General features: G+C 47.6%; 1 protein-coding gene and 2 long non-coding RNA genes across 5 annotated transcripts in view; 1 reads left to right on the top strand and 2 right to left on the bottom strand.

Annotated features, from left to right (window-relative positions):
- Nucleotides 1–64492: 64492 nt before the first annotated feature.
- On the bottom strand, nt 64493–224342 carry PSD3 (pleckstrin and Sec7 domain containing 3). 3 transcript variants are annotated; one of them, XM_045021178.1, is made up of 17 exons: nt 224313–224342; nt 222934–223074; nt 205997–206108; nt 188968–190066; nt 179939–180331; nt 143104–143310; nt 142901–142981; nt 138351–138463; nt 132944–133002; nt 125372–125461; nt 89509–89552; nt 84499–84692; nt 81344–81414; nt 76591–76748; nt 73659–73803; nt 70097–70240; nt 64493–65880 (listed from the first exon to the last, which is right to left on the bottom strand). In XM_045021178.1, exons 4-17 carry the CDS (start codon nt 189999–190001, stop codon nt 65668–65670), a joined length of 2946 nt encoding a protein of 981 aa, XP_044877113.1. In that variant the 5' UTR covers nt 190002–190066; nt 205997–206108; nt 222934–223074; nt 224313–224342; the 3' UTR covers nt 64493–65667. The 3 variants fall into 3 exon arrangements, with proteins under 3 accessions (XP_044877113.1, XP_044877112.1, XP_044877114.1); XM_045021177.1 differs by lacking the exon at nt 222934–223074 and having other exon boundaries at nt 224313–224335; XM_045021179.1 differs by lacking the exons at nt 179939–180331; nt 188968–190066; nt 205997–206108; nt 222934–223074; nt 224313–224342 and adding an exon at nt 146549–146752.
- A 47844-nt stretch (nt 224343–272186) lies between these two features.
- On the top strand, nt 272187–280813 carry LOC123372435. The gene is made up of 3 exons (XR_006580286.1): nt 272187–272359; nt 276359–276434; nt 280187–280813. It is a non-coding gene; the product is annotated as an uncharacterized LOC123372435 (long non-coding RNA).
- A 5145-nt stretch (nt 280814–285958) lies between these two features.
- Nucleotides 285959–288358, bottom strand: part of LOC123372287 — a 7854-nt gene continuing 5454 nt past the window's right edge. Inside the window, exons 3-4 of the long non-coding RNA XR_006580188.1 lie at nt 286500–286612; nt 285959–286191 (exon numbers count right to left, since the gene is read on the bottom strand). This is a non-coding gene — a long non-coding RNA (uncharacterized LOC123372287). The remainder of the gene's footprint in view (nt 286192–286499; nt 286613–288358) is intronic.

Raw genomic sequence — 288358 nt, forward strand, 5'->3', positions numbered from 1 at the left:
ACAACAGAGGGTTCTATCTACCAGCAGGAAAAGAACTAGGTCAGACCAGGTGATCACGATGGTCCCTTCTGACCTTAAAATCTATGAGTCTAACCATCAAATTGTCCCCTCTGCCGATTGACGGAATTGGGAGTGAGAGAAAGAACAAACAAATATTTTAGTGTTGCCTTCTGGCAACGCATGGATGCCAAATCTACCTTTTCAGCGTTAGAAACCCATCCGTTTCTGTTCTCACAGAAGCAGCATCTTCAGGACTGCAAGGGGTAAAGATTAGAGGAGCAAACGGAAGAAATGCAAGAAATATTGTTGTCAATTGGCTGCAGAAGGAGCCAAACCTAAGAAAGGCAAATGTCTGTTAGCATCTTCAAAAGAGGAAAGAACAGGATGAGCACTATGGCAAGCAGTACAGGGGGCAGAGAGGCTTGCCCATCGCCAGGCCAGGGTAGAACCAAAATATCTGACTCCTCTCCAGTTTTGAGACCTCTGAGGGGTCAAGAGAGGCCAATTCCCCCAAGTGCTACTGTGTGTAGCAGGAGTGCTCTATGCCTCTCACCCCATGACAGATCAGCGGAGGAGTGGAGAGAGGAGCGCCAGACTCAGCGTGGGAACCAGGCTTTTTCCCTGACGTCTGTAGCAAAGAACTAAGGAAATTCCCAGCCCCAAACAACAAATGCTCTAAGATGGAGTCCAGGTTGTAAATACAAGCTGATAACTCAAAGGGAAAACTAGGGCAGGTTAGAAATTTCTCCTCCAAGTTGGTTTTTGATGGAAAATTGAGTTTTTGATGGAACAGTTTATTTGTGTGTGAGAAAAGTGTCTGCATTTTGCAGCCAATTTTGATATTTCATCAAAAATCCAAATGTCCGAAACCCTAAAGTGTTCAGTTTTTGGCTGAACTATTTCAATTTCCTCCCCAGAGAGGAATTTACTGCATAACAAATTGCAAAGGGAGCTACTGTACTGATTGTATTAGTCATTATCAGATTGAATTCCGCAACCTGCTGCTTTTTTAATTAAAATGCACTTCCATCTGCTGCACTCGAGTGCCTGGGAATGGGGGGAAATCAGATCCAGCTTGCTTTGAAATATGCAGGGCCTTGACTACAAGAGCCTGGGTTTATAGCACCTGAATTATTGAGCCCAGGGCTAGGCAAAGAGAAAGATCAAGGGCAAACTGGAGGCTGGCCAGAGAAGGGGAACAGAAATAGAGGGACTGAGTCATCAGGGGAGATGAAAAGAGCTCCAGGAAACCCGTCTAGCTTGACCAATGGGGCGCCTCAGGCGATGTGAGACAGGATAAGAGCCCAGGCCTTGGAAAGTTGTAAACAAGAGGAATTGTGTAGGGTGAAATGAGGGGACATAACCAACTGTGAAGGGACAGTGTTAAAGAAGGGAAAATAGAGGCTGATGACAGTGAGATCTGGTGAATCATCTCTTCCATGGGATAGATGAGAGCACCTTCGCTTGGGAAATTTCAGTCTAGTCTGGACAAACCCTGGATAATGTCCCTTGGGGAGGGCTTGTGCATTGGCTCTTGGGAGCGTGTCAGGATGGGGCCTACTAGCTCTGTTCCAGCTCTGTAAGAACATAAGAAGGGCCATAATAGGCCAGACCATTGGGTCCATCTAGCCCAGTATCCTGTCTTCTGACAGTGGCCAATGCCAGGTGCTTCAGAATGAACAGAACAGGTAATCATCAAATGATCCATCCCCTATCATCCACTCCCAGCTTCCGGCAGTCAGAGGCTAGGGACACCCAGAGCATGAGGTTGCATCCCTGACCATCTTGGCTAATAGCCATTGATAGACCTATCTTCCATCAACTTATCTAGTTCCTTGTATGAATCCTGTTATAGTTTTGGCCTTGGCAGCATCCTGTGGCAATGAGTTCCACAGGTTGACTGTGCGTTATGTGAAGAAGTGTTTCTTTATGTTGTTTTAAACCAGCTGCCTATTAACTTCATTGGATGAGCCCTTGTTTCTTATGTTATATGAATGGGTAAATAACACTTCCTTATTCACTTTCTCCACACCAGTCATGATTTTATAGACCTCAATCATATCACCCCTTAGTCATCTCTTTTCCTCACTGAAAAGTCCCAGTGTTTTTAATTTCTCCTCATACTGAAGCTTTTCCATACCCTGAATTAATTTTGTTGCCCTTCTCTGTACCTTTTACAATTCTAATATTGTGGATCATTTTTGAGATGGGATGAGCACATAGTATTCAAGGTTTGGGCAAACCATGGATTTATATAGTGCCATTATAAAATTTTCCATCTTATTAGCTAGCCATTTCCTAATGATTCCCAACATTTTGTTCGCTTTTTTGACTGCTGCTGCACATTGAGTGGATGTTTTCAGAGAACTATCCATGACTCCAAGATCTCTTTCTTGAGTGGTAACAGCTAATTTAGACTCCATCATTTTATATGTATAGCTGGGATTATGTTTTCCAATGTGCATTACTTTGCATTTCTCAACATTGAATTTCATCTGCCGTTTTGTTGCCCAGTCACTCAGTTTTGTGAGATCCATTAGTAACTCTTTGCAGTCTGCTTTGGATTTAATTATCTTCAATGATTTGGTGTCATCTGCAAATTTTGCCACCTCACTGTTTACCCCTTTTCCCAGATCATTTATAAATATGTTGAACAGCACTCATCCCAGTACAGATCCCTTATTTTGTTTAAGAGCCTTTGGTGAGGGACCTTGTCAAAGGCTTTTTGAAAGTCTGTGAAGAAACGTAGTGAAGCATCTCTAAGGGTGAGGATTTTATCTGTATTCAGTTGGATTAGACATAGACCGGCGTGTTTTATTTTATTTTGCTTGGTAATTCACTTTGTTCTATCTGTCACTGCTTGAAACCACTTAAATCCTACTTTCTGTATTTAATAAAATCACTTTTTATTTATTAATTAACTCAGAGTATGTATTAATACCTGGGGGAGCAAACAGCTGTGCATCTCTCTCTATCAGTGTTATAAAGGGCGAACAATTTATGAATTTACCCTGGTATAAGCTTTATACAGGGTGAAACAGATTTATTTGGGTTGAGACCCCATTGGGAATTGGGCATCTGAATGTTAGAGACAGGAACACTTCTGTTAGCCGCTTTCAGTTAAGTCTGCAGTTTTGGGGCAAGTAATTCAGACCCTGGGTCTGTGTTGGAGCAGACGGGCGTGTCTGGCTCAGCAAGACAGGGTGCTGGAGTCCCAGGCTGGCAGGGAAAGCAGGGGCAGAAGTAGTCTTGGAACATCAGTTGGCAGCTCCGAGGGTGGTTTCTGTGAGCCAGCCCGTCACAGCAGAATAAGAGCCAGGAGGAGGATTCATGCCCCAAGCCCTGCCACCAGCTCCCAGTTCTGTCCGGGCAGCCCTCTGAGCTGGGGCACCTGGGCCAGTCCCAGAGCAGCATCTGCCATCCTGACCCATGGAGGGGCAGAAGCGTTCTGCCATGTCAGGGATGGACGTTTGGGCAGGGGCGGCTCCAGGCCCCAGCATGTCCACGGGAGCAGCAGACCCTGTGCAGGCAAACCGCCAGAGGCAGCCTGCCTGCCGTGCTTGGGGCGGCAAAATCCCTAGAGCCGCCCCTGCGTTTGGGCCCTGAGGCTTTGGGGATTGGGTGTATCTTCTCTGAGGCATGGTGCGCACGGGCATCTGGCCTCCCAGACCCTGATTGTGCTGGGGGTTGAGTGGCAGCTGTTGCAGAGTGCAGGCATGGCAGGCTCCCATTGGCTGGGGTGGGGGTGCTTGCCCAGTGGGGCTCCCTATGGTTTTGCATTTACTTACTGTGGGCCCCAGGTTGGATAGGGCTGAGGTGGGGGGCGGGAGAGGAAGGTAGGCTGACCAGATAGCAAGTGTAAAAATTCAGGATGGGGGTGGGGGTAATAGGTGCCTATATATGAAAAAGCCCCCAAAATCTGGACTGTCCCTATAAAATTGGGACATCTGGTCATCCTAGAGGGAGGGGGCAATTATATCTGTCAGCCTGGCCTAACGGACACCAAGCTGCTGGCTTAGTCAGAATCAAGAAGATGAAGAAAGTACCCAGCCAATCCTTCCCTGTGTGTCAGGTTGGGATCTCCACAGACCTTTCCCAAAGGGCTCGGATGGCTCCTCTAGCTAGCAGCAGTGGGGCTGAGAGCCCATCAGATGGGGCCAAAGGATCCTGCAGCTATTCAAGGGACATAAATGCCACTGACATACACACATGCAGCTCCCCCATGGATCATTCCCATTTGGACTGAGTTTAGTGCATGAACCTCAGCACCATTTGCAATCACTGCCACATCTCCTGAAACTGACTGAGCACTGGGCCAGCTCTGCCGCTCACACTTGGATGCATGTGGCTTGTTCGTTGAAAGACTATGGACATTATTTCTGAATCGCACCTCGTACTGGAGAAGTTCACTCTGGAGAGAACCAAACCAACCCTTCCTCTGGTGACATAGATACATGGCCATGATAAGTCTCCAATACCCTTGGCGCATAGGCTGCAAACTTGTTTTGGGGGTCTGTGGACTTTAAGATGTTGGGATCCTGCAGCTGAGGAAATGATTAAGAACATTCATAGATTAATAGATTCTAGGACTGGAAGGGACCTCGAGAGGTCATCGAGTCCAGTCCCCTGCCCTCATGGCAGGACCAAATACTGTCTATAGACATGTATCTAACCTATTCTTAAATATCTCCAGAGATGGAGATTCCACAACCTCCCTAGGCAATTTATTCCAGTGTTTAACCACCCTGACAGTTAGGAACTTTTTCCTAATATCCAACCTAAACCTCCCTTGCTGCAGTTTAAGCCCATTGCTTCTTGTTCTATCCTTAGAGGCTAAGATGAACAAGTTTTCTCCCACCTCCTTATGACACCCTTTTAGATACCTGAAAACTGCAATCATGTCCCCTTTCAGTCTTCTCTTTTCCAAACTAAACATACCCAATTCTTTCAGCCTTCCTTCGTAGGTTATGTTCTCTAGACCTTTAATCATTCTTGTTGCTCTTCTCTGGACCCTCTCCAATTTCTCCACATCTTTCTTGAAATGCGGTGCCCAGAACTGGACACAATACTCCAGCTGAGGCCTAACCAGTGCAGAGTAGAGCGGAAGAATGACTTCTCATGTCTTGCTCACAGCACACCTGTTAATGCATCCCAGAATCATGTTTGCTTTTTTTGCAACAGCATCATACTGTTCACTCATATTTAGCTTGTGGTCCACCCCTGAGTTAGTTTATTACAGGACTGGCTACTGACGTTGTCCCTGATATGTGATCTAAGATACAAACTGACCTAGGGTAAGTGATTGATCTCTCAGCACTGGCAGCAACCTGAATATTTTGTGATTTTTTTGGTGTAAGTGACTATTTAAGTCCAGCTTGCCTGGGTGGCATGCTAGACTGGCGTGCCCAAGGGGACTGTCTGTGACTCCACAGGAAGACTGTTACAGTGTTCTAGGAGTTCACATTTGTTGCTGGGCTGGTGAAATCAAATTATAGAATATACCCCCCGTTTGGGATGTCTGCCCTGCTTTTGACAGCTATCCTGAGGTTGGCACTCTCAGCCATGAGCCACTCTGACAGAATGGCAGATACAGTTCAGCATGGACAGGCTGCAGTCTCCTGCAGCAGAACCACAATACAAGTTGTTTTTTATTCTCCAGCTTATGCAAGATCTAAGTACATGGCATTAAAAGGACACACTGTTTTGAACATTCCATTGCTAGCTTTGTATGCCCTAGGCAAGAAGCCCAAGGACATATCTGCTGCTTTGACTGAGGCTGGTGTAAATACTGACAAAGGAAAGAAGTCTTTGCAGCACAAAACCATGTATCACCAGAGATACAGCGAAGGCAGGATAGCCATCGGTCTTGGATGGTTTAGACACAACAAATCCTGCATCTTGGCAAGGGATTAGACTAGATGACCCTTGCAGGCCTTTCTAACCCAATGGTTCTATGATATGGTAGGGAGCAAATTTCTTGCAGCTATTGCAGAGAGATGGTGAAGGTACAAGATGCAGATGACTTGGTTATTCCTGTCTAAAAAGCAGCATCAGCACCGATGTGTGAGAGCTGGCGAAACGCAGCAGATCACAAAAGAAGAAACAAAAAATAACCATGCCGCAGGTAGACGCTGGGCTAGCAAGATGCATCAAGCTTTATGGAAATGCAGAAAGGAACAGTATTAATCATGTAATTAAGGAACCCAGACAGGATGCAGAACGGTATCATTCATCCTTAGCGTACAGTTAGCAGAAAAACTCCAGTACAGCTCAGTATGGTATTAAACAACATTTCAAGTCCTGAACTACCTTGTTAAAAAATGTTTCCTTATTGAAATGAAATCCTAGTGCTGAAGAAGAGATATTATTTGTGCCTGGGTCTTTCTGTCAGGAAAGGCTGTATTAGTCTTGCCTCCTCCAGCTCTTCTTTACTGTGTTTATAAATGTATGCAAAGGGCTTTTTTTGTTCTGGAAGGATGTTATTTGGTGGAGAAAGCAAAGCCAACAGCCTTGCTGTGCCTGGGGCTACAAAGGACTGACGCCTTGCACAGCACGCTGTGGCCCACCTTCTAAGCGGGAAAGGCTAACCAGCATGCACTGCTCTGCTGCTGCGGGTGCCACAGTGGCTTCCTGTGCAGGATGAGGAAAGCAGCTGTATTGTGGGATTAATGCACAAAACCCTCAATGGCCCAGGCCTTGTCTGTCTCACAGAGCTGGGAGCTCTACAGCAGCTAGAGCACAGGGCAAGGTTCCCAGGGAGCAGCAGTGGGGCTTTTGGGCAGCAGGGCCTCAGTATGGGCAAATCATCCCCTCAGAATGGGCTCCGACCATAGCCCCTTGAGGGCACGCCTTCGTGCTGGGACAACAGCAGCGTGGCCCGGTGGTGTGCCCCTGCTGAGATGGGCCGGGGAGGTGCTGGATCTTGTAGCCTCGCCCCATGAATATACAGCCCCGGCTGAATGATGCTTTATCAAGTGACAGTTACTAAATACCTGTATCCTAATATCCTTTTGTCCTCCACTGAGGACGTTTGGATGAAGAATATAATTGGCATCGGATAATGATCAGTATTCATTAATTGTGAGCGTTGGAGTGTCACTTCCATTGTAGCTTAATTCTCTGGTGCCTTATTTTTATTTGTACTCATCTCTGAGTTACTGCAGAGCTGCAGCCCCTAGTTGTTACTTTGGGATCTGTTCTCACCGGAGAATGACATGCATTGCAAGTCCTGGCTGCATTCACAAGTATGCAATATGCTGGTTTAATGCATGTGATCAAGTCTCCTTCTAGTGGCCAGCCCCAGCAAAAGGTTTACAGAGACAGCTCGTTACATGTCCTTGCATCAAGAAAAGAACAGACCCCTAAATCAGCCTAATTTCCCTCCCTGATTTCATTTCCTAACATGGGGGAAATGCCATTTGGCCTAGTATATTAATTGTTCAACTATTAGATAGTTTTGCTATCTTATAGACAGAACCAGCCTTTGGGCTGGAGCACCTGGAATGCTTGGGCACAGAAAGCACGAGGGGATGCCACTGTAGCTAGAGATTAATTTGTTCCCAATATTTTGTTACACTGAATGGCACCATAACCTGGCTCTTGCAAACATGGTATTTGACCAAAAGCTATCCCTAAATTTGGTCTGTTGCCCTCTTTCATCAAAAGTGATTAAAGAAGGTCAACTCCCATTTTGCTAGTGCAATCAAGTGAGTTTTAGTCCTAAATAAAAGGCAGCTTATGCTGCAACAAAACAATTCCTTTGTCAAGATGCCTGTGGGCGTTACATGATTGTGAAATTATATTTCACCTGCAGCCAAACGAGCCTGGACTGCAATTTTGTCAGATTTCATAGATTAGGCAGCGCTAGATTTACTCAGTAGTTAACTGAGAGACTTCCAAGGAAAATGGAGCTTGTTCCAAAAGCAGCCTTGATAATTCAGCAGATGGCACCTTTTCCCTGGACTCTGCGAATGTCCCAGCATAGTATTAGTAGCCATGTCTTGGTAGAGATTTTATCAGAGCTTTGTATCTTGAGCTTAAATGTGGTACGTAGGCTTTTGGCTCTGCAGGTGCAGGTTCTGTTCCTGCTGTGTGCCATTAAGGGTGAGATTTTTCAAAAGCACGCAGCATTGGCCTAACTCTGCTCTCATAGGAACAGCTAGGCCAACACTAAACACTTTTCCTAAAGCCTCTTAGCTCTGTTTCTACCAGTAAAATGGCAGCAGAATGTCTCTCTCTCAAAAACAGAGAGAGAGTTCAGAGAGGTGAACTCGAGAAAACTGAGCCCCAAAAGAAAAGCAGGGATGAGGAGGTTGTGACGGGGGGCCCTGTTTGTCGAACGGGACTGGGCCTAGTGCAGGGTTGGTACATTCCATCACACAGTCATCTGGACTCCCTGGCAGGGTCGAGCAAATAATTCCCCTGTGGCCCCTAGGCAGGGTAGAACCAGCCGTCTGTAGCCTCCAAACCTCCTGGTTGGGAACAAGCAACAGCGGTTGGGGGTCCTGACCCTCTGGGCAGGGCAGGACCAACAGTTAGTTTGTAGCCCCTGGGCAAGCTGGGTAAACAAGCTGACTATGGCCCCCAAGCCTCCTGGCTGGGGAAGGCAACAGTAACTGGGGGGGTTCTAACCCTCTGGGCAGAGCAGAACAAATGGTCAGGTTGTAGCCCCTCAGCCTCCTGGCTGGGGCAGGCAAACAAACTGTAGCCACACCTAGTAGCAAGTGGGGTGAGTAGGGGAACCCAGGCCCACCCAGCTCCACCGGGTTTAGACCCAAGGCCCTGTGAAGCCAGGGGATTCTCCATTCAGGTTTTAAGCTCTGACTTCTACTACATTTCCTGGGTCACTTCCCACTGCAAGGTGCATCTCAGACATCTCCCTGGCTGGCATCAATCTCTGCAGTCATCTGGTTGTCCGCAGTGTAGTCTGGGTCAATGATTCCCACCACTTGGAGAGTCTTAGACATCTCTGCAGGAGCTTGCAAAACATGTCCTTCCTCGTCCTCAGCCAGCCAAGACTGAGCTGGGCTTCCTCCTTCTACTTGCAGCATGCGCAGCAGGGGCAAAGGGCTTGGCCTCTTGGACCCACAGTGATTGGTCCATCCCCGTTGGCCCAGTGTGGGTTTGGTACACCCCATCACAGAGGTGTGCGGTGAGTTCACTATGTCCTTGGCGCCTTTCATGTAACCAGGCTAGGTGAGTAAGTAAATTTCAGGCTCGTCATTCATTTTTACAGCCCGCCGTACTGGTTTGTCTGCGGACACTGTGAGGAGGCAGAAGGAAAGAGAGTCTGAGCTGTAGGGATCCTTGCAATTGTTCTTAGAACTTGAACCCTAACCATACCTAAGATGCCCCACAAACAAGAGAGAGGATTTTTCTAGCAGTGCATGTGTCCCTGATACTCTGTACAGGAACCTATAGCCAAAAGTAGTTACTGAGAGAGAACCACAGATAACAAATAATCCTTACTACTGGATGAAATCCTCCTGAGATCAACTTCCTTTCCTCCCTCCAGCTTCACCTCTAGTTTGTCTGGGCTGAATTTTAGTTAGCTGCTCGGCCTTCTTCAAAAAGCAGCTATTTGTGCCTGGGGTCATCTCACGCGAAAAAGTCTGGATCATCAAACTCACCGCAGTCCCTGGAAAAATCATGGAGCAGGTCCTCAAGGAAACCATTTTGAAGCACTTGAAGGAGAGGAAGGTGATCAGGAACAGTCAACATGGATTCACCAAGGGCAAGTCATGCCTGACCAACCTGATTGCCTTCCATGATGAGATAACTGGCTCTGTGGATATGGGGAAAGTGGTGGGCATGATATATCTTGACTTTAGCAAAGCTTTTGATATGGTCTCCCACAGTATTCTTGCCAGCAAGTTTAAAAAGTATGGATTAGATGAAAGGACTATAAGGTGGATAGAAAGCTGGCTAGATCATCAGGCTCAACAGGTAGTGATCAATGGCTTGATGTCTAGTTGGCAGCCGGTATCAAGCGGAGTGCCCCAGGGGTCAGTCCTGGGGCTGGTTTTGTTCATCATCTTTATTAATGATCTGGATGATGGGATGGATTGCACCCTCAGCAAGTTTGCAGATGACACTAAGCTGGAGAGAGAGGAAGATACGCTGGAGGGTAGGAATAGGGTCCAGAATGACCTACTCAAATTAAAGGATTGGGCCAAAAGGAATCTGATGAGGTTCAACAAGGCCAAGTGCAGAGTCCTGCACTTAGGATGGAAGAATCCCGTGCACTGCTACAAACTAGGGACCGACTGGCTAAGCAGCAGTTCTGTGTAAAAGGACCTGGGGATTACAGAGGACGAGAAGCTGGATATGAGTCAGCAGTGTGGCCTTGTTGCCAAGAAGGCTAACGGCATTTTGGGCTGCATTAGTAGGAGCATTGCCAGCAGATCGAGGGAAGTGATTATTCCTCTCTATTCAGCACTGGTGAGGCCACACCTGGAGTACTGCACCCAGTTTTGGGCCCCCCACTACAGAAAGGATGTGCACAAATTGGAGAGAGTCCAGCGGAGAGCAACGAAAATGATTAGGGGCCTGGGGCACATGACTTACGAGGAGAGGCTGAGGGAACTGGGGTTATTTAGTCTGGAGAAGAGAAGAGTGAGGGGGGTTTGATAGCAGCCTTCAGCTACCTGAAGGGGGCTTCCAAAGAGGATGGAGCTCGGCTGTTCTCAGTGGTGGCAGATGACAGAACAAGAAGCAATGGTCTCAAGTTGCAATGGGAGAGGTCTAGTTTGGATATTAAGAAACACTATTTCACTAGGAAGGTGGTGAAGCACTGGAATGGGTTCCCTAGGGAGGTGGTGGAATCTCCTTCCTTAGAGGTTTTTAAGGTCAGGCTTGACAAAGCCCTGGCTGGGATGATTTAGTGGGTGCTGGTCCTGCTTTGAGCAGGGGGTTGGACTAGATGACCTCCTCAGGCCTCCTGATATTCCAACCCTAATTTTCTATGATTCTATGATGTTAGCCAATCTGAAGAGACCCAGCCCTTGAAAATAACAGGTTTATAAAAACTGAATTGTGCCTCAAAACAGATAACGTGTCCTTGGTGTTGCAAAGATAACTGGCTCAGACATATGGTTGAATTTGCACCTATCTAGGGTTCGAAGAATGGTCTAGTGAATAAGCCACTGGGAATTTGAAGTCAGAAGACCTGAGCTTAATTTCTGGCTCAAGCACAGATTTCCTCCCAAGTCAAACCTGTAAAATGGGGGCAGTATTCTCTAGCTCAGAGCTCAGACTGCATGACAATGTGGGCAATATAAGTATATTCAGAGACTCCCCTTGGGAGCAGCACTATTAGAGAAGATTTTTCCCTTCTGTCTCCCTGAGAATGCTCTGATTTGTATTTGTTATGCACAATTTGATGACTTCAGTCAAAAAGGTTTTAGGTATTTATTTGTGGTTTACCTTTATGCTGCTTACCTTTGCTCTCATATTTAGGATTACCTCTGCTCCCAGCTACTGGTCAATAAAAATGTAACATCTATTATTAGCAGTGGAAAGGCAATTGCATATAGCATGCCAAGTTCAGATTCTGGACATACTAATTCTAGGTAAACACGATAAATGTAGATATATTTGAGATGCCAACAGTAAAAGAATTCAATGTCTGTTAGAGAAATGTCTCCTATCTCTCCATGTCAAGTGTAAAAGTATAATTAGGCAGGCCAAAAATGAATTTGAAGAGCAACTAGCAAAAGTGTCAAAAACTAACAGCAATACATTTTTTAAGTACATCAGAAGCAGGAAGCCTGCCAAACAGTCAGCGGGGCTACTGGATGATTGAGGTGCTAAAGGCGCACTCAAAGAAGACAAGTTCCATTGCAGATAAGCTAAATGGATTCTTTGCATCAGTCTTCATTGCAGAGGATATGAGGGAGATTACCACACCCAAGCCATTCTTTTTAGGTGACAAATCTGAGGAACTGTGCCCGATTGAGGTGTCAGTAGAGGAGGTTTTGGAACAAATTGATGAATTAAACAGTAATAAGTCACCAGGACCAGATGAGATTCAGCCATGAGTTTTGAAGGAACTCAGATATGAAATTGCAGAACTACTAACTGTGGCATGTAATTTATCACTTAAATCAGCTTCTGTACTAGATGACTGCAGGGTAGCTAATGTGATGCAATTTTTTAAAAAGGCTCCAGAGGTGATCCTGGCAATTACAGGCTGGTAAGCCTGACTTCAGTACCAGGAAAATTAGTTGAAACTATAGTAAAGAACAGAACATTCAGACACACAGATGAACACGATTTGTTGGGGAACAGGCAACATGTTTTTTGTAAAGGGAAATCATACCCCACCAATCTATTAGAATTCTGTGAGGGGGTCAACAAACATGTGAACAAGGGTGATCCAGTGGTTATAGCGTACTTGGACTTTCAGAAAGCTTTTGACAAGGTCCATCACCAAAGCCTCTTAGGCAAAGTAAGCAGTCACGGGATAAGAGAGAAGGTCCTCTCACGGATCAGTAACTGGTTAAAAGAAAGGAAACAAAAGATAGGAATGGAGAGAGGTACATAGTGGTGTCCCCCAGGGATCTGTACTGGGACCTGTGCTGTTCAAACTATTTATAAATGATCAGGAAAAGGGGGTAAACAGTGAGGTGGTAAAATTTGCAGACAATACAAAGTTATTCAAGATCCTTAAATCCAAAGTAGACTGCGAAGAGCTACAAAGGGATCTATCAAAACTGGGTGACTGGGCAACAAAATGGCAGATGAAATTCAATGTTGATAAATGCAAAGTAATGCATACTGGAAAAAATAAACACAATTATACATATAAAATGATGGGATCTAAATTAACTGTTAAGACTGAAGAAAGAAATCTCACAGTCATTGTGGATAGTTTTCTGAAAAGATCCATTGAATGTGCAGCAGCAGTCAAAAAAGCTAACAGTATATCCGGAACCATTCAGAAAGGGCTAGCTAATAAAACAGAGAATATTATGCCACTATATAAGTCCATGGTACACCCACACCTTGAATACTGCTTGCAGTTCTGCTCATCCCAGCTCAAAAAAAATCTATGAGAATTGGAAAAGGTACAGAAAAAGGCAACAAATATGATTTAGGATATGAAACAGCTTCCATATGAGGGGAGATTAATAAGACTGGGCATTTTCAGCTTGGAAAGAAGATGACTTAGGGGGGATATGATAGAGGTCTATAAAATCATGACTGGTGTGGAGAAAGTATATAGGGAAGTGTTATTTACCCCTTCACATAACACAAGAACCGGGTGGGGAGTCACCCAATCAAGTTAATAGGCTGCAAGTTTAAAATGAACAAAGGAAGTATTTCTTCACACAACACACAGTCACCCTGCGGCACTCGTTGCCAGGAGATGTTGTGAAGGCCAAGACTATAATGGGGTTCAAAAAACAATTAGATAAGTTAATGGAGGGTAGGTCCATCAATGGCTATTAGCTAAGATCATCAGGGACATAACCCCGTGCTCTGGATGTCCCTAGCCAGAAGCTGGGAGAAGTCCACAGGGGATAGATCACATGATAATTGCCCTGTTCTGTCCATTCCCTCTGAAACACCTGACATAGGCCACTGTTGGAAGACAGGTTACTGGGCTAGATGGACCATTGGTCTGACCCAGGATGGCCATTCTTCCGTTCTTATGTCTTATAGCTGGGGACGGTCTTACATGCCCATTGTTTTTAATATATCACAGAGAGGAGACAGTGTTAATTGCGAAGAAGGATTAGTCCAGTAAACATCTTTGGCAGGATATTTCCGCAACCTCCTGCGCCAGACCGATGCAGCTCCTCAACATCACTCTATGAGGAAGTGAACCACCGTAGTTATTCTATTCTGTTACATAGAGGTTGTTATACTGCACTTCTCATCCTAGAAGCTGAGATACTGTGTGTGAGCTGGACATGGCTGCAGGGCCAGTGCAAGGATGTTTCGCGCCCTAGGCGAAACTTCCACCTTGCACCCTCCCCCCCGCGCCCCTGCCCTGAGGCGCCCTCCCCCACGGCAGCTCTCCCCCCCTTGCCCTGAGGCACCCCCCCTTGCAGCAGCTCCTCACCTCCCACCCTCCGCCCTGAGGCCCCCCCGCCCCCAGCCCCAGCTCACCCCTGCTCCGCACACGAGCACCCCGAGCACGCCGTGGCTGCTTCACTTCTCCCGCCTCCCAGGCTTGTGGCGCCTGATTGGCGCCGCAAGCCTGGGAGGCGGGAGAAGTGAAGCGGCCACGGCGTGCTCGGGGAGGAGGCGGGGCAGGGGTGAGCTGGGGCTGGGAGTTCCCCTGCATGCCGCCCCCCCGCTTATTTGCTGCAGGCGGCACTCCCCGCGCCCCCCTGCCCAGCTCCCTCCGCCTAAATGCCTGCGGCAAACAGGGCGGCCGAAGATCCGGCCGCTGCGGTCGCTGCCGAAGAAAATGGCGCCCCCCAAATGCCAGTGCCCTAGGGACCGCCTAGGTCGCCGAAATGGTTGCACCAGCCCTGCACAGCTGCAATCTTGGGGAAGTTTGTTAGACTGTTTAATATGATCTTTGCTAGACAGAGGGGTCTAGCTTCCTACAGAGAACATCACAGCAGTAAAAGAGTAAACAATGCCACCTGCTGGCACCAAAGGGAAGGATTATACGTTTTAGTAGCTTGCTGCAACAAACCATTGAACAGATGCTTACTAATAAAGGTCCCAAAGGAAATGCTGTCAGCATGCTCTTAGATGCTAGTGTGTTTTACTTGAAATGCAAACACCTTGGAAGTAAATTCTCTCTCTCCTTGTGAGTATTAGCAGCTCAAGCTATCTTTACTGGAAACATGTTAAGGCTTGGCATTGATTTAGGGCATGTCTACACTTACAGCAGCACAGCTGTGCCAATGTGGCTCCGCTACTGTAAGAGCACCCGGGTAGCCTCACTGGGCTGATGGGAGGGAGCTCTCCCGTCGACATCATAAAACCAGCTCAATGAGCAGCGGTAGCTCTGTTGGTGGGATGATCTCCCACCGACATAGCACTGTGCCCACAAGCACTTATGCTGGCAAAACTTATGTCACTTAGGGGCATGTGTGGTTTTTTTCACACCCCTGACATAAGTGCTAATGTAGACATAGCTTTACTCTAGCAGTGGTACATATCTAACCACCATTACTGTAGTATCTGAGTGCTGCATGATCTTTGACGTATCTATCCTCACGACCCCCTGTGAGGGGTGAAGTGATATTATCCCCATTGTACAGATGGGGAACTGAGGCCCAGCGAGACTAAGGGTATCTCTGCACAGTCGCTGGGAGGGTGCTTCCTTAAAGTGGATAGACAGATGCGCTAAAAATAGCCTGGCCACGTTGTCTTGGGCTAGCCATCTGCGTATGTAGCCAGGGGGGTCAGGCAGGTTTGATCTCAGCAGCTGGCCTGAGCCACTGTGGATGCTGCTGCAGCCACACTGCTAGTTAATGCAGCACACGCTAATGCACATCTGTCTACCTGCTCTGGGGATGCAGCCTCCCCGTTGCAGTGTTGCTGCACCTATGCCAGTGACCTGCCCACGGCCGCCCTGGAAGCATGCAGCAGAGCTGGGTCGCCCAGCTCCTAGGCCAGTGCCACTGCACCATCCTTCCCATTTCCCCAGGGATGCTGAATGGCAGGAACACAGAGATGATCAGCTACAGACTCAGAGCTCAGACATCCAAAGTGCATTCGGTAATGAGAACCCCTTGAGGGGCTTCCTTAGGAGGGGGACACCAAAAGATTAGGATGGCTGAGGGCCTGACCCTGCAAATGTTACCCATGTGTGTAAACCTGACTCATGCCAGGAGCTCCCTACGCTTCAGAAACACTACTAGCATGAGTAAAGCCAGCACCTCATGCGAGTAAGTGACTGCAGGAGCAGGCCTTTATTTTAGAAAGGGGAATCAGAAGTGGAGATTTGATGGGATCTATAAAATAACGAACAGCCTGAAGATGTACAGTTGAGTAACTCTATTAGCCCGTTCACAGACGACAGGACAAATTAACTAATTTGCAAGCACTAAACTAAAAATGTATACCAGGAAGACTTTAATCAGCTGTATACTAAGCCAGGAAGTCACAGTTACAGGATATTATTGAGGCAAGTAGTGTGGTACATTTTCCCCCCACAGACGATACATTTATGTGAAAGGAGGTCAGTGCCTGCACTAACTCCAGGCAGGACAAAACATAAAAGGTGGGATTTCAGAGGTACTCAGCATTAGTCTAGCTCTGAGTTTTTTTACCACTGACGTCAACGGGAGCAGAGCTAGACTAGTGCAGAATGCTTTTCAAACTCCGACTCCTAAGGGCTCTCATGCTTCAGGCCACAAGTGTGTCAACGAGCTATGCTTAGAACAGGGCTGCCCAGAGGATTCAGGGAGCCTGGGGCAAAGCGGGGGAGCGGACATAAAAAAAGGTGCCACCTGCTGTGGTGCTTGTACTCACCGGGCGGCGCTCCGAGTCTGCAGCGGCGGTCGGTCCTTCACTCGCTCCGTGTCTTCGGCAGCACTGAAGGACCTGCCGCCGAAATGCTGCCGAAGACCCGGAGCGTCTGAAGGGCCCGCTGCCGCCCAAGTGCTGCCGAAGACCTGGACCGCCACCGGGTGAGGAAAGGGATTCTCGGCCAGGGGTCGTGGAGCCTCTGGGGGGCCCAGGGCCTGGGGCAAATTGCCCCCCCCCCCAGGTGGTCCTGGCTTAGAAAGAGATTCCTCCTGTTGGTATAGACCTGCAAAGTGTGCCAGGTGTCTTGTAGGTTTGCCTGTGTTTGTTTTATCCCGTGTTTCCAGTCCAGTTCAGGCTGTGCAAATGGATGCCAGACTGGATAAAGCATTGGCCCAGTTCAGTGTGGCAGATGGTACTACATCAAGGACATAAAGACGATGTTAAGGATGGTTGTTGCTGAAGACCTTGGAAGCCACACCAATATATCCACAAGCAATAGAAAGGCTTAGAAGAATTAGGTTTTTATCAGTAAATGTCAGTTTCACTACACACACACAAACCAATGGAAAACTATTTCCATTGATAATAATTGAAATGTACAGACAGGCAAAGTAAGACATATGCTGCCTGAAAACTTCTTAGAACCAAAATCCAGTGATTTATATTTTTGAATCAGGCTTGTTACCAATGGACTAGTAAAAATGGATCTCATTTGTTGATTTGCGGATATTTACTTTGTATATTTTGATATGTGATGTTGACAATTTGTGGTTTAATAGTTTACAAAGCTTTTAACTTTTTGAGGCTCAGCATCCACCAGTGTTAAATAATTGTCTGACCCCCACATAATTTCCTGCAACTATGAAAATCTAAATAGATTAAAAATAGAAAAATATGCTTAAACACCATAATTTTGTGCAACTGTGAAAATTTAAAATAGATTTTTTTTAAAAGTGCTTAAAACTAAACATTGATATTATCTGTCAAAATTATAAAATAAAAATTGAATTCTGCCAAGCCTAACTATCGAGGAAGCAGGTCAGCATGCTGGCTGTGTGGTATTTTTTCAGGACTGGTTGGAGCAGGGATTTATGGGACCATATCAGAGCTAAGTGAAAGTTACTGAAGCCAATGTTTTGTTGAGCCACAGGCGTTTCTGACCAGGTCAGAAGCCAGTTGAGCTTTGCCTAGTTTGAAGGCTTTGTTTGCCCCTTCTCCACAGTAGGCCTCTGTCCTTGCCACTAGGCCACAGTCCTGTCTTTACTTGGTGTCTTCTGGAGGCAGGCTTGCACCTGGACTGGCATCATGTTGCCTGCGGTACAGACATGCCAGTGTACTGGATCTGCTATTTAGATCAGAATACAGCTGGTCAGAAAATGAAAACCTATTTTCATGAAAAATGCTGATTTTTGATGTTTTCATTTCAAAGTGTTTGAAGCAGAACCCATTTTTCAACATTTTCGGTTAATTTTTTTTATTTTTTATTTTTTGGGTGGGGTATATTTTAATCAACATTATCCAACTGGTTAACAGAACTATTCATTAGCCCAAAACCAGGCATGTAGATGTTATACCAAACCCGTTGGTATCAAGAGGGCTGCCCAGAGGGGGGGGCAAAGGGGGCAATTTGCCCCGGGCCCCGGGCTCCGCAGGGGCCCCCAAGAGAACAGCGGAGGCTCCCGCCTCTGCCCCTCTCCTGGAGCCTCAGCGCATCAAGCGCCGGGGCCCCTGAGCCCCGCCCCGGCCGGGGCAGAAGTGTCTGCGGCGGGTGCGCTGGTCCCGCGGCTCCGGTGGAGCATCCGCAGGCATGCCTGCGGGAGCTCCGTCCGAGCCGCGGGACCAGCGCGCCCGCCGCAGTCATGCCTGCGGGAGCTCAAGCAGAGCCGCAGGAAGAGTGGACCCTCCGCAGTCATGCCTGCGGCAGGTCCGCTCGTCCCGGGGCTCCGGTGGACCTCCCGCAGGCATGACTGCGGAAGGTCCGCCGGAGCCAAATGCCGCCCTGCCCCGACAATGCCGCCCCACGCGCCTGCTTGGCGCGCTGGGGTCTGGAGCCGGCCCTGCTCACAAACAGCCTTCCAGCATGCAAGCCACACCCTGAGTGACGGTGTGTAACTGCAGCCTGCCAGCCACACACAGGTTACACTCTGGCTCTCACCAGCCTGGATTGCACTGCAGGGTGATCCCAACACACTCCCAGTCCTGGACTTCCCCAAGAAATGTATCTCCTGTACTGCCCAGCCCTCTCCTGGACAGTACAGATATTTTAAGTCCATTATTCCTTTAAGGGAAAAAGACACCAGTTTATTATCTCAAATTTAAACACACTGGATTAGATAAAACAGTAAAACAAGTTTATTACCTAGAAAGAGAAATTTTAAGTGAGTACAAGTAATGAGGCATAAAAGTCAGAAATGAAAGGAAAATAAAGATAAAGCATTTACTAATGCCTAACTTAACAAATTATATTAGATTCAAGCAAAGTTTCTCACCACATGCTCCAGCAGATCACTGACCAAATCAGAGGTCAGGACCCCACCCCCAGAGTCCAATGGTTGCTTCCTTTGTCTCTTCAGGTGCAGTGAATGCAATAGACAGGTGGAGAGAGGAGGTGTCGGGGGGTGGAGGGGGGTGATGTCCCTCCTTTTTATAGTTTCAGTCCTCTTCTTGAAAACCATTTCCAGCTGAGACCCAGGAGCCAGAGTGTCTGTGTGGAAGGATACTCCCTGCTGTTTTTTTCACCTGTTTGAACTTCCTTTGTCTTTCCTTCCTCATTGATGACTCGGTTTACTGCTTAAATACAAACTAAGCAAAGCACACATTCCTTTGTTTAGGACAGATATGTTTGCCAACTTCTGTTTGGGCAGGGCAGTGGGGGTTAAAACGTCTTACCACCACCATACAGGCTTATTACTGTATAATGTCACACTGTTGCCACACATATTTTGCCAGGACAATAATGATCAGCAAATTACGAGTTTTCAAATGATATTTTACAAGGCCTACTTTGTACAAAGATAATTACAATAGTATGTAGAGTGTGTATATAGGGGTATATTGTCACATCCTGGCAGGTTGGACATTGGATGCCCAGCACTGCTTTCCCCCTACTTGCTGGGAGGCCTATCTGTGCCAGACACAGAGCTAGACAGAAGGGTGATATGAGTGGCAGGACACTTTGGGGGCATTTCCCCATCCAAAAGGACAGGCTGCACGTATTTGTCCCTTTCCAGTCTCGGGCAGAGTCACCTGCTCAGCAGTGACTGCCACACAGCACCAGTGCTCCTCATCCTAATTATGTCCTTTGGTTCGTCACAGGGATCCTGATACACTCACCTCGCTCTGCCTGTTGTTGCTGGATCACAGATATGACCTGGTAACAATGGAAACCAGAGGCAGCCTCACAGAGGATTTGCTGTGTCACCACAGCAGCAGCAGCTCACCTCTCTGGCACAATTTCCAATCAGAGAGCTTGTCAGTCTGTCGAGGCTTGCAACCTTCCCTCCGCACTGGAGTCCCATACTCAGAGGGCTGCAGCTAGTATGCTGGGGATGCTGCTTTCCTTCTGGGTGAGACAAATCACCATCCCATTCAACCCCCCACTCGTCCATCAACATATGCTAATCAGCCATTGCACCTGCTTCAATGCAGTATCTGGAGAAATGAGTTGATAGAAAGGCACTCAGTGAGTCACACATCACCTGCCCACAGGAGCAACGTGTGCAAGGACCAGCCCAGCACATCCCTTCATGGGGTACCATTGTGGTCTCCTTCTAGGGCCATGTCTCCCAAGGGGTCTGAGGAGGAGAAAATAAAGGATGTAACAGAGTGAACTATCCTGGGGAAAAGAAAGGAAAACCCAAGCCCTTTGAGAAACTGAACTTACCAGAAAATAGACACATAGAAGTGTGTCTGCTTCAGGGTAGAGCATAATCCTGCTGATCTCACTCACTGGCAGCCAGGGAGGGATGTGCTGGCTGTAAGTATCCATTAGCAAAGCATGCTGGGAATGGGAGGAGTCTGCAGCTTTATAAAACACAGGGTACGTCTACAGTACGAAATTAATTAGAACTTATTCTATTCGAATTTTCGGAAGCAATTTTATACATTCGGTGTTGTGTGTCCCCACTAAAGTGCGTGAATTCAGTGGAGTGCGTCCCGCAGGTCCCGCTCTCCCAGCCGGAGCCCTGCAACCCCGCTCTCCCGGCTGGAGCCCCAAGGCCCCGCTCTCCCAGCCAGAGCACTGCAACCCCGCAGCCCCGCTACCCCGGCCAGAGCCCCGCAACCCCGCGGTCCCGCTACGATGACTGGAGCCCCGCATCCCCGCGGTCCCGCTCTCCCAGCTGGAGCCCCACAATCCCACAGCCCCACTCTCTCGGCCAGAGCCCCGCAACCCCGCGGTCCTGCTTCGATGACTGGAGCCCCGCATCCCCGTGGTCCCGCTCTCCCAGCCGGAGCCCCACAATCCCACAGCCCCGCTACCCCGGCCAGAGCCCCGCAACCCCGCAGTCCCGCTACCACGACTGGAGCCCCGCATCCCCGCGGTCCCGCTCTCCCAGCCGGAGCCCCACAATCCCACAGCCCCACTCTCTCGGCCAGAGCCCCGCAACCCCGCGGTCCCGCTACCACGACTGGAGCCCCGCATCCCCACGGTCCCGCTCTCCCAGCCGGAGCCCCACAATCCCACAGCCCCACTCTCTCGGCCAGAGCCCCGCATCTCCGCAGCCCTGCTACGATGACTGGAGCCCCGCATCCCCGCGGTCCCGCTCCCCAGGCCGGAGGGCGGCAAGTCCCGTGGCCCTCGCTCTTTCCGCTGCACCGCCTCCCCTGCTCCTCCGGCCGCGCCACCGCACCCCACGGCTCCTCTGACTGCGCTGCGGGCTGCCAGGCTGCGCCCCCCCATGGCTCCTCCAGCCGCGCTGTGGGCTGCCATGCTGCACCCCCCCTTGCTCCTCTGGCCGTGCCGCCCCCCCAGGCTCCTCCGGCCATGCCGCCTCCCTATGGCTCCTCTGGCCGCATTGCGGGCTGCCATGCTGCGCCCCCCCTCGCTCCTCCAGCCGCACCGCCCCCCCATGGCTCCTCCGGCCGCGCCGCCCCCCCTTGCCTGCAGGAGCCCAGTGCTGGTGTAACGACACAAACAACTCCTGCTCCCAATTCCCTATTTTGGGTGTACTCAGCATGCTCACCCGAACTGAGCATGCCCAGTAACCTTCGCTGTTGCCACTGCCCTCTGTCTGCCGGCCCAGCAGGCCACGCTTCAGAGCAGAGCGTGGGCCCCGCCTGCTGGCGCCATGGTAACCCCTAACTAAGGCACTGCTTTTGGGGAAATGTGCTGAGGGGAAGCGGCTGCTTCCCTTGCACCCCACTAGCTACGCTACTGCTCCCCCCACACCCCGCACCCACCGAGTGGCTCTGATGAGGCTCTGAGCAGGGATGAGCCCTTTAAACTAAACATGAGCAGCCCAGCACCGCTGGGTTTCTTCCCCACCCCCCACCACTTGGCTCCAATCAGGCTCTCACTCACCAGAAGTACCTTCTCCAGGGTCATGGTCCGGGAGCCCGCCTTAGGAGTGGGGGGGAGGCTATTGGCTCCAGCATTAAGAATAGTTCCTGGCTAGTGGGGGAAACTGATTCCGCCCTTGCAGCCCGTGCACTGTCCTCCTCCTCCAATGACTCTTCCGCCTCGCTCCGTGCAACTCCCCCCTTGCAGGTGTCCATGGACCGTGGTGGGGTAGTGGTGGCATCACCCCCCATAATTGCATGCAGCTCACGGTAGAAGCGGAATATACGGGGCAGTGACCCAGAGAGCCCGTTCACCTCCCTGGCTTTTTGGTATGCATGCCTGAGCTCCTTGATTTTTGTACAATACTGTTCTGTGTCCCTGAAGTAGCCTCTTTCCATCATGGGCCTGAAAACTTGAGTGTACGTATTTGTGTTCTTTTTGGAATGTAGTTCTGCCATAACAGATTCATCTCCCCAACATGCAATGCGATCCAGTAGGACCATGCTGGAGCTCGTCTGCGAATCCGGGACTGCATGATCTCTTGTGATGATGGACTCTGCATGGTTGCCTGTGCTGATGGTCACCTGTGCTGATGGTGACCAAACAGGAAATGAAATTCAAAAGTTCCCAGGGCTTTTCATGCTCACCTGGCTAGTGCATCAGAGTTGAGAGTGTTGTCCAGAGTGGTCTCAAGGGAGCATTCTGGGATAGCTCCTGGAGGCCAATAACGTCGAATTGCATCTACAATACCTTTAACCCAGGATTGCGATCTCGATTTAAGCACTACTCCACTTGCCGAGGTGAAGTACAGTAATTGGATTAAAGAGCCCTTTAAATAAAAGAAACAGTTTGGTCATGTGGACGGAATCTTTTTTTTTTTAATTAACTCGGCTAATTCCAAAATAACAGACTAGTGTAGACCAGGCCACAGGCTCTTGTAATGCAGTCAGCGTGAGGGAAAGTTGTGCCGCTCAAGGCGTGCTAGCTCCTGGGCAGAGCATGCTGGCTGTATGGAGGGCTGCTGGGGAGAAGGTGCTGGATTTGAGACGTTGGGCACACAGACTGGGGCTTACCTCCTTAAAGAGACCATGGACTCTTCAGAAAGGAAAAGACCCTGGGCACAATGAGCCTTGAAAACTTACGGAGAGAGTGCACTGAATGCTGCTGGTATCCCGTGTCTTCTGATAATGTACTTACCACCCACCTGGTGATTTTCTCCAGTGCACGTAATAATGTGTCACCAGTCTGGGGATGGTGTGATGGCCGCCATCTTGGCTGATGTACCAGAAACTGACTGAGGTCTTAAAGCATGAGTTGTTATTGCCTGAGCTCAGGCTCCCAGAGTGGGCCTGATACACACACTCATATGTGGGCTACAATGGCAGCAGAGTTTTAGACGGGGCAGGGAACGGCCATGTTTGTGCTCACTGTGCCAGCCTATGACTTCACAGGAGTCCTTGGGGAGGGGGCTCATAGCAACAAGCCCCTTTACTCATGGAAAACCCAGCCTGGGCCAGCCTTTTCATCACCCAATTTGTAAACAGCTCCATAGCATAGGCTGCCTCAGCATTTGCCACCTCTTACCCACTTTAACTGCATGGCCTGACCTGGCACAACAGGGCGTTTGTTGCCACCTGCCTTTTGTGACCCTGCTGGGGTGCTCTCAAGGCTGAGTCCCCACTCTGGCACTCTGAGTGCAGAAGGTGGGGGCCTGCAAGGATTCTAAACATTAATACTGGCCACTCCAGGCTGGTATTAAACTCCCAAGGTCACAGCTTCTCTCCGACCTTGGATCGGTGGTTGCTGCCACCACCCAAGTGCAGAACCCCTTAGAGAGCCCAGGAAGGAGCACTTGGGAATTCCTTCCTGTGGGGTACCCTCAAGCCCTTTCACACACACCCCCAGGAAAGAGCTGAGAAAGAAAAAAAAGAAATCACCTATTGCCACCAGCTAATTAAACAATATGTGCATAAATCTCTTAAGACACAAAAATCCAATTCTGGTCTTAAAAAAAGGTACATTTTATTTAAAAAAAAGAAAGAAAATAAATCTGGGAACTCAGGCTATTGTTAGATTTTAAAAGAGCAACTATAAGGATTAAGCACCCAGAATAGTTTTCTTGAGGTTCAGCTTAAAGGTTACAAGCCAAACAAAAGCACCAGGAGTTAGCACAGAGGAGTCCACAAGACATAAAGAGATAAACCTAATTGCGTCTTCCTAGACATTTCCTGATCTACTTACATATCTGGGGTTTTAAATGAGTAGTTTCTAGATATGATACTGGTGATTTTTCATACCTGGCCCAAGCTTCTTACAGCATAGCTCTGCCCTGTCCTGCTCTCCCCGGGATAACAACAGACAAAAATGGACTTTTTTCTCCATTTAAAAAAGTTCTAGCCTTCCCATTGTTTCTTTTGGCCAGGTGTCCACTCACTTCCTTTTACCTATGTATAGCAGTGAGAATTTTTAACCCTTTACAGGTAGAGCAATCAGAGAACAGCTACTAAGAGGGATTTTATAGCTACTGTCTGGCTGGGTGTCCATAAAAGGGAGCTACTCCAGCCCCTTCATTCATCACATGCCCCCCAAAACACAGGCAGTGTTGGCCAGCCTGGTTCAGGTCGGGTCCACACTGGCTGGGATTTCTTCCTGGAGGTTTAGGAAACAGAGTTAATAAGATACATGCACCGCTAATTTTACTACTAAGTACATGAAGACCTAAACAGTATTTTTCACATTTCAAGGACTACAATGACTTAGAGTACAGAGACATTTTTACCAGGATGATTCTGGAAAACCTTCCTAGAAGAGTGGCCCTTAGTACAGGGTCAGACGTACAGGCCACCTTATAGCTGGTTAAAGGCTTTCTGACACTTCTCAGACCACTGAACGACATTTGGCTGTTTTTTCCTGGTTAGGTCAGTCAGTGGGTTGACAATTTGGCTGTAGTGTGGTACAAATCATCTGTAATACCCAACCAAGCCCAAGAAGGATTGGACCTGCTTCTTTGACTTAGGGACAGGCCAATTTTGGATAGCATTAACTTTAGCCTGTAGGGGGTTGATAGTTCCTTGACCCACCTGGTGTCCAGGGTACAATACCCTGTTTAGGCCTATTTGACATTTTTTTTGGCCTTAACTGTTAATCCTGCCTCCCTTATGCACTGGAAGACAGCTTGGAGGTGTTCCAGGTGTTCTGCCCATGAATCTGAGAATATGGCCAAATCATCAAGGTAGGTGACTGCAAATTCCCCAAATCCAGCCAGAAAGTTATCTACAAGTCTCTGGAAGGTGGCGGGTGCATTTCACAGTCTGAAAGGGAGCATATTAAATTCGTACAGCCCTACATGGGTGATGAAAGCTGACCTTTCCTAGGCTGGGTCATGTAGCAGCACTTGCCAGTTGAATTGGGCACGTCCCAGTTTCTCCAATAGCTCATCTGTGAGTGGCATTGGGTAGTTCTCTGGGTGAGTTACCGCATTTAGGTTATGGTAGTCCATGCAAAAGTGGATTTCCCGATGTGGTTTGGGAACCAGAACCACTGGAGAGGCCCATGCACTCTCAGAGGGGTGGATTACACCCATTTGTAACATGTCCTTGATCTCCGTTTCTATTGCGGTTTTGGCTTGAGGAGCCATCCGGTAGGGCTGGGCTCTAATTGGGTGAGCATCATCTGTGAGTGGTGTGCCCGTTCTGTCCGTCCTGGGGTGGGGAGTGGCTGGAGAGAGGCCTTGACCTGGTCTTGGGGCTTTCCCACCTTCTGGCACCCCTCACAAGACCGGACATAGGTAGAAACGTCCTTGCCCATTCTCTCCCAGTGGAATGACTTTCCCAAACGATCTTTGGGCCTATTCACCCCAGGCATGGCCACTAGGGTGATTGTGGGCGAAGCTCAAGAGCTTTTCCCTATACTTAGTTGGAACTACCAACTGTCTCTGAGGATGCCAGTCCTCCTTGTGCCCACCAGAAAGAGTTTCCTTGTATAAGAGTCCTCCTTCTACAACAAACCTGGAATTTTTCATACCTGGCCCAAGCTTCTTACAGCATAGCTCTGCCCTGTCCACCTCTCCCTGGGAGAACAACAACAGACAGACAAAAGGGGAGTTTTTTCTCCATTTTAAAAAGTTCTTGCCTTCCCATTGACTCTTTTGGCCAGGTGCCCACTCACTTCCTTTTACCTATGCAGAGCAGTGAAACTTTTTAACCCTTTACAAGTAGAGCAATTAGAGAACAGCTACTAAGAGGGATTTTATAGCTACAGGTTGGCTGGGTTTCCATAAAAGGAGGTACCCCCCCTTCATTTATCACAGGTGCGGTCAGCAGAGTCCCCCTCACACACACTCTTGCAGAGTTCTCTATGTGAGTGGATAGCTCACCTCCTCTGGGAGTGTCGGTGGTGAAGCTTCCCTCCTCTGGGAGTGTCGGTGGTGAAGCTTACCTCCTCTGGGAGTGTCGGTGCAGGAAGGATGGGCCCCAGCATGCCCACGGGTGGTGGGCCTCAATCTGCCCAGAAAATAGCTGGTGTGTAGGTAGCTCCTGACAACTAGCACCCCAAAAAGAGGCAGGGCAACAGCACAAGGGTGGGCTCACAGCCCTGGGGTCCCTTTAGGTATGTCCCAGGTCCTGGATTTCCTTAATCTGACCCTATTGAGAGGTCTCAATGCGCAAGTATCCCACAGAGTGTGCACTCAAAATGTTGCTTCACTGGATAAAGATGAAGCCAATCCTGGCATTTATAAGAGAATAAGGAAGTAGGAGGCAGATCCTCAGCTGGTGTAAATCAGCATTAAAGTCCTTTGGGCTACACTGACTTACATCAACTGAGGTTCTGGTCCAGAGTCTTTAAATTCAGGCATTCTTCATTGCAGATTAGTAAACTGACCATTTAAGTCAATGAACGTAGAGAGGTGAAGTCCCCGTCTAAAGCCTGTTACTATTTAGTGAGCCCAGACACTGCAGACATGAATAAGGTAGGAGAGATTGCTGTTATCAGGCGTTTAAATGGCTCAGAGATTCGGAACATCTGTACAGGTGTATTTGCACTCTCTCCATCCCCTGCTCCTGGGATAATTAATTACCAGTGGAAAAAGAAACAACAACAACAAAAAGGAAGCATGGACGTCTCTAACCATGAAGCTATATTTCAGTCTGGCCTTGATGCAGGACAGCACTTAGAGGCAGATTCTCAAAAGGCATTTAGGCAATGTGAGTTAGGCACCAAATATCTCAGCAGATCTCAGCCTTAAACACAAGCTCAAGAAGCACTGAAGCCAGTGGCGCTTATTTTATTGACATCACTGGAACTGAAGCACATGCTTAAGGGGGCTCTTAAAGAGAGGCAGGCTGGCCCAGCTGTGAGGGGGGAGGCTAGGACTTGGCAGATTTGGGTTCAATTCCTTGCTTTGCCACAGACTTCCTTGGGCAAGTCACTGTGCTGTCATGTGTCTCAGTTCCCCACCTGTACAAGGGGGATAACAACACTGCCCCATCTCCCAGGGCTGCTGTGACATGAAAGACATGGTAATGGGGGCCAGGCTTGGACCTTGGATAGCGTCCTAAACTGAGGCGTCTATGGACAGAGCCGTGCCCTAGAAAGAGTTATGTTTCCACATGCTGTAATAAGGGCTCTTTCTGCAGCCTGGGAGGAACCAACTTTTCACTGGACATGTTTTAATCAGAACATAATGAAGCTATTTGTCTGAATTACAATAGGTCCTGATATTCAGAATAAATAACCAAGCTCAGTGTTGATTTATTTGGCTTTATTTCCCTTAAGGCGGGGGATAAATCTTATCCGTGTTCTGCAATATGCCATGTATATTTATGGACCTGTTTGCTTTATTCAACCCATTTGTAGCCCCCAAGACCATGCTGCTGTCTAGCTCAAGCGCAGAACTTCTCCTGTGTCTTTAAAACAATGCCTCCTGCCAGCCATCTGTTGGCGATTCTTCCCAGCGACTGGCTCAAAGTATGAGTATTGGCTACAGTACAGTTGGCCCTGGTCCATAGGGAAAGTTTTTTGGCGTGTCACTTTGTTTGGTAGCCTCTTTGTGTGTTGAATCACTACATCTTCCAACCTAGCCAAATGCAGCACACGGAGAAACAGTTGATAAGCAACGTGTTACTGGTTTGGTTGGGTTTTTTTTGTTGGGGGTGCGGGAGGAGAATTAATTGCTACATATCAAGAATATGCTGCCTATAAATAGAAAAACCTCTTGTTTGCTACCTGCATACAATTCTCTCTAGGCAGAAATACCTATTTTGCGCACTACCTAGGACAGTGAATAGGGCACTGGACTGGGACTCAGGACACTTTGGTTCTTTTCAGAGCTCTGCGGCTGACATGCTGGGTGACTTTGGGCACCTCTCTATGTCACAGTTTCTCCCTTTCTCTGGGGCAGGGACAGTCTCTTACTATGTGTATATGCATTGTCCAATACAGTAATAAATAATTATAGCAGCACTTTGCTTTCATAGAGCTCAAAGTTCTTTATAGAGGAGGGCTATATAATTTCCACTGTCTTATAGATAGGGAAACTGAGGCACAGAGCATTGAAAGAACTTGCACAAGGTTGTCCAGCAGGCCAGTGGCTGACCTAGGAATAGAATCCAGGTCTGCTGAGTCTCTGTCCAGGTAGCTACTAGACCACACTGCCTCTCAGACTGGATCAGAATTGTCCCTTCTGGCCTTAAATCTATGAACAATTCTTGCTTCCTTCTATCTGTCAGACCTTACACTAGAGCAGGGGCTCTCAAACTTAATTGCATCATGGCCCCCTTCTGATAACAAAATTTACTATATGACCCCAGGACGGGGGGACCAAAGCCTGAGCCAGCCTGAGCCCTGCTGACCCGGGTGCGGAGGCCAAAATCCGAGCCCCACCACTTTGGCTGGGGGTGTGTGTGCAAAGATTAAGCCCAAGGGCTTCAGCCCCAGGCAAGGAGCCTGTAACCTGAGCCCCACCACCCAGGGCTGAAGTCCTCGAGCTTCAGCCCTGGGCCCCAGCAAGTCTAAGCCAGCCCTGGTGACCCCATGTGGGTCCCAACCCACCATTTGAGAACCGCTGCACTAGAGATATTTCTATTATAACCTGATTTTGGTTGGGGCCTCTGGCTGTTACTGTAATACAACTAGATGGTAACTCATCTGTCCATTGCACATAACCAAATATCAGCTCCATTGATCATTTCCCACACATGCTTGGTATTTTGTGCCCCAGGGGACAGAAAAAGGTTTAATTCTGGTGCAAGCAACTGGACCTTGAGAAAAGTAACTAGACATGGGTTGACATTGAGGCAATGGGTCATGTCCCGCTGCTACAACTGCAGCATGGGAAATAAGAGCCATCAACCCATTTCATTCAGTGAAATGAAGCAAGGCAGAAATAACTCAGAAGTCGTCTTAGGCATTCAGACATATGGTGCTGTTTCTCCTGAACAACCCATGAAAAGTTTGACAATACCAAGTTAGAGTCTTCAAGTTTTCAACCGCCCAGATTTATTACAGGGCTTGGCTTTGAGCTGGACTCCCATCTGAGCTATTCCACCTAGGCCCTGGAGACTAATTGTAGAGTACTTAGCTTCCACCTCTTTTTTGTTTCACCGAAACTACCCCCTTCATGTTTCCCTGCTAGTTCCCCCCACCCACCCCCTGTAACTCTGTGTTTTTAATGATCAAAACATCAACAAAGAATTTCCCACTTTGGCGCCCTGTCCTGGAGGAAATAAGGGAACTCCAAACCCAGTGACCCAGAAAAACCTGACAACAATAAAGCGAGATGGTATTTTTCAGCTCTCCCACTCATGCACACTGGGAAGTGACCATGTGTTGTTAATTTGGCAGTATTCCCAATCCCCTTCACCTGAGGTCTCTTTTGCAATTGAAGGGCCACAAGAAGAAGAAAGCAGCCCTGACGTCGGTTTCTTCTTCTCTATCTGCAGGGGACTTTAATAAAAATACAATAGAATATTCTTTTGTATCCACCTTCTCATAGCTGTCCCCAAGGCTGTAATTGGGGATATGTAGTGATAAAACACTCTAGCATCTCTTCCATGCAGCTGCCATGGCCTCCAGAATCTGAGCCTTCGTGGTTGTGCAGGTCGGTGGAAAGCCTGAAAATGTAGTCCAAGGATGTGAGTGACAAGGTGACAAGTCAGATGTCCAGTGATGATAGTTTAAATGTTACCTAGTTCCCTGCTCAGAAAAGCAAGGAAGGAAGAAAGTATCACAGCTTGCAGATCTTCACAATCTACTGCAAGTGATGTCTCATTTTGGTGCCAGGAGTGGGGGCGGGAGGGGTGTGTGTGAGTAGTGAGTGGGAGATAAAAGCCAACCCTAATGAGCCGAAGAGACCATCCATACCCACTAAGGAGGAGCCAAGCTCCAGGAATCCAGCAGCGGTATCCTCCACTAGACATCTTTTGGGAAGATATTCTTTAGCCAAACATGTTATTGGGCTCAGCACTGGGGTAATTGAAATGTAATGGCCCGTGTTATGCAGGAGGTCAGACTACATGATCTAATTGTTCATGCTGGCCTTAAAACCTAGGAAGCTATGAAAGTTGGAGGGGATTGGTTTCTCTGTGGAGCTTGGTAGAGTACCACCTCCATCAATGTATCCCTCGGCTATTCCCCTTAGGAGCGTTCAGTCTCATCAGGGAATTGCTCTGTCATACAATGCCAAGGCATTTGTGTAGGTTTTATTCCTTGGGTCCCATCCCCTTTTCTGGAGCACTGGAAGCTTTGGCTGTGGTTCCACTCACTAGCTTTAATTTTAATGCATTTTTTGCACCTCTGTTGTTGGGGAAGCAGAGTCTCATTCAGCCCCACCACATGAAGGGTGGGTCCGTACACCTTCCGCTAATTTACCTCTGAGCGAGCATTTGTCGAGTAAAGAATAAAGGGCTTACTGTGCAAAATGGCTGCCACAGCAGCACTAATCAATACTTGCTTGATGGATTGCCTGCCAGGAGTCTTTCAGGCACATCAGTTCAGCTGTTAGATTTATACTTGCTCACTGCTTAGCAAAATAAATAGCGATGAATCAAGGTATTTAATTTAAAGCTGCAGCTCGGGATTAGAACTGTGTAAAATGCATTGTGGTTCCCCTCACGCCCCCCACTCATTTCCTTGAAAAGAATGTTAAATTCTCAATTTTTGATCTCTCTTCTGCAGATGTCTGCCTCCTGTGGCCCTCCCAGCTCTCCACACAATACCTGTCTTGCCCCAGGGGTCTATATGTGATTAGACTCCAGCTCTCCCCCCCCATGAATTCTAGACGCAGGGTCCTACTGCCTACAACCTTCTAGCAGCTTTGTGGGTGTTAGTTTCCCAGTCAGGACCCCCTGCTTCTTGTCTCAGCTGTCCTGGAGGCAGAACCTGTCCTTGGTCCTTTTCCTGGCCTCTCACCATCCAGCTTCTCCTGCCCACTTTAGCTGGTGCCCCCTAACCTATCCAACGGTAGACATCTGGTTCTCCACTAGCCTTCTGGCTCCTGCCCAGAGCACAGTCCTGCCCTTTGGGCTATTCCATTTGAGTACAGGTTGTTCAGGGACGTATCTCTTCCAGATCTGATTCCTTCCAAAACCCCATTCCTGATTCCCAGTTCCCTCCAAAACCCTGTTCCCTACTGGCTCATCACACACCTGCCTCTGCATCCCTTCCAATCGCTTGCTTCTGAGGAGGTCTATGGGGAATTCCCTCCCTCCTGCTCCCACTGCTTGGGACTATTTCTCACTGTCTAGAAATGTCCCACCTGGAGCTGCTCAACCCTTTGCAGCTCTGCTCTACAGATCACAGTGAATTCAGACCAGGCATCTGACATCACCTTGTGCTGTTCAGTCCACGCTGCCAGAACGGCTACAACGGACACACCCGCAGTGAGTGATGTTTCTGAGAAAACTGTATGGTACAAAAACAGACTAGAGGGAGCGTCAGGTGGTACAGTCATGGCTGCATTTGGTGAGAGGCTGGCATAAGTCGAAAAAAGGAAATGTTCAGCAGGCTTCTATAGCTCTTAATATAGCCTAGTAGATAGAGCACTGGTCTGGGAGTCAGGAGATCTGGGTACTATTCCTCACTTTGCTGCTTATCTGCTGTGTGACCTTGAGCAAGTTGCTTTGCTTCTTTTAGGGTTTGGGGGCGCCGGGCTCGGGGATGCTGTTTTTGTTGTTAGAGACAAAAGGGAAAATAGAATAGCTGAAGTGAGAAGTTTCAGATATTCTGAATATGGATTCATTTTTTACTAACCACCTAGAATGTTCTGGACCTTTCTGAGAATGACATTTTCCTTGAAACTCCTAGAATGTTGTCAGCCATGAGTAGATAAGGGGTGGGAGGTCGCTGGTCAGTGAGATATAAGACCAAAGTGAGAGCCCAGCTGCAATATTGTGAACTTTGTTTTATTGTGCAATTGTGAAAGTGCACTTGTGTTTTAAGACTTGAAGAGTGTAAGTAATGACTAATAAAGGACATATTTAATGAGACACCAGAGATATTTATTGAACCGCTATCTATGCAACAATATGAAAGAAACATTGTTACTTCTTTTTCCATGCTTAACACGTAATGTTTGATGACTTTCTAAGCCTGTGGAACATAGACCTTTTTTTCCCCTCCCCACTCTGAACTTTGGGGTACAGATGTGGGGACCCGCATGAAAGACCCCCTAAGCTTATTTCTACCAGCTTAGGTTAAAACTTTCCCAAGGCACAAATCCTTTCCTTGCCCTTGGATGGTATTGCTGCCACCACCAAGTGATTTAGACAAAGATTCAGGAAAATATCCCCCCAAGCCTCTTCACCCCCTTTCCTGGGGAGGCTTCGTACAATGTGAGCACAGACCAAATCCCTGGGTTTTTAGGACACTGAAAATTAATCAGGTTCTTAAAAGAAGAATTTTATTTTAAAAAAGTAAAAGAATCACAACTGCAAAATCAGGATGGAAGGTCTATTTACAGGGTAAATAAAAAGATTTAAAACACAGAGGATTCCCCTGTAGGCTTAGCTTCAAAGTTACAAAAAACAGGAATAAAACTCCCTCTTAGCATAGGGAAAATTCACAAGCTAAAACAAAAGACAATCTAATGCCTTTCCTTGCCTTTACTTATAATTTTTGTAATCTTAGATGCTCATTTTAGGTAGGTTTTTAGGAGATTTTTTTTCCTGCCTGGTCCCTCTCTCGTCCAGAGAGAGAACAAACGAAGAAAGCACAAACAAAACTCCCCCCCAACCCCCTCCCCCCAGATTTGAAAGTATCTTCTTTCCTTATTGGTCCTTTTGGTCAGGTGTCAACCAGGTTATTTGAGCTTCTTAACCCCTTACAGGTAAAGGAGGGATTTTATGCTACCCTTAGCTGTGCTCCCTAATACTGTTTCCCCCCATAGAAAATAAAAGAGGTCCCTGAAGAAGCCTTCAGAAGCTCAGTATAGGAAGCAAAAAGCTCAATTACAATCTAGTTTGCAGTAAGGGGGAAATTTGATGGGAAAATATCTGAAAAAGAACAATATAGACCAGGCTTTAGTCAGTAACAATCATTCCAGTGCAGAAGAAATTGAGGCATAAAGTGGAAATGATGGAAGGCCTATTACTAAGGAATTAGCAGATTTACCAGAAGATAAGGATCGGAAAGGTAAGAAAAGTGATGGAGAATCATCCAGCTTTCCTGGCAGCATAAAGGAGAGTGATGCTAAAGAAGAATGTGGCTCACATGAAAAGGAGAGAACCGATAAAGAAGAATCAGCCTCACATGATGACAGAAACAGCAGTGAGAAAAATCACACCCTGACAATCAATACATCAGATTCTGCTTTACGGCTGCAGAGCCTAAACTCTGCTGATATTGATCATACAATTTGGAACAGGCCAGGCAAAATTGAGGCTCTGACATTTCCAGGAAATGAGCAGAAGCGACACTTCTCAAAGTCACACTGCAAAAGAGTGCTCGAGAATGGTGAGAAAATGAATCCGGTTTGGCTAGTTTCATCAGAGTAGGAAAGCACCCCAGTGCCTAGTGTAGACAAAGCCTGAAGGGAGGGTGAGACTGGAGGGCAGAGAAGTGGGAGGAGTGTAAGAGGGAGGAGAAGGTGAGCATAAGAGAGGGAAGAAGACAGAACAAGATGGGATGAAGGAGGGAGAAATAAGTTGGGAGGGAAATGGGAAGAATGGAGACAGTGAATGGCCTTCAGTGCGGGAAAATGGGCAGGGGCCCTGGCCTGGGACAGTGAGGCCTTGTCTACACTACAGGACTATTTCGAATCTACTTAAGTCGAATTTGTGGATTCGACCTTATGAATTCGAATTTGTGTATCCATACTAAATACACAAATTCGAACTTCTGAGTCCACATTCACGGGGCCAGCATCGACTTTGGAAGCGGTGCACTGTGGGAAGCTATCCCACAGTTCCCGCAGTCCCCGCTGCCCATTGGAATGCTGGGTAGAGCTCGCAATGCCTGCTGGGTGAAAAAATGTGTCGAGGGTGGTTTTGGGTAACTGTCATCATTCAACCGTCACTCACAACAGCCCTCCCTCACTGAAAGCGCCAGCGGGAAATCTGTTCGCGCCCTTCTCTGGTCGGTTACAGCGCGAACGCCACAGCACTGCGAGCATGGAGCCCGCTGCGATCATCGCTGCACTTATGGCCGTTGTCAACTCCTCGCACCTTATCGTCCACCTCTGCAACAGTCAGCTGCTGAGAAATCGGGCGAGGAGGCTCCGGCAGCGCGGTGAGGAGAGTGGCGCAGGCCTCTCACAAAGCAGGGTACGCCGCGCCGTGGAGATCATGGTGGCAATGGGTCAAGTTCATGGTGTGGAACGGCGATTCTGGGCCCGGGAAACAAGCACGGACTGGTGGAACCGCATAGTGCTGCAGGTCTGGGACGAATCACAGTGGCTGCGAAACTTCAGGATGCGTAAGGGCACTTTCCTTGAACTGTGTGACTTGCTGTCCCCTGCCCTGAAGCGCCAGGACACCCGGATGCGAGCAGCCCTGAGTGTGCAGAAGCGAGTGGCCATAGCCCTCTGGAAACTTGCCACGCCAGACAGCTACCGGTCAGTAGCGAACCACTTTGGCGTGGGCAAATCTACCGTGGGGGTTGCTGTGATTCAAGTAGCCCACGCAATCGTTGAGCAACTACTCTCAAAGGTAGTGAACCTGGGAAACGTTCAGGTCATCATAGACGGCTTCGCCGCGATGGGATTCCCAAACTGCGGTGGGGCTATAGATGGGACTCACATCCCTATCCTGGCACCAGCCCACCAGGCCAGCGAGTACATTAACTGAAAGGGCTACTTTTCAATGGTGCTGCAAGGACTGGTGGACCATAGGGGACGTTTTACCAACATCAACATCGGGTGGGCGGGCAAGGTTCATGACGCGCGTGTGTTCAGGAGCTCTGGTCTCTTTAGACTCCTCCAGGCAGGTACTTTCTTCCCGGACCACAAAATAACGGTTGGGGATGTGCAGATGCCTACAGTGATCCTCGGGGACCCAGCCTACCCGCTAATGCCCTGGCTCATGAAGCCCTATACAGGCGCCCTGGACAGAGAGAAGGAACTCTTCAACTACCGGCTGAGCAAGTGCAGAATGGTGGTGGAGTGTGCTTTCGGACGTCTCAAGGGGAGATGGCGGAGCTTACTCACTCGCTCGGACATCAGCGAAAAGAATATCCCCGTAGTTATTGCTGCTTGCTGTGTGCTGCACAATTTGTGTGAGAGCAAGGGCGAGGCCTTTTTGTCCGGATGGGAGGTTGAGGCAAATCGCCTGGCTGCAGTTTACGCTCAGCCAGACACCCGTGCCGAGAGAATATCCCAGCGGGAAGCGCTGTGTATCCGGGAGGCTTTGAAAGCAAGTTTCCTCGGAGATCAGGGTAACCTATGACTCTCCACTTGCTTTCAAGAGAAACTGACCCTGGGCCTGTGTCTGTTTGTGTCGATTTCGATCTGCGGCTACATGCCGCGTTCTCCAAGTTTCCCCCACTTCCAAAGCACGTTTTAAAGCAAAGTAACTGTTACACTCATTATTAATAAATCTTTGTTTTACTTTGCATTTCTGTTCAGGTGTTGAAACATGGACGCATACTGTGCTGGGCACGGTGTGCACTGACGTACAGACCGCTTCCTCCATAGAAGACTGACATCCTCCTGCTCCTACATAGGTCTCTGGGGTGGGGGACGGCTGAAAGTGGTTCTGCATGAAGGGGAGGGTTTGCAGGAAGGGGCGAGTGGTGCCTTCTTTGCATAGGGGTTTGGATGACGGCAGTGGGCTGCGGGTTTGTGCGTAGGAAGGGGTGATGTGTGTGGGAGAAGGGTGAGTATCTGTCCGTGGATGAGGGCTCTTGTTGGGGCTCAGGGCAGCGGATAGGCTCGTTGATCCGTTGGAAGTGCATGGAAAGGCCAGCCTGCCTTTACATTAATGGCGTGGCAGGCGCTAGGACCCTGGACAAGCATACACATTACGGAATGACCAGGGGCAGCATACACAACACAGAATGACCCTGGTGCCTACTGACTGCAGTGTGTGTGTGCCCCGCAGTTGATCCTTTCCCCAAGTCTGTACCCCGGTACTGTAGGCTATACCGTGCAAGTATGAAACCCCTGTCCACCCCATACACCGAAAAATCCTCTGACAGGAAAGACATGACCGAAACAGTGATTAACAGCAAACATCTTTTCTTAATCTAATAAACAGTGGGGGGATGAAACTTGGATTTGGGACTGGCTGAGCCTATAAGGGAAGCACTTCTACAAATTTCTAACGTGAGAAGTGCGTGGTACACGGTCGCTCTGTTCTGGTTCAGTGACAGTTCTCACGGCCCCTACCGCCCGCCGTCTTGTACTTTTGGGTAAGGGGGGGCCAGGACTTCTTGGCGGGGGAGGGCGATTGCAGAGACACTGCAGGGGGGCCCTGTCCTCCAGCCTGCGGTCCTGCAGGACATCAACAAGGCGACGAAGCGTGTCCGTTTGTTCCTTCATGAGACCAAGCAGCGTTTGGGTGGTCTGCTGGTCTTCCTGCCGCCACCTATCCTCACGTTCCATGAGTGTGCGATGCTGCTCACATAGGGTCTCCCTCCAGTGTTTCTGCTCTGCAGCCTCTGCTCGGGAGCAGGACATCAGTTCAGCGAACATCTCGTCCCTAGTCTTTTTCTTTCGCCGTCTAATCATTGCCAGTCTCTGCGAGGGGGATGCCGGGGCAGTCCAGGAAAGAGCCGAAGCTGTGTGATGGGGAAAGTTAGTGATTTCCTTGAACAGATACATTTTTGCGGACAGTGAACACCGTCTAGTCAATTTCTATGAACAAGACCGTACCGGGCAACAAGTCTCACGTGGTCTCAAGACAAGCACGACATTTTGGGCTACGCTCTGATTGGCTGCGGCATTGCACAGGAGAGTGGAGAAGTCGGGAGAGATAGCTGAATCCGTCTAGCAGACAGTCCTGGTAAGCCTTACAGTAGATTATGCTTATCAGTTAACGGATAGCTGTCTGGAAATCAGATACTATGACCCTTTTCCAGCCACTCCCGACACTGCAGGGGAAAGATCAATGTATGCTTTTCCTCTGTGGCCTACAGCACGTGGCTGCTAAGCGAGGGCTTTGTTATGCAAAGTATAAGTAAACCATTAAGAACAGTAACTATTCGCTAATTGCCCTAATTAGATGCAGCACTTCATGAACGAGATTACCCTGAGGCGGGTCTCTCAAGTACAGAAAGACAGGATGTTAAGGGAAGCACTTCACCGACCGGGACCCTACGCGGCCATGCTGGTTGAGGCGATGGTTCCCCTGTATCTACGGATGTCGTGGCGTGGAAGAGTGTGCTTCACCAGAGGACCAAATAAGGCACCTCTTCCTAGAAACCTCCTGCGGAGGATATTTGAGGAACTTTATGATGCATTTGTGGAATTGTCCATGGAGGACTATTGTTCCATCCCAATCTGTGTGGACCTACTGTTCGTATAGTTTCCCGTTAAAAACTTTTAGATATAGTATTTATATATAGAATTTCTATTTTTTTTTGTATACATGTTTTCGTACAAATAAATGTTTTCTTGTTTATACGACTTACCGCCTGATCCTTCCCCTGACTCTGAGTCCGGGTTAACGGCCGGGGAGGGTTGGTAGGGGATCTCTGTGAGGGTGAGGAAGAGATCCTGGCTGTCAGGGAAAGCGGCATTGTGTTCGCTGTCGCCTGCGCCTTCCTCCACGGACCCTTCCTCGTCTTCCCCATCGGCGAACATCGAGTAGGAACTGTCCTGGTTCACTATGCCATCCACTGAGTCCACGGTCACTGGTGGGACAGTGGTGGCAGACCCACCGAGAATGGCATGCAGTGCCTCGTAGAAGCGGCATGTCTGGGGCTGTGCTCCGGAGCGTCCGTTTGCCGCTCTGACTTTTTGATAGCCTTGCCTCAGGTCCTTGACTTTCACGCGGCACTGCATTGCATCCCGGCTGTATCCTTTCTGTGTCATGGCTTGGGAGACCTTCTCGAAGGTCTTTGCATTACGCTTGTTGGAGCGCAGCTCCAAGAGCACAGACTCCTCGCCCCACACAGCGATCAGATCCTTGACTTCCCGGTCAGTCCATGCTGGGGACCTCTTTCTATTCTTGGATTGCCCGGACTCCTCTGCTGGAGAGCTCTGCATCGTTGCAGGTGCTGCGGAGCTCGCCCCGATGTCCAGCCAGGACGTCAGATTCAAAGTGCCCAGACAGGAAAATGAATTCAAATTTTCCCGGGTCATTTCCTGTGTGGCTGGGCAGAGAATCCAAGCTCGGACTGCTGTCCAGAGCGTCAACAGAGTGGTGCAGTGTGGGATAGCTCCCGGAGCTACTAAGTTCGATTAGCATCCACACCAAGCCTAATTCGAGCTAGCCATGTCGAATTTAGCGTTACTCCACCTGTCGGGGTGGAGTACCGAATTCGAACTAAAGAGCCCTCTAGTTCGAATTAAATGGCTTCCTGGTGTGGACGGTTGAGCGGTTAGTTCGAATTAACGCTGATAAATTCGAATTAAAGTCCTAGTGTAGACCAGGCCTGAGTGAGAGGACTCTCAGGCCCAGGTCCCCAGAGTATTTTGGCTCCTAACTCACATTGATTTCAATAGGAATTAGGCACCTAAATAACCTGTGAAGCGCTGGGCCTGAATGATTAAATGTGGAGGGAGAGAATACAGGGGAGTGATGATAGAATGGGGTGACAGTGAGAAGAGTTGGGCGAGAATCAGGGGAATGGAGGGCAGCAGGAGAGTGCAAATGAGAACAAACAAGGGCTCCTGTGACCCTCACCTGCCAGCTGTTAAAAGTCTGTAACCCGCCTTTCTGAGCTCTTCGCAAATTACCTGCATCAGTAACACTACAACCGATGCCCTGGGAAAGGTCATTCATGACGGGGAAATGAATCCCACAGCATTCTAAGTTTCCCACATTATTGCTTTAGTTTTATTGTGGGGTATTAAGGAGGAGAAGCAGCAGCCCAATGCAGCCTGATGTTATTTTAGAGGAAATTGTGGCTTTTGCTGCTATACAGCCACTGCTTTTGAGTCTGACCCGTCATTAGCCTACGGGAGGTGTTGTAGGGTCAGATCTTCAGACATGCTCAGCACCACAGTCTGAGCCCAATTTCCAAAGAGCTCAGCTCCCATTTAGGCACAGAAATAAGACCCAGCAGCTCCCTTTGTTCCCAATGGAACAAAGACTGGCCCATCCTTCCCAAAGACTGGCCCATCCTTCCCAAAGACTGGCCCATCCTTCCTTCCTTTGGATTTGAGATCTGCAAGTGGAGCTGGGACAGTGGCGGGAGCCAAGAACTCCAGTTATGCATTGGCTTTCACACCAATTAACAGCAGGCTCTGCTCAGGAGCACAGGGAGCGATTTCTGCCATGTGGCACAGCAGAGAAGAAAGATGGGTATATGTGGAACTCCAAACTAACGTCAGCCGCTTCACATAAAATCTTAATTCCTTCTTCCCTGAGAGGGTTTCTATTTAAGGGGAAACTGAAAGAAATAGTGGCCACTTTGTATTAGGAATGCAATTCTTGATCTTGGAGGAGCAATAACAATGATCATAAATGGGCGGCTGCTGTAGCAGAAGTACTGCAGATAGTGGGGTCCAGCCAGAAGGAAGATCCAGCATGGAAGGAGCATACAGGAGGGCTCCAATCTGCAGCGTTTAAGTATATGCACAGCTTACTCATGTAAGGTTGTCTTCTTGGACTCAACAGGCCTACTCACATGTGCATGCCCTTCTGCTTGCAGGATCAGGGCCTAAACCCAGAAGATGCCCCCCTCTAGTTATTTAAGAGGCAGCAGCCTCAAAATATTTGTAGAGAACCACTAGGTTCATCCCAGCTCTTCCCGAAATGAATTACAGGGCTATGACATCGGGCTCTTTCACTAAACTTCCGTTTGGTTTTTGAATTCTGATGCTAGTTTTGGTAACAGTACTAATGGCTTATTTATACCATGGGCGTTTCTTCACTGGGACATTGCTGGCAGATGTAAGGTAGCTGGAAATAAAGCATGAATGTTTAACAGCGAGGATAATTAACCATGGAAACAACTTACTTAGAAGCGTGGTGGATTCTCCATCACTTGAAGCCGTCCAATCAAGATTGCTCAGGCATTTCTGAAAGATCCTGTAGGTCAAGCACAAGCTATTAGGCTGGATGCAGGAATCAGTAGGTGAAAATTCTGTAACCTGCACTAAGAGGAAGTCAGACTAGATAATCCTACATAGCTCTTACACAGCACTTTCCAGTCAGGCCCTCCAAGCACTTTACCCAGGAGGTCGGGATCAAAATTCCCATTTTGCAGATGGAGAAACTGAGGCACGGATAGGTGAAATGAGTTATACAAAGTCACCCAGCAGGCCAGTGGCAGCAGTGGGAATAGAGCCCAGGGCTCCTATCTTCCAGTCCCAAGCACTATTCAGTAGGCCACGCTGCTTCCAATTGTTGATCAAACTGCTCCCTTTTGGCTTTAAAGATCTATGAATCTGTAACTACTACTTGTTTCCTTCTGTCACTAAAACCCCCTTCCTTTAGATATTTTACAATCAGGGCATCTCTAGCCTTAATGACTTTTATCTTTAAACTTATATATAAAAGTTTCAAAATTAATCATAGAATGACTTCACTATTTTATATTGAAATCTAATGTGGGCTTAATTAATTAATGAATAGGGAGGATTGGCAAATGTCAATCTACTATTTCTGCAGCGCTTACATTGGAAAAACCAGGGCTGGTGCTCACATTTCCTGAGCAATGTTCCCCTGTTCTCAGCTGGCCCGGGTAAGAAGCTGGGCATGCTAAGCCCAGCTCCCCATCCCAATACAGGAGTGCATTTAGAGGGAAGCACTCTTGGTCCAGTTAGAAAGACGATTAAAGAAATACAGATAATACTGCTCAGGCCATGGACATCACTTTAATTCTCTGTGCCTCTGTTATGCCTCCCCGTCATTATCTGTCCGGCCTATTTAGTCCTGGATCTTGCAAAAATTTGTGCATATGCTTAACTTTATGCACTGCGAGTAGTCACACTGAAGTCAATGGGTGAAACTGGAGTCCATGGAAAACGCCCATTGATGTCAGTGGGGTCAGAATTTCACCCGATGATATGAAACACGTGGATAAATTTAAGAACAAACCTAAATCTTCACTGAGCAGAGTCCAGACTGAAACCTTTTGGGGCCTGGGCTTTCTCTCCCTGTGTGTTTGCCCAGCACCTAGCACAATGAGGCTCGGATCCCAACACATAATACAAACCACTAGTAATCATGGAACAATACTGTTGTGCTGCTTGCAGTGAAATGCATTTGTCGTTCTTACACTGAGATGGACATGCTACATATCTCAGATCTCAGCACGTAACCATTCAGAACTCAGCAAGCCTCAGGCATCAATCTGGAATCCATGGCTCAAACACCAAATGTTGTTACTTTAGTCGGAGATATTCGAAACTGCCTAGAGGCTCTGAATACCCAATCCACCAGTGAGAAGTGGGCCCCCAGCTATGTTAGGTAGCTTTGAAAACGTCAGCTAGAGAGGAAGGCTGAGTCCAGTGATTAGGCTGTGAACGTCAGGTTTGGTAGTGTGAGGGTCAATTCTCTGCTCTGCCACAGACTTCCTATGTTACCATTGGCAAGTCACTTAGCCTAACCGTGCCTCAATTTCCCCTTTGTACTATGGGGATAACAGCACTTCCCTACTGCACAGGGCGTTAGGAGGCTAGATGCACTGAGGGGTATTATGCATTCAGATACAGCAGTAGTGATGGCCACAATTACCACTGATAAGTGAAACGAGATAACTGATTCCTACCTCACCACAGTCTGATAGTATGACTCTGCTAACAATGAGCTAGAAATACCAGTAACTAAAGAATTTTACAATTTCTTCATCTCTATCATAGACCTTGGCAAGAATGATAACAATGATGCCAGCCTTCTGCATTGAGATGTGATGTGTCTGGAATTGCAGAAATGCATTTGGGCCAAAGGGTACTTGCTGGGGAAAGACCGAAGGGAGATTACACTTTAATTGGAAGGGACCCGAACGGACAAAGAGGAGAAAGAATCATTGAATTTAGATTCATCCTACAGAAAAATCAGACCTGTTAGCAATTGGACAACAATCCTTTCTGGGGGCTCTTGCAAAATACAATCCACCTAGAAAAGAAGGGGAGCAGCACAAAAATATTGGGGAGTGTTTCCAGACCTGGCACATAAATGAGCCTGTACTCAATCATTAATAGAGTCAGATTCTCAGCTGGTATGAATTAGCATAGCTCCATTGACTTTCATGTCTTTCATCTGATCACTGGAGCTAGGGCTTTTTACACCAGCTGAGACCCTGGTCTCAGGGGTTTTTTTTAGCCTTCTAAATACTTGAATCAAGAGATGGAAATTCAAGCTGATATTTAAACCCGTCAGTTTCAAGCCATTAGACAGCTTTCATGAGTCAGACACAACTCCTTGAATTGATCATAGTTGTGATTCAAAGCCAAGTACAAATGCAAGTAAAGCCATCCCCAGGCTCATAAAATAGGCCCTGATGGTTTGCATGAAAAAGATACTGGTTCCCCCAAAGCCCTGCAGCTCACAGATTACTATTTAATTGACCCAGATGAATGTGTAGACAAGGTCCCTTTCCAGGAGAGTTTACAGTCTAAACACTCAAGGTGGCCTACCTCCAAGCCCAACAAAATCAAAACTAAAACTCCCACTGACTTCAGTGGGAACAGAAAGAGGCCAGCTGAGGCCATGTTGGAAAGCCCACCTGGAACTTGTAATGACCTTCATCTGGGACAGGCCCAGTGCTCTGGGATGACTAGCTTTAGAAATCACCCAAGTGCCAAGCCAAGTTCACCACACTACTAGGCTTCACACCTTGCTGAGGCAGCAGAGTGTGGAGGCAGTGAATGGCCCAAGCCCTGGATGCCAATGCCACTGCTGAAGTACCTCCGCCTGCCAGGCGCCAGTGCCAGAGCTCCTTCCCCCTGCTCAGCACTGATCAATCGATTCTCCACTCTCCATGTGCCATTCTGCCCTCTCACCCAACACTCATGTGCTGTGTCAGGGCACAGCTCCTTGTCCTTCTAAAGCACCTATGTCCTTTTTGGGCCAAGTGCTCAGGCTCTTTTTGAGGTCAATGCCCTGCCATGGCCATCCGGCATCCCACTTCTAGAGCTTTCTGCTAGGCTTAGGCAGGGGAGCGAGTATCAGCAGCTCCAATGGTGTGGTGACCGTGGGAAAGGGGTCTGCTGTTTCCCGTGGTACACTAGGGACACTCGAGCTCTCCAGTGAAGCACAGGCAGGGCGGAGGCTGAAAGCAGCCGGTTCCTCTAAGGGCTCATCTACACCAGCACACTCAGGGAAGTGAAGATGAATGAGCTAAAGGTGTCAAGTTAAAGCACACAATACCCGTGTGGACACTCTCCTTCAGAAGTAGAGCAGCCTTAGGTTGCTGTGCCTTAAGCTCTTGTTGATGTAGGCCAGGTCTACACTACAGATGTATTTCAGTATAATGACGTTGCTCAGGAGCGTGAAAAATCCACATCCCTGAGTGATGCAGTTGTACCAATCTAACCCCTGGTGTAGACAGTGCTATGTTGACAGAAGATCTCCTGTCGACATAGCTACTTCCTCTTGGGGAGGAGGATTAACTACGCTGATGGGAAAAGCTCTCCCATTGGTATAGTAGCGCTGTACGTGAAGACAAGCCCATACAGGGAAGCTTAAGTGAAGTCAGGCCACTTTGCTCCTGAATGAGAGCATTCACACAGGGGTAACTTTACACCTTTTGTTAATTTGTTTTAACTTCCCTGAGCGACCCTATGTAGACAAGCCCTAAGAAAAATGAGGGCAAAGATTAACAAGCTATGCAAGGTCATTATAGAGCAACTGTTGCCAACACTGAGGGGCAGGTTGATGCCTTGAGAATGAAGCAACTGTCCTACATCTTCATAGGTGCTGAAGGGAAAGCGTCCCTAGAAGGATTGCTGTAAGCTTCAAATTGTATGCAGTGTTTTTGGAGCCATGTGGGACCCACGATAATAGAGAGACAAGGTGGGTGAGTATGACATTCTGGGGTGCAATCCAGACCAGTGAGGGGCTGGGTCACCCCTGCCCTGCAACCTTGGTTGCCTCATAATGGTTTGCTGCTGTAGCTCCCAACCTGGGCCCCTCACAAACAGCCTGCAGGTCACCCCGAGTGTCTGTGGATAGCCCCACCTATGGGCCAGCAGCCTGTCAGCAACATGCCAGTCACACTCTGGCTTCCACCAGCCTGGGTTACTACTTGCAGGGTGACACCAGCCCACTCCTAGATCTTATCCCCAAAACATGTTCTGCACTGTACAGCCCTCTCCTGGACAGTCCAGATATATTAGGTCCATTGCCCCACCAAGGGGATCAAGATGCAATAATTTGCCATCCTAAATGGAGTTACCCACACAGTTCACAACACTGGATTAGTTTTGATTAAAGAATAAAACAAGTGTATTTAACTCTAAAGAGGTAAGTTTCAAGTGAGTACAAGTAATGAGGTCAGAAGTCATTAATGGTTACAAGAAACATAAATATAAAATACTTTCTAAACTTAACAAACCAGACTTGGTTCAAGGTGAAGTCCCTTCCCACATGCTTCCAGTAACACTGCTGCCCAAACTCTCAGGCCAGGATCTGCTCCCAAAGGCCAATGGCTGTTTCTTTCGTCCTTTTAGGTTAAAAGAGAGAGTGAGAACTTGGGGTGTTTTTGCCCCTCACTTTTATAGTTCAGTCACCCTTTGAAAGGCATTTTCCTGAGAGTGACCCCTAGATAAAGTCCTTTCCATGGCGTCTGGTAGGAGAGAAGTTTCATGCTGTTTTTTTTTCACCTGTGTATGCCTTGTCTCTTGCTTTCCCCCATACCATGCCAAAGAACGGCCACTTGATAGGTGATGGCCCATCAGCTTTGATGACACCTGTCTGGGGCATCCACTTGTTCTTTGTATTTGAGACACAGATTTACCCACTTCCCAGACTTGTCTGGTAAACACACTTCAGTCATGATGTCAGCTTACGTTCATAACTTTACATATAATGTTGTTATATACATGTCAACATGATATTATTGACCAGTGAGTTATTAGTTTTCAAATGATACCTTACAAGGCATATTTTGTACAAATATTACTACAATTGTGTGTAGGTAATATCTTTTATTGGACTGACTTCTGTTGGTGAGAGAGACAAGCTTTCGAGCCACACAGAGCTCTTCTTCAGGGTAGGAAGCTTACAGAGGGCAGGTCTACACTTATGCTACTACACCAATGAGAGAGCTTCTCCCCTTAATGTAGTTAATCCACCTTTGCAAGAGGTGGTAGCTATGTCAACAGGAGAAGCTCTACAACTGACATAGCACAATCTACACTGGGGGTTAGGTCAGTATAACTACATTGCTCAGGGATGTGGATTGTTCATGCCCCAGAGCAGCAGTTATATCGATGCAAATTGGTAATGTATACCTGGCCCCAGAGTGTCCGCCAAATACAAGATAGAACAGATTGTTTAGCATAAGTAGTTAACACATATTTCAAAGGACCCTTCAAGGTGAAGAGGCCCATTAACATACTCCAGTCATAGGGAGAACGTGGCAGGGGAAGAAACTGGGGGATTGTTTGTGGGTTATAAATGGTTGTAATAAGCTATAAAGTCTCTGTTCAGTCCATGATTTTGTGTCTAGCAAAGTTATGAATTTAAGCTCCCAGGCTTGTCTTTTGAAAGTGTCGTGCAGGTTTCCTTTGAGGATGAGGATTGAGAGGTCAGATATAGAGCAATCACTTTGTGAGAAGTGTTTGCCTACAGTAATAGGGTGTTTTTGTCTTTTATCATTTTCCTGTGTATGGTCATTCGAGAGCGTAATGATGTCTCGTTTCACTCACATAGTTTTTGTTGGAGCATTTAGTGCACTGAATGAGGTACACCGCATATTGTGATAGGCATGTGTAGGACCCATGGATCCTGAAAGATGTGTTGTGGGGGTGTTGAACATTTTAGCAGTGGAGATCTGTCTGCAGGTTTTGCATCTGTTGTTTCTGGCAAGGTCTGGTGCCTCTTTGAGTTGGTGTGTCCTGGTCTGTGGGGAGCTTGCTTCTGATGATGAGTTTGGAGAGGCTGGGGGGTTGTTTGCAGGCCAGAAGAGGGGGTTCAGGAAAAATTTCTTTCAGGATGGGGTCCCCATCGAGTACAGGTTGTAGTTGTTTGATGATACCCCATATGGGTTCCGATGTGGGGAGGTAGGTAACAACTAGGGGTGTGCGGTTGGTCGTGGTGGGCCGGGGGCATATTTCTGTACCAAAGCAGGTTTTCTTGGGCAGTTTGTCCAAACAGGGGGTATTTGACTGAAATATGACTGGAGAGGGTTTAATGGGCCACTTCACCTTGAATAGTCCTTTTGAAATATGTGTTAACAATTTATGCTAAACAATCTGTTCCACCTTGCATTTAGCTGTGCCACTCCCAGTGCCTTTCCCAGCCCTGAAGAAGAGCTCTGTGGAGCTCGAAAGCTTGTCTCTCTCACCAACAGAAGTTAGTCCAGTAAAATATATTACCTTACCCACCTTGTCTCTGTATGCTTCCCACGGCAGATTGACGAGCAAGCAGCTGTCTTATAGCGCCCCTCCCTTTCCCTCAGCGCTGGGTCATTTAGTTCAAGCAGTTAGTAGCCACTCGAGTTTAAATCCAAAGGTCACGGGTTCAGTCTCCACAGTTGACCCAACCCTGGGCCTCATTCCACTCAGTCTAAAGAGAAATGATAGAAAAGCAGCAAAGAAAACCAGCCCCCAAGCAGTTTCACTCTACCTGCATTTCAGTCCCAAACCTCTTTGTGCCCACACAGCCTAATCAGCCTGCCACAGCACCTGGCTTCCTGCCAGCCGGAATTGGATTCTGCCAGTTTGTCTTAAGTGTCGTTGCAAATGGTAGCTCAAGAGAAAGAGCATTTTTTGTTTTTCAGAAACAATTACAATTGCTAACTGCCGCCCACACCTCAGGAATCTCAGTTGCCTGAGAAACGTGACGTGGGCATTGCTGTGGTAACTGGCATTCACTTCTTCACCCTTCCTCCTATCAGCTAGTTTCAAAGTTCAAGCCTTCAGGGAACAGTCCAACCCCCTGCCCTAGCTAATAGGTTAGCCCAAGCCATCCTCTCTGGCAGTGCCCTGCAACACTCCTTCCTCCCTTCATGAAAATCCATGTGGAAGAGGCTGAGGGAGAGCAGTAGCTAGACCTGATGGGCCCATCTACTCCAGCATCAGGGCAGTACAGTCCCAAGTTGCCCAAGAGAGATCAGCCTTTGAGATGAGACAGAAAAGGAATCCATTCCAGGAGCCATGTACAGCATATAGCCTGTGATCTGCACACTTATCAGATTGATAGCAATATTTGCTATACGTGCTCAGACAGCAGCTTTCCTACTCTCCTAACTTACCGAAACCAAAACCAATGCTTCTAATAGCAGAGGCGCTCAGCTCCCCCACGGGCTGTACCTACACCGTGCTTCCCGTTACAGCTGTCAGCTGCCTTCGCTGTGCTTTCTCTAACAAAGAGTAGTTAGAATTGTTGTAAAAGGCACATGGGTGCTCTTTGCACCTTTGCCAAACCTCTGAACAGTGGAATTTGCTCAATCATTCTAAAAATATTCAGCTTCCAGCAGAGACCAAGTATGAAAAACATCAGACGACAAGGTGACTGAATGCAGCTAGTATGGCAGTTCTGAGCTTCAGGGGGAGATTGAAAAGATGTTTTCTGGGGATGACATTTTCTTCAGACATGGAGATTTAGGTTTTTTTCAATGATATCTGTAGCCTTTCTGAATGCACAGACTTCCTTCCGAACAAACTGCTCCATGTTACGGTGACAACGCTCAGCTCCAAGTAGCTCACTCTTCCAGACAACACTGCTCAGATGTAAAACAAATAAGGAAAAAAACGGACTGCTTTTAACTTGGCTCAATCTGAATGGCCAACAAAGGTCTGCCCTACCAATTTTCAAAGCCCTGCAGCAAAACATGGAGGCATCTTTAAAATGAGGTTGGAAGAATTTTTATAATGGAAAGTGCTAGGCAACTTTCAGACAAGGCTGGCTGCTGCTCCCCCTCCCCCATGAAAAGCCCTTCTGATTTCCCCTGGGCTAGCATTAATTCATTCTGTTTTTCCAAGTCTTCACTGACTGTGTAACTTGTTTAGTTGTCTCCCATGTTTGTCATTTACAGTACAGCTGTGTTGCGTTTTTTCTCCAGACTCACTGAACACATTGGAATGAGTCTTGTTTCTTATTGTGTCCAGTTTTTGTCCCCCCACTACAGAAGGATGTGGACAAATTGGAGAGAGTCCAGCAGAGGGCAACAAAAATGATTAGGGGGCTGGGGCACATGACTTACGAGGAGAGGCTGAGGGAACTGGGGTTATTTAGTCTGCAAAAGAGAAGAGTGAGGGGGATTTGATAGCAGCCTTCAACTACCTGAAGAGGGGTTCCAAAGAGGATGGAGCTCGGCTGTTCTCAGTGGTGGCAGATGACCGAACAAGGAGTAATGGTCTCAAGTTGCAGAGGGGGAGGTTTAGGTTGGACATTAGGAAAAACTTTTTCACTAGTAGGGTGGTGAAGCACTGGAATGGGTTACCTAGGGAGGTGGTGGAATCTCCTTCCTTAGAGGTTTTAGAGCCAAAGCCCTGGCTGGGATGATTTAGTTGGGGTTGGTCCTGCTTTGAGCAGGGGGTTGGACTAGATGACCTCCTGAGGTCTTTTCCAACCCTAATATTCTATGATTCTATGATTCTTACAGTCTTTTTTTTTTCCCAGAGGAAATCTAGTATGTTGAGCCATATTTCTGATTTCTTTTAGGATCCGCCAGCTTTCTATACCAGTGGATTTTAACACATCCTCCGAAGGGTTGCATTTTCAAATCCATGCATGCTGAAGTACTCAGGCATTTTTACCTCTGCCTGACCTAGATGCCCAAATACCCTGATATGAGCATTCAAGCTGGTGAATGCACATGAATAGCTACATGTGTTTGCAGACCCCAGCTTGCATGTTCCAGCTTGGGTATTTTTATCCCTTAGTGAGGGGCATACACAAGCACTTTTGCACGTGTGCATTGTAAAGTACTACCCCTGGAGTTCTAACTCCACAATACTTGTTTTTCTAGAGTGTCTCCTTTCCTGTTATATTTGCATTCTCTAAACTCATCCCTTTATTATAGCCTGTGGTCAGTGGTTCTCAGCTTCTGCACATGGGCACATTCTCCCATAAGTTCCTTTAGTGGTTGTCCTGAGGCATGTTCCATTACTGGTCATCATTAACCTTACTGTTGCTTAAGTTTCTCTGGAGAGAGATGGAAGCTGTCTTGCTATTGAGCCATTCTCTCCATGCAAAGCAGCAATAACAATGATTTCAGTGTAAGGAGGAAGACTGCTTTGGAGGTCATCACAAAAAGGAGTTTTTCTTATGACCCAGTTAAGAACCTGAACCAAAGCCCATTAAAGTCAATGGGAGTTTCTCCATTAACTGCACTGTGCTTTGGATCAGGTCCAAAATGAGGTCGGGAGTAGCTCATGCGATAACTGCTAGGAAACATGACAATGACAGTGAATCTTAGCAGCAGCCATCCTGCATGTAGAACTTTATAGTATCTCAAACTGCTGTTTCCTCCTTTGAGTTGCTAGATGAGGACATACTAACACAACACCATGCCAGGCTGGTCTGTGCGCCTCTATGTGATTACTAACCTTATTTCATTAGAGATTTCAGCCCTTTGGGGCATGAACCATCTTTTTGTCCTGTGTTTGTAAAGCGCCTAGCACAATGGAGTCCTGGTCTGTAGCAGGGTGTGGCATGGCCCCCTTGGCTCCTGCCTCTACTAAATCCACAAAGTCACTCTGAGACCCTGGGGTTAGTATCCACTGGTGCAGTTTATTCACAGGCTTGTCCTCACCATAGAATCATAGAATCTCAGGGTTGGAAGGGACCTCAGGAGGTCATCTAGTCCAACCCCCTGCTCAAACCCAACTAAATCATCCCAGCCAGGGCCGCCCAGAGGGGGGGGCAAAGGGGGCAATTTGCCCCAGGCCCCGGGCTCCGCAGGGGCCCCCAAGAGAAGAGCGGAGGCTCCCGCCTCCGCCCCTCTCCTGGAGCCTCGGCGCATCAAGCGCCGAGACTCCGGCCGAGCCCCTGAGCCCCGCCCCGATCCGAGCCGCGTGGTGAGGGGGCGGGGCTGGGAGCTCCAACGGGGCCTGAGCCCCGCCCCGCTCAGAGCGCCGTGGGGAGGGGGCGGGGCAGCTGCCTCCGCTCGGCGTGGAGCTCACAGCCCCGCCCCCTCACCATGGGGCTCTGAGCGGGACAGAGCTCAGGCCCTGCCGGCGACGCGCTCGGTAAGAGGCCGAGGCCGGGGCCGGGGAGAAGCGGCGGCTGGGGCCAGGCGGCGGCGGCGGCGGGGGGGGGAGAAGCGGCGGCCGAGGCCAGGGGGGGAGAAGCAGCGGCTGGGGCCAGGCGGCGGCGGCGGCGGGGGGGGGAGAAGCGGCGGCCGGGGCCAGGTGGGGGGGGGGAGAAGCGGCGGCCGGGGCCGGGCGGGACCCGGGCGGGGGGGGGAGAAGCGGGACCCGCCGCCGTCGAAGCGCAGCCCGGTCTTCGGCGGTGGGGGGCCCCTTCTGTTCCGGGACCCGCCGCCGAAGTGCCCCGAAGGCCCGCAGCGGGGACCCCCCCCCGCCACCAAATTACCGCCGAAGACCGGGCGGCGGGTCCCACTTCGGCGGTAATTCGGCAGCGGGGGGCTCCCACCGCGGGTCTTCGGGGCACTTTGGTGGCGGGTCCTGGAACGGAAGGGCCCCCCGCCGCCGAAGACCCCGGGCCCCCGGAATCCTCTGGGCGGCCCTGATCCCAGCCAGGGCTTTGTCAAGCCTGACCTTAAAAACCTCTAAGGAAGGAGATTCCACCACCTCCCTAGGTAACCCATTCCAGTTCTTCACCACCCTACTAGTGAAAAAGTTTTTCCTAATATCCAACCTAAACCTCCCCCTCTGCAACTTGAGACCATTACTTCTTGTTCTGTCATCTTCTACCACTGAGAACAGTCTAGATCCATCCTCTTTGGAACCCCCTTTCAGGTAGTTGAAAGCAGCTATCGAATCCCCCCTCATTCTTCTCTTCTGCAGGCTAAACAATCCCAGTTCCCTCAGCCTCTCCTCATAAGTCACCACTGTCTCACCATGTACACTTGGCCCTTCACCATCTGCAGGGAGGGAAGGAGGGAAGAGCTACCGCCCTGCTTCCACTCCCTGCCTTTTCCCTTTCTTTCTGCTTGTCCCCTGAGGCTTTTATACCACCCCAGGCTAATTATGCAGCAGCTGTCTCTGCCTCCACAATTAGGGACAGGTTAGCTCCAGCCAGCTCTAATCTATCCCCCTAAATGGGTGCTGGTGTGACAGAGGCAGGAATTCGCAACCCTTTGCCCAGCACCCTGTCACATGGTCCATAACTACATCTCATGGATGCTAAAGCTCCTGGGTGCTAAAGCACAATACACATAATAATAGCATGGATTTAGCTGCAGACATATGCTCACCTCTTGCTTAAATCACCACCTCCTCACTGGATTCTTTATATAGGGGCTGAACAGATTTGGAGCAACTGGGGCCCCAATGCAGCAGTGGCCTTTGGGTTTCCACCTGCATACACAACCGAACCTTCTCCAGCATCTCCTACTGTGGTGTGTCTTAGGACAATGCCAGGGAATGCAAATGCGTCTGTTTTCCAGTTTGCAGGTGGAAGCTGCTGTTTTGACATTTTGTTATAGTTCAAAGCATTGTGAACATGAGCTTTGATTACAGGCAGAAAGGGATCAGCAGAAAATGCTTATCGGAGTAGCCTGCATCAGCGGGGAAAACAAAATGGAAGGAGCTGTGAATAGCACTAACATTCATAAGCGAGGATATTTTCAGACACAGTTAAAACATTAACCTGCGCTTATGTGAGACACTTAATAGAGGTTCTCTATGGGCTTCCGCAGGCACACCATATTTGGTCCTTTATACTAGAAGAAATCAACATACCATGTGCTAGAATTAACAATCTGCTTATTTTCAACTCATCAGCTCCTCTCTGAATGGGAATTGGGAACTCCGTAGCAGAGTGCGACAGTCCTGAGCACTAACGATGATCCGAAGAGAAAGTGAACATCCAAGTATTTGAACTGTAATACTTACAGAGTCGTAGACTTTAAGGCCTGAAGGGGGCACTAGATCATCTGGTCTGACCTCCTGTATGTCAGACCAATACCACCCAGCACTAGCGCACTAAACCCAACAACCAAAATGAGATCAAACCATTACAGCCCAAAGGAGACTAGACTATTATGTGCCGCAGGCAGGGAATAGGAGGGACCGAGGTGCACCAGTGGCTGAGGCCCCTGCGATGGCAGGGAAATGATCAAGCGATATACACCCAGATAACCCTGGTAAATGACCCACACTCACACACTGCAGAGGAAGGACACCCACCCCCCCAGGTCGCTGCCAGCCTGACCTGGGGGGAAATCTCATCTCGACCCCACATAGGACACTTAGACCCTGGGCATGTGAGCAAGAACCAGCCAGCCAAGCACCTGAGAGCATGCTCGGTGCCACCTCAGAATCCCGGCCCGCTCTCCCCCCATGTGTCATCTCCATCTGTGGACATCCCTGATGCTTCAGAGGAAAGAAGTAAAAAACCCCTCCCAGAATACACTGCAGGGAGGAAAATCCCTTCCTGATCCCTGCTAGTGCCAGGCTGAAACCCTGAAACATGAGCTGAGACAAACTGGAAGTGAGCCACAGGCCTGCTGAGCCCTGCCTCCTACCATCACAAGCAACCTCATCATGCAATTGCACTCATAAATTTGCCCATCTCTCTCTTACAACTAATTAAGTTGTTCGCACCCACAACTCCTACTGGGAGGCTGTGACATTATTGACATGAACTGTGACTCTATAGATCATTGTTGCACTAGGTCTTGTACAGAGTAGGTCAAGTGGGGTGTCTATGGAAAGGTTGTAGTTTGCTGGTTAGGATTATGCTATCTGTATGTGTATATCATTTTTGTATTTGAAGTTATGAATATTGGCTATGTACTTGTATCTCAATGTGTTTGATTCTAAGTAGCCTCGGTGAAGCATTTGGTCAGCTTCTTGAGAAAGAACTATTCCCAGGAAGTGCCCAATCAAGAAACACTTAACTGACAATGGACTTTGGGAGACACCAATCCACATCTGAGCTTTCCTGGGAACATTCAAACTAACATGTAAACAATGGCGTCAGCCTGCAAAAAGCTGAATCATTCATGGACATGTGACTTATCCCGGTGGCTACAAACTCCATCTTGTTGCTGTGATTTTTCACAGGAGAACAAAGGGGTTTCCACCCACATGAGAAAGAATATAAAAGGCCCGGGAAACACACCCATTTTGTTTTCATCTGTCTCAAGAGATGGCCTCTCCACCCCCAAGAGATGCCTGAAAGAAACTGGAACAAAGGACTGTAACTACGGGGGTGTGAGTTATTGCTGGGCCCAGACTAGGAAGGAGTCTAGTCTGTGAAAGAAGCTTATTGGGACATCTCTAAGGATGAGATTTACCTATATTCGGTTTCCTACTGTATTAGGCTTAGACTTGCACATTTTGTTTTATTTTGCTTTATTTGTCTGTTAATACTTGGAACCACTTAAATCCTACTTTTTATACTTAATAAAATCTCTTTTGCTTATTAATTGACCCAGAGTAAGTAATTAATACCTGGGGGAGCAAACAGCTGTGCATATCTCTCTATCAGTGTTATAAAGGGCAGGCAATTTATGATTTTACCCTGTATAAGCTTTATACAGAGTAAAACAGATTTATTTGGGGTTTAGGCTCCCAGAAAGACTCAATACTGGGTGCTGGAGACAGGAACACTTCTTAAGCTGTTTTCAGTTAAGTCTGCAGCTTTGGAGCATGTGGTTCAGATCCTGGGTCTGTGTTGGAGCAGACTGGCATGTCTGGCTCAACAAGACAGGGTTCTGTAGGCCCAAACTGGCAGAGATAATAAGCTCAGAGGTAGTCCCAGCACATCAGGTGACAATCCTAAGGGGGTCTCTGTGACTGAACCCATCACAGAGGCTGTTCCAGAACCTCACCCCTCTGATGGTTAGAAACCGTCTCCTTATTTCCAGCCTGAATTTGTTCAAGGCCAGGTCATCTGTTTGTTCGTGTATCAGCATTTTCCTTTACTTTAAATAGCTCTTCATCCTCCTGGGAATTTACCTTCCTAATTTATTTATAGAGTGCAACCAGATCCCCTTATTTTTGCTAGACTAAACAAGCCAAGCTCTTTCAGTCTCATAAAATAGGCCTTCTGTTCCCCTCATCATCTGAGTAGCTCTTCTCTGCCCCTGTTCCAGTTTAAATTAATCTTTAACACGGGTGACCAGAATTGTACACAGTATTCCAGATGAGGTCTTACCAATGCCTTGGACAATGGCTTTAATACTTCCCTATCTCTACTGGAAATACCTCACCTAATACATCCTAATATTGCATTTCCCTTTTCCACAGCTGCATTACATTGGTGGCTCACAGTCATCCTGTGATCAACCCACACACCTAGGTCTCTCTCCTCCTCTGTTGCTTCCAGCTGATGATCCCCCTGCTTGCAGCTCAAATTCTTATTATTAGACCTTAAGTGCATGAACTTGCAGTTTATAGTATTGAATTTTATGCCGTTTCTGTCATTGTAGTCTTCACGGTTATCCAGATCTTCCGGTATGATAGTCCAATCCTGCTCTGTATTGACAATACCTCCCGACTTTGTATTATCAGCACATTTCATTAGCTGTTTGTGTGTGCAAGGTCATTAATACCTTGGTCTTACTTGTCTAACTGAAAGTGCCTCAGCTCTAGCTTGAGGGAATTCCTGCAGACAAAAACCTCAACACGGACAAACATGCAGAGAAATCTTGCTAGTACAGTGGTGTGTGGTGTGGTTTTTTAAAAAGGGCATGCGTGTTTGCTATTATTGTCTCTGCACATTTCAAACACCCCTAATTTAAAGAGTTCTCCATGCCTCCCGCACCCCTTCTGGCCCCCTGCATGCTGTGTGCTCTTTATGTCCTCCTTGTACACCTCCTACATGTCCCCCATTCTCCTCCCCCACTCCATGTGACCTCCCCTCTTTCTTCCCTAACCTCAGCCCATACCCCTCCCAGTTTCTTACCCCCTCCGGCCTCTGTCCCTCTGTGTTTGCCCCCTTTCCTCCTACCCTCCCTGCCCATGCCAATTCTGCCCAACAGCTGCAGCGGCAGACGCATGCAGCCAGCAGCAGAGCAATTTACTATAGCTGTCACTTCACGAGGATGAGGCAGATAGGGATTACGAGCCCAGCCACTGGCTGCACATGACTTTGGATATTTGAATGTGTTCTGAGAGAGAAAACAACCAATGATTCCGAAACCACGTCTTTCTGCTGAGCCAATAACAGTAGCCTTGAGTGCACACTTCTTCCAGGCCACCCCTCGTGCCCGGGAAAAGCTCCCCATCCAAGTTTGTAAAGCCACCATCGTAGCCTCCTCCAAATCACCCCTCAAACCTCACCCCGGTACGTATGGAACAATGCCACCTGATCAGCGAGAGGCAAGGTGGTGAGTTGTAAATACTGCGGTTACTGCTACTAGCTGGCTAAGAACTGGTGCATCCTGCTCCATTCCAGACCCCTTGTTATCTCATGCTCCTGCTACAGCATTCAGTTTAGACTGGGAGCTCTTTGGGGCAAGGATGGCCATTTGCTATGTGTCAGTATAGCACCTACCACAATGGGGCTCTGATCTGGCTGAGACCTTTCAGTTCTGGTGTAATACAAATATTAAAGAGCAACAGCTTAAATGAAGGTGCACTCAGATCCAGCAGATGAAATACATTTGGTTTATTTCTTTCTAAAGTTTGTACATATACATATATCATATACATGTGTGAAATCCTTCACTGCTTTGCTCAATTTCAATCACATAAAAATCATTCAGAAGGCTGCAGACTCGTAGTTACTCTAAAGCAACATTATCCTGCCTTATAAAACACAGAGGAACAAGAGTTATAATCATGAACATGTACACAAGAGAGAACTATATCTCACAGTTTCAATACATCAGAGGCAAATTATTTGTCTGCTTACTCCAGCAATGCTCAATTTATATACAGTCACCTCAAAGGAAAAACAAAGCAATGTAAACTTCATTTCAAAATATTATTTAAACGATGTAATAATATCCAAGAGTCCTTCCCTCAGGGAGACAGGACATTCTGTAAGTGCCTTCATTTATCAGGAATGATCATTCTAGTACCGGTCACATAGACTAGACTAGGAAATCCAAGGGCATCCTATGGTACCATTAGAAAACAGCAAAGGCCCTGATTCAGGACAGCAGCTCTAGTTGGGAAAGCATGTGATCAAGTCCCATGGACATCAGTGGCATTTAAGCACATGCTGAAATGCTTTCATGATTTGAGGCCTCGATCAGGTCTGCATACCTCTGGCTCTTTGACCGTGGATGTGAAGTAGGGCCTCTGTATAGAGAAATTTACCCTTGGTGGGGAGAGCCAGCATAGACCTTACATAGGGCCTCCCCAAGGGTCAAAGCAGCAGGATTTATTCCAGTGGAGAAGGGCTGGTGAGAACTTCAGCACTGCTCCATTACAGACAGAGTGGTGGCTCCCCAGAGGGCAGTGAGGATGGACTAAACTGCATGCCATGTAAACACATCCACTGGGGTCTCAACAGTATAAGGAAAACAAGTGAGATTATAAAGGGGAGGTTCTTATACTACCACAGAGCAGTATCCAGAGACAACGTAAACAGCAGGGTTTACTGCTTGGCCCCACCCACGGGCTCTCTCTGGCCCTGTCCTGCCTGTTCCTGAATGCTGTACAGCATTATTCCAATATGCTTTGATCTAAATCAAGGAGCTGGCTTTGCTGCGCAGGTGCAAGTTTCTGTGTGGAGTGTTCTCTGAAGTGCTGGGGCAGTCGGCTACCATTGAACACGAACATTTCCACACAAGCCCCCCACAGTGACTGATGACTGAGAGCTCAGTGCTGATTTCCTGGCCTTCACTGCAATGTGTGCTGGCAGTAAATGAGCACTCTTTAAAGGCTGCAGGAGACTGCTGAGCCACCACGTTTCACTACATTATCCTGCACAGGGTGGACGCCAAAGAAACAGCTCAGATCCCTGATACAGGGAGCCCAGGATCCTGGCTGGCCTGACCCAAGTTGATGGGATTTACCCTCGTCATTTCATCCTAGCTTGGAGTCTTCTCCACTAAGTTTTCAGACTTGTAAGATGTAAGCTCTCTGGCTCTGATCCAGCAAAGCACTTAGGCCTGACTTCATTGAGACTGCTCATGTGCTTAAAGTTAAGTGCATGCTTAAGTGCTTTGCCATTCAGGGCAGGATCTAGCCCTAAATCCCCATTCCTCCTCTACTGGTTTAATCTGGGTCGTTCTAGTGTCATACAAACTGCAACACTGACTCTGACATCATTCTGCAAACCCAGTGGATTTTACTACATATTTATTTGGGCTAAAAATCCCTTGACTGTTTCACACTTTCCAAAAGGAAACCTGAGGGCACCACTTGAAATGCCCACAGCTGACACTTCCCCCTGCCACTCTTTGTAACTTATCAACCACATGGATTCTTACACATCTCTCTGCAATTGTTACAGTAAATCCACAATAGCCTGGGGTAACATATTCATAAGCGCCTAAGTGACCTAGAAGTCTAATGATATTTAGGCACCCAAGTGACTAAGGCATTTTTTAAAATGTTACCCCACGTGGATTATTCAGAGAACTCGGCCAAGATTTCTTTAAACAATGGGAGCCTTAAATTAGGCTCATAGGGAGGTATTTGCAAAAGTGCTCAGTGATGCTCCCATTTAAGGCAATGGATGACACCAACATGAACAGAGTTAGCCCAATGTCGAGAGCTTTTTAAATTCCCACCCCATAATTGCTCTGAGCACCCAGCAGCTTCTGCAGAACACACCACGGCAAGGCTGGATTAAGAAAAACGCTAAACCTGCAAAAGCATTTAATAACCGTTTAACTGGCTAAAACAACCAATGCCCTGCTGTTTATAGCTGTTAAACTGTCTGGACAAAAATGAAGCATCGGAAAAGAATAACCTTTGCAGTGTTTGATCACAGAAGCCATACATCGCATAAGAACCACACACACACATTCACACATGCTCACTGCTTAAACACACTCAACAGGTACTGTTGACACTTTAACTTTGAGATGAGCAGTAATTTCCAAATTTAAAAGCTGCCAAGAAATTCTTGTTCTGTATCCACGAGGCTGGATTTAGTCCAGTTACACAGTGCCACCTAAGTGAGATGTTCTAATTGCAACGAAATACACACAAATACAAATCGGTCGTATTTCCAGCCTATAGTTTTTTGGAATTTTTTGGACTCTGGGTGGGATTTTCAAACGTGTGTATGTGGTTTAGGACTGAAAGTCAATGGAACTTTTGAAAGTCTTTCCTCATTTTTAAAGTGATGCAGGCTAGATTTCAAGAATCATCCTTTTTCAGCAGGTGGTGTCATCAGAGCAGATGAAGGCACTGAGTCAAATGAATCTTTGCTGTAACTTGGCTGAATGCTGTGGAGTTACACCAGGCATTCATTTGGCCCATTGCGGAACTGAGAATCTTGCCTACTTTTTTTGAAATTTGCCCAATAAAAGGCCTGGTTTGGATCTCCCTTATGTTATCAGTAAATCTGGTGTATCTCCAGAGAGCTACTACTAACAACAAAGGCTTAGGCAAGATGAAAACGCTGCCCTTTTTTTGGTCTTTTTATTACACCCTTAGAAAATAATTAATCCTCATGTTGCTAAGTCCCAGGCTTTATACACCGTACAAATAGAATGTTGTTCTCTAGCTACCCACCTCTCAGCAGACATGGAATAGCAGATGCCATGGGGTGTGTGTGATTATTAATAATTTACTATTTTTACCAAATATACTAACTTTACAGGTGGGATTTTCCCAATCACTCTGTGTTGGCCTATTCCTGCTCCCACAGACAGTGGGAGCAGAGAAAGGACAACGTTGAGCACTTCCGAAAGCTCCAACCCACATCTTCTACTAATCTATGGAGTGTTATAATAAATAATCAAAGCTAAACCTCAGTGCCGTCAACAAAATAAATGAACAAGTTACATTTGATGGTGCATGAGCCTTATTCCGTTATTTGTTCCCATGCTAATGGGCAACATTCAGTCATTTGCAATAGGCGTTAGAATCAATTGCCTGTATTAAGCATGGTTTCCCCATACCACATTTTTCCTTGCTCTTATTAACTCACAGTATGGAATAAGAAGCATTGTATTGTGCTGGAAAAAGAAAAAAGAGTCAGGGAATTCTAAAACCTAGCTCTTAAACAGCTCTTTCCACCTGTAGATCTCAAAGTGCTTTACAAAGGGGGTCAGTATCATTATCCCTGTTTTACAGATGGGGAAACGGAGGCACCAAGCAGTGAAGTGACTTGCCCAAGGTAACTCAGCATGCCAGTAGCAGAGCTAGGGATGGACCCCAGGTCTCCCGAGTCTCAATCCAGTACCCTTTCCACTGGGCCATAAATGGCTATTTAGCATAGTAACAGCAGCTTTGGCTCCTTGAGCGTCTTTTCAAACACCCCAAGAACTCCAAGGCAAAAGGGAAGGTAGGCAGGGAGTGTGAATAGGGAGAGGTGAATGCTCACCATGAACTACAAGTAACCATGGAAATAGCTCCTTTTCTTCTCTAGGCCTCTTCATATTCCCATTTGGGGTCATCAAGAGAGCTGAACAAGTCCAGGAGTATGGGCTGAAGAATTCTAGTTGAGCCCAGGGCATGTTCCATACAGACCTCAGAGAGTTACACACGGGCTTCAGAACTGCCCTACTAGAGCAAGCATGAGATGTAGATGCCAAGCTGAGAGAGCAGCTGTTCACAGCAGGAGGAAACACTGTGGAAAATTCTTTTTACTTTGGAAAATTCTTTTAATAATTTCCAGACTATCAAGAATCAGTGAAAAACAGTTTGAATCTAAGTCCCAACCGCTCAGCTACATTATTCTTCAGTTGACTGAGTTACCCACCTACTGACAGCAACTGCGGTAACAATGTACTAACTGGTCTAAAAGGCTGCGGGCCTGGATGGAGATTGGCCACGCTCCAGCTTTTCACACACAGACACAGACACACACCAGCAATTCTCAGCCACGACCTACAGAATCATCCCTTGCACCAAACCCCAGAATCCTTGCCATTTGCAAAGGATTGGGGGATTTGGGTTCTGGGACAATATTTTGCCCGTTTTGGTGGTTGTGGGTTAGAAAAGGTTTGTGGTGTGTGGGGGGGGAGGGTGGTGGTGGTGGGGTGGGGTGGCTTGTGGTCTTAGAGAGGAGGCCGAGGGCAGGTGCTGGTTTTGCTTCTCTGTCCTTGTTCCCCCATCTCTCCCCTCATGCCCCGCCAATGCCGGAGAGTGGGAAGTTCTGCTCCAAGGGGCTGTGGAGCAGCTCTCCTTTCCTGGAGCCTGGCCAGCTGCCTGTGGGTGGGGTGGGAAGAACTGTTCTCAGGTTGGATGTATAGAGGAAGAGAAGGGGTAGGAGCCTCAGCAGAAGGGAGAGACCCAGGCTCCTGCTGAGGCCTAATGACCATGGGATTTTTGCAGCTGTCCACTGGCAGACGGGACTCAGCAGATGCCTCCCCCTTCCCCACCAGTTTAGAACTAGCCCTTGGAGTGCACCCAATGAGCTGTAATGCTGCAGAGCTGCCACAGGCCCAATCCCAACACCCTCACGCAGCGATCCCAATGCCTCCGTGGGAAACTGGCCTGAGATACGGCATCAGGGCCAGACTCTGCAGGGGAAAAGCGTGGGAAAAGTGTACATGAAAGAAAGGGAGGTGGAGGCCTCATGGGGCAACAGGAACTGCACATGCTGAAATACCCAAGATTTGAGAGTTCCCTACGCGTTGCTCTTCAAGTGAGCGAGAGTAAACCCAAAGAGCACAGCATGGTACCTCTCTGTACAGATCAGGGTAGCTCCTTGGAGATGAATGCAAAGGGTTAATCATGAGAATGTGACAATCCAAAGCACCCTGCATGGATGCTGACATTCTCAGCCACTCTGAGCTACTTGTTATCAGAAGGGGACCTCCTGTTCAAATCCAATCTAGACCTGCACTTGGCCAGTGCCCTAAAGCCACGGTAACCAATCATGGACGTCACAATTACCTCACTGTGGAGGAATCCTCGGGTGATATAGCTGGAGGCACCACAGTGGCTTCTATGTCATATCCCCTCCCTGTGGCCTGCACCGGGGGAATGGCTGGGAAAAGGTTGTGTGTCTGGAGGTTTCCTACCTCCTGATGATTCCTGGTTGCCATATTTTCCCTTGGAAGTACTGAGCAGCTAGTACAATTTACAGCAGCATGGCACACAGTGGGCCCAAGACAAAAGAAACACAAAAGTGTTTTTAAAAAGTGGCTTTACAAAGTCCCTCTTGAGCTGCAATGCTTCTTGAGAGCAGCCAAGGGCTTGGGCACCTATATAGTATAATCACATATTTATCTTCTCTGCTAAAAGCATATATCCAGGAGCTGGAAAGCAAGGTACTTTGAAAATAATGTGCAACACATAACAGGCTAGAGTCTCAGGGGCAGAGGGAGGGGGTCAAATGGCAAAGCTCCAGTCTCTTCAATGCTGATTTACACCTTCTGAAAATCTGGCCCACCCTCTCTGCTACACTGTAATGTTAAAAGCAAACTAAGCTGCAATACTGGTCAGCACTCTGATCCTGCTCAGTGAGGTCTGTGGAGTTTTGCCACTTACTTCAATGGCAGCAGGATCTGCTTTTGTGTTTTCTCTTGACTTATTTCAGTAAAACCTATCAAAGGAGACGGCGACACAGGTCAACTGTAAAGTGACACAGCCAACCGTGGGAATTCCAACTGATACTAAAACCCCACAAATTCTCAGGTCACTAATCTGCACGCTTCAGAACTCTCACAAGAAGCAGGTGGAGCTCAGGGAATATTTAACAGCTGAAAGCTGCAGTGAAATTGCATTTTACTAAGATCGGTAAGTTTTACAAAATATACCACAATCCATGTACAAGTGCACTCTGGAGTAGTGTAATAAATAATGAAAACTAAACTGCATTTGACAAAATAAATAAAATGAATTTTGTGAATCACTGTATCTGACTTTTCAAACTGCATGAAATTCACTCATCTGCAAGGAGTTCCGTAGTTGTGAGCATGAATTATGCAGTATCTGCATAGACTGAGAAAGATATTGTATGGGAGAACTTCAGCTTGTGACTGGGCGATCAACAATTCAAACACAATCCATGGGCAGCCAGAATATCTTAAAAGCTAACACAAACATTTGCAATTGTCACCTCTTTGCCTTTTAAACCACTGCACTCTATTTGTAAACACAACAAGTACCTGGATACCTTGAGTAAGGGCCAGAGTAGAGCTGCACTGCCCTGGGAGTGGAGCTGGGATCAAATTGTGACTTCTCTGGACCATTTCTATTTCTGCTGTACTATTACTGTGAGGAACTGATGTGAAATGGTTGCAGGACTCAAGGTCATCTCCCTATGTAATAGCGGCAAATCCACTACATGCATCCGACGAAGTGGGTATTCACCCACGAAAGCTCATGCTCCAATACGTTTGTTAGTCTATAAGGTGCCACAGGACTCTTTGCCGCTTTTACAGATCCAGACTAACACAGCTACCCCTCTGATACTTGTCCCTATGTAATGACATTTAGCAGTCCCGGTATTAGCGCTCTCTCTGTCTCTCAGTATAACTCAACCTCTCGTTTACTGCCCCCCACCCCTTTTTTTAAACTACTGCTGTACAATGCACAGCTGCAGGATGCCTAGGCCTTTCTCCTGAGTGGTAATCTACTACCCCTCAATGAGCAGTTCAAATGATTTCTTACCCGGCCCTTGTCTACAGTGAATGACACTTCCCAGCATGTTGCTCAAGCACATAACTTTGGCCCTAATTCAGGAAAGTTTCTCTTCAGGGCAGCACTTAGACAATGTACTTAACTTTAAGCATAACGTAATTTTTAAAAAACAAATCCAAACATTGGAAAATGTTGACCAGCCCTCCTCACAGCTCTGTGAATCACAATCACTCCGAGTCATTTTTAAAATGAGGTCAGGCACTGGCTAGCCTCCAGACTTCTAGTACGACGACAGATTACAAATTTTTGTGAGCAGCTCGGCCACTCCATTCATAAGTCACACTGGAACTCTTGGATGCAATACCATCTGGTCCTGTTAGTGACTGCATCCTAAATGATCCATTTGGTGCACCAGCTCCTCTTTCAATGCTACGATCTCTGACAGCACAGCATGGGTATTATAGTCTAGAGCTCTGGGGTGTATATCTCATGGTTGTCCTTTGTGGTGGAGGCTGGTATAGAGAAATCATTTAGCTTCTCTGCAAGATCCTTATCTTACTTGATTGCTCCCTCTACTGCCTGCTAGTCTGGTAGTTTAGTGGTCCAGAATGGTTTAACGTCCATGACCAATCCGTTGTTGGCCTCTCGGCTGAGCCTGCCCACAAATATACCCTCTGTAGTGAGGAGCTCTGTGATGTAAACACCTGCCCCTGCAAGAACTGGACCTGTGCTATCTAGATGTTTCTTCGAGGCCACCTACTGCAGTTTATATTGACCCGGACTGTCTTTGCACATTAAGGATTAGATCCTCCAGACGAGCTGAGCTGCAGTAAGCACAAGATGGGCGAGCACTGGGAGGAAGCAAAGGTGTCTCTTAGTCATGCTTGGCGTAAGTTAAGGCAACCTCAGGGCTGCTTTAAGTTACACCTGGCTGCCCGCAGCCCAAAAGGGCCATTCTAGCAGCTGGGGAAGGCTGAGGTATACAGACACCTTGGCCAAGTCCCTTTCCCTCCCCCCGGCCATGTCCTTATATAGAGGTCAGGAATTGCTATTAAAGAAAGACTCCACAGAGAGCAGGTTTTGCTATCCCTATGGCTGCGTTGGTGTGACTGCCAGGGACAGAGCAACTGGAATGGGCTCAGATTCTGGCTCTAAGACCAAAGAGTCTATTCCATTAAGTCCCTGAGTCACCAGGACTTCTGTTCCAACATGTTCTTTCTAAATACTTGTGAAAAATTCAAGGGATAGTTTAACAGAATTCCTTTCAGAAGAGAACAGGAGAACACCTCCATTGATATCAGAGAGACTGCAGAATACCTGTGCCTACTAAAAAGGAAATCAAAATTCTGGAGGGAAACTGCAGATGAACAATGCATATTGAGACTCTGTATGGCAGCAGCATGAGAGTGTATTGTTGAGAAACACATGGGATTCCCTTTTCTACTAAAACACACAGCCAGCAGTTGTCATCTACAACAACCCATTGAATAGTGAAATGGAAAAATAAAATTAATTCTGGCTGGATCAATCATCAAGAGAGACATGGCTTTGGGCACCCCCCTCTGCTCCCCCAGAGTCTTCACTTAGAAAAACCTGTTCTAATTCTGTATGCCCAGCATTCCCAGTGATTTTCATTTTTTAGTCCCTTGGTCTGTGTGGGTCCAGAGTTCATACAATCCAGTACCCTATCTGTCTATACAGCTCCTATCACTGTATGTTTCACATCATTGGGAGATCTCCAGTCGCAGCATCAGAATTTAACTAACCTGTAGGGAGCAGTCAGCTCCATCTCTGCAACCGAGCAACAATTCGTTTCTCGTCATTGCAGCTAGCACTCACTATGCTGCAGTGCTTGTCCAGTTACTTTTCCCACTGCAGTGAGAAAGGTCACAGGTGACTTGAGATGAAAGTCTCGTGCCAATGAGAGTGGAGAAAAAGGGAGGAGACGTGCAATAAATCAGGGAGTCCCACTCCCACCCCTTTTTAAAAAAGAGGTGCTTCAATGGCTAGATGATAAATTAACAAGGCAAAGCAAATCAGGAGCCAAGACATCTCCTACAATCTGTACAGAAACAACAAAATATACAATAGAAAATGTGACTACCACCCCATTCAGGCAGATGCATTGGTTTGTTTTTATCAAAGACAGGTTAGCAAAGGAAATTTTTGACCAATGGTATTTTGCTGCATGGCTGTTTCTACAGCGGTCTCATGCAGTCTAAGTGACCTTCTGCTTGATGCTGGGTGTTTCTGGTCTGTAGTCCTTCCTCTCGGAGATGTTTCGCTTCACCTTGGCACTAACTGGAGACTCCTGATTTAATGAGGGACTCGAATGGGATTTCTTCAGTCCTGGCCCATCATTTTCTCCACTGCTCAGCAGCTCCTTCCCCCCTTCTTTCAGTAGGGCAACATAAATCTCATAGCGGATTTTCTGGAAAAGGAACAAAGGAATGGATCAGCGTGGGTGAACTTCTCTGGGCTGTGATAGGCAGGAGGTCCACTTGAATCATCAGACTGGCCCCTTGAAATCTAGGAGTCTAATATGTATGTGAACAATGGTGGCTAATATAAATTACACCACACAGAAATCGTCTGAGCCAGCCAGAGCCCAGGGATGTTGTACAATTGCCAACGTTTATTCCTCAACCAGGCAAATGTTTGCTCTGTACCTAATGGCCCTCAGCCAATAAGAGTGCAGGGAGATTTACATAACTGATGCGTGGCAGTTTCTGAATAGCCATGCAGGGCATGCTGAGCTGTACCTTCCTGAAGTAGAGTAAAACCCGCTGCACAAGTAGCCCTAATTAAAGCAAACAGGGCTACTCACGCAGCAGGGTATTACTCAGCATGCGTACGAATGGCGTGACGGTCCAAAGCAGCGGTTTTCAACCTTTCGTCATTTGCAGACCCCTAAAATAATTTTCACTGGAGCTGCGGACCTCTTTGGGAATCTTAGACATATCTGTGGACCCCCAGGGAGCTGCGGACCATAGGTTGAAAACCACTGGTCCAAAGGGACTGCAAAAATCCTTCTGCTAAGATTTGCCACTGTCCTCAGAACACCCCAAACTTCTGTGGCCACAACCAGCCTGGCCACTGGAGGTTCTGCTCCCCATCCCAGCCTGTGTGACCCTAGATATTAAAACCCTGGATCACAGAGTGTGGACAGAATCACACAGGTATTCTCTATGCGTGGCTCTCCCACAGAGCGGGTGGGTGGGCCGAACATCTGCCTTCTCCAGGACAGCTCTACCCTGCTTTGCCTCCAAGAGGATATTTTGCAAGTCCAGTGTTCGGAGAACAGGATGGGGAAGCTCATCCAGATCGCCTGAGGTCTACCGGACTGTGCTCCCTGTTCAGGCACCAATGTTTTTATGTACAGCAAAAGCACCCAATCCCAATTTGTTCTGTATCTGGACTAGGGTGTTTCCCTTTATTACAGAGCAATTGTTGCATTGCAAGTCACAACCATACAGCACCTCACACAATGCCACAGCAATCAACAGGCATGAATAGTCAGTCACAGGAATTTGCCTGCAGGAATTCAGCGAAGTTAGCCAGTACGGCTGGTGATGGGAAAGAGGCAATCCATCCCTCAGCAGCCATTAATGTCGGTGCAAGAATTGGAATTAAGATGATCACAGTGGATGGGGGGAGGGGGAAGGAACCCCACGCTTCTACTGATTATTAATCCTTTTTTTCAAAGTAATAAAACAGTCTCTAAATTATTATGTTCCTGACTGAGTAAAAATGTTTACAGAGAATTCTCTCCATTTATAATAAAATAATAAAATTCAAGCAATAATAATAATTATTTGAATGCAAAATAGTAAAAAGCATTGGGAACTGCTTTGAAGAGGACAAAAGAAGATGAGAGAACATGACCAGGTTTCCAAAAAGTGCTTTGAGAAACAAATCTTACTGAGAATGATCACAGGGGAAATCTGCTTAAAAATGAAATGAGGGAAAAAACAGTCGGATCAGTTCCATATCGAGAGGTCCAGCACAGCGCTGCAGAGACAAATAAAAGAAAGAGGTATCACCTGTCACTCAAATGAGGAGAACCAATGAGCAGAATTCTGAGGATGTGCCGTGCTTCACTGCATAATGAATGGACAGGTTGGCAACAGAAATAAAACCCTGGCCTGGATTCCTGCCTCAACTGAAGTCAATGGGAGTTTTGCCATTGACTTCAATGGGGCCAGAATTCCACGGCTGCTGTCTGTCCTCAGCCTCAATTTAAGCAACGTACAAATCAAGGCTTTCTTTAAAGTTAAACTGTAAACGTGCTCTCTTTTACAACAATGAGAGGCCACATGGGGCCAGACCCTCAGCTGATGGAAATAACATGACTTGTTAAAAAACCACCATAGGAAACCTCATCAAGAAAATAAGAATGTTAAAGTTGCAAAGGAAAATATTTAAAAGTTTAAATGCCCACACAACCTTATCTCTGCCCCTGGTGCATGTGGATTACAGGGCAGTCTTCAGTGAGGCAGCCACACAGCACAGCCCCTGCCTCCTCTGAGGCACATACACTGCCTCATTCAAAGCCAAAGATGGTTCAGTACATAGCAGAAGGGAGAAACCACTTTGTTAGCAGTACTGTTTTCAGCAGAGAGCAAGAACGGGGGAAGCCCAGGGAGCTGAAGGAAAAGAAATGAGGAGAGCTTATGAGAAGGGGACTCTGGCCTTCTCCCTCCCTTTAGGAGCCATGCCATTTCCTTTGGGTGAGTCAGGCCTTTTTTCACTACGTTTCTGTGTTTTCTTTTCCCTTCTCCTGCTGCTTTCAGTGGCCTGGTCTGCAGGCTTGACTTGAGAGCACCCCCTGCATTCTCGCCCTACCTCCGCAAGGTCAGTCACTCAATCACATTCGCTCCTCCAGGCTTTGCTCCAAATGATGGAAAAAACGGAGGAAGATTGCAATTGCTGGTTTTTCACAGCTATTGTATGCTTTCTACAGCCAACCACCAATTTTATGCATTCTGTGAAATCTGTGACAAGCGTGAAAATAGCCCCGCTTTACAGATTAGCACGTTAAAAACACCTTCTCTCCCACGTGGTGAAAGTAGGTGTAACCTCAGAGCTATTTACATAGGCACCTTCAGCAGCTTTCTTCATATCTATTCACTCTGCAGGATTCAATTTTCATTTGAGGTTCTCTCTAAGAAAGAGGACATTATTTGTTATTATCACAGGATAGCTGGTCCCTGTAGATAGACTAAACCCAGCTCCCTGGACCGGAGCCCAATCCAGCCAATTAAAGGAGGGCTGGGCCACACCTGGGCTTATAAAGGGCTGCTGGTAGGCAGCTGGAGAGGGAGGGATGAGACAGGCAGAGCCCCAGAGGGGAGGTCACACTGGAGTGGAGCTAGTGCCTGCGGTGGGTCCCAGGAGCAAAGGGCTAGGGGCTCAGGGGAGCAGCCCTGCGACTGCTGCTCCAGGAGGGGAGCAGAGCTGGCCAAGCTAGGAAGCTTGCAGGAGCTGGAGGGCCAGAGACCCCTTGGAGGGGTGGCCCTGAAGCCTGTCACTGAGGATTGAGTTAAGACTGGGTTCTGCTTCTCTGATAACCTCTGTTGTGCAAATAAACCTCCTTGAGGAGCCCAAGGCATGGTTTGGAGGCAGAGAGAAGCGACAGCCCTGGTGACAGTTATCTAAACATGTGGTGGGCTGCTGGTGACATGTACGATGCACATGGACATTTCTTTCCACGCCTCACTGCTAAAACTTGCTAAATATAAACAGGCACAGAAAGAGAACAATATAAACTCCCCAAGCCAGAAACAGACAGGGGCACGACTCTCATGGCTGCAGTCTAACTTCCAACACCATATTCCATTACCTGTATTGGAATATACCTCTTCCCTCTCTGCTTTACCTGTTAGTCACCTGTGCACAGTGCCAAGAGTTCTGATGGTGCAGTGGGTCCATGGGCACTGAGTGGCCAGTACTAAGTGTAGAATGGCTGTTTCTCCTCTGAATATACAAATGACTGATTATTACCATTATTTATATTACAGCAGCATCCAGAGGTCCCAACTAAGATTGGGGCCCCACTGAACTAGGCACTCTGCCTGCCCATGGGGGATGATAAACTAAAGAGACAGGAAAGACAAAGGGAGAAAGGAAACATTATTATTCCTCATTTTACAGAGGGGGAACTGAGGTTCAGAGAGGCTAAGTGACTTGCCCACGGTCACACAGGAAGTCTGTGTCAGGCAGGAACTGAATTCCAAACTCTTGAGACCCTCCTGCCTGATGAGGTAACAGGTGACTGCAGTCAAAACTCTCAAACTGTGTCAAATGTGTGTGTCATTTGTATCTGCAGGCGCAGGGGAAGCTGAGAGTATAATGACCAACTTGCACAGTTTTCATCATATTTGACATACCGACTGCCTGCCTAGGTCTAAGCTTTGACTTATCCTAAGTGTTAAGGAGAGGTAATGAGGTAGGGAGAGTTTTGCAGATGTTTACTAGAAAAAACAAAAAGCGCCCATTTGCACCATTGATACTATCTTTATTGCTTTAGTAAATACTACAGTATTGTTATTCCTTCTCTTAGTTCTATGAGGAGTTCTGTAATTTCCAGAGCTTTTCTCCAAGGCAGCTGCCAAGCCAATGTATTTAGTGCTGTATCCCATACATACCTCAAACTCCAGATAGTGGTCTTTCAGTTTGTAGTCATCTACTTCCTTGCCTTTAAGTTTCTTGTCCGGTGGGTAGGAACGATGCTCGGCTAGCTCGGTAGAGATTTGCTTCAGCTTAGCTTCATGTGATTTCAGCTGTTCATCCTTCAGAAACATATTAGTCATGTAAGTATCAGATGCTCAAAGATTCAGTAAGTAAAAAGAAGAAAAAGACCCGCTCGTACACTAAACAGCAACTTCTGGCAAGTGGCGTTTTTTAAACATTTCATTTTATTTATATGGTAAATTGTTAGGGCTAGATCTTCAAGAGCTTGGCTCCTAGCAGCTTCCTTGTAGGCATCCAGAAGAACAGGCCAGATTTTTTAAGGTACGCAGAACCCAGCACCTCCCCAAGAGAGAATCTACCACTCTTCCCCCAAGTAGGGTGACCAGATGTCCTGATTTTATAGGGACAGTCCCGATTTTCGGGTCTTTTTCTTATATAGGCTCCTATTACCCCCCACCCCCGTCCCGATTTTTCACATTTGCTGTCTGGTCACCCTACCCCCAGATGAGAACAATGGGAGTTGCCGGCTGTGGAGCACTGCTGAAAATCTGGCCCTTCCATTTTACTAACCCCCGGGCCAAATTCAGCCACGTCAATGATGTTGTGCGGTGTACAAGAAAGAACAGAGTTTGGCCCCACACTTAAGGTCATCGCAATTTGGAAGCAACTCTTGTGGCGACAGGATTGGTACAATTGTCAGACCCCTCCCCTCTGTCATTCTGCCAGTATGTGTTTTCCAGTCTGTAGCAGCCAGTGGGTTAGAGCTATGCAAGGCACAGGCTCTTCTGGGAGGAGGATGTTCTGTCCTCTCCTGAAGGCTTATTTCCTTTTGTTAAACTTTACTCCATTGTGCAGTTGGAGGTCTTTCTTTCTTTCTTTCTATGCCGTTTCCTTTGCCACAATCATCCCAAACCCACTCACCCCCTCCAGTCCATCTGGGCAGAGAATGTCACTCTTCTGCAACCCCCTTCAAAGCATACACTCCTTAGGTCCTGCAGCCCCTGCAGCCTGTTTCTGACAGTGGCCAACACTAGATGCACCAGAGGGAAGTGCAAGGACCCTGCAGAGGGAGACATCAGATCTCATCCTGATCTCTAACAGATTGGCCTAAGCCCTGAAGCACGAGGTTTGATATCCCTTCCAAAAATGTTTACCATTCATTATAACAGCTTAGGATAGTCTTGATATCTATATAAGTCTCCAATCCTTTTTTTGATCTAGCTAAATTCTTGGCCTCAACAACTTCCAGTGGCAGTGAGTTTCTCAGGGTACGTCCAGACTACCCGCCGAATCGGCGGGTAGCGATCGATTTTGCGGGGATCGATATATCGCGTCTCATCTAGACGCGATATATCGATCCCCGAACGCGCTCCCGTCGAATCCGGAACTCCACCGGAGCGAGTGGCGGTAGCGGAGTCGACAGGGGCGCCGCGGACGTCGATCCCGAGCGGTGAGGACGGGAGGTAAGTCGGGATAAGATACTTCGACTTCAGCTACGGTATTCCCGTAGCTGAAGTTGCGTATCTTACCTCGACACTGCCCCCCAGTGTGGACCAGGCCTCAGTCTAACTACACATGTGGAAAAAGCACTGCCTTTTATTGATTTGAATCTGCCACCTTTTAGTTTCACTGAACATCCCCTTGTTCAGGTGTTATGAGACAGGGAGAATAGAAGCTCTTCATCTACCTTCTGTAGACCATTCATTATATACATTTATTACATCCCTGTTACCAGCCAACTATCGGATGTAGACACTGGAGGTGAACTTGGTGAAATGACTTAGTACAATTAATTTTGTCTTGTCTCCTCATCTCCTATTTCTGTCAGGGTCTGACCCTGCTGCCACTGATGTCAATGAAAATGACGACATTGATTTTACTCTGAGCAGGCGCAGGTCCTTTGAAGTAAGTGCTGTAGTGGTCTTCTTGATTCAGCTCACAAACTAACATGGAGACCAGAAAGAGTTGATAATTCATATTTCATCCTCTGCAGAATGAGAAACCGCCTGCTTACAACCTCTCCAGCTTGCAGATAAAAGCAGACAGGTTGTAGCTTGTCTTTGAATTTATCTGCTTTGAAAAATTTAACAATCTTTTGCCATTAAGCTAAACAACTTCCCTTATTCTGCTTCTCATGTCACTCTTTTACCAGTACGCAAACCACAGGGGTTTGTTGTTTTTTTGTTATTCCTGATAAAATGGAAACAATTAAGCTAGGAAACTGTGTGCTAAATGGAATGATATCTCAGTGCAGTGATCGGTGAAAGGATTTTTTTGATGGCTGTGGGTGAAATATTGAAACCTCAAGCCGTGGCGGAGCTGCAGTGAAAAAATGGCAAACAAGACACTAGTTTGTATTAACAGAAGGTGAAAACCCAGAACAAGACAAGTACTATTGCTCCTGTTTAAGGCACTTGTTAGACTTCCACCAAAAACACAGTTTGAAGTGCTAATCTCCAGGCCACTGGACGAGTGATATTGTCAGAAGGTGGCTTTGAATAATCTAGGTTATGAGGAAAGGCTCTGAGAGCTAAGAAGTTCTGAAGGCTAGTTGGTAAACGGTGATGATGGCATAAAGCCTTTCAAATTTAGGAAAAGGAGTAATGAAGTTCAGAGAGATTTCTTTCACAATGCTAGCAGTAGATAAAATACTCAAGATCGCGTCATTCCTACGATTAGATTCTGCCCTCTGCTGCTGTGGTGCAAAGGGAACACAGAGGAGACTCACTCATCCTACAGGTCATTCCACCACTGGTGGAGAATCTGCGGGGGGCCAAGAGCCAGCCTAGGAAGCTGCATGCCAATCACCCTCACAGCCTCCATAGATGCACTTGGAGGGGGCCCAGAGCACGCTGCGCTACAGCGTGTACAGTTTAGAGCAGTCCTGAAGCTGCTCTAAAGTGACACTGGATGATGAACCGGCCCCTGGCTGGCCCCAGGGTCAATAAGCCAGGAAGGTGGCTTATGGCCCACTTTTCTCACCCAACTAAGCCCGAAGAGTAATAAATGCACGGGATAAGATTTCAGGGAAGTCTGTGGGCACAAAGAAAATACCTAAATTCAAGAAACACCTACAGTTTGTTTCAGGAGGAGGAGACTGAAGGCTCTCAATTAAATTAAATCTTACAGGGTTGAGGAGTATAGGCATAATGTTGTGCTCCTGTGCCTGAAATGTTTTACATTCTGAGCCACACCCAGGAGGCAAGGACTTTCTATCTGATGTGTAAATGAGCCTAAGGCTACAGATCATACCTCCCTTTCTTCATTAGCACAAACACATTACATCAAGTCTCCATCCCCTCTCACCTTTAACTCTGCAAATATTTCTAGTCCTAAGAAGCAAGTAGAGATAAACTCTTTTAGATGGAGGTGTTAGCAAGACTGTTTGCACAGGAGCTTTACTATTGATAGCAACAAAATAACATAGCTTCAAGGTTGCAGAAGAACCTTCCAAGCTCATCTCTGGCCAAAGGACTCTCCACCCCAGGAGATATGCTTATTATAATAACAGCTCACCTGAGATAACTTTGTTGTGGTGGCCGGTAGAAGCGGACGACTGAACTTCTTCTGAGAGCCAATAGCAGCTGGAAACGGTGGAGCAGAAAATATAGCTGCCACACAATTGATTTTGTTGATCCATGCCTGCATTTCTTCTGGGCTCCTGTGGAAGAAAGACGGAGAGCAATCAGGATATTGGTGGACTCAGTGTCTTCTCCCTCTTCCTCCTTGCTGTCAGCTTTATCATCATAGGGACATCTGAACTGCCATCTAGTGCAGTATCCTACCTCCAGTAGTGGCTAGTGTCAGAAGTCCCAGAGGGTGGCATACAGAGGAAGTTTCTTCCTAACCACTTCAGTTAGAGCTTGGCTTATGTCTGGAAACATCCATTTTGATGGCAGCCAAAATGCTCTCACCCCTTAATTTGCACATTTCTTCTTTACATCCTCAGTGGCTTCACTGAACCACAAACAGCCACACCATTAGCTTGATTGCTAATAACTTCCCTTCCAGAATCAACTACTGAGCCACAGAATACACAAGCAGCGAGTACTTCCCCATTAAATTTAACCAAGGGAATGGCCCTTGCCCAAGCGTCTACTTTACCCACCCAAGACACAAAATCCTGCCTTTGACCTCACTTTTCCAATCCCTCTCCCCTACTTCTTACTGCAGAAGGGTATTAACAACACAATTCTTTCTGCACTTCTCAACCAACCAGCCTCTGTAAAACACAGAGTTTACTGCTGTGCCCGGCCCCACAGCAAAGAACTCCAAGACCTTCAATTAAATCTATTGCATTTTATTAAAAATTGCCTGGGCAGTGCCACTGACTGAGGAACTGATGACCCTGGTAATGTAGGGAGGGGCCAAGCAAAGTATATTGAATGGTAAAAAGTCAGAGTTGGAGAAAATAATGTGTATGCAAGTCAAATGTGTCTCTCTTCCAACTATCGCCCTGATCCTGCAAAGACTTTCATGCATGCTTAACTTTAGGCACCATGATTGAAGTCACACTGCATAAAGACAAGCTTAAATCTTTGCCAGATACAGATGGAAAGGTATGAAAATCATCCTCAGAAGGACATAACCACTATCAAACTAGGGCTCTTGGTGGGAATCTACAGGTACAGTAATCAACACAAAGAGATAGACTAGAGCTCATCTCTGCATCTAGTGCTTCCAGCCACACCTTGCTGCTTTTTCTACCTAGCAGCCCCTTTCAAACTTGAATTCAAGTGCATTCTTGGGGCTCGTCTGCATAGTGCTGCAGTGCAAACGAGGGCTGCGTGATTTCTAAGGCGCTCTACCTGCCCCGTGTAGACCCTGCTGGCAGGATCCACAAGGCACGTAGTGCATGTTAACGTAGTTCTGTTTGAAATGGGACTACATCAGCACGAACTTTTAGAGTGCGCCAGCAGAGTCTACACGTGCCAGGCAGAGAGCAACATGGTAGAGTACTTTAGATATCACACACCCCTAGGTCGACTGCAGCACGACATAGTCAAGCCTTCAGTATTTGCTTACTCTCCAGCAAACTGTGGGATCATTACTGGGATTAAATTTCTATATCATATCGTGGTTCAGCAGGAACATACTGTGGACGGCTGCAAAAGGGCTGAGACTACACAAACAAATCAAATCAAAATCATTTGGATATTCAATGCTGAGTGCTACAAGTGGCAGGTAAATTGCTAAGAAGGGCATGCAAATTCAAAGCCAGAATGCTCTACTGTATTTCCTGCCTTCATTACTTGTGATTCAGCTGAGGTCCTCTAGGCCAGTGGTTTTCAAACTTTTTTCCTGGTGACCCAGTTGAAGAAAATTGTTGATGTTTGCGACCCAACAGAACTGGGGATGAGGGGTCTGGGGTGTGGGAGGGGCTCAGGGCTGGGGCAGATGGTTGGGATGCAAGGGTGAGGGCTGCGGTGTGGGGCTGGGAATGAGGGGTTCAGGGTGTGTGTGGGGGGGCCCTGGGCTGCAAACCAGCCAATGGGAGTGTCGAGATGGTGCTTGGGGCGGGGGAAGCGTATGGTGCCCCGTGTGCTCCCCCACTCCCGCCTAGGGGCGCAGCACGTATCAGAACAGGTAGGGACTAGCCTGCCTTAGCCAGGCAGCACCACCAACGGGACTTTTTAACGGCCTGGTCAGTGGTGTCGACCCAAAGCTGCCATGACCCAGTGCCTTCCATTCCGCGACCCAGTACTGAAAACCACTGCTCTAGGCTATAAAATCCATTAGACCACCTATGGACTGGCTGATGTTCTATTTCGCTGCATATTCTAAGGCCCTGAGCGTGTACGCTGATTCTTGCAGGCTGACTCCTGGGCCCCCATGAAGCTTCGCTGGCCTGCTGGGGACTCTGTGGGGGTGCAGCAGTCTGCCCACGCAGATCTCACAGGAAGATCGGGGCTCAAGCAGAACATTTTTTTTTTAAGGCCAGAATGGACCCTAAAATAATCTAATCTGACCTCCTGTCTAACACAGGCCATAGAATTTCATCCATTTACTCCTGAACTGAGCCCCGTAACTTATGTTCCAGAGCTCAACAGTTGGAGAATCCATGACTGCCTTCCCTTGGCAGTTTGCTCCAATGGTTCCTCACCCTTGCTGCTACACATTTGTGCTAATTTCGCATTTGAACTTCATCTGGCTTCTACTGCCAGCCATTGCTTCTCATGTCTTTCTCAGCTACAGTAAAGAGCCCTTCAGTACTTGGTCTTTTCTCCCCATGAAGATACTCTCACATCCTAATCAAGTCACCTCTTAATCACCTTTTTGATAAACTAAACAGACTGATCTCCGTTAGAGTCCCACTTAACCCTTCAAGTCATGAACTTACTCCTACCTTCCTGCACCCCAGAGGGTACAATCACCCCTCTCTCCTCCCAATCCTTTTCTGCCCACAAACAAAACAGCCCTAGGAAAACTCTGAGTGAACGGAACCTACTGGGCTTGGAAAAGCAGGACCCTCCAGTCAGCTGTTTTGAGCTTTAGGACGTTGGGCCTCTTCTCATAGTCTGTTGCCTTTGATGCCAATGCATGGTGCACGCTAACTGCATTTTTCAGATCCTCCTCAGACAAAGCCTTTTCTGGTTTATATTCATCCTGCAGTAATTAAAATGAAAAGACGGCAGAAGTTATTTCAGATTGTTCATCTTTTCCTTTAACCTAACAAAGGCAATACAGTCATGTTCCATAAAGTGCCATCAACAGTGATTATAAAAATATCAATTTAACCTAATCTGTCCTATAAACATTTCCATTTTTGGTTCTTAAAATGTTACCTTTTAAGATTCTTTAATATCTCTGCAAGGAAGTGAAGGAATTCTACCACCTTCCCGACAAGAAGAGGGAAGAACAGTAAATGTCATGAAGAAGTTAAATAAATCCTAGAAGGCTAAATTCCTCAGTGTTCTTAAGTCATAGCCCAGAAACTGATTTTGGATCTCACATGGTGTCGAACCAGTGTAAGATCAGAATCAATTAAAAAAACAGCATTCTAAATACAATCTGAGACCCAGCAGTGTTGTAAAGTGAAGCTGCAAAGACACTAGTCAACCAGGCGTTGTGCATACGTGTGCAATAACATGTGAAGGTGGCACAGCCAGCCAAAAATAGGGCATTACAGAGGCACGTCAAGGGACAAGTCACCTCCTGGCTGCAGCGGTGTCAGTTTACACAAAGTTGCTTAAAGAGAATTTGCAAATAGCACTTAACCTCTATCCATCCCTAACCTATGACCACATGATGTTGATCAATCTTGATGTTAGATATGCCTCATTAGGACTCCTGGTGCTGAGCAGGGTGGAGCGTAGCTGCCACATAATAGGGATCTAATGTTTCAGGGGGAAGAATAAGCTCTGGCCGTGGGTGATCTGTCTCCGTGATTATCAAACACTACTGGGCAGAGATCTAGTAGGCAGACCTGCTCTAGGAATAACAACGCAGGGGGCAGCAATGCTTTAAACAGAGGCCCCACTAAGGGAACTGACTCATCTGAGTGCCCCGCACGAGATCAAATCCTTAGCTGGCGTAAATCAGGGTAATTCCATGGAGTCGGCCAACAGAGCACGAGTAAACCTGCGTGGGAATTCTAAGGATATACAGGCCACTCTGCAGTCAGAGCTAATTAATAAAGTTGCTGCCAAGCCTGGAATTAGGGTTTCCTCGACTCATCACCTTGGCTAGTTCAGTGTCCACACAAATTAAACCGTTGACTTGCTGAGTTAAGGTTTCCATCAGGATTCCCCCAGGTGGCTCACACAGCAGGGGACAGCCTGCACTGGATCTTCACGCTGGGGGTGCTGTAAGCACACCACTCTCATGGGTTGATCATCACTGACCCCCAAGTGCAGGACAGAGCTTTCCGTCCCCCCACCAGGGTCATGGAGTGACTGTGCTGCTTTGTCCACAGAGACTCTGCTGATCTGGGTGGTTTTCTCAGACACAGGACCCATGCACTGGTGGGTCTGGTAGGTCATTATCACCATTTGCTGTCCAAAACCAATACACTGGCCTGTAGACTTCTCCCTGCCTGTCATTTGCAAGAGTCACTGTGATTCTGTTATGACCTGCAATGGAGAAAACAAGAGGGTAGGAGACTGGAGCAAAAGAACCCTTCTGAATCTAATCAAATGTGGCGTAAGGCATGTGCATGGTCCCACAGCAAGAAGGAAAGATGGAGATTGGCAGTGCTTCATGGAGAGATGCAAACTAGGATAAACCTCAAGCCTGCAGTGGTCTGGCTCCAAAACTGTCACCGGATGTCAATGATCTGGCCAGCTACTGCCCTGTCTTACACTTCCCCCACTTCTTGGGAGGGGAGATGATGATGGCAAGTCAACTCCAGCAGTATCTGACTCTGTCCAGTATCCCCCTCCCAATGAGCCTTCACACCTGGACAGGCATGGAGACAGACGCATCCCTTTTTATCTACAGACCGAAGTCAAACACCCACACGAACCCTACTAGGTCAACTAGCAGCCTACAATACCACTGATTTTGGGCCTCTGTTAACTTCCCTGAAAGCCCTGGGAAGGGAACTGTGGAATCTCTTAATTGTTACTCTCAGACAAAGTCTAGAGAGGCTTGTGATCGGTAGTCAAACTTCCCCCACAAAGGCCCTCAGTCCTGTAGAGCTGATACAGGATGCTGAGACTTGGGCTGAAGGACTCCAGTAGTTGGAGAACACCCAGGCTACACATCTCCTTTAAACATGCATAACACAATTCCCCTGCAGTTCCAGTGTCTGAATCCAAGTCGGCTGGCTCAAGCCCAAACCCAGTTACAGTGAGGCAGCATGACAGAAGAATTTGGCAGAAGCTTTGGCCTCACTATCAGCTGAAGTCATCTTTTAATGGAGTGTTCAGTCTCAGCATCCTACTGAACTCAGCTTTCCTGGGATTTCCAGGTAGCCAGCCAGAATTGCCTTTTCCATTTTCAGCTGACTCACAGGCTGTGCCTTCCTTAATCCATTTTTAGTGAACCCCAGCGTGACATTTTGCTTGTTACCAACTATTGTACAATGGGTGGACACCTTCATTGACTATGCAAGATCACTATACAATTCTTTTCTTCAGAGGATCCTGTACGTGTCCAGGTGCTGATACTTAGGTATGAGCTCTGTCCTTATGTCATTTTTTATCTTGTGTCAATTCCCTCCCCCCCTCTAGTCAAAGGAAAGGGTCTGAGCAAATTTACACACAGAATATCTTAAAGCCCATAGCATTATAAAGATACAGTGTAATATCACAAAACTAGTATCGCTGCAAACAAAACTCAATCTAAACAAACCGGTATGGCCTGCTTTACTACACAATTTGTCAAGAAACCGTTTTTTATTGCATGAAAGTCGGCCCAAGCTCAGTCTTCTACACACACATCCCATTTCAGCTCAGGCTAATGATGAGAAATTGTGACAGTCTCCTGTTCCGCTGATTTCCTGTCACATTAGAACCACAGTGGGCAGGAAATTAACCTGGGGGTTCCATGCACACCACAGACATTAAAGCTTGTCAAATTTCTGATCTTACATAAACTTGGGCAGAGGTATTTAGTTGGCTAATTGCAAGTGTTTCAGCTAAGCCCCTCTGGCAGCCTGGCTGCTCATTGATTCAGAAAGCATCTTTCTCAAATCACTCATTTAATAATGGGCAACACAGCAGTTAGCACTGGCCCCATTCCACTGAATATGTGGCCATAGGCTCTGATTCTGCTGATGCTTATACAAGTGTAAACTTGGAGTTACCGTCCCATAGATACCACCGTAATAGGTGTCTTTAAAAAGAAACAAGGATAGAAAATCGTGAGAGAGCAGAATCAGGTCCATACTGCCCTTTGGAAGATGATATATCTACCAATTATTATTACTGTAGCATCTAGAGGTCACTGCTGAGATTGGGACTCCATTGTGCTAGGTGCTGTACAGAGACAGAGTGCCCTTGCAGCGAACAGCTCACCATCTCGGCTGACAAAATGTGGGAGAACAAAGAAAGGCACAGAGAAGGACGTGACTTGTCCCAGATCATACAGTCGCTCAGTGGCAGCGTAATGCAATTCTCAGAATAGTTTCCATGGAAGCCAAGGTAGCTAGAGTTCTTCTGGAAGTTAGGATAATTTGCGTATCATTTAGGCTTTGTGTATACTAGCACTTTCGTCGGCAAAACTTTTGTTGGTCAAGGGTGTGAAAAAAAACCACCCCTGACCGACATACATTTCACTGACAAAAGCACTGGTGTGGACTGTCCACAGCGCAGCTCCACGGGAGATCTTACAGCCGCGCAGATACAGTGGTACACAGCTGTGCTGTTTTAAGGTCCATAGTGTAAACACAGCCTTTGTGCTGAAAACCACAGTTCTGTAGCTTTCAGTACAATGAAGCATGCCAGACTCTGCAAAAACCCTGTTTTTTCCTGAAACAATGAACTTCTGGGCTGAGATTTTCCATGCTTCGTTTCTCCCTAAAGTGGATTTCGTGGAATCAAAAGTTTGCAGAAACCTGTCACCTTTGACAAAAGCTTTGACTGGAAAATGTCGAAACAAAGTTTTGACTGTCTTGTTTCCTTTTGATATGGTAAAACCATTTTGTTTCCAGTTGATCATTTAGTTTGGTCTTTTATATTTAATATTTCAACACTATGTAAAGTCAAACAATTAGATGGTTCCAAACTGAATTTTTGTTCACTGCAGGAAATTTCAGCATTTCATAATAAAATAATAATAATAATAAAATCCCCACCCTATTCCTGGCCAGTTCGAAGGCAAACCCTCCCCCTAGCCTCCTCTCAGGCCATGATTAATGGACTAGTTTCTGACATGCATCATGGCAGATGGGGGTCTCAAAAAGGGATCTGAAGGAGAAGGTAGAGGCCTTCTGCATCCATTCAGGAAAGAAGGTCCATACACATAGGCAGCACAGAGATATGTGGTGACAAACAGGCAGATGATGTTGTTTTCACTGGTAGGGCAGAATGTGTGAAGCCGTGAATGACAGCAGCAGACTAGTAGGGATGGGCAGAGTTAAGAAAGAGAGAGTGAGACGTGGTCAGAATGACAGGCAGCGAGAGGATCTGTGTACGGACTGTAGATGTGCCATGTGGGTCTTGGGAAACGAGAGTGGGTACCCAACTGAAGGGAGGCGCCAACAGGAAAGGGTTGGGAACCCTTGCTTTATCCCCCTTAAAGAAAGCTATTTCTTTTACCTTTTGCAAGTAAAGCACTGTTCCCTTCAGCACAGCATAGAAGGTTTTCCAGCCACGCTTCCCTCTGGGAGCTAAAGAGAAAACAAAAGAAATGCAACCCATTTAACTCAAATCCATTTTAGCCTTTGTCTAGGCAACAGGGAACCTACATTAATTCTGCATTCAACGTCTCTTGTATTCTGCTTTTCAAAGGGGAGCGTAACTAGCCAGACTGCCTGCTCTGTAGCTAGGGCCGGGGGAAACAAAACAGCTATGATTACAGGGCAGGCTTGGGTCAGCAGGCGAATAGAGCTTATCCAGAAAACAGCTGCAGTACAGGTACCTGTCCCAATTTTGCAAGCCTGACCATATGAATTTCACCAGCCGCAGGAGTGGGAGACGCTATGCAGCACAATCTGAGCTCTGTGTGGTGGCAGAGGATTAGAGTAGTGAAGACCACCAGATAGTGGAATTAGAGGGAACTTCTCTAACTGCAGGCAGGCACCACTCATAACTGTTACAGTGCCATTCTGTAGGGGGTAGCAAACCAAAGCATCCATCCCTCTTGCTGCAGCCACAAGGAAACCAGGATCAAGTTTTCAGCTGCTTCCCCAGTTCCCTTTTCCTAGCAGAAGAAAAATGATGGAAGACAACTAAAATCCCAGACAAATTCCTATATTAAGCTGGTCTTAAAGTTGAAGGACCACACCAGTGAAAACACAATAAACTTGTAATTATCTCAAAACAAGTATTACAAAGCCAGGGAATTCAGAGTTTAAACTACACTTAAAAGTATAGCCCAGATAAATGTGTTAATCTCTAAGGTGCCACAAGGACTCCTCCTTGTTTTTACTTCAAAGACATTTGAACATGTTAAGGTGTAAAAATGCACCGTTCGTAGATTCATAGAGCTAAAGGCTACAAGGGACCATTGGATCATCTAGTCTGACCTCCTGCATAACACAGGCCATTACATTTCACCCCATTATTTTCTGCTAAGCCTATCTGTATTTGACTAAAGCATAAATTGTGATTGGCTAAAGCACCTCTTCCAGGAAGACATCCGGTCTTGAACTGAAGACATCAAGAGATGGAGACTTCACCCCTTCCATTGGGAGCTCGTTCCAGAGGTTAATCACTCTCTCAGTTACAAACGTGTGCGTAATTTCTAATTGGAATTTGTCTGACTTCAGCTGCCAGCCACTGGTTCTTGTTATGCCTTTCTCCACTAGAATAAACAGCTCTTTAGCACCTGGTCTTTTCTCCCCTTGAAGGTTCCCACAAAACCTTAACTTGGCCTTGTAGTGACTCCATGAGAAAAATAAACGTGAAAAAAATCTATCTTTAAAAATTAGTTTAATCTTACCTGGGACCACAAAACCTAAGAGAAATTTTTTCAGAAGTGTTTAAGTGACTTAGGAGACTAAGTCCCACTGACTTTTAATGGGATTTTGGCTCCTAAATCATGTCCTAAATGCCTTAATCATGTGTATGGTTATCACAGAAAGTGTAATCTTTAGTCCATTAAATAGTATGCAATTTTTATTGTTCTGATTAAGCAAACAGCATAACATAGGAAGCACAATTCTTCATTAAGATTTGTAAAGGGAGTGGACACCACTAGCAAACCTGGAGTGGAATGCTGGTAAAATAATTCAAAGCCACTGCTCAGAACCTGTTTATAACATGTTTAACCAATGAGGTGGCCTATTTATTAAGAAGAATTAGGCCACTTTGATTTCTGAAGTACCTAAATATGGATTTAGGAGTCTACCTTTAGGGCTCCAACTCTGAAAATGTTGACCTTTAAGTTTCTAAGACATCCTAGCATGATACATGGCACAACCTTAAGATACTTGTACACAGCTGAAAAAGAATAACAGGTATTCGTAGTTCATAATAAAATCAGATTTTGTTTTCAGTGTTAATCCCAGCAATTGTAATATGAGTTTACACCACATATACATTAACAACAATCCGGAAAACAAAGATGCTCTCAGTAGTCACTGCTCTCAAAGCCTAGTTTCTGTTGCTTCCCCCACCCTAAGAAACAAGGCTTCAGTTTTCAACAGTATAAAAATTGCATTATCACCAATACACCCCCAACCCCAAAAAGCCCTCAATAATGAGTCCTCCATTACAGAGTTACAGCAATGAGGAAACATGAAATTAAAAGCCGGAAATGCAACCAAACGTAGTTGCACACTTATTATCAATAAGGGGCCAGGAGGTACCAAACAACATCCTATTTCTGAAAGGATGCAAGGTCTAATTTGAAGAAGAGTGTTATACATCACTAACAAGGAATGACCTGCTAGATTACAGGGTTATTCTGAAAGGCCAGTGAACTTCTACAGGGATGGACCAATCCTTGGATTCTCAGCTGGGGACTGACACACCCCGGGGGGTTGCAAACAGGTGTTTCAAGGAGTCAGGACCATCCTTCCCTTCTTTATGAAAAATTTCTGTTGTAACTTGGAATCATGGATGGCAAAAGTTGAGAAATATTGGGCTAGTCCATGAACAGAACCTACAGTAGTTCCAATAAAACTGGTCTGAGTTTTGTGAACAACACTTCAGTTTCTTTAAGCACAAAAGATACACATTGCTCTCCAATATTATATTTTCATTACACAAATTCACTAAAGCAAAGGACATGGGTACCATTAACTTTATGCAACTGGGCGTGGAATAGTCCCCAAAATGGCCCAGTAGTATTCTTTTCTGCTGTGATAATCAAATGGCTATTTTGGCCTGGTCTACACTAGGGGGTGGGGTCGATGTAAGATACGCAACTTCAGCTACGTGAATAGCATAGCTGAAGTCGAAGTATCTTATTTCGACTTACCTCCCATCCTCACGGCGCGGGATCGACGGCCGCGGCTCCCCCTGTCGACTCCGCTACCACTGTTCGCTCTGGTGGAGTTCCGGAGTCGACGGGAGCGCGTTCGGGGATCAATATATCACGTCTAGATGAGACGCGATATATCGATCCCCGATAAACCGATCGCTACACGCCGATCCGGCAGGTAATGTAGACATACCCTTTGTTTCTTATGCCTTCAATAACCTGGATGTAGCAGGCTTGTTCTTGTTTATGGGCAGAAGGCCATAAGCCACTGGAGGGTGAAGAGAGGTACCTAAGAGATAAAACAATAAACATAAAAGATGCTCACTCCTCTTTCCATCCATATCTGCATGGATTTTCCGAGCCAGAAATCCAGTTTTATACACAGCAGCATTGGGGTCATGAGGAATGTCCAGGAAGGGGTTATTGGAATGACCGATCCGAGTAATGGCCTTTGAATGGGGTCCATTATCCTTCTCATCAGTACCATCAGAGTGAGATTTTTTTTTCTCCTCTTCGTCTCTAAAAACAGATGAACACAACAAAGTTTAGGGGAAAAACCCATTGCCCAGCGCTATTATCTTGCAAGGTTTAATCTCCTTAATTTCTTCACATGCTTTATTTTTCAGAATTTTTCCTCTCTTTAGGTTATTCTTATCAGCATTTTTTTTTACTATGGGCTTGATCTAAACCCACTGAAGACAGTGGGACGGCTCCCATTGGCTTCCATAAGTTTTGGATCAACGAAGTATCTAAGCACAACCCTAACTTTAAACATTTTGACACAAAAAAGCCATTTTCTATTGACAAAACTTTTATGGGAAATATTTTCAGCCAGCACTATTTGTAACTAACCGTTTCTCCATGGCTTGGGTGCCTAACTCTACCACCCACCCCTGGCAAGCTCTTACGGAAGTCATTGGTTGAGAACTGCAGGATCAAGCCCTGGCTTTTGAAGAGACTGCTTCTCCCTTCCTCGCCAGGGAGGAGATATGGAAAAAGCAATCCCATGGCAAATGAATTGGTTTAGCAATGACAAGAAGATACGAATGCTTGACATCTTTATATTTGTGAGGTCCAGTTATGGAGATCTGTACCTCTGCTAATATTTGCCTCCATGAGTTCCAGCCTCTCACTTGACAAACCGTCATACTCTCCCAGGACCCCAGACCCACGATGGAATAGTGGCAAACAGGATGCATCTGAGAACTGGAGTTTAAAGGAGGCAGTTCCCATGGAGGAGGGGGATCTCCAGACTGCATGTGCAGGAGGATCACACAAGTGCAGTTACAAGGCCGATTTCAGAACAGAACTGCAACACTAGTTTACAATACCCTGAATTTTAGCATTATTAATAATAATTGGTAATACCATAATGCCTAGAGGCCCTAGTGGCAGACGAGGACCCCACTGTACCAGGCACTGTTACAATTCTCAACAACACATTTAATTTGTGGATTTTCCTTTTCCTAAAAGTAGTAAAATTCTTCATCAAATTTCATTATTTTTTCCCCTTAGTGGGGTCATTTTTCTGTAGACTTCAGACTAAAAACGGAATCCCAATACCTCCATTTTATTAAAGGTAAAGTTTATTTCACCAGCAGACTAAAAGACACCTATGTTTTTCTGTAATCTACACAGCCCTGCTTTGAAAAAGGCCTTACAGATACTGATAATTTGAATGCAGACCGTGGATTTGCAAGTGTCTTCTTCAGTGAACAATTCTTCAAGCATGTATATTATATATTGTGTCTCCATTTACTCTATTCTACACTCTAATTCTTACTTCTATTTCCTGCATAGTGGAGCAAACATACTTCTTATAAACAATAGGGAAAATGCTGATCTCTGTGCTCTGTCTAAATATCAGGCAAATAAAACATATTTCACTTTAGATTATTCCATTCCTAAAACGGAGCAAGTCAAACTCACTATCCTTCTCCACTATGGAACCGGCAAGGATCCATCGGATTCTAAGGGCAGAAGGGTCCATTCTGACCATCTAGTCTGACCTCCAGCATAGCACCAGACATGGAAATCATACCCATCTCGCTCAACAACTTAGGGTTGATATTAGGAGAGGATGGTAAGACTTTAACTTCCTAATACAAATGTACACACACAAGAACCTCATGGGGATACTGGAGACCCTGAGGGGAGTTTAATTCAGTAGAAGGATGGAAAGTTACATACCAGTTATTGAGCTAAATTCATCCAAGGTGTAACTCTACTGACATCACTGGAGTTACCTCAGGGATTAATAGTGTGAAATTCCAGCTCAACTCAAGACAATGGGAGATTTGCTACTGACGTCAGTGATATCAGGATTTCAGTCATTGTCTTTGCCACGTTTCTGTCGCTTCCCCCACCCTAAAAAACAAGGCTTCATATAGCCCCAGTACAATTATAGCTCCACTTTCCAGGGAGCCCGGGGCAAAAATACTGCAATCTCTATGTAGTTCGACTCTCCTCCACGTCCCTCACTCTTTAAACCACAGACTGAACATTTAACAAAGCTAGAGGAGATCTGCACATGTATGTAAACAAGCACAGATTATGGAAGACTAGAAGGAAGAGGGGAAAAGAGAAAGAACAACAACAATCATATTTCCTGGGATCTCCATTTCCCTCGTTGTTCAATCCTACTAAACGGTATTTCATGCAAGAGGAATTGGGGAGCAGCGAAAATAAGGAATCTTTCCTGACCATGTTCTTCTCAGAACAGCGACTGTAAGAAGGAAATTTACTGGCTCTCCGCCGCTTCCAGATCAGAGCTGCACACATTACAAATCACAAAACATGGTTCATTTTAATAGCTGACGGCTTTGCAATGGGAACTAAGTTAGCCCTTGTCTTTGATGGTACATGAGAAGGAATGGACTGCAGCTCACCCTCCCAGAGCTGCACTTACTCTGCCCTGCTGATAGAAGAATAACAAAAAGCTTTTGCTCCTAACTGAAGTGTCTGTGACTTTGAACACACCAGGGAGTGGATGTGTTGAATATGGTGATGCTTTTCTGTCTACAGGTTTGATAATGAAATTTATGGGAGCCTTTCATGAATTTCAGTGGGCTCTGGATCCAGTCCTGTGGCTGCACTGTAAACAGCAGCACGGACAGCAAGTCTTTTAGAATGACGACAGGTCTAGCCAGTAACAAGCGATGAAGAATGAGATGAGGATCGTGTATATCATTTATCGTCATCTTACTCTGCTCTGCCCCAGGTCTTTAATCCACTATGTAACAATTGCTGTCAAAGCTCTGAAAACCTTGTTTAGCCTACAGGAACAAACAGAATCTTTGGCTATCAAAGAGACTCTGACCAGATTAACAGCATTTCTTCATACTTCTATATCCTGGGTGCATCTACAACGGGACCCTCCAGCATTTTTCTCACTGCTGGCCAAGCACTGCAGCAGCTTCACCGGTGGTAATAAAGTGCTGCTCCATCCACTATGATGGAGCCGACTGTTCTCATGTGTCCACCGTCCTTTGCAGGCCAATCTACAGGGGCGGGGAGGAGTCATGGTCCTTCTCTTTTCAGGATAAGTAGTCCCTGCACTGCCCAGAGCCCAAGCACTGCTATTGTGAACAGCAACTACACAATGAAGAAGGTGGCTTCAGGCTCAGCCCTTCACAGCCACTGCTCGCAGTCCCCCCTAAATTCACAGGATCGCCATTGGAGCTGTTCTCAGAGTGTGCCCTGCATCCTCTGGGGTTTGAGGCAGCTTGCTCATGAGCTTGGATTGCCCCTGAGACCCAGGCACCAATGGCTGACCAGCCACATGCAGCATTCCATGAGGATAAGGTGGCCCTTCACCCATATCCCAAATTCCTGCCCAAGGGGGGGGTCTCCGATTTCCACCTCTGCGAACCTGCCTGTATTTCCCCCCAAACCCTACTCACTATCAGGGGAGACTGGGCTGCAATGGCTAAACGTTAAGAGGGCGTTAAGCTACTATCTGAATAGGACTACACCACCCCATAAATCACCTTGATGGAAACGCGTGGGAATAATGCTAGGAGTCAATCAATTCCCAGCTAGGCTGTCCACGTGTGCACGCTCTTGCCAAGAACGAGATGAAATTCAGGCACATTCCACCAGGCCTAAGGCAGCTGTAAGGACTCGCCACAAAACGTCTGTTGCTGGGGTATATAAGATATGACATGGAGCTCCATACATATATTCATGCTGCGTTATTCTAGATCAGAGCCTCAGTTTGAGAGAGCAGTCCTGCGACGTTTACTCAGGAGAGACTCCTCAGATCCACCCCCTTTGAGTCTTGCAGTTCTCTGTTGATTACCAAGAGTGGGGCTCTATGCAGGTAATGCTCACAGAAAGAAGACCGGTTGCTCACCATAATAGCTGCATACTTCCAGACGATTGCCTGCATGGATTCTTATTACCTGTCCACCTTCCCTAATATTCCAAGTAATAAAACAGATTCTTGGTTGAGCAGATGGAGCTGAGTGGTGGCTGGAGCTGCTCCCTTTTACGATCCCTCAGGTGGGGACACAAGGGCGTAGACAGGATGCAAGCAGCCCCAATGGATTGTACAAGCTGAACTTGCGTACTGAGGGTGCACATATCACCAAGGGTGTGGAGCCATGCAGGCAAACATCTCAAAGAGACACAGCTACTCTGGGGTGTAACCCTTTTCTTTAACACCAAAATCCACTACTCAGCACGGACATCAATCTAGGGCTGCTGCATCCCTTTCCTGTTGGCGTATTCATGCCACAAAGAAAATGAATAAGAGAAAATGCCAATTAATATGGTTAGAAGCAGAAGTTTTCTCTTGTATTTAGCACGGAGTGCTGATGGAGTATTAGCTTGTCAAAAAGCAGATGGGGGTGCGGGGGTAGATCGGCGTCTTCTGAATTAAGTCTCTTTAATATTAGTTTGTTGTCAAATTCTCCAAAGACAATACTAGACAACAAGCCAAGAACAGGAAACTCAAGACTTGCATTTCTATTCAGTGATTCCAACACAATACACTGGAAGATAAAGGAGGAAACTCAACATCTGTTTTATTTATGTAGTCAGAGAACAAACAGAGGATTTATATTTCTGCCTTTTGAAGTTGAAGTTTCCTACTGAATTAAAGGTCTTTCTTCCTTGCAGACACGCTGATTTGCATAATTAACAACTTTCCTTACTGGAGGAGAAGGGGAGTAGAACATGGAATTTTGCTAATGGAAGAGCGAATCCAGTGTTTGAGTCTCATGGAACCAAGACTACAGGTTCCAGAGTCTAATCCCAGTGCAACGTATGTAGGAAATGGATTACCATACCAGGGACTGATTTAAAGATCATGAATTCTGCACAGTATACTTACACTGCCCAGTCAAGCTTCTCATTCTTGATCGAATTGTAGAGAGCCTGCAAAGAGAAAGAAACAAGACGGAATTACTGTTTGGACTCTGTCATATATATTTCAAGATGCCAGTGGAAAATGTATAACTACCACTAGCAAATGAGTTGCCTCTGAACAAGAAAGAGCATTAGCCATGCACGGCAACTCTTAGACTTGAGCAGGAGCAAGAATACTGGTCAAGATCAGACAAAAATGTTAGAATATAGGGTCTGAGATTTCAGTAATTCTCCAGAGGCAGAAACATCAGATACATTTTTGTACAAAATTTTGGTTTTGAAATATCACATAAGCTACTGAAATGCAAGACGTTGTAAGACCACAGGACTGCATCTGGGGTCAAACCCTGGCCCTATAGAAATCACTGGGAGTTTTGCCATTGACTTCAATTAAGTCAATTTCACCCTTGGCTTTTATAGAGATCTGTACCAGAATAGCTTACCTGTGAAACACATCAAAATCACTCAACCTGAAACACACTTTCATACTTCCATCAGATATGCATACACAAAAGCACCCATAAAAATACTTGGTTTCTATGTGCAATTAACTTGCATTAAATAAACTGTAAATATCTTGTACGTTGCTGTAGTACTAAGGGCCAGTGTCTTTGGCACTGAAAGTCCCAATTCTTTTGGTGTCAATGGCCTGTTGTGACAGGTCTTTACAAAGTGTGGCCTGTAGGGGAATTTGAACTCCTGTGGACATCAGATAGCTGGAATGAGTTTCCTCTGAGCGGGACAGTTCATACCACCTTGGCTAAGTGAGTTTGATCAGGTCTCCCGCACGTGGCTGACCCATATCATGGATAAGAGCCTACTACTGCTAACAGCTAATGGAGTAACTCTTTTAATTTAAGTGGCCAAGGCCTGTACTTTTGTTTGTGAAATGCCCCAGGTTCTAGTGCAGCGTATACCCCAAACTTGGGGGGTACTTTATGCACACAAGTAGATTTACTCCAGCTATCAGCTTACTCCTAAACACCCACCCCACAACTCTGTTAGCATCTAGAAGTAGAACTTGAAACAAGACAGACCATTATACACATGGTTACCAAAATACAGCGCACCACCTTTGAGCAAATATAGAAATCATCAGCTAAAGGTATGTAACCATGGTACCCTTGAAACCAATTCAAGTATGCACACCAATAAACAATAAATTCCTACTGACCAGCACCCAGACATCCTTAACTCTGCCCCAAAACAAAACTCACAATTAGAGATGTGTGAATAGTGGATTTTTTGGTTCACTGGCAAATCCAAAACCACCAAAACAAAATTTGGTCAATCCAATTTATTTTTTTTAAGTGAACTGAAAAGTTTAATAAATAAATAAATAAATAAATTCCGGTCAAACAAAACATTTTATTCAACCCAAGATGAAATTTCATTTTGAACTTTTAGCTTTTTTAAATGTTTAAAATAAGATTAAAAGATGTTTCAAAACAAAACATCATTTCAAACTGAAAAATCCAAGGTTTCCTTTTGGCAGTGTTGAAATGGAACATTTCAATGATTCTGGATTAATTTTCCTGCGATGAAAACAATTTTGCAAAATTGACACAAATTCCCAAAATGTTTCTATCTCATCAAATCTGCTTTTTACGGGGGGGAAAAAAAAGTAGATGAGCTATCCCTAGGACTATAAAGTCTAATCCAGTCTTCTCCACCCATCACAACTCACAACTGGGCAGCCCTGACCCAGCAACAAGAGCCTCCCGGGCAAGCCTCAGAAGTCCCATGAAGCCCCACATGGTTCCCAATGCAGGATCAGGGCCTTAATGCTTCACTCTTATTCATACAAAAGTTGGGAAAACTCTGGCCTTTAATTCCACCACCTGCAACCAGGTCAAACGAAGACCTCCAATCCAAATCTCCTCCAATGCCAGACACAACTATATAGCGGTTACAAGCACCTTCCAGCCACTGTGCAAAATAATTCCTTGAACCCAGAGCTTGACAAATATCACATACTGGGCCAGATACAGAGGTGTATCTGAGCTATATTCATTACCCCTGAGAGGTACCTGTTTGTGGGGCACAACTTAGCTTCATGGCCTCTCTAATGTGAAGTGACTAGAGCAAGCCTTCATGGCCATTCTGCAAACCCAGATTTGTCAGCGTGCAGCCTTTCCTGCCCGACATGCTCTGGCATACTACTATACTGCGGGAGCAGAGCCAGGCCTGAGTGGCACAGGGCCACTGTATCTTTATTTTATCCCTTAAGCAAGATCATAAAATTACATTCTTTAGATTAAAACAGGAATGGCTAGTGTTGCAATGAAGCATCGCATGTACTAGTATTATCTGTGTTACACCAGAGCACATGGCCCCCAAGTGACATGTAGGGCCCCATTGCGGTGGGCGCTGGACAGACATGTAGGATAATGCAGACCCTGCTCTGAATTGTTAGCACTGTCTATTTCTATTGATCTGCAGTAGTTCCCACTGCATGCTAACAGCTTTTCCTGGCCACGGAGCTCATGAACCAAGGACAAACAATTAGACAGAGGTCAGGGAAAGGGGAATATTTACCTAATTCCAAGACAAGACATCACAAGTGGGTTTAACCAAACATAGGTGGAAGAAGGAGAAAGAGAACCAGGTTAACTCCAATGGTGCAGCTATAAATGAATTAGATCCAGGTTCCTTTTATCAGTATAGCATGAGCTGGCAGAGATGCGCAATACTCTCCATTATGAGCCCGTTTTCAGTTTGTTATAACTTTGCTAAACTTCAATTGTTCAGACTGGTATTTCCATGTTTGTTCTCTGGCTCAGGCTTGCAGGGGACAGGGTGTGTAAAGGGAGGAGTTTGAGTTAAAACCGTTCAGCTGTTTCCAAGAATGAGGTTGGGGAAAACAAATAGTTTTGCCAACGTTAACTTTTTGGCCAGTAGTTTCTTTGAAGAGCTCTAGCACCCCCAGACTTTGTAGCAGGTATTGGAAATTTGGCAGGATGGTCCTGGAGTCTAGGAGGTGCCTTTTGTTGTCATTTTGAAAGTCGAGCCAGATCTGGTCGAGGAGTTAAAATGGTTATTTGCACACACTCAGTATTACTGATTACAGGTTTGCTGCTAAAAATCTCTGAGGATCCATCTGCACCGAGTACACTCCAGCCCAACGGGGCTTCCTACACAGTGGGCACAAAACCAGAGCTCCAGCTGGGGAAGGCAGCAGCGACTACCCCACTAATTTTGCCTACAGGAAAGTACTTGGGGTTGGGACCAGCAGGAGACAATGGGTTCTCGTCTCAGCTCTTCCACTAACGGACATTAATTATGGGCTTTATTACGGAACAAGGCCTGACATTTCTACTTTAAAAGGGTAGTGGGCATCATCCACCCAGTCATATGGTGGGCGTATGGGGAGGAATCGAGAGCCCCCCAGAAAAACAATATATTCTTTCCACAAGATAGATTGATATTATTATTTTATTATTTACACAATGGACAGGAACACATCCCTAGCCCCTTTCTCCTTTCATTGCTACAGCGGGTATTCCAGAAAGAGGATAGATTGTCTTGTAGTGACAGCCCTCGCTTGGGCTGTGGGAGATCCGGGTTCAAGCATCCTGTGAGAGCCTGGACAAGTTACAGTGTCTTTCTGTGCCTCAGTTCCCCATGCGTAAAACAGGGATAACAGCACTGCCCTGCCTCACAGCTGTGCTGTGAAGACAGATACATTAAAGACTGGGATGCACACAGATCTAGCACAGGGGTAACTTCTGCAGCCATGCTGGAAGGCATGCAGTGGGGAAGAGAGGCAGTGTTTCCCAGTGGGTAGGGGGCAGGGCTGGGCTGGGAGTCAGCAGAACTGGGTTCTATTCCTAGCTCTGCTACAGACCTATTCTGGACCTTGGGCAACATGCTTCACCTCTGTGTGCTAGGGTTGCCAATCCTCCAGGATTATCCTGGAGTCTCCAGGAATTAAAGGTTCATCTTTAATTAAAGATTATGTCATGTGATGAAACCTCCAGGAATATATCCAACCAAAACTGGCAACCCTACTCTGTGCGTGTTACTCCAAAGGCTTGAACCAGTGGTAGGCACTATACAGTTTGTCTTTCCCATTTAGATGGTAGCTCTATGACGGTCTCTCATTCGGGGTTTGTCCAGGGACTAGCACAATGGTGCCCCAATCTTGTGTTGTGTCTCTAAGTGCTACTTCAATTCAAATAATAAAATAGAGGGTAGGGAGAGCTGCAGTGCTGCTTAAAGGGGCAGCAGATAATTTCTGACTCTGCTCCCTGCATCTGCAGAGCAGTGCGCCGATGGCCTCTCCTTCTCCCAAGTCACCCTAGTGCACAGCAGAGGTCTGGTGATGCTCACGCTCCCCACGTGACAACATTCACCAGATCTAATGCGGGGCCCGGTACAAACAAATCACACAAACCCCCAATGTATTACCGCAAAAACGCAGGAAGAGTCAACGTTCATTCAGAGAGGGAAGGTCACTCCAGTGGACAGGTCTTTGGGCTAGGACACGGGAGAGCAGGCTTCTATTCTCAGCTGGGCTACAGACACACTGCGTGACCCCGAGCAGGTGTATGCTGTGCTCTGCCCAATGGGCATATCCCTCGCCTTCCTCACAGGGGTACTAGGAGGCAAAACATCCATTAATGAATGTGAAGTGCTCACATACTACATCAAGGTAGCTAGACAGATTCCTTCAATCTCTGGTAGTCACAGGGGTCATCCTTCCCATTCTCACTCTCTGGGCAGCTGCTCTGCATCAGTCCAGGGATGCAAAGCAGCTGTAAACCCAGCTTAAGATGTACCATGTCACTGAATCAGGCCCTGTGAGATTCCTTATTATCATAAAACCCCTCCGAATATTTGAAAGCCAGTGGCAGATCAACACATACAGCCTGAGGGCCTGCACTGCCATCATATGGCTACTCCCCTACGCCAACCAAACATTACTCTGCCCATCCCAGAGCTTCTGTTTCCTGTGTCCCTGTCTCTGCTGCTGCTCAGTGCTTTCCCAAGCAGCAGCTGAGGTCTGAGGTTAACATCCACGAAGTTGATAGTTTCATAATGGCCTGCACATTCGGATAACAGCCGTGAACCCTACTGAAACCACTAACCTCCTAATAATGTCGCGGCCATTATTTGACAAAGCTCTGCGCAGCTGCCAATATACTGAGGCTGACTGTCTGCAAATTCAGGAACGTAGCACTATCCATTTATATTTAGTTCCTATTTTGGCAAGAAACTTTTCTTTTTTTTTAATTGGAAGCCTAAATTCTGCAGAAATTGGTAGCTTAGTTCCCCTCCTCTTCCCCCCTCCATGACTGCCAGGGAAAACTTCCCCCTGGTGAGTGGACGGGTGAATCTTTAAAGACCTAGGAAACGGTGTTTTACTCCATCTCACTTTAAAGCTGAAGCCCACCTGGAGGAATGGAACTAAACGAGTCTGTATATTTTCAAAGGCACTCGGCATTGGCCTCGTTTTGCTCCTATTGAAGTCAGAAGCAGAACACTGAGAGACTGACAACTCCTCCCTGTATATAAAGTATGTATATACTGTATTTTAATGAGCTAAGTCACATTATTATGACAACTGCCACGAAACTCCTGAATGCATTAAAATATAAGTTACCACCCATTGGATGATTAACTCTCCTTCCCCCAAGTGCTCGTGTGTAAGAGTCACTGAGTCACCAGAGCCATGTACTCCAAACCAAGTCTACAACATTGGCAAATCTTGGATGAGCCTACGAGACAGTCACGTAACACACAACCGAGTGTGAATGCAGAGATGAAGCTGCAACTAACTATCCCAGTTGGTTATTGCTGAGAGGTAAATCATTTAGCTAATAAGAAAGTCAGGTAATGCAAAACCTTCCAGTGCAGATGAAAGCCAGGTCAGCAGGGTTCATCATGCCGATGAGCTGCAGGGGGATGCTGCATGATCCCCTTCTTTAAAAAGTCAGCCATGAGGCCTGCTAAAGGAGAAAGAACGGTTACTTACCTTTTTGTAACTTGTTCTTTGAGTGCTTGTTCACGTCCATTCCACATTAGGTGTGCATGCACGAGCGTTGGAAACTTTTTCCCTTAGCGGCTCCCGGCGGGGCCCCCACCAGAGTGGCGCCATTGCACCGTGTATATATACCCCGCTAGCCCGACCCCCTCCAGTTCCTTCTTGCCGGCGACTCCAACAGAGGGGTAGGAGGGTGGGTGGTGGAATGGACGTGAACAACAGATCTTGAAGAACAACAGTTACAAAAAGGTAAGTAACCGTTCTTTCTTCTTCGAGTGCTTGTTAACATCCATTCCACATTAGGTGAATTACAAGCTTACCTTTGGAAGAGGGTAGGAGTCACGAGACAATCGATCGGAGGACCACCCTGCCAAGTGAGGTTGGCAACTGCTGGTAGTGCAGGGGTCAGCAACCTACGGCACGCGACCCGATTTTGAGTGGCACGCAGCTGCCTGCCGCGGTCCCGGCCCCCAGCCCCCTCCCCCCACACCGCTCTCCCCTGCGGGGGCAGGAGGCAGAAGCTTGGTTCTGCGGCAGCCAAGCTTCCCCCCTCTCCCGCTTCTGCCCCCAGCATGGTGCTTTCCTGCTCTGCCCCCTCTCCTTCCCTGTAGAACAGAGACCCTGGACTTCAGAAAAGCAGACTTCGACTCCCTCGGGGAACTGATGGGCAAGGTCCCCTGGGAGAATAACATGACGGGGAAAGGAGTCGAGGAAAGCTGGCTGTATTTTAAAGAATCCTTATTGAGGTTGCAGGAACAAACCATCCCGATGTGTAGGAAGAAAAGTAAATATGGCAGACGACCAGCTTGGCTCAACAGTGAAATCCTTGCTCGTCTTAAACACAAAAAAACAGCTTACAAGAAGTGGAAGATTGGACAAATAACCAGGGAGGAGTATAAAAGTATTGCTCAGGCATGCAGGAGTGAAATTAGGAAGGCCAAATCACACTTGGAGTTGCAGCTAGCTGGAGATGTTAGGAGTAACAAGAAGGGTTTCTTCAGGTATGTTAGCAACAAGAAGAAAGTCAAGGAAAGTGTGGGCCCCTTGCTGAATGAGGGAGGGAACCTAGTGACAGAGGATGTGGAGAAAGCTAGTGTACTCAATGCTTTTTTTGCCTCTGTCTTCACAGACAAGGTCAGCTCCCAGACAGCTGCACTCTGCAGCACGGTATGGGGAGGTGACCAGCTCTCTGTGGAGAAAGAAGTAGTTTGGGACTATTTAGAAAAGCTGGACGAGCACAAGTCCATGGGGCCGGATGCGCTGCATCCGAGGGTGCTAAAGGAGTTGGCCGATGAGATTGCAGAGCCATTGGCAATTATCTTTGAAAAATCATGGCGATCGGGGGAGGTCCCGGATGACTGGAAAAAAGCTAATGTAGTGCCCATCTTTAAAAAAGGGAAGAAGGAAGATCCAGGGAACTACAGGCCAGTCAGTCTCACCTCAGTCCCTGGAAAAATCATGGAACAGGTCCTCAAGGAATCAATTCTGAACCACTTAAAGGAGGGGAAAGTGATCAGGAACAGTCAGCATGGATTCACCATGGGCAAGTCATGCCTGACTAACCTAATTGCCTTCTATGATGAGATAACCGGCTCTGGGGATGAGGGGAAAGCAGTGGATGTGCTATTTCTGGACTTTAGCAAAGCTTTTGATACAGTCTCCCACAGTATTCTTGCCAGCAAGTTAAAGAACTCTGGGCTGGATGAATGGACGGTAAGGTGGATAGAAAACTGGCTAGATGGTCGGGCTCAACGGGTAGTGATCAGTGGTTCCATGTCTAGTTGGCAGCCGGTATCAAGTGGAGTGCCCCAAGGGTCGGTGCTGGGGCCGGTTTTGTTCAATATCTTCATTAACGATCTGGAGGATGGTGTGGACTCCACCCTTAGCAAGTTTGCAGATGACACTAAACTGGGAGGAATGGTTGATACGCTGGAGGGTAGGGCTAGGATACAGAGGGACCTAGACAAATTAGAGGATTGGGCCAAAAGAAATATGATGAGGTTCAACAAGGACAAGTGCAGAGTCCTGCATTTAGGACGGAAGAATCCCATGCACTGCTACAGACTAGGGACCGAATGGCTGGGCAGCAGTTCTGCAGAAAGGGACCTAGGGGTTACAGTGGACGAAAAGCTGAATATGAGTCAACAGTGTGCCCTTGTTGCCAAGAAGGCTAATGGCATTTTGGGTTGTACAAGTAGGGGCATTTCCAGCAGATCGATGGAGGTGATCATTCCCCTCTATTCAGCACTGGTGAGGCCTCATTTGGAGTACTGTGTCCAGTTTTGGGCCCCACACTACAAGAAGGATGTGGATAAATTGGAGAGAGTCCAGCGGAGGGCAACAAAAATGATTAGGGGGCTGGAGCACATGACTTACGAGGAGAGGCTGAGGGAACTGAGATTGTTTAGCCTGCAGAAGAGAAGAATGAGGGGGGATTTGATAGCTGCTTTCAACTACCTGAAAGGGGGTTCCAAAGAGGATGGATCTAGACTGTTCTCAGTGGTAGAAGATGACAGAACAAGGAGTAATGGTCTCAAGTTGCAGAGGGGGAGGTTTAGGTTGGACATTAGGAAAAACTTTTTCACTAGGAGGGTGGTGAAGCACTGGAATGGGTTACCTAGGGAGGTGGTGGAATCTCCTTCCTTAGAGATTTTTAAGGTCAGGCTTGACAAAGCCCTGGCTGGGATGATTTAGTTGGGTTTGGTCCTGCTTTGAGCAGAGGGTTGGACTAGATACCTCCTGAGGTCCCTTCCAACCCTGAGATTCTATGATTCTATGATTCCCTGCACCAATCAGCTGATGGCCTTTGCGAGGGGGAGGGGGAAGAGCGGCAGCCTGCACACAGCTCCGTAGAGGAGACAGAGAAAGGTAGGGACGGGGCCTTGGGGAAGGGGGTGGAACAGGGCATATCCCTTCCAGCCCCCTGCCCTGAGCCACTCAGGGCAGGGGGTGGGAGCACCCCCACGGGCCGAGCACCCCAGCCCTCTGCCCTGAACCCCCCCCCACCCCAACACACACCCAGCCTTCTGCCCTGACCCCCCCCACAGCCCCATCCCGCTGCCCTGACCCCCCCCACACTCAGCCTTCTGCCCTGACCCCCCCCACAGCCCCATCCCTCTGCCCTGACCCCCCCCACACACTCAGCCTTCTGCCCTGCATCCCCCACACCCTCCTGCTCTCTTCCCTGAACCCCCCCACCCCAACACACACCCAGCTTTCTGCCCTGCCTCCCCACAGCCCCATCCCTCTGTCCTGACCCCCCCCCACTCAGCCTTCTGCCCTGATCCCTGAACCGCCCCCACCCCAGCCTTCTGCCCTGCACCCCCCATACCCCTCAGCCCTCTGCCCTGAACCCCCTCTCCCAGCCCTCTGCCCTGACCCCTGAAACCCTCCCGCCGCCCCCCCAGGTCTGAGGTCCCGGCCGCAGGCCCTGCTCAGCCCACTGCCGGCCTAGGTGAACAGAACCCCAGGCTGGCAGCGAGCTGAGCAGGCTGGCGGCGTAAGATCAGCATTTTAATTTCATTTTAAATGACGCTTCTTAAACATTTTGAAAACCTTGTTTACTTTACATACAATAGTTTAGTTATATAATATAGACTTATAGAAAGAGACCTTCTAAAAACGTTAAAATGTATTACTGGCACGCGAAACCTTAAATTAGAGTGAATAAATGAAGACTCGGCACAACACTTCTGAAAGGTTGCCGACCCCTGGTGTAGTGGGTCGTAAAGGTGTGCACCGATGACCAGGTGGTCGCCCTGCAGATCTCCTGTGCCAGGAAGGCCGCGGAAGCTGCCTGCACTCTGGTCGAGTGGGCCGTGACCGCCGGAGCCGGGACACCGAGCGAGGTCATAACATGCCCGAATGCAGTCCATAATCCACGTTGAGATTCGCTGCGCCGACATCAGAAGGCCTCGCATCCGCTCAGCTATGGCCACGAACAGCTGTGTGGATTTACGAAAGGGCTTGGTGCACTCCAAGTAGAATGCCAACACTCGGCGGACATCTAGGGTGTGCAAGCTGCGGTGACTCGGGTCCGCATGGGATTTGGGAAAAAACACCGGCAGACAAATGTCCTGGCCCAGATGGAACTGTGAGACCACCTTTGGGAGGAACTTAGGGTGTGGGTGGAGCTGCACCTTGTCTTTGTGAAACACAGCGTATGGTGGCTCCGAGATGAGAGCCCTCAGCTCAGATACCCTTCTGGCCGAGGTGATGGCCACCAGGAATGCCACCTTCCAGGGAAGGTGGAGGAGGGAGCAGGTAACCAGGGGCTCGAATGGGGGCCTCATGAGCTTAGAAAGGACTAAGTTGAGATTTCATGGAGGGACTGGAGGGCACGAGTAAGGGAACGCAAAAGTTCCAGAGGAGGAGAGCCTCATGGCAGAGTGGGGAGGAACGGGCTCTGTCCTGCTTCTTTATATAAAACATGGCGGTCGTGTTGTCTGTCAGAACTGTCACGCTGTGACCACTCAGAGTGACGTGAAAGGTCTGGCATGCTAAACGAACTGCCCTGAGCTCCTTCACGTTGATATGGAGCGATAGCTCCCTCCCCGACCACAAGCCCTGAGTTCTGAGATTCCTCACGTGAGCCCCCCATCCGAGGTCTGACGCGTCTGTTACCAGCGTCAAGTCCGGCTGTTGTGCAGCAAAGGGGATGCCCTTGCAAACTTCGGTCTGGGACTGCCACCACCTCAGTGAATCCAGCACGTCCCCCAGGGCTGTCACTATCAAGTCTAGGGGGTCCCTTGCCAGGGCGGTATACACGGGCAAGCCAAGCCTGCAGAGTTCTGAGCCTCAGTCTGGCATGCCTGACTACACGTGTGCAAGCTGCCATGTGGCCTAGCAGCCGCAGGCAGCATCTGGCCGTTGTAGTGGGGAACTGACACAGCGAGTTCACTGCTTGCTGGATGGCCCGGAATTGTGATTCCGGAAGGCTCGCCTTTGCCTGTACCACATCTAGGACCGCCCCTATGAACTCCACTCTCTGTGTTGGGACGACATTGGACTTGGGAACGCTGACCAGGAGCCCCAGTTTGCGGAATAGACTCAATGCCATCTGCACGTGGGACCGAACCTCTTCTTCGGACTGACCCGCCAAGAGCCAGTCATGGAGGTACAGGTAAACTCGAATCCTCTGTCTCCGCAAGCATGCTGCCACCACCGCCATGCATTTTGTGAATACCCGTGGGGCCGCAGCAAGGCCAAACGGTAGAACTGCGAACTGGTAACGTTCTTGGTTCACAGTGAAGCGCAGAATTCGGCGATGCGCTGGGTGGATGGCGATATGAAAGTACACGTCCTTCATGTCGAGGGCAGCGTACCAGTCTCCCGGATCCAGGGAGGGGATGATGGTACCCAGGGAGACCATGCGGAACCGGGCCTTGACCAGGAACTTGTTGAGCCCGCGCAGGTCTAGGATGGGATGAAGACCCCCCTTGGCCTTGGGGATGAGGAAGTAGTGGGAGTAGAACCCTTTTCCCCTTAGGTCTAAGGGTACTATCTGTACCGCCCCCACCTCTAGAAGCGAGTGAACCTCCTTTTCTAGGAGATGCTCGTGAGAAGGGTCCCTGAAGAGGGATGGGGAAGGAGGGTGTGGGGTAGGCAGGGAGGAAAACTGTAGCATGTACCCGCTTCGCACCGTGCGTAACACCCAACGGTCCGACGTAATGCTGGACCACGCATGGGAGAAGCGCGACAGGCGGTTGAGGAAACAAGGGGATGGATCCGGTAGTTGATCTGATATGCTGTCCTCGAGCACACCTTCAAAAGCCTGGCTTAGGGCCTGGCCAAGATTTATGTTGGCCTTGGCTCTGGCCTGGCCTATTGGAGTTATTGTTATTATTGCGCCACCTCCTGTTGTCTCCGCCTCGCCTGCGGTACAGCTCCTGTCCAGGATAAGGCTGGTACTGGCGCTGGGGAGGAGGTTGTGGCTTAAATGGCTTCCTCTGAGCCGCCGGGGTATGCATACCCAGTGACTTGAGTGTGGCTCTAGAGTCCTTGAGGCTATGCAGCTTTGCATTCGTCTGGTCCGAGAAGAGTCCGGACCCTTTGAAGGGAAGGTCCTGGAGCGAATTCTGGATCTTCGGCGGGAGACCTGACTCCTGAAGCCACGCTGAGCTCTGCATGACCACGCCCAATGCGATTGTCCTGGCTGCCGTGTCCGCTGAGTCCAAGGACGCTTGGAGGGACGTTTTTGCTATGGCGTTGCCTTCCTCCACCAAGGCCGTGAACTCCTGCTGGGAGCCCTGTGGGAGGTTGTCCCTAAACTTCCCCACTGCCGCCCAGGAGTTGAAGTTATGCCTGTTGAGGATTGCCTGCTGGTTAGCAATGCTCAACTGAAGGCCCCCTGACAAATACACCTTCCTGCCATCAGGTCTAGGTGTTTTGCTTCCTTGGCCATGGGGGCTGGGGCCTGTCGCCCATGGCACTCGCTCTCGTTTACTGCCGATACTACCAGGGAACATGGGCTTGAGTGACAGAACAAGAAGTTGTATCCTTTTGATGGGGCGAAGTACTTGCGCTCCACACCTTTGGCTGTTGGTGCGCTGGATGCTGGGGTCTGCCATATAGTTGTGTAATTAGACTGAATGGTCTTAATGAGCGAGCGCACTATTCTGGATGGACCTTCTGGGCTCAGAATGTCCACCATGGGGTCTTCCTGCTCCACCGTCTCCTCGGCTTGCAACCCCAAGTTATGGGCCACCTTATGTAGCAGCTCTTGGTGGGCTTTATGGTCTATTGGCAGAGGTCCTGTTACTGCCGTGCCTGCTACCGCTTCATCCAGGGATGATAGGAAGTTAACAGTTGCTCAGCTTACTCCGGCTGGTCACCCTGGTCCCCCTCCCTCAAGAGAAGGGGTTCTGGCTCGGGCTGGGGCTGGTGGCCATGGGGCGGCACCAGGTACGGTGCTGGGCTCTCCGGTCTCTCGCTCGGCAAGGCTGCAGGTGGCTTGGCCACTGTAGCTTCCCTTATGGAAGAGCGTTGGTGTGGGGACCGGGACCGCTGTACCGAGTAGCTGGCCCTGGAGGGAGCACCTTGATGCTGGTGGTAGGCCCAAGGGGTCCAGAAGGGCCCTGGCAGTCTCCATTGTGGTTGCCACCCAGTTTGTTGATCCCTGCTGTCCGGAGCCCATTGTGGGTAGCTGTATCGGCCCGAGTTAGCAGGAAGCTGACAATCGGCTTCTTGCTGATCGGGAGCGGGACCGGTACCGGTACTGCTGCTCTCTGGACCAGTACCGGTACCGATGATCCCAAGACCGGGCCCTTCTGGGAGCCCTCAGCGACTCCCGCCTCGTCTTCTGCTGGTCCTGGGGGGGTGCCGGGGAGCGCCGTGTGTCCTGCACTAACCCCACGCGTTGACTTGCCTCTGGTACCGAGACTTCCCTCAGAGTCAAGGGTAACTGGGAGTCTACTGACTCTGAGCTTGACCGGGACCAACGCCGGGAGCGGTGTGGGCAGGGCCAGCTTTAGGCCTATTCCACCAATTCCCCTGAATCGGGCCCTGCGCCTAAGAGGGCCCCGCACCCAGTGAGAATCCCTTCCCTGGCTAGAGGCACCTTTTTAATTTTTACTCACCTGGCAGTGCTTTGGGTCTTCAGCGGCACTTCGGCAGCAGGTCCTTCGCTCGCTCTGGGTCTTCAGCGGCACTTCGGCGGCGGGTCCTTCAGTGCTACCGAAGACCTGGAGCGAGTGAAGGACCTGCCGCCGAAGTGCTGCCAAAGACTCAGAGTGCTGCCCGGTGTGTACAAGCCTCATGTGTTTTTTTTACATGCGGTTGTTTTTTTTTTTTAGTCATCCCTGCCAGGGCCCTGTCAAAACTGTTCGAATTGGGCCCCGCAATTCCTAAAGCCGGCCCTGGGTGCGGGGATGGTGACCTCGAAGGGTGTACCCTTGCCGGCTTTCCCTTCGATGGCACCTTGGGTCTGGGTGCCGGAGGCTTCTCCCTGGCTGGGAGGGGGCTCACTGTTGACAATCCAATGAGGTCTTTTGCAGCCCCAAAGGTGTCAGGCGTGGAGGGCTGATCTATTACGCCCTCGAGCCCTTCGTCCGCACTGAGTTCACTTCTGGCTGGACTTGGTGGGACTTGTGGTGCCAAAGTCGGTGCAGTGTCCATCCCGCTCTTCCCGGTACCCGGGGCCTGATATGGCGCCAGTCTCCTTTGCGGGGAGCATCCACGCCCCTCCTTTGGTTTTGCCTTGGGCCGCACCGGGGAAGATGAGCGGTGCTGGGGCCTACTATGGTGTCCCGAGGCCGACGGCTTGTGGTGCTTGGTCTCTTACCGACTCCGGGGCGCTCTGCACTGAGGAGGCTGGGGATGGTGTCGGGGGTTCCAGGCCTGATGGCTGCAGCGCGGCCTCTATCAGCAGCTGCTTTAAGCAAAAGTCTCTTTCTTTGTTTTCAGCTTAAAGGCCTTGCAGATCTTGCACTTCTCTGTTTGGTGAGCTTCCCCCAGACAACGTAGACAGGCGTCGTGGGGGTCACTAACTGGCACAGGCTTGCGGCACATGGCACAAGCCTTAAATCCTTGGGTCTGAGGCATGCCCTGGGGCCCGGGGCGGGTGCTGGAATCCTCCAAGCACTTAATCTGTTGGTGTCCAACAACAATGAAATGGTAATGAACCGATAACTAACTGATACCAGCTATGTACTTCTCAGGCTAAGGGATTGCTTCTCCTACCAGAGCAAGAGGTTGTTCCAATGCCAGGAATTGGAGGGGGTGGGCCAGCAGGGGTATATATACACGGCACAGTGGCGCCAATCTGGCGGGGGCCCCGCTGGGAGCCGCTAAGGGAAAAAGTTTCCGAAGCTCATGCACACCTAATGTGGAATGGATGTGAACAAGCACTTGAAGAAGAATCCTGACTTTCTTTAAGAAGTAAGTAGATGATGCCGTCCCTTGTCCAGGATGGACAATATGAACTGATTGCCAGGACTAAAAGGAACAGACAGAGTGCTAAGACTGGCTCTGCTGGGTAACATTCACCAGTCTGCCTGCACACACTCACTGCTTCCATGATCTCAGCAGCTACAGCAAAGGGAACTCCCCCCTTGCGTGTTCCCCTGCCTCTCCCCCAGCTTCCAGGTGCACCTGGGAGACGCACCAGTTAGCCCTCACAGTCGTCATCAGACCTTCCAGCAATGTTCAAGAAAGAGAGGGGCCACACCACAGCTGATGGATGGTGTGGAAGTCCTTTGGCTACTGCAGCCTGCCTATCGCCCTGCCAATGATGCCCTCCCAGGTTGTGTTACAAGCCAACCTACAGCACTGTCCACTCACCCAACAAGAGAAGACTTGCTCCCCACCCCACTAGCCTGGGGAAATCCATTCTCCGATACCCACCCCACACCAGCTGGAGGAGACTGGGTGAGAGGTGGAAGGAATGATGGATCTGAAAGGGGGAAGTGTACGGGATGGATGGTTTTGGTGTGGGTGGAGGGAAAGAGTAGGGGCTTGATAAGGATTTTGGGAGAGTGGAATTTTGAGAGTATCACCAACTGAGGCAGAATATTTTTGAGGGAGCCTCCTATTTTAAAATACATTGTCCTTAGAATAAAAAACTGCCATCCACACCAGCAGCAGAAAATGGAGACGGAAGGTTAGCCAAGCTCCCGAGAGCTGAGGGTGAAACACTGCACAGGCTACCTGTACTCTGTAATCTCAACACATCAGCCTAGCTAGAAAGATCAGTCCTGCACTTGCCTGAGCTTTTCATCAACATTATGGTTAGAGGGAGCCTATTGCATGACTGCGGACAAAACTGTTTGGCTAGCTGCACAAAGCCCAGTGAGGACAGATTAGAGATGTGCTCCAGAATATGGTAGCACTGGCAGAGCATATTTCAAAAATCTAGTTGGGGCATTTTACCATTCATGTGCCTTTGTGGAACAGGCTTAAGCTTTTTGCAGCTCGATACTGGACTGCAATATATCTAGGTATGTCTGCCTGGAGAAAAAGCTGTCAGCCAGGCTAGATCACGCAGTAGGTTCTGAGGGCATCAAGTGCATTTCATGTGACCCACATTTGAACCCAAGTCTCCAGAGGTGACCAAGAAACGTTAACCTGCTGCGCCATCTACACATGCCAACCTGCTGGCCAGCAGCTTTGAAAGCTGCAGATGCAGTTAGCATTAGCTACTGAAATATGGACCTGGCTAAGCCCAAGGGATGTGTGCCTCTCAGTTGTTGTTTGGCAGTAGATTAATGCGACTCAGGACAGCTGGGGTCTGTTCCCTCTGTGCCACGGGGCAGGTCACATGACCTCTCTCCACTCATTTCTTCCAGCTATAAAATAAGGCTCATGCTAGTCCCCTTTGTTAACTCCTTGAAGGTCCTGAAAGGGGTGTGCAAGCGCAAGATACCAGAGAGGGAGTTTGTTGCTGGAGGGGCAAGGAGGGACTAACAGACCAGACCCCGCTCCCCCAGCCAATGGACTAGAAACACCTTCCAGCCTGGTGTCCACTGGCAGTCATGTGACAGGCCCTTGGGGTTTTATTCCAGAATGTGTGATGTACCAGGGATGCAAGCAGGTGTAGGTGGAGAAGGGAACTTAGGCAAATAGCCACAGGTGACACAGGGGAAACAGGCTATAGGCTCAGGCTGAAGACAAAAAGAGAATTTATATACAACCAGGACTGGGATCCCATTGTGCTAGGCACTGTACAAACACACATGACCTGATTTTCACTTCCCCTAGGGCCTCTTTACATCTCTTGAACAATTACATTTACACTGTGCTGGCAGCACGGAAAGGCCTTGAAGGGGCTTTCATGTAAATGTGAATCAAGTCCATAGAGTGAGACTGTCCTTACCCCAGAGAGCTAACAAATGACCAGCCAGACTAAGAGTGGGAGGGGAAACAAGCAGAGAGAGGTGACATGATTTGCCCAAGGTTACATAGCAGGTCAGTAGCAGAGCCGGGAACAGAACAGTGGCTCCCAATCCAGTGAGCCTCCTCTAAAAAGGCAAACAGTCACCAGCTAAAAAAGAGAATAATAGGAAAAGATAAAAGAAAAATCTTTATAGTGCATGCGTCCTTCTGCTCCGTTTTGTTTGGCTCTGTCTCTCCTGTTTTGACTGTAAGCTTTTGTGGGCCGACACAGGTCTTCCTACATGTCTGTAAAGCACCCAGCACACTTTTGGATGCCAGATAAATAATAATAAGAATAGAGAAATACAGATGAATTTTGAGCAAAAAATAATACGGTAAAAATAAAAATGCATCCACAAACTGGGAAGAGGAGCTGAATAGTCTAGAGAAAAACAAACAGTATGTTTTCCATTTCAGCCATCAAATGCAAGCACTGCGGAAGCAGAATTCTATTAGCTTCAACAGGAATTCCACACATTATGATGATTATTTATATTACAGTAATACCTACAGGCACCAACTGAAATGAAAGGCCCACTGTGCTAGGAGCTGTTCATACACATAGTAAGAGATGGCCCCTGCCCTGGCAGCCTACGATCTAAACAAACAGGAGAGACAAAGGGAAGGGAGGGGAAACTGAGGCACAAAGGGGCGGTCAAGGTCACACAGCAGGTCAGTGGCAGAGACACTAACCCTAGAAGGCAGGTCTCCTGATTCCCAGGCCAGTGACCCACCCCGCATACCACAAGACCTCGCCACGCATGTGCATGGAGCAGCTTTATGAAAATGAATTGTCCCCGTCAATTCAGTGAAATCATTCACATCCCTAAAGTTAATTACATACAGAATGTTTGTGAAATCAGGGGCATGAAGAGCTTGAAGATCTATCCCTTACTCGGTAGCTTGTCAGAGTGGGATACAGGAGAGTGAGAGAAACAGCTGCCATGTACTTAATTCTGCCTCACTGTGCGGTCTGGACTAGCTGACATCGTGAAGTCTCTTCATTTCTATGATTCAGTGACAATGCACCAGCAATCTTCAGGAAGCCCTATCAAGTTATTTCACTGAAACAACCATGTCCATGTTGTGTTACTTATATTGAATAAAAGTCCTTCTCAAAAGCAATTTTACTGCAACTGTGAAGTAAAACCTTTGAAAAAGTTTGCACTGCTCCAAGACTAAGAGTGCTAGGTCTCCACTGAACATTGCACATACGAGTGCGTAACCCGGACAAAGCAAAGAATACTTGTGGAGAGAAGGGATTTTTTCGTTGTGCCATTCCTTCAGAAGAGTCTGCTGGAATGTAACTTCTGCACTGATGTATGTGGGATTTGGAACAGACAGACACAATAGGTCTCCAGCATAAATGAAATGCGTGCGTGTGGGTGTAAACATGATACATGAGCACATGCACACACACAAATCATGGCTAGACGCCTTTAGATGTTCTTCAAAACCACTCCGGCCTTATCTTGTTTTAACACTCCCTAGTGAGCAGCTACTAGCATTCTAACCTGTGTTATAATCTGTGTGCGGTGGAAAGGAAGGTAGAGGGAAATTTGTTCACCGTTTAAAGCATCTTGCTCACATACGTCCAGACGCTGTGAGGTGTTGGGCTGATGCTGAGTACCCCACTCCCACTGGAGGTGATCAGCACTTCTGGGAATGGGTACACAGAGAGTGGTGGAATGAGGCAGGCGTCAACCCTGCATACAATGTGTGTGTGTTTGCCTACATTGCTCTGCTGCTTCAAAGCACACTAAACCCAGTTCCTGGAGCAGCTGGTTATATCCATGTTAAGCAAACAACCATAAATACATCCCTACCAGCATACAGTGGAGCCTTCACAATAAATATTTTATGGTAATATTTAATCATGCAGTACAAGTGAGATGATATTTTTATCTAACTCCCTCATAGACAAAAGCAGAGCCATTTAAAGAGGGAAGGAAAAAGGATTTTAAAGAAGTCTGTATACATAATTTTCCAAAAATAAAAAAATTCCAAGAGAGAATTTGCAAATTCAGGCAGCTTGCCTAGGAGCAGAGCTCCAATTAGCATTCCAGCTAGCAAGTTTTCAGTGTTTACTGTTGCATCAAGCTTCGAGACAGGGCATCCCTCTAAAATCCGATCTATACAACACCAATCCTCTTTGCCTTCAGTCTCTTCTCAAACTGATGGATCTTTCCTGGCTTCACAGCAATTCAGGGATCACTAGAGATTACCCAGAGCCATATGAAATGCCTTCATTTCTCACCAGACCATCAGTACAAGATTTTCTATCATGTTATCCCTATTCACAGCAGACAGAAATATTGTGCATTTATTTTTTACCTTGCTTTCTTTAGCAGAAAACTCAGAGGAGTTGGAGATTTTCATAGACTTTGACCGGTGGGACTGTCGCCAAAGAGAGTCGTCTCGGGAGTATTTCACGGAACCTGTGGCTCTCACTCGGACCTTGCTGGTGCTCTGCACACTATTAACTCCAATCATTTCCAAGAGTGAGGGTGGGGGAGAGGAGAAACGGTGGCCCACCCTAGACCAGTGCAGTGTAGTAAAGCTGGAGACAAATCTGTAAGGACTGTCTGTGGAACCTAGGCTGGAGCTATCAGTGTTTGCTTAAAATGCACCAGGCTGTTTGCTCCAGCATCTTCAACTACACTGTTTTGAGCCAGTCTGATTGTTCCAGGCATTGCTCACGTCACTGGCCCTGAAAAAAAAGAGACAAACTCCACCCCTGCTCCCCTCCCTTCTTCAGCATACGCTCCCCGTCCCTGGACACACACTAACACAGGCACAAACACAAAGACACATATCCCAGATACTGGAACAAATGGCAACAGGCCAAGCAAAGCAATTCATTCTCAATTCAGAGAGCAACCCTTTTATTCCTGTGATGTCATGCCTCCTTCATTAAGGTCTCCAGTAAAATAAAGACACCACGAATAAAAGCCTTCAGTAATCTGTCAGGCACTGGCCCTTGCAAGTGAAAAATGCGGATGGATTCCAGGACACTACAAAACCAATCCCGGGGCTCTGAAAAGTGGGTTAGAAAAATAAAGACACCCCCATCACTGTCTGCCCTTAATGAATAGTAACAATGCTTAGCACCTCTGGCTGCATTGTTATCCAGATACCTCCAAGTGCCCTAAAAAGAGGCATGAAGGGGACACTGCAGTGCCCATTTTAAGATGGGGTAATTGAGGTGCAGGGGAGGGCAAGTGATTGTCCAAGGTCACCCAGTCAATCAGTTGCAGAATTGGGAATAGAAGCTCCCCTTTGCAGTGAAAATACGGGCAAAGGAAATAGATGCTCCAAAAAGCATTCCAAAACAGGAATGCAGCCCATATCCTGTACCCTGTCCTGCCAGCACATCCACACAGGTTAACAAACTGAGGGCAATTTGCAGCCCCATGCAAGCCCTAGGCACCACCTAAAGCCCACTCAAACCCCACTTTGAGGGCTTAAGTGATATATGGCCCCTATGCTGGTGCCTGTGCAGGAGCAAATGTCATCCAATCAGCATGCACAGTTTCAGAGAGGGTGGATGCTCCCAGTAAGGGAGAGGAGCTGGTTATCTAAACGCTGCAAAAGCGCCATCATTTCTGGCTCCTGGAGACCCAGACATAGCAGATTGCACGTAACCATAGCAACCAGCTCAGAGGCGAGAGCTCTCTCCTATGCAAGGCTCAGAGGTAGTGGCAGCTGCCGACACAGGATGGAGCAGGTAGTCAGCCAGTACAAGCGGGGAAGATGAGCGGATGATGGGAACATAGCCCCGAACCCAGGAGAGATGGTACCCATACAAATGGAGGTGAATCACAGGTGAAGCACTGTCTGGGATGCAGTGCTCAGCTGTCCCTGAGCTGAACATGAAAACGTTCCAGCGTGTGCCATTCACGTTGCTGCCCTCCGCAATGGCCTTTGCACTGCTGTGATATACACGATGTCTGACAAGTGGCTCTCACCAGGCAGCTGGAGATCCAGAACATCCAAGGGCCAGCAGGACTATTAAATCATGTAGTCTGACTCCCTGCACAACACAGGCCAGACAACCTCACCAGTCACATTCCCTCAGTGAGAGGAAAATCCTCAGGTGGTAGAGAGCTGGGTTAGCTGGCTGTGTGCCACTCTCTCTCCTCTGTAGGCAATGAAGAGAGGGCAACTAAAATGATCAGGGGGCTGGGGCAATGACTTACGAGAAGAGGCTGAGGGAACTGGGGTTATTTAGTCTGCAGAAGAGAAGAGTGAGGGGGGATTTGATAGCAGCCTTCAACTACCCGAAGAAGGTTCCAAAGAGGATGGAGCTCGGCTGTTCTCAGAGGTAGAAGATGACAGAATAAGGAGCAATGGTCTCAAGTTGCAGTGGGGGAGATCTAGGTTGGATATTAGGAAAAACTTTTTCACTAGGAGGGTGGTGAAGCATTGGAATGGGTTACCTAGGGAGGTGGTGGAATCTTCTTCCTTAGAGGTTTTTACGGCCTGGCTTGACAAAGCCCTGGCTGGGATGATTTAGTTGGGGATTGGTCCTGCTTTGAGCAGGGGGTTGGACTAGATGACCTCCTGAGGTCCCTTCCAACCCTGATATTCTATGATTCTATGAGTCCCTCCCTCAGCTGGGGGGCAAGCCTGTGGGGTGGCCAGAGCACTGCAGTTCCAGCTGGCCTAAGGGTTCTCAGGAAGTGCTGCTAGCCGCTGTAGGTTAGTGCAGAGACACATTTGTTACAGGAAACAAATGAACTGGGACTGGATGCAGTCCCCCCCATCCCACACTTGTTTACATACATCTGAACCGCAATCAGCATGCCTCACTGCCAGACACTCGGGTTCCTAGAGACAGAATGTGTATCGTGAGCACGGCAGCAGTGTGACAGGAGCAGAAGGTTTCTGCTACATCTGCCGCAGATCCATCTGCTAGTTCTCAGAATCTCCCGGACCCTGACCCACTCAGCAGCCATGTCTGTTAACTCCCACATGCACTGGCTGGAAGAGGTGGAAATCACCACTACTGGGGACACCTCTAAACCTTTCTTATTTGTTAGCACCTGCGTTTTTCATGAAGAGTTAAGGGTTGGTCATAAACACATTTTCCTTTCTGAAAGGCATCTCTTCTATTTGCTGTTGTGTCCCTGAGAAGTGAGTAAGTCACGTCCATTGTATTTTGCTCACAGCAGGAAGAGCATGTAACTTTCCTTAGACTCTCCACAGGCATACCCATTGTATCAGGCCATGAGGACAATGGCCTTCCCCCCACACCACCACCACTAGCAACAGCCTAGTAATTTAGGGATTAAAATAGCATTTCAGATTATTTATTGTCATCTGACTCCATCGTGGATTGATTGCATAAAAGTCTCTGTCATGGAAGATCCATGTGTGTAATGCAGCAAGAAACCATACTGAACTTACCCTAGAACTGCTCCAAGCAGGTCAGAAAAACGGAACTTGGGTCAATAAAAAGATACTTCAAGGAAATAAAAGTCAGTGGGCCAGATCCTGGTATAAAATCAGCAGCACTCCCCTGGGGTCAGTGGAGCTACACAAAGGCTCCGATCCTATTTCTGGAAGCTATAAATCAGCACCTCTGAAAATCAGGCCCTTGCTGTCTCTAGCTGGACACCCAAATTTTTTATTGGGGGGGGGGGGGGGGAGGTGTTGCCTCTGCCATGATGCCTACAGAGCTCCGGCTTGCTGCAAAGCTTAGGCAGTGGGCAAACTGAGCTCTTGGCTTATTGTACAGGGATTTGCTCCCTTTACTGCTACTTTCTCCTCTCGCTTTTATCATCACCTAGATCAGGGGTCGGCAACCTACGGCACACATGCAAAGGTGATTTTTGATGGCATGCAGCGGTGGACTGAGCGGCTCAGCCCGCTGCCGGTCTGGGGTCCCGGCCACCGGCCCCGCTCAGCCCAGACCGGCAGCGGGCTGAGCAGGGCCTGGGCTCCTTGTCTGGGGTTTCATTCACTCAGATGGCAGCAGGCTGAGTGGGGCCGGTGACCAGGACCTCTGACTGGTAGCTGGCACCACTCAGCCCGCTGCCAGCCTGGAGTTCCATTCACCCAGACCAGCAGCGGGCTGAGCGGGACTGGTGGCCAGGACCCCAGACTGACAGCGGGCTGAGCGGCTCAGCCTGCTGCCGGTCTGGGGCTCTGTCCGCCAGCTCCTGCCAGCTGGGATCCTGGCCGCCGGCCCCCCTCAGCCCGCTACCAGCCTGGGGTTCTGCTCACCCAGACCGGCAGGAGGCTGAGTGGGGCCAGCAGCTGGGACCCCAACTGGCAAGGGGCCGGCAGCTGGAACCCCAGACCGGCAGCAGACTGAGCCACTCGGCCCCCAGCTGGCCCCGCTCAGCCTGCCACCGGCCTGCTCAGCCTGCTGCCGGCTGAGTGAATGGAACCCCCGACAAGGATCCCAGGGAAGGGTCACACTAAATCGATAAGAGCTGCATTTTAATTTTATTTTAAATGAAGCTTCTTAAATATTTAAAAAACCTTATTTACTTTACATACAACAATAGTTTAGTTATATAATATAGAAACAGAGAGAGCCCTTCTACAAATGTTAAAATGTATTACTGGCATGTGAAACCTTAAATTACAGTGAACTTGGCACACCACTTCTGAAAGGTTGCCGACCCCTGACCTAGATTATGAGCTCCTAGGGGGAGGGAGTATCATCTCCCTGCACATCTGTACAGCACCTTGCACAACTGGGCCCTGATTCCTGATTGGTGCTGCCAGGTGCTACTGCTGTATAAATAATAAACAGCAGCAGGAAGAAATTAGCGAATATTTGGCTGGACAGTTTGGAGAGATTCAGTTAATGGAATTTATTTTAGTTCAAAATATTAGACAGTGATATGAATGCGAAAGACCTACATTGTGATATGGGAAGAGAAATTCGATATGGGCTTTGTGGAGCACAGTCAAAGGCCTGGTCTACACGACAGTTAGGTCGACTTAAAGCAGCTGATACCTGGAGCCGTGGCGGGGCTCTGGCTGTCAGCACCCAACAAGGCCCCACACTGACAGTTAAATTGGTGCAAGTTCTCCTGGTGAGGGCATGTACCCTGACAGAAGGAGCTAGTGTGGACATGCCAAAACGATTTATTTACTGCAGTGGCTGTATGTCAATGTAACTTAAGTCAACTTCATTTTAGAATGTAGACTTGCCCAAAGTAACTCCCACTATTGTACTGAAAGAAGAGCTTTGCTATCTACAAAGAGACAAGAATCCATTAGTACCACTCAAGCCTGAGCCTAATGACAAAAAATAAATATTCGTTTAAAAAAATCCCAACCCACTCCTGAGACCAAATGACATATTTGTGCAGCATAGTTATTAGGACACAGGAAAGACAACAATATTAAGTGAATCTGTGTATTCGCCAGAGGAAGATTTCCCTCTGTTTAAAAAAGCCAACCCCACAATCCAAACACACACAATGCAAACGGGTTCCGTTGCATGAATGAAGCGTATAGAATATAGATCTTCTTAAACATAGCCACCAAAAGGTGATCGGCAATCGGCTGTCTCTGGGGAGCTGATATTTAATATGATTTCTGAGGTCTGTTGACCATAGGTTGACAACATAAATTAAATCTTAATGCCTCAATTGACCGTGTATACAGCAGTCACTGATACCTGACCGCAACTACTTTTGTCTTCTACACGCACAAGTAGTCAGGTAAAGGCAAAAATGAGGAGATGCTGTAATAGGATAACAGCATGTTTCATGCATGGTCGGAGGAGGATGGATATCGATGTAGCTTTCTGATGTTATCTAGCTATGCTGTCTTCATGCTAGCCATCTATCCTCGCTGACCGCAATACACTATACAAGACAAGACATTTACAGAAATGCTGGGTCTGATCCTGCCCCCATGGAAGTCTAGAGCAAAACTTCCATTGACTTCCACACAGGAGGATCAAGCCTGCTGTGTTCTTCTGAGGTAAAATGTACTATGTACATGTATGTATTCTGTGTTTGAACACAATGAAGAGTCCCATATGTCCATGGAGCTGATTCTGATCTCACCCTATGCTTTGCATCAGTAAATCGATTCAGGTCAGCAGAGTAACACCAACACAGTATTGGTGTGAGATCAGAATCAGGCCTCACCCTTCAATTTCCTTTTTTTCCCTTTTTTGCTGGTGGTGGGGGTAGGGGAAGAAGTAGGAGAAGGGGAAACTCTCCTAACTCTTTCGTTGCTGAAATAAAGTCTCATGTTACTAACCATGGGGACTGCTATGATAATGAAAACAAACTCCTCTGCAACAATTGGGATTTAACGGATACCACACAAATGCTGCAAAAATCACTCTGAACATTCCCTTTACAACTGCTAGAAATATAGCAGGAGAATGAAGAAACTTCACTCCCCAGCTAGACCCTTCCCTCAGCCCACAATAACACAATATTTTAGGCCATACTATTTTTTATTTATATCAAAACAGGAATAACCTGCAAGGGAATCAGGTCCTGTTATTACATTACTTGCTTTAATAACTATATTCTAATTACGTCCTCTGCTTGCAAAGACAAATAGGATAATACGTTAATTGAGACTTCCATTTAAAAATTATCAGCATATTATTTAATATAAAAAAGTCATTAAGTTAAAGATGCAACAGAAGATGTACCATTGAATACAGCCATAAAAAAAAAAAAAAGCCCATCTAGTAAAAACCTAGACATCACAACTGAGGTTAAAGAAGGGCTGGTTTCAGAAGCAACAGCTGAATCACACATATGCGTAAACACAGAAAAAAAATCTCTGGCTAGTTCATTGACAACCTTGACTCTGCCCCTGCAATAAACACTCCCAACAGTGCTGAAGCCTAAATTGCCCAGCTTAGATGCTCTTCATACGGCCTTCTCTCAGAACCGTACGTACGAACGCTCATGCCATCCCCTGATTCATACAGCCGAGCACAATCCACAAAATGAAGGCTACTTTAACAACGGCGGGGGCTTTACATAGGTGTCCTGTCTGGCATTTGGTGCAATGCCTTCTAAGAGATGGAGCATGGAAGGCAAAGGCCAGGGGGCAAAGCTGGCCTGTGGTTTAAATTAGAGGTTGCTCTCCTGGGCTGCCTACAGGCTGCACAGCACTCCCTGTGGAGCTCCTTGCTATGGAGACAGCCCTCTGACATGCTCCTTCCTGTTCCTAGCCCCACCTCCAGCATGCCCCCAAGGCCTGGGCCTGTGGAAGGGAATAGCACAGGGGCAATGAAGTCAGGTCTATGTTGCTCCAGTGCCAGGAGAACTCTGCCCCAGCCCCTGTAGCTCCTGTGTGGCTCCTACATACCAGCGAGACCAGAACCAGCCCCTTAGGGTATGACTGTACTGCATGCTAAGCCCACTCTCTGACTCAGCTTGAGCCCAAGCTCCACTTCCATCCACACACGGATCAGTTTGACTCGGGTCAGCCAGCATTCATGACCCAAGTCCTAGGACCCTACTTTGGGGTGCGTCAGAGCCAGAGCCTGTCATTTTGCAGTGTGGACTCAGTTCAAGCTACACACTCAAGTCAGCAGGTCGGCATAGTGCAGCATGGACATGTGAGCACAGCTGAGACCTGGGTCCAGCAACTGTAAACCCAGGATTGCAATACAGCGCAGACACTCGAGTGCGAGTTGGGAAACCCCGAGTCCACAAGCCCAGTCCCACAGACTTGGGCTTACAATGCAGTGTAGACGTACCCTTAGCGTTTACTATGATCTTATTAATACCTTACACAGGTCATCATCAGGTAATATGACCTTGAAAGAAAACTAAGTGCTCTATTTAACATCAGGCATCAAAGAAAAACCATCAACATTCAAGCTGCAACCCAATGTTCTTGTTTGAAGGGATAATAGTTGAAGTAGGTCACGGAGAGTAGCCCAATGTCATTCTCAAGGTGTGATGACTAACAGAATGCAAGAACACAGAGGGTTTATACAGCAGTCATACCAAAACCAATGGAAACGGCATTTTAAAAAAATGGTATAAATTGTATTTCTACTTCCCCTTCCCCCGAGTTGCAGTACAGAACTTAAATTTCTAGCAGATTAGTGGGTGGAAGATCAAAGAATGTTTTTCAGAATTTGTTTTCTACCCACATGGAGGTGGGAGTAATATGTCAGAAGGACCAAAATGTGTGCGTGACATTATATTAGAGATTTCCCGACTCAGAAGGATCCAAGGCTTCTGATTTTAAAGGGACAGTCATTTCTGAATAGTACTGTATGTATTTTCTGAACTGACAATCTTGACAATTTAGAGGGCTAGATAGAAAGCTCAGAATTTTCATGTCATCTTCTAGAACTGCTAAACATTTCAGTTAACAAGTCAGACTGTAACTGACAGCTTTTATTATTTAACAGGATGAAGAAACTGATTGTTCCCACCTGGAAGAGTCCATTTTTAAATGATCCATCCACAGACAATACATCAGTGAGACTTTGCCTTCTTGGATGAAAACAAACCCCTCAAACAATCACTCAGAAACCGGTACTAAACTACATCGTTGCTGCTGCTAACACTGGCGACTCTGAGCTGACTCTCCCTCATTCCCTGCCCCCGACAGGTCCGCACAAAGAGTCGAGCCCCATTGTGCTAGCTGCCCTATAAACGTATAGGGAGAGAGAGTTTCTTCCCCAAAGAGTTTACAGCGCAAATAGCTAAAGAGCAAGAGCAGCACAGAGAGGTGAAGGTCACTCAATCCATCAGCGGCACAATCAGGAACACAACCCAGGTGTTCCAACTCCCAGCCCAATGCTCTTTTCACTGGGCAATCCCTGAAGTCTATAAGAAGAGAATATGTATTTCTAAACAGCTATTAAAGCTTTTGTCTCTTGAGCTGTTCGTCACTGTTCAAAAAGTTTTATCTTCCTCTATTCAGAGGCACAAAGCTGGCATACAGAATTTTTTGCTGCTAGCTTGTGTTGATTTCCCAGACAAAACACTAGGGCTTATCTGCCTTTAGAGAAGAATACAGATATTAGATTTTTCTGCTTACGTGGTTTGACTCAAAATCCTGGAATCTGGAAATAAAGTATTGTAGTAACTTTTCATTATCTAGCAATCATCTGCCTTAACAACAACACAACACTTATCATGCTAATATACCTCTTAGGGACAGATTCCAATACCCCTTCTCACATCTGTATTCCAATAAGGCTATTCATAGAGTAAGGTACTATTCAATGTAAGGGTATCAGAATCTCACTGGTTAGAGAAGCTAATTAGCAATAGATACTAATTATAACCACTATCTGCAACATATCATAGTTCACAGTTCTGCATGATAAACAAACAGGTTTGCTTTAACTGGCTAAGGTACCTAACAAGTTATAATCCACAACACTCGAAACCACTAGCTACAGGAAAGAAAGATTAAGCCCACAGGAGCACTGGCAGCAAACAGTGGGCAGGATTAAGGTGATGTGGGTGTGACCTTGATGACGGGTTGAGCAGTGTTAATTTGTTAGGGTGTCTGTTTAGGATGATATATGCATGTAAGCAGATGGTTTTACTCTGTATTTTCTCAGCTTTGTCAGTTTTTCAGGATGGCATTATTACTTCTTAGCAACCCGAATGGTTTTTGGACAAGTGATTTTTCATATTTAAATGTATTACAATGGGCTACAGAAAACAGCCTGTAAATTTTGTCCTTTCTGGGGTAAAAACTAAAACAGACTGAAGAAGACCAAATGCCTTCATTTTTTGGGGGTGTGTGTGTGTTGTTTTGAGTTCTTTTGGTGAAATGTTCTCTAAATTCTTGATCCCATATTGAATAGAATTCTATTTTTTTTTTGCTGTCTATACTTCTTGCTGTCCTCATTTGCAATACTATACCAATAAAAACACTCTAGGAATTAATGCTGTCAACCAGTGGTCCTCAGCCTTTCCCTGCTGACACTTCCCCAGGACTCTCTTCTCTTCTAGCTGTGAAGTAGCTAGCCTCCCCTTTGCATTTTGCAGCAGCAGGGGGTTACGGCCCCTTAGTGCAGAACCCATGCTGTACACAAATGTAAAGGCGTGCAGAGGATACAAAGGAAAGCAATTAATGTGCATACAGCAGCATGATCAGTATGATTTTCTCCGGGTAAATATGAGAGGAACAACTAAGCTACTTTAAGCTCGCCCCTTTTCTCCATTAGGCATCTGAAATGACTGGACTGGACCAAATAGAATGCCAGGAATCCTTTTCTAATCAAGTGTTTCCTTTGGAGGGTTTAAGGGGGAAAAAAACTCATGCTAGACAGAAAGGCAAGAGACAAACTGAAACAAAACCTTAAGTGCAAGAAACTGACAGCAAATTGAGAGACACACTGCCTCGCAGCTTCCATAGGAAATTGCACAGCCCAGGAAACAGATCAAGTATTCATATGATTTCAGAAACTACTGGCCAGATTTTCAAGAGCTCAGCACCTAGTAGCTCCCACTTAAAAATGTGGCCACTGCATTGAGGTGCCTCTATGGGAGATGAGCTGGCGCTCAAAATGGCTTTGAAAAATCGGGCCTTAAAAGTCCAAGTCTTCAAGCTGGATTTGAATCCTACCCCCATCAGACATTTCCTGACAACAGTTATAACCAGCTAGTCTGTATTATTGTACACTGTACTCCTGTCTCTTCTCCTTTTGGTACAGTTACCCTAGTGCACAGCTCTCTAACCTCCCGTCAGCTTTATGAATAGCCAACACCTTCCATCAACACAGCAAGCAGGTAGCAATTACATAACTGGCCTATTTCCATTTCACGTGTTATGGGGAAATGGGGCAGCCACAGACATCCTGCTGGGGACCAGCCAGCTACAGGACTCACATGAGACAGACAGCTATAGCTATGGAATAAAACCTTGTCTCATTCCAGCTTCCTCCATCATCAGTCCAAGGGGGTAACTCACAACAAATGATCTTGGTTCTCTAGGGACACTATACCAATCACTCTGAGTCCAAAGAAAACCAAGTACCGCCTTGGGCCCTACAGGCAGGGATCACCTTGGCTCAGAGCTCAATAACACAGCGTTCTTCCCTAAAACTATAGAGACCCTCTCATAGCCTAAACATTGCCTTTGAGGGTGTCTACGCAGCAGCTGGAAGGTGTAATTCTTCAAAGATGCTTCAAAGGAAATTGCAAAATTCCCCCATTTCCCTTATTTCACCCATGATTATGCCATGGGTGAAATTTCTACATGGCCCCAGGACTGTTGACTAGCTTATGTGCTGCCATAATTGTACACGAGTTGAATCTGCAGATACTGTTCTTCACAGCCGTCAGGCCAAAACTCCTGAGCAACAAGCCAGTGACTTCCACCCAGCAGGTCCCATATCAAGCCCAATATCTTACACATGCAACTTTTCCTTTTAAAATGTTATTGGTTTATTGCCCTTGAATTTGACAGATCAGCTCTGCTCTGGATTGTGCCCTTTTGAAATTAGAGCTATTTGCCTGGATGAGAAAGGGTTAATTCATGCCCTTTGATTCCATTTCCTCTTACTCATCTCCTTTCTAAACTAAAAGGGCGCTAATTGTTTGGCTCTCAGGCTAAAACCCCCTCACTCCACACCACAGATCACCCTCATGGGCCTTCAGGAACCCTTTGACAGACCTGGTATGCCTTTCTGGAGTGCTGGTGACCAAGCTGAATGTTGTATCCAAGGTGAGGATGCAGAGTATCACTGATTTAGTGAAGACTGAAGTATTTGCTGGGTTATTCTCCTGATCTCATCTCACTGCGTACAACTGGATATCTTATTAACTTTGTGAACACCCTGCACCCTTCCAAGGGCCTCACTCATGCCAGTGTAAATCCACAAGAACTCCAGCGAAGTCAATGGAGTTATACCAGAGTAGAGGTGTTATGGGCTAGAGGAGAAAAGGACCTCTAGATAAATTCCATCTATTATCTAGTCCAGGAGTTCTCAACCTTTTCCACACTGAGACCACCCTGCCCCCATCACATTTAGCCAGGATGTAGCCATGACCTTTCTCCCGACACTGCTCATTCATTTTCACTGGCCTCTGGTGAATTTCATCTGCCTCTGTGTTGCCCAATTTCTAAGTTTTATTATTAGATCCCCCCCGCCCCTATCCCACTCCCTGACTTTACAGTAACTAACCAGAATTTCAGGTATGTTTGCTCTGAAGAGCTTTGAGTTCAGCTTGCTACCCTGGGTTCTTCCATTTATTGCAAATCTGCCGCTGGTCCCCAGTTGTAAATGTATGTAGCTGTGTGATTCCAGATTTGCTTTAGGAGTGAGCAACACAACTACATAAGGCTATATAGATACAGTCATCACTGACATTTCATATTCCTTGCAGGGTTTTATTAGACTTCCAAAGATCAAGGAATTGTTACTAGAAAAGTGTACTATTTCAATGGGCTGAAAGGGAAACACTACTATGAAGTCAGGGTCAACTTGTCTGACAGATCACAGGCCGATATGATGCAAAATCCCTGGTGTGGCTGGCATATGTAAACTCAGAATCAAAGGGTGTGATTTTAAAAAAAGCCTCAGTGCCTTTGAAACATTTCGCCCAAAAATCTAACTCTGCCTAGATTTAACGGGCCTGATTCTCCCTCTCTTACGCCAGTTAACACCATAGATGTCAATGAAGTTCTTCCTGATTTACACCTGTGCAAGGGAGGGGAGAATCACAGCCTGGGGGCCTGATTCTCATTTACCCCAAGACTCTTTACATCAGTCTAATGACATGGAGAGGCCTCTGAGTGAGTGTAGTAACAACTGGCACCCACTTAGAGACCCCTGCACTGCCAGAGCACCATAAAGTGGCCTTAATGTAAACAAGACTCAGGTCCAATATCTCCATTTATATTGTCCATTAATAACTGATGGCAGTGACAGACAGTTTTACTGCAGCTAGGGTGGAATGAAATGCAAGCCAAACATCTCTCCCTGCCTGGTAAAGTATTGATTGGATAAATACTGCAATCAGATCTCAGGGGAACCAAGCTTTTAATCTCAGTTACTTATGCTTCTATGCCGCTACAGTTTTCAACATTAAAAAAAAACTAACCTCAGATCTGACAAAGGGCGGGGGGCGGGGGAATGGATCAACAGACTGAGATATCAGAGTAAAGCTCTATTCAGTGTTAATGAGCAGATCTGCAGGAAGACACAAGGTGCTGAAGATTGGATCTGGATTTCTCATTTAAAATTCCAGCAAGAATAAAATCTTAGCTCCTGAAGCAGTATCAAAGACTCTGCAGCCTAACTCTAAAGCTCTGTGCTGTATATCCAAATGTTGATATTGTACAAGAAACCTTAGTAAAACAAAGAGACCTCTCTTGGGGGAGAGGGAGAATCAGATCTCACATCAGAGAGCTTCTCAAGCTGATAATGAAGAGAGTATTACCTAGCTCCCAGCAGTCTCATCATTCTACTTCACAGGACGCAGCAAGCTTGATGTCAGCAAACCAAAATGTTGCTATTTCAAAGGCATACAAAATAAACACACAGCCAGATTCTGCTCTCAGTGGCACTGAAGGTTAATGGGACTGACTGAGTATAATTAGAGGCAAGAGTTAATTTTTACTTGATCTTTGGTTGTTTTAGATACCATGCAGGAGAGCAGTATCTGCAGCTTTTAGCTAAATATGGCTCTTCCTTGCCATGGCAATTCAGACTCCACTTGTTGCATACACCATGGCCAGCTTCCTGGAGAATTAGCTAGATGGTTCCTGAGGCTTTCAGTTATTTTTTTTTCCCTTAGAATCATAGAAAATCAGGGTTGGAAGAGACCTCAGGAGCTCATCTAGTCCAACCCCCTGCTCAAAGCAGGACCAACACCAACTAACAGAACAAGGAGTAATGGTCTCAAGTTGCAGAGGGGGAGGTTTAGGTTGGACATTAGGAAAAACTTTTTCACTAGTAGGGTGGTGAAGCACTGGAATGGGTTACCTAGGGAGGTAGTGGAATCTCCTTCCTTAGCGGTTTTTAAGGTCAGGCTTGACAAAGCCCTGGCTGGGATGATTTAGTTGGGTTTGGTCCTGCTTTGAGCAGGGGGTTGGACTAGATGACCTCCTGAGGTCCCTTCCAACCCTGAGATTCTATGATTCTATGATTAAATCATCCCAGCCAGGGCTTTGTCAAGCTGGGCCTTAACAACCTCTAAGGATGGAGATTTCACCACCTCCCTAGGGAACCCATTCCAGGGCTTCACCACCCTCCTAGTGAAATAGATTTTCCTAATATCCAACCTAGATCTCCTCCACTGCAACTTGAGACCATTACTCCTTGTTCTGTCATCTGCCACCACTGAGAACAGCCACGCTCCATCCTCTTTGGAACCTTCTTCAGGTAGTTGAAGGCTGCTATCAAATCCCCCCTCACTCTTCTCTTCTGCAGACTAAATAACCCCAGTTCCCTCAGCCTCTTCTCGTAACTCATGTGCCCCAGCCCCCTAATCATTTTTGTTGCCCTCTGCTGGACTCTCTCCAATTTGTCCTCATCCCTTCTGTAGTGGGGGGCCCAAAACTGGACACAGTACTCCAGATAAGACCTCACCAGTGCCAAATAGAGGGGAATAATCACTCCGCTCAATCTGGTGGCAATGCTCCTCCTAATACAGCCCAATATGCTGTTGGCCTTCTTGGCAACAAGGGTACACTGCTGACACATATCCAGCTTCTCATCCACTGTAATCCCCCAGGTCCTTTTCTGCAGAACTGCTGCTTAGCCCTGAGCCTACAAAAATAAAAATTAATTTTCCCTGCATCCACTAAATGTGGAAAATATACCTTTAAGCCCAGCTCCATATAATGGTAAATACCTAGCTTGCCAGTGAGAGGAGAATGGAGAAAGAATTGTGACTCGCAGAGGTCCAGTTCTCTCCCTGACCCCTGCTGTATTGATGAGAGGTGGGCGTCTGGTATTCTCAAACTCTTGTTCGCTGTTACGTTTTCAGCTGTGACATCATGCCACCTTGTGGACTCTGCATAGATCTAACAGGAATTGCGAAGTCAAGAGCAAGGACACTAGAGAGGCACTGTTTTTAGGGGTTCTGAGTCAGACACTGAATTTGCTTTCATCCATAGTGTTCCTAATGGAACAGTTAAATTAAAAGCATTTTGCTGAAGCACCTTGCTGAATAAAGGCCTATGTGACTGCTTTTTATTTCTAAACATAAAGCCTGTATCGGCTGCTAAGATATCCGCTGCAGACTGCCAGTAAGAGCTATTGAAAAACAAGGCTACTGCTTTTCGGTACATTCCGATTTACTAAGAAAAAACAATGAGAGGCAAACACTCAATTGTGCCAGAGCACATCTCAGCAGAATCGGGGGACAGGCAACAGTGGCTCTAAAAGCCACGTTTCTGCCTCCTCCCCCTCTGATCCTGGGGCTGGACAGGGGTCAAATCAGCCTCCCACACAGATGAGAGTATGTGCGGGACAAGGGCAGGGACTGATGGAGAGTACTGCGTTCCTGCCAGACTCTCTTTAGCCCCCAAAACAACCCCTCCAAGCCCCATCCCACTCCCTATGCTGGGATGGGATGGGCTAGCACAGAGCCAGCTATCCCAGGTTTATAGCTACCCATTTAGGATAGCTTTAAGGTCAGTGCTAAAGGTCCTTAATAGCACAGGCCAGGATAATGATCATTATTCTTCCAACAGTGGAAAAATAAACAGCAGGTGAGACCAATGGAAATCTTCCTTTTGTACACTACACGGGCTATTTAAAGACAGCATTGGAGATCTAGCTAGTCAATAAGAGCCTTTAATTAGTCTGCCAAGTAATCCCACTATGCCTCTCCAAGGCAATGGTAGAAATGAGTTTACCTGTGAGTGTCCTTTCAGTGACACTTTGATTATTAACCATCCAGGCCAAGGCTTTTATTTTTTTCCAAATAGGGGCTTAAATTTAGGAAACAGAGCCCAGGAGGAGCCAAAAGTAACCGGAGAAACCACAAAAATTAAAAATCAGAGGAGTAGCCGTGTTAGTCTGGATCTGTAAAAGCAGCAAAGAGTCCTGTGGCATCTATTAGACTAACAGACGTATTGGAGCATGAGCTTTCGTGGGTGAATACCCACTTCGTCGGATGCCGACGAAGTGGGTATTCACCCACGAAAGCTCATGCTCCAATATGTCTGTTAGTCTATAAGGTGCCACAGGACTCTTTGCTGCTTTTAAAAATTAAAAAATGACCCTGATCTATATACTGTGTCTTGCATTTCATTAGGGGCCTGATCCAAAGCCCATTGAAGCCAATGGGAATCTTTCCACTGACTTCAGTAGATTTTGGGTCAGGTGCCAGGTGCAACAATATTTCGTATTTTCCCATTACTGAACAATTCATGAACTCTAGTGTAAACTCTTGTCTCCCTTCAAACAGCCTGATGTTTCATGCCAACAACCAAACAAAGGAAAAGAAATATTTCCCCTATTATTGCTACTAAAACGAGATTAAGCCAGCTCAGGCTCTCTGCAGTTATTCACATCTGAAGACTCGCAAAAATTATACAAACAAACCCTGAAGAAAAGCAGTACAATGCATTCTAATCTGAAATTATCTCTCTCATTTTGATGCGAAAGCCCCTATGCGCCTCTTCCCAAGCTCTATATAAAACTTATAGAATACACAATTCAAGGGTCCCTCTTAAATATTCAGTTGCAATAACTGGCTGGCTTTGTTCCTGCTCTTATCATTACATAGCACTCGTAGATTGTGCCACACCTTTGTTTCCTTTTATTAAAAACTCTGGCCTCAAACCTGCAAAGACTAATGCACAGACTTACCTTTATGCACTGCAAGTACCCGCATTGGGACTACTAATTGACTTTGTAGGAGTGAATTTTTTTATGTACTTTGGGAGCAGAGAAAAGCCCATTCACCATCGTGACTGACAAACAGGAATTCAATAAACTGCATGGTCTATTGTAACTGTGACTCAGGAACCAGTCAGTGAAGGCACAACCAAATCTCTTATTTTAAAACCAGCAGTTAAATTCATCCCTTACCTTCAGCAACGCCCTAGGGAAATCTTTGCCTTCGTTCATCCCCTGAAGGTTGGCAATGAATTCGTGGCAGGTCATCTTTTTCCCAATGTTCTGGAAGTCACCAAAAGATACATTACAGAAACATAGTCAGATTGGTGCTGTTGTCCAACAACAGTTAGGCCTAAGAAAACCACGTCTGGATGGATGGCATCTCCTTGCTTTAGTCTAAGCCCAAGGCAGGCCGTGCAGAGAAGCATTCTCAGAATTATACAGACATCGGTGCACACACGTCTTCAGGAACCCAGCAGGAAAACGCACAAGCAGTGTGTGTTAATAACCCAGCCTCCCGTTCAAACAATAGATGTTAAGTAGTACACAAACATCATAATGAGGATGGAGGTGGTGGTGGTGTTTCCTAGCACTTGCCCTGTGCTTTTCATCCACAGATCTCCAAGCATTTAACAAAGGGTGGAGTTATGTTCATAGAACTTTAAGGTCTGAATTCACAGAAAGCTGGAGCCATGTTGCCAAAGCTGCTGTCCAGAAGCTAGAAAGAACTTCTTTCACCAGGGTTACAAACTGAAACTTGAACTGGAAAATAAAGCTCTGAATTAAACTCCATATTTCTAACCCTAACTTTCGGTGACTCCCTGAGGTTGGGGCTGCACTGGCATTTCCAATCCAAAGGGCCTTTTTTAGTGTATAGCTGGAGTGGGCAAACTTTTTGGGCTGAGGGGCACATCCGGGTGGGGAAATTGTATGCAGGGCCGGGGCAGAGGGTTGGGGTGTGGGAGGGACTGCGGAAGGGGTGCAGGAAGGGGCAGAGGAGGGGTGCGAGCTGTATGAGGGGGCTCAGGGCAGGGGGTTGGGGTGCAGGAGGGGTGCGGAGTACAGGAGGGGGCTCAGGGCAGCGGTGCAGGAGGGGTGTGGACTGCGGAGGGGGCTCAGGGCAGGGGGTTGGGGTGCACAGCGGTACAGGGTGCGGCAGGGAGTTGGAGTGTAGGAGGGGTGCGAGGTGCAGGCAGGGGGCTTAGGGCAGGGAGTTGGGGGGCGGGGTGCAGGAGGGGTTCGGACTCCGGCCTGGCGCTGCTTACCTAAAGCGGCGCACACCGGGGCTGGGACAGGCTCCCTGCCTGCCTGCCCCGGCCCCGCGCCGCTCCCGGAAGCGCTGCAGCCCCTGGGGGAGGGGGGGCAGAGAGCTCCGTGCGTGCTGCCCTTGCCATGCCTCCAGGTACCTCCCCCAAAGCTCCCATTGGCTGCGGTTCCCTGTTCCTGGCCAATGGGAGCTGCGGGGGGGGGGGGGGGGGGAAGGGAGCGGTGCCTGGAGGCAAGGGTAACGCATGGAGCCCTCTGCCCTCTCCCCCGCCCACGGGCCGCAGGGACGTGGTGCCAGTCGCTTCTGAGGTGGGTGCGGGGCCCACAGTGCCATGGGGGGCAATCCCGCGGGCCAGATCCAAAGCCCTGAGAGGCCGGATCCGGCCTGCAGGCCGTAGTTTGCCCACCCCTGGTTTATAGTCTCACTTGCACTCAGGTGATCAGCAGCAGGGTCGGAGCACCCAGGTTACCCTGGCCTGGCTGTGAGCAGCCACACTGCAAAGGCCTACCCAAGTCACTGTGACCTCACTGGTGCTGCGCTCCCCCGTGTGTGTCACTAGGACTTCCGGGGGGCATATCCCAGGGGTCTTAGCACTGCAATAAGCTGAGCCACTTTCTGATTCTTTCCCAGTGAACTTTGGGAGAACTTGTCTGTCCATCCGGGCACATGGGGGAATTGTGGGAAGACAGTGAATCACTCACTACAAAGTGGGCAGGTTACCACCCTGAGTTAAAGCAGCGCTAGCTTATGCCCTAGCTGGGTTGAAAGCACCACAAAACTCTGATGAGAAGGCTCCATGTGCGACAGGAGCTGGCTTAGGGACAACACGTGAGGAAGAGCCTGGGTTCACTCTGCTGTGCAGACAGGCCCTGACAGGCTGAAGGAGCTCCATCTATTATACAAGTTATGGGCTTTTAGGGCTACATCTTCCCTTGTTCTTTGTGCCTGCTACTCCTCACCAGAGCACACGGCAGGGAGAGGTGAGGAGCCAGGATTCCACCCCCACCACATCACCCAGCAATGCTGATCCGGCAAGATGCTGCACTTTGCTACTGTATAAGCCAGCAATAAATCACTCCCCCTTCTCACAGAGCAACCAGGAAGGAACTGTGCCGTCAGAAGGGTGTCTAACCTACACTCTCTCCTGGAGCAGTACACACCAGCCCCCAACCTGGCCCTAACTCCTGCTTTTATTAAGCTTCAAGAAACAGCTCTGAACGAGTGAGGTTTTAATTTCAGATTTAGGCTTTTGCTGCTACAGTCAGACCCTAAAATTACAATTCATTTCCCCACCTGAAGTGGGTTGCTACCATTATTAATAAGTTCCTTCTTAGATCTTCTTTTCCAGCACATGGTAACTGAAGAGGCTTACTCCAGTACATGGAAAGAGGATGAACTGCAGCAAGACAGGGAGGAATAAAGGGGGTTCATTAGATCCATTCATTTACTTCTTTGGTAGGCTTCACTGCATAACAGAGACATGCTAACAGCCTGGAGCACTATACTGGAGTTAGAAAACAGGAGTTACGATATGTGCAGAAGAGGCTGCATTCAAAGTTATAAACACCCAACTTATCACCTATAAGAGAAAAGCAAAAGAATATAAAGATTATAGGTGATCCAAGGAAGAAAAGGACAAGAGAAATACATGCAGGATTCTGTTACTTGTTATGGCAGCTGCTCTGCGTTCTCCAAACTTAAGACAACATGGTAATAACCACCAGTCACAGAAATCTGCAGGGTTACACGGTCTTACGACAAACAGAATCAGCTTAGCCTCAGCAGCAGTGTAAAGGGATAGTCTCCAGCTAAACAACGGAGCAATCTCTGGGGCACATTCCTGTATCTTTATTTTTACTCATGAGATGTGCCATCAATTTCAATGGGACTCCCGGAGGAGAAAGGCACTGTGCTCAACATGAGAGGGTAGCGGATTGTGCCTTTCTGGGAGTAGAGTTTGCTTGTAACTTCTTTTCCCTTATAAAACCTGGAGGCTGAGATCTGCAAAGCCACTTAGCGGCTTTGGACTCCCACTCCCCATTAAAACTAATGGCAAATAGATGTTTACGTCCCTTAGACAACTTTGAAAGTCTTAGTTGTAACTTTTATAAGTTCCTTGGAGTTGCTCTGAAGTCTGTACAAGGGGCAACCTCCTTTCTTGTAAGAGCCACCCCCAAAGTTCCCAAATGTTTGATGGACAGCAAGGACAGCTCTGCCTTGCTTCGGTTAGAATACCCCCTCCCCATTAAGAACCCAGTTTGTGTCGGTCCCTGGGGTGCTTTAAGGCAGGTCTCCATGCATTGTAAATAAATTTTCTGAAATACAAATTAAACAGCCACATCAAACCAATTTAAGTTTGTATTTGTCCCACCCTACCCCCACATCTCAGCGTCCGATCACATAGCTCCCTTCCCCTCCCCTCTCCTCGGATGGCAATAGGGCGGCTGAGGTACAGTTTGTGTCCTTGCATTAATTTTAACCTGTAGGGCACAGAGAGGCCTTCTGGAATGGTCTCAGGCAAATGCCAGTCCTTCTCTGCCACCTAGTGGTTATGAGTAAAATGGCACTGAATGAAATTGTGGCTAGAAATTGTGGTTAGATTCTCCCAGGCTCATACACTGTGTCAAGGAGTCTTGCCCTCCCTTGAAGAAGTGCCTGTCAGACTTGTTCCTTCTAGGGTGACCAGACAGTAAGTGTGAAAAATTGGGACAGGGGATGGGGGGTTATCATAGAATCTCAGGGTTGGAAGGGACCTCAGGAGGTCATCTAGTCCAACCCCCTGCTCAAAGCAGGACCAAACCCAACTAAATCATCCCAGCCAGGGCTTTGTCAAGCCTGACCTTAAAAACCTCTAAGGAAGGAGATTCCACCACCTCCCTAGGTAACCCATTCCAATTCTTCACCACCCTACTAGTGAAAAAGTTTTTCCTAATATCCAACCTAAACCTCCCCCTCTGCAACTTGAGACCATTACTCCTTGTTCCGTCATCTTCTACCACTGAGAACAGTCTAGATCCATCCTCTTTGGAACCCCCTTTCAGGTAGTTGAAAGCAGCTATCAAATCCCCCTTCATTCTTCTCTTCTGCAGACTAAACAATCCCAGTTCCCTCAGCCTCTCCTCATAAGTCATGTGCTCCAGCCCCCTAATCATTTTTGTTGCCCTCCGCTGGACTCTCTCCAATTTATCCACATCCTTCTTGTAGTGTGGGGCCCAAAACTGGACACAGTACTCCAAATGAGGCCTCACCAGTGCTGAATAGAGGGGAATGATCACATCCCTCGATCTGCTGGAAATGCCCCTACTTATACAACCCAAAATGCCATTAGCCTTCTTGGCAACAAGGGCACACTGTTGACTCATATTCAGCTTTTCGTCCACCGTAACCCCTAGGTCCTTTTCTGCAGAACTGCTGCCCAGCCATTCGGTCCCTAGTCTGTAGCAGTGCATGGGATTCTTCCGCCCTAAGTGCAGGACTCTGCACTTGTCCTTGTTGAACCTCATCATATGTCTTTTGGCCCAATCCTCTAATTTGTCTAGGTCCCTCTGTATCCTATCCCTATCCTCCAGCGTATCAAGCACTCCTCCCAGTTTAGTGTCATCTGCAAACTTGCTAAGGGTGGAGTCCACACCATCCTCCAGCTCGTTAATGAAGATATTGACTAAAACCGGCCCCAGCACTGACCCTTGGTGCACTCCACTTGATACCGGCTGCCAACTAGACATGGAACCATTGATCACTACCCGTTGAGCCCGACCATCTAGCCAGTTTTCTATCCACCTTACCGTCCATTCATCCAGCCCACACTTCTTTAACTTGCTGGCAAGAATACTGTGGGAGACTGTATCAAAAGCTTTGCTGAAGTCCAGAAATAGCACATCCACTGCTTTCCCCTCATCCACAGAGCCGGTTATCTCATCATAGAAGGCAATTAGGTTAGTCAGGCATGACTTGCCCTTGGTGAATCCATGCTGACTGTTCCTGATCACTTTCCCCTCCTTTAAGTGGTTCAGAATTGATTCCTTGAGGACCTGCTCCATGATTTTTCCAGGGACTGAGGTGAGACTGACTGGCCTATAGTTCCCTGGATCTTCCTTCTTCCCCTTTTTAAAGATGGGCACTACATTAGCTTTTTTCCAGTCATCCGGGACCTCCCCCGATCGCCATGATTTTTCAAAGATAATGGCCAATGGCTCTGCAATCTCATCGGCCAACTCCTTTAGCACCCTCGGATGCAGCGCATCCGGCCCCAAGGACTTGTGCTCGTCCAGCTTTTCTAAATAGTCCCGAACTACTTCTTTCTCCACAGAGAGCTGGTCACCTCCTCCCCATACCGTGCTGCAGAGTGCAGCTGTCTGGGAGCTGACCTTGTCTGTGAAGACAGAGGCAAAAAAAGCATTGAGTACACTAGCTTTCTCCACATCCTCTGTCACTAGGTTCCCTCCCTCATTCAGCAAGGGGCCCACACTTTCCTTGACTTTCTTCTTGTTGCTAACATACCTAAAGAAATTCTTCTTGTTACTCCTAACATCTCCGGCTAGCTGCAACTCCAAGCGTGATTTGGCCTTCCTAATTTCACTCCTGCATGCCTGAGCAATACTTTTATACTTCTTCCTGGTTATTTGTCCAATCTTCCACTTCTTGTAAGCTGGTTTTTTGTGTTTAAGACGAGCAAGGATTTCACTGTTAAGCCAAGCTGGTCGCCTGCCATATTTACTTTTCTTCCTACACATCGGGATGGTTTGTTCCTGCAACCTCAATAAGGATTCTTTAAAATACAGCCAGCTTTCCTCGACTCCTTTCCCCGTCATGTTATTCTCCCAGGGGACCTTGCCCATCAGTTCCCTTAGCCAAGCTGGTCGCCTGCCATATTTACTTTACAACGCAACTCCCCCTTATATAGGCGCCTATATAAGACAAAGCCCCAAAAATCAGGACTGTCCCTATAAAATTGGGACATCTAGTCACCCTAGTTCCTTCTGTGCGCCAATGGGACACAAGAAGACATACGCCCCCAAGAGGCAGGGAGGGTGTGTGGCCACAAAGTGAGACCACTAAGTTAGGGAGGGAGTTCGCTGCACCCATTGTAGGGATGCGTCTCCCCCTGGGGGCTACTTGCTTCCCTGAGGACAGAATCCCTCCTGACACTCATTCAGGAGAGGGAGTTCTGCACTGCACCCAACATGGATCCATGTCTAGCAGGCACAGTAGACCCTGTATTACGTCTCCAGTGAAAGCGTCACTGCGTTAAACCTTTTCCGGCTCTGTCCAACAAGAAGAAACTCCACTTCCCAATGGAAATTGGCATGGAATCCAGATTTCCATAAGAATCTCACTCTACTCTCTGCATTGCCAATACCATTATCTTGGAGAGTAAATTACTCTGGGCCTGATGCTGTAGTCATTCACACAGGCAAAGCTCCTACTAACTTCAGTGGGGTTTCACCTGCATGACAGACTGCAAGGTCAAGTTGTTGTTGGGTAGCATTTGCTTTTGTGGAAATGCAAGTGTTTTCTGGAAACATCATATGCTGAGTAGTTCTTATTCATGCAAGCCAGCTGGCTGACACCAATACTCCTGAGGGTAAGTGCTATTCCACGTAACTTAAGGGGTGCAGAATTAGACTCTAGATGTGTAGTGGAGACCCCCCAAAAATGTGCAGCAAAAGGTTAAAATTCAGAGCAGTCATATCTCACCATGAGCACATACAACGGGGTGCTTAGAGCACTGAAATATACGTTATGTGGTCTCCTACTGCATCAAGTGCACTGGACACACCCTTTGCCTTATTTGGCTCATGTGTGTTTTCACATCAGCTGCAGAGGATACTGAATGGACGTTAACTGTGGTCACTTCATCCAAGAGGCTCTCAGTTCATAACTGGCTGCCCAAACATCCCCATTTCCCCCAAGGTTCTTTCTCCTCCTCCCCAGGAGAGCAAAGCCCCAGGGAAGGTAGAAGCCAACAGACACTGCTGCTGCCAGGCCAGAACAGGCTGCTGTCCCCAGGAAGAGCAACACAAAGGAGGATGAGCATCAGGAGGAGGAGTGCTTTCAGTTCCCCCACCCAAGGGATGGGTAATGCTGCAACTGGGGCAGTGGGCACAACCCTCCTGGAGGTCAGGAGGGGCTTGCAGGGAACCACAACCACTCTCACGCCCCCTCTGGGGGTGCAGCTTTCCCCCCAACAGGATCTGTTGGCTAGTTGTCAGATGACCGCCTTTAAAATATCCCATGGAGGAAGCAGTATCTGTGCTCTGGGGAGCATAAGGACTGCAACTGTATCCAAATACACGGGTGGCGAGGATGCCTATGCGCCTTGTGCCTCTAGCAGAGTGGCCAGTTGCAGTCCTGCTCCCGAGGAGGAGCACCATGCAAAACAAGGAGCGCCTGAGAGGGCTGATCTGCAACCAGCACCACTTCCTGAAAGCTCAACTTTGACAGGGAAGCGCTTCCTGAAAACAAGGGCAGAGCATGTTCTTAGCACGTGTACTCACATGGCCATGTAGGTCAGTGTTCAGCAGCATCACTGCACAGGTAAGACAATGGACTCCATCTGAGAAAAGAAACAGAGCAAATATCACACACAAATAGGGTGACCAGATAGCAGTGTGAAAAATTGGGACACTTATTTTTTTTTTTTTTGGAGTGGGGATATAGTTACATATATAAGACAAAGCCCCTTATATCAGGAAGGTCCCAATAACATTGAGATGTCTGGTCACACTACACATAAACTCACACTACCCAGGACAATGTATTTAAGATCAGCTCAGATTGCACTAGGACCTTGCTCACCAACTGAGTCTGCCTCTGCTTTTAAGGGGAATCTGGTCATCAAGTAGCACACAGAAAAATGCAGGAAAATCAATCTAATGTCATTTAACGACAATCAGTTCATCTCATACTTTCTTTTGTCTTTTGTCACCTGACAAAACTGTCTTGCAGCATCGACTGATAAGATAAAGTAGATATGAAACCACACTCTCACGGCCACTCTGCTGGTATCAGTACACCAAATGGAATCAGGTTTTTTTTTCTTTTTTTGCTCGTTAGGGCCAGAACAGAAAGAATAAACTCCCTGTCTCCTTGCCTGGGACACCACTGACCTTCCAGCAAGGAGATGTTATAGCCTCTCTCAGTCGGTATGTCTGGTCTTCCAGAAACATAGTCCTGGAAAACATGAGCACATACTATTTCTCCCCACAGGGCCCCTGACTCCTGCACTGCTTGTCTTAGACTCTGAACGAGGCAGGGCTGTACAATGAAAGAGGCTGCTGGTGCTCACAGGACCCCAGGGCCGCCCAGAGGGGGGGGCAAAGGGGGCAATTTGCCCCGGGCCCCGGGCTCCGCAGGGGCCCCCAAGAGAACAGCGGAGGCTCCCGCCTCCGCCCCTCTCCTGGAGCCTCAGCGCATCAAGCGCCGAGTCTCCGCCGGGGCCCCTGAGCCCCGCCCCGCTCAGAGCCGCGTGGTGAGGGGGCGGGGCTGGGAGCTCCGCTCCCTCCGCTCGGCGTGGAGCTCCCAGCCCCGCCCCCTCACCACGCGGCTCTGAGCGGGGCGGGGCTCAGGCCCCGCCGGCCACACGCTGCGGTTGTTCCGGCGAGGCGCTGAGACTCCGGGCGAGGAGGGAGCCGGGGGTAAGAGGCTGGGGCCGGGGCCAGGGGGAAGCGGGACCCACCGCCGAAGCGCAGCCCGGGGTCTTCGGCGGCGGGGGGCCCTTCCGTTCCGGGACCCGCCGCCGAAGTGCCCCGAAGACCTGCGGCGGGGACCCCCCCCCCGCTGCACTTCGGCGGCGGGTCCCGCTTCGGCGGTAATTCGGCGGCAGGGGCCCCCCGCCGCGGGTCTTCGGGGCACTTCGGTGGCGGGTCCCGGAACGGAAGGGCCCCCCGCCGCCGAAGACCCCGGGCCCCCGGAATCCTCGGGGCGGCCCTGCAGGACCCCAGCCTCATATGCAGCAGAAGCTGCCTGTTGTGTTGTCAGTGTGGCAGGGATCCATAGGAAGAGGCTCTTGAGGTGACAGCACTGGATTAGAAGCTGGAAGAAATGGGTTCTCTTTCAGGCTTTGCCATTGGCTGATTATGTGGCATTGGGAAAGTCATGTAGGCCAACATTTGCAGAAGCAGCCACTGACTGTGTGTTCCTCATTTTCCTGAGGCCTCATTTTGAGACATCTGGAGCCAGCTTTCCAAAGTGCTGATGGCCCACTAATCCAGCTGAAATTGATGGGAGCTGACCATCTGTGAAAATCAAGCCCTAGGCATCTCGCATTGGTCACCCCAAACTAGCGAACACTTGAAAATATCGATCTTCAGCTCTCTGCGCCTCAGTACCCCCATCTGTAAAGTGAGGGTCATAGTATCACCTCACCGGGGATGGGTGAAGACACATTCATCTCTCTCTATGAAGCATTCAACTATTACACTGATGAGCACCAAAAAAAGAAAGAGTGAGGAAATTAACCATTTCCTGTTCAGTGGGAGATCTGCATGATGTGCAGTGAGTAAGGTATTGGGCCGTATGCACTGTCCATCCTGTGTACTGAACAGAAATAAATAGTATGTGATCGAATCTTGAAGCCAGAGGGACTATGTATGTGCTGAGCTCGTTGCAGGATCAAGCCCTATGTCTTTCAGTGGGGTGTAGTGTACCTGTAGTTATGTACCCCGATGAGAAGCAGGCTGAGTCCACACTGATGTGGGTACCTACGGGTGTCGGTAAAAGGCTCTGGCAGAGTGGAGGCGATCCGGAAAGGGTTCAGCTGCTCCCCATTGCCAGAGCCTTTCACTGCAGCAAGGAAAGGCTCCAGCAGAGGGAGGCAGCAGGATACTACACTTGATCTTAGCTCATAGCTTGGGCCAATATATATCGTGTATGATACATACTTAGTACACAACCACACCCTTCTTGTGCACCTTCACCCTACCGGCTTAATCTGTGCATCACGTCCACACTGCTGTTTATACCCATGCTGGGGGGCTATGCATGTACGTAAGCTGAAAGAATCCTGCTGTGTAGACACACCTTAAGAGAGTAAGTTCTTTGAGGCAGGAACCATATTTCCCTAAGTGTTTGTACTGCAGAGTACAATCCAGAGTGGTATATCTGGGTACTGCAGTAGTATTAAATAAAACAACAGCAGCCACCATCGCCAGCAATGGCAACTCCCATTCACCCGAGGTTTCGATTTGTGGTGTTCCGGAACAGGCATCACGCACCCTTCGGTGGTCCCCTCCTGGGATGCAGCAGCTAACCACACTTCCCCATAGAGGGCTGAGCCAAAAGACACAATCAACCCCTTGGATCTGGGTGAAGCTAAACATTTATTTTAGATTCAACAATTCATTTCCCAAGAGTGTCACAGAGGAACATATCAATTTAGTATGGAGTCAGCTACAGTAGATTTAATTCTAATTCCCTCTATACCCAATTCTGGACTCTGACTCCAAACAATGTCTTATTTCATCTGTGTTGTGCACAGTTGGTTATTCATCTTCTTCTACCTCAATTTTAATGTATTAGTAGCTAAAATCATCTAGGTAGCTGGGATTAAGGGGGGCCTGAAATACATTTTTCCTCTTTCTTTCTTTTCCTGCTATCTTTATTTTAGACTTGCGTATGATGTGATGTAGTTGGAATTTTTAGGTCAAATTCTCTGTTGGTGTAACTCTATCAAATTCAATGGAGTTATGTCACCAGATAGTTTGTTCTCTTATTCAGGAATGGTTTTTTTCTTGGTTTTGTTTTTTGCTTTCCAAATTTTAAAAATGACTGAGTGTGCTGAAGAGGAAGTTGCCAACTAATTGAGGTTAGCTGGCCTACATGAAACGAGGCCAGGGAGGACATGCCCAGTTTTAAGCATGTACATAGCCATGCTGAGGAACTACTCAAGTACTTAGGCATGTTTAAATACCATGTTGAACTGAGGCCAATATAAATAAGGTTGCCCTGCCTCTGTCCATACCATTCTTCTGGCAAGGATAAATTAGAGGACTACCATTCTCATAGAATCATAGAATCATAGAATCTCAGGGTTGGAAGGGACCTCAGGAGGTCATCTAGTCCAACCCCCTGCTCAAAGCAGGACCAAACCCAACTAAATCATCCCAGCCAGGGCTTTGTCAAGCCTGACCGTAAAAACCTCTAAGGAAGGAGATTCCACTACCTCCCTAGGTAACCCATTCCAGTTCTTCACCACCCTACTAGTGAAAAAGTTTTTCCTAATATCCAGCCTAAACCTCCCCCTCTGCAACTTGAGACCATTACTCCTTGTTCCGTCATCTGGTACCACTGAGAACAGTCTAGATCCATCCTCTTTGGAACCCCCTTTCAGGTAGTTGAAAGCAGCTATCAAATCCCCCCTCATTCTTCTCTTCTGCAGACTAAACAATTCCAGTTCCCTCAGCCTCTCCTCATAAGTCATGTGCTCCAGCCCCCTAATCATTTTTGTTGCCCTCCGCTGGACTCTCTCCAATTTATCCACATCCTTCTTGTAGTGTGGGGCCCAAAACTGGACACAGTACTCCAAATGAGGCCTCACCAGTGCTGAGTAGAGGGGAATGATCACATCCCTCGATCTGCTGGAAATGCCCCTACTTATACAACCCAAAATGCCATTAGCCTTCTTGGCAACAAGGGCACACTGTTGACTCATATTCAGCTTTTCGTCCACCGTAACCCCTAGGTCCTTTTCTGCAGAACTGCTGCCCAGCCATTCGGTCCCTAGTCTGTAGCAGTGCATGGGATTCTTCCGTCCTAAGTGCAGGACTCTGCACTTGTCCTTGTTGAACCTCATCATATTTCTTTTGGCCCAATCCTCTAATTTGTCTACGTCCCTCTGTATCCTAGCCCTACCCTCCAGCGTATCAAGCACTCCTCCCAGTTTAGTGTCATCTGCAAACTTGCTACGGGTGCAGTCCACACCATCCTCCAGATCGTTAATGAAGATATTGAATAAAACCGGCCCCAGCACCGACCCTTGGGGCACTCCACTTGATACCGGCTGCCAACTAGACATGGAACCATTGATCACTACCCGTTGAGCCTGACCATCTAGCCAGTTTTCTATCCACCTTACTGTCTGTCCATTCATCCAGCCCATACTTCTTTAACTTGCTGGCAAGAATACTGTGGGAGACTGTATCAAAAGCTTTGCTAAAGTCCAGAAATAGCACATCCACTGCTTTCCCCTCATCCACAGAGCCGGTTATCTCGTCATAGAAGGCAATTAGGTTAGTCAGGCATGACTTGCCCTTGGTGAATCCATGCTGACTGTTCCTGATCACTTTCCCCTCCTTTAAGTGGTTCAGAATTGATTCCTTGAGGACCTGTTCCATGATTTTTCCAGGGACTGAGGTGAGACTGACTGGCCTGTAGTTCCCTGGATCTTCCTTCTTCCCTTTTTTAAAGATGGGCACTACATTAGCTTTTTTCCAGTCATCCGGGACCTCCCCCGATCGCCATGATTTTTCAAAGATAATGGCCAATGGCTCTGCAATCTCATCGGCCAAGTCCTTTAGCACCCTCGGATGCAGCGCATCCGGCCCCATGGACTTGTGCTCGTCCAGCTTTCCTAAATAGCCCCGAACTACTTCTTGTCTCCACAGAGAGCTGGTCACCTCCTCCCCATACCGTGCTGCAGAGTGCAGCTGTCTGGGAGCTGACCTTGTCTGTGAAGACAGAGGCAAAAAAAGCATTGAGTACACTAGCTTTCTCCACATCCTCTGTCACTAGGTTATTATTCTCACTGTTGTCAATCTCTCGCCTTCCACAAACAGTCCATTTTCATGAATATACTTGTTTTGTCTCAGGCAGGAGAATATTTCTAGCAGGAAATATACAGGCTATAGCCAAAAGTGAAAGAACAAAGAGGAATGCCCATGATGTAGAAATCAGAAGCAAAATTACCTTGAGTAGAAATGGTGTTTGGGTTACACTGATAGTATCTGTTGGAGAAGTGGATTAATACTCTCTCTCTTTCCTGAGTTTCTCCAATAAGTGAAAAGGCTTTAAAGAAATTCCTAAAAGAAGTTTAAAGAAAACTGAAATTAAAAACACAGATCTCTACTGGCTTGGCATTGCCCTTATAATATAGCATATTTCACAGTAAGGGATAGATGATATTTCCACTCCTAAAAACAACGAACAAATATTAAAGGGAGAGGCCCAATTCTGATTTTTTTAAAAAAACTAGGAAGTTAAAATGCTAGGGCCAGAGTTTCAGAAGGGTACTGAGCATCCATATTCAAAAGGGTTCCGCACCCAGCAGCTCCCATTGTTCTAGATGTTCTTAGGTGCTTACAAGATTTCAGAAGAGCTGAGCAACTCGAGTGTGCAGTGCAACTGGAGAGCCTGAATTCCAAAGCTGGCTAGCCAAAAAAGCTGGGCGCATATCATGATTCTGCTGTCACATTCCCTCATTCTTCTGATTTATAGCACTTCTGCACTGGCTCAATCATGTCTTTCCTATTAACTTTTAATGCGCCACAGCTAGGCCACAGTGTTACTATTTGTTCCCCTCTATCACCAGAACAGGCAAGAAGATCACCAAGTGTGACAGTATATACCACTATGTTCAGCCCTTTTACAAGACTATATTACATTTTGTACAAAGTATGCCCTGTGAGGGATCATTTGAAAACTCATAATTTGCTGATCATTATTGTCCTGGTGAAATATGTGTGGTAGCATTGTATGCAAAGTCATAAATGTCTACTGCAGGGGTCGGCAACCTTTCAGAAGTTGTGTGCTGCATCTTCATTTATTCACTCTAATTTAAGGTTTCGTGTGCCAATAATACATTTTAACCTTTTTAGAAGGTCTCTTTCTATAAGTCTTTAATATATAACTAAACTATTGTTGTATGTAAAGTAAATAAGGGTTTTAAAATGTTTTAAGAAGCTTCATTTAAAATTAAATTAAAACGCAGAGCCTCCTGGACCGATGGCCAGGACCCGGGCACTGTGAGTGCCACTGAAAATCAGCTCGCGTGCCGCCTTCAGTACACGTGCCATAGGTTGCCTACCCCTGGTCTACTGTATAACATTCCTGAGATGTTCTAAGTTTAGAAAAGCAGAAACAAACCAGTTCCTCAGAGACAAAAGGCAAACCGGTGTCAACTAGGTGTTAACTAAATCAAATGGACTAGCACCTGGTTAAGTGGCCATTCTTTTGGCAGGAAAAGGGTATGAACAAGAAATTTACATCTTGGCAAAGAAACAGCTGGAGGTTCCCATCCCCACAGACTTTCTGTCTCCTGACCCCCAGCTGGAGATGATTCTCAAAGAAAAGGAAAACGTGCAAGAATGGGGAACAGAGGCCCCAAATTTCTCCTTTCATCTCTACTCATGGCATTGACAACACTTGAAGGACAAAGGAAGCATCACTGGACTGGGGAGGGATCCTGGCAGAATGGAATTCAGGCGGTAAGACTGCTAAAACACGGTGAGAGAGACCTTTGCTTTGAATTCACTCTAACTTGTTAAGTTAGGTATTAGTAGCGTTTATTTTTATTTTCTTGTAACCAACTCTGACTTTTATGCCTCATTACTTGTAACCATTTAAAATTTATCTTCTTGTAGTTAATAAACTTGTTTTATTGTTTTATCTCAGCCAGTGTGTGCTTGGACTGAAGTGTTTGGGAAACTCCATGTGAGATAACAGGATTTGTGCATTTCATGTTCTATTAATAAAATGACGGCCTTTATATGAGCTTGTGTTGCCCAGGAGGGAGCTGGGCAGTACAAGACGCACATTTCTGAGGGAAAGTCTGGGACTGGGAATTGCCTGGTGTTGCCGTTCAGTGTAATTCAAGAGTGGCTGCCAGTACCACTCATACGGTATAGCTGGGACTAATGTACATGCTGGAGGGTGGGTGACAGCAGATCAGGAATGGTTGCTTTCACAGCGAAGCAGTGTAAAAAGCACCCCAAGTTGGAGAATGGATGGGACACAGCTGTTCAGCAGTCCAGATTGCACCCTGGGTAATGTCACATCAAGAATTTTAACAATTCAAAAAAAGGGTTTCCCTCCAGGGAATGTTACCAATTTTTAGTTTCTTTAGTAATGTTATGATAATATTAGGGCTGTCAAGTGATTACAGTAATTAATCGCGCTGTTAAACAACAATAGAACACCATTTATTTTAAATATTTTGGATGTTTACTACACACCTCTACCTCGATATAACGCTGTCCTCGGGAGCCAAAAAATCTTACTGTGTTATAGGTGAAACCACATTATATCGAACTTGCTTTGATCCACTGGAGTGCGCAGCCCCGCCCCCCCCAGAGCACTGCTTTACTGCGTTCTATCAAATTCGTGTTATATCGGGTCGAGTTATATCAGAGTAGAGGTGTATTTTCAAATATATTAATTTCAATTACAACACAGAATACTAAGTGTACAGTGCTCACTTTATATTTATTTTTAGTACAAATATTTGCACTGTAAAAAACAAAAAAAATTATTTTTCAATTCATCTTATGCAAGTACTGAAGTGCAATCTCTTTATCATGAAAGTGGACTTACAAATGTAGAATTATGTATAAAAAAAACTGCGTTCAAAAATAAAACAAAGTCCACTCAGTCCTACTCCTTGGTCAGACAATCACTCAGACAAACAAGATTAGTTACAATTTTCAGGAGATAATGCTGCTTGCTTCTTGTTTGCAATGTCACCTGAAAGTGAGAACAGGCATTCGCATGGCCCGGTTGTAGCCAGCGTCACAAGATTTTTACGTGCCAGATGCAGTAAAGATTCATATGTCCCTTCATGCTTCAAACACCATTCCAGACGACATGACTCCATGCTGATGGTTTCAATGCTCCAAAGCAGTGCGGACCGACGCATGTTCATCTTCATCATCTGAGTCAGATGCCACCAGCAGAAGGTTGATTTTCTTTTTTGGTGTTTTGGGTTCTGTAGTTTCCACATCAGAGTGTTGCTCTTTAAGACTTCTGAAAGCATGCTCCACATCTCGTCCCTATCAGATTTTGGATGGCACGTCAGATTCTTAAACCTTGGGTCAAGTGCTGTAGTTATTTTTAGAAATCTCACATCGGTACCTTCTTTGCGTTTTGTCAAATCTGCTGTGAACGTGTTCTTAAAACGAACATGTGCTGGGTCATCATCCAAGACTGCTATAACAATATGAAATATATGCAGATATGGGTAAAACAGAGCAGGAGACATACAATTCTTCCCCCAAGGAGTAAGTCACAGATTTAATTGACTCATTATTTTTTTAATGCGCATCATCAGTATGGAAGCATGTCCTCTGGAATGGTGGTCGAAGCATGAAGGGGCATACAAATGTTTAGCATATCTGGCATGTAAATACCTTGCAACGCCAGCTACAAAAGTGCCATGTGAACGCCTGTTCTCACTTCCAGGTGACATTGTAAATAAGAAACAGGCAGCAGTATCTCTCGTCAAGGTAAACAAACTTTGTGTCTTAGCGATTGGCAGAATAATAGGACTGAGTGAACATGTAGGCTCTAAAGTTTTACTCTGTTTTGTTTTTGAGTGTAGTTATGTAACCAAAAAAAATCTGCATTTGGAAGTTACACTTTCCCAATAAAGAGACTGTTCTTCAGTACTTGTATGAGGTGAATTGAAAGATACTATTTCTTTTATCATTTTACAGTGCCTATATTTGTAATAAAAAATAATAATATAAAGTGAGCACTGTGCACTTTGTATTCTGTGTTGTAATTGAAATCAATATTGAAAATGTAGAAAATCATCCAAAAAGATTTACTAAATTTTAATTGGTATTCTATTGTTATAAGTGCGTTTAATCACGATTAATTTTTTTAATCACAATTAATTTTTTGCATTAATCACGTGAGTTAACTGTGATTAATTGACAGCCCTGGATAATAATATTTACCCCTTCATATAACCCAAAAACTAGGGTCATCCAATGAAATTATTAGACAGCAGGTTTAATACAAACAAGAGGAAGTACTTTTTCACACCACACACAATTAACCTGCGGAACTCATTGCCATGGGATGTTGTGATGGCCAAAATTATAAATGGGTCCAAAAAAGAACTAGGTAAGTTTATGGCTGTTAGCCAAGATAGTCAGAGATGCAACTCCAGCTGCAACTGTTCCTAAACCTCTGACTGCCAGAAGCCAGGAGAGGAAGACAGAGGTGGATCACTCCAACTGCCCTGTTCTGTACACTGCCTCTGAAGCTCTGGTAGTGAAGGAGACAAGACTTGTCTGCTACTTGTCTGGTACTGTCGGAAACAGGATACCGGGCTAGATGGACCATTGGTCTGACCCGGGATGGTTGTTCTTATGTTTTTATACACTCGAACTGCAAACTGAAAGAACAGGAACTAACCTCCCCTTGGACTCCATCTTCAATTCCTTAGATTCTCTAGGGATAATTATATCTATTGAGACAATGTGAAAAGAACACGAGGTTTGGACATGAGCACATACCTGAGGGAGTGATCCAGCGTCATACCCGTGAAATCAAAAAACTTCAGGTATTCTTCAGCCACAAGTTTGCTGAACTCATTGCTTAAAAAAAAACAAAACCCAAAAAGTTTATTATTAAAAAGCAAACTTCAAGCTGCTCTTATTATTGTACAGAATCGACCATATGAATGACTGTTCATGAAAAGCCCTGTGTCAACACATACTTTTTACCCAGGTGCTTTGCCACATCAGAACGCTTGAATCGGTCCAGTTGGTAGAGGCGCTTAGCCAGCCTCCTGGCTGCTTCCAAATTGCTGTCGGTGCCATTGCTGAGATCTTTACTATGGTTTTCAGTGCTATCTTTCTCCAGGAGCTCCTTGCTACCCATGGCAGCTGCGGAGTCGAACAGCGAGTTTTTCAATCCAGCATTGCTATGTGATAAAAGGAATGTAAAGGGGAGAAAAAAGAATACAGACCTCATGAACATTTTCAAGAAAGATTTACTTTCCAACTGGCAGGGAGGTGATTAATTGGCAAGACTGCAAGATATGATAAACTCTACTCAACTAAAGAACTGTTGAGAATTGACATATTTGTTTAGTAAAATCCCGTGTTTTCTTGTTTGTACTGACTTTTCATAACACATGTAACTGTGCATAGCAGGTGCTTGACATTGTGATTGAACTGATGCATCAAAAAGAGTTGCCAAAATGAGCTACTTGTAAATTGTGGACCATTATCTCAGAGTAACTCATCTGCAATCCTACGGTGAGCAAATTGGGATTTACAATGGCTCACTCAAGTTATCTACTCCATCCTTCCCAGGCTGCCCTATGTACCAGACCTTGGTTCTGCTCCCTGACCCAGACTGGCCTCCCAGTGCCCAGGAGCTGCTGCAGATCTCAGCACTGTTCATACAGGCTCCAGAGCCCCTGCTGTGCTAGCAAGTGCTACAGCAGTTCCTGTGAATTTTAGAAGGTGCAGAGGGAGGTAAAAGTGGGAAGGGGAGCAGGAATCAAGGTAAGGGGTCTGCGGTGCAGAGGAAGCTGCAGTGAAGTGGGGAGCTGACTCACAAAGGCTGCCTGGAGACTGCAAGAAGCAGGGACCATGTGGAGCATCTACATTCTACAGCTTTCCCTGCTCTTGATACTTTGTGGCTCCAGGGCTCTGCACCACTGGGTCCAAGCACCTTGTGAAGTTTAGGGGATCCACTGCTTATGCTGCCCCTGCCTTTCCTGAATCTCCCCTCAGACATGCAGCCAACAGCCTGTTAGCTAATTATACTTACACGTACTGCACACCATACTAATATGTAATGCGTGTTATAGTCTATCTAAATGTTAGCAGAAAGCTTTAAAGTTGAATGGTATTATGCGTACTCTTGTTCACGCATGCTAAGTATCCCATAATGCTTTGCAAAGCTGAAGTCAACTTTGGCACTAGCAAATTCAAAATCTGTCAAAATCAAAGTACATTTGTTCTGGGTCCTAGTACAGGTACCATTCCACCCAACTGGTTTGGAGTGTAGTATGCAAAACAGAGCTAAGAAAAGTACAGCCCAGAACAAGAAGTTAAGGAACTGTTACAACCAGTGGGCTGGATGCAGTGACATATAAAGAGCTGTGTAACTTGTAACGTCATACTACAAATAGCTGAAATGCAGATCTTTGAAGCATACCTTTGGTGTAAGGCAGGGGTCTCAAACTCAAATGACCCCGAGGGCCGCATGAGGACTAGTGCATTGGCCTGAGGGCCGCATCACTGACACGCCCCCTTGCTGCCCCTGGCCCCACCCCCAATCCACCCCTTCCATGAGGCCCCGCCCCTGCCCTGTCTCTTCTCCACCTCCTCCCCTAAGCGCGCGGCTCCCCGCTCCTCCCCCCTCCCTCCTGGAAAGTGCTAAGCGCCATCAACAGCTGTTTGGTGGCTTGGCGGCGGGGCACTTAGGCGGCGGGTCCCGGAACAGAAGGGGCCCCCCACCGCCGAAGACCGGGCTGCGCTTCGGCGGCGGCGGGTCCCTCTTTTCCCCACCCCGGCCGGTCCCGCTTCCCACCCCGGCCCCGGCCGGTACCGCTTCCCCCCCCCCTTACCCGAGCGCGTCTCCGGCGAGGCCTGAGCTTCGTCCCGCTCAGAGCCGCGTGGTGAGGGGGCGGGGCTGTGAGCTCCACGCCGAGCGCAGCGCTCAGCCCAGAGCTCCCAGCCCCGCCCCCTCCCCACGCGGCTCGGAGCGGGGCGGGGCTCAGGCGCTCGGACGGAGACTCGGCGCTCTATGAGCCGAGGCTCCAGGAGAGGGGCGGAGGCGGGAGCCTCCGCTTTTCTCTTGGGGGCCCCTGCGGAGCCCGGGGCCCGGGGCAAATTGCCCCCTTTGCCCCCCCCCCTCTGGGCGACCCTGGGGAGCTCCGCGGGCCGCAGGGAAGAGCTCCGCGGGCCGCAGCATGTTTGAGACCCCTGGTGTAAGGGGAACACGCTGCGAGACAAGAATTGCTTCCTGGAAGAACGGTTCGTATGTCCCCTTTTCATATCGTACTGCTTTGTCTTTAGACAATCAATTTGGCTACATTCAGTTATTTGGGCTCTTGAACATTTTTTAAGACCGAACCATGATTGTAGTCAAACAATTAGCTGCACTTTTCAGTCAACAAACTCAGAACTCAGAGATGGCTTTTCCCTTGTGTCAAAACTCCTGTGCTTTAGCAGAGAGAGCCCCAATGCGACTGGCCACCACAGGCTTGTCACACTGGGACAGCCAGTGGGAAATCTGATCAGATCCATGTGGAGACCAAGTGCATGGGGCTGAGTGTCTGTACAAACAGCCTACCCAGCCAGTGGGTCTGTTGCCGGTAGCCTGGATGCAGGATGGTAGGTGCTGGATACAGGCCTAGCTCCCCCCACCTCACCCCCAAAGTCCCACTTTCCCCATCATGCCCCTGAAAGAGCCTGCAATTCTCACAGATGAGCCCTCCACTGCCCCCTTGCCTCACCCTATAGTCCCCCAGACATAAGAATTCTTCCCCCTCAAACTAGCTCTCATCCTCCCCACATCCCTCACAGCTGACTCCCCTCACCGTTCTCCTCCCTCTCTATTTCCAGCCCCCACAAAGCTCCAGTTCCCCCTTAGCTCTGATGCTCACACACAGCTCAGAGACACTCCCAACTCAAGGGAGCCAGCCTCAGCTCAGCCAGACAGCCTCAGCTCTGATTCTCCACAGCAACCCTGCCCTCAGAAGACCCCTTTCCACCTGCTCTGAACCCTCCAGCTCCCCTCCCCAAACAGTGCTCCACTTCCCCCACAACTGGGATTCTTCCCACTGCTCCCCAATACCCGCCGAGCCTGCCCCAACATTCCCACCATCATTAGCATAACTCCAGTTGCCCCCACGGCTCCCCTGGCACCTGCATGGCTCCAGATAGCGCTCCCAAGCTCCCCATGTGCTCCCCAAGTCCCTACAAAGATCCGGCTCCTCCCACCACGGCACAGCTCCATTAACCTCACACATCCTTCCCACTAATTTTACCCCTTCCTCCCCAGCAGCTACACCCCCAGCATTGCCCCTCCATGCAGTCCTTCCCCCCCGCCAGAGGTCCCACCCCACTTCACCAATACCCACAGCTCCTTTCACTCTGCCCCACAATCCCAGGGGCCACCCAAACAACATTAGGAGAACGGACCCTTCATGTCTCCTGGGGGAGGACCAGGCGGCCATTGTTCATCCTTCCCTCCCACTGTCCTGTGGAGGGCTGGCAGGTACGCCTCCCCCAAATTTTGCTCTTTGGGGAATCTAGAGGAGGGGGCTCGCTGTTCGTCTCTGTCTCAAGGCCTGGAACCAAAATCTCCTCCTTGGCCTTCTTCCCCATCGAAACCCTGGGCTCTGGACCAGCATCGGGCTGGCGGGTTCTATGGACAATCCAGGCCCATTGATGGCTTGGAATCCTCAGCGCCAGAGAACCCTGATCAGTATAGGCCAGAGCTCAGCCAGGGGATGTACCTGCCAGGCTCAGGTACCACCTAGGGGGAGAAGGCAGCAGTCCTTCCCACAACATTTCCTGTCCTTGGATTGGGGGCCATAGGGACCCCATGAAGATGGGGGGGGCAGGCCAGCTGGCCACCCCCAGGAGATTCCAAGCTTGAGTGTGACTGGGGACTCCTTTAGTGGAGAAATGGGGGAGAATGCCTGGGGGTGTGGGGGGGGCATATAGAAGCAGGCAAGAGGAGCTGTGGAGGTAAGAGTATGGGGAAGGGGAGGCAGGGTAACTGCAGGATGGGGACAACAGATCTGCAGAAGGAGGCTGGAGAAATGGAGGGCAGGGTGTGCTATATGAGAGAACACAGGAAGGAGGAGGGAGGAAAAAGTGGGAACCTGGGGGGAACCAGGGGCCATGCAGCTGCCTACACTGCTATCCCCTATGCACGGGGTGGGAGCCCACCCTGGCAGGAGTCCCTGCATGCTAGAGCTCCTGAGCAAAACGGGACTGGCACCTCTACGCTATAACAGGGCCCTTACACAGCTGTGCCCTGCCTCAGTACCAGGGGCGCACTGAAATGTACGATGGAAGCAGGTGTGTACAAGGGAGCTGACATATGGAAGACTAGACAGGGTTGGTGGGGAGCTGAGAGTCTGTACTCTGATGCCTCACCATGATCTCTTGACACCTCCATACAACTCCCAGTACAGATACCTTCCCAGAGGCACCAGCGCTCAGACTCTCCTTCATTTCCTCCCCAAAGCCTCTTTGACCCATGCCTCCCACAATTCCTAGTGAACAACCCTAAAAAACTTCCTCCCAAAAAATTAGACTGAGATTCCATTTAGAAATGACAGATGTTATAAGCATGTGACAGACAGGGGTCCCTTCCAGCCCAACAGTTCCAGGATTCTGGGAGAAGTGGGTGGGTGGGCGTGATAGATGGCTGTAAACACTATAGCACAGAGGTCAGCAACCTACGGCACGCGAGCCGATTTTGCCTGGCACGCAGCTGCCAGCCGGGGTCGCGGCCGGCTGAGTGAAGCGGGGCGGCTGGGACCCCAGACTGGCGGCGGGCACGCCCCCCCCCCCACACACACACACGCTCATTCTGCGGCTCCTGGGAGTGTGAGCCGACGGGGCACGGGCCCTGAGCCTGCTGCGGGAGGAGCGGCAGCGGCAGCTCACACTCCCAGGAGCTGCAGAGCCCGAGCACGGCAAGGGGAGAGCCGGGGGGTGCATGAGGCCCGCCGCCAGCATGCATCCACTTCAGGAGCCCCCCTGGGGGGGGCACCGGGCCACAGCCCAGGCAGGTGCACCCCCTGGCTCCCCCCTCACCGCGCTCGGGTTCTGCGGCTCCCGGGAGCGTGAGCCACTGGGGCGCGGGGTCCTGAGCCAGCTGCAGGAGGGGTGGCAGCGGCAGCTCACACTCCTGGGAGCTGCAGAGCCCGAGCGTGGAGAGGGGGGTGGGGGCACCAGGCCGCAGCCCGGGCAGGCTCCCCCCCTGGCTCCCCCCTCACCACACTCGGGTTCTGCGGCTCCCAGAAGTGTGAGCCGCCACCGCCACTGCCCCTCCCACAGCTCCCCACTCCTACTGCCTCAGCACTCCAGTGGAGTTTTGCCTCCACGTGGAGCCAGCGTCTCACCAGCATGGGCCTGGTAAGGGGAGTCCCGCGGGGCAGTCAGGGAGCAGGGGGAGGGTTGGATGGGTCGGGAGTTCTGGGGGTCCTGTCAGGGGGTGGGGAGTGGTTGGATGGGACATGGGACTCCCCGGGGGTCTGTCTGGGGGCAGGGGTGTTCATAAGGCTTGGGGCAGTCAGGGGACAGGTAGGGGGTAGGTTCCTAGGGGGGCAGTTAAGGTGGGAGGGTCTCAGGAGGGGGCAGTCAGGGGACAAGGAGCAGGGAGACTTAGGTAGGGGGTGAGGTTCTGGGGGGCAGTTAGGGGCAGGGGTTCCAGGAGGGGGCAGTCAGGGGACAAGGAGCAAGGAGAGGTTGGGGGTTCTGACCGGGGCAATCGGGGTGGGAAGTGGGAGGGAGTGGATGGGGGCTAGGGCAGGGCTCTCCCCTCTTTTTGGATTGTTGAAATATGGTAACCCTAGGCGAGGGGGGAGCCAGGGGGCGCATGGGGGCTGGCGCTCGCATACATCCACTGCAGCCTACAGGCACCAGGGGGGCACCAAGCCGCAGCCTGGGCAAGAGGGGCAGGGGGGCGCAGCTGCTCCCCGCTAGCGGTGCCACCACCGCCTTTGCATGGCTGCTGCCCCCCTGCACCGCAACGGCTCCTCCATGGCTGGGGCTCGCTGCTGCCGCAAGCGGGATGCTTTGGCTCTCTGGTGCCTCCGGAAGGCGGCTCCTCCCTGCCGAGCTGCTGCAGCGGTCCAAGCCCGGCAAAGCCAGTGAATGGACTCGGGGCGGGGGCCACCTGGGTGGGGCTGGGAGGGCTCGCAGGGGGGCTGTGCACCCTCCAGGGGAGTTCAGTGGGAGGGGAGGGGGGAACCTGGTCTGGGGAGCAGCCCCTGGGCACGGCTGGCCCCTGGGGTCTATAAAGGCTCGTTGGCGATTTGCTCCTCAATGAACCGATGGGCAAGGTGGAAGTTTCGCCTAGGTGACAAAATATCCTTGCGTGCACTCCAGATTAAGAACCACTGCACTAAACTGATAAGATCTGCATTTTAATTTAATTTTAAATGAAGCTTCTTCAACATTTTTAAAAAATTGTTTACTTTACATACAACAATAGTTTAGACTTATAGAGAGACCTTCTAAAAACATTAAAATGTATTATCAGCACGCGAAATCTTAAATTAGAATGAATAAATGAAGACTCAGCACACCACTTCTGAAAGGTTGCCGACCCCTGCTATAGCAGAAGGTGTTATCATAGAATCATAGAATCTCAGGGTTGGAAGGGACCTCAGGAGGTCATCTAGTCCAACCCCCTGCTCAAAGCAGGACCAAACCCAACTAAGTCATCCCAGCCAGGGCTTTGTCAAGCCTGACCTTAAAAACCTCTAAGGAAGGAGATTCCACCACCTCCCTAGGTAACCCATTCCAGTTCTTCACCACCCTACTAGTGAAAAAGTTTTTCCTAATATCCAACCTAAACCTCCCCCTCTGCAACTTGAGACCATTACTCCTTGTTCTGTCATCTTCTACCACTGAGAACAGTCTAGATCCATCCTCTTTGGAACCCCCTTTCAGGTAGTTGAAAGCAGCTATCAAATCCCCCCTCATTCTTCTCTTCTGCAGACTAAACAATCCCAGTTCCCTCAGCCTCTCCTCATAAGTCATGTGCTCCAGCCCCCTAATCATTTTTGTTGCCCTCCGCTGGACTCTCTCCAATTTATCCACATCCTTCTTGTAGTGTGGGGCCCAAAACTGGACACACTACTCCAAATGAGGCCTCACCAGTGCTGAGTAGAGGGGAATGATCACATCCCTCGATCTGCTGGAAATGCCCCTACTTATACAACCCAAAATGCCATTAGCCTTCTTGGCAACAAGGGCACACTGTTGACTCATATTCAGCTTTTCGTCCACCGTAACCCCTAGGTCCTTTTCTGCAGAACTGCTGCCCAGCCATTCGGTCCCTAGTCTGTAGCAGTGCATGGGATTCTTCCGTCCTAAGTGCAGGACTCTGCACTTGTCCTTGTTGAACCGCATCATATTTTTTTTGGCCCAATCCTCTAATTTGTCTAGGTCCCTCTGTATCCTATCCCTACCCTCCAGCGTATCAACCACTCCTCCCAGTTTAGTGTCATCTGCAAACTTGCTAAGGGTGGAGTCCACACCATCCTCCAGATCGTTAATGAAGATATTGAATAAAACCGGCCCCAGCACCGACCCTTGGGGCACTCCACTTGATACCGGCTGCCAACTAGACATGGAACCATTGATCACTACCCGTTGAGCCCGACCATCTAGCCAGCTTTCTATCCACCTTACCGTCCATTCATCCAGCCCAGACTTCTTTAACTTGCTGGCAAGAATACTGTGGGAGACTGTATCAAAAGCTTTGCTAAAGTCCAGAAATAGTACATCCACTGCTTTCCCCTCATCCACAGAGCCGGTTATCTCATCATAGAAGGCAATTAGGTTAGTCAGGCATGACTTGCCCTTGGTGAATCCATGCTGGCTGTTCCTGATCACTTTCTCCTCCTTTAAGTGGTTCAGGATTGATTCCTTGTTTATAGCAGCCTAGAACACATAGTTATAAACCACTAACTGATCTGTTGGACTCTATAACAACACAGCAGCTGTTTATTAAAATGTCTGATAATCATTCATTAACTTTTTATAAATGGATCCTTAATATAAAGTGTGACCCAAAAACTTTGCTAAGCTGGAGTTCCCCACCACACAAATCACCACCGGCTTTCTGCCGTGGAAGCACACACAACAGAAGAAGGGGTAAGAACTGCAGCTTTCGTCCCATGTTACAGTATCCATTGCACTCAAAGCAAGAAAGGGCAATGGTGCTCCTCAGGGGTATTTTTTTATCAACTCCATCTGTACTCACTTCCTTCCAGCTCTGTTACAGAAGAATCACTTAAACATATTTTGAGAGTGACATTTTCAGTAATCCTCTCAAACTGAGATTTTCAAAGCATCTAAGGGAATTGAACACCCAATTGCCATTGCAGTTACTGGGAATTTATTTATTTTGATTTAAATAATAAAAAGACACCTATAAAAGGCTCCAGATGCCTCAATGCACAATTAATAGTGCAACGTAGCCCCAGCGGCACTGAAACAATGGCTCCTGCAGGAACTCCACCTGACAGCCACATGCAACAAAAACACTCCTTTCTACTCCTTCATCATTGTCGGAAGTAGACCCTCAGCTCTCCCCAAAAGCCTTATCCATCTTCTGCAGCGTGCCTTTCAGGTTACCAAATCTGGGCTATTTCAGACTAAGTGCAGGGAGTAAATTCTAGAGCCCAGAGTGGATAAAAATCAATGATTTTTTTTTAATTAAAAAAAAACGTGGTTTTTTTATTTAAATTGGATTTTTTTGATAAAATGCTTTTTGTTTTAGTTTTAATTAAGATACATTATAGCTCAAAGATATCTCATCATGGAATAGGGATTATAAATTCTAATTCTATAGAATGAGACAGTGTATTCATGTAATGTTTAAGAAAAGTTTTGTAAATGAGTTCCAATAGTTCATGGATTAGGGACCCAATTTTACGGGGATCCAGGAGCTTCTGTATAGATTATTTCGGTTAATCTTTCTATCTACCCAATGGGACTCAGTGCTCAGTCTAGAACAGAGGTGGGCAAACTACGTCCTGTGGGCCACATCAGGCCCGCGGGACCCTCCTGCCTGAGCTCCTGTCCCAGGAGGCTAGCCCCTGACCCCTACCCTGCTGTTCCCCCTCCCCTGCAGCCTCAGCTCGCCCTGCCGCCAGCGCAATGCTCTGGGCATCGAGGCTGCGAGCTCCTGGGGCAGTGAAGCTGCAGAGTCCGGCCTGACCTGGTGCTCTGTGCTGCACAGCGTGGCTGTAGCACCGCCAGCCACCAGTGCTTCAGGCAGCGTGGTAAGGGGGCAGGGAGCGGGGGGGTTGGATAGAGGGCAGGGGAGTTTGGGGTGGTGGTCAGGGGGCGGGGGAGGTCAGAGGGCGGGGAACAGGGGGGTTGAATGGGGTCCCGGGGGGCAGTCAGGAAGGAGAGGAAGGGTTGGATGGGGCGGCGGGGGCCAGTCAGGGGCAAGGGTTCTGGGGGTGGTCAGGGGACAGGGTGGGTTGGATGGGACAAGAGTCCCGGGAGGGGGACTTCGGGGGGGCAGCCCTCCGTACAATTTCCGAAACACGATGCAGCCCTCAGGCCAAAAAGTTTGCCCGCCCCTGGTCTAGAAGATACCATCAGAGATGCTTAGTTTTGCAGTTTTCAAACTGTGGATTTGTGTCTCCAGAGATAACATGCTTATTAACAGCAAAAATGTTTTAAAATAAATAAGTAACATACAGAGGTGAGAAATAACAGACCTCAACCCTATTGTGCCTCTGCAAATGTGTACACAGAGTTGATCCCTTATCTTTCTCTAAAAGTGCAAAGTTTCAAAAAGTTCAGTGAATAGAACAGGGGGTAGGCAACCTATGGCACGTGTGCCGAAGGCGGCACGCGAGCTGATTTTCAGCAGCACTCACACTGCCCAGGTCCTGGCCACCAGTCCGGGGGCTCTGCATTTTAATTTAATTTTAAATGAAGCTTCTTAAACATTTTTAAAAAGCTTATTTCCTTACATACAACAATAGTTTAGTTATACAATATAGACTTATAGAAAGAGACCTTCTAAAAACATTAACATGCATTACTGGCACGCAAAACCTTAAATTAGAGTGAATAAATGAAGACTCGGCACACCACTTCTGAAAGGTTGCTGACCCCTGGAATAGAAGATTGTTGGGGCGGAATAGATCTGGACAAGGAGAAGAAGTCTGGAGATAAATGTGAGACGGGAGGGATAGGCAGTAGAAACAAAAGTGAAACTGTTTGAGCAGCATATTCCAGAAGTCTTGAGGTCTTTCTGAGTGTAGCCTTCATTGATTTGAGATCTACCATACCATTCTCTCACTAGAAGGGAAAACCTATAATGGCAGAAGGCCATAAAAGAGACCTAGTTTGGGAATATTTTAATGAAGTTCCTCTACCTGTGGGTAAGACAGGCATGCGTGCAAAATGCAAACAGTGCAATAAAGGAATGCAAGGACTGGTTGCCGATATGAACCATCATGAGAAGTGTTTCTTCTCAGGAGGAAGCTGCGCTGAAGATGATGAAAGGAACATGTCTGAACATGCAGGATCTTCAAGTTGGTAAACTTCTTTATTTCATACTTTTTTCTTAAGGACTGCCTGTCTTCCTTCTGGACTATTCTTGAATTTTCACGTTTGACCAAAAAATACAGTTGTTACTCTATGGTACTAGCATTTTATATGCAGTTGTGATAAAAAATAAATAGCTGAAACAGGCAGATCCTTCCTTTTACAATTTCACCTTTAAAGTAGTACTGTCAGTGAATGCAATGAGTAATACTAAATGAGCAGTACGGTAATAATAATTAAATAACTGCATTGACTTATTTTGTTTAGAAGAATTCAACCTCAACATACAGGATTCTGAAGACTATCCACCTTCAAGATAAGACGGTTACTCACCGTTGTAACTGTTGTTCTTCGAGATGTGTTGCTCCTATCCATTCCAGCTAGGTGTGTGCGCGCCGCGTGCACGCTCGTCGGAAGATTTTTACCCTAGCAACACTTGGTGGGTCGGCTGGGCGCCCCCTGGAGTGGCGCCGCTATAGCACAGGATATATACCCCTGCCGACCCATCCGCCCCTCAGTTCCTTCTTGCCGGCTACTCCGACAGTGGGGAAGGAGGGCGGGTCTGGAATGGATAGGAGCAACACATCTCGAAGAACAACAGTTACAACGGTGAGTAACCGTCTTTTCTTCTTCGAGTGATTGCTCCTATGCATTCCAGTTAGGTGATTCCCAAGCCTTACCTAGGCGGTAGGGTCGGAGTGAGACGTGGCAGAGTGTAAGACTGCTGAGCCAAAGGCTGCATCATCTCTGGATTGCTGCACCAACGCGTAGTGGGAAGCAAAGGTGTGAACGGAAGAGCAGGTCGCTGCCCGACAGATGTCCTGAATGGGGACATGGGCCAGGAAGGCAGCAGAAGAGGCTTGCGCTCTTGTAGAGTGAGCGGAGAGATGACCAGCCGGAACCTGAGCGAGGTCGTAGCATGTCTTGATACATGACGTCACCCAGGCCGAAATCCGCTGGGAAGAGACTGGCATGCCCTTCATGCGATCTGCTACCGCCACAAAGAGCTGAGGCGAACGGCGGAAAGGCTTCGTTCGCTCTATGTAAAAAGCGAGGGCCCTACGCACGTCGAGGCTATGAAGCTGCTGCTCCCTACGAGATGCGTGCGGCTTCGGGAAGAAGACCAGGAGGAAGATGTCCTGGTTCACACGGAAAGCCGACACCACCTTAGGTAGGAAGGCGGGGTGTGTCTGAAGCTGCACTTTGTCCTTATGGAAGATAGTATACGGCGGGTCAGCCGTTAGGACACGAAGCTCAGAGACCCGTCACGCCGAAGTAATTGCGACGAGGAAGGCCATTTTCCAGGACAAGTAGAGAAGGGAACACGTGGCCAAGGGCTCAAAGGGGGCTCCCATAAGCTTGGCTAAGACCAAGTTCAAATCCCAGGTAGGAGTTGGGCGTCGTACCGGAGGGTATAATCGTTCTAGCCCCTTTAGAAAACGGGAAACCATGTGATTGGAGAAGATGGAACGTTCCCCTATGCTGGGCCTAAAGGCAGAAGTTGCCGCCAGGTGCACCTTCAAGGAGGAGATAGCGAGGCCTTGCTCCTTGAGGGACCAGAGATAGTCCAGGATCTTGGGAATAGGTATCAGGAGAAGGTTGAGACCTTTCTGATTGCACCAGAGCGCGAAACGCTTCCACTTAGAGAGGTAGGTTGACCGAGTGGAAGGCTTTCTGCTCTCTAGCAGCACCTGCTGCACTGCAGCAGAACAGTCCCGCTCTGCTCGGGTTAGCCATGCAGGAGCCAAGCCGTCAGGTGGAGGGACTGCAGGTCCGGGTGGCGAAGCCTGCCAAAGTCCTGCGTTATGAGGTCCGGCCATAGCGGGAGGGGAATAGGATCCGCTACTGAGAGGTCGAACAGCAGGGTGTACCAGTGCTGTCTCGGCCACGCCGGAGCAATGTCCCTCCGGAGCTTGAGCAGCACCCGGTGTACGAGGGGGAACGGAGGGAAGGCATACAGTAGGCGATCCTTCCAGGGGAGGAGGAATGCATCCGAGAGGGAGCCCTGGGAGCCGCCCTGGTAAGAGCGGAACAGATGGCATTTCCTGTTCTCTCTGGAGGCAAAAAGGTCTATCCGGGGAAAACCCCACCTCCGGAAAATTGTGTGCACCACATCGGGACGAAGCGACCACTCGTGGGAGAGGAAAGACCTGCTGAGGCGGTCTGCCAGTGTGTTCTGCACTCCCGGGAGAAACGATGCCACTATGTGTATGGAGTGGGCTATGCAAAAGTCCCACAGTTGCATCGCTTCCGTGCAAAGCTGGGAGGAATGTGCTCCGCCCTGCTTGTTGATGTAGAACATCGCTGTCATGTTGTCGGTGAGGACAGACACGCAGCGACCTTAGAGTTGGGAGCGAAAAGTCTGGCATGCCAAGCGAACCGCTCGCAGTTCCCTGACGTTGATATGGAGGGTCAGCTCGCGGGGTGACCAAAGGCCCTGGGTATGTAGGCTGCCGAGGTGCGCACCCCACCCCATGGCCGAGGCGTCCGTAGTTAAAGTGATGGAGGGGTGAGGGGGGCGGAACGGAACCCCAGCACACACCGCCCCTGAGTCCAACCACCAGTTGAGCGAGACAAGGACTGATGCCACCGTGTCTATGGAGTCCCTGTGCGGGCGGTAAATGGACGCCAACCACGTTTGAAAGGTGCGAAGGTGGAGCTTCACATATGGGGTCACGAAAGTGCACGCTGCCATGTGGCCTAGGAGGCTGAGGCAGGTGCGCACCGTTGACGTCGGGAAGGACTGCAGGCTTCGGGTGATGGAAGCCATGGCCTGGTGTCGAGGCAGAGGGAGGCAGGCCCTGGCTAGATTGGAATCCAGGACCGCGCCGATGAATTCTATCCTCTGCGTTGGAGTCAAGGGAGACTTCTTGGCGTTGATCATAAGGCCTAGGCGTTGAAATAGGCCTATGACCTTGGCCACTTGCTGCATTACGAGATGCTGGGACGTTCTGCGGACCAACCAGTCATCGAGATATGGGTAAACATGTATCCGATGACGGCGAAGGGCCGCGGTGACCATCGCCATGCACTTGGTGAAGACCCTTGGTGCCGTGGAGAGGCCGAAGGGGAGCACTGTAAACTGGTAGTGCTGGTGGTTGATGACAAAGCGCAAGTAGCGTCGATGAGGAGGGTAAATCGTAATATGGAAATACGCGTCCTTCATGTCGAGGGCGGCAAACCAGTCTCCTGGATCCAGGGAGGGAATAATGGTCCCCAGGGTTACCATGTGAAACTTGAGCTTGACCAGAAATCTGTTGAGCTCTCGGAAGTCGAGGATTGGTCGCAGACCTCCCTTCGCCATGGGGATTAGGAAATATCGGGAATAAAATCCCCTGCCCCGCATGCCTTTCGGCACCTCCTCTATGGCACCCAAACTCAACAGAGTCTCGACCTCTTGCAAGAGGAATTGCTCGTGAGAGGGGTCCCTGAAGAGGGACGGGTAGGGTGGGTGGGAGGGAGGGGGCGAAACAAACTGGAAGCAGTAACCAGACTCCACCGTGCGAAGTACCCAGTTGTCTGTTGTTATCTGGGACCACGCCGGTAGAAGTGGGAAAGACGGTTGAAAAACAACGGGGAAGGATCCGGTAAAGAAACTGGTGGGCCGTCCTCGGGCGTCCCATCAAAAGTTGCTTGGGTCCTGAGGAAGGCTTCGAGGGCGGTTGGGACTGGTTTCCCTGATTGCCCGACTGCCTGCGCCGGTTCACTCTGCCCCTGCGCCTATTATCGGGGCGCGGTCAGGGCTGGTTGAACGGGCGGTATGGCTGTGGCCGGAAGGATCTCCGCTGGGTAGCGGGCGTGTGCATGCCCAGGGAGCGTATCGTGAGTCGACCATCCTTGAGGGTCTGCAGCCGTGAGTCTGTCTTTTCAGAAAAGAGACCCTGGCCATCAAACGGCAAGTCCTGGATGGTGTGCTGGACCTCCGGCGGCAGCGTGGAGGCCTGAAGCCATGAAATTCTCCTCATGGTCACTCCAGAGGCCAAAGTCCTGGCTCCCGAATCTGCAGAGTCCAGAGAGGCTTGGAGGGCCGACCGGGACGCCTTCTTACCCTCCTCAACAAGGGCCGTGAACTCAGGCCGGGAGTCGGATGGCACAAGCTCAGAGAACTTCGAGAGGGACACCAAGGTGTTATAGGTGTACCTGCTGAGGAGAGCCAGCTGGTTGGCGACTCTCAACTGGAGGCCACCGGCCGAATAGACCTTACGGCCCAAAAGGTCCATACGCCGCGCTTCTTTGGACTTGGGCACTGGCGCCAGCTGGCCATGTCGCTCACGGTCGTTAACCGACTGAACCACCAATGAGCATGGAGCTGGGTGCGTGTAGAGATACTCGTATCCCTTAGATGAGACCGAGTATTTTCTTTCCACCCCCCGAGCGGTGGGAGGGATGGAAGCTGGTGACTGCCAGACAGTGTCCGCATTCCGCTGGATTGTGCGGATGAAGGGCAGGGCCAGACGAAGAGGCGCATCTGCTCCAATTATGCTGACGACGGGGTCATCGTCCTCTGCCACCTCCTCAACTGGCAGGTTTATGTTTTGGGTCACCCGTCGTAACAAGTCCTGATGGGCCCGAAGGTCGATCGGAGGAGGGCCCGAGGAGGATGCCCCAGCCACGGCCTCATCCGGTGAGGAAGAGGATGACAGGCCCGGGAGCAGCGTGTCCGGCGGGGGTTCATCAAGCTGCTGCGGGGCCTCAGCGACAGGGGGATGCTCCGCATCCGTGGATGTCAGCGGCTCCTCTACCACGGCTGTGGGAGGAGGTCTGCTGACCATAGCCTCAGGCGCCCTGTGGTCGGAGGTCCAGAAGCCCCATTGAGGAGGACCCTGGTCTTGCCCTTGAGGCTCGGTGCGCTGATCAACTGCGCTGTCTGCCTGAGAGGAGACGGACGGCTGTCTCGAAGGCCACGGCGGGGCGGAGAGACTGTGCGACTGCGCCGTCGACGCCGCCGGTCTGTCCCTGGACGGTGCCAGGGAACGGTGCCGGTCTTCGCGGTGCCGGGAATGAGACCGGGACCATCTACCGTGCCGGTGCCGGGAGGTCGACCGGGATCTCGAGTCCCGACGGTGGGAGCGGCTTCGGGAGGACCGGTACCGGGAACGGTACCAAGAGCCGGATCGGTGCCGATAGCGCCGGTCAGGAGAGCGGGACCGGGATCGTCTCCGCGAGTACGACCAGTACCACGATGGAGAGCGGTACCGGGACTGCGAGAGGTGCCGAGATCTGGAGCGGCGTGAACGTGAACGTCTCCGGGATCGGGACCAGGACCTGGAGTACCGTCTCTCCTGTCTGTCAGGGGAAGGAGGCCGCATGATAGTCGGCTTGCCCGCTGACTTAACAACCCACACCGGCAGTGCCAGGGGTCGAGTATGCGTTGGCTCCGTCAACGCAATGAGTTCTCTCGCCGTCGAAAAGGTTTCAGGTGTCGACGGGAGAGCGAGCTCGACCACGGTATGCACCAGGGAGCAAGGAGGTAGTGGACTCGATGGCCCTTGCGGTGCCGGAGTCAACGGTACAGCGCACGGTTTATGCGCTGTCGGAGTCGGTGCCGGGGGCGCCGGCGCCGGTGCCGGTGGTTGGGCGAGAGGTCCTGGTGCAGAAACCTTGGAGGACGTCTGCGGTGGCTTACGTTTCCTCGAGGGAGAGAGGGAACGGTGCCGGGTGCCGGCTGCTGCTTCTTCATGGCCTCGGTACCGGAATGGCCAGGAACCGCGGGAGCGCTCCGCACCGAAGAGGTCTGTGGAGCGGCTGGTGTCGGCACCGCAGGGCTAAGTGCCGATTCCATCAGGAGCTGCTTCAAGCGAAAGTCCCACTCCTTCTTTGTCCTTGGCTTAAAGGACTTGCAAATGCGGCACTTATCTGTAAGATGAGACTCTCCTAAGCACCGCAGGCAGGAGTCGTGAGGGTCTCCAATCGGCATGGGCCGCTGGCACGCCGAGCACGGCTTAAATCCCGGTGCCTTGGGCATGAGCCTGCACCGGGTTGGGAAAAAGAAGGGCTAGGCCCCCCGATTTCCCCTAACTAACACTAAGTACAACAAACTATTTAAACTAATATAACTAATTTTAAAGAACTATATACAACAAGTATGAGAAGAAAAGCAGTGAGAAGCTAGGGCTGTGGAGGTCAACTAAACACTCCACTGTTCCAACGACCGTCACGGGCGGTAAGAAGGAACTGAGGAGCGGACGGGTCGGCTGGGGTATATATCTAGCACTATAGCTGCGCCACTCCAGGGGGCGTCCAGCCGACCCACCGAGTGTTGCTAGGGTAAAAATCTTCCGACGAGCGTGCACGCAGCGCGCGCACACCTAACAGGAATGCATAGGAGCAATCACTCGAAGAAGAACACCATCATTTTCTATAGTTTCAGAGTTATCTGCCAATGATAGTGTTTCAGTCACATCATGTATGTCACATGACCACAGTATATCACCTGTAGCAAAAAGAGAAAAAAAATCATCATCCAGAAACAACCATAGATAAGTTTGTGATAAGAACCAGCAGATTACAAAAAGATGAAAAAATTGCCTGGTTTCTTTATGCAACAAACTCTCCTTTCCGTAGGACTGAGAACCCACACTTCATTAACAGGATTCAGTCATTAAGACCAGGATACAGTCCACCCAACAGAACAGACGTCACAGGCAAAATGCTGGATAAAGTGTATGAAAGAGAAATTGAACCGTGTGCAAAAGGTCTAGAGGTTAAAATTGTTAACCTGAGTCTTGATAGGTGGAGCAATATCCACAATGATCCTGTTGTATGTGCTTGTGTGACAACAGAAGAAGGGAATGTCTTCCTTACCGAAACAACTGATATATCAGGAAATGCACACACAGCAGAACACTTACAAGAAGTAGCAGTAAAAGCTATAACAAACTGAAAAAAACAAATTAAAATGTCTAGTATGCAGCTTGGTCACAGACAGTGCTGCAAATGTATCCAAGATGAGAAGAAATTATCTAGAAGAGAGTCCCAAGCTAACACATGGTTGCAGTGCTTATTTGATGCACCTCCTAGCCAAAGACTTCAGTGTTCCAGTAATAAAGGCTAAGGCCAGTGGTGAGCTCCAGCCAGTTCGCGCGAACCGGTTGTTAAATTTAGAAGCCTTTTTAGAACCGGTTGTTCCAGGACAACCGATTCTAAAAAGCTTTTAAATTTAACAAAGGCTCGGGCAGCTGTCTGCCCGGCCCCGGCCCCAGCTCACCTCCCCCTCTCCCCTGAACGCTCCGCCCTCCTTCTCCTCCCCTTTTCCTGCTTCCCGCGAATCAAATGTTCGCGGGAAGCTTAAAAAAAGGAGCAGGCAGGTAAGCCGGGCGTGTGGGGGAGGGGGCAGGACGGCTCCTCCTGGCCCTGGCCGAGCGCCCCAGCCCGGTCCCAGCCAAGCACCCCCGGCTCGGGCTGGTCCCGCCTGCGCGGCTCGGACCCGGCTCAGCTCGGGCACCGCGGCTGTGGCTCCAGCTCCGGTCCCGGTGTCGGCCCGGCCCGGGGAGTCGGGCCCTGCGGCTGCGGCTGCGGCTCCGGTCCCGGTGTCGGCCGGGCCCAGGGAGTCGGGCCCCGCGGCTGTGGTTCCGGCTCCGGTCCCGGTGTCGGCCCGGCCCGGGGAGTCGGGCCCCGCGGCGCCGGCGCCGGTCCCGGCCCGGCCCGGCGAGTCGGGCCCTGCGGCTGCGGCAGCGGCTCCGGTCCCGGTGTCGGCCGGGCCCAGGGAATTGGGCCCCGCGGCTGTGGCTCCGGCCGGGCCCGGGGAGTCGGGCCCCGCGGCTGCGGCTCCAACCCTGGCCCCGACCCCGGCAGGGGTAAGAGGCCAGGGCCAGGGCCGGGACTGGGGCGGGGGAGGAGGGGTTGGATCGGGCAGAGGTTCTCGGGGGGCAGACAGGGGATGGGGGGAAGGGGGGGTTGGGTAGGCGCCGCGTGGGAGTTCCTGGGGTCTGTTGGGATGGTGGTGGATGGAGTCGGGGCAGTCAGGGGACAGGGAGCGGGGCAAGTTTGGCAGGGGGTGGGGTCCTGGGGGGGAGTTAGGGTTGGGGGTCTTGGGAAGGAGTGGTCAGGGGACAAGGAGCAGGGCAGGGGGGGTTATGGGTTGTGGTTTCTGAGGGGGGTCAGGACATGGGTGGGGGGTGTACTCACTGGGCGGTTCCCTACCGGGTCTTCGGTGGTGGGTCCTTCAGCCGCCGGAGCCGTGCCGCCGAAGACCCAGCAGGGAACCGGTTCCTAAGATTTTGGCAGCTCATCACTGGCTAAGGCTGTTGAAATTGCAAAATACTTCCGTAACAACCACTTTGCAGCAGCTGCTCTGAAAAAAGTGGGAGGAACCAAGCTAACGCTCCCACAAGACGTGCAATGGAACTCAGTAGTGGACTGTTTTGAGCACTACATCAACAACTGGCCTAATCTGATGACAGTTTGTCAACAAAATGGTGAAAAAATAGATGGCACTGTCACAGCCAAAGTTCTCAACATTGGGCTTAAGAGAAATGTTGAACACACACTGAGTACCCTGAAACCTGTTTCTGTAGCCTTGAACAAAAAGCAGGGAAATAGCTGTTTTATTGCTGACGCTGTTGAAATTTGGAAGGAACTGAGTGAGATCTTAAAAAGAGAAATATGCAATGACAGAGTTAAATTATAAGCATTAGAAAAATGAATGGGACAAGCACTATCTCCAGCTCATTTTCTTGCAAATATTCTCAATACTTGGTGCCAGGGTCAAACCTTAACTGCTGAAGAAGTGAAGTTGGCTATGACATCGACATCCAGCAACCATCCCTCCATAATGCCAACTATAATAAACTTCAGAGCTTTTAATAGCAGTAGCCTTTTCTGCCGGTGTAGAGAGAATATTTTCTTCCTTTGGACTAATTCATTCCAAATTGAAAAATCGTTTTGGACCTGAAAAAGCAGGAAAGCTTGTTTTTCTTTTCCAGATTATGAACAAACAGAAAAATGAAAGTGAAGATGACTGAGTTAGCTGCAGAAGCCATTATTTTAAGTTTCTCATGTTGACCTGGCTGACATAGTCGATTTAATTTTTGTTTTTTAAATATTTCATTTAACTATTTTAGTTAAAAACAATTTTAACAAAAACAAACCTGATTTTATAAATCCTGAATGTTTAACTAAATTCAAACATTCATATGCTTGTTTTGTTAAAATATTATATGTTTGCTGTTGGCAAAAAAAAGTCAGAATACATAATAATGTTGTTTTAGTTAAATAAAACAATTTAAATGTCTGTCTGGTGATGTTCTCCTCCTAATATAGCATGGCAAGAAAATCCTCCAAATATTAATGATTAACCTGTTGAAATGGAGATAGTTCACCTCCCAATGACTTCAATTCTGCTTCAATTACCTTTGGTAAATGAAATAACCAATCATTCATTTTCTGATATAGCTGTAAAACTAATCTGAAAAGTTTTTAAAATAAATCACTTTAAAAATGTATAGTGTGTACCTTCTAAAAATGAAACCTACATCCATCTCTGAGTTGTGAAGAATATGTATTAAGATTATAACAACCAACCAGAATGCACTTTTATGTAGAAATCCATGATTAAATCCAGTCTTCTGTCTAGTGATTTAAATCAATTTGATTTAAATGAAATCCACCCTGCTAGAGCCCCATAGCTCCCACAGAAAATACCCTGCCAGCAGCCTCCTCTCTCTTCATACTGGACATCTGACTCCCTTAGACATATTTTAAAAATCTCAGCTTTAATGCTGAACAATACAAAGGGTAAACAGCTACAATGCAAACTACTGCTATACACCCAATATGCTTACTGTGCCTTACACACACACACACACACACACACCCTTCAAAAGCCATGTCATGTCAACCTACGCACAACCTCTGATTTTGTCAGAGAGATCACGGTGGTCACAGAAATCGTTAATTTTAATAAAGTCTGAGAAACATTGGAAATGTCTTGTAAAAATGCATTTGATTAGTCCATCACAATGAGTGGCATAGTGCACCTGTGCACTAGGTCGCAACGCCACTCAAGTTTGGCCTGTCCACCCCTCCGCTGATGGAGAGGGGTGAATAAGCCAAATGGGAGTGGCGCTGTGACCTTGTGAGCTAGATCTAGGGTGACCAGATGTCCTGATATTATAGGGACAGTCCCCATTTTTGGGTCTTTTTCTTATATAGGCTCCTATTACCCCGCACTCCCTGTCCTGATTCTTCACACTTGCTGTCTGGTCACTCTAGCCAGATCACAACACCAAGGGTATGGCTACACTGGCGAGTTGCAGCGCTGGAAAGCCTCCACCAGCGCTGCAATTAGTAAGTGGCCACACCTGCAGGGCACTTCCAGCGCTGCAACTCCCTGGCTGCAGCGCTGGCCGTACACCTCACTCAGCATGGGGAATAAGGATTCCAGCGCTGGTGCTGCAGCGCTGGTCATCAAGTGTGGCCACACACCAGCGCTGTGTTTGGCCTCCAGGGTATAAGGATGTATCCCAGAATGCTTTTATAAATTACTCTCTTTGTTTTGTTATGCAGCCTCTCTTTGTTTTGTTGTGAACGAGCGTTGCCGCTGCTGCTTATCTAAAAAACAAACAGAGCTCCTGTTTGCTGTGATCATCTGTACCTGGCTGTAAACAATCAAATGAGATTGCAGGCAGGGAGGGAATGAAACAGTGGGGAGTCGTGTTGGCTGCAGGCTGTTTGCAATTAAGAGTTAAGACTAAGGGGTCGGAAACATGTTCTGATTTTTCAAGGCAGGAAGCTAAACACACAGTGTTGGCTCCAAAAGTCCACTCTCTCTTTCCCCCCGCTCCCTGTCACACTAGACCCCACTCCACCCCCCTCTTTTGAAAAGCACATTGCGGCCACTTGAACGCTGGGATAGCTGCCCATAATGCATCACTCCCAACAGCGTGCAAATGCTGCAAATGTGGCCACACACCAGCGCTGGTAGCTGTGAGTGTGGCCACACACCAGCGCTGGCCCTGCACAGCTGGATGACCAGCGCTGCAAACTACCAGCGCTGCAAACCGTAAGTGTAGCCATACCCCAAGAGCCGCTGCTGTGGGTGAGTGCAGGATGGACTTGCTCTCCAAAACCCCCTTCCTAGGCCCCATCTTTCAGCACCCCCACTATACTCTTATGTTGATGTAATGCAAACTACATTATTTGGTGAACTTTCGTGACTTATCTTCTTCCTGCATCTCCACCGTGAAGTTTACTAAATATTTCTGTGCCAAAATCATAGCCTTAACTACTATCAATAAAACACAGCCCTGTTTCCCCCTCTACTGCTTATTACAGGCAATATTTATAACCCTGGAAGGTGGCCAGCACTGACAGAAAACATCTGCATCCTGAAGTCAAATACAAGAATGAACACGACCGCAAACCATGACCGATTGGTTATATGGAAATGCCAGCAACTACCATACAGTGACCTATATTCCACAGCAACTTCCGGCACAGCACTTTAGAAATGAAGTGGGAATAGAAAAGGCGAAAAGAGCTTGTTTCTTTTGCTGTTGGCAGCTTGCCAAAGGAATGGTCTTAGAGGGAATTCACAAGTCTAACTTCCCAGATATAAAATGCAGTCCAAGTCAGGTGTTTCACTCACAAAAGCGTCATCTCAAAGCAGCTGACTATTTGATTCCATGTTTGAGTTTTTCTTACAACTAAGCAATAGCCTACTAGTAGGAATGGGGTAAGAGTGGTGTTTGGACTTATTCAACACCTAAATTTAGCATTCATATGGAAGAGGCCAGCTTGACAATACTAGAGATTGAGGGTGAGATTTTAAGGCTCAGTTCTCATTAGAAATTAATGCATGTCCAAATCACTTAAGCAGTTTGAAAATATGAAGCCCCAACATATACAACATCTTTTGCAAAACTTGTTCTCTAGATGTGTAATGAGGTTTATTTAATTAGTTCCTAGATCTCTGTTGACAATGATGCTAGTAGCCAATTAGGGCCAACTGTGATGGTGGTTTATGTGGACACCTATTCATTAAGAAATAGACCAAGAAGACCTCGGGTAGGGATTCAGATCTATTACATAGATGTGAAAGCTCCTGTGCCCGCCAACTCCGGTGTTTATGTGATAAAAATGAAAACCTGCCATATGGGATAAGCTAGATGGGTGTATAATGGAGTTTATTTAATCAGTGCCTAGAGTTTAAGGCCAGGAGAGACCATAATGATAATCTAATGTGACCTCCTGTGTATAACAGGCCACAGAATTTGATCCAGTGATTCTGGCTAAAATAATCACAGGGATCAGGCAAGGAGGGAACTTGAACTCCTGGTCATTGGGGTCACAGACCAGCACAACACTCCCAGTGCCACCAGTGGAGTTTGAGCTAATTATTTCTATCTCCTGGTGAATTTTTACAGCCTCTTCTGTCCTTTCTGTCCCAGCATTCTCATATTCTTATCTGAAAACTCTGACGCGGTGTTTCATAGTATCCAATCAAAAATTAAAATAATATGATAAATAGCTGCAGCCTTAAATTCAGTGCATGGCACCAACAGTGACCAGATCCCTGATGGTCTCTCCTCCAATAAATACAGATTTAAAATATCACCACGATGGGACATAACTGGGCAGGAGCCCTAAAACAATCTATAATGGTTATCCCACTTTTATTATTATTAATCACACATTGTGCTAGCACCTAGAGACCAAACAAGTCATTGTGCTAAATCCTACACACACATATAGTAATCAACATTCCTGGGCCTAAACAGTTTATAGCAGGGGTCAGCAACCTCTGGCATGTGGCTCGTCAGGGTAAGCACCCTGGCGGGCCGGGCCAGTTTGTTTACCTGCCACGTCAGCAGGTTCGGCGGACCGCAGCTCCCATTGGCCGCGGTTCACCATCCCAGGCCAATGGGGGTGGCGGGAAGCAGCAGCCAGCACATCCCTTGGCCCGCGCTGCTTCCCGCCACCCCCATTGGCCTGGGATGGCGAACTGCGGCCAGTAGGAGCCGTAATTGGCCAAACCTGCCGACGCGGCAGGTAAACAAACTGGCCCGGCCCGCCAGGGTGCTTACTCTGGCGCGCCGCGTGCCAGAGGTTGCCAACCCCTGGTTTATAGTCTAAAAGACAACACACAAAGTGGATGAGACACACAAGCAGGAGGAGGAGGCAAGAGGAGGGTGGAGGGACAAACGTCAGAGGGTGTTTTAGCACAGTTTAGCTATGTGCACATTTCTTTACCAAGCAGTAACAGTAACCACCACCTGTCACTTGCCTAGCCGTGATCAGTTTAATATGTGCATTAAGGCAGATGCCTTTGACTTACAGTCTCATTCGGCTACACCTGGAGCCCTTCCCCCAGGAATGTTGCATCCAGAAGAGAGAGTGCACAGAATTCAGGGAGACTTGGGGGAAGATGGGGCTGAGGTTTTTATAAGAGTTATGTGGTGGTTGGGGGTGGGAGGGGTAATTACAGCTGTTTTCTCTTTTCTTAAAGAGCTATACGTTACTGTGATAGCAGCTTTATTTAAAGCCAAGATAAGGCAGCATCTGTCAGGAAAGCCCATTCCAGCAAAGAGCGTAATGAATAGAAATAAAAGGGTGAACATCCTGACCCAATGAAGTCAATGGCAAAACTTCCATCAAATTCAATCAGAGCAGGATTGCTCCCAGGTGCCTAACATGTGTCGATCTGATGTTATGAAACTAAAGTTTTTTTTTTAACATGCCTTCAGTTTCAGTCTTTTTTACACTTTTTACGAAGAACACAGTTTCCCAAACCAATATACAGCATCTCTGACTGTAAACAGTCCTATCCATCGTTAATTTATCTGTCCTGCAACAGCACCTAAAGGCTGCAAGCAGGGACTGGTGACCCGTTCTACTGGGCATTGCGGGCAGGATCTTCCAATGCTAAGCACTGAACTCTGCTCTCACTGAAGTCAGCGCTGACCTCCATGGGAGCAGAATTAGGCTAACACTGCTGGCTGCTGAGAAACTCCCACCCTGTACATATAATCACTTATTGAAAGAGGCAATCCCTGCCTTAACAAGTGTATAATTTAAGGAAAGTTAATATTAAACTGGGGACAGATACCTGGAACCCTCCAGACATTTTGTTGTGCTACAAGAATTTCTTTCTTCCATTGCTTTAAGCAAGCTGACATCAGGGGTGCGAGAGGGGAATCACTGTGGAAGAAACATCCCCTGGGGATGAAGGCTTCTAGCCAGCTTTAGAACATGACAAGTCACTGCTTGCGATAAATGACTGGCAGCAGAGAGAGCCAGAGGGCTTCCAAACCAATTCTAATAGATCTCAAGACTGATTATTAGGTTGTTCTGCCAGTCCTGCAGCTCATTAGAAACTCATGTCAAACAATGATTGGTCTTGTCAATTAGCTTCTATTACAGGCTCTCCCAAGGAAAATTTCCCTTTCTTAGTAGGTGATTCACAGTGCTATTTTGCTCTAAATGGTTTAATATGCTTTGAAGTCTCACATATGAACTCTCTTCAAAGACATGCTTTAAAGTGGATCAGTCTTCTCTGAGCAGCACAGCGGCCCTCGCTTGCAACTCAAGCTTACCTTGTGGCTCCTTAGTACAGTATCAATGAGTATATGAATGCAGTATATGAATGGAGGATCAATGTCTCTGTGACCAGCTGCCAAGAAGCCATTAAAAAATACCAAGTGCTCAGACGTGTCACACTCCAAAGAAAGGAACAAAGTAATATGTATCTACATATCCACTATGATCTATCACTTCTCGTTCTTTACTAAGAAGATTTCATATTCAAAGTAGTTTTTAGGAATTAGAACAGGCCCAGCTGCTTAACAAAACCATCAACTGTATGTAATTATCCTCATCGCTCTCCTTTTGCTTCCATTAACAAAAAACTCACTAATCGTAAATACGAGTAAACATCTAAAATGTCAGAAAATTCCATTTCTAGGAGGCATGTAATGGAGCAAGTACAAACCCTCTCCTGATAGGATCGTAGTATTACAACATCAAGACCGTGCACCTACAGTCTCCCAACAGCCAGCATGCCCCAACATTACACTGATATTACGGCTGAACTGCTAGGGCAGCATAAGGGGAATTTATTGTACATGAAAATCAGACCCTTTCTGATTCGGCTGCTCTGTGGTAGTCGTTTTCAAATATTAAAAAGATTTTTTTTTAAAAACTCACATATTTATACAAACTGGATTTGTACCCACAGAGGGCCAGATACTCTTCTGATGTAAACTGGCATAGCCCCGGGGTCTTCAGTGGGATCTGGCCAGTCTGCCTTTCATTGAGATCAGAAATAGACCAAAAAAACCCCAAAAAACAAAAACAAAAAAAACATTAAATCCCAGTTACCTCTGTTAGAACATGCTCAGTCAGTAACTGTTCCATGCATGGGATAGTTTTCTATCCCATCTGTTCAGCAAACATTCCTCTCCCTTGGAGTTTCTTGCATGCGTTGCAGCTTTTGAGGGCAGTATAAATACAGTGCACTGGCTCTGCCTGGTATTTCCCCGCAACACTTTAATATAGCTTCCTCAGGAGCAAGAATGAAAACTTGAAAGACATTGAAATACTTCCTCTGCTCTTCCTGGTTCCCCACAACAACTTCCCTCCACCAGACCTGCTTCAAATGCCCACAATACAATGAAGTCACACATGACCCCACACTAGCATGAAAGTTTAACTGTTTGGAGACTGGCCCAGAAAGCTCATGTGAAATGTGCAGCTGTTGCAGCTTAATTCTTTTGCAGGCAAATTGGAAAACTGATGCTCAAAAATACAGTGTTTGTTCCTTTCTTTAGAGTCTGTTCTTTTTAAAGAACATACATACAGATGGTGTGTAGCAGGCCACTCATTTTCCACAGGAGTTTTATTTCATAATTCTGCAGTGAAACAAACTTTCCTCCTTTTCACAACTGATAGAACAGCCAACTGCTTTGCCAAGTAGTTTCAATGTTATTTGCATTGTTTTGGCTATCCATAGTTCTCCTTGTAGCAAAAACAAGTCACCATTTACACACAGCTCCCTACAATTGTTTGCTTCTGCCTCTTCTCCAAGCAGGCAGCTGAGAAAAGCAGAGTTCACCAGCAAGAATGCAGAAGGGCTCTTGACTGACAGACAGACATGACCAATGGATAAGAGGACAGATTGCACTTTGGGCCAGGCCATCATTAGGGCATAAAACGATATAATTCCATGGATCTCAGTGAATGGATGTATGAAAAGTGTAGGTTACTTACCCAAAAAGCATTGACTTTAACGGGGCTATGTCAACACATGCCAGCTGAGCACCTGACCACTGATGCTTTGTACTGAATAGGTGTGTGCAGTTTTCTGATCAGCTGCTGGTGTGTTGGGTGGGGGTTGGTCAGCTCCTGGATTTTTTTGTTTTGCTTTGGGAGGGGGCTGGGAACAGAAGTGGTATCAGCAGCCTGTTTCTTTTTTGTTTGTTTGTTTGTTTTTTTCCAATAACTGCTTATTTGGGAAGTATACGCAGTTTTACAAATCCTCATCAAACATGCGTGAGAAATACAGTATTAACCAGTACAAAAGTCAACTCAGCCCTTTTTTTGTTTAGAGAAACATTATATGCAATGATACCATTGTCAAGTTTTTCTGCTAAGCAAAGTATTTCCAAGATGTTCATAATGGTTCCTCCTGGCCTTATAATCTATGAAGTTAGAGGATGAAGCTTCTGACACAACCCAGGCATGTTTTCTTAACTCAAAAGAAATGCCTCTCTCACCAACAGAAGTTGTTCCAATAAAAGATATTACCTCACCCACCTTGTCTCTCTAAGGCCTGGTGTACACTAAAGTTAGGTCTACATGAGGCAGCTTACATCAACCTAAGTCTGTAAGCGTGTACACTGAAATGTTGCTCCCACTGATGTAACTCGCTCACTATACCGACTTAATAACTCCACCTACGTGAGAGACATAGCGCTTAGGTCGAGCAGCGTGAGTGTAGACATTGCTTACATCAACTGTTGCTGCCTCTCAGAAACCATCCCACAACAACCCACGCTGACAGTTAAATCGGTGCAAGTGCTCCTGGTGAGGATGTGCACCGCCAACACAAGGAGCATAGTGTGCACGTATAAAAACGATTCCATTACTGCAGTGGGTGTACATGGACGTACCTGAGGTCGACTTAATCCTGTAGTGTAGACTTGCCCTTAATATCTATTTGTCCTCTCTATTTGGTTGTGCAGGCATTTGATGCATTAATTTTCCATAAATGCATTAAATTTCCATAATACGTAACTTCACGTATTTCTTGGAACCATTCTGGGCAATTTTTTTCTTTTGCTACCAGCAGCCTAGCACCTACATTAAATTTTCAAAGGAGTACTACCTGAGTTAGGAGACCAACTCCACACCTTCTGGGGGCTCTCCCATTCGAGTGGAGGGTGACTTATGGTGACTTATGGGTGATTTCTGCTCCCTTTCTGCCACCTGAGCATTGCAAAGGAAGTGGATTGAGGCCAAGATTCTGGCCCATTAATTGTACTGTTGCATGATGCTTCTCTAAACAAAATATGATGAGCTCATTTCTTAATTGCTGATAGTGCACTGTTGGTGATTTTACAGTAAAGATTCGAAAAACTGTTCATGCTTCCTAAATAAACAGCTATTTTAAAAAGCAAGCAAACAAGCAAAGAAGTTACATTTGGTGGAGTCTTCAAAACTGTTAAGACGCATTTCCTCTTTCAGTTTAAGACCTACAACCTATTACTGTGAAACTCTAGGCCCCAAAAAAAATCACATAACCGAAGTCATGCTAAGGAGAACCCTGCAGCACGCTGGAAGTTTTGTTGTGGATTGTTGCTGAGAACCTTCAGGGTTGCTTTTTTATAAAATGGGGTGATACCAATATTTTTAAATCTGTGTTGTCTAAATTCAGGGCACCTAGATAAAAGTGGCCTGATTTTCTGCAAGCCTGAGCACCCGAATCCCTTGAAGACAATGGCAACTGCTGGTTGCTCAGCACTTTCAAAAATCAGGTCTCTTATTTAGGTACCTAAATATGGATTTAAGAGCCTAACGTCAGGAAATCGTGGCCCAAATCTTCATGTTCTGAGATCAGCCTGCCCCCTTTGAAAACTTTGAGAAGACCCAGGCAGAGGAAATACCATGTTTTCCTTCTCACCCCAAGGGTAAAGCTAGTGAGAACAAAGACAGGACAATTAAAGAAACAGTATCTAAGAGAAAACCAGTGGCCTCAGATACAAGAAGTATAGAGGAATCACAAGAACTGAGCAGAGAAGTTTGCAAATGCACTAGCTGGGCATACTGGTGCTCAGTTGTCCTGCATTCTGGGTAAGCATTTATACCCAATGAATGCAAAGTGGATGCAAAATGCTACCAAATCAGAATGATTGCATTTTGCCCCCACTTTGCACTGGTATAAATCACTACACAATGGCAGGGCAATGGGGATGGAGGCCTAATTTCTGGGTGCTGCAGTGTAGTTGTAAAGGGACACACCCCTTCTAAGCTAACCGGTCTTAAAGGTTGTACACCCTGCCACAAGGGAATGACAGAAAGACAAAGTACAACCTCCCAATTCTCTGATGTTCTGACTAAATGAAACCCTCCATCTTGACTATAGAAAACCTGCACGTCGCAGGGAAATGACAGTTACACAGACAGACCGGCTCTAGAAGGAGAGAAAGAGAGAGATCTCCAGCTAGTAAATGCCACAGGAAATAGAAGATTGAAAATCTTTCCCGAGGAATATAAGCAGCACCCAGGTCTCATTCATCCCCATTTCTCCCCTCCTCCATTAAGCTCTAAGCACCATCAGCAAAAATAGCTGGATAACTGAACTGTACATATGAGGAGAGGATTCCTTTTAAAAACAAGCAAACCTGTACTTCAGAGAGACTCAGCAAAGCTCCCGCCTAGGAACCTGCAAACTGGCTGATTTCAGCAAAGGAAGGCAGCGCCCCTCTCCCTGCCCCCATTCAGGATTCTGCAGGCCATGGTCATAGTGATCCTGTTTTTTTGTCATGCATAGTTTGTGTTAGGACTTACGGAATGTAGTCAAGGTCAGCAGCTGATAGGCTGGCAGGGGAGAAACACCCAGACACAAAGGAGCCCATAGGACCTTGTCGCCTGGAAGTCTCTAATGATTTTGTATTTATTTATTTATTTCAGAGCCATGTGACTGGCCTTCCCAGAGCAGTGTTTCTCCCGGAGGAGAGAGCGCTCCTAAGAGCTGTACTGCAGACAGGGATGCTGCTCTTCTGCACATTCATTAAAAGATTGAGTTGCATTATTGCCTTGCATTACACCCAGACTGATCAACATCTAGGGCCTGATTCTCAGCCGCACGATGGCCCCTCTATTCAGCCAGCACTGCATAAAAGGGAATCTAGGAGTACATGAAACCAGGCCTTTCGCGTCTATCTAAGCACTTGGGATGATTTCATTCCGAGTTCGTGAGGACTGAGGGAATGTCAAGGGGCTGCTTCTCCTTTCTTTAAAAAAAAAAAAAAAAAAGCTGTTTTTGATTTTAACATGGAACTCATTAACCCTTCCCTGCCAAGCCTGTATCTTTTGCATAGATATTGGATTTAAAGAACCAGCTGTATTTCCTCATCTGTCACTCCAGAAACCAGAATCAGCAGCTGGGGAGGTTTTTCTTGCACTTCCCCCCCCCCCCCACCCAAATTGTGTGTCACTGAAACTGAGGAGACAGTAAACTGCCCTGGGTGCTGTGGTTTGGCTGAAAATGATGAAGCAGGGAGGGGCGCAGGGCTGAAGTTGCGAGCCCCGGTACCCCCGGCAGGGCTGAAATGGGCTGCGGCACAGGGCTGATACCCCGGCACCTCCTCGTGGGGCTGAAGCCGGGAGCCGTGCGGGGCTAAAACCCCGAGCCCCCAACCCCCCTGCAGCCGGGAGCCGTGCGGAGCTAAAACCCCGAGTCCCCCAACCCCCCTGCAGCCGGGAGCCGTGCGGGGCTAAAACCCCGAGCCCCCCACCCCCCTGTAGCTGGGAGCCGTGCGGGGCTAAAACCCCGAGCCCCCAACCCCCCTGCAGCCGGGAGCCGTGCGGGGCTAAAACCCTGAGCTCCCCAACCCCCCTTCAGCCGGGAGCCGTGCAGGGCTAAAACCCCGAGCCCCCAACCCCCCTGCAGCCGGGAGCCGTGCGGGGCTAAAACCCTGAGCTCCCCAACCCCCCTTCAGCCGGGAGCCGTGCAGGGCTAAAACCCCGAGCCCCCAACCCCCCTGCAGCCGGGAGCCGTGCAGGGCTAAAACCCCGAGCCCCCAACCCCCCTGCAGCCGGGAGCCGTGAGGGACTAAAACCCCGAGCCCCCAACCCCCCTGCAGCCGGGAGCCGTGCGGGGCTAAAACCCCGAGCCCCCCAACCCCCCTGCAGCTGGGAGCCGTGCGGGGCTAAAACCCCGAGCCCCCCAACCCCCCTTCAGCCGGGAGCCGTGCGGGGCTAAAACCCCGAGCCCCCAACCCCCCTGCAGCCGGGAGCAGAGCGGGGCTAAAACCCCGAGCCCCCAACCCCCCTGCAGCCGGGAGCCGTGCGGGGCTAAAACCCCGAGCCCCACAACCTCCCTGTAGCCGGGAGCCGTGCGGGCCTAAAGCCCCGAGCCCCCCAACCCCCCTGCAGCCGGGAGCCGTGCAGGGCTAAAACCCCGAGCCCCCAACCCCCCTGCAGCCGGGAGCCATGCGGGGATAAAGCCCCGAGCCCCCCAACCCCCCTGCAGCCGGGAGCCGTGCGGGGCTAAAACCCCGAGCCCCCAACCCCCCTGCAGCCGGGAGCCGTGCGGGGCTAAAACCCCGAGCCCCCCAACCCCCCTTCAGCGGGGTGCCGTGCGGGGCTAAAACCCCGTGCCCCCAACCCCCCTGCAGCCGGGAGCCGTGCGGGGCTAAAACCCCGAGCCCCCAACCCCCTGCAGCCGGGAGCCGTGCAGGGCTAAAACCCCGAGCCCCCAACCCCCCTGCAGCCGGGAGCAGAGCGGGGCTAAAACCCCGAGCCCCCAACCCCCCTGCAGCCGGGAGCCGTGCGGGCCTAAAGCCCCGAGCCCCCAACCCCCCTGCAGCCGGGAGCCGTGCGGGGCTAAAACCCCGAGCCCCCAACCCCCCTGCAGCCGGGAGCCGTGCGGGGCTAAAACCCCGAGCCCCCCAACCCCCGTGCAGCCGGGAGCCGTGCGGGGCTAAAACCCCGAGCCCCCAACCCCCGTGCAGCCGGGAGCCGTGCGGGCCTAAAGCCCCGAGCCCCCCAACCCCCCTGCAGCCGGGAGCCGTGCGGGGCTAAAACCCCGAGCCCCCAACCCCCCTGCAGCCGGGAGCCGTGCGGGGCTAAAACCCCGAGCCCCCCAACCCCCCTTCAGCCGGGAGCCGTGCGGGGCTAAAACCCCGAGCCCCCAACCCCCCTGCAGCCGGGAGCCGTGCGGGGCTAAAACCCCGAGCCCCCAACCCCCCAGCAGCCGGGAGCCGTGCGGGGCTAAAACCCCGAGCCCCCAACCCCCCTGCAGCCGGGAGCCGTGCGGGGCTAAAAACCCGAGCCCCCAACCCCCCTGCAGCCGGGAGCCGTGCGGGGCTAAAACCCCGAGCCCCCCAACCCCCCTGCAGCCGGGAGCCGTGCGGGGCTAAAACCCTGAGCCCCCCAAGCCCCCTGCAGCCGGGAGCCGTGCGGGGCTAAAACCCCGAGCCCCCAACCCCCCTGCAGCCGGGAGCCGTGCGGGGCTAAAACCCCGAGCCCCCAACCCCCCGGCAGCCGGGAGCCGGGCGGGGCTAAAACCCCGAGCCCCCAACCCCCCTGCAGCCGGGAGCCGTGCGGGGCTAAAACCCCGAGACCCCCAACCCCCCTGCAGCCGGGAGCCGTGCGGGGCTAAAACCCCGAGCCCCCAACCCCCCTGCAGCCGGGAGCCGTGCGGGGCTAAAAACCCGAGCCCCCAACCCCCCTGCAGCCGGGAGCCATGCGGGGCTAAAACCCCGAGCCCCCAACCCCCCTGCAGCCGGGAGCCGTGCGGGGCTAAAACCCCGAGCCCCCCAACCCCCCTTCAGCCGGGAGCCATGCGGGGCTAAAACCCCGAGCCCCCAACTCCCCTGCAGCCGGGAGCCGTGCGGGGCTAAAACCCTGAGCCCTCCAAACCCCCTGCAGACGGGAGCCGTGCGGGGCTAAAGCCCTGAGCCCACTCTGTCCCCCTGCAGCCAGGAGTGGCGGGACTGAAGCACCACCACCACGGGCAGAAGCCTTGAGCCCATGGGCAAAGTTGAGGGGGCACGAGGGTCTTGCCCCCCAAACTGCAGCACCTTACCCAGAGTGGGGTAGCCCTGGGGGCAGCTCCCCCCTCCTCCCACCTCCTCTTCTCCCTCAGCCACTCTCAGGCCCTACCCTGGCACACAGCCCCAGGCAGTCAGGGGCTAGAGATGGCCCTCACTTCCTGGAGCCTGCTGTGCAGAGCTGGCCTGAGTCCTGCCGGCCCTTGGGCCCCCAACCCCAATAGAAGTCAAACTACGCCTATGCCCCAGGGTCCCTCCTCCCCCACAGCTGGGCCCCGGCGTTTTTATAGCATGCTGAGGGGGGCCTCGGAAAGAAAAAGGGTGAGAATGCCTGCCCTCGACCCCATTTCAGTCAGAATTTGATCCCTGCATTTCAATCTTTATGCATCAGCCCTGAAAATTCCAACAGGAATACGTGGCTTTAAGCATGGGATTGAATGCAGTGGAACTGCTCACATGCTGAACACCAAGCCCATGTGTAAATCTTCACAGGACTGGGCCTCAGCCAGCTCTCTGACTGGACCAGAACAGCTGGGTGTACCCTCCATCCAGCAACCAACCCCTCAGGCTGCGGAGAGCCCCACTGGAGCCACCTGGGGATCACACCATGACAGCAATCCTGGGCCCACTGAAGTCAGTGGTAACGATCCCATTAAATTCAACTGGGCCTGGATTTCACCCTTTATCTGGAACAATATACAGCACACAATGGCCTCTAGTGACTGCATGCTATACTGCATGCAAATTTCTCATTACAATGCCTACCTAGCGTTTAAAGCCATGGCTCTCAACCTTTCTAGACAATTGTACCCCTTTCAGGAGTCTGATTTGTCTTGTGTACCCCCAAGTTTCACCTCACTTAAAAACTACTTTGCTTACAAAATCAGACATAAAAATACAAAAAAGTGTCACAGCATGCTATTACTGACAAATGGCTTACTTTCTAATTTTTACCATGTAATTATAAAATAAATCAACTGGAATATAAATGTTGTACTTACATTTCAGTGTACAGTATATACAGCAATATAAACAAGTCATTGTCTGCATGAAAGTTTGTACTAACTTCACTAGTGCTTTTTATATAGTCTGTTGTAAAATTAGGCAAATATCAAGATGAGTTGATGTACCCCCTGGAAGACCTCTGCATACCCCCAGGGGTCCAAGTACCCCAGGCTGAGAACACTGGTTTAAAGCAGGGAACACACAGAGACTAGTGAAAAATCTCAGGAGAGGAGATGGCCAGGGAACCCAGTTAGGGAAACTCAAACGCTGGCGAAAATGATGTATTTTTTCATAACCTCATGGTCAAACCATTTTAACTGAAAATTTCCCATAAAATTCAACCTGAGGCAGATACCCGGCATGGGAAATTGACGAAGTAATCAGTAACCCCAAACAGGGTCTTATAATGGGAAGTGTTGGGCAACCTTATCTAGAGGAGACGCTTCCAGGAAGTCTAGGATATGGGTGGCTAGACTCAGGCCCACATAACGTAGCATAGATGCTGGAGCCCCAGGTTGGGACCAGTATTCCCTCTAGTTTTTTACATCCATGTTCGGAATGAATTTTGTTATGTGCACCAATATGAGATGTGTGACACGTGACCTTCTTATTGGTGCACATAACAAAATTCATGCGGTGGGGGTGGGGCCGAGGAGTTCGGAGCGTGGGCCGGGGCTCAGGCCTGGGGCAGAAGGTAGGGTGCAGAGGTGAGGGCTCTGGCTGGGTGTGAGGGCTCTAGGGTGGGGCTGGGGATGAGGGGCTCAGGGCTGGGGCAGTGGGTAGGATGCAGAGGGTGAGGGCTCCAGCTAGGGATGAAGGCTCTGGGGTGGGGGTGTGGGAGGGGGCTCAGGACTGGGGCAGAGGATTGGGGTGCGGGAGAGTGCGGGCTCTGGGGTAGGGCCAGGGATGAGGGGCTTGGGGTGCAGGCTGCCCAGGGGCTGCAGTGGGGAGAGAGAGGACTCCCCCCAGCCCTCTCTCGCTTCAGCAGCTCGCGGCTGGGGGGACAGGCGCCTCTCCCCGGCTGCAGTAGCTCTGGCAGGGCTAGGCCGAAGGAGGGGCTCCTCTCCCGTGGCCGCAGCAAGTCCACGGCAGGTCCAAGCTGGGGCCAGCGAGGAGGAGTGCCTCTCCCCGCCGTGCCAGCTCCATGCTGGGGGAGAGGCATCTCTTCCTGCCACAGCCCTGAGCCCCTGTGCAGAGCTTAATAGACAGCTGCGTGGCCGTGCAGCTTAGACGGGACCCAAGGTTCAATAATTGCCTAGGTTACACATGAGGGTAGATGCTCAAGCCCCAGGCAATAATACCCAGGGTCTGCTAACCTGAGTTCTACTAATCCTGGTCTTTCCTTGCAGTGTAAACATATCCTGAAGGGCCAGTTTGGGCACTTTCCAGACAGATCCTTTCTATTCATTGGCTGTTAGGAGCTGTAGTAATGTAACAACTGCTCATGGGGATTTGCCCATTTACCTTGCCTTTCTGCTGTCATGTCTAGGGGCAATTCCACTAAGCAGCATTTCTGTGGAATTCAGGGCTGCCAGTGTTGGGATCTATACAGGTTTCTGGACTCGTGCTGTTTGCAGCATGTCTGCAATTGCTTTGTGCCTGTTTACTTCAAATAGTACAACATTGTCCAAGGCTTGTTAAAAAAAATTGGGAAAGGGAGGGAGAAATAACTAAATGATGGGTCTAAACTACTGAGAGTGTCCCTGTACAGGTAGCTTGACCTTTTAATAACTTTTATTCATTAGCAGACAGTATTTCTATTCTATTTCTAAGGGTTAACTTTGCGAGCCTAGCACAAAAGGAAAAAAAGAAGTGAAGTCAATGCACACGCTGTATCCTAGCATATGCAGCCTGGCAAGATCATACCAGTCCAGTCCTTCCTGGTCTCTCTATTCCCCAAGGAACAAAATGCACAATGTGTGTACTGCTTTCTCGAGCCTACCTTTGTGACAACACCCCGCCCTACTCAGCCCAGTTGGCATCAGTCTACTTTTGGTTCCATCTCTCCTCTTTGTGCAGCAAAGCCTTTAAAACCCTTCTTGAGGGGCTCATTCAGCAATCTGAGCCCCCCCTTATCAAGAGTCATTTGTCGCGTCATCTGTAAACCGGGGCTGTTGTAATTTGTATGACTGTAGCATTAGGTGCACCACTCTAAGCACTAGGGCTTCCTACTGCTATTGATAGGCTGGCAGATTGAAAACAATTTGACTTTATTGCTTCTGTGTCTGACTTGCCTCTCTTTCCTCTCTCCATCCCCACCTTGCACTCTTCAGCCTCCAACCCAGCACAGAGCGTGATGTCTAGCTGACCAGACAAGTGTTCCAAAAAACAAGAAACTGCCTACAAATATACTGCATCCTCTTGCATTTTCCCTATCACTCTTCTCTAGTTTGTCTTCCTTGTCATTCTCCTTGCATAGCCGGCAGCGTGTAGTATTTTTGTACTTTGTAATAAATTATTAAATACTCCTCTAACTCTCTCTTGTACAGCTTCTAACATATAGAAGTAAATAGCATTGGACAACCTGTGGGAAATTGAGTACTTCTGAATCCATGGGTACAAGGGGAGTGAAATCCTGACTCGTCTGAACACAATGGCAAACCTCCCATTGACTTCAAGGAGGCCAGGATTTCATGCCAGATATTTAATTGTCCACACATGCCTTTACCGTTCAGATCAAGGGGGTTTTATAAGTCTTTCATAAAATTACTGCTTCCGAAATCAGGCACAACTGGGGATGATCTGAGATGCCTGGGTTGTTGGCACACTGACAGCCTTCTCGCAAACCCCACCTTCTTGGGGACCATTACGGTCCATCTACTGGTAGTTACACAGATATCACAGCTAAGCCCACAAGTAGTTGGTAGTGTGAAATCTGTCCATTTCTGCAAAAAAGCAAGTCTGTCTGGCTTCTCTCTTTCCCTGTGACATTTGTTTCACTGGACACAGTTATACACCCTGATTAAAAATGTTCATCATTAAGAATTCCAAAATGAATTCTGAGATATGCTGCAGAAGCAAATGCCCGTTAAAAAAAAAAAAAATTTACCTGTCCAAATGAGTAACCTCTGTGACGTCTCTTCTGAAGAGGGTGTCACTTACATCCCTTAGTCCACTGGAGATCTCTCCGCACTGACTCTTGATCTCACCATTTGTGGGAAGCTTACAGACATCTTGCTGTCCTGAAGCAGAAGTTCTTTCTAAGAACTGACTACCTTCCTTGATACGTTGCTGGATCATCGGGGTGAGTGGCATTTCAAAACTAAAGTAGCTATCGGGTTCCGAGTATAAAGTCTCCAGGGATTCCGCACTATAATATAAAGAAGCATTGTCTAGAATGTTTTCAAACTGTGAGCTATACACATCAATGGAGACTTCTGCGTGCCTTTGTCCAAGGACATCTTCATATCCTCCCGTGGCTGCTTCTTCCTCCTCCATGATCCTAGGAATAAACCAAAAAGAGTCAGTTTAACTTTTGTTCGATTAGAACTGTTGAGTAAATCTGCTTATTTTTCCTGTGAGTCACACATATAAAAAGGAACTCAACAGTCCTGAGTTCTAGTTATTCAAATACAACGCAGAACTGATACTTTGGTTCCAGTGTCGTGCTGAAGTACAGAACTGACACAGTCTTCCTCCCTGGTGTGCTACAGTTCTGAGAAGGGAGGAAATAATGTTCGGGAGAAAAAAAAACATGATGTTTACTAAGAAACAACATCAGCTTGCTGTGTTCAGTGAAAGATACAGTCTGCTTTTCTGAGCAAGAGTACTAGTCACAAATACAGACATCTAGCTCCCCCCTCTCACAGCACCTCTACTGATTGCAACACAAAAGGAATTACAGTAGATAAGATGTTTTACCAGGAGCTTAGGTCCCAGTCCGGGGGGGGAGGGAGGGAGCAACTCAGCCTCACACAATCCCAGTGAGGTGTCAGGGCCTCAGAGGAAAAATACAAACCTCTATTAAATGCAACTTAATTCACTAATGCAACATAGAGTAAACACCCAGCATAGGTAGTATCAAAACTTAAGTGGAATGTGCAGCACTGTTCGGCCTTTCTGCAGATTCTAAACCTCCCCTTGGAGAACCCTGATCTCTTTAAGTCAAAGAAGGATGAGATACTCGAGAAACTGAAGGCAACCAAGTGAGGTTGTCTGGTCTTTGTCAGACTTCTAACAAGCAGTCTTCCTTCCCTGGTCCTCAGACATGCTCTGGTTAGGGGCATACCCTCAGCAGTTCTAGGTTAATGTTTTCAAACTGGCCTTTGTGATTTAGGAGCCTGCATCTCATTGAAAATCAATAGGGCTTAGGGTAAGTCACTTTTGAAAATGGAACTTAGGTGCTAATGAAAATGTTACCCTTGGTCCTCCAGGAGGCAACCCAAATCTAGGCAGGGATCATCTTCTTCTGCAACTTCACCCTCTGAAACAGCAGCCTCAGATGCAGATTTGCAGCTGCACCAGAGGACTCCTTATCATTACTGTGTCCCAGTCTTTCTTCCCAAAGCCCATGACCAAGCTTGTTTATAACTTACATGCTAATGCGTTCTGAGGATTAACATGGGTTGGGTTTGGCACTCAGAAAGGACTTGATCCATTCTTCTGTAGCTGGGTTTCTAATGGAAGCGCGGGAAGGGTGGCAGCTGAGAGCTGTGACTTTCTGCACTGTTTACAGAATGGGATGTTAGCAGCTTTGCTAAACTGGACAGTGGTTTTCATGCAGAAATGACAGCACTGAAACCAGTGCATTGTTTGTAGTGGAGTTTAGGCTGTGTTTCAACTGCGCAGGGTGAGGGAAGAGAAATGTGTGTGGAGGGGGGAGGAAGAGAGATTTGTTGTGGTTAATAAGAGGAACTGATGAGTGGATGTAGATGAAGTACTGAAAGACATAACTACTTATTTCCTTGGTTTTTTATGGGCTCTATTGCTCAGTCTGCCAGGTTTGTGGGGAAATCCCCCAGCTATTTTAGTAAGTAGGTACGGGCACTGAGAGCTGTCCATCACGTAGCAGGACCCATGCAGTGCTCCAGCTCCCTGCAGAACTGTCATCCCCTTTGAAGTCCTATTCCCCATCACAATGCTTAGATTGCCACCATCTTCCTGACCCTACAGCCCTACTACACTCCCAGACACACCACACCCCAAAATGTGCTCCTCACCCACTCATTCCCTATCACATGCAGCTTTGGGACATGGTCCTGGATGTATAAGTTGGGGGGAATCCAGGGGAGCGCCTGGGGCTGCAGAGCTGGGCTGTGAGAGCACGTGAGGGGCCCAGGGACAGAGTAAAGATGGAGCTGGGAGGAGTGGCAAGGGGAGCTCTGACAACAAATCACAGGTGGTTTGTCAGCGCACAGCGCCTCTCCTCTCTGCTTCTCCGACTCCAGGCCCCACCTAACTCAAGCCACACGCTCCCTCGTGCTCCCCTCACAGAATCCTGCTCTCCCTCATCCCTGCCATTCCCATTCCCTCTCAAATTAGCTGCTCACCTCTCCTCAGCCCCCAAGGCACTGTTGCTTGGTGGGCCAGGTGGTGGTATCGGGCAAGTGCCTCCCCATTTAGGGAGAGCAGGGGGAAGCCCCTGTCCCATCCCCCCCATGTCATATCTCGCCGTGCTCGCCCCAGCCCCAGCTGGAGCTCTGACCTGCAGCGTGGCACAGCCAGGTCTCCTCCTCCAGGAGAAAGAGTTCTCCACTACGGCTCCCGCTGTGCTAGCTCTCCCACCCGTCCCCTCGTCTGCCTCCACCAATCGTCTGCCTCTGAGGGTGGGGCAGGCAAGGAAGGGGTCAGTCGGGGTCAGAGGGGAGCACAGGGTCCTGAGTGGTGATGGGGGGGGGGGGAGAAGGAGACTGTCATAAACAGTTAGTTAAGGGTTAAGGTTTTTGTCTACCTGTAAAGGGTTAACAAGCAGTACCTGTGGACACCTGACCAGAGGACCAATGAGGGACAAGATATTTTCAAATCCCGGTGGAGGGAAGTTTTTTTTCCTGTTCTTTGTTTTTAGAGAGTCTCTCTTGGAAATTAAGAGAGTCCAGACATCTTAATCAAGTCCTCCAGGTTTCTGCAATAAATTCTTCTATTCAAGCTAGTGAGTATTAGCAAGGAACTAGTATTCTTATACTTTTATTTCTGTATTTGCAATTCTGTGTTTTGCTATAGAATTTCTTTAAGTCTGTGCTGTATTGCTTTTACTGAGAAAGAAAGGAGGGGGAATTCTCTCCAGAGATTGATAAGTTTAGACCCCGTATATTGTTCCATCTTGGTTACAGAGACAGTGACTTTCTTTTTTATTCTTTAATAAATTCTTTTCTATTAAGGACTTGGTTGGTCTTTCCTTGGGTGGATTCTCAGGGAAAGGGGAGGAGGGAGGCATCCCTCTGTAGTTAGATCCCGGTGTCTCTCCTAGGAAAAGGGAGGGGGGAGGAAACAGGGGGGAATGGTTTATTTCTCCTGGGTGTAAGAACTCCATGGATTTGGGGCTCTTGGGATCCCCAAGGATTTTGGGGAAGGACTGTGTCCCAATCCACGTTCCTGATTGGGTGGTGGCAGCTTTTACTAGATCTAAACTAGGATTTTAGTTTAGAGATAAATTTCATGCAGGTCCCCATATTGGAACCCAACAGCTCTAAGTGGGGGTGAGACCTATGACAGAGACAGTCCCCAGATGTGGTGGTGGTGGGAAGGAGAGGGGGAGCCCAGGGCCCCCAGTGTCGGGGGGTGTTGAAGCCTGGGGGGGGAGAGGTCCAGTGGAGTAGGAAAGGGGAATCAACATCCAGGGGAAGAACGAGATGAGGGCAAAGGGAGCAGGGAGTGTGGGAGGGGCAGCTGAGGGGGAGCAGTCCCTGGGGCAAGGATCCTGAGGGAGGGGGAGGTGAAGAAGGGGGGGCTAAGAGCAGCTAAGTGGGTGTGGAGGTCCGTTTGCCCTCAGAGAAGCAGGAAGCAACCTCTCCACTCCCTAAGAGACCGGGCACAGGCCCTTCTGCTTCAGAGCCCTCATGTCCACTAGTGGTTGCCGCTTCAAGGACAGGTGTCCCCCCAGACTGTGCTGCAAATTGTGCCAGCAGATGCTGAGCTGGCGGGGGATGAAGGCCGTGCTGCTGGCCAATACAGAGATCGACCTGTATTCCACCGACATCCCACCCACCAGGTAAGTCCCCTTCAACTACCACCAGCGGGCATCTCAACCGCTGACTAATGTTACAGTAGCGCCCAAAGGCCTTAATCAGTAGGAGTCTCCCATTGTGCTAAGCACCATACAAACCATTAAGAAGGCCCAGTTCCTGCCTCACAGATCTCAATCTAACCCTTTTAATTCCATATGGCAGGCAGACATGTATTGTTATTCCCATTTTACAGCAATGGGAAGTAAGGCACAGTGTCCAAACAGAATGGTATGCTATACACACACACACACACACACACACTCTCTCTAAATAATTAACAAGACTCAATTTTTTCTCAACTTTAAAATGTGGAATTTTCTTGGTGCTTGGTTTTAGATATTCTCCAGTGAGAACTGCAGCTCAATCACCATAGTGTTGTGTTTAAGAGCATTCTGGAAAGCAACTAGCCTTTAACCAGAAGTGAAAGTGACTTTAAAGTATCAGTTTCACTCCTGTTTAAAGTCAGTTTCTAGTCTATTATTATTTGTACTAGGGTAACACCCCCAGAGCACCAGGCAGGTGCAGTATAAACTCATAGGGTCTTGCCCTAGTAGGATGTTTCCAAAAGTTAAATAATCTATTTGAAGTTTGGTGAACTGCAAAAAGTAAATAGCCTATCTGATAGAAAGTAGTCTAGATTTTTCTACAAGTATTTCAATTGTAACAAAGTAGGAATATACATTAAAATTTTAAACCTAACCAGTGTCCCTTACCTGACTTGCCACAAAATGTTGGAAGATGTTAGGGCTAGTCTACCCTAGAAGCACTACATCAGTTGCGCCACTGTAGCACATCTGGTGAAGACGCTTTATGCCTCTCTCCCCTCGGCATAACAACTCCAGCTCCACGAGCGGTGGTAGCTATGTCAGTAGGAGAAGCTCTTCCGCCAACATAGCACTGTCCACACCGGCACTTAGGTCAGTGTAACTTACGTCGCTCAGGGGGGTGGCTTATTCACACCCTGAGCGATATACGTTATACTGAAGTAAGTGGTAACATAGACAGGACAAGAGCTGGAAATGTATCTCGGCCCTGATCCCCATTCTGCTACTCTACCCTCAAAACCGCACACTCTCCTAGCTAATGACTTAGCTGATGGATAATAAGGTTGTTCATTGGCACATCTTGTATGTCCAGCCTGACAATAATAAATGTTGTTTTCTTCTTTAAAGTCCAGTTGTGGTCAGAAAAGTGGCCCTGTAAAAACGTCACCACAATCAAATACTTCTACTTTCTATTTCAAGTCAAATCCCTTTATTTTATGGCTACAAACATGTTTTTACTCTTAATGGTGCAGGAACCAATATCAGTCAAGGAAAGCAAGCTGTATTCTGTTTGGCCTCATACATGAACAGAATTGTGAACTGCATTACTGGTGAAGATGAAAGAAGCAGAAAGAACCTAATTTGGCTTTCAAGGTTAAGCCAGGTCAGGAATTAAAAAAATCTTCCTAGTTACCGGGTAATTGATCAAATTTAATCTGAGAATGAGTAACTTGTGTTTCTGATATCTGTGTTAAGGCTCCAAAACTGGTACCTCAAGGCTTGGCATTGGGAACATCCTGCTGTATTAACTCCCGATTGTTCTAAATTTACATATAAATTTAAAATATGTTGTAGTGGGGTAGGTACACCCCATCAGGGGGTGCCACGTCACGTAGGGTTAGCTGGAAGGGCGGAGGCGATTTTGCAGCCGGTCAGGTCCTACACCAATGATCCTTACTGTAACATGGGGTAGTATTACTTAGCAACCAGAGTCAGTGAGCAGCTCTTCCCATCCGGGCAGTGTGGCCCAATGGCCAGAGTCAGTGAAGTAGCCTTCCTCTGTGAGACTGCGCGGCCGGTTATGAGAGTGGGGTGCCACTCGGGGGGGGTGTGGCACTCTGGGTAAGGGGACTCATGCTCTCCCTGCTCCTCCAAGCCCCAGCCCAGGGCCCTGGTGGTGGTGGGGGTGCTCACCACCGAGTCAGCAGGGATTCTCCCAAAACAGGCTGACCAATCCCCGATTTACTCACCGGCAAAGAGTTCAAGACCCTTGGGCTGCTTCTTACCCTTTCCCCCTCGTCGAAACTCCCCGGGTCTCCAAACGGCCAGGCTCCCACTGGTACTGTCCTTTCTCTGGGCTCATCGGGCAGCCTGGCATCTCCAGTCAGGAACTCTGTGAGCCATAGTCCCATAGTTGCGGTTTCTAGCAACTCCCTGCAGTGACCTTGCAGCCTGTATCCTTCTCCATCAGCAGCCTCCCCAGACGGAGCTGGGCTGCTACCTTTTATATGCTGCCTCCAGGGTGAGCATGCCCAGCAGGGGTGGAGCTTCCTCAGCCTGCAAAGTAGAGTTAACCCTTTTGGGGCTAGTGCGAGGTAAGTACACCCCGTCACATGTCTTTATTTGATGTTTGTATATATATTTTTTTTTCTTTCTTTATAGATATAGTGCTGTTGTCAGCTAATTTCTAAATTGGGCATAAGCTTTCGTGGGTAAAAAATCCCACTTCTTCAGATGCTTATGCCCAAATACATACCCCACGAAAGCTTATGCCCAAATAAATCTGTTAGTATTTAAGGTGCCACCGGACTCCTCGTTGTTTTTGTGGCTACAGACTAACACGACTACCCCTCTGATAATTTCTAAGTTATCATCTGCCAAAAACCTAGAGTTTTCAGGTGTCCAAGTAGCTCCTGAAATGGCTCTCCTGGTATTGGGGAAGTCAGAGGAACCAGGCAATTGATAAAGTGGGTTTGGTTGGTGGCAGACAGGGAACAATGCTATGTGGACACTCTGGAAGGAGGAGACGGAGATTGGTGCCTCAGCACCAAATCAGCACTTGGAAGGCTTGTTTGAAGCTGCCACCTATACTCCCTGGTGCACGGAGACAGCAGCACGATGGGGTGCTCTTGCTGCACTGTGTGATAAAGGAGAGGGGGGGGCAACTCGCTTTTGTGCACATCCAGCCAGCCAGTTAGCTACAGAATCCCTCTTGGTAGCTGTTCTCTACTTGCTTTACCTCTAAAGGGTTAAAAAGTCAGACTGCTATGCATAGGTAAAGGGAAGTGAGTGGGCACCTGACCAAAAGAGTCAACGGGAGGGCTAGAACTTTTTAAACTTGGGGGAAAACTTCCCTTTGTCTGTGGTTCATATAATATCAGGGTTGGAAGGGACCTCAGGAGGTCATCTAGTCCAACCTGCTGCTCAAAGCAGGACCAATCCCCAGACAGATTTTTGCCCCAGATCCCTAAGTGGCCCCCTCAGGGACTGAACTCACAACCCTGAGCTATCCCTCCCCCAGTTCTCTGGGAAAGAGAGGAACAGGGCAGCAGTTATGCTCTGAGAAGCTGAAGTCCAGGTATGAAAATCATCAGAACCATACCTAGAAATTGCTTATTTGGAAACCTAGTTACGTAAGTAGATCAGAAAATGTGTAGGAAGATGCAGTTGGGTTTATTGTGTTTATTTCTTATGGCTTGTGGACTCCTCTATGCTAACCCCAAATTCTTTTGATTTGCTTGTAACCTTTAATCTGGACCTCAAGAAGGTTATTCTTGATGTTTAATTTTTGTAAGTGGGTTTTTAAAATCTAGCAAAAGCCTAAGTTCCAGATGTATTTTCTTTCTTTTTGTTTTTAATAATATTTACCTTTTTTAAGAACAGGATTGGATTTCTGGTGTCCTAAGAGGTTTGTACATATGTTGTTTAATTAGCTAGTGGCAACAGCTGATTTCCTTTGTTTTCTTTCTTAGCCCTTCCCCGGAGGGGGGTGAAAGGGCTTAAGGGTACCCCACAGGAAAGAATTCCCAAGTGTGCCTTCCTGGGTTCCCAAAAGGGGGGTGTTTTTTTGCACTTGGGTGATGGCAGCATCTCTCTGACCTTGGATAGGTAGAAGCTGTGACCTTAGGATTTTAATACCAGCCTGGAGTGGCCTGTATTAATTTTTAGAATCCTTGCGGGCCCCCACCTTCTGCACTCAAAGTTCCAGAGTGGGGAATCAGCCCTGACACACTGATCATGCTGTACAGAAATAATGGCTCCCCTGGAGCTGTGGCCTGGTGTGCCAGAGAGCTGATGGAGCAACCAGCAGAGCCTTTCTAATGCCAATGCCTCTGCACAGAGACACAGACCTGCCCTCCACCATACCAACCCTCGCTTTATACAACCCTGTTCCCCTCAAATTCTGGGCTCCAGCACTACACAGCTCCCCCCCATTTTGCCAAAGCCCTACATAATCCCTCAAGCCACATCCCTGCCCCAGTGCCCACCCTCACGTTCCATGCTGTGCAGCCTGCCTACAACTGCTCAGGAAACTTTAACAAAAAGAAAGGTTTGAACATCTTTCAAGTGTTCCTTTTTCCCCACTGGTATTTTGCCTCTCATCAGGGAACCAACTCCAAGTATTGAAAAATCAAAAGCCAGGGCCCCCAAAATCATGAGATGACTTAAAAATCATGAGATTTTAAAAACATAATACAATACGTTTGAGGTTTTTTTGTCTTCTGGTTTCTGAGCCTTCAGGGTGCACTCGGATCACATTTTTAAGCTTTTCTCCACAACCAGGAGGGCTCAAAACTTTTTGTTTTAAAATAACCGCTGAAATTCTCACATATTCACGTGGCTCTGGGATTTGGAGTTTTCATGTTGTCTTTGTTGTGTAAAGAGCAAACCACAGAATTCCTCTTCAGAGTTATTGTGCCCAATTTGGAGACTAAATTCAAACATCAGAAGTGTGGAACAGAGGGATTTTAATCCTGCTTCAGCACAACCCTCAACTCCACATTAACTTTGCCTCACTACAGTCATCTCCATAACATTCTATACAGGAGGCAAATAATATAATCAGTCATTTGCATAGCAGCAACTCCCACAGTATGTTAGGATTCGCTCACACATGGGAATTCAGTCCCTGCCCCAAAGAATGTTCTTACCTTTCACTGTCTGTGTTTAGCACGTGGTTCTTTTCTTCTGCAAGTTTATCTTTCACAAAGACTTCATCCTCCCCACCTTCAGCTAGCAAAGCTAGAGAAAAGGACTCCGAGCCAACTCCTGGTTTGAAATCTGCCTGGGCTTCGTTCCAAACACTCTCAGACAAAGTGACTAACCCTGAGGAGACCGAGGCTGGAATGGGGTGGCTTGATGCTTTGGAGAACTTCTTGTCTACAGACACGGTCCTTTGTAAGTGTGCATTGGCCTCTAGCACTGAATGCTTCACTCCTTTCTGCTCCTCTGCTTTCTGTATCCATAAAATCTCCACTCCTTGAAATTCTACATGTTTGCTTACAGCTGCCTCTTTCGATATCCTCCTCCCAGGACCCGTTTGCATCTCGCCTGGATTGTACACTGAAAATTCCTTCTCAAAATCTGACCATCCCTCCCCCAGAATACTGATAACGCCCCCAACTTTGCTGTCTGCCTCCAGGGCTGGTACAGATGGTCTGTGACAGCTTGTCTCCTTCACTTTGGGGACCTCCTCAGTTTTATTATTGATGGCTTGCAAGGACTCTAACTGCATTTCTCCAGTTACTATTGCAGCCAGATCTTTTTCTATGATCAAATACAATTTCTCCTCAGCTCTTATTTCAGATGGAAGAGGCTCGTCTGAGGGTTTTTCTTGGCCTGCTGGAAACAATTCTCTGGCTGCCTGTATGCCTTGGCTGCCAATATTCCTTTCTTTTTCCATTTGCAGCTCTGAACAAAGAGAAGCATTTGCTCCCTTCTGTACTTTTGCAGCTTCTAGCTCTTGAGAAATTTTCATAATCTCGGTCTGTCTATCAGCACTTGGCAAAGTTTCTTCTTTCGATGGTAGCAGTGATGCCTCAATGCAAGATATTGGCTCATCTGCGTAAGTGCCACTTGCAAGAAGAGTAGGCAACTGGTCATCCTCCCTCCTTTCTGGACTGCATGTTATAGCCTCTGCTAGAAACTCAGATGAACTCCTCAGTGCTTCTGCACCTTGCTCCATTGTGCCATATTCTGAAAATTCATTGGAGACGTTATGTGGGAGCAGAGTGCTATCTCCTTGTCCACCTACACAAAAGAAAGAGAGTGTATTTGTCTATTGAGTACATCCATCTACTTGTTAAGGGTATTAGCTCCATTCCCAGTGTTCTGCTAACAGATTAGCTGCATTGTTTCTGCAAGCCCACTGCAGAGAAATGCTATTGAATTTAGCTCTTTTTGAATGCTACTGTACTGTATTTATTCAAAATTGGGCTTTTTACATTTGACTTTCGGGGGAGCATATTTTTGGAAGTTAGCACTGCCAAGTTAAGAATGCCAAAAATATTTGCTGAGCTTCACAGGGTCCCAGTGGCCTGTGAATAGCATGGGACGCATGCCAGATGAGAGAACTGAAGAAAGCAGGTATCTGGAGGTTTAACATCCGTCCACAATGTGTGCATTACCTTGTGTTTTATACATTAATGTTATCATTTTCTCTTTTTAGCTGTTCTAAAGAGCAATGGCATGGAAAGCAACTGGTCAGATCCCACATATCCCACGAGTACAGACAAACAAAACGGGAAATGCTAGCAAGATTCCAATTAGCCGATTATAAACTATGACACTCTCTAGAACTACACCCTCGTCTTTTCAGAACTTGTATAAGTGAAGACCAAACTGCGGTGACGCATGGACATTCATCAGCACACTTTACAACTTTCTAGCAAAAGATTAAATCCAGTGTCACACATGAAGGCTGGGGGTTTTCAGTCTTGTATTTCAAGATGATGAAAATAAAGCAACTGAGAAAACTGATGGCCAGATTTTCAAAGGAGCTAAGCACCCAGCAGCTCCCATTGTTCTCTGTCAACACTAATTCAACTGTTCTCAATGGGAGCTGCTGGAGGCTACACTTATGAATCTCTGGCCACTTCAGTTAGGTGCCAGTTAGGCTGAGCACTTTTGGAAAAATCTGGCCTCGAATACTTACTTAGTCATTCAGAAGAAAACTAAAAGCATGTTTTAGATCTCAGTTGTATCAATTATTATTATTACAATACCGAGGTGGGCTGAGATCCGAATCGAAACCATCTCCTGGCTTTATACCCCACCGCTACTCTGACGTGGGCCTGGGGAATATATCGGGAATGGGACATGGACCTACATTTCATAAACTTGAACAAATCTGGAGGGTTTTGGATTTAGATCCCATTTCACAGCCCATGCCTAATTGCCATGTAGCCCCAAAGTAATGAAGTCAAAGGCTCTCCGATAACTGTGAATAGCTAGATTCTGTTTAGTTCATCTCTCCGAGATAAAAATTCATAGGGAAGTTATTAATGGCACCCAACTCTTTCAGATAGTCCTACCATGTCCTTAGCAGTGCATTGTGGCAATACAGTTTGTGGCCCTATCTCCAAAGATAGATCAAATGGAGTTTTTAAAAGAGGAACAGGCAGATGCTGAACCAGTTTTTTAACCTACTAGTTCTTCAGCAAAGGTTTTCAAATTTATAGGCGAGTGAAAGAAGGCCCAATTCCCCATTAAGCAGCGGCTGAACAGTTTCTAAGCAGTAATAGTTATTAACCACTACCTAAGCACACAGATAGGCTGAATTATTTGTATTTGTATCTGCATCCAATTCGCAAAAATGGTCGGCGGATATCCGCATCTGATATAAAGCAGATATCCACAGGTTTGCAGGGCTCTACTTATAAGGAGTCCCTTACTTAAATATTTTTGCCTAAACATATCTAAACGGCCATGACTTCCTCTCATATGCTGAAGAACTGCTTAGAAAATGCATTTCTAGAAGCAGCCAGAATGCTTCCAACATGCATTCAGCTTTGCCTACGTGAGTTTCACAAGCCAGCTGCATGCTGAATGTAGCAGGTAAGCTACAAGGACAATCAGTGACCATGTTTTAAACCTAAAACCCTTGCAAGGGATTTGTCAGTCTTAAAGGCCATCTTTGCTTCTGAAGCAATCCAAGACAAACAGTGCAGAGCTTAGTTTTCAGGCAATGACTATAGGGCACAGCTGTGAGCTTCCCCACACACCCTATGTGACAAGGCAGCTGCTTGGTAAAGCAGTAAACAACTCACAGCAAGTTTCTGATGTTTTCATTTTTTTCATTAACTCCATAAGTAACCTAATCCCTAGCAAACCCATGGCCAAAGCTCTACGGTGCATCCAAAGAATAGAGGAGTGCTATTTAAAAAACTCACTGGGCTAAAGCAAAAACTATGAGTTTGCAGTAGAGGTTTAGAATCTTATTCTCATTTACACTACATTCCCCCATTATACTGATCTTCCAATAAAGCCCACTTCAAGGTCTCTTTACACTGCCAGTGTTGTGAAAGAGCCCTACTGTAAATAAGAATCTGGCCCTTTATTGGAGTCCCAGGGAGAAACAGCAAATTGATTATCTCAAACTAGTTTCAATCTAAAATGCTCCTAAAGAAAACGTGAAATAAGCAATCAAAGCAATAACCTTTTCTGATATGACATACAGGACTAACTTCCATGGTCAACTTTACCATGGTCTCTATTCTTTGCAGGAACACATTCTGGAAGGTCAACCAGCAACCACCTGTTCTTAAAAAAGGCTCACTACAATGGTAGTGGAGCACATGCCTTATTTCAGGTAGCAGTGTTTAAAGGAGCTCGAGTTCTTTAAGGGAAACCCCTCCCCTCTTCCCATCCACCACCACAGCATCATGTCTTGATGCAGCTCCCAGCATATCCTATCTAGCCCCCATCCCCCAACATGACTGCATTACAAACAAGGCTAGAAAAGGAACAGCAAAATCAGGTGCTCCGCTGAAGATAAGCAGAACAATAAATGATGAGAGGATACACTCTTTCAGGTAACACCAATTTCTACTTTCCATTTAAGGTTGCTTCTTTCGATAAAGTAAAATAAACAATAAAAAGGCTCTAAGCTAAAATAGCAAGAGAGGTGTACGGAAGGAAAGCTGAGACATGGGAAAAACATAGCCTGAGAGCAGCTGGCACTTTTTTGATGCCTAGAGATTTAAAGAATCCATTACTTAATCTGCTCTGGCATAAATATGATATTTCATATGTAAATAATCAACCATCAAATTTCAGTCTAACACAGGAGCTTGGTCATGGCATAATACAGGAAAGGCTAGGAAGCAAAAAAAAATCAAACATTACAAATATAGAAAGACATTTTCACAGAAACATTTTACAAAAATGTCTCTCTTGCTCTCTCTCTCTGTTAGCTAGCTAGCTAAATATATATTTATTTGAACAAAGTCTCCTACTCACAGAGGTTACTGTAGCTCCAGCAGTTACCCATTGGTCAATGAATATGCATAGATCACCAGTTTATCTATAATGATACAAGCTAATTCAATTGCTGCTGTTCTAGTCAACTGGAATCAAAATAGTTTCAAATTTCCTGGCAGCCCGCTGCCCTGCATTGCACACGGAGATGTAAATGGAAGCATTCTGAGCATTATGAAACTGATGAGGGAACTGCAGTCTCATTCACTCTACCACAGAAGCTAAGGAGTCCAACTTGGCAGCTTATAGAAAATAGCTCCAGTCGGGATTTTCTGTAGTTGAGAAGATTATTTCTGGAGAGATATTTATGATTAACAGGAGTTTGTTTTATTATAATCAGATTCATCCACACAAAAAGACTCAAGCATACAAAGGCACTTCTGAGAGTATAATACTGGCCTTGTAGTAACAGACGCACAATGGCGCATCTTCTCTGATGCAAGAATGACTGCACACACACAGACAGGCTTCTTATATTTTAATTGCCTCCAAGCCCGTGCACTGGTCATAAACTATATTTTAAATGTAAAAGATTGACGAATTTATACTAATCATGCTTTCCTTTTTTTTCTTTTTTCTTTTTCAAATTTAAGCAAAAACAAAATCTGTTTCAGGGGGGAAAAGTACCATTGGTGATACAGAATATTAGTGTATGTCACTGAACAACAAATTGCAGGAGTCATGGAATTTTCTTACTAACTTAACCATCTCAAAGGCACAGAACCGCCTAAAGTGTCATCTTAAAGCCCCTCTAACAATACTGGAACAAACTATTTGGTTTTATCAAGAGTATATCGTATCATACAGAAATGGAACTGGCTCAGCCAATCAGACAGCACGGATACTGTACACTTACAAATAGGTTTTTTTCTGCAGTTCTTTAGTTTCTAAATGATGCAACTCCCTGTGCCTTGATTGGTTCTGATTGGTGGATGGACTGTATTAGCCAAAATAGAAGGATTTGCACAATCATAGTACAACTCTTCTATAATGGTACAGCAAATATCCAAATCTCTGTGTTTTGATTGGCTACATTGATCTTCCTGCTCTGCCTGGCACCTCTCCTCAGGATTTTCAAGCTGTCTGCTAGCAACAAAGATATTGCCTGAGCTTCACATGCCCTTTAGCTGAAACCAGGAAACCTCCAGAATGTACATGAAAGAAAGGGGAGAAAGGGCTGGAAGACATATGAAAGGGAAATTGTTTTACAGGAGGAGGTGGAGAGAGACAGCCAAAAGGAAAGAAGTGGGGGTCAGAAGTTCCTGCTATCTCCATTGTGACCAAGTATTACAGTATTATCACGAACTCCCAACAGTATTCTTTTTGAACTCCCAGCGCCTGGAGTCCTGTGGTTATGTCAGAATCCCAACCTCCCTTTAAAAAAAAAATGTAAACTCTAACAAGCGCCCAAAGATCAGACAGCAACTGAAAAGAACACAAGATTTATTCTTTAAGTCTCATGATATTTTGGGTCCTTCCTTCAATACTTCGGGTTGGCAATACTGTGTAACTCAACCCTAAATGTCATCTTTTCAAAACACTGCCAACTCCTCCAAATGGTTAGGAGTGTTGTGAAGTCTACAGTGCAACTGAAAATGCATAAAAACTAAAAATCCAGTGGTAGCAGGCTGGAGAGAAGACGCCATCATTCTGCACCAACTCAAGAGGCCTGCACGTAACAATACCCTTGGAACAAGACAAAGTTTGAGAATAACATCAAGCATGTCCTGGGAGAATTCAGCACAAAGGATTATTAATTACAAACTGCTGTAGTGGCCACAGATGGCCAATGAGATGGCTCAATCCCTAGGGTCATTACCTTGAAAGTTACAATAGAAGAACAGAGCAGCTGCTAACACAGGCTGAAATGAACAAGGATGGATGGAAAAACAACTGAAAAAAACAACCAGCATTACCAATTCTCACAATGTTATTGCCAATCTCATAATATTTGGTGTTTCTTCTGTCAAAGTTAGATTCAGGGCTCACAATTTGTCAGACCACTCTGTTTTATTAGCAAAGCGCTCTGCTAATACATCCAGATAATGTGTGAGTGCCATGCAAGGCTTAAACTACTTTATTTATACAGATTAAAAGGGCAGAAACTTAACAAGATAACAAAGGGAACAGAGCTGATAAGTTTACCTGGGCCTAGACACACATCTTATTTCCTTATTAACTCTTACCGATCTCCTGCTAATGTCCCACCATTAGCTTAAGTGGACCCATTGTTCCATACCTTAATGTTTCTATTTCTGACAACTTTATTTTAACATTTCTCATTCCTGCTTAAAGGAACATACAGCATTTCTTTAATCCATTCTACTTTTACAATCTAATTCATTCTACTTTCACAATCCCTCCTTTTGGTCAAGCTACGCAATGACCAACAATTACTGGGTTTCACATATTAACCGTTTTTTGTTTTTTTGTTTATTACCGATATTTAAAATTATTATATTAGCACTCTGGTTTGGGGCAGCTATTTGCATGGCATGTTTTACACAATTTTGGATACAACAGGAGATTAACTGAAAACATACAAAAATTATTAAGATTCCAATCAGGATAATCTAATTCATTCTACTTTCATACTTAGTAAAGCCCCAGCTCCTGGATTCAAGTAATTAAACGAGACTCTCAGCTTTCCCCCACCCCCACCCTTTTTTTTTTTAAAGAGTTAATAGCCTCATGGTTGCAGTAAAAATGTGACCCCCAACAGCTCAAAAAACACAAAGCACATTAAAAAACCCCAAAGTAATTATTTTTAAATCTCACTATTTGCATGGGATCTGACTTATGCTTTTTAAAATAGTTGGGCTTGGGAAAAGTTTTTTAAAAACCCAGTCTTTAGCTATAATATTGAATTTTTGGAAAACCAACAACATGTAATTGCTGATAGGGCTGTCAAGCGATTAAAAAAGTTAATCATGCTTAATCATGCAATTAATCATGCTGTTAAACAATAATAGAATCCCATTTATTTAAATATTTTTGATATTTTCTACATTTTCAAATATATTGATTTCAATTACAACAGAGAATACAAAGTGCTCGCTTTATATTTATTTTTATTACAAATATTTGCACTGTAAAAAAAAAGGAATAGTATTTTTCAATTCACCTAATACAAGTACTGTAGTGCAATCTCTTTATCATGAAAGTTGACCTTACAAATGTAGAATTATGTACAAAAAATTAACTGCATTCAAAAATAAAACAATGTAAAACTTTAGAGCCTACAAGATCACTCAGTCCTACTTCTTGTTCAGCCAATCGCTCAGACAAACAGGGTTGTTTACATTTGCAGGAGATAATGCTGCCTGCTTCTTGTTTACGTCACCTGAAAGTGAGAACAGGCATTCGCATGGCACTGATGTAGCCAGTGCTGCAAGATATTTACGTGCCAGATACGCTAAAGATTCTTACGTCCCTTCATGTTTCAACCACTATTTCAGACTACATGAGTCCATGCTGATGACAGGTTCTGCTCGATAACAATCCAAAGCAGTGCGGACCGATGCATATTCATTTTTATCATCTGAGTCAGATGCCACCAATCAAATACTGATTTTCTTTTTTGGCGGTTCGGGTTCTGTAGTTTCCACATTGGAGTGCTGCTCATTTAAGACTTCTGAACGCATGCTCCACACCTCGTTCCTCTCAGATTTTGGAAAGCACTTCAGATTCTTGGGTACAGTGCTGTAGCTATCTTTAGAAATCTCACATTGGTACCTTCTTTGCGTTTTGTCAAATCTGCAATTAAAGTGTCCTTAAAACAAACTTGCTGAGTCATCATCCGAGACTGCTATAACATAAAGTATATGGCAGAATGCGGGTAAAAAAGAGCAGGACTCCCCAAGGAGTTCAATCACAAATTTAATTAACACATTTTTTAACGAGTGTCATCAGCATGGAAGCATGTCCGCTAGAATGGTGGCCAAAACATGAAGGGGCATATGAATGTTTAGCACATCTGGCACGTAACTCCTGTTCTCACTTTCAGGTGACACTGTAAATAAGAAGCAGACAGCAGTATCTCCCAAAACGTAAACTAGCTTGTTTGTCATAGCGATTGGCTGAACAAGTAGGACTGAGCAGACCTGTAGGCTCTAAAGTTTTACATTGTTTTGGTTTTGAGTGCAGTTATGTAACAACAGCAAAAAAACCTACATTTGTAAGTTGCACTTTCATGATAAAGAGATTGCACTACAGAGCCTATATGAGGCAAATTGAAAAATACTATCTTTTGTTTATCATTTTTACAGTGCAAATATCTGTAATGAAAAAAAAAAGTGAGTAGTGTACACTTTGTATTCTGTGTTGCAATTGAAATTAATATATTTGAAAATATAGAAAAAATCCAAAAATATTTAATAAATTTCAGTTGCATTTCATTGTTTCACAGTGCAATTAAAACTGTGATTAATCACAATTAATTTTTTAATCACGATTAATTTTTTTAGTTAATCGCATGAGCTAACTGCAATTAATCAACAGCCCTAATTGCTGAGGTTCTCAGGGCATCTGAGGGGCGAGTGAGGGTCAGGATTAAGGACTGTACTGCATTTCTTAATGCACCACTACTTGAGATACTCATGCTAAATGCTTGAAGGAGACCAAACTTACACACACAGAATCTGCAGACTTCCAAGGAGGGTTTTTATTGGCAATGAGGGTCTAAAGGAAATGATCATAGTCCCCATATCGGCATTTAGTGACAAACTATGGATCTTTGCAGCCACCCCAAAAGAATTCACACACAAAAATGTTCAGATGTATTTTATTTTCAGACTTGGGATCAATCAGCCACCCCACAAAACATTACAGACACTGACTATTGAGGCAGACAGGCACAAAGGCTACCTATATTTTTGGGACTTAAACCAAGAGGAGATGTTGCTGGTAAAGGTGGAGCCGGATATTAAGCAGACACTTTTCAGCAGGGTTCTACAGTGAACAAGGAGTTTCCCCATAGGAGGTTGGACAATGTAAAAAGAAGAGAATTACAGCAGGGGAAAGATAGCCTTGTGGTTAAGGCACTGGCTTGTGACCCAGGAAATGTTTGTTCTATTCCTGGCTAGGCCACAAATGTCCATGTTATGTCAACCCCCCACTGTGCACATCCATTATAAGATACTGTTTAATAGTATGAGCACGTACTATTTTTTTCCACGGCATACTCTGGGGCTCAGTCAGGGTTGTGCAGTGAAGGAGACTGTTGTGCCCCTACCTTATTTGTTGCAAAGCTGCCAGGTGTACAGTGAAGGAGGAAGGGGATTACAGGATGATGAAGGACAGTTTTGTGGTTAAGGCAGCTGAATGCTGTCCTGGGGGAATCAGATTCTATCCTGCCTCTGCCAGAGTTCCCTTGTGAGGCTGGGCAAGTTACTTAAAGAAAACTTTTCACAGGCGGTCACTAATTACGGTTCCTCATTTTCTGGGTGTCCAATGCAAGGCACCTGGGGCCTGAATTTCAGAAGCGCTGAGTGCTCACATGGGGAATCATGGATGCTCAGTGCCTTTGAAAAAGTCAGGCCCCAAGTGACTCAAAACAGGTATCCAAAATGAATGGACTCTTTTGCAAATTTTGCCCTTGATCTCTGTGTCTCAGTTCCCAGTCTGTAGTATGAAGATACTGCTACCTTAATACTGGCGCTTCCTGACTCCTGAGTGCTTGATTCTATAACCTTAATAATATACTTTCAACTTCTTTTCTTTAACTGGTTTGCTGTGATATCCTTGACCCTGAGCTGCAGTGTTTATTGAGTCTAAGATGTGGTTATCTCCTTCACAGAAAGCAGCTGCCGGTTATTATAACAACTTTAACCACCCTGTTTTCATTTTTAGGTCAGGTTGTTTCCAGAGCCCTCTTACAAAACAATATAGTTGTTAGTATAATGCCTCAGAGCCTTTTATTTTGTTTCCTCAGATCATTATTGAAGTCTGGATTTCTAGTCCGTCAGTGCTGATTCTGGGGCTAGCCTCACATCTGCAGCATTCAATCCTTGACTGGCCATGGAGCATGCCAAAGGGAGGAACAACAAAATGGGAGCTGCCACACTTGATCAGACCCATGGTTCATCTGACTGTGGCCAGTACCAGATGTTTCAGAGGAAGGTGCAAGTGACTGCATAGTGAAAAAGTATTAAATAATCTGCCTGAAAGGATGGTTCTTCCTAAATCCCCATCAGTTAGGCACTGTCTGATGGCCTGAACCATTATGGTGTTTATATCCTTCATTTAATAAAAAAAAGTTTAATCCTGTCAAATGTAGCAATGAAGATCCTCTTCCTTACTAAGCTCTTTGCCACACGGCATCTTGTGACAATGAGTTCCATGGGTTAACCATGAGACTAACGTTTCAGAACTCTTGCTACTCTTTAATATATCTGGTACTGCAGTGTGATAACTAGCTGGAAATCCATTCACAACCTGTGGATTCAAATACATCTAACAAAGTGAGGAATTTACAGATGGAGGCTTGAATTTCACCATTTTAAAAATTTTGCATTTGAATCCCATTTAATTTGTGCAGGTCTGTAATCCTAATTCCACATTCCATATATTTCTCCTTGTGTTTTCTGTCCATTCCAAATAACCACTTATACATAAAGAATAATCTCTGCTTTGGCCTCTTAGAAGTCGTAGTTTGGGGGCTCACCAAGAGAGCACAGCTGCAGAGGGAAACCTCAGAGAAAGAAATCCAGGTGTTCGGAATTGCCTTGGGAGTGGAAAGAGTGAGAGATGAAGAGGTCGTGGCTGACTGGGTTTTTAGATGAGGGGGGCACTCCAGAGGAAAAAGGAGAAAGGTAGGGAGAGAGGAGCCAGGGTAGGAATGCACGTGAGGGAACATGTGGAACCTAAGGGTATGGCTACACTTGCAGCTGTACAGCGCTGGGAGTTAAACCTGTCTTCGTACAGCTGAGTAGGGAAAGCGCTGCAGCGAGGCCACACTGACAGCTACCAGCGCACTGTTGTGGCCACATTTGCAGCATCTGCAGCAGCATTGGGAGCGGTGCATTATAGGCAGCTATCCCAGTGTTCAAGTGGCTGCAACGTGCTTTTCAAAATGGGGGGTGGGGTGGAGTGTGACAGGGAGCGTGGGGGAGAGAGAGAGTGGATTTTTGGAGCCGACACTCTGTCAGCAGCTGCCTTGCAAGTTCCGACCCCCTCCCCCACCCCTCTCTCGCTCACTGAAAGCAAATAGCCCTCTTTGTTTTTTTCCTCACAGACCAGATAAGCAGCCTCCCCGAAACGGACCCCCCCGCCTCTCTTCAAGCAAACACTAGCTGTGGATGTTCCAAAGGGAGCTCATTCACAGCAAACAGGAGCTGTGTTTGTTTTTTTGATAAGCAGCTCCGGGAGCCCCGAGTTCACAACAAAACAAACAGAGGCATCACAACAAAACAAAGAGAGTTATCTTTACTTAAAAGCATTATGGGAAGCTTCCGGAGGTCAGTTACAGCGTAGTAAGATTATTCCCTGTTTACACTGGTGCCTCAGCGCTGCAGCAGCAGCAGCAGCGCTATTCTCTTTATTCCTCTCGTGAAGGTGGAGTACAAGCAGCGCTGTAGCCAGGGAGATACAGCGCTGTATGTGCCTTGCCACTGTGGACGGGGAGTGAGTTACAGCGCTATAAAGCCACCACCAGCACTGCAACTCTCAAGGGTAGCCAAGGCCTAAGGGACAGAATGACAGGGAATCTGGCGATAAGGAAGGGATATAGGGAGAACAAAGGTTCAGGGAAACATTACCTGATGGAAGGAGGATGCAGAAGGTGGGGATGGGAAGGGGAGGTTTATCTGTTGAGAGGAGTGGAGGCAGAAAGAAAGAGGAAATGATGTGGAGAAGGGCAGTGAGGCAAGTGGGGGAGAGGAAGAGAGCAGAGGGAGGCAAAAAGATTAGTGAAACAAGCACAGTGCTTAGTCAAGTGTGAGAGAAACGTATTCTGATATTTTCTTTACATAAGGCGACCAGAATCTTTTGCTTCCAGTTGACAGTCTCAGGCGACAGAAGGGACTGAGCTTGTACAAACAATAGCTGTAGTGCGGTGCTCTGTCACATAACATGAGCATAAGTGAACATAAGCGCGATCATTGCCATGATTGAGGCTCGGGAGATTTGTAGATGTAGACATACAGGCTCTGATTCATAGGTAATTGGTAACACAAGGCATCTTAATGTAGCCCAGAGGATAATGGCCCTTTGAACTGTGAACTGGCTCATCAGGAATTTGTAAAGCAAGTCTTTTCCTGTGGCTGTAAAGGCAGCCAGAATTTGCATGACAACTGTACAGCTAAGAGGAAAGCATTCTAAGATGTTTGCTGACTGGTAAGATTAGACTGTTCATTGGGATACAGATGTCAGTTACTGCCCTCAAAGAATTAACACAGGGTCCGAATAAAGGTTATTCAGGTGCCCTAACTGTATTTCCATACATTTTGGTTTCTTTTCCAAATTCACTGTAATGATGAATTTCCTGGCTTTCTCATTTCTTTTAAAAACAAACATTTTGTAGGGATTTTTTTTTTTTACCCTCAAGTTGCTGAGATGTAACCTTCTACCTTCACATGGAGTTACCTGGATTTTTTTTCTTTTTTTAATTTTCTTTTAAAAAAATACATTGAAACTACAAAGGGGTGTGCCTAAATGTAAGAGAGAAGAATATTTAACCAATAGCTATCTGATTTCCATAAATACTTACATACTCCAGGTTTCCAAATCCGCGTGAATAAGTGACTTGTCAATTAGCGAGTAGACTCAGGAAGTGTCGTGTCATGTCTAGTTTTGCTTTTGAAAAGTTTTGAGAAGCTGAAGGGATGGGATTTGGCTAAGGAAAGCACCAAGGTAGCAGGAGGAGACGTGGAATTGCCTCCTGCAGGATATCCTGGGGGGGAACTCCTTTCTGCTCCCTACAGCAGGTCTATCTGCTCACTCCCTAGTTCCCAGACAGCTTCCTTCTCTGCGAAATACATGGGGGGGGGGGGGAGGGGACAGCCTTGGGCAGGTATTGAGCTCTGGTGACCTTTTTTTCAACGTCTGTTTTTAAAGCCTCTTGGAAAGAGCCCTCTGACAAGACTCAGACTTTATTAGCTTTAAACAAGACAAGGAGGAGAAATTTTGTTTTTTTCCCTGACAACTTTATAAGTGCACGTTTGCGTGCTTCAACAGGACTGGGGAAGATACCATTCGCCTGCAATCTGCTTTATCCTTCTGGCCTTCAACTAGTGCCCATTTTCACAGTTGTGGCAAAACATGCTGAAACTTATTCCACTTACTGTCAATTTCTTTAAACAGAATTCACCATTTTGTTAACCTTCTGGACAAACGCACCTCTTTCTCACAGCTAATCACCTCAACCCCTCCCTCCTTTTCAGGGCAATCGCCCTTTTCTGATTGGCTCAGGAATAAGGGGCTGCTTTTTACCACCCAACAAAAAAACAGACTTGGAGTGGTTGGGAGGCTTCACATGTATTCTGTGAAGTCCCTGGGGGAGACAACCTGGAATTGGGTGCTGAAGTGATTGAGCCATACAGCAACACAAACATTTTCCCACATTTTAACAAGACAAGCAAAAGATGAACGAATGGAATGCCCATCTCAAGTCAAACTAAGTTTGGCTTTGTTTCTGAAAGTTATTAGCAGCATATGGCTAAGAAGCTGTCTTAGTTTACTTTAATAACATCTGCTTTTTCCCCCCCTTTCTTAGTACATCAACCCTTGCTTGTGTGTAATTTCATAGTAGTCTGGCATGTCCACATTTTCAAAAACTGAAGAAACGGCATGCAAGTTTGTCCTGTGATTTTTAAAAGGCTTTCAATATGGTAGCGGAGAGGATCTTCCAGGCTCAGAGCCTCTTCCCAACCAACCCCAAAAGTGGTGCTTGATTAAACAGAAATGCCAGACAAATGCTGCCTTCCCAGTTAGTCAGTGGCCTCTGTAAGTTCATATCCATGCTTTGGCAAGGCTGTATTTGAGACTGAGAGAGCTAAAGAAAATTATTTTCCATCCGTCACACACACACCCCACACACACTTCAACTAAGGAGCACTCTGGTCCATTTTTCTCCCAGGATAAAGACTGGAAGAGCCATAGAATACATGAAATTAGCCAATTGTTTACTGGCATCTTTTTCTTAACACAGCTGGTCCACTTTCCCACGGTACTAGTACCTTCAGGTCAGACAGTGTGGTCTTGCAACATTTTTAGAGAATTTGATTTATAAGAAAGGCAGTAAAACTGAATAGGAGACATGGCTTCTGGACTAAAAGGAAACAAAGAATTAACTAGTTTATACTTGGCTTTTGCAAACAACTTTGCTAAGAAGAATGAGTCCATGTATAACAAGAGGGAACAGATTTGGGTATTCTTTCCTCCAGAGGAGTGGGTTTTGGTTTTGGACTGAGGTGTGGACAGGCAACCCCAATTTGTACTAAAATAAGATTTTATTTGAGCTACTGTTTGAATGGTACCTTAAACCAGAAAGGTTAAAATACAGACATACACACAGGGTGGGGAAAGGCTTATTTTGTATTTGTACATTAAATAATACAAAAAAAATATTTAATATTACATAATATCTGAATCCAGAGAGAAGAGAGAAGCCGGAGAAACGCCACGAGGACAGAGAACACTGGTGCCCGCAGCCCTGGAGTACTCTGTCCCCAGCAAGCACGGGGCCCCAGATTCTCTTCTCTGCTGGGCACTACGTGGGCCCTGCACCTGCCGGGTACCGAGAACACCAGCGCCTGCAGCCCCAGAGTTCTCTGTCCCTGGCAGGCGTGGGGCCGCGGCTTCTCTCTGGCTTAACCCGTGGCCCCGCACCTGCCAGGGACCGAGAACACCGGCACCCGCAGCCTGCAGCCCCGGAGTTCTCTGTCCCTGGCAGGCGTGGGGCCGCGGCTTCTCTCCGGCTTAACCCATGGCCCCGCACCTGCCAGGGACCGAGAACACTGGCACCCGCAGCCTGCAGCCCCGGAGTTCTCTGTCCCTGGCAGGCGTGGGGCCGCGGCTTCTCTCCCCTGCTGGGCACCAGGCGGGCCCAGCACCTGCCGGGAACAGAGAACACCGGCGCCCGCAGCCTGAGTTCTCTGTCCCCGGCAGGTCCCCTGCTGAGCACTAGGCGGGCGCACATAAATGCCCCGGCGGGCGCCATGGCACCCGCGGGCACCACGTTGGGGACCACTGGCCTATATGGTGGACATGTTCAATTATTAAATAGTATTAGGGTGCAATTGAAACCAAGTATTACAATTGTTGAACATTTATTACCACCTATTCCTTTTAAACCACTCCCTCTAGGGAGCCCTTAAGCAGATTACCAAGAACAAATCTTTCATTTATTAATAGCTCCTAGACTATTGGTAATTTCTCACTGGTAACAGGGTTAGCAGGGGTGAGGAATAGCTCTGAGAAATACTGGAAGTTGTTGATGTTATGTACACAGCCCAGCAGACAGAGGACTAATAGATAGATAGGTAGGTAGTAAGTATTTATTCAATACGTTTGCCCACAAAAGCCATTGCATTTGACAAATTTCTCTGAATGGCAGCACGTATGAGGACTTGCTTTGGTTTGTTAGTCAGTAAAGACAATTCTCAGTTTTAAGATGTTCCCAGAAACACTGAACATGCATGACAACTGTGTTGTTGCCTAATGATACTCTAAACAAGAGATGAGTTCATAATGAATCATGTTGTACTTTGGTAACATGTTTGGTGATGATCTGTAAAGTTGTTTACATTTCCTAAAGAAACAAGTTAAAAAATTAGGCGTGTTGGATTTCCTGATAAAAACAAAGATAAAACTCAGCAAGAGCCTTGGAGAAATTGCTCATCGTCTGGACTTGAATTCTGTTCATTTAGGTTTTCTGCCCACTTCAGAATCTGCTTCTGAACAGATTCTTGCACAATTTTGGTGATAAAAGACTCCTCCTTTTAACTAAAAATGGCATCCTAAAGACAGCCCATGATCTGGAAGGATCTGAAATAAAGGCAAGGATTTGTAGTACCCCAAACAAGAACTGAGAGAAATGAGCATCTCCACTGCAGTTCTTTACTCCGCTTGACCAAGGACTAGCTGGGGGAGGAGTCGAATGTCCTTACTACCGAACAGGAGGCTGATCCCTAGATATTACTTCTTGCTGCTGCAGCCAGAAAATAAAATGGTGAGTGGAGTTTTTCCAATACAAACAGACAAGAAAGTTTAGCTTGAGTGTTTAGCCTAGAATATCTAAATTAAATCTTAGGTAACTGTAGCTACAGATATAGAATCATCCAGAAACACTTTAAGTGTACATGCAGTGAATATCGAAAGAATTGGCAATGATTTGATTCATACAGTGTTAGAAAGTGTGGTTAAAATTACTCACATTGTGCAGCTGGCAGAAATAGCAGCTGAGAGACTTACTGTACAGACTCCTGGAGAAATACTGAACGTGTCTGGCACACAACTTTTACAGTCACATGACAGTGTCCCCATTTAAACAGAGAGGAAGGCAGTGCTACATGCTACAGGGCTGCAGTCACATCAGTGCTGACACAAGGGGTCCAATTCTCATTTAGAGCAAGGCTCCTTTACACTGCAAATTACATCAACATGCACTTTTAAGCGCCTTTACACCAGTACACTGTAAGCTAGCTTTAATGTAACTGAGAATCAGGCTCTGTATGTCCTTTGAGCAGTGGAAAAAGCACTTACCTGTTTCTGAAGGTTTCTGTGTTTCTGACCCACCAAACTGAAATTCATATTTGGCCTTGGCAACACTCTGGGAATGAGCCAATGCATCGTTAACCCAAACAAACGCTTCTGCCTGTAGAGTCAAAACAAAAACAGGGTTAGTCTTTCACTTAAAACATGGAATGTTAATACGGAATCATTCCGCATGTCATCAGACTAGGGATTTTCAAAATCACTTCGCACAGAGCAAACCCTTCCGCCTCGGAAGTTAACGGGAGGAGAGTCAAGCCAAGGGACTTTTGAGAAGTCCATCTCTAAGTCTTACAGCCAAGATTTTCAGCAGTGAGCAGTGATTATGGGGCCCCAACTTACAGCACCTTAAAGGGGCTTAGTTAACAGAGGGTGGGTACTCAAAGTCAGTGACCACTTTCAAAGGACCTTGGCCTATGCATATAGCTTTAGAAGCAGCAAAGAATCCTGTGGCACCTTATAGACTAACAGACGTTTTGCAGCATGAGCTTTCGTGGGTGAATGCCCACTTCTTCAGATGCAAGTCATCTGAAAAAGTGGGCATTCACCCACAAAAGCTCATGCTGCAAAACGTCTGTTAGTCTATAAGGTGCCACAGGATTCTTTGCTGCTTCTACAGAACCAGACTAACACGGCTACCCCTCTGATACATATAGCTTTAGGCACCCAGGTTTGAAAACTGGACCCCAAGTCACTGTAGGAACAAATATTGAAAGGGACATTAACATCTTCTTTAAAAATTACCATTCTCCCAATTGAGGAGGACGCATACGTTTTTCAAGATGAATTCTGCAACACTGAATAAATAGTACCTTCTGTACCAGGTGATATTTCTTTGTAGTAAGTTTTGGGCACTGGATTTCTTCTGTCATGTGTGACTGTGCATGTAACAGAATTATAAGCAATGGGGGAAGAGAGAAATGATCAACTATAAAGATTACTGATTAGTGAGTTTTGCTCCCAATTCATCTTTCCACTTTGGGAGCATTACAGCCTGGAAGACTTAGGCATAAAAGGTGCACACTAAGAAAAGGTATGACTAAGAGAGTTCAAAATTTACTCCATATAAAAATAAGGCCTTGTTCTGTGGAGAAATTAGTGTTGCAATCTACTGAACATGCAGGATTACAGCTTGCTAAATGTGGGTGCCCACTAAGGCTCATGAAAGACATAGGGTATGTCTACATTACGGGATTACATTGATTTTACAGAATTCGATTTTTGGAAACAGACTGTATAAAGTCGAGTGCATGCAGCCACACTAAGCACATTAATTCGGCGGTGTGCGTCCATAGTACCGAGACTAGCGTCGACTTCCGGAGCGTTGCACTGTGGGTAGCTATCCCATAGTTCTTGCAGTCTCCCCCGCCCATTGGAATTCTGGGTTGAGATCCCAATGCCTGATGGGGCAAAAACATTGTCGCAGGTGGTTCTGGGTACATGTCATCAGTCCCCCCCTCCCTCCCTGAAAGCAATGGCAGACAACTGCTTCGTGCCTTTTTTCCTGGGTTACCTGTGCAGACGCCATACCACGGCAAGCATGGAGCCCGCTCAGCTCAACGCAGCAGTCATGAACATTGTAAACACCCCGTGCATTATCATGCAGTTTATGCTGAACCAGAACCTGCAAAACCAGGTGAAGAGGCAGCAGCAGCAGCGTGGCGACGATAGTGATGAGGACATGGACACAGAATTCTCTCAAACCGCAGGCCCCAGCACTTAGGAGATCATGGTGTTAATGGGGCAGGTTCATGCCGTGGAACGCTGATCCTGGGCCTGGGAAACAACCACAGACTGGTAGGACCGCATAGTGTTGCAGGTGTGGGACGATTCTCAGTGGCTGCAAAACTTTCGTATGCGTAGGGCCAGTTTTATGGAACTTTGTGACTTGCTTTCCCCTGCCCTGAAGTGCCAGAATACAAAGATGAGAGCAGCCCTCACAGTTGAGAAGCGAGTGGCAATAGCCCTGTGGAAGCTTGCAACGCCAGACAGCTACCGGTCAGTCGGGAATCAATTTGGAGTGGGCAAATCTACTGTGGGGGCTGCTGTGATGCAAGTAGCCAAAGCAATCACTGAGCTGCTGCTACGAAAGGTAGTGACTCTGGGACATGTGCAGGTCATAGTGGATGGCTTTGCTGCAATGGGATTCCCTAACTGTGGTGGGGCGATAGATGGAACCCATATCCCTATCTTGGCACCGGAGCACCAGGCCACCCAGTACGTAAACCCCAAGGGGTACTTTTCAATGGTGCTGCAAGCACTGGTGGATCACAAGGGACATTTCACAAACATCAACGTGGGATGGCCAGGAAGGGTTCATGACGCTTGCGTCTTCAGGAACTCTGGTCTGTTTAAACGGCTGCAGGAAAGGATTTACTTCCCAGACCAGAAAATAACTGTTGGGGATGTTGAAATGCCTGTAGTTATCTTGGGGGACCCAGACTACCCCTTAATGCCATGGCTCATGAAGCCATACACAGGCAGCCTGGACAGTAGTCAGGAGCTGTTCAACTACAGGCTGAGCAAGTGCAGAATGGTGGTAGAACGTGCATTTGGCCGTTTAAAGGCACGCTGGCGCACATTACTGACTCGCTCAGACCTCAGCCAAACCAATATCCCCATTGTTATTGCTGCTTGCTGTGTGCTCCATAGTCTCTGTGAGAGTAAGGGGGACACATTTACGGCGGGGTGGGAGGTTGAGGCAAATTGCCTGGCCGCTGATTACATGCAGCCAGACACCAGGGCGATTAGAAGAGCACACCAGGAAGTGGTGCGCATCAGAGAAGCTTTGAAAACCAATTTCATGACTGGCCAGGGTACAGTGTGACTGTTGTGTTTGTTTCTCCTTGATGAAAACCTGCCTCTTTGATTGACTCATTCCCTGTAAGCAACCCACCCTCCCCCCTTCGATCACAGTTTGCTTTCAAAGGAAATAAAGTCACTATTGTTTAAAAACCATATATTCTTTATTAATTGATTATAAAAATAGGGAGAGAACTGACAAGGTAGCCCAGGTGGGGTGTGGGAGGAGGAGAGGAGGGAAGGAAGGAAAAGGCCACTTCAAAACTTGTTGAATGACAGCCTTTTGCTTGGGCTGTCCACTGGAGTGGAGTGGCAGCGTGCATGGAGCCTCCCCCTCTGCGTTCTTGGGCATCTGGGTGCGGAGGCTATGGAACATGGGGAGGGTGGTTAAACAGGGGCTGCAGTGGCACTCTGTGATCCTGCTGCCATTCCTGAAGCTCCACCAGATGCCAGAGCATGTCCGTTTGATCCCGCAGTAGCTCCAGCGTTGCATCCTGACTCCTCTGATCTTCCTGCTGCCACCTCTCATCTCGAGCATCTCTCCTGTCCTCACATTCGTCCTTCCTGTCCTCACGTTCATTGGCCGCTTTCCTGTATTGCGATACTGTGCTCTTCCACTCATTCAAATGAGCTCTTTCACTGTGGGTCGACTGCATGATCTCACAGAATATTTCATCTTGCGTGTGTTTTTTTCGTCGCCTTATCTGAGAGAGCCTTCAGGACGGAGGAGGGATGCTTGAAAAATTTGCAGCTGCGGGAGGGAAGGAAAAAAGGGAGCGAGCTATTTAAAAAGATACATTTTACAGAACAATGGGTATACTCTTTCACGGTGAACACCACTATTCACATCACATAGCACAAGGTCACATTTTGCATCTTAATACTGACTGCCTGTGGCTTTGGTGTTAGAGATCACAGATGCAGGGCCAGGCAACAGAATTCGGCTTGCATGCGATGCGGCCATGGTAAGCTATTGTCTTTCGGTTTCTGCAACCTTCATAAAAGCAGCGCCCTCCTTTCCCATACCAAGCAAAGCCAGTTGAGTACTGCGGTTTTTGTGTTAACATGCAGCAGTAGAAACCAAATTAACCCCCTCCCCCATCCAATTCTCTGGGATGATCACTTTACCCTTCCCCCCACCGCGTGGCTGGTATCAGGGAAGATCCCTGCTAGCCAAACGCAAACAGCTCAGCGCCAATGCCCGCCCCCGGCTTGGCTTGGCTAACTGCAGGGAAGGATTTCTTTTCAGCCACAGGCAAACAGCCCCATAGGAACGGCCACCTCTATCCCCTTAATTAAATTCCCGTATTTCAACCAGGTTACCATGAACGATATCACTTTCCTGAGGATAACACAGTGAGATCAAGAACGGATGCTGCTTGAATGCCAGGAAACACCGGGACCATACGCTGCCACGCTTTGTCATGCAATGATACCAGATTACTTGCTACTAGCATGGCATGGTAAAGAGTCCTACCATGGAGGACGGAATAAGGTTGCGCTGCCCAGAAACCTTCTGCAAAGACTTTTGGAGTACCTCCAGGAGAGCTTCATGGAGATTTCCCTGGAGGATTTCTGCTCCATCCCCAGACACATTAACAGACTTTTCCAGTTGCTGTACTGGCTGCGAATGCCATTTGCTTTTAAACCATGTTTTATATTAACAAAGGTACACTCACCAGAGGTCCCTTCATGGTACAGGATACTGCCTTGGGAGGCTACTTCAGTCAGGCTGAGAAAAAGATCCTGGCTGTTGGGGAGAACAGTGTGCTGTGTGCTCCCCGCAAGCTCGTCCTCCTCCTCATCATCTTCCCCGTCCGCAAAATCCTTAGACATGGCTGAGAGTACCCCCTCCTCGGAATCCATGGTCAGGGGTGGGGCAGTGGTGGCAGCCCCCCCTAGAATTGCATGCAGCTCAGCGTAGAAGTGGCATGTCTGTGGCTCTGCACCAGACCGTCCATTTGCTTCTTTGGTTTTCTGGTAGGCTTGTCTGAGCTCCTTAACTTTCACACGGCACTGTAGTGAGTCCCTATTCTGTCCTCTCTCCATCATGCCCTTGGAGACTTTTTCAAATGTTTTGGCATTCAGTCTTTTGGAATGTAGTTCTGCTAGCATGGAATCCTCTCCCCATACAGCGATCAGATCAAGTATCTCCTGTACAGTCTATGCTGGAGCTCTTTTTCGTTTCTCGGACCGCATGGTTACTGTAGGAGGACAGGGACTCACGGAAGATTTTGTTACGGCCTAGCTTAGGCAGTTCCGCTTTCTCAGCGCCCGGTTATTGTAGGGCACAGCATGCTAGTTCCAACCTGCCATAACCGGTTGGAACCGCTGTATGGAAAGCCCCTAGGCTGTTGGCCAAGGGGGCGGCCCCAGAGGATGGAAAGTCCCTATTGCATTATGCATGAGCTGCTTTGCTGTTGTTTATATAAATATGAGCATGATCTGTGCTTGCTTTTGGACGCCGTACCAGGCCGAGCTCCGGGGCGCTGGGTTCCCCGCCTCCGTGACAGCAACGCTTGGAGTCCCCGTTGCAGGTGTGTCACTTTACCTTCATTAAAGCCAGTAACTCACAGTGTCTGTGGGCCTTGTTCTTGCAGAGCACCTTGGGAGGGCCTACGGCCTCCATAGAACTTAACAGTTACCTATGCTGATGAGCTCTGCATGGTCACCTGTGCTGATCAGCTCTCCACGCTGGGCAAACAGGAAATGAAATTTAAAAGTTTGCGGGGCTTTTCCTGTCTACCTGGCCAGTGCATCCGAGTTCAGATTGCTGTCCAGAGCGGTCAGAATGGTGCACTGTGGGATAGCTCCCGGAGGCCAATACCGTTGAATTGCGTCCACACTAACCCTAATTCAAACCGGCAATGTCGACTTCAGCACTACTCCACTTGTTGGGGAGGAGTACAGAAATCAATTTTAAAAGCCCTTTATGTCAAAGTAAATGGCTTCGTTGTGTGGACAGGTGCAGGGTTAAGAACATAAGAATGGCCGTACCGGGTCAGACCAAAGATCCATCTAGCCCAGTATCTGTCTACCGACAGTGGCCAATGCCAGGTGCCCCAGAGGGAGTGAACCTAACAGGCAATGATCAAGTGATCTCTCTCCTGCCATCCATCTCCATCCTCTGACGAACAGAGGCTAGGGACACCATTCTTACCCATCCTAGCTAATAGCCATTTATGGACTTAAACACCATGAATTTATCCAGCTCTCTTTTACATGCTGTTATAGTCCTAGCTTTCACAACCTCCTCAGGTAAGGAGTTCCACAAGTTGACTGTGCGCTGCGTGAAGAAGAACTTCCTTTTATTTGTTTTAAACCTGCTGCCTATTAATTTCATTTGGTGACCCCTAGTTCTTGTATTATGGGAATAAGTAAATAACTTTTCCTTATACACTTTCTCAACATCACTCATGATTTTATATACCTCTATCATATCCCCCCTTAGTCTCCTCTTTTCTAAGCTGAAGAGTCCTAGCCTCTTTAATCTTTCCTCATATGGAACCCTCTCCAAACCCCTAATCATTTTAGTTGCCCTTTTCTGAACCTTTTCTAGTGCTAGAATATCTTTTTTGAGTTGAGGAGACCACATCTGTACACAGTATTCGAGATGTGGGCATACCATGGATTTATATAAGGGCAATAATATATTCTCTGTCTTATTTTCTATCCCCTTTTTAATGATTCCTAACATCCTGTTTGCTTTTTTGACCGCCTCTGCACACTGCGTGGACTTCTTCAGAGAACTATCCATGATGACTCCAAGATCTTTTTCCTGACTCGTTGTAGCTAAATTAGCCCCCATCATGTTGTATGTATAGTTGGGGTTATTTTTTCCAATGTGCATTACTTTACATTTATCCACATTAAATTTCATTTGCCATTTTGTTGCCCAATCACTTAGTTTTGTGAGATCTTTTTGAAGTTCTTCACAATCTGCTTTGGTCTTAACTATCTTGAGTAGTTTAGTATCATCTGCAAACTTTGCCACCTCACTGTTTACCTCTTTCTCCAGATCATTTATGAATAAATTGAATAGGATTGGTCCTAGGACTGACCCTTGGGGAACGCCACTAGTTACCCCTCTCCATTCTGAGAATTTACCATTAATTCCTATCCTTTGTTCCCTGTCCTTTAACCAGTTCTCAATCCATGAAAGGACCTTCCCTTTTATCCCATGACAGCTTAATTTACATAAGAGCCTTTGGTGAGGGACCTTGTCAAAGGCTTTCTGGAAATCTAAGTACACTATGTCCACCGGATCCCCTTTGTCCACATGTTTGTTGACCCCTTCAAAGAACTCTAATAGATTAGTAAGACACGATTTCCCTTTACAGAAACCATGTTGACTATTGCTCAACAGTTTATGTTTTTCTATGTGTCTGACAATTTTATTCTTAACTATTGTTTCAACTAATTTGCCCGGTACCGACGTTAGACCTACCAGTCTGTAACTGCCAGGATCACCCCTAGAGCCATTTTTAAATATTGGCATTACATTAGCTAACTTCCAGTCATTGGGTACCGAAGCAGATTTAAAGGACAGGTTACAAACCTTAGTTAATAGTTCCGCAACTTCACATTTGAGTTCTTTCAGAACTCTTGGGTGAATGCCATCTGGTCCCGGTGACTTGTTAATGTTGAGTTTATCAATTAATTCCAAAACCTCCTCTAGTGACACTTCAATCTGTGACAGTTCCTCAGATTTGTCACCTACAAAAGCCAGCTCAGGTTTGGGAATCTCCCTAACATCCTCAGCCGTGAAGACTGAAGCAAAGAATCCATTTAGTTTCTCCGCAATGACTTTATCGTCTTTAAGCGCTCCTTTTGTATTTCGGTCGTCCAGGGGCCCACTGGTTGTTTAGCAGGCTTCCTGCTTCTGATGTACTTAAAAAAACATTTTGTTATTACCTTTGGAGTTTTTGGCTAGCCGTTCTTCAAACTCCTCTTTGGCTTTTCTTATTACACTCTTGCACTTAAGTTGGCAGTGTTTGTGCTCCTTTCTATTTGCCTCACTAGGATTTGACTTCCACTTTTTAAAGGAAGTCTTTTTATCTCTCACTGCTTCTTTTACATGGTTGGTAAGACACGGTGGCTCTTTTTTAGTTCTTTTACTGTTTTTCTTAATTTGGGGTATACATTGAAGTTGGGCCTCTATTATGGTGTCTTTAGAAAGGGCCCATGCAACTTGCAGGGATTTCACTTTAGTCACTGTACCTTTTAACTTTTGTCTAATTAACTCCCTCATTTTTGTATAGTTCCCCCTTTTGAAATTAAATGCCACAGTGTTGGGCAGTTGAGATGTTCTTCCCACCACAGGGATGTTGAATGCTATTGTATTATGGTCACTATTTCCAAGCGGTCCTGCTATAGTTACCTCTTGGACCAGCTCCTGCGCTCCACTCAGGATTAAATCTAGAGTTGCCTATTCCCTTGTGGGTTCCCGTACCAGCTGCTCCATGAAGCAGTCATTTAAAGTATCGAGAAATTTTATCTCTGCATTTCGTCCTGAAGTGAAATGTTCCCAGTCAATATGGGGATAATTGAAATCCCCCACTATTATTGGGTTCTTAATTTTGATAGCCTCTCTAATTTCCCTTAGCATTTCATCATCACTATTACTGTCCTGGTCAGGTGGTCGATAATAGATCCCTAATGTTATATTTTTACTAGAGCATGAAATTTCTATCTATAGAGATTCTATGGAACATGTGGATTCGCTTAAGATTTTTACTTCATTTGAATCTACACTTTCTTTCACATATAGTGCTACTCCTCCCCCTGCACGACCTGTTCTGTCCTTCCAATATATTTTGTACCCCGGAATGATTGTGTCCCATTGATTGATCTCAGTCCACCAGGTTTCTTTGATGCCTATTATATCAATATCCTCCTTTATCACAAGGCACTCTAGTTCACCCATCTTATTATTTAGACTTCTGGCATTTGTGTACAAGCACTTTAAAAACTTGTCCCTGTTTATTAGCCTGCCTTTTTCTGATGTGCCAGATTCTTTTTTATGTGACTGTTTATCATCTGATCCGGCCCTTACATTATACTCTTTAGTCCTCTGCTCCTGACTATAACCTGGAGATTCTCTATCATTAGACTCGCCCCTAAGAGAAGTCTGTGTCCGATCCACACGCTCCTCTGCAGCAGTCGGCTTTCCCCCATCTCCTAGTTTAAAAACTGCTCTACAACCTTTTTAATGTTTAGTGCCAGCAGTCTGGTTCCACTTTGGTTTAGGTGGAGCCCATCTCTCCTGTATAGGCTCCTCCCATCCCAGAAGTTTCCCCAGTTCCTAATGAACATGAACCCCTCCTCTCTACACCATCATCTCATCCACGCATTGAGACTCTGAAGCTCTGCCTGCCTACCTGGCCCTGCGCGTGGAACTGGGAGCATTTCTGAGAATGCCACCATAGAGGTCCTGGATTTCAGTCTCTTCCCTAGCAGCCTAAATTTGGCTTCCAGGACATCTCTCCTACCCTTCCCTATGTCATTGGTACCTACATGTACCACGACCACCGGCTCCTCCCCAGCACTACACTGCTAAATTCGACCTAAACTCGTAGTGTAGACCAGGCCTTAGAAACACAAACTTCATTATAAGGATCTATATTGATGGGGCTGTTTAATCACAGAATCTAGAGATGGAGATGACTTTCAAATGGAATCCTGGCCCTGCTGAAGTCAATGGAAGTTTTGCAGCTGACTTCAGCAGGTTCAGGATTTCACCCATTATGTTTTCTGCAATGGATAGATGGGCAGATGAGCACCTCACCCCACATTCCAAAACAGCTGCTGCAGTCTTTTCTGGCCCCTCCTCTCCTCCCCCACCCCTAACTTTCTTTTTCTGAGACAGCTTTGCTGAATTTGGCTCAGCATTTTGATGATTGGTGTATAAAATTCTACACAGAGTCATGAGTATTTGGACAGTAAAAAGAACAAGAGTCTCAAGAGGGAAGCATTTTAGGAGACCTGATCCATCAGAATAGTTATCAACAGTGAACTTCCTGAAGGTGCCCAATCAAGTCAGCTGCATACTACACCCAGCTACAAAAATGTATAACAAAAGATTTGTCCAAATGATTAAACAAGCTATGCATTCTTCATAAGGAAGCTACTTGGATTAGACATGCTTCTCACTGTACAGTTGTGGCATGCACACAAATGAGGCCTCTTTATGTGTAGAGAAAAACTGCATGTACCTGGTTTGACTTTCTAAAAGTGTAACAGGTGCCACTTGAGCAACAGGTGCCAGTAGATCAATAGGTGATGAAAGTCAAAGTCTTTAAACCAGCATATTCGCTCTTCACTACCCTAAGGAGTTAGATGGGATCCTACCCATACAGGACCAGTATCAAATTGTGCCATAGTCTCAGGAAAGAAATTCTTGTTCCAGTTCACTACAGCATCATCCAACAAGAGCCAGAAATTCCTGTCATTTTAATTCATAGGCTAAGATTTATAAAAATAGGTGCCTAAAATTAGACTAAGATCTTCCTTCAGATACCTAAAAAAAACAGCAGAGTGCTCAACATTCTTGGAAACAATATGGCCACGTACTCAGGTGTCTAAGTATAGAGTTGGGGGGAGGGATAGCTCAGTGGTTTGAGCACTGGCCTGCTAAACCCAGGGTTGTGAGTTCAATCCTTGAGTGGGCCACTTAGGGATCTGGGACAAAAATTGGTCCTGCTAGTGAAGGCAGGAGGCTGGACTCAACGACCTTTCAAGGTCCCTTCCAGTTCTAGGAGATTGGTATCTCTCCAATTAGAAAAAAAGAAAAAAAATTCTTATTTGCCAGGGCTGTCGATTAGTCACAGTTAACTCACGCAATTAACTCAAAAAAAAATCACAATTAATCACAATGTTAAACAATAGAATACCAATTAAAATGTATTAAATATTTGTGGATGTTTTTCTACAATTTCAAATATATTGATTTCTGTTACAACACAGAACACAAAGTGTATAGTGCTCACTTTATAGTATTATTTTTATTACAAATATTTGCACTATAAAAATGATAAAAGAAATAGTATTTTTCAATTCACCTCATACAGCTACTGTAGTGCAATATCTTTATTATGGAAGTGTAACTTACAAATGTAATTTTTTTTTTATTACATAACTGCACTCAAAAACAAAACAATGTAAACTTCAGAGCCTACAAGTCCACTCAGTCCTACTTCTTGTTCAGCCAATCGCTACGACAAACAAGCTAGTTTACATTTATGGGAGATACTGCTGCCTACTTCTTATTTACAACGTCACCTGAAAGTGAGAACAGGCGTTTGCATGGCACTTTTGTAGCTGGCGTTGCAAGGTATTTACGTGCCAGATATGCTAAACATTTGTATGCACCTTCATGCTTTGGCCACCATTCCAGAGGACATCCTTCCATGCTGATGATGCTCGTTAAAAAAATGGTGCATTAATTAAATTTCTCTCCTTGGGGGAGAACTGTATGTCTCTGCTCTGTTTTACCCGCATTCTGCCACATGTTTCATGTGATAGCAGTTTTGGATGATCACCCTGCACATGTTGTTCATTTTAAGAACACTTTCACAGCAGATCTGAAGAAAGGCAAAGAAGGTACCAATGTGAGATTTCTAAAAATAGCTACAGCACTCGACCCAAGGTTTAAGAATCTGAAGTGCCGTCCAAAAATCTGATCGAAACGGGGTGTGGGGCATGCTTACAGAAGTCCTAAAAGAGCAACACTCAGATACGGAAATTACAGAACCCGAACCACCAAAAAAAGAAAATCAACCTGCTGGTGGCATCTGACTCAGATGATGAAAATGAACAAACGTTGGTCCATTCGGCTTTGGATCGTTATCGGACAAAATCCACTATCAGCATGGAGGCATGTCCTCTGAAATAGTGGTTGAAACATGAAGGGACATATGAATCTTTAGCACATCTGGCACGTAAATATCTTGTGACGTTGGCTACATCAGTGCCATGCGAACTCCTGTTCTCACTTTCAGGTGACACTGTAAACAAGAAGCAGGTAGCACTATCTCCTGCAAATTGTAACCAACCTTGTTTGTCTGAGAGATTGGCTGAAGTAGGATTGAGTGGACTTGTAGGCTCTAAAGTTTTACATTGTTTTATTTCTGAATGCAGGTTTTTTGTATATAATTCTACATTTGTAAGTTCAACTTTCATGATAAAGAGATTGCACTACAGTACTTGTATTAGGTGAATTGAAAAATACTATTTATTTTGTTTTTTACTGTGAAAATATTTGTAATAAAAAATAAATATAAAGTGAGCACTGTACAGTTTGTATTCTGTGTTGTAATTGAAATCAATATATTTGAAAATGTAGAAAACATCCAAAGATATTTAAATAAATGGTATTTTATTGTTATTTCATTGCGCTTCATTTTTTTAATTGCTTGACAGCCCTATTATTTACACTGGAATATATTCTGACTTTCAGACCTCTTTTATACTGCTTTGGCATTATAAAGGCGCCTTACTGTAAATGAGGTTCAGACCCTTAGGACTTTAACTTTAGGCACCCATTTTTAAAGATCTTGGCCAGAAGTCGTGCAGTTTTAACATCATGGAGAGACAGACGCCATTAAGTCTGTCTCTGAAGACTGTGCTGCAGTAAAGGGCCCGGATGGAATTGTTGGATCAAGCACAATGCTGGGAGTTATGATTCCTGATTTCTGTTCCCAATTTTGCCACTAACTTTGGGGCTGATCCAAAGCCCATTGAAGTCACAAGATCTCAGAAGCCAAGAGCTTAGCAGCATTCAGAAAAAGCCTGGACATTTACAGGGAACATTCCGAGCTGCATTAGTAAGGATTAAAAAATAAAATGTAAGTTTAGAAGTGATATAAACCCTCATACTTCAGGGCATAAGCCAACTCCCTCAGATGGAGGTTAGGAAGAAACATGCCTCACAAGCAAGTTATAACACTCTTTAAATCATATTAAGCTCTTAGCCTTGTGGCAGCGAGGTCCCACCCGACTCAACAACTCCATTTCTGCGGCATGTCATGCTTGGGCTTGCTAAATACATAAAGCTATTTGAAACTGCACAGCACACATGGCTCTCTCCCATGTCACACAGACCCGCTATTCTCATTTAGCAGCTTGAGGGCTGCATGAAGTAACAAAAAAAAAAGTAGCAAATTATATGTCTCTCAGTGAAGTTTCACATGAAAGTTCCCTAGGCATTTGCGTATGCAGTTCATGTCCATTAAAATTTACTCCAACGCAAAGCATTCTCACTAAGGCTTCGGTGGTGCATTAGGCCCTTACAGTTGGTCCTTAGTGATACTCCAGTGCAGTGCACCTCTGTGGTTTACCCTGATGTTTACCCTTAATGGCAGAGCAGTACATTTTTAAAAGACACAGAGGCCTTTAAGGTGTCTAAGGCCAAGATTTATTTATTTTGTTTAAATCTGAAGCTAGGTTGCTGAATCAGTCTTTAGGTATCTAAGTGGATGATAGCCTGATTTCCCAGAGTGCCAAACCCTCACCAGGTCCCCCAGTGGAAGCTCCTGTGTGTGCATTTTAAGAGTCAGGCCACTTATTTAGACATCAACCCACAGACTTAAAGCCCCACATTTGACTACCTTGGCCAGAACACACTGGTCTAGTATTCGCAATGAAAGCCACCTGTGTGCAACCACCTTCAAAAGGACGTTAATCAGACTGATGCTGAGTTATTGAACATTAGACAGTGTCCCTTCTGGCGCATACTGATTTCTGGAGGGGCATGTTTAACTATAATAAGGGGCTTGTTTAAATCAGACTCAAAAAGCCCACTGCCACTATTCCAGCCAGATTCACACAGAGAGCTATCCAAGGGTAAGGAACAGGGCCAGATCAGCCCATCACTGGGCCCTAAGCACACATACACAGTTGTTGCTTAGTTAACCCTCCCACCTCCCCAGATCAGTCAGCAACTGGCTCCCACTGCACGTATACTGCCCCCCTCATGCCCATCCTCAGGGCTCTCCTGGCCAGCTTCCCTGTGCAGGCACAATTGCAGCTCCCCATTCTGTGCCTGGGGCGGCGAAGCTCTGGCTGGTGGTCTGGTGCGGGAGCTGGCCCCACAGCAGCAGAGTGGAGAAGCAGCACTGGCCACCCCACTGCCCACTCAGTTTGGGCCCTGCCACCCCTCCATCACGATCGGGACGAGGCCAAATTTCAGTGAGTGGCATTGCAACCTAGTGTACGGGTGTTGCATCCCTGCTCGGTTCCCCCCCCCCGCCCCCGCCCAAAACAAAAACCAAAAAAAACCCCTGGGCCCTCGGCATGTGCCTAGGCTGCCTAGGTGTTAATCTGGCCCTGAGGAGGAAGTCTCCCCCCTTGAGAATGCCGCTTCCCCCATGAAGGAAGAAGGTATTTTTTGTCCTTTTTGAACATCTTCCTTTTCTTCTTGGGGGCAGGGGCCAGCAAGTGAATTCCAGACAAACAGAGAACGCAGAAGGGTCATGAGCATAATACCCCAGGGCAGAGCTTGGGCCTCAGCAACCACTAGCATCTGAGGAGGTAGCAGAGCAGTTGAGTCTTCCTCTATGTGGACTGCCCATGTAAGGAGCAAAAGCAGAGCCCCGGAGACTAGTACAACCCTGTGCACAACAGACCGGTCAGATACAAGAGAGTTTCCAGCACCCCAAGAGAAGTTATTGTGGCCAGTGGTGGAACAGCCAGCATCACAGTGTAACATTTGGAAAGATCACAGTAGCACAGTCCCTTTCAGCTAGAGTCCACCTGTCTCCATGGCTCTGATAATCCTCACTCCCCAGGGACCTCTGTGCAGGTTGGGAAGGCCAGGTTCATGGCAGCCAGTGAAAGACCACGCAACTTGGTAATCTAATCAATGCCAATCAACAGGGGCTAGTGGAAAACAGATCTGAAACTAACATGATATTTTGTGACTCTAAAAAAGAGTTTCCACAGCAGTGTCCTGGTTGGTTTTGGAAGTAGTCACTGGAGTATAAAAACCTGAAGGTTCTTCCTGTTAACTAGAATAAAACCATATCCTGAGCCTAAGAGACTCTTGCTATTAATCCTGACATTTGTTGCTCAGTGTGTAGAGATAAATATGTCATTGAGGTAATAACTGTATGAGCTGCTGTTATTTGAAGATAAGTCAACACTTCAGCTGTGCATTTGATAGTAAAAAAGGAAGTAGAGAACCATGTTCATTACCAGATCAGATTAGATTTTCTGTTAGATATCTGATTAATCAATGTAGCTTTCCAGAGAAACCAGGTCAAATGTCCCAGAGACCGGATATGCATACCTGATCATTTAATCCTCTAATCAGATGTTGTTTATACATTCTGATTACTTGGTTTTGTAGCCACATATTAGCAGAGTACAAATAGCATCTTCGCTCTTAACTTGTATAAGTCTGCTGCTGATGGACTCGTGAGGCAACGTCAACTCAAGACCTGGATAGTCTCTTTTCAGACTAAGGGTTGGGTCTTTTGAGCTTTTAGAGAACAGCTAGATACCACTCCACTACCTCCCACTGATCCTCAGTTCAGCAAACTAGCAGCACGCAGCCTCCAGAGCTGGAAGCCACTCAGGTACCCCTCCAGTCAGGGCCCTAACATATAGTCAGTTATGTATGGGATGGCCTTTAACTCCCTCTACCATCAACACTACTCCACAACCACGCACACTCAGCTTAAAACCCATCACTGGCTCTCCGGTCCTGTACCCTTTTACAGAGCTTGAAGCTTTTCCGCTTTCAAACAGTAACCTGTGCTGATCTCACCTTATCAGCCATGGCTGCCAAAGTGCCTTCCCTTCCTTGGTGAAAGGGCAGCTGCATCTTGCACCATCAGACCTGGCTTGGCCACTGTGATTCACACGTTTGTGGCTTCCAGGCTGATCACTGCAACTCCCCGTGCTTGGGAATAAGCACATTGACCTTAAAGCTCTAGACCATGGCAGCAACAACCCTAGCTGCCAACAGCACATCACTCCATTGCACTTTTCATAATATGGGCTATCAAGAGCACTCATCTTGAAGACCCTACATTGCACTGGCCCAGGCTATGTAAAAGAGCCCCTCTTACTCAGGTATTGCATCCTTATTCCTCAAGAGCTGCTTTCCTAGCAACTACCCCAAAAGTATAGCACTCCTTTCCAGAGGAGATAGCTCTGAGTGCTGAGGTGTGTGGTCATTCCTAGGTGCAAACCCACTTTTTTAGCCACAAGAGCAACAGAAGAAAAGCTTGCACTCTTCCCTCGCCCAGCAACCTCTTGGAAAGGAAGGAGAAATCTAGTTTACTTGCTGGACTCCTTGCTCTATTGTCTCCAATTTGCAGGCACCCAGATATTAGTGGTAAGTGCCTGGTAAGAACCCAGTTTACGCACATGCAGATGGAACAACTGGGTCCCTTAGCTACAGTTACTGAAGTCGTGTGATGCTAATTCCCACAAATCTATCAAAAAAATTCTTATATCAAGACTGGAAATTGAAGTCCTGTCATGCAAATCCACCAGACATACACAGAGATGGCCCAGCCACTTGCAGAGCCATTGACTGCAGTAGCAAGCCACTCCATAGGATTTCGATTCCCTCTTTCCCAATTTTCATGGGACTACCTAGCACCAAGCCCTTAACCTTATGGTGACAGACCCATTAGAAATACTAATAGAGCCCATTTCCTCAAGCACTGCATAGGGGAAAGGATTTGGGCCATATGAATAATGCAGGAGACATACCTTTTCATATAGATTCAGAAGCCAAATGATGCCAGAAAGAAAGAAGCCCCAACAAAGTGCTACTGCCTATATGTAGCCAGATCGTCAGATGCTGTTAATCAACGGTGTATTTCAGTGAAACTAGGACAGGTTCTTAGCTGGTGCAAACTAGCACAGCTCCACTGAAATACACCAGCTCAGGATCTGCCCCATAGTTTCACTAACTGATGAAATAGCATTTCAAGGAAGCAGTTTCTTTCCACAACACTAGCTAAACAAATATAGCTCAAATGACTGAAGTGATCATAATCAGCTACTGAGAAAGAGGTGATTTGTACAGGTTTGTGAATGACACCTTTGTTAATACACCGTTTTACATTTTTCTCTACATTTTGCAGTAGAATCTTAATTTTACAAACACCAACCTTATAAACAACTAGTTATATGGACCATGTTTCCTTGACAGGGAAAAAAGTCACATAATGGAAGTGATGTTGATGAAGAACAAGTTGACATCCCTGCACATTCTGATGCCTTCAGTGCACTGGAAATCACTTTTCAGCAGTCTGAAGGACAAGAAGAAAAAAAAGCAATGCAGTGCACCATACTGCAACGTATGCACCGTACCTACTGTCATTTTGAAGTGGTCACTTTTATGAACTTTTTGATTTTATGAAACCCTTAATCCCCAATTAGTTAATAAAATAGGGATTCCATTGTTATCTACTTTGCATAAAGGACCATTAGGCTATGGCCCAAGAGCAATAACATTTCCAGTTATCAGTTGCTCTCCCACACCGTTTCAGTGATGTTTTATCTCAGATAAAGCCCCCCTGTCCAGGGGCATCCTGTGGGGTTATGCTAACTGTTTACAGTGACATGCATCCTTTTGCAGCTAGGAGACACGGAGGAACAAGTTGTTGATTCAGCCCAAATCTCTGCCTTGCCCCCAACAATAGACGTAATGCTAGACAGTGGAATTATAAATAAAACCTGTCAATGCAGCAGAGTACACTGCCTGCTATGTAGTCAGAGTGGTAGATGAAGACACCTGACGTGACAGTAGCAGCACAACACAGAGGAAGTCCGGGAAGCACATACTAACTTCCCTGCTAGCTAAACTCAAGATGATCAAATTAAAATAGGGGGGTTGTTTCTTTTCTTTTGGCAAGACACTGACACGCGGAACACAGATTGCTACCGTGAGCCTGATCCCACTTTCCCGCCTCATCTAAAACCCCTGGAACTCCGGGGCATGTTGCCTGGGCACTAACAACAAGGCAGGGTCTCTGGCGTGTTCTGGTTTCATTACCAGCATTGCATCGGAAAGTAACAGACTCTAGAAGATTGTACTGGTGGCAATACCTGCCCGTTAAAACCTGATCTGCACGCGCAGCATAACAGATCGTTTCGTTTGCAATACTCAGAAGAGAGCGCGATTCCAGGCTGAACAAACCTCCCGCAAAGATCAACTTCACTTTGTGCGCACACCGCTTTCCGGAGAGCAGCTGATGCCTGGTGCGCATCCCTGGCAGCCCCGGGTCCCTGCCCGGCCGGGGCCGGGGCCGGGGGCGGCAGACCCGGCAAGCCCCGCGGAACTGCCGGGGACCGGGTGAATGCGAACTCCGGCGGGGTGCGGGCCCGGGCTCCCCCGCGCAGCTCGGCGCGCCGCCTTACGCACCCGCCCCGCTTCGCGAGCCCGGGCCCCGAGCCCGAGCCTCCCCCCGGGCAGCTGCTGCTGCTGCTGCCGCCGAGCCCGGGCGGGGGACTCGCCCGCGGGCCGGGCCGCGCCGCGCTCCCTTACCGCGCCATCGCCCGCCTCCATCGCCCATCGCCAGCCCCAGGAGCGGCCGCGGCCGCGCCTCCCCCCGCCCAGCGGGGCTGCTGCTGCTGCTGCCGCCGGCGGCCGCCGAACTTCCCCGCGCGCCGGCTCGGAGCCAGGAACGGAGCCTGCCCCCGGCCTCTGGGCATGTGCGAGCCTGCCGCCGCCGCGCGCCCCCCCCCCCCGCGCATGCGCCGACGGAGCGGCTCCTGGCTGCCGGGCTCGCGCGGGGCCACCCGCTGCAGGGCTCGCGCGGGGCCAGGCCGAGCGCTGCTGGAGCAGGGCTGAGCCGCCCGTCGGGGCGTCCCGCTGTGGGGTTTGCGCACAGTCCGAGCCGCAGGCCCGGGCTCCTCAGCTGCCGCCGGGAGAAGGATGCTCTGTCCCGTGGCTGCACTGAGGCCGCCTGCAGCCGGGGCTCCCGAGAGCGAGCTGTGCAATCTTCCAGAAGTAGCTAAAGCAACAGCAGCAACCCAGGGGGAAGAAGCACATATACCCCCTGCTGTGCAACGAGGAATTTGAGGATTACAGGAAGCACCAGGATTAAAAATACGGAGATTGGGGGTGTGCCCGTAGGCATATGGCATTTAAAGTGAGAGGCTTTTCACGTGCATCTAAGGGGTTTAGGAGTACAAGTGCCACTGATTTATGCCCCTAAACCCCTTAGGTGTTTTTTTTAAAACTCCACCCAAAATAATACATGCTTAAAATGTCACGATTTCTCTGTAACCATGAAAGTTGAGATTCTTATATAATCATGGGCTTCCAGGAGCTGGAGCTTTGAGAAAAACAAGTATCATGAGTCTCACAGGAGGTGGCTACAATGGCTGTAGTTGCCAATCCAGATTAAGCAGGGCATTAATTTGATTGCATTTGTCCATTATTTCCGTGCACTCAAGTACATATTGTTTTAGTGCAGTGTTTCTCAAATGTGGCTACCAGGGACTTTTCTTGTGGCCACAGCCTCCTGGGATGGGGGCAAAGTACTGGCCCCTTCTGTGGTGTTGCACTTTATATGCTTTATGGAAATATGCTTATGAATATGACATAACTGGAATATGCTTTACACTAAATACCCTGTGTATGGTGTCATTGGGCTGCTCGTAATCTAGTAAGTGTGTTCATCCTATTTGTTTCCATGTATTATTTCTATATCTGGAGTTAGGAGAATAAGATATAAACTTGTATCACTGATGTAAACATATTATGTGGAGGCCATAAAGGGTGCTCCAGAAACAATCAGTTGTAAATAGCCTTAGTTACTTGAAAGCCTCCCTGTGTACGTGTGGGCCAGCCCATGAGGTCTTACAGTGACATGTGACCATGTCACTGGATAATTAAATCCATCTTAAATCTGATACTTTTCCATTTAGAAGGAGGGGTGGGGACCCAGAGAGAGACAAAAGATTCCCGCCTTGTGCCAAAGCTATAAAAGGGGGTGGAGCAGGACAGAGGGCAGCCAGTCATGAAAAACACCCTGCTTACCACCTAAGATGTCTGCTGGACTTAACAAAGACTGTACCAGGGGAAAGGATTAGGCCCAGACTAGGAAAGAGTCTAGTCTGTGAAAGAAGCTTATTGGAACATCTTTGAGGGTGAGATATTACCTGTAATCAGTTTCTTAATGTATTAGGCTTAGACTTGTGTGTTTTGTTTTATTTTGCTTTGTGGCTTTGTTCTGTTTGTTATTACTTAAAACCACTTAAATCCTACTTTTATACTTAATAATACTTAATACCTGGGGTAGAAAACAGCTGTGCATATCTCTCTATCAGTGTTATAGAGGGCGGACAATTTACAAAGTTACCCTGTATAAGCTATATACAGAGTAAAACAGATTTATTTGGGGTTTGGGTGCTGGGTGTCTGGGTGCTGGAGATAGATAACCTGCTGAGCTGTTTTTAGTTAAAGTCTGCAGCTTTGGGGGTGTGGACCAGACCTGGGTCTGTGTTGCAGCAGGCTAGTGTGTCTGGCTCAACAAGGCAGGGTTCTGGAGTCCCAAGCTGGCAAGGAAAACGGACTCAGAGATAATTTCAGCACATCAGGTATCAGTCCCAATGGGGTCTCTGTTACTGAACCCGTCAGTCCTCCCTCTCCCTGTTGCTCCTGGATGCCCCACCTTGGGAGCTGATTACTGGGGCTGCCAGCAGTGTTTGCGCCCTGCCCCCCTCGGGAGACACCTGAGGCCCAATGCTGGAAGAGCAGGCACCCAGTGAGTTCTCCACCTTCCCAGGGGTGGTGAGGCTCAGGCTTTGGGGTTCAGCCTGGGGTGGTGGGGTGGCAGGCTCTGGCCACAGGGCTTTGGGCTCCAGTCCCAGGCTCCAGCTGCTCAGCAGCAGGCCCTGGGCTCCGGCCGCAGGGCTTCAGGCTCTAGCGCCCCACTGCCTCCCTTGGCCCCACCATCCAGGGCTTAATTTTCCCCCATGTTTTCCAGTGCTGATTAAATCTGCTGTGAAAAGTGGTATTTGTATGTTTGTTAATATCCTTTTCACAAGGAACTTACTAGCTAGCAATAAATAAATTACAATAATTTGGATGTGCATATTTATTTGTTTTTTCTAAAGCTAATTAAGTATCTTAGGGAAAAGTGTGAGCACAGCCACCAGCAAGAGTTGGTGGCCGCACTCTGAGGCCACCAAAAAGTTTGTCCTGAGAACCCCTCTTTTCATGGGACTCAAAAAGTTCACTGCTGGGGCTCATGCTGTGACCAATAGTGATGATAGGCTAGTGAATTAAGTTGTTTTCAGTTAACTTACTCAATATTTTCTCCCTTGTATTTTTGTGATATTTCACTTGATTTTCAGTTCATGAAACTTAAACAGTTATCAGCAGTGTGTTTCAGTGGTACCAGTTTGTGAAGTTGGCAGTACCATAGGTTCTAGCAAGAAAGTTTACTTCAGGGTTGAGTCAGCACCGGTTTATAGTTTGAGCTTGATCAGGTTTATGTCTGAGAAGGCGCAGTGATGAAGACCAGGTGCCAGCTCATGCCAAGGCCCCAAGGCTGAACAGTGACAGATGCCTAACTGGAAACCAGGCTGGCACACCTGTGTGTAAGTATTATTAAAATAGATACTAGAGTCATAAAAACAGCTTTAGACTTTATGGAATGCTTGTAGGATGCTGCATGTATTAATCCTACTTATAAATATCTGTATCCCATGTTGTAAGGTAACATTTCCTTGGTAACTCTAAAAACATTGGCTAAGAGTGTAAATCCCCCCCAGTCAGGGGAGAAGCATTGCCAAGTGGGAAATGCTAGTTCACCGCGAGAGGTGTTATGTTCTCTCCAACAAAAGAAGGTCTGCAGCCATCAGATAAACCATTGTGGGCAAAAGACATTGTTGATTGCTTCTCCCCCCTCCACCCCACTCCGAAGAGGCTGCATGCACAAGCTCATGTCCCATGACAGCTTGAACGCTGCGGGACGAGAATAAAAGTGCCTGTTAAGGTGAACTTGGGATCTTTGTGCTGTCTGGACTCTGAGGGGCAAAGATTCCTAAACACAAGAAGGAGATCCCCCAGCTGCTTGGCTTGGGTTAGCCCTAAAGGACATAAAAGTTTGCTTCCTGTAGAAGCTTCTGTTACCTTTTGAACTGAAGATTGTACCTCATTTGTGTGTGTTTACTTGCTTTAACCTTGTAAATAACCCTCATTTCTTTTTCCTAGTTAATAAACCTTTAGATTCTTTGTTACAGGGTTGGCTGCTAGCATTGTCTTTGGTTTGAGATCTGCATAAAACTGACCTGGGGTAAGTGACTGGTCCTGTGGGACTGGGAGTAACCTGAATATTGTTGTGATTTTTGGTGTATGGGATCATCTATCTTGGGCAGGTTTCCTTGGGGAGGCAATTCTTCCAGCCCCAGAACCAATCTCTCTCTCTCTATTTCCCCCCACCCCCGAGCGCGTCTGAGAGGACCGGGTTAATCGCATCCTTTATATGTCCCTGGACTCAGCAAGCTGGGTCAAGCAGCACTTTCAAGCTTCCACCCTGATATGCCCCAGGTTCAGCATGTCCCTATCCCCACTTTCACGTTACAATTGTTCTGGTAGTAACCCACTTGATGAGCAAACCCCACAGGATTTTTGGGCACTGCAGGGATCTTTAGCTTAGGTACGAGGAGTGTTGCTGCAGAGCAAATGGGGAAGCCAAAAAACACCCATGAAGAGGGGAGAGAGAGAGAAGCAACCAGCTTAATCATGAAAGTTATTTACTGCCAGGTAATAACTATAGGGGAGCCAAACAAACAAACCAGTGATATTATTAAATCTAGCACTTTTAATTATAAAAGTCAGGTTTAGAAAACTAGAACTGATCACATAAGTCAGGGTCAGAAGGCTGTACCTAGAGAGAGAGAGAGCTCTGTTCTCACCACTCAATGAAGCTTGAATCGATCGGGGTCGGGGATCCCAGGTGGTGGTGGTAGCTGTGGGTCCAGAGTGCTGGCGACAGGCAGAGCCCCCAGCATGATCAGTCAGGAGAAGAGGAAGTCTCAGTGGAGCTGATGCAGATTTTGGATCCAGGCATCAGAACACTTACTTGAGCATGGGTGGGGGTTTGTGTAGGGAAACAACAATGGTTCAAGGGAGAACACTAGATTTATTTATGGGTACACTGATGGCCCAAGGGAGTGTACCAAAGTTCTTTTGTTCAGGCTAGACAATAGGAACTGATCATTCCTGGCTATGGGCAGTGTTCCTTAAGGGGAGCTCACAATGCAATTAGTCAGCTTCGGTATTTTGGATACCAATAAAGGATTATTACTAGAATTGGTCTGATAACTGCTGAGCTGGGTGTGTGCAGGCGGGTTCATTACCATCTGGAGCAGAGATCCCCCATCATGCACTGCTTCCCTGCTTTTCTGGTCCCAGTGTTCAGTGCAGTTCTTGCCTTGGATTCTCTGTTCTCCATTCTGTGTGCTCATGGAGATGCCTCCCTGTCCCATGTTCGATGCATATGAGGCTAGGGGAGTTTCCTTAATCCTGTCACCCTTGTCCAGAGGGGTTTAGGTGTGTCTCCCACTGCTTTTTCATTGCTTTTTGTAAGTCTCTTCTGATCGGTTATGGTTCAAGCAGAGGCGGGGGGGGGAGGTATTTCATGAGTCACACAGGCTGCGTACTGTGCCCTGGTTCCCCAAGAACACAGAGCTGATAGGTAACACAAGGGGACTGTCTGTGGTTCCCTATTAAGCCTGTTACAGGGCCTGAGGAGTTCACACTTGTTACTTGGTTGGTGAAATCAAAATATGGAACGCACAATCAGTCTGGGGTTCATGCCCTGTTGCTTGACAATCTGCCCTGAGGTTGGCACTCACGGTCGTGAGTCATTCCAGACAGCAGACACTATGCACTAACCGACTATGGGCTGCTCTGTACTAGCCTGACTATTGTAAAGCAATGCAGACTACAGTTTGTATTTGCTCTTGTTCAACTGGGGTTAGGACAGTGCCAAAAAAACACACAGCAGGTAGTTATGCAGAGCCAGTGACTGTGCTGCTCAAACAACTACAATTGCCTGTGATAAGACAACAAACCAGGACTAAGCAACCTAGTGTCAGCGCACACAGGACACAGCACCAAAGTGTAGAGCAATCAGAGGATGGAATCCTTAGCATTTAATTAAACCTAGCTTTCTCTGTCAAACTGTATCCGCATTTAGCTTTACTCTTCTGGGGTGGGCAAGAGGCCCTTTTCATTGTTCTTTTGGGCAAGGGTTTCCCTCCCATTGTGTCTGCGTAGAACTTCCTGTCCAGTGAATTCAGTTGCCCTTAGTCCATTTTATAGCTAGGAGAAAGCTGAAGTTTGAATTAAAGTAACTGGAGAATTCATGGTTTTAGTTTTGCTATTTCTACTGCAGTGGCAAATGCAGTTTTATATTGAGGTTAAATCCTGTTCCAATTCCCTTGCTCTGTTCTGCCTTCAGCGACTTTCTGAAGGCCTTCAGAAGTGAGCCACTCCCCACTTGTAAGTTATTGATGCAAAGCCTGCCCCATCCCGGCCTTTTGAGTTTATTACACTCCTGAGTCAGTGGTATTTCAATATAACCCCCTACCTCTCAGGGCTGAGGGCAAGTGTAGTAGGTTCTTACCTCCCAGCCATCAGGCTGCTGCCTTGTTTTCCCTAGCAGCACCCCAGGATTCCTCCTGGAAACAGTCTCCTTCTCGCAAGTGGGAGACCTCAGCATTCAGCCAGAGTCCATCCCTTCCAAACACAAAATGAAAGTGCATGCTGGCCCTCCTCGGCCCATAGCCTTCAGTGGTTCCTCTGACACCTCCAGATGGAGGAGAGTTCCCTTCCCCAGGCCAGACAGTTCAACAGTCCTATCCATCAGTATCTACCCTGCCCTGCCTCCAGTCTTCTCTGGAAGCCTGTGCTGTGAGCCCTACAACAGGATCCACATACTCAATTCCCATCCCAAGCCCCTTCCCATTATGCACCCTTCTTTCCCCCCAAGCTGTTCACAGCCTCTTAGAACACCTACCCAGGACCCTGGACAGGCTTCAACCCAGGTCTTCCATCTCCTGGGCCAGGCTGTGAGCAAGTTACCTCTTTTTCAGGGATCCTACCCCATCTCAGACTACTTCCCCTGCATCTTCTGCAGCCACTCTGCTTCTCTACAGATCTTTCCACATCTCCCTTCTCACAAAGCCACAGGACCTGCTGTTTAACCTGCTCCCCTCCCTTGCTTCCTTTGCATCACAGCCTCCAGAATGCCTGGCTTTAAACAGGCTGAGACCCAGGAAGAGGAGTGTTGGGCTGCACCTGCCCTTAAAGAGCCAACACACCCTGGCAGAGGAAGCATCACCTTGTACCTATATTCTTTTCTCAGCCTTGTTGCATAAATTGTACCCATTGGTGTGCCAGGGTCAGCAGTCGAGGAACCTGCCCCCTTACCGTCTGTCCGGAATCAATGCACACCATTAATCCCAAAGACAAGGGACAGATTTGCTTGAGTAGCTCCATTCCTGTGTAAGAAGACCCGGGGTTAGTGAGTGCACACATGCTGGGAGGTATTCACTGTGCGGATGGCACCCGGCTCCACCTTCTTCCCCTGTCTGACCCAGCTAGGGCAGTGGAACAAATAACCCAGGACACTGGGCTGAGAGAAAGGCACCTGGCCCAGATTGGACCAAAATAGCCTGGTGGGTGGTAGGAAGTAACTGGAAGAGTTCCCATAAGTGATTTTGCTCCCTGCAGGCAGCTGCCATTTGTAACACAGGTGCACAGCTTAGGCATGGTAGTAGGCCCTTGGTGGCCAGGGAGCAGTTGTGGATCTACACCCACTAAGAAGAGTGGGACCTTTCCTTCTGCGGTGCAGACCTTGCCTCAGCTAGTCAGGCCTTTGCTCCTTCAGGTTTAAATTGCTGGAATGTGCTCTGCAAGGAGGCTACATCTGAGGCCATTCAGGAACAGAGGTTACTAAAGTATGGGGCTATCTGCTTGTGGAGTGTCAAGCCATGAGAATGTGACTCTAGTGCTTCAGGATCAGCACTGATTGCCAGGACAGTCCTTACAGAATCTGAGGTGATGTTTGTAACCTGCAAAGACCTAAATGTTTGGGGATCTGGTTACATGAAGGATCATCACCCTCCCTGTCCCATGGAGACCTTGGATTGGTTCCACTCAAACATAGATCTCAAAACATAGTTGTGAGTGGGTCATCATGAGTTCATGGGGATGTTTCTAGCAAGGTTCCCTGAGGATTGGTTCTCCATCCAAAGCTATTCAATATTTATATCAAAGATCTAGAAGAAAATATAAAATCTTTGTTGCTAATAGCTGCTGATGACAAATATGAGTAGGGTGATAAGTAATGGTGAGGACAGGTTGCTTTTCCAGAGCACTCTGAATCACTTGGTACTTTGGACTCATTCAAATGATGTGTTTTAACACAGCCAAATGCAAGATCATACACTAGGAACAAAGAATGTTGGCCATATTTACAAAATCCTGAAATCCAGTGACTATGAAAAGGACTCACAGGGGATTCTCCGTTTTCTGCTGCCTGCATCACACAGACTTTTTGTCACCTGGTACCCAGCTGAAAATGAAGCAACAAAGGAAGCCTTTGTTGGACTCTGGCGGAAAGGGTCCGGACCTCAAAGGCTTGCACAGTAAGACTGCTGAAAGTATGTGATGAGCAAACTGTTTTGCATTTGACATAGTTTGCTAAGTTAGGCTCCACTAGTGTTTTATCTTTATTTTTCTCATACCCATTTGCTGACTTTTTTTGGGTCATTACTTGTACTCCCTTAAAATCTATCTTTGTAGTTAATAAACTTGTTTTATCTAATCCAGTGTGTTTAAACTGAAGTGTCTGGGAAACTCCATTTGGGGTGGCAAGTTGTGTGCATATTATTTCTATTAAAGAAAGAATGGACTTTATAAACTTGTGTTGTCCAGGAGAGGGCTGGGCAGTACAGGATGTACATTTCTGGGGGAATAGCTAAGACTGGGGGTGGGTTGGGGTCACCCTATGGTATAACCCATGCTGGTGAGAGCTCAATGTGACTGGGAGGCTGCAGTTACACACCGTCACTCAGGGTGTGGCTTGCATGCTGGAAGGCTGTTTGTGAGCAGGTCAGCAAGGCATTGTAAGGCACCCAAGGCAGGGGAGGGGTGACATAACTGCTCATTAGTCTGGATTGAACCCTTGTAGTAGTAGGATTTTATGTTTGTATTTTGTATGATTTAGAATAAAGAATAAAAAATGAGTTAATAATGTAGCATGTATTGGTGTATGATTTGATCATATCCTGCCAGCCACCCTTTTTAAATAGCAGAAAGGAATGGGTTAATGGGCCATTTGGTAAAGATGCATCAGCCAGAATCTGTGTCTGGGCTGATTTCAAGGCAGTAACAGATGTTTTAAGGTCACTATTTTGTTGTAGGTTTAGCATTTTAAAATAAGTAAAAGAATGCCATGATTGCTTTTTCTTGTGCATTGCAATTTGATATTCCTGTTCAAAATGTTCTGTGTAAATTAATTCTGTTGTGTGTGACTAAGGAATGTGTGTGTAAAGAGAGAAGTGTGAAGGCCATTGCTGAGCTAGATGTACGAGGGAGGAACCAGAAACAGACACAGGGCGCCAGAAGGCTGCAACACGACCCTATTGAAATGTCAGAGGAGGGCAGATTAACAACTCTAAATATAAAACAGGCACCTATCAATGGAGATAAAATAGCTGTGATAAAAAATAAGGACAATTTAAAAAAAACAAGCACTCATCAAACAACAATTGATTACAGCATAACGGTGCAAAACTCATTAGTCCCAATAAAGGAAGATTACTATATAAACAGGGGACCTTGCCAGGAAACTTTGGGTTCATTCTGCCAAGACTTCCCCAGAGCATCACATCGCATCGCAACCAATGGAACCCGGCAACTGCCTACCGGTGAATAACCTAGCTGGCCACTAGGTTGATCCGGACTCTGGATTGGAAACTATAACATCGACTGGCGGGAGAGAGAGAGTGTGTGTGTGTGATTGAATACATATACTAATTGTTGTATCTTCAAAAAATGCGGCATATTGCCTTTTCCCCTGTAAAAGATCCCACATGCTGCTTATAAGTATAACATTTTTGATGGAGAATTGCGAAAGGGGGAAGACTTGCACTGTGATTGTTAAAAATACTGCTAACTATTGCTAAAAGGTATATATACCATCCGTATAATGTGATCCATCAGTCAGGTGTGCACACCCCCAGTCGTAGAACTGCTGGGCAATAGTGGGAGTATTAGAGTCCTTGCTCCGACCCGTCTGTCGTGGAAAACCATACAAATAAGATATATACAAATTGTCCAGGTATATACACTCCCGGTCGTAGAGGTGCCGAGCCATAATGGGGAGGGTTAGAGTCCTCGCTCCTACCCGTCTGTAGGGGGAAAACTGCATAGGTCAATAGACTCTTGGTCATAGCAAAATCGAGCCCAAAAGGTTGGGGGCTTAGAGTTTCCCCTTCTTGCTCTGTCAGGCAAAGTTTTTTAGTGGGTATAGACTTTTGTGTTGCATAAGTCCCAGCACAAGTGTGGGCACAGAAAAGATGTAAAGGTAAAAAAAAATTCATAAAGAAATATGTTCAGGTGGTATTTTTCTATGTAAAACCCAACTCTGAAGGATAGAGGAGTGTGGGCAAATAGTGGTGGCACCTGTGTAGGAAATGTTTAAAAGGAAGCACTCCAAAGAGGATACTTTGTTCAAGCAATTCCTCCTTTTAAACAGATCTTGCTCTGTTAAACCAAACTCTGAAGGACATAGGCGTTTGGGCAGTGTAGTATTATTTTGTAAGTAATATTGTGGTGATTTTACAATTTTAAAAGAAATGTTTAAGAAAAGGGACCAAAATGGGTGGGGGCTAGTTAAAAAGCCCACCCTCCTTGCTAAATTGGTAGTGAAACAAAGCCATAAAAAGATACGGTTCAGCAAAAAAAGCAAAATTGGTACCAGACAAGCAGGCAGGCAACAAATAAAAAAATTAAAGAACAGATTGGAAGTCCTGAGGGCATAGTGGCAAAAATAAAAAAAAAGTAAGTACAGGCATGGGGATTTCAAATCCCTGGAACAATACTTAAAATGGTAAAATCTAAATTAATAAAGGTGTCATTTTAAAAAATAAGCAAATAATTAAAAAAAAGTTAACTGCAAAAGCTAAACAAAATTAAGCAGTTAAAAGTTGTAAAAGTGTCGTGTTATAAAAAAATTCTTGGTTTCTTTGCAGCCATTCTGAAGGGAAAATGGGCCCTTTTCCAAAAACAGTCTGTAAATAAGCCAGGCAAAAAAAAAAATCTGATTTAAATCATTTCACTATGAACAATTTAGTCAAATTTGCTAAAAGAACATATAGGGTTTCTATTGAAACTTAACTGCCCCCAAATCTATACACATATCTATGTACAACTGTGTAAAAATTTAAGCAGTGTAAGGGATATTAAAAAAAATGTGTGTATAAATATATTGTGTAAATATGTGGAGTGATTAGGACCTAAACCAACACTCATGGTTTGTAAAACTCTTGTTTTGTAGGTTTAAAATAAATTGGTTTTATTTTTAAATAATACCACTAAAATCCATTTGAATCTTCCATTCAAAGTTGCAAAACCAAAAAACACTTTTTGCCAGACACAAATAACTAGTGTTGTTTGGCTTTGGTATTTAGCATTTAACTCTTAAGGTACCTTAATGCTCTATAAGTTCAATATCTTTTTAAAAGACCAAAGTCATAGCTTCAGCAAAGCAATTAAAACAAAAAAAAAAATGGGAACAAATTCTGGATTTGTTTTTTGGTAACAAAACACCAAATAAAAGCTGTAGTAAACAACGACAAAAAAAGACAGTGCCCCACACTGAGCATTAAGGTGGCTCTGTGTTATCAAACTGTCACTTTAATAAGGGTACATAAAAACACAAAACATACAAAACAAGGGTACATAAAAACAGTTACACCTTATTAAAAATTAATATGGCTAATGTTATAAAAGTTAATGTTCTATAATGTTATAGAAGAAATGTGCATTTTCCCCAGAATATGTGCAGTGTATGTTGTAGAAGGGGTAAAAGTTCCAAAACATACCATACTACTTAATTAAAATCCTATCAGGGCTCCAAATGTAGCCACAATAGATTGTGTTTTCTTTTTCAGCTCAGCTGTGTGTTTTGGAAGCAAAAGTAAAAAGTAATCAAAACTCTGGTGAAAGTTGATTGTATCCCTTTTAAGACAAAGTCTCTAAGCTGCTAATGGCTTTGGATCCAAAAGCAAGCCAGAAAGCATCTATGTTAATGCAAATTATCTAACTAATTAAAAAAAAAACAAAAAAAACCAAACCTGCCCATAAATGGCAGCACAAAAAAGTCAAACCAAAAGAGAAAAAGGGAGACAGAAAAGGCCATCCCAAAACCAGGTGCTGCTTAACTACCACAATCTTAATCCACAGAAAACGAAACTCCAATGTAAGGGCTGGCTTTACCTGCTTCTGGGAACTTTTAGTGCCCAGATAATTAAAGCAATCATAAAAAAAAAAAAATACAGCCCTCCTTACAAGCCAATATTTAAGGAATAATTCACTCCCCGCCAACCAATCATAAATACCTACCTGTAATTCACTAATCCTCATAAAATAATATAATAAAAATACTAGCCAACTCTTAAAACCCTTGAAAAATACCAATATGTATGTCTGGGAAGAAAAAGTGGGACTTAAGTTTCACCTTATAAACACCACAAAAATACCAAACCACTGAGCATAACACGCCAGTCTGTCACAGTCACCTGCTGATGTCTCCTTTCTCAGCACACATAGCTGAGTCCAGATATTCAGAAGTGCTCAGCACCTCATAGCACCTGTTAACCAAGGAGTTTGTAAGACTTTGCAGTCACCCCAAGTACTATCTGGGAGGGTATAGCAGAGATCCACCAGTCCCCTTCATGGGAGTGACATCCTCACCTGCCCAGTCTGGGGTGTAAGTCAGTCAATTAGGGGCTATCCGATTAGCAGTTACCTTTATCCCCAAAAGGAAATGAAGAATGTAGGGTGCTTTTACGGGGTGGGAGGGCTGTATTCTGAAAAGCAATGACTCTGTAAAAGGACTTAAGTGCTATGGTAGATAAGCAACTGCACACGAGTCACCAGTGAGATGCTATGGCAGAAAGGAATAATGTGATCCTCGGTGTAGAAGCAGGGGAATGTCAAGTAGGCATGGGAAGATGGTGTTCCCGCTGCGCATGGCTTTGATGAGACCATTCTTGGAATGCTGGGTTCACTTTGGGTGTCCACACTTCAAAGGATAATGAGAAACTGGAATGGATTCAGAAAAGAACTACAAACATTATTCCAGATCTGGGAAACATTGTTTATTATGAGAGAATCATTATAACAAAGAGAAGGTTAAGCAGTGACTTGATGGTGGTCTGCAAATGTCTATGTGAGGAGGAGATAAATTATAGAAGCAGCTTTTTAATCTAGCCAGCAAATGGAATGGCTGGCAATTGAAATTAGAACAAAATGTATTTTTAAATAAGATGCAACTTTTTTACACGGAGGGTAATGAACAACTGGCTAATCTTACCACGGCCTGAGGTGGATCCTCCAGCACATGGGGTCTGTCAGTCGAGACTGGATCGGGTGTCTTTCTAAGAGAGATGCTCTAGTTGCTGGGCACAGTGTTGTCCACTTACATAGCAGGGAAGAATTCCCTGCATTGCAGGAATCACTGAAGTTCTTTGGCCTGTGTTATACAGGAGGTCAAACAAGGTATGATCATAGTGGTCTCTTCTGGTCTTAAATTCTATGTACAAGGAGGGGTTAGCTCCTGGATTTGATGCCTATTAAATATGGAGCAAGATCATTAGACAGATGTTCACACTGGCTCAGAGTTAAGGTTTTGATGTTGCTATGAAATAGGCTCCTCTAGCCGCTCACTAAGCATAGCTGGCCAAGTTGTCCTGAATGACAGCTGGGTTTGGGTGCCTGATTTGCTGCACCTGCATCTGAAAAGGGCTGGGTACTCACAACTGCAGCTGAGGGCGAGGGGAGCGCTGCACCTCTGAAAAGCAGGCTCAAGTTGCTGATTTTTTGTAAAGACTTCTGGGAAGCACAAACATTCCAGCAAAGTCATGCTGAGCATTAAGGAGCATCCCTCTATATGTGGTCTCAATAAGGAATTAGCAGGCAAGATTAGCAGAAAACACTCCAAGCCCAGTCCTAAAACATCTGCCCAGATGTAGTGACACACAGCACAGCCTTCCCACTCCCCCATCTTCTCCCTGCCTCTCTGGATTGTGACTAGGACTCGTCTTCCTTTCCTGACTACACCCCTCTGGGGCTCATCCCTGGTCAGTCACAGCAACCCCTCCCAACCTGCTTCCCCATGTGGCTGGTTCCTGGTGCAGATCCCACTGCAGCCATGCTGCATTCAGTGCCTGGCTCAGCGCCATGCTGCGGAAGCATTCACAGCAGGTGAGAAGGTCTGGTGCCATTTGGGGAGAGAATTGACTCTGCACAAGGCCTCTGCCTCAGCAGCTAGGCTAGTGGATGCAGTCTGGGGTTTGTTCCAGCCTGAACCAGAGCCCTCTAGTGGGCACCACTAATGAAACCTCAACCCTACACTCTCCTGGGTAAAGTTATGCCAAAATCCTTGCCTCCCACCTTAGGAGAGGAATCTACAGCGCAAATAACCCAGAGGGTATCCCAGAAAAATGTGTCCCCTGCTGACAGGGTTGCAGGCCACCTGCCCGAAGCCAGGATCCCATCAGCCCCATTCCCTTTTATTTTTGGGGAGCCCCATCCTGGTCCCCTTCTCCATGGACTCCTGCACTCTCCTCATTTCCATCCTTGCTGCTCTAGGGAGAAGGTGGGAGGCCAATGCTAACATGTCTGAGTTCTTTAGAGTGCCCTTTAAATCTTCCCCAGGCAAGAGACAGGGCCAGCTGGCAGGGGGCTTTGTCAGCTGTGGAAGTCCCCAAGTCCTGGCCAAGTCTGGGAAGCCAAGACACCTCTGCGTCCTGCTCCAAGCCACTGGAGGGAACTGGCCTAAGCACTGTGCTGGAGTTCTGGGTTTTTGGCCACTAGCTGAGAGTATTATTACAGTATATTATTGTATTATTTCTGCTGCAGCTATCATGCAAGGCATCTCTTGCTAAAGAGGCTCATGCTGCCAAGTGGAATTAATGGACTGGCCAACCAGTCTTGCCACCTAGCGGAATATGATGGTGTCTCCCAAGGGACTGGAACTCCAGAAAGACCCATGGACAGGCAAAGTAAGCTGCCAAATAACTGAGCTAAAGAGCCATTGAGCTAGTAATTCTCAAGTTTGCCATCCCTGACCAACACTCCAGATGCAGAACAGACCGATTCCATTGACTTAGTCACTCTGATTTGACTCTGAACTGGTATTAAAACATGACTTCCTCACCGCCCCACCCCCCACCTCCCCCGCGCATATGAAATGTCAACAGCTTCAAAAACCTTGATGGTTAACTTGCCTCCTGGGGCTGATGTCCCTGGGGCTCATGGCATCTTAAATGGCCTTACTGTCACCATCTGAACAGTACAAGGACTTCTGAAATTAACTGCATCAGTAGACCAATTCCAGGCAGCAGTCTTGGGAGCCGTGGGACAGATCCTCAGCTGATGTAAATCAGCTTAGCACAATTGACATTCATGTAACTATATAAGTTTCCACCAGCTGAGGCTCTGGCCTCATATTTCAGGAAGTAGGAATGCTCTGCTCAGAGCAGCTGGTGCCTGCTTTACAATGATCGAAAGAGTCTTTTTACCAGCGATACTTAAATTGCAGAGAGGTAGCTAACTGAAGTGTGATTCCTCTGACATGTGCTGAAGGCTCTGGCACTGGGAGAGGCATTTTTTTCTCTGCAACCATAAGAGCTAGAAATGTCACTCTGCGACTAGCTTGGTTTCTGCAGAAAGAGAGTCTAACTGAAAGTGCTAGTGCAATGCACAGCCACATACAGGCCTCTGCCTTCTAGTGGCTAGTTTGTTAAACAAAAGCCAATTTCAAAATACAGTATCTCCTCGCTTAACACTGTAGTTATCGTCCTGAAAAACGCTACTTTAAATGAAACCATGTTAAGCGAATCCAATTTCCCCATAAAAATTAATGTAAATGGGGAGGGGGGTTAGGTTCCAAGGAAATTTTTTTCGCCAAACAAAAGACTGTGCGCGCACACACACACACACGCACACACACAGAGTTTTAAACTAACAAGTTAAAACTGTACACAGCGATGATGATTAAAGGGTTAAAATCCATGTGCATTTTATATAACAACTGGATTGTGCCAGCTCTTTCCCACACCCAAAGTCGAGAGTCAGTGATGAGCTGCTAAAATCTTAACAACCGGTTCCCTATAAAAAGTTCTGATTTAAGGGATGTGCCACAGTATGTATTTTTTGTACCAGTAGGGTTACCATACGTCCGTATTTTCCCGGGAGGAATTTTTAAAATTTACCACCCAGACAGCGATTTAAGAACCTAAAAGCCTGACATCTCTGGGAAAATACAGATGTATGTTAACCCTACCTAAAGTTCTTTTTTAAAAAGCTGGGCCTGAACTAGAAATGAGCTCCGTTTCACATGTGTGGGTCCCCACCACTCCCTTGGGGTGTGCTAGGGTGACCAATTTTATAGGGACAGTCTCAATTTTTGGGTGTTTTTCTTATATAGGATCCTATTACCCCCCACACCCTGTCCTGATTTTTCACACTTGCTGTCTGGTCACCCTCGGGTGTGCACATGTGTGGGTCCCAGCTGCTCCCTGCCCCCCTCATTGTAGCAGGTGTGCAGGGTTACTGCCCTGAGAACTGCAGGGCACCAGTGGACATGGGGCTGGCTGCAGACAGGGGCGTGGGGCAGGGCTAGCTGGAGGCAGGGAGTGTGACATGGAGCTGGCTGTGGGCAGGTGGTGCAGACAGGGGATGGCTATGGGCAGGTGGTGCAGACAGGCTGTGGCGGGGAAAGGGCTGTGGCAGGGGTCAGGGGGGTGGCAGGGGCTGTGGGCAGGGGCTGGCTGTGGACAGGGGCTGTGGGCAGGGGGGTGGCAGGGGCTGTTGGCTGTGGGCAGGGGGGTGGCAGGAGGGATGGCAGGGGTTGTGGCAGGGGGTGGCAGGGGCTGTGGCGGGGGGGCAGAGACTGGGGCAGGGGCTGGCTGTGGGCAGGGGGCAGGAGGTGCGGCAGGGGCTGGCTGCAGGCAGGGGTGCAATGGGGGATGGCAGGGCAGGGGGTGCAGACAGGGGGTGGCTGTGGCAGGGGGTGCAATGGGGGATGGCAGGGCAGGGGGTGCAGACAGGGGCTGGCTGCGGGCAGGGGGTGCAATGGGGGGTGGTAGGGCAGGAGGTGCAGCAGGGGCTGGCTGCAGGCAGGGGGTGCAATGGGGGGTGGCAGGGCAGGGGTGCAGACAGGGGCTGACTGCGGCAGGGGGTGCAATGGGGGGTGGCAGGGCAGGGGATGCAGACGGGCTGGCTGCGGGCAGGGGGTGCAATGGGGGGTGGTAGGGCAGGGGGTGCAGCAGGGGCTGGCTGCAGGCAGGGGGTGCAATGGGGGTGGCAGGGCAGGGGGTGCAGACGGGGTGGCTGTGGCAGGGGGTGCAATGGGGGGTGGCAGGGCAGGGGGTGCAGACGGGCTGGCTGCGGGCAGGGGGTGCAATGGGGGGTGGCTGCAGGCAGGGGGTGCAAACGGGGTGGCTGTGGCAGGGGGTGCAAACAGGGGGTGGCTGCAGGCAGGGGGTGCAGATGGGGTGGCTGTGGCAGGGGGTGCAGATAGGGGCTGGCTGCGGGCAGGGGGTGCAATGGGGGGTGGCTGTGGCAGGGGGTGCAATGGGGGGTGGCTGTGGCAGGGGGTGCAGACGGGCTGGCTACGGGCAGGGAGTGCAGACGGGCTGGCTACGGGCAGGGGGTGCAATGGGGGGTGGCAGGGCAGGGGGTGCAGACGGGCTGGCTGCGGGCAGGGGGTGCAATGGGGGTGGCTGTGGCAGGGGGTGCAAACAGGGAGTGGCTGCAGGCAGGGGGTGCAAACAGGGGGTGGCTGTGGCAGGGGGTGCAAACAGGGGGTGGCTGTGGCAGGGGGTGCAGACGGGGGGTGGCTGCGGGCAGGGGGTGCAGACGGGGGGTGGCTGCGGGCAGGGGGTGCAGACGGGCTGGCTGTGGGCAGGGGGTGCAGACAGGGGGTGGCTGTGGCAGGGGGTGCAAACGGGGAGGCTGTGGCAGCGGGTGCACACGGGGGGGGGCTGCGGGGCGGGGGTGCAGACGGGGGGTGGCTGCGGGCAGGGGGTGCAGACGGGGGGTGGCTGCGGGCAGGGGGTGCAATGGGGGGTGGCTGCGGGCAGGGGGTGCAGACAGGGGGTGGCTGTGGCAGGGGGTGCAGACAGGGGGTGGCTGTGGCAGGGGGTGCAATGGGCGGTGGCTGTGGCAGGGGGTGCAATGGGCGGTGGCTGTGGCAGGGGGTGCAGACGGGCTGGCTGCGGGCAGGGGGTGCAGGCAGGGGGAGCGGGGGAGGGGTGCAGACACTCACTCGGGGGGAGCGGCTGGGCGCAGCCCAAGCAGCAGGAGGCAGCCGGGGACCCACCAGGCAGCAGCAGGAGCCCCAGGGCCAGCGGTCCAAGGAGCAGCAGCAACAGGGCCAGGAGGCAGCTCATATGCCTCCCGTAGTGCCGCGCCCCCTGGTGGCCGGGAGGACGAATTACACCCTTCCCAGCCAGAGTCCATCAAAGCTTCTCTCGCAGGGAAGCCAGTTAACAAGCGGTTCTAAAACCGCTTCTAAATTTAACAACCGGTTCCTGCGAACTGGTGCGAACCAGCTCTAGCTCACCCCTGGCAAGAGACCAGAGGCCTAGCAAATAGTAATCAACTGTAAAAAAGCTAAGGTAAACAAATAATCTTATTTTGCTAAAATAAGACTAGTCAGGTGTGGGGCGAAGAACTAAATAATTGTGTCTTATTCAAAATTGCAAACTAAACAAAGAATCCCTATTCCTATTGTGTTAGTTTCTTCTGTAGGGAGATGTTCTTCCCACAGATCCAACCTTGAGTTTATAAAAAGTTAGCACGTTAATATAAAATATGGCATCCTCTCACCTCCCCTTCCAAAAAACAATCTTTATTGCCATATACTTTCACTGTTTCTTTGCTTTAACCCCTTGGAATGTGCCTGTTGGACAATCAGAGGAGCTACTCCATTCCTATGGACCCCAAATCAGAATTCAACTTATATATTTTATACTAATAACATTTTATCAAAGTATTAATTAAATGTTAAACTTGCTAACTTAAAACCATGGGCGGAGACATTATATAACCTGTTAACCATTGGCTACTGTGCTATCTTGTCTTACTGCAAAACCTATCCGGGGGTGTGGATCTGCCTACCCCGTCACTTTCCCCCGCCCAGGGAAAATCTATATATTTTATTGTAATCAATTAATTAGCAGTGTCTCTGAGCCTAATAAGCAAGGTAACACTCCGCCAGTGCTGTCTGTAATAAACTCCTATGCTTGACCTCTACACGATATGGATTTATGTCCTTCAATGATTGTGAAGCTTGGTTGAGGTGGTGGAATCAGAGGCTGGAAGAGGGTGGGATATTTCCCAGGGAATGCCTTAGTGCTAAATGATGAACTAGCACTCAGCTGAGCCCTCAAGGGTTAACACGTTGTTAATGTAACCTCACACTCTACAAGGCAGCACGAATGGAGGGAGGGGAGACAGCATGGCAAACAGAGACACACACCCTGTGTGAGAGAGATGTGCATTGCCCCTTTAAGAACGCTGACTCCACTGTAAATACATTGCCTTTTTAAGTTGATCTGCAAGTTGAGACAGCAGCTGCTGCCAGCAAGCTCCCTCCGTCCTGAGCCCTGTCGTGTCCCACCCTGTTCTGTGGAGATGGCCCAATGGGGTAAAGGAGTGAGAGGGGGGCAGAACCGGGGGTGAGGGGGACACCTGACATTAGCATACCTCTTCGTCCCCTTTCACAGCAAGCAGGAGGCTCCCTGGAGCAGCTCCAAGGCAGAGGGCAGGAGCAGCACATGGCAGTGGGGCGAGGGACACCTGAACTGCCGACAATTGGTAGCCTGCTGGGCAGCTGTGGCACAGGGAACTTAGGGGAGCTGATGGGGGGCTGCCGGTCCATCCTGGTTCCAAGCCCCCACCAGCTAGCTCCAATGGGCTGCTCTTCCTGCAAGCAGTGGACAAAGCAGGCGGCTGCCAAACAACGTTATAAGGGAGCATTGCACAACTTTAAACGAGCACGTTCCCTAATTGATCAGCAATGGTAACAACATTAACCAGGATGACTTTAAGTGAGGAGTTACTGTAATCTTACAAGAAAACAGTGCCGGAGCCTTCATAGAATCATAGAATCATAGAATTCAAGATCAGAAGGGACCATTATGATCATCTAGTCTGACCTCCTGCAAGATGCAGGCCACATAAGCCGATCTACCCACTCCTTTAGCAAGCGACCCCTGCCCCATGCTTCGGAGGAAGGCGAAAAACCTCCAGGGACACTGCCAATCTGCCCTGGAGGAAAATTCCTTCCCGACCCCAAATATGGCGGTCAGCTGAACCCCGAGCATGCGGGCAAGACTCTCCAGCCATACCCTCTGGAAAAAGGTTAAGAATATCATATCATTGACCCATTGTACTATTTACCAGTTTGGCACTTAATTGACCTATTGACTAAGCCCGTTATCCTATTATACCATCTCCTCCATAAACTTGTCTAGCTTAATCTTAAAGTCATGGAGGTCCTTCGCCCCTACTGTTTCCCTCGGTAGGCTGTTCCAGTATTGCACTCCCCTGATGGTTAGAAACCTTCGTCTAATTTCAAGCCTAAATTTCCTGACTGACAATTTATATCCGTTTGTCCTCGTGTCTACATTAGCACTGAGCTGAAATAATTCCTCTCCTTCCCTGGTGTTTATCCCTCTGATATATTTAAAGAGTGCAATCATATCTCCCCTTATCCTTCTTTTGGTTAAGGAAAACAAACCGAGCTCCTCAAGTCTCCTTTCATACGACAGGCCTTCCATTCCTCGGATCATTCTAGTGGCCCTTCTTTGTACCCGTTCCAGTTTTAACTCATCCTTCTTAAACATGGGAGACCAAAACTGCACACAATACTCCAAATGAGGTCTCACCAACGCCTTATATAACGGGACTAGCACTTCCTTATCCCTACTAGAAATACCTCGCCTAACGCAACCCAAGACCGCATTAGCTTTTTTAACGGCCACATCACATTGCCTACTCATAGTCATCCTACGATCAACCAGGACTCCTAGGTCCTTCTCCTCCTCCGTTACTTCCAACTGGTGCGTCCCTAGCTTATAACTAAAATTCTTGTTAGTCATCCCTAAATGCATAACCTTACACTTCTCACTATTGAATTTCATCCTGTTACTAATACTCCAGTTTACAAGGTCATCCAAATCTCCCTGGAGGATATCCCGATCCTTCTCCGAATTGGCAATACCTCCCAACTTGGTGTCATCCGCAAACTTTATCAGCCCACTCCTACTCTTGGTTCCCAGGTCAGCAATAAATAGATTGAATAAAATAGGACCCAAAACCGAACCTTGAGGAACTCCACTGGTAACCCCCCTCCAACCCGACAGTTCCCCTTTCAGTATTACCCTCTGCAGTCTCCCCTTTAACCAGCTCCTTATCCACCTCTGGATTTTCATTTCGATCCCCATCTTTTCCAATTTAACCAATAATTCCTCATGCGGTACCGTATCAAACGCCTTACTGAAATCCAGATATATTAGATCCACCGCATTTCCCTTGTCTAAAAAATCTGTTACTTTCTCAAAGAAGGAGATCAGATTGGTTTGGCACGATCTACCTTTCGTAAATCCATGCTGTAATCTATCCCAGTTGCCATCGGCCTCCTGCTCCGTAACCACTCTCTCTTTTAAAATTTTTTCCATTACTTTGCATACTACAGATGTTAAACTAACAGGCCTGTAGTTACCCGGGTCACTTTTTTTCCCCTTCTTGAATATAGGAACTACATTAGCTAATCTCCAGTCCAACGGTACAATCCCCGAATTTAGAGATTTATTAAAAATCATCGCTAACGGGCTAGCAATATCACTCGCCAATTCCCTTAATATTCTAGGATGAAGATTATCCGGGCCCCCCGATTTACTTCCGTTAAGCTGTTCAAGTTTGGCCTCCACCTCAGATACCGTAATGTCTACCCCCATATCTTCATTCCCATCGGTCCCTCTATCACTATTCCTTAGCCCTTCATTAGCCTCATTAAAGACCGAGGCAAAATATTCATTCAGATATTGTGCCATTCCAAGATTATCCCTAATCTCCACTCCGTTTAAAGTTTTAAGCGGTCCCACTTCTTCCTTCTTGGTTTTCTTCCTACTTATATGGCTAAAAAACCTTTTGCTATTGGTTTTAATCCCCTTCGCTAGGTCCATCTCCACCCGTCGCTTTGCCTTTCTCACTGCATCCCTACACCCTCTGACCTCAATAAGGTAGGTTTCTTTGCTGATCCCTCCCATTTTCCACTCCTGGTACGCTTTCTGTTTTTTCTTAATGACCCCTCTAAGACGCTTGGTCATCCAGCTCGGTCTAAAACTGCTACCTACGAGCCGTTTTCCCTTTCTCGGGATACATGCCTCTGCCAACTCCTGCAATTTCAACATGAAGTAACCCCAGGCATCATCTGCCTTTAGATTCCTAAATATGTTGGTCCAGTCCACTTCCCTAACTAGTCGCCTTAATTTAGTAAAGTTAGCCCTTTTGAAATCGTAAACCCTAGTCTCAGATGCAATATTGATTATCCTCTCATTAATTTTGAACCGAATTAGCTCATGATCACTCGAGCCAAGGTTGTCCCCTACAACTATTTCCTCAACAAGGTCCTCATTACTCACCAAAATCAGATCTAAAATGGCATCCCCCCTCGTCGGTTCAGCAACTACTTGATGGAGGAATTCATCAGCTATTACGTCTAGGAAAAGCTGAGCCCTATTGTTATTACTAGCATTTGTTTCCCAATCTATATCTGGGAAGTTAAAGTCTCCCATGATCAAGCAGTTCCTATTAGTGTTTACCTCCTTAAAAACATTAAAGAGCTCTCTATCCGTCTCCAAGCTAGATCCCGGCGGTCTATAGCACACCCCAATCACTATCCCGGGTGAGGCTCTGGTAGTTTTCTTCCCCAACGTGACCATTGCCCACACAGACTCCGTATTAACCATTGCATTGCTAGTTATTTCATTACATTTCACCTCATTATTGATATACAATGCTACTCCCCCACCTTTACCTTTGCATCGGTCTTTTCTAAACAGCACATACCCTTCCATACCTGTACTCCAGTCATGGCTATCGTTCCACCATGTTTCGGTTATTCCTATGATATCCGGTTTCAATTCTCGGACCAGGAGCTCCAGTTCCTCCATTTTATTACCTAAGCTTCTCGCATTGGTGAACAAACATCCTAACTTTTGCTGTTGGGCTCCTCTCACTCTTTTCACCCCGCTCGGTAGGGATACAGTACTACCAGTATGACCTGTCGATCTAATATCTGTCCCCCCCCTCTTCCTTACACCTAACCGTCCCCCTCTGGCTATATCTGTTGTTATCTTCTTGTTCTCACTCCCAATGTATAAATTTGGCGTGGAGAGCACCAGGACCTCTCCCAACCGTCTCCCCCCAGTGTCTAGTTTAAAGCTCTTTTAATCAGATGAGCCAGCCTCCCTCCTAGAAGTCTACTTCCTTCCCTACTTAGGTGGAGCCCATCCCGTGAGAACAGTTGTCTGTCCCCAAAAGCCTCCCAGTGCCCATACATCCCAAAGCCCTCCTTGTAAGACCACTCTCTCAGCCAACTATTAATCGTCAGGATTCTCTCACCCCTTTGGCGCCCTTCCCTAGGGACAGGTAGGATCCCACTGAAGATCACCTGAGCCTCAATTTCCTTAAGCGTCTTACCCAACCTGGCATAGTCTCCCTTGATCCTGTCTAGCGAGAATCTAGCAGTGTCATTCGTTCCCACATGAAGGATGACCAAAGGGTTCTTACCTGCTCCTCTTAGGATCCTTTTCAACCTCAGGTCCACATCCTGTATTTTAGTGCCCGGTAGACAGCACACCCTTCTGTTCTCTGGATCGGCCCTGGTCACAGGCCTGTCCAACCTTCTCAGTATGGAGTCCCCAATCACGTAGACCTGCCTTTGCCTGGGGACAGTGCGGTCCTCTAACCTATCCCCCGTTCCCCCCGGTTGCAAGCTCCTTCCATTCCTACCATCCCTTGTGGTTCCCCTTAAGCCATCCTGTAACCTCCCTGGGCCCAAACTTGGTGTTGCCTCCATAGACTCCTCCCCTCTATCTATGGGACTGGCCGCTCGTCTCTTTTTCCTTGGCCTCCCACCAACAGCTACCATCTTCTTTACCCCTTCCTCATTCTCCAAACCTTCAAACCTGTTCCTTAGCTCTATTTCCCCCTCACTAGCTCTCCTTTTCCTTGGCCTGCTTCTCACAGTCACATGCTTCCACCGCCCATCTTCCTCGTCTGGTGGTCCCCCCTCACTGGCCTTAGCCCCTGCTCCCACCTGTGCCCCTGGGCGTTCCCCTTCGGTTACTGCCTGCCATTGCTCCATCAGCTGCTCGAACCCCCTTCTATTCTCTATCAGGGTTTCTACCTGCAGCTCTAGACCCTGGATCTTTTCCTCCAGCAGCTCTATTAGGCGACACTTCATACATACATAGTACTGCTCTGGGTCCCCTGCTAGAACCAGGTACATACTGCAGCTGCTGCATGCTCTCATCCTTGGTGTGTCCTCTGCTGCTTGGCTCATGGCTGCTGCTGTCTCGGCCTCGCTCGGTGCTTGTACCTAGGGCAACACAGGGGACACGGCGCCGCCCCCTTCCTCCTCCCCCTGCACACTCCCACTCAAACTCCCCTGTTAGCAGCCCTGTTTGCTGCCTCCTGTGCCGCTGCTTCTCCTCAGGCTTGGCGATTCTTTCCCCCTGGACCTGTCTATCCCATGGCATATATTCTAAGGCCTTCCCGTGCCTCTCTTATATCTGAGGGACGTAACTAACCAGGTGCACCAGTGAGGGTAAAGCCACTGAACCTTTCCCTGCAGGATCAACACCTGCTACAGTGTGTGTTTCAGGCAAAGAATGTTAGCCTGTTGCAATGGGCTATAGGTTACAGGAAAGGCCACAAAAGCAACAATAGCAGGGTGTTAAGCAAACTGGGCAAAACAGATGTCTGTACAGCAGCATTTCTTAAATGCGGTTACCAGGGGCTTTTCTTGAAGCCACAGCTACATTGTTCAGGCTTCAGCCTCAGCCTTGGGTGGCAAGGCTCAGGGCCCTGGGCTTCAGCCCCATGCAATGGAGCTTTGGCTTTCTACTCTGCTTGACCTGCTTGGTGGCCCCCCCCCCCCGACACCTGCTCATGCCCCCCCCAGGGGGCCCCAGACCCCTGGTTGAGAACCACTGATCTAAAGGAGCTCATATGTTGTTGCATTGTGTACCACAAATAGCCCCTCTTTCTGCTATATGCCCTGTGCTGGGGTATTGGCATGGTGATATTCTATTGCAAAGAGTCTGGGTGTGATTTTGCTTTTTAGCTGGAATGGGCAGTTTCAAGTTATCCAAGAGGGACTAAGATTGCATCTCAAGTACAAAGCTGGCAGGATATGGCACAAAGTATCTTTTGACAAGGAAAATGTTTGTTGGTCTAGAGCTTTTGTTTGTGTCTCAACAATCAGCAGTAGATGGCTCAATAAATAACCCACACAACTTTGCTGGGATAATCACACCTTTGTTCCATTTTCCATATCAGCCTAATACATCTCAGCAACCCAGAGCTGGAACAGTAATAGTCAAGGGGCTGCAGGTGAGGAATGAGGTACACAGAGGAAGCTTGCACAGTGCATGTTAGGCTATGCCCGGTTCCAGCCAGTCCTCCTAGTTTCATGCTTTTGTGACTAACTTGGGCCCACTTAAATCCTACTTTTTATACTTAATAAAATCATTTTTGCTTATTAATTGACCCAGAGTAAGTAATTAATACCTGGGGGAGCAAACAGCTGTGCATATCTCTCTATCAGTGTTATAGAGGGTGGACAATGTATGAGTTTACCCTGTATAAGCTTTATACAGAGTAAAACAGATTTATTTGGGGTTTGGATTCCATTGGGAATTGGGTATCTGGGTACTAGAGACTGGAGCACTTTCTAAGCCATTTTCAGTTAAGTCTGCAGTTTTGGGGGGTGGGTCAGACCCTGGGTCTGTGTTGCAGCAGATTAGCAGGTCTGGCTCAACAAGGCAGGGTTCTGAAGTCCCAAACTGGCAGAGAAAATGGGCTCAGAGGTAGTCTCAGCACATCAGGTGACAGTCCCAAGGGGGTCTCTGTGACCCAACTCGTCACACTCCCATCATTTAAATGGTTAACTTTTAAAAATATATATTTACATCCCTACTGCAGAGACAAATGCACCATGAAAGCAATGATACATCTGAGATACATTGATGATATTTTCATCCTTTGGCCAGATGACTCACAGATTTCCACCACAACTTCAACCACCACCACTTGTCCAATAAACTCTCCCTGGAACACTCGCACACCAGCATCAACTTCCAGGACACCAGGATCAGCTTCAACAATGGAACCCAGCAGACAGCTATACACAAGAAATCCACAGATCGCAACGCCCACTTTCACAGATCCAGTAACCATGCCAAACACATAAAGAAATCTGTTATCTACACACAGGCACTCAGATACAACAGAATATGCTCCGAGGAGAAAGTCCAGGATGCACCTTAACACACTCAAAACCACTTTCAAACAAGGACACTCCACCAGAGAAGTAAATCGCATCATGGAATGGGCCACCCAAATTCCCTGAGAGAACCTGCTTCAATACAGAATTAAATTCCCCTCTGACCACACACCCCTAGTTGTCACCTACCACCCAATACTGGAATCTGTATGATATAGGGTATCATCAAACAACTACAACTCGTACTTGATGGGATCCCATCCTGAAATAAATCTTTCCTGAACCCCCTCTTCTGGCATTCAGACAACACCCCAACCTCATCAACAGAAGCAAACTCCTCACAGAGCAGAACACACCAACTCAAAGCAGCACCAGACCCTGCCAGAACAACAGATGCAAAACCTGCAGACATACCTCCACCACTACAATGATCAGAACTCCCCACTCACACCTCAACACACCTTTCGAAATCCATGGGTTCTACACATGCCTATCACAACATGTGGGGTACCTCATCCAGTTCACTAAATGCCCCAAACAACAACTATGTGGGTGAAACCAGACAATCATTATGCTCTCGAATGAACTCACACAGGAAAATCATAAAAGACAAAACCACCACATCACCTGTGGGGAAACACTTCTTACAAAGTGATCACTCTATATCTGACCTCTCAGTCCTCATCCTCAAAGTAAACCTGCACAACACTTTCGAAAGACAAGCCTGAGAGCTTAAATTCATTACTCTGCTAGACACTAAAAATCAGGGACTGAACAGAGACACTGGATTTATGGCTTATTACAACAATCTATAAACCATTAACAACCCCCTCCTGCCCCCAGCTGCTTCTCCCCTCCTTCCTCCCTGTGACTGGAGGGGTGTTAATGTGCTGCTTCACCTTGAATGGTCCCTTGAAATATATGTTAAGTACTTATACTAAACAATCTGTTACACCTTGTATTTAGCTGTGACACCCAGACCTGAAGCAGAGCTCTGTGTAAGCTCGAAAGCTTGTCTCTCTCATCAAGAGAAGTTGGTCCAATAAAAGATTAGTGGCTACAACAACACAGTTTACTGCAGAGATGTCAGTTACAAAACTTCATGGCCCTGTCTCCAGTTACAACTATAATTAGTTGGCTGTCAGGTAGTTGGGCAGAATGGTGCTAGATGCAATGACAATCCTGGAGGGACACAATGATTCGGTCAGGGTTTGTAGATACTGTGATCTGTTCCAGTATTTTAAGCTATCCCCCAACGGAGTCTCTGTTGGCAAAGGATTAGAGCTATATTAAAACATGCTTGGGCACGAAGAATATTTACTGCTAGTTGCTGTGATAGCTATTAGCCAGTAAGCCCCTGTGTTTTACTGAATAGCAGAATGGAAGAGGTTGTGAGCCTTGTGTGATTCACTTTGCTATGTGCGTGCAGTCTTTAATGTCAGAGCTGAGAATGCCGCCATGCTGACAAGGTCTGCCTCCTCTCCTATGTGCTACCTCCTCTCCTTCCAGCTACCCAAGAGAAAAGCCACCATCATAATCAGCAGGAGAAAGATGCTATGAATGATCCAAAATAATTTAAAAAAAAGATCACTAGTTGTATCTCCCTTTAAGTAAGCATTCAAATAATTTACATAGGCCCTGGTTCTGCAGAGCACTTAGGAAAGTGCTTTGCTTTAAATCCCATTGAAGTCAAGGGTGCTTAAACAAATGCTTAAAGTCACTTTGCTGAATCCTGGCCATAAAATCAAATCTGAAGCTGCTCCATGCATAACATTTGAGAACTGCAGAGCCTGAACTGAAGAGCCTGAAATCAATGGGAGCTTTGCTAACTTGTCAGGCCCCATGGATCACTGGTTTGAAGTTAAACTATTAGTAGAAAAACTAATAGCCTTTTTTTACTTTGTGTATAAATTGATAGTGCACTGGACTGGGATGCAGGAGACCTGGATTTTATTCCCAGCTCTGCCACTGGCCTGCTGGGTGACCTTGGCCAAGTTGCTTCCCTTCTCTGTGCCTCAGTTTCCCCATCTATAAAATGGGGGTAATGATAACTTGCATCTTTTGTAAAGCACTTTGAGATCAACTTATGAAAAGCACTAAATAAGAGCTAGGTATTATTATTATTATAAATCTAATAGCTGTAATAAGAAAATTAATAATGCATCATTTAATCTCACATTTTTCATCTAAACTCAGGCATTGAGGAAAGACCCTTGCTTAGCCCCCGGATTTCTGTGCACTTCTTGAAAAAGAGCCTGAGCACCTGACCCAGGAAATAAACAAAAATAACTGAGAGAAAAGGTACTTGGTGATGTGTCTCCAGATTAGGGGCCTGATCCTTCACATCCTAATTTTTGCAGCTAGTCTGAACTCTGACAAGTAGTTTCTTGGAATTACTTTCCTGATTAGGATTGCCTTAACTATGTAAGGGCTTACAGGACTGATCTTCACACATGTTGCTCTACAGGGGACATATGAATACAGCTTTGGGTCCCGGCTCCTTTGCCAGCTCTATTCCTTTGTCAGAACATTATAAATAAGTGAGGAGACACTGGATACAGACATTAACTTTGCAAAATCTATGCATCTCAAGTGAGGTTTCTTTACCTTTCTTAGGTACATTATGCATAGCACTGTCAAGCGATTAAAAAAATTAATCCCGATTAATCATGTGATTAAAAAAAATAATCACGATTAATTACGCTGTTAAATAATAATAGAATACCATTTATTTAAATATTTGGGATGTTCCCCTGCATGCAACCCCCACGCCCTACTTGCTGCAGGCGGCCCTCCCTGCGCTCCCCTGCCCCAGCTCCCTCCGCCTAAATGCTGGCGGTGACCAGGGTGGCCGAAGATCCGGCCACCGCGGTCGCTGACGAAGAAAATGGCGCCCCCCAAATCCCAGCACCCTAGACGACTGCCTAGGTTGCCTAAATGGTTGCACCGGCCCTGCATCTGAGACTGCTATAACATGAAATATATGGCAGAATGCGAGTAAAACAGAGCAGAGACATACAGTTCTCCCCCAAGGAGAGAAATTTAATTAATGCACTATTTTTTTAACTAGCATCATCAGCATGGAAGCATGTCCTCTGGAATGGTGGCCAAAGCATGAAGGGGCATATGAATATTTAGCATATCTGGAACGTAAATACCTTGCAACGCCAGCTACAAAAGTGCCATGCAAACGCCTGTTCTCACTTTCAGGTGACATTGTAAATAAGAAGCAGGCAGCATTATCTCCCGCAAATGTAAACTAGCTTGTTTGTCTTAGCAATTGGCTGAACAAGAAGTAGGACTGAGTGGACTTGTAGGCGCTGAAGTTTTACATTGTTTTGTTTTTGAGTGCAGTTATGTAATTAAAAAATAATCTACATTTGTAAGTTACACTTTCATAATAAAGATATTGCACTATAGTACTTGTATGAGATGAATTTAAAAATATTATTTATTTTGTTTATCATTTTTACTGTGCAAATATTTGTAATAAAAATAATATATACTTTGATTTCAATAACACATATGAAAATGTAGAAAGGCATCCAAAATATTTAATACATTTCAATGGTATTCTTTTGTTTAATAGTGCGATTAAAACTGCCCATTAATTGCGATTAATTTTTTGAGTTAATCACGTGAGTTAACTGCGATTAATCAACAGCCCTTATTATGCTTAAATGTTACACTGTCCGAGAGCCTGTTAGATGCATTCTATCATAAGCAGTACTAAATAAGAAACCACCTGTAAGTTCAAGTTGTCTAGCATACAGCAGGATAAATGAATGTCAAATAGCTCCAGTGACAGCACATACTTTAGGCTGCAAATGTCTGCTGCAGGAGCCACAGGCTACTTGCTAGGAGGTTTCAAATGAATATCCATGCCCATTTGGCACAATAGGGGTCCCAGCCCCATAGTGGGAGAGGGGGTAGTTTCGTATGCCCAAAAGCAGAACAAGGCACCCGATAGGAAGAGATCAATGTATAAAGAGGTTGCAAACAGATGGTCCTGCTGTGCAAATGTCCAGTGCAAGTCAGGGCTCCTCTCTCAAGTGCTAACTTCCAATCCGCTCGCTGGATCACCCACAGTTACTTTGCCAGCACGGTCGGTCCTTCCCACTGTATCCACACCACCAAACCCTCTGGTGATACCAGGTGCATGAGAGAAACAGGGGCTGCACCCAGAAGTTAATGGGCTTGATGCAGGGCCACTGGGTGAGATTCTCTGGCCTGTGAGATGAAGGAGGTCAGACAAGATGATCATCATTGTCCCTTCCACACTTAAACTCCATGAATCTACAACTGGCAAATGTGGCTGTGGCTCTGAGGGCCTTGGCTGTAGCAGAATCTCCCACTTAAGGCAGGAATTCTTGATGATCTGGTAAGATCATCGTTGATTAATATGCATGGATCTAGCTAGCACTCGCTTTGGGCAGCAGGTATGGTAGAATTGTCCTGTGCTGTTTCTCTGGCCTGGTCTACACTACACGTTTAAACCGAATTTAGCAGCGTTAAACCAATTTAACCCTGCACCCGTCCACACAATGAGGCCCTTTATATCGATATAAAGGGCTCTTTAAACCAGTTTCTGTACTCCTCCACGATGAGGGAAGTAGCGCTGAAATCGGTATTGCCATGTCGGATTAGGGTTAGTGTGGCTGCAAATCGACGGTATTGGCCTCCGGGAGCTATCCCACAGTGCACCATTGTGACCGCTCTGGAAAGCCATCTGAACTCAGATGCACTGGCCAGGTAGACAGGAAAAGCCCCGCGAACTTTTGAATTTCATTTCGTGTTTGGCCAGCGTGGAGAGCTCATCAGCACAGGTAACTATGCAGTCTGAGAATCGAAAAAGAGCTCTAGCATGGACTGCATGGGAGGTACTGGATCTGATCGCTGTATGGGGAGAGGATTCCGTGCTAACAGAACTCAGTTCCAAAAGACGAAATGAAAAAACATTTGAAAAAATTTCCGAGGCCATGATGCAGAGAGGCCATAGCAGGGACTCAGTACAGTGCCGTGTGAAAGTTAAGGAGCTCAGACAAGCCTACCAGAAAACCAAAGAAGCAAACGGAAGGTCTGGGGCGGGGCCGAAAACATGCCACTTCTACGCTGAGCTGCATGCAATTCTAGGGGGGTCCGCCACCACTACCCCACCCCTGTCTGTGGATTCCGAGGTGGGGGTGGTAATCGCAGCCATGGCTCAGGATTCTGCGGACGGGGAAGATGAGGAGGAGGATGAGGTTGCAGAGAGCACACAGCACTCCGCTCTCCCCAACAGCCAGGAGCTTTTTCTCACCCTGACGGAATTACCCTCCCAACCCTCCCATGCCACTATCCCAGACAATGAAGCCATGGAAGGGACCTCTGGTGAATGTACCTTTGTAAATATAAAACGTGGTTTAAAAGCAAGCGTTTTTTAATGATTAATTTGCAATGAGGACTTGGGATGCATTCGCGGCCAGTACAGTTACTAGAAAAGTCTGTTAACATGTCTGGGGATGGAGCTGAAATCCTCCAGGGACATCTCCATGAAGCTCTCCTGGAGATACTCCAAAAGCCTTTGCAGAAGGTTTCTGGGCAGCACTGCTTTATTCTGTCCTCCATGGTAGGACACTTGACCACACCATGCATGTAGCAAGTAATCTGGTATCATTGCATGACAAAGCCTAGCTGCGTATGGTCCCGGTGATTGCTGGCATTCAAACAACATCCGTTCTTTATCTCGCTGTGTTATCCTCAGGAGAGTGATGTTGTTCATGGTAACCTGGTTGAAATTCAGGAATGTAAGTAAGGGGACAGAGATGGCCATTCCTACTGCGCTGTTTGTCTGTTGCTTAAAAGAAATCCTTCCCTGCAGGTAGCCAAGCGGGGGGAAGGGGAGGGGTGCGATTGGCGCTGCTTTTTTCCACGTTTGGATAGCAGTGATCCTCCATGATACCAGCCACAGGGTGGTTTCTGCTGCTGCACGTTAACAGGAAAGAAGCAGCACTCGATGGGCTTTGCTCGCTATTTGGGAAAGGAGGGCGCTGGATAGATGAAGGCTGCAGGAAGACGAAAGACAATGGTTTACCGTGGCCGCATGCAAGCAGAATTCTGATGCCCGGACCTGCGTCTGTGATCTGTAACACCAAAGCCGCAGGCACTCAATATTAAGAAGCAAAATGCGACCTTGTAGTGAAAACACATGTGCTATGTAAGCTGAATAATGTTGTTCACCGTGAAAGAGTATGACCATTGTTCTCTAAAATGTATCTTTTTAAATACTTCTCTCCCTTTTTCCCTCCCTCATGCAGCTGCAAATTTTTCAAGCATCCCTCCTTTGTCCCGAAGGCTATCTCAGGGTACGTCTACACTACAAGATTATTTCGAATCTACTTAACTCGAATTTGTGGAATCGACCTTATGAAGTCGAATTTGTGTATCCACACTAAATACACTAATTCGACTGTCTGAGTCCACAGTAACGGGGCCAGCGTCGACTTTGGAAGCGGTGCACTGTGGGAAGCTATCCCACAGTTCCCGCAGTCCCCGCTGCCCATTGGAATGCTGGGTAGAGCCCCCAATGCCGGCTGGGGGAAAAAATGTGTCGAGGGTGGTTTTGGGTAACTGTCATTATTGAACCGTCACTCCCGCCCTCTCTCCTTGAAAGCGCCGGCGGGAAATCTGTTCGCGCACTTTTCTGGTCAGTGACAGCGCGGACGCCACAGCACTGCGAGCATGGAGCCCGCTGCGATCATCGCTGCACTTATGGCCGTTGTCAACTCCTCGCACCTTATCGTCCACCTCTTCCACAGTCAGCTGCTGAGAAATCGGGTGAGGAGGCTCCGTCAGCGCGGTGAGGACAGGAAGTCACAGAGTGGCGCAGACCTCTCACAAAGCAGGGTACGCCGCGCAGTGGAGATCATGGTGGCAATGGGTCAAGTTCATGGTGTGGAACGGCGATTCTGGGCCCGGGAAACAAGCACGGACTGGTGGGACCGCATAGTGCTGCAGGTCTGGGATGAATCACAGTGGCTGCGAAACTTCAGGATGCGTAAGGGCACTTTCCTTGAACTCTGTGACTTGCTGTCCCCTGCCCTGAAGCGCCAGGACACCCGGATGCGAGGAGCCCTGAGTGTGCAGAAGCGAGTGGCCATAGCCCTCTGGAAACTTGCAACGCCAGACAGCTACCGGTCAGTAGCGAACCACTTTAGCGTGGGCAAATCTACCGTAGGGCTTGCTGTGATTCAAGTAGCCCACGCAATCGTTGAGCAACTGCTCTCAAAGGTAGTGACTCTAGGAAACGTCCAGGTCGTCAGAGATGGCTTCGCCACGATGGGATTCCCAAACTGCGGTGGGGCTATAGATGGCACTCACATCCCTATCCTTGGACCAGCCCACCAGGCCAGCCATTACATTAACCGAAAGGGCTACTTTTCTATGGTGCTGCAAGCACTGGTGGACCATAGGGGACGTTTTACCAACATCTACGTCGGGTGGCCGGGCAAGGTTCATGACGCGCGTGTGTTCAGGAACTCTGGTCTGTTTAAACGCCTCCAGGCAGGTAGTTTTTTCCCGGACCACAAAATAATGGTTGGGGATGTGCAGATGCCTACAGTGATCCTCGGGGACCCAGCCTACCCGCTAATGCCCTGGCACCTATACAGGTGCCTTGGACACTGACAAGGAACTCTTCAACTACCGGCTGAGCAAGTGCAGAATGGTGGTGGAGTGTGCTTTCGGACGTCTCAAGGGGAGATGGCGGAGCTTACTGACTCGCTCGGACCTCAGCGAAAAAAATATCCCCGTTGTTATTGCTGCTTGCTGTGTGCTCCACAATCTCTGTGAGAGCAAGGGGGAGACCTTTATGGCGGGATGGGAGGTTGAGGCAAATCGCCTGGCTGCTGATTATGCTCAGCCAGACAGCCATGCCGATAGAAGATCCCAGCGGGAAGCGCTGTGCATCCGGGAGGCTTTGAAAGCTAGGTTTCTCGGAGAGCAGGGTAACCTATGACTGTCCACTTGATTTACAGAGAAGCTGAACCTGAGCCTGTTTCAGTTACTGTTGACTTCGATCTGCGGTTACATACCCCGTTCTCCAGGTTTCCCCCCTTCCAACACACGTTTTAAAATAAATTTAATGGAACACTGATTATTAACAAAGTTTTCTTTAATTATGAATTCCTGTTCAAGGGTTGAAACATGGACGCGGACTGTGGTGGGTACGGTGTGCACTGATGTCCAGACCGCTTCTACACTAGAGGAATGACAGGCTCCTGCTCCTACAGCGGTCTCTGGGGGGAGGACGGTTGCAGGTGGGTGTGCAGGAAGGGGTGGGTTTGCAGGAAGGGGTGAGGGGTGCCGTCTTTGGGACGGAGTTTGGATGCAGGCTCTGGGCTGGGGGTTGGGGCGTAGGAAGGGGTGAGGGGTGTGTGGGAAGGGTGAGTATGTGTCCGTGGATGAGGGCTCTTGCTGGGGCTCAGGGCATCGGAGAGGCTCATGGCTAGGGTGGAAGGGCATGGTAAGGGCAGCCTGCCTTGCCATTTGTGGATGGCAGGCGCTAGGACCCTGGGGCAGCATACACCTCACAGACTGACCCGGGACAGCATACACCTCCCAGACTGACCCTGGTGCCTAGTGACTGCAGTCTGTGTGTGTCCTGCTGTTGATCCTGCCCCCAAGTCTGTACCCTGGTAATGGAGGCTGTCCTATGCAATTAAAAAAACCCTCCCCCCCCTTCACACAAAGTCTTCTGACAAGAAAAACGTGACGGGAACAGTGAATAACAACAAACTACTTTTAATACTCAACTACACAGTGGGGGGATGAAACTTGGATTTTGGACTGGGTGATCCAGGAAGGGAAGCACTTCTCAAAATTTATGGCATGAGAGCTGTGTGGTACATGAGCGCTCTGCTGGGGTGCAGTGACAGTTTTCACGGCCCCTAGCGCCCCTCCTTCTTGTTATTTTGGGTGAGGGGGGGACAGGACTTTGTGGCGGGGGATGGCGGTTGCAGATACAGTGCAGAGGGGCTCTCTCCTCCTGCCTGCGGTCCTGCAGAACATCTACAAGGCGCCGGAGCGTGTCTGTTTGCTCCCTCAGTAGCCCAAGCAACGTTTGAGTCGCCTGCTGGTCTTCCTGCCGCCACCTGTCCTCCCGTTCGCTGTGTGAGCGCTGGTGCTGACATAGGGTCTCCCTCCACTGTCTCTGCTCGGCCGCCTCGGCTCTGGAGCAAGCCATCAGTTCCGAGAACATGTCGTCCCTAGTCTTTTTCTTTCGCCGCCTAATCTGCGCCAGCCTCTGTGAGGGGGAAGCCGGGGCAGTTCGTGAAAGACCCGCAGCTGTGTGATGGGAAAAAGGAAGTGATTTCCTTGAAAAGATACATGTTTGCGAACACTGAACACAGTCTACTCAGTTTCTGTGAACAAGACCATACAGGGCACCTAGTCTCACGAGCTCTCAGGACAAGTTCGAGATTTCGGAATACGCTTCCATTGGCTGCGGTCTTGTACAGGAGATCGGACAAGCGGGGCGGTACAGCTGAATCCGTGTAGCAGCCAGGCCTGGTAAGCCCTACACTATAGGCTGCTTAACAGTTAATGGATAGCTGTGTCCTCCCGCTGAAGGCAATCTGGAAAGCATAAAGTCTGACCCTGTTCCAGCCCCTCGCGGCTGTGCCCGGGAAAGATCACTGTATGCTTTTCCTCTGCGGCCTCCAACATGAGGCTGTTAAACGAAGGTCATTGCTATGCAAAGTAAAAGTCAAGCATTCACAATAGTAACAGTACACTAATTGCCCTAATTAGATGCAGCAGTCGCCGAACGAGATTACCCTGAGGCGGGTCACTCGGAGAGAGAGAGAGAGGATGCTGCTAGAATCCCTGCACAGACCAGGACCGTATGCTGCCATGCTGGTGGAGGCAATGATTCTGCTGTACATTAGGATGGCCTGGCGTGGAAGAGTGTGCTTCCACAGAGCACCAAATAAGGCACCTCTCTCCAGGAACCTCCTGCGGAGGCTTTTCGAGCTCCTCTACGAGAGCTTCGTGGAAGTGTCCCAAGAGGATTTCTGTTCCATCCCTATATGTGTGGACCTTCTTTTTATATAGTTTTATATGGAAAAGTTTTTATATAGTTTTTATATAGTTTTTATTCCTGTTTTTTAAAAAATAAATGTTTCCATGTTTATAGCAGTTACCGACTGATCCTTCCCCTGATTCTGAGTCCGGGTTAATGGCCGGGGAGGGTTGGTAGGGGATCTCTGTGAGGGTGATGAAGAGATCCTGGCTGTCGGGGAAAGCGGTATTGTAAGCGCTGTCGCCTGCGTCGTCCTCCACAAACCCTTCCTCATCTTCCCCATCGGCGAACATCGCTGAGGAACTGCCCGTCGACACTATCCCATCCTCAGAGTCCACGGTCACTGGTGGGGCAGTGGTGGCAGACCCACCTAGAATGGCATGCAGTGCCTCGTAGAAGCGGCATGTCTGGGGCCGGGCTCCGGAGCGTCCGTTTGCCGCTCTGACTTTTTGGTAGCCTTGTCTCAGGTCCTTGATTTTCACGCAGCACTGCGTTGTATCCCGGCTGTATCCTCTGAGTGCCATGGCTTTGGAGACCTTCTCGTAGGTCTTTGCATTCCGTTTGTTGAAGCGCAGCTCCGAAAGCACAGACTCCTCGCCCCACACAGCGATCAGATCCAGGACTTCCCGGTCTGTCCATGCTGGGGACCTCTTTCTATTCTGGGATTGCATGGACTCCTCTGCTGGAGAGCTCTGCATCGTTGAAGGTGCTGCTGAGCTCGCCCCGATGTCCAACCAGGACATCAGATTCAAAGTGCCCAGACAGGAAAAGGAATTCAAATTTTCCCGGGTCGTTTCCTGTGTGGCTGGTCAGAGAATCCAAGCTTGGACTGCTGTCCAGAGCGTCAACAGAGTGGTGCACTGTGGGATAGCTCCCGGAGCTAGTAACTTTGATTTGCATCCACACCTAGCCTAATTCGAGATAGCCATGTCGAATTTAGCGCTACTCCCCTCGTCGGGGTGGAGTACCGAATTCGAACTAAAGAGCCCTCTAGGTCGAATTAAACGGCTTCCTGGTGTGGACGGTTGAGCGGTTAATTCGAATTAACGCTGCTAAATTCGATTTAAAGTCCTAGTGTAGACCAGGCCTCAGATAAGGCGGCGGAAAAAAAAGATGCGAGAAGAAATGTTTTCGGAAATCATGGAAGTGACCCGCAATGAAAGAGCGCATCTGAATGAGTGGAAGGACATGGTAGCAAAGTACAGGAAAGATGCCAGTGACCGTGAGGACAGGAGGGACCAACGTGAGGATAGGAGGGACAAACGTGAGGACAGGAGAGACGCTCAAGATGAGAGGAGAGATGCTCGAGATGAGAGGTGGCGGCAGGTGTCTGTTACAGCTCCATTTTGTTTCTTAAAGCTGTCCCCTTACTCCATTTTGTTCTTGTTCTCCTCTGTGGCTGCCCCTCCCTGGCTGTTAAGTTGTTTACCAGGGCCTCTGCCCTTCTCAAAGGGAGGGCCCCTTAAGTTGTTTAACAAAAGCCATTGCCCTTCTCAAAGGGATGGCCACTTGTGCTAAGTGGGACCACTGCCCTGTTCAAAGGGTTAGTCCTGTTATCACCTTGTTAAAACCTGGGCTTGGTGTAGGGTAGGCTCTGTCCAGAGCTGCAAGACCTATTGTGTTTTTAAGATCCTGGGCATGAGTCATACCTCTGGGCTCAGGACTAGTCCAAACATGTCTTGGTGGCTGCCTGCAGTTTTTTTTTCTCTGCCTTCTCTCCTACCTGTAAGAGGGGGAGCCAATCAGAGTTACTGGCGGGAAGCTGCCAGGGTTTGTCTTTATAAACAGACATTTTTTGAACAGACTTCAGAAAGGTTCTTGCATTGCTGCCTGGTCTGATCAGCCAGGGGTTCTGGGGGTCCTTTCTCCGCTCTCGTTTTATTTTTGAGCGTACCCCCGTTTTGAACCCCCCCCACGAAGAACGAATTGCTGCCTGAGAGATCTCCTGATTATCAAGACTGTACCAAGCCTTCTGATGTTCTTGCTGCTTCTGCCTCTGCTGCTGCCTTGTGGGATGGTAAGAATCCCTCTGTGAAACTTTCTATACTTTTATTTTATTATTTTAGCTGCTGGCTCTGTCTCCCCAGCACACAGACTCAAGCTAAACCTTAGTCTGTGTCTTAAAACCTCTCTTACCACCCCCCACCCCTTGTCCTGGCTGCTGGTTCTGTTTCCCCAACAGACAGACCCAAGCTAACTCCTGGGTCTGTATCTGTAATCTGTTTCTAGTTCTGCAGTGCCTTTGCTGCTAGAAATAAGCCTGCTTGCAGTCACACCCCACTGCTACAGTCACCCCCCCCCTTTGGAGCTGTGTCCTGGACACACACCACTCAGCCCTCTGGAACTATCCTTAGTATAAGGTGCACCCATTAAGTAAGGTTTAGCATTATACTTTGTAAGTTAGGCTTAGAGAATTGTTGCATTGTGTTTTAATTTGTGTAGTCTTGGTTAAGTTAGATCATAGATAAGATTTTGCTGTGTTCTGTATAATTGTAATTAAGTCTGTCTTCCCACTGCTAACACCCCCCTGCCCAGCTTCTCTGTGTCCTTCTACCTTGTTACACTCTCTCTGCTGCTTAAGCTTGCAGCCTGTTTGTTCTGTCTTACTAAGTTTAAATCTCTAGCATAAAACCCCATTGGTTACTTTCTTCCTCTCTGATACCCCTCACATTCTACATTTACACCACTGACACACATTTTTACCTAAAATTGTTTGTTATTTAACACATTTTATCCATAACTGTTAGTTGGTTATATGCTTCTGTGACACACCCTTTTACATAGAAATCGCTAGCTACCTGTTTCATTTATACCTCAGTGTTAACTGATTACCCACTGTATTGTATCCTACTGTGTTGTACCCCACTATTGAAACCCCCTTACTGTTCACCAAAAAGAAACCCCTCCCCAATTGTCTACCTTAACAACACCATACCCCTCACTATTGAATTTTCCCTGTTTTTGCATTTGCTTAATAAAGTTTATTTTGCACCCCACCCGTGTGGTAATTGCTCCCCAAGATCCCATATACCTGCTGGCAGGGACAGCAGGAAGATCAGCGGTGGCGGGATGCAACTCTGGGGCTGCTGCGTGATCAAACTGACATGCTCCGGCGTATGGTGGAGCTTCAGGAATGCAGCAGGATCACAGAGTGCCACTGCAGCCTCTGTATAACCACCCTCCCCCTCACCATGTTCATAGAATCATAGAATCTCAGGGTTGGAAGGGACCTCAGGAGGTCATCTAGTCCAACCCCCTGCTCAAAGCAGGACCAAACCCAACTAAATCATCCCAGCCAGGGCTTTGTCAAGCCTGACCTTAAAAACCTCTAAGGAAGGAGATTCCACTACCTCCCTAGGTAACCCATTCCAGTTCTTCACCACCCTACTAGTGAAAAAGTTTTTCCTAATATCCAGCCTAAACCTCCCTCTCTGCAACTTGAGACCATTACTCCTTGTTCTGTCATCTGGTACAACTGAGAACAGTCTAGATCCATCCTCTTTGGAACCCCCTTTTCAGGTAGTTGAAAGCAGCTATCAAATCCCCCCTCATTCTTCTCTTCTGCAGACTAAACAATCCCAGTTCCCTCAGCCTCTCCTCATAAGTCATGTGCTCCAGCCCCCTAATCATTTTTGTTGCCCTCCGCTGGACTCTCTCCAATTTATCCACATCCTTCTTGTAGTGTGGGGCCCAAAACTGGACACAGTACTCCAAATGAGGCCTCACCAGTGCTGATTAGAGGGGAATGATCACATCCCTTGATCTGCTGGAAATGCCCCTACTTATACAACCCAAAATGCCATTAGCCTTCTTGGCAACAAGGGCACACTGTTGACTCATATTCAGCTTTTCGTCCACCGTAACCCCTAGGTCCTTTTCTGCAGAACTGCTGCCCAGCCATTCGGTCCCTAGTCTGTAGCAGTGCATGGGATTCTTCCGTCCTAAGTGCAGGACTCTGCACTTGTCCTTGTTGAACCTCATCATATTTCTTTTGGCCCAATCCTCTAATTTGTCTAGGTCCCTCTGTATCCTAGCCCTACCCTCCGCATATCAACCACTCCTCCCAGTTTAGTGTCATCTGCAAACTTGCTAAGGGTGCAGTCCACACCATCCTCCAGATCGTTAATGAAGATATTGAATAAAACCGGCCCCAGCACCGACCCTTGGGGTACTCCACTTGATACCGGCTGCCAACTAGACATGGAACCATTGATCACTACGCGTTGAGCCCGACCATCTAGCCAGTTTTCTATCCACCTTACTGTCCATTCATCCAGCCCAGACTTCTTTAACTTACTGGCAAGAATACTGTGGGAGACTGTATCAAAAGCTTTGCTAAAGTCCAGAAATAGTACATCCACTGCTTTCCCCTCATCCACAGAGCCGGTTATCTCGTCATAGAAGGCAATTAGGTTAGTCAGGCATGACTTGCCCTTGGTGAATCCATGCTGACTGTTCCTGGTCACTTTCCCCTCCTTTAAGTGGTTCAGAATTGATTCCTTGAGGACCTGTTCCATGATTTTTCCAGGGACTGAGGTGAGACTGACTGGCCTGTAGTTCCCTGGATCTTCCTTCTTCCCTTTTTTAAAGATGGGCACTACATTAGCTTTTTTCCAGTCATCCGGGACCTCCCCCGATCGCCATGATTTTTCAAAGATAATGGCCAATGGCTCTGCAATCTCATCGGCCAACTCCTTTAGCACCCTCGGATGCAGCGCATCCGGCCCCATGGACTTGTGCTCGTCCAGCTTTCCTAAATAGCCCCGAACTACTTCTTTCTCCGCAGAGAGCTGGTCACCTCCTCCCCATACCGTGCTGCAGAGTGCAGCTGTCTGGGAGCTGACCTTGTCTGTGAAGACAGAGGCAAAAAAAGCATTGAGTACACTAGCTTTCTCCACATCCTCTGTCACTAGGTTCCCTCCCTCATTCAGCAAGGGGCCCACACTTTCCTTGACTTTCTTCCTGTTGCTAACATACCTGAAGAAACCCTTCTTGTTACTCCTAACATCTCTGGCTAGCTGCAACTCCAAGTGTGATTTGGCCTTCCTGATTTCACACCTGCATGCGTGAGCAATACTTTTATACTCCTCCCTGGTTATTCATCCAATCTTCCACTTCTTGTAAGCTGTTCTTTTGTGTTTAAGATGAGCAAGGATTTCACTGTTAAGCCAAGCTGGTTGCCTGCCATATTTACTTTTCTTCCTACACATCGGGATGGTTTGTTCCTGCAACCTCAATAAGGTTTCTTTGAAATACAGCCAGCTTTCCTCAACTCCTTTCCCCGTCATGTTATTCTCCCAGGGGACCTTGCCCATCAGTTCCCTGAGGGAGTCGAAGTCTGCTTTTCTGAAGTCCAGGGTCTCTGTTCTACTGCTTTCCCTTTTTCCTTGTGTCAGGATCCTGAACTCAACCATCTCTTAGCCTCCTCACCCGCCAGACGAGTAAGAACTCGTGGGGGTAGGCTCCGTACACCCGCCCACTCCACCCCAGTGGACAGCCCAACCAAAAGGCTCTCATTATTATGAAATTATGAAATTTTTATAGTGTCCTTTTACTTCCCTACTATTCTCCTCCGAAACCCCACCCAGGCTACCTTGTCAGTTCTCTCCCTCTTTTTATAATTAAGTAATGAAGAATACATGATTTTTAAACGAGAGTGACTTTATTTCCTTAGAAAGCAAGCTGTGATCGAAGGGGGGGGGGTGTCTTACAGTGAATGAGTCAATCAAGGGGGGGGAGGGTTTCATCAAGGAGAAAGAAACACAACAGTCAGACTGTACCCTGGCCAGTGATGGAACTGGTTTTCAAAGCTTCTCTAATGCGCACCACTTCCTGGTGTGCTCTTCTAATCTCCCTGGTGTCTGGCTGTGCGTAATCAGTGGCCAGGTGATTTGCCTCAGCCGCCCACCCCGCCATAAAGGTCTCCCCCTTACTCTCACAGAGATTGTGGAGCACATAGCAAGCAGCAATAACAATGGGGACATTGGTTTGGCTGAGGTCTGAGCGAGTCAGTAATGTGCGCCAGTGCGCCTTTAAACGTCCAAATGCACATTCTACCACCATTCTGCACTTGCTCAGCCTGTAGTTGAACAACTCCTGACTACTGTCCAGGCTGCCTGTGTATGGCTTCATGAGCCATGGCATCAAGAGTTAGTCTGGGTCCCCCAGGATAATGACAGGCATTTCAACATCCCCAACTGTTATTTTCTGGTCTGGGAAGTAATTCCCTTGCTGCAGCCGTTTAAACAGAGTAGTGTTCCTGAAGATGCGAGCATCATGAACCCTTCCTGGCCATCCCACGTGGATGTCGGTGAAACATCCCTTGTGATCCACCAGTGCTTGCAGCACCATTGAAAAGTACCCCTTGCGGTTTATGTAGTGGGTGCCCTGGTGCTTCGGTGCCAAGATAGGGATATGGGTTCCATCTATCGCCTCACCACAGTTAGGGAATCCCATTGCAGCAAAGCCATCCACTATGACCTACACATTTCCCAGAGTCACTACCTTTCGTAGCAGCAGCTGCTTAGTGATTGCTTTGGCTACTTGCAGCACAGCAGCCCCCACAGTAGATTTGCCCACTCCAAATTGATTCCCGACTGACCGGTAGCTGTCTGGCATTGCAAGCTTCCAGAGGGCTATTGCCACTCGCTTCTCAACTGTGAGGGCTGCTCTCATCTTTGTATTCTGGCGCTTCAGGGCAGGGGAAAGCAAGTCACAAAGTTCCATGAAAGTGCCCTTACGCATGCGAAAGTTTCGCAGCCACTGCGAATCGTCCCACACCTGCAACACCATGCGGTCCCACCAGTCTGTGCTTGTTTCCCGGGCCCCAAATCGGCGTTCAATGGCTAGAACCTGCCCCATTACCAGCAGGATCTCCAAAGCGCAGGGGCCCACAGTTTGAAAGAATTCTGTGTCCATGTCCTCATCACTCTCGTCGCCGCACTGCCGTAGCCGCCGCCTCCTCGCCTGGCTTTGCAGGTCCCGGTTCAGCATTGAGTGCACGAGAATGCGCGAGATTTTTAAAACGTCCATGATTGCTGTCTTGAGCTGAGCAGGGTCCATGCTTGCTGTGCTATGGCGTCTGCACAGTTCACCCAGGAAAAAAGGCGCGAAACGGTTGGCTGCTGCTGCTTTCACAGAGGGAGGGGTGAAGCTGTAAGCACCCGCGGCAATGATTTTTGCCCCATCAGGCACTGGGATCTCAACCCAGAATTCCAATGGGCGGGGGAGACTGCGGGAACTATGGGATAGCTATGGGATAGCTACCCACAGTGCAACGCTCCAGAAATCGACGTTAGCCTGGGTACATGGACGCACACCGCCGAATTAATGTGCTTAGTGTGACCGCGTGCACTCGACTTTATACAATCTGTTTTAAAAAACCGATTTCTGTAAAATCGGAATAATCCTGTAGTGTAGATGTACCCTTTATTGTACTGAAATTACACAGTACAACAATGAATCATCCTGTATTAGACCTGCCAAGCACTATGCGTTTTCCCTTACGATAGTCCCTCATTTCCCCAGTGCCTTTTCAAGAAACTGGCTGGAGAGAACAAGGGAGAACAATCAAATCTCTGTATCTGATGGCGTGCTGCGATGCAGCTTCTCACACAAATTTCAGCACATTTGGGCACCTTCCATTCTTCACTGCGAAGGGCAGTTAGGGAGCCAGTGGGACATGTTGCTGGCAGATACAGTAACTGCTATACAGACACCACTAGAGCAGGGGTGGGCAAACTTTTTGGCCTGAGGGCCACATCGGGGTATGGAAATTGTATGGTGGGTCATGAATGCTCACGAAATTGGGGGTAGGGATGCGGGAGGGGGTGAGGGCTCCAGCTGGGGGTGTGGGCTCTGGGGTGGGGCCAGAAATGAGGAGTTCAGGGTGTGGGAGGAGGCTCTGGGTTGGGATGGAGGGGGGATGAGCGATTTGGGGTGCAGGAGGGGGCTCCAGGCTGGGACCCACGGGTTCAGAGGGCAGGAGGGGGATCAGGTCTGGGGCAGGGGGTTGGAGTACAGGGGAGGGGTGTGAGGGCTCTGGCTGGGGGGTACAGGCTCGGGGTGGGGCTGGGGATGAGGGGTTTGGGGTGCAGGAGGGTGCTCCAAGCTGCAATTGAGGGGTTCAGAGGGCGGGGAGGGATCAGGGCTATGGCAGGGGATTGGGGCATGGGCAGGGCTCAGCGGTGCAGGCTCCGCTTGGTGCTTACCACAAGCAGCTCCTAGAAGCATATCCCCACTCCGGCTCCGAGGTGTGGCCAGGCGACTGCGTGCTGCCCCATCCACAGGCACCATCCCTGCAGCTCCCAGTGGCCAGAAACCATGGCCAATGGGAGCTGCAGGGCCGACGTCTGAGACTGGGGCAGCACGCAGAGCTGCCTGGCTGTGCCTCTGTATACTACATAGGAGCTGGGGCGGGGGGGGGCGAGCCAGAGGGGACGTCATGCCGGCTGCTTCCTGGGAGCTGTGCAGAGTGGGGCAAGTGCCTGACCTAGCTCCCTAGTGGGAGCTGAGGGCCAAATTAAATGGTCTGATGGGCCAGATGTGGCCCGTGGGCTGTAGTTTGCCCACCCCTGTGCTAGAGATTGTTACAATGGAACAGCTAGTCAGCAGGCAGCCCAGACCGTCCATTTAGAACAGTGAGGAGTTACAAAGAGACATTACAGAAAGGACTGAATTAGAAGGACAAAGGCTTCCAAACCAGCTTGCATTGCACTCTATTTGTACTGTAATTGATACATTATGCTGAAAGCTGAGGGCTAGATTCCACCTTCTTATTCTACATATACCTATATGAGAATTTAGGTGGATTCCTCTTTGCTAAGAAGGGTGCCCAACAAACCCTGGATTTTGATTCTCACCCAGAAAAAGATGGTTGTGTGTGTATATCTGACTGGATGTTGGGTTTTCAAATCCATGTCCCCGTCAAAGACAGCACTCCAAAGCAAATGGAGGGCTGGTCCTACACATATGTGTATTCTCTTCATGTCTGTGCCTTCTCTCTGGCATATAACAACTGTCTTGATACTTAGTGTGTCGTAGAATATCAGGGTTGGAAGAGACCTCAGGAGGTCATTGCTCAAAGCAGGACCAATCCCCAGACAGATTTTTGCCCCAGATCCCTAAATGGCTCTCTCAAGGATTGAACTCACAACTCTGGCTTTAGCAGGTCAATGCTCACACCCCTGAGCTATCCAGCCCCCTGAAATGACTACCTATAAGCCTTCCAGAAGGGAAGAGCCTCACATCCATTTCACAGCTTTCAGGTCTAAGTTGAGGCTGGGCGGGTGTCTTAAGGGGTGGGAATTTAAAGGGTGCTCAGTGTTGTCCTAACTCTGTTAACTGTCCATTGTGCTAACTGGGAACAGAATTTAGCCAATGCTGAGAACATTGGAAAAGCCCAGCCCAAGTGTTGATGATTGTTATGGCTCTCTGGGTCCTTTCCAAAGCTCCCCTGGCCTTCCCAAGGTTCACAGTCCACTCCTACTCTCCACTCCCACTGATAGATACTGGTCTATCCCTCCACAGCCCTCCAGCCTCTTTTACTTCCGACTCATCTCTTGGAAAAGTGGGCCCAAGTCAGGGACAAGTGAGGCACACTGATTAAGTACATTTCACCTCCAATTGGGCACTGTGAGGAGGACAGACGTGAATCAATATGGAGTGTAGAGGCAGTGAATACTGCAAAGGATCCTCTGCAGAAAACAGGAGCTGAAGTTGATGAAATGTAAGCAGTCAGGATGAGCTCTGCCCCGACATCTGGTGGTGAATTGTGGCGAGTTGTGGAAAAGAACTTCAGGGGCTGATTTTGTTTGCATAGGCACACCCACCCTGCCTAGCATGAACCCACAGCTGCCAAAATGGTCACTTTGGCTGCTGTGGGATCCCCAGTTTCTCTGTTATTGGGGCAGGAAGAATAAAGTGTTGTTACCCTGATTATATGAATCAAGGACAATGAAACTGTTTGATGACAGAGAGACTCGCCATCAACTAAGTAGCACTTGCTAGACAAGGGACATGGGTTCCAAACTTTGTGAATTGAGAGAGATGGCTGCCTGCCCTCCTGATATGCCAATTGTACCTTCGTCTCTCTCAACTGTGCAATATCAGAGCTAATTTTAATTCTATTGGAAGTCTAGTTACAGGCTGCTGAGCTGAATTCATGTTGGGCCAATGGTGCACCTGCACTGAGACTTCTATATGAAGAGCTAAAATCAGTGAGGGCTGTAGGGGGGGGCTGAAGTTGCTGAGCAGCTAGTAGAGTGGATCAGTTTGTGGAACGGCTGGAGTGGCTCATGGCAAAGGCTGCAGCAGAACCCCATGGAGAGGCAGGGCAGTCAGACTTGAACTATGTAAGGTGCCCCTTAACACCGCTGTGCCTACTCCCCCCCAGCTGGGAGGTAGAACTCTGCAGATAAACTTTTGAACTCTGGGGCTGCACTGACCAGGGACAGAGACTTTTGGGTTGTTGGACTTTTGGGTTGCTGGACTCAAGAGACTTTGGGGGTGTTAGACTTTTGGGACATTGGGTGATCTTTTGGGTTGCTGGACTTAAGACCCCAAGGGTGGGTCTTTTGCTCATGGTTTGTGTTATGAATCCTGTTTGTGGTGTTTCCCCAACATAATGCCACATCGTTTCTCCTCCTTTATTAAAAGGATTTTGCTTCACTCAGATTTTGTGCTTGCAAGAGGGGAAGTATTGCCTCCTAGAGGTCCCTGGGGGGTGATATGTAATTGTCCCAGGTCCCTGGGTGGGGGCTCGAGCCAGTTTTGCATTGTGTTATTGAAATGTGTAACAGGTTGGAACTCACCCCCACGGCGCCTCCTGCTGGTGATTCTGGGAATTAGCTCTGTTCCAGCGTTCGGAGCACCCTCTGTAGGCTGGTGATCCACCTGTCTTCAGGCCCTTGTGTCCCTCCCTGGACCCGGTGCCCTCTTACATGGGGTGCTGCCCCCTAGCAGTAACCCCTTTCTCTCTGGGTCTCCCCTCCTTAGGGAACCCTCACCCTCTATCCCCACCTTGCCTCAGTATTTGGCTACTGCCAGTCATTGTCTAGCCCCACACCCTGGGGCAGACTGCAGTATCAGCCTACTCATCACTGGCAAGGAGGGTTTGGACCTGCTGCTTTGTCCTACCCCTGGGCCGCCCTCTGCGACCCACAGTACCTATTGGCCCACTGCTAGGCCGCAGCCTGGGGCTTTCTAGGCTGGAGCTCCCCGGCTCCTCAGCCTTCCCCAGCCCTGCTGCACTCAGGTACCTAGTCTCTATTTCCCCGCAACTAGGCCCATCTCTCTCTATAGCCAGAGAGAGACTGTCCGGCTTCTGGCTTCTCTGGCCTTTTTATAAGGCCTGTGGCTGAGTTTGGGGCGTGGCCTCACCTGCAGCCACTTCCCCAATCAGCCCAGGCTAAAGGCTGTCTTCTCAAGCCCTGCCAGGCCACTTTTTAAACCCCTCTGGGCCGCAGTGGGGTCCACCCCGCTACAAAATGGAACTCAGATACTGAACCCGGTCCTTGTTGCTGCCAACTCAGATGGACAGAAGGGTTACAGAAAACAAACAAACAGAAAGATCTGAGCTGAGCAGATTAGGTGTCCTGTTGTGGAGCAGCACTTGAGACAGCTCAGTCTCTCAGGTATAATACCATGGTAACTGCTGCTGGTTTACAGATAAGAGCATATTGCATCCAGGTGCTGGTGAGTACAGCAGTTTTCTTCTTTACTGAGCTTTCTATAGAGATCCTTTCCTTTTGCTCTGCAAGATTGGGGGCTTGTTACAGAATCAGGAAACTACTAGCGGCTTGTGTGCGCTTTAAATCATCTGTTACAGTGATGACAAGTGACAGGGAAAACCTAGAGCATAAGCCTGACTGGCCAGTATTCTTGCTCTAGAAGCAAATGTCTTGCAAAGCAGTTCATTTTCCATCATTTTATATTTCTTCCCATTAAAATTAAATAAGTATTTGTGCATTTGTAAGGCACCTATCACTGTGGCTTCTATGCATTACAATAATATAAATAATGTAGCATTGCTAGCCAAGAAACCTCAACAGAACATTCAACAAGTTCTCCCAGCTACAGGTATTGTCATTCACTAATAAGAGTGGTGGATGAATGTTCAATATATAACCAAAATAACTGAATTACCAACTCCCTGCCATTGCAGCTGCCTTGGCAGGGGGGACCTCTCAGTCCCTCCTATTGTCTGCCTGTGGCACACTGTAGGTTCATCTCTGGGGGCTGTAATACTTGGATTTACTTCAGGTTCTTGGCTTGGTGTGCGGGTGTGTCTACACTGCAGTCAGACACCCATGGCTGCCCCCCTGGGGCTCAGGAGCTGTCTAATTGCTGAGATAGAGTTTCAGGCTCAGGTAGCAGCCTGAGCTCTGGGACCCTCCAACCTTACAGGGTCCTAGCACCCTAGCTTCCACCCGAGGCCCCACATCTACACAATTTAAACAGCCCCTTAGCCTGAGCCCTGTGAGCCTGATTCAGCTGGCATTAGGGCTGCCAACTTTCTACTCACACAAAACCGAACACCTCTGCCCCACTCCTCCCCAGTGCCTTCTCCGAGGCCCCACCCCCTCTCACTCCATCCCCCCTCCCTCTGTCGTTCGCTCTCCCCACCCTCACTCATATTCACTGGGCTGGCTCAGGGGGTTGGGGTGTCGGAGGGGCTGAGGGCTCGTGCTAGGGGTGTGGGCTCTGGGATGGGGTGCAGGAGGGGGCTCCAGGTTGGGCAGGGGGTTGGGCGTGGGGGGGTGAGGGCTCTGGGGTGGGGCTGGGGATGAGGGGTTTGGGGTGCAGGAGGGGGCTCCAGGCTGGGAGTGAGGGGGTGGGGGCTCCAGCTGGGGGGGTGGGCTCTAGGGTGGGGCTGGGGGTTTGGGGTGCAGGAGGGGGCTCCAGGCTGGGAGTGAGGGGGTGGGGGCTCCAGCTGGGGGGGTGGGCTCTGGGGTGGGGCTGGGGGTTTGGGATGCAGGAGGGTGCTCTGGGCTGGGACCGAGAGGTTCGGTGGGGAATCAGGGCTGGGGAAAGAGGTTGAGGCACGGGGGTGGGGTACAGGCTCCAGGCGGCACTTATCTCAAGCAGCACCCGGAAGCAGTGGCATATTCCCCCTCTGGCTCCTAAGCAGAGGTGTGGCCAGGCAGTTCTGCACACTGCCCCATCCTGCAGCTCCCATTGGCCGCAGTTCCCAGCCAATGGAAGCTGCGGAATCGGCATTTGGGGCCGGGGCACTGCGTGGAGCCCCCTGTCTGCCTCTACGCATAGGAGCCAGGGGAGGGACATATCACTGCTTCCAGCAGCCACGCAGAGTTGCAGCAGGCAGGGAGCCTGCCAGCCCCACTGTGCAGCCAACCAGACTTTTAATGGGCCGGTCAGCAGTGCTGACCAGAGCCACCAGGATCCCTTTTCGCCAGGCATTCCAATAAAAAACCAGACACCTGGCAACCCTAGCTGGCATGGGCTAGCTGAAGGTTTTTAATTAGAGTGTAGACATACCTCAGGGCCTGTGCTATACAAGAGGGCAGTCTCTCTGGTGGTCCCTTCTGCCCTTAAATGCTATGATTACCTAGATTTTCATGGCTCGGATTACAAGCACATTTGTGCATTTTGCCACAAATTCAAAATGTGCCCACTTTGTGAAAAATATGCACTCTGGGCTCTGTGAAGATGAGCCTATGTTTGAGCGCATCAGGTTACACTGCAAGTCATGCACAGTTTCATTCAGAAGACTGAATGTTTTCAAAGCCAATTTACAGCTTTCTCCCAGTTATGGAAAAGATGCAAGATCATGTTGTGCAAAACTGTGGAGACGAATTCTTCAGGCTCAGCTCCAGCAAAGAACATGCTTAACTTTAAGCACATGAACAGTCCAATTCAACGCAATGGGCCTTGTTGCTCAGGGATGAGATTTTCAAAAGAAAACAAAGAGTTGCTTTTCAAAAGCACAATGGGACTCATGCTCCAACCTCCCTTAAGCACTCTAAATTCTAAACACTGGCGTGCCTTCCTGGATCTGTACTTTGCATAGTATCATGTGCGCGCATCAGGGCTGGCTTTAGGCACCAGCAAACCAACCATGTGCTTGGGGCAGCACATTTTCAAGGACGGCATTCCGGCCATCTTTTTTTTTGTTAAATTATTATTAATTTATTTATTGCTTCGGGCAGGAAAAGCTTAGAGCTGGCCCTGGCAGCAGCAGAGCGTGGTGGGCGCGGGGCACCTTGGGGCCACTGTGGTCACGCTGTGGGGGAGCAGCGCCCGCACCTTGTAGCAGGGCCGGGCAGGCATCGAGCGGGGGACACTCGGGCTGGCGGCCGCCTGCAGATGCCACAGGGCAGCCGCTCCCCAGCACCGCAGCCGGGGCTGGGCAAAGTGGCCCGAGTCGCTCAGGGACTGCGGCAGGGCGGCCAGAAGCAGCAGCAGCAGTAGCTCCCCTGACTCCTCGGCCTCCTGCCAGGGCGGTCCCCCGGCTCTGCCCTCCTGGGTCCCGGCTGGTCCTGGAGGCGGGAGCCCCAGCTGGAGGGACCCTGGGCTGAGGCGCGGCCTGGGAGCCCCGCTGCTTACCCCGACCCTGCCAGCACTGGACCGGCTGGAGGTGAGGGGGGAGCGGGCAGAGTCAGCATTGGTGCGGGGGAGCCCAGGGCTGGGGGTGCAGGTGGGGGAGGGCACTGGTAGGGGGGGTGAGAGGCCAGGGCTGGGGTGGGGGGCAGCCAAAAAATTTTTTGCTTGGGGTGGCAAAAAACCTAGAGCCAGCCGTGGTGCGCATGGCACTTTACAGATATATAGCATGGCAGGATGTTGCATCGCAGAGGAGCAGGGACAGAGTCTGACAACCCATGTGATCATAAGCAGAGAGTTCTTTATTCATTTCCAGCATGCTCTTATATCCCATTATGGCAAGCAATCAAACAGTTGCTAATTGGTTAATTAAATATACACAGCCGCAGCTGTAACCCCATCCTAATTAACATCCTACACACCTGTTTGACTTATCATCCTATTTACAGTTAGCTGGCCGATGAGAGCGCGCCCAAGGTCAGCCCTTTATACACAATTCCCAGCGTTATCGACTCGTCCCAGAAGCCTAAACAATCTCAGCATTTCACATTCTATTCCCAACAGCAGGATACCTGCACAAGGCATTTTCAATCTGAAATAAAGAGCATCTACCAGAGGACAATATACTTATGGCAGGTTCACCACCCTGAGCCACTCTCTCAGCAGGCCCTGTTACCTCAAACACAAAACCTTGAGGGTAAACGTCCTTCCTCCCACTTTTTCTCAGGGTTTCCATCCCTCTTCCACAGCCTGGGGAGGGGACTCCAGATCACCCCTCTCCCTCCCAAGATTGCCAGTCCACTGACACAGTCCCTCTCTAGTACGGGCAGAGAGCGTTCTATCCTAGTTCAGTGCCTCCTACAGGTACCCCCTGCTGTTTTCTACAGCTCGTAAAGTCTCTCCCTTTTCTACCCCCACTGTCTGAGTGGGTCAAATTACCTTCATATTCCCCACCTGGGGAGAGGAATTGGCAGTGTCACAGCTGGGGCTGAGCCCTGTCTCCCTTTAAAGGGCTAGCCACACTGTGACAGGTCCCCTCAGGAGTCTTTTCTGTTGGAAAAAAAATCACAAACAATGCAGCATATCCTTGATAACGGGTGTGAGTTTAACACACTGTTTTCCCTCCTATATTAGGCTCTCCACAGGGACATCAGTTTGCATGAAGAGCACATTAGTTTCATATTTTCTGAAGGAGCTAGATGACAAACAGGTGACGTATCTGAGACTGGGATGGGGGAATTTATTGCCTGAATCAAAGCCCACCAAAGTCCATGGAAAAACTCCCATAGATTTCATTGGGCTCTGGAGCCTGCCTTTGGCTCTAGACAGTTCCCCTTTCAAATTTTGCATCCTGTGACATTAAATTAAGGGCCTGGCCTTACAAGCTGTTGAGCACCCAGAATCCCCAGTGATTTCAGTGGCAGTTGCAGATAGTCAGCATTTCTCAGGATCAGGCCCTACTGTAAATGTGTAGGGATTTTCAAGCTGCTTAGTACTTCAATAGGAGACTGCTTAGTACTTCAATAGTTCTTTCCTTCTGCAAAGTGCTGTACAAGCACTAGTGAAACCCCCTCACAGCACCGGTCAGGTAAACACTATCGTTCTCATTTGAAAAGATGAGGACATTGCAGCAGAGAGGTAAAGTGACTGGATCAAGGCCACAGAGGCAGTTCAGTGTCAAAGCAGGATTACAGTGCAAAAGTTCCTGGTACTTACTCTGTATCTCAGCACTAGGGCAAGATCTCTTTCTCCTTGGCACCTCTAAACCCTGATTCAACAAAGCATAACTTCAATGGGATTTAAGCACAAGCTGCCAGGACTACTCATGTGCTTAAAGTTACGCATATGCTTAAATACTTTGTTGAACTGAAGCTCAAATGCCTTGCATACATAACTGTGAATTATCCTTCAGATTCCACAGAACTTCTAGCTCTTAGGTCAGATTAAACATGCAATGCATTTTCAGGCCCTGGTCCAACAAAGTACGTAAGCAGGAGCTTAACTTTAACCACATGCATAATCCCACTAAAATTGATTGGGCTATATAAGTATTTAATGTTGGGCATGGGTTCTGCTGAATTGGGGCCTCCAACAGGGTCCAAATTGGCATGGGCAGCCTGGCATGAGCTGGAGAATGGGCAGAGTTATGAATATCAAGCAGTCAAATCATTTTTTTCCCGTTTGAATGGTTAGCTGCTTTTCTGGTCAGGCAGCTTCACACTAATAAACCCCATGACTTATGAATGATCCATGACTTTCCATCTATAATTTGAGTGATATTTGATTTTGCTTTCAAAGTTTTTTTCTTTTTTTAAGTTCCCTGCCAATACTGTATTTCTGGCAGCACTACAATGCCCTGGGCTAATGCTCTGCTACTCAGAGTTTGAGAACAAATAAACCTAAATGGCCACATTTTCAAAAATGCTCAGCGTCCAGCAGCTCCCCTAGAAACATCTGAATAAATCTGGCTACTTCACACTAGAATGCTGCAGCTTTCCACTGCGAACAAGGGAGATTCCCCACACTCTGTCCTTGCTGGGAACTCTGGTTGCTGTTGAGCTCTTTGGAAGATCTGAGCCCAGACTTTACAAATAGAAATTGTTCAATGGACAACTTTGATCCTAATTGAAAATGAGAACAGCAGTCTCATCCCATGTGTCCACAACACAAAACCACCATATTATGATGTGTGAATGGCAGCCTCTGTTCAAGAGGGACCCAAGAAATCGGTAACATGGATGTCACAAGTCAGGATTTATGTACATGGGCTGATCTATGCCTTAGGGTGAAATTTACATACCTGTCCACTGTGATGCTTGATGTAGGTTACTGTTGTGCTGTTATAAATGTCAGTTCCAAGAGCACTGCATTCACATTGTCAAGGGGTCCACTCACCACAGTGGCACCTCCTGCTGGCCACCCTGGGGATTAGCACTGCTAGATGGTGCCTCTCCCATTGTCTTCTCACCCTGCAGACCCACCTCACTCCAGGAATCCCGGTATCCTCTTCATGACTCGGCCCTCTGGCTGGGCCACGATCCATGTCTCCCCCTTCTGAGGTTACCCAAAGTCCTTCTGTGCAAAGATTCCCAGGCAGTCTTCACCTGTGCTGCCCTGATGGTGCCCCTTCCCCCAATGGCTAGCATAGGAACCATCCTCTACTCCAGGTTTCAGTCCAGTGACCCTCGGCTCAGCAGTTCTGTACTCTAGCCACTCAGCACTCAATGCTCCTTCCTAGTCCTCCCCTAGGAGTACCAGCACCAAACCGACTCCCTTCTCTTCCCAGGGAATGACTACAGCCTGCTACCTTCCTGCAGTGCAGCCTTTCCCGGAAGCCCCCTGTCTACTGCCAGCTGCCTGTCTGGCCTCTCCTGCACAGCTGAGCCTATTCACAATCAACCCTGCTCCCTGGCTCTCCCTCCAGGTGCAGCCTGTGGAGTTAATTGGCCTACCTGGCCACCTTAACCCCTTCAAAAGAATACCCCATCTCACACAGAGAAAATTAAAAAGAAATACCATCAACAAATAAAGCTACGGTATTTTGCAGAGAAGCTGCTTTGATCATATATGATTTAAACCCACAACAAGAACTGCTGTGCTTTATCTAGTGTGGAAACCCTGGAAAATGAGTGTTAAAAGCTCATTCCCCTCTTTCTTTTAGAAAGACATGTTTGAATTTAATAAAGATAACAAATAATTAAATAATCCAAAGGATATTTTACAACAATCTGGTCAAAGAACTGGGAGGGTTTGGGACAGAGCCTGGCAAGTTCATCTGGCCAACCAGTGTGACCATGACTCTGGATGGAGATCTGGTTGTGAAAGATAGTGGAAACAAAAAGATCCAGCTCTTCAGCCCTGATGGTTGCTATAAGCATAGGTTTTCCTACGGATCTGAACCAAGAAAAGGTCTGGGAGATGTAGCATGCACCCAGGATGGCTTGTTGCTTGTCACTGATGGATCCAAAGCCATCAAGGTCTTCTTTAAAGATGGTGAGATGATCCACCAGCTGAAGTCTCCCAAAATGGACTGGAATCATTCCTACAGGATGGCAATCCTGAAGTGCAATGATATTGCAGTGACAGACTGGACAGATGGGGGAAAAGTTCACATCATTGAGGTGGACTGGAGAATGAATGCCATCCTGAAGATGAATGTGATAGATGGCTTTCATAGACTAGAGCACATCACAGTCAATAAGGTACAGTATAGCACAAACTACTAACACAATTATTTACATTGTGGCAGTTCCCAAAATGCACTAAGTGCTTTCTACACACAGTCTCTGCCCCCATGAGCTTGCAATTTAGGATGAGCAATAATTTTAATGATGACTCTTTCGTTAGCCATAAGTTACGGAACAAGGTGGCAGAATTGTAAGAAACAGAGCTTTATTCAACATTCTGTAAGGCTAGTACTCCATGCTGAGGCGCTGCTATTTCCCTCCGTGTCACAGCCCTGTAACAATCCCCCCTACTGCCAGGCTAACATGCCTCCCTGATCAGCCAGGATTACTATAGCAAAGCCAAAAATTGACCCCAGATCTCTTGGTCTCTGTCCATTGCCTTAACCGCAAACGATCCTTCCTCTCTTGTACTGATTGGCTGAAACAGTGCACAGAGTAAGAAGAATGTTTGAGCAAAGTGTATGATGAGTGGTTTTGTTCTGTAGAGTCCTGATGATTCTGTTGAATGAGAGACACTGGTTTTCTTGCGAGATCAGGGTAAGATCCATTCACAGTTTCTCCACAAACCCACTAGGCTGTAGACAAGCTAAGTAGTAGTAGAATTCAAAGAATGTTCTTTTTGTTGTTAATAAATTTTCTTTGTGACTCTGATACGCCTTTAGCATCCAAAGTCTGGAATAGATTTCTGGGTTATTTAGTACCAGCAGTAAAGCCAAGCCCGTTGGAATTCTAGCAGCTCTAAATAGGGTACTATCACTTTTTTTCCCCCTGGCAGAGTGAAGAGATACTGGTTACTGAAGGGCAGCTCTTTGGAAAATACCAAGGCTGCTGCCTCAAGATTATGGACAGTGAAAGAATTCTGAAGAAAGCAATTGGACCTTAACTGTGGCAACAAATTCACCTTTGTGAATCCCTCTGGAGTCTGTGTAGATTCAAATGAGAACTTGTTTGTTGCAGATGAAGGACAGAACTGCATAGTGATGTTTAACCCCGATGCATCCCTGATTGCTTTAGTAGTAACTCAAGATCTAGAGGGCCCTCGTGGGCTTTCGGTGACCAAGCATGGGCTCTTGGCAGTAGCTGACTGCTACCATCACAGTGTGAAGTTCTACAGATACAGATGAGAGTAGGTGAATGCCTTAGCTCAGCAATTGAACTTGCCTCAGTAAATACCTTTGTAGATGGTGAATAAAATAGAAATGTAAAAATCTAGGTTAACATGGGACATAATTGTGATCACTGGGCTGTTTCTACCAAGCAGAAGAAAACATTCTAGCCTTATGGAAGGAAGCACTATGAGTTAGGACTTGGAGCCAAGGACTCCTGCATAATAATCTCAGTTCTGCTACTGCTTTACTATATGGTCTTGGGCAAATCACAAGCTTATATCCCATCACAGTTCCTGCACCTGGTAAATAGGATTCATGCTACTTACATACCTACCTGACCAGAGACTGGTACAGAAGAATGAATGTTTGGATGCTGCATTGAAGATATAAAATGCTATGTAAGAATTAATTGATATTATTCTCAGGTAATCCCAAATTCAGAGGTAGTTTAGAGTGTGTGCCAGGTTTTTTCTGATTATAAGTAAGGGGAAAACTAGGATTTCAGATTGGCTGTGCAGTCACTGTTGGTAAATACTGATGTTTGAAGAGCTAATTAAAGTGATCAGTTCTGTTCATTTGCCTAATGCTATTAGGATATGAGTTTGCGACTTGTAAACTCTCCAGATGTGCTGGGATGCTATCTGTACTCTCCTGAAGATAGGGTTCTCCTACATGTGGCCGCCGAATTGAGACTATGAGAGGATTTGTATTCAGGGCTCTTTCTTATTTTTTTGCTGTAATGGAGATGCACTGGGAATCATTCAAATATCTCCTCTCGCTGCAGTTTTTCCACCAACTCCGAATGTGTTGTAATAATCTCTGTAACCTGCCTTCCTGCCATCTGGTTTGGTCAAGAGGCTTTTACCCAAGCCTCTCACTGGATTCTAGTTGCTTCCTAATATAAAGTATCTTGATTCTTCTTCTTTAAGAAGGGGAGTGTTAAATAAGAAGGGGAAATGTTAAATATTAGGGGGGGTTTTCTCTTCATAGACACAGAAGATCATGAGAAGTACTACAGGAACTTCTCTTCCTGACTTCAGAATTGCAAAGAAATAATGGGTCCTCACTTCAGGAATACTAACAAAGGTGGATAACACCAATATGTTAAAAAAAACAACCCTGTGAATTAGTCAGTTATGATTTATCAGTAAGTATCTGCAAGTGGGTAAAAAAGGGTAAGGAGGTATACACTGAGATAGGTTACATGCCAAGGGGCCAGAAGGGAGGAGCAGAGCAGGACGATGTCAGAAGATTCAAGTCATAGTTTGGGAAAACATGGTTACTTATATTATAGTAACTGTGATTCTTTGAGATGTGCTACCCATGTGAATCCCACTCATGGTGCATGTGCACCTCACCTGCCATCCACATGCACAGAGACTCCAAGAAAAATATGGTGACTTTAACTTTCAATCTCCTCTTAGGCCTTGTCTTCCATAGGAGAAAAGGTCTGTTTTTCAACATGTGTGAGCTAGCACATACTAAGTGAGAAATCTGCCTCCATGCACAGGGCTGACCAAAGACCAATGCACCACTTGAGCTGTCACTCATAGGCCTGGTCTACACTAGGGGGGATCAACCTAAGGGTACGTCTTCACTACCCGCCGTATCGGCGGGTAGCAATCGATTTCTTGGGGATCGATATATCGCGTCTCATCTAGACGCGATATATCGATCCCCGAACGCGCTCATGTCGACTCCGTAACTCCACCAACGTGAACGGCGGTAGCGGAGTCGACATGGGGAGCCACGGACGTCGATCCCGCGCCGTGAGGACGGTAAGTAATTCGATATCAGATACTTCGACTTCAGCTACGTTATTCACGTAGCTGAAGTTGTGTATCTTATATCGATTTTCCCCCATAGTGTAGACCTGCCCTCAGATATGCAACTTCAGCTATGAGAATAGCATAGCTGAAGTCGACGTATCTTAGTTCGACTTACCTCGCATCCTTACGGCGCGGGGTCGACTGCCATGGCTCCCCCGTCAACTTTGTTTCCGTCTCTTGCCGAGCTGGAGTACAGCAGTCGATGGGAGAGCGATCGGGGATTGATTTATCTCATCTACACTAGACGTGATAAATTGATCCCCGATAGATCGATCGCTACCCGCCGATCCGGCAGGCAGTGTAGACTTAGCCATACATTCCCTTAGGGTATGTCTACGTCTCAAGCAGAGGGTATAATTGCCATCTTGAGGAGACATACCCCCACTAGCTCTGATCAAGTTAGCATGCTAAAAATAGCATGCCAGGCAAGCAGCAATGCCACCCAAGTACATACCTGTCCGAGATGTGTAACCTACACACCTCCTGCATGTGGTGTTCTGTCTCCTCTAGAGGCACTGAGACCACTTAGAGAGAGATTATGATTCTGCTTTACAGCCTGAGCTAACAGCCAGTTGACTTTCAGCTCATGCACTAAGCTCCAAAGGGCCCAGGTTTGATCCTGATGACTGAGGTGTCAGTGTTACACTAGACAGGTACTTGTGGTGGTTAGCCCCTCACAGTGCCACAGCTACAGTCTGTTTTTACCACTCTCGCTATTTCAGCTAGCATAGATATTTCTCATCAAGTTGGGAATTACACCCCTGGTTTGAAGTGCAGACATACCCTTAGAATCATAGAATCATAGAATATCAGGGTTAGAAGGGACCTCAGGAGGTATCTAGTCCAACCCCCTGCTCAAAGCAACCAATTCCCAACTAAATCATCCCAGCCAGGGCTTTGTCTAGCCTGACCTTAAAAACCTCTAAGGAAGGAGATTCCATCACCTCCCTAGGTAACCCATTCCAGTACTTCACCACTCTCTGAGTGAAAAAGTTTTTCCTAATTTCCAACCTAAACCTTCCCCACTGTAACTTGAGACCATTATTCCTTGTTCTGTCATCAGGTAGCACTGAGAACAATCTAGATCCATCCTCTTTGGAAACCCCTTTCAGGTAGTTGAAAGCAGCTATCAAATCCCCCCTCATTCTTCTCTTCTGCAGATTAAGCAATCCCAATTCCCTCAGACTCTCCTCATAAGTCATGTGCTCCAGCCCCCTAATCATTTTTGTTGCCCTCCGCTGGACTCTTTCCAATTTTTCCACATCCTGCTTGTAGTGTGGGGCCCAAAACTGGACACAGTACTCCAGATGAGGCCTCACCCATGTCGAATAGAGGAGAATGATCACATCCCTTGATCTGCTGGCAATGCCCCTATTTATACAGCCCAAAATGCCGTTAGCCTTCTTGGCAACAAGGGCACACTGTTGATTCATATCCAGCTTCTCGTCCACCATAACCCCTAGGTCCTTTTCTGCAGAACTGCTTCCTAGCCATTCGGTCCCTAGTCTGTAGCAGTGCATGGGATTCTTCCATCCTAAGTGCAGGACTCTGCACTTGTCCTTGTTGAACCTCATCAGGTTTCTTTTGGCCCAGTCCTCTAATTTGTCTAGGTCCCTCTGTATCCTATCCCTACCCTCCAGCTTATCTACCACTCCTCCAAGTTTAATGTCATCTGCAAACTTGCTGAGAGTGCAGTCCACGCCATCCTCCAGATCATTAATGAAGATATTGAACAAAACCGGTCCCAGGACCGACCCTTGGGGCACTCCACTTGAAACCAGCTACCAACTAGACATCGAGCCGTTGATCACTACCCGTTGAACCCAACGAACTAGCCAGCTTTCTATCCACCTTATAGTCCAATCATCCAGCCCATACTTCTTTAACTCGCTGGCAAGAATACTGTGGGAGACCGTATCAAAAGCTTTGCTAAAGTCAAGGAATACCATGACCACTGCTTTCCCCTCATCCACAGACCCAGTTATCTCCTCATAGAAGGCAATTAGGTTAGTCAGGCATGACTTGCCCTTGGTGAATCCAATCTGCTATTTGCCAGAAGAAACCCTCGTCCACCTCATCCCCCTGGTCTGGTGGTCTATACAGGGGCGGCTCTAGGATTTCCGCTGCCCCAAGCAGGGCGGCACGCCGCGGGGGGTGCTCTCGCGGCTCCAGTGGACCTCACTCAGGCACGCCTGCGGATGCTCCATCGGAGCCGCGGGACCAGCAGCCCCTCCACCTGCCGCCATCCCGCTGGGACGCCGCCCCAATCGCGCGCTTGGCGCGCTGGGGTCTGGAGCCGGCCCTGGGTCTATAGCAGACTCCCACCACGACATCACCCTTGTTGCTCACACTTCTAAACTTAATCCAGAGACTCTCAGGTTTTTCTGCAGTTTCATACTGGAGCTCTGAGCAGTCTTATATACAGTGCAACTCCCTCACCTTTTCTGCCCTGCCTGTCCTTCCTGAACAGTTTATATCCATCCATGACAGTGCTCCAGTCATGTGAGTTATCCCACCAAGTCTCTGTTATTCCAATCACATCATAGTTCCTTACTGTGCCAGGACTTCCAGTTCTCCCTGCTTGTTTCCCATGCTTCTTGCATTTGTGTATAGGTACTTAAAATAACTCGCTGATTGTCCCGCTTTCTCGGTCTGAGACAGGAGTCCTCCCCTCTTGCACTCTCCTGCTTGTGCTTCCTCCCGGTATCCCATTTCCCCACTTACCTCAGGGCTTTGGTCTCCTTCCCCCAGTGAACCTAGTTTAAAGCCCTTCTCACTAGGTTACCCAGCCTGCTTGCAAAGATGCTCTTCCCTCTCTTCGTTAGGTGGAGCCTGTCTCTGCCTAGCACTCCTCCTTCTTGGAACACCATCCCATGGTTGAAGAATCCAAAGCCTTCTCTCCGACACCACCTGCGTAGCCATTCGTTGACTTCCACAATTCGGCGGTCTCTACCCTGGCCTTTTCTCTGCACAGGGAGGATGGACGAGAACACCACTTGCGCCTCAAACTCCTTTATCCTTCTTCCCAGAGCCACGTAGTCTGCAGTGATGCGCTCAAGGTCATTCTTGGCAGTATCATTGGTGCCCACGTGGAGAAGCAGGAAGGGGTAGTGATCTGAGGGCCTGATGAGTCTAGGCAGTCTCTCCGTCTCATCATGGATCCTAGCTCCTGGCAAGCGGCAGATCTCTCGGTTTTCTCGGTCAGGGCGGCAGATAGATGACTCAAGCCACCCTTGCACTTGTTTTCTAACATGTAACATTCTCTACCTTAGAAATCAGATCTGAAATTTGCTTAAAGTGTTCAAACATGCTGTGGGGCACTTGGTTTCCTGGAAGGTGTGATAACAGACACCAATGCTGTACATTCTTCCTGGGGTTGTCCAAAAGGAATGTCTCATTATGAAGCTTTAAAATATTGTTTACAAAACCCAAGGGATTTGGTGGCCTTGGAACATGAAACAACACTGACCACAAAGTGGTTAAAGAATAAGCACAATGCATTAATAAAACCTTTTAGCAAACCAATAGGTTATTGGTGATGTGTCTTTAAACAACCAATTATTTTAATCCAGAGATTTGTAATAAAACCATTTTATGTTAACTATTTAAACAACCATTTTATTTTTTAAACAAACTAAAACAATAGCATTAGTACAATATTAACATGGTCATAAGAATGTAGGAACCTCAAAAGGAAATCTAGTTGGCCCCTTGGCACCATGGCAGGATTACATATTAATAAGCCTTAAGGATTCCAGGGTGTGCAAGACAAGACAGATGGTGGTATCTTCAATCTTTAACATGCTCCTTCCTTTACAATCTTTATATTCTTGCCATGTTCCCTAGGGAAAACAAGAAAAAACTGTCAAGCTTTCTCAAGCTGGGTCACAGGTATGCAATGTTCTGGGGCACTGCTTTCATAGATCAGATGCACAATGCACCCAGTCTGAATAGAGACTCCCTACACCCAAAACAGATACTGAAATCTTTGCTGTCAACTCCAATCTTTTTACATAAAAGGAAAATACCAGGCAAGCTTGCATTGCATCCTTCCACTGCCTACTATATGTCATACTTGAGAAACAACCTGCCTCAGCAGCTCAGCACATCTTCAGTCAGATGGCACAAAGAGCATTGATATGAATCTCACCTGCAGTAACTGCAGAGCTCACACTTGTTCCGGTAGGTTGTCCCATCACTGCCACAGACAGGGTGATAATACAAAATACACATTGGTTTGAGGATGTAATGAACACAAACAGGCTGGAAAAATTGAAAGAAAAATCATGAGATCAGTATTTCATTATTTAGAGAAAGCCAGAGTGAATACAAACCAGAGGGCTACATTCTGCCCTGATATACACACACTGAGCAATCGCCACTGAATCCAGTAGAGAAGCATCGGGTGTAACTCAAAGTCTGGCCCATAGCCACAGCTCACACAGCACTGATCGTGATCGACGGAAGAGTAATTTTTACTGCTAAAATTTATTTGAAAATGAAATTTGCATATGACACCTACATTCAATCAGAGAATTTTATACACCCCTTGGCTAGTAACAACATTGATTGTAAGAGAAATGGGGGAGATTTTCAAAGGCCTCATTGGCAGGTAGGCACCAAACTTCCAGTGAAAGTCAAGGGCAGTTAGGTACCTAACTTGCAGTTGTGTCTTTGAGACGCTCCCCCCCTTACCCTTTCGGGGGAAGAGCTAAGTACAGCACTTACCAACAGAAATAAGAGAAAACTCAAAGTTCCACCTTAGACAGGTAATGTGGAACTGATTAGGATGGAAATGCTGAATGAGCAGATGTGGTCATTTGCCAGGGAGTTAAAGTCATCAGTAACTTTCTCTAGGTTTAAGCAAATATCAGTTGATGTTACATAGTCTTAGGCATAATTAAGCCCTTTTGTACAGAATGTTTCTTTTGCTTTATGCACCACCACCTCCATTTAGATCACAAAGGAAACTAAATAGCCTGTCCAATGTTGGACCATGTTCAATAGTCATTCATGTAACAATCAGATAAAAACTTTCTCACTGGTCTCCCTTTATGGAAAGGGGAGTGATCAGGGGACTAGAATTGTCTTGCACAAAGGTGACAGGAACTGAATATCCTTCTAACATTTTGCCTCTAGATACCTTTGACTTTTGTCAATGCCAGACATTTGAAAAATGTCACTTCCACTTTCAAAGCAATGAGAGTTAGAGCTGCATACATAGATGTTTTCCCAGGTTCATTGTTTCAGCACTATCAACATTAATGTCAGGTTTGCTGTTTCCCATCAAAAAGGCACCTACCGCTATTATACAGAACTATTTCTATCTCACACACAGTACATTTTGCAATTCCTGGGTGTCAAATTTCACCTGTGAATTACAAAATTTATGGCAATGACACACAGTCCCTCCCATGGATGGTAGATGTTGAAGCAGCAGAAAAATAGTGATCTGGGGTACAGTAACCAGTCTCACTCACAGTCCCCTGCTTTCACCACTATACAAGACTGGCTCTGCCATGTGTGCTTATAGAAAAAAATATACACTCCACTCCCATGTATTCTATAATAATTATATACAGAAAATAGCAGACAGGGAATGGGATGAATTCAGGTTGATGACAGTGAGCAACAGAGCTGGGTGAATAAATTGTAACAACATTTTTTTCAATCAATTTTGCCTGTTTCATTGTCTGCAAACGGATAGTGATTTCTCCATATTCAAAATTCTTTGCTTTTTGGGAATAATTACCAGCCTGTAGCTTATTCATGAGGAATTTGTAGTGAGCATTTGATATTTAACATTTTAGCTGCGTGGAGTAATTTTGATCAGACACAAATCAAAAGATACGTTTCTGGTCCCTGATTGGCTGAGTGAAATTTTGACTCAAGTTTCCAGTTTGAATACTTGTGTTTAAAAGTTCAAAATTTGCTTTTTGTGCCTTGTCACTTAAAATTATCTATTGCCTGGTCATTCCTGCCAGTAAACTTGTTTGTTAGACTGTTTGT

Source organism: Mauremys mutica, chromosome 6 (genome assembly GCF_020497125.1).
Source record: "Mauremys mutica isolate MM-2020 ecotype Southern chromosome 6, ASM2049712v1, whole genome shotgun sequence".
Taxonomy (NCBI): domain Eukaryota; kingdom Metazoa; phylum Chordata; order Testudines; family Geoemydidae; genus Mauremys; species Mauremys mutica.

Bases quoted from the DNA above. Each gene is read 5' to 3' on its own strand.
- PSD3 (XM_045021177.1), bottom strand. From the start codon at position 224,333: ATGGAGGCGGGCGATGGCGCG. The intron at 125,462-132,943 runs GTGAGTACACGT...GGTGACTTCCAG, and splicing joins ACACTGACCTACATGGCCAT to AACATTGGGAAAAAGATGAC. The intron at 84,693-89,508 runs GTAAGTATACTG...ATCTGTTTTTAG, and splicing joins GAGAAGCTTGACTGGGCAGT to AGACGAAGAGGAGAAAAAAA.